We start from the raw sequence: 288,358 nt of genomic DNA, 5'->3' as shown, positions 1-288,358 counted from the left end.
CAGTTCCAAGGTAGCTTGGTTTATATAGGGAGTTCCAGGTCAACTAGGGAAGTATCTATTTAAAAATAAAAAAGTCACTCTGTAAGAGCAATTATGATTCCTAAAATTTAATTCATTAATTAGTGTTTCTTTCTTCTTCTTTTTGTGTGCTCATAGTGCTGTGTAAGCATTACCAGTTTCTACTACAGAACATTTCAGCGCCATAGAAAGACACTTTGTACTCTACCAGCCGTGAATCTGCTTTCCCTATGGATTTGCCTATTCCAAACACTTGATAGAAATAGAATTGTATAATATGTCTTTTGTATGTTTTCAGTTAACATTTGTGAAGATTCTTCCAGGATTTATCATGTGCCACTACTTCATTTCTTTTCATGGTCAAGCAATATTCCATTCCATTGGTATGCTCTGCTTTGTTTATTCCTTCATCACTTTGAGGTTCATTTGGGCTGTTGCTGCTTTTGGGCTATTACATTGCTGTTATCAACATTATTGCCAACTGTATGGATGCGTGTTTGATAGTCCATTGAGTCCAGACAGAGACTAGAACAGCTGTGTCACATGAAAACTCTGTAGTAACATTTTGAAGAACCTCCAAGCTGTTTTCCAAAGTGGCTGCAATATTTATAATCTCACGAATAATGTCTGAGGATGCAAAGTTCAGTGGATCTGGATTTCTTACTCTTCTTCCTCTTCCTCCTCCTCCACCTCGTTTCCCTTTCCCCTCTTGACAAGGACTTTCTTACTCTGTAATTCAGCCTGGCCTCAAACTCATGGCACCCTCTTCTCTCAGCCTCTTTAGTACTATAGATTGCAGGCATGAGCCATCATACTAGCAAACACACACACACACACGAAATATCTGCCTCTCTCTATCTATCTATCTATCTATCTATCTATCTATCTATCTATCTATCTATCTATCTATCATCTGTCTATCTGTCTGTCTATCTGCCTGTCTATCTATCTATCTATCTATCTATCTATCTATCTATCTATCTATCTATCTATCATCTGTCTGTCTATCTGCCTGTTTGTCTGTCTATCTATCTATCTATCTATCTATCTATCTATCTATCTATCTATCTATCTATCTATCATCTATCTATCTATCTATCTACCTATCTACCTATGCCACCCCAGTATGTGAAGTGGTATCTTACTACAGAGTTGCTGCTCTTTGGGTGAAGAAAGTGTTACATTAAATTTATTTTATTTTTAATTGTGTGTGTGTGTGTGTGTGTGCTGTGTGTACCTGAGCGCAGGTACCTGCAGAGGCCAAAAGAGGGCACCATATCCTGCAGAGCTGGAATTACAGGCAGTTTATGAACCACTTGATTTGCGTGCTGGGAACCAGACTTGGGTCATCTGGAGGGGCCATGTATGTTCCTAGCTGTGGAGCCACCTCTCTAGACCCCAAATGCTACAGTTTTAATGTAAAAAAATATTTTTTTAAAATTAGTTTTAAACATATAATTAGTGCACAATTTTCAGTTCTAGTGCCATCTCCAGTTGTTTGAAATAGTCCTCGAAACTGCATGATCCAAACAGAAAACTCTGTGACATGGGAGGTGCTGGATATGTTTGTATGCATTTTAGTGGTGCCAACATTCTAGTGCAGGCCTGAGAGATATTGGCCTTTAGTCGAGTGGTTCTTGAGTATCTAAGTATAAATTGACCATCCGCTGTATTACTTAAATGGATCGGAAGGCTAAGTGGATCGAGACTAAGACAAAATGGTTTCTCAAAAAGGCATGAAGACCTCAGCTGCTTTATGAAGTGCCGGGCCCTGCCTTGCTAAGGGAAGCAGCACTCAGCAAGCCTGGTTCTATTTACAACACTTTCTAAGTAGACTACTCAGCTATTTTAGTACAACTCTTTTCTAGGTGTGAATTTATATACTTAAAACTCCCCACACTTACCAGGCCAATGTCACCTGGTATGGCTGAGAGCAACGAAATCAGGCCAGGGTTGGAGGGGCCCCAGCACAACTGAGACAATTTTATTGCAAGCAATCAGACTTTTAATACCTGTATCAGAAACAGAATATAAGGCCAATTGCAAGAATCAATACAGTTGTGGTAGCCAGGAAACAATGAAGTGTGCAAATTATACAGGGTACACAAGATTAATGCCTAAGTACTGTCAAGCCTTCATGCTTCCTTGACTATTTAGGGACCATACAAAGAAACACAAAGAGGTCTGAACACTTCACTGCCTGAGGGAATCTATCTCTTGGGAACTGGAAGGCACATTGTGCCCCAGGAGCCATGGACTCTCACCTGAAAAATCTATGACATAAGCCTCTCAGGGCAGGTAGAGCGAGCCAACTCCATTGTTCCCTACAAAACAGCATATCCGCGGGGTCCTATTGTTGGTGTACAGTCTCAACATCTTTCTCCAGGCTCCTGAACTTGCTGTCTTGTTGGCCAGAAAGGAAAAGGACTCCAAAGGGCCTGGCTTGCATAAGAGGGCTGTTGAGAATTCAGTTACTGTTCAGCCAGTGAGAGTAAGCTCACCTTTCAGAATTCAGCTGTTGGTGCCAACAGCTTGATTGCTATGCACTCTGTATAAGCCATGGAGATGAAGTTCATTGACTTTCTGGAATGGAGCTAGGGCCCTGTGAATGCTGGGTAAGCACTCTGCGATCCAGGTATACCCCCGCTTTCCATTTCTGAAGCTGTCTCATTATCCATACGCTTATTCTTGTGGTGGAATCATATAGCAGAAACATGTAGATTTGTCTAAATCTCCAGAAACCAACATTTACAAAACACAGCTCAGTGTGTGTTTGCATTCTGTTACTGTGGCATACTTGAGAAATTAGTCTAGGTGGTGGATAATCTATCTTGGGTCATGGTTTTTGAGATCATGTCTGAAATAGGTTGGTCCCGTTACCTTGGACATATGGCAGCACATTCTAGAAGCACAAGGTAGAACAGAAAATTACCCATTTTATGGCTAAGATATCAAAAAGAGAAACAAAGGAGGGAACAAGAGTTATACAGTCCCTTTTAGAGTCATGCTCCCTGGTACGGGAGAATTGTCTGTATTCTGTCAATCATGTTTTGAATAAATGCTGATTGGCCAGGCAGGAAGTATAGGTGGGAAAACCAGACAGGAAGTAAAGGTGGAACAATGAGGAGAATGCTGGGAAGGAGGAAACCTATTCCTCCCCAGTCCTGTCCAGACACCGAAGAAGCAGGATGTGACCTGCCCCACTGAAAAAGGTACCAAGTCATGTGACTAACATAGACTAGAATAATGGGCTAACATAAGTTATAAGAGCTAATATGAAGCCTGAGCTAATGGGACAATCAGTTTATCATTAATATAGACCCTCTGTGATTTTCTTTGGGACATAACAACTGTGGGAACCGGGAAGGACAGAAACCCAAAAAAGCAGGCCCTCGTGTTACAGCTCCCAAATCCTCAAAGGCCTTCACTACACTATTTCCTTTCTAAAGACTCCAACACTTCCTCATAGAGACACATAGGGACTAGGCCTCCAATACAGTGGCCTTGGAGGACCACTAGAATCTGATCTCTTGCAGCCTCAAAATACAGTTTATACATACCACCTACATAGGCACTGGTGTACAACCTCATATTTCTAGCCATGATGACATTAGCCTTGTAAAGGATGGTTTTCATTGATCTCTTTTTGATTGGGAAATACCATCACTATGTTGGTTAATAAGTGTTTATTAAAATGAAGGTGATAGCCAAGGATATTGCTTAGTTGAAATGATTTTTATCTCCTCAGTTCATTTGGCTTAATTTCATTTGGATGAATTTGATGACCCATGATCACTTAAATCCCAGCATTGATAAGCTTATTCCTGTGCTTAGCAGCAACATTGAAGATGTCTTCCATATGTGAACCATGCAAAGAGCTTTACGGCATCAACGTTGAAATTATGAGTTCAACAGCTTCTACTGACTGGCAATACTTTAGGCAATTTTTAGAAATCAGGCCATGTCAAAAGTTGTGGTGGTGTCTTTTAAATGTTTAAATCAAGGTAGTAATGATTGTAACTAAATCATCAGCTTTAACTTTGTCATTCAATTTAATTATACTTTAAAAATCTACATTTATTTGTAATATTTTACCTGTGAATATGAAAGCCCTCTCCATCTCTATTAAAATGATGATGGTTTTATGTGTAAATAAAATGAGCCATGCTGAAATCATTGCTACAAGGATTTATCTAAATAATGATGGGTGTAAGAATGAGGTCTTTTCCCCCATCTGGAAAGCCTAATAATACTTGAAGAGATGTTAAGTCACAAACAAACTAATAATCCAATTAAGACCTCAAGTAAACCATGCCCCTGATGGTTTATTTTATGTCTTACAAGTACTTTTGGTAACTATTATTAGTTTCTATATTTAAATGGCTACTGCCACAAAAAGTTCACAATATAACTATTGGATTTAGCCTTCTTGTGGTTATGAATCTGATGAAAATGACAAACCTATGGCTCTAGGAAGAAGTGCATGTGTGTATCTAATTCAACATAAAGTTCTAGGGAGGTATACCTCTTTAGAACTCCTGTTTAGTTACAAAACAAAACAAAAGCCCCATTCATTGTAACTAAGCAAACTTTGCTATGCTTTAATGATGTGGGAGAGTCTTCTTTTGTGTTGATTTCATTTTCCAATAAAGAAACTGCATTGGCCCATTTAATAGGCCAAGCCCTTAGGTGGGTGGAATAGACAGAACAGGAAGAAGGAAGTGAGGTAAATGGCTCAGACAGATGCCATACCTCTCCTCTCTGAGCCAGACGAGATGAAGCTCCGGCCCAAGATGGACGTACATTAGAATCTTTCTTGGTAAGACACCACTCGTGGTATTACATAGATTATTAGATATGGGTTAGTCAAGATGTAAGAGGCTGAAACTGATGGGCCAGGCAGTGTTTAAATGAATACAGTTTGTGTGTTGTTATTTCGGGGCATAAGCTAGCCAGGCAGCCGGGATCTGGGCAGCAGGAATGCAGCCCGCAGCTCATCACTACATTTAAAAAGTGTCCATAAATCATTCTTTTTATATTTTATATTTTACTTTGCAGGGTCTCATGTTACCCAGTGCAGCCTTGAACTTGCTATGTAATAGGATGACCTTGAACTTCTGATCTTTCTGTCTTCTCTTTTACCAAGGGCTAGGAGTGTAAGGGTGTGCACCATCCATAGTTTATGAAGTGCTGGGGTGCTATGGAAGCTCCTTCCGCTCCTTCAGCCAATAGCCTTTAAGATACCACCCCACTTGGGCATGGTCTCTTATACTGTAAATGCAGCTCTAAAGTGTGTACTCTTTCTTGCTTTTGGCTCTTGCTTCCAGCTGCTAGACTCTGTTCCTGTTCCCCATTTGTGCAGAGGACTGTTATCTAGGACAGTGATATGTAAGTTTCCTCTAAATAAATAACCCTTTATTACTCATAATTCTGAACTAGTGTGGAATTATTTTGTGACTTCCACCTTCACTGGGGAATCAAACTTATGGCTTCACATATCTGAGCAAACTACCAAATATTACATTCAGACTCCATAAATTATTTTTATAAGCGTTCTTGGATCTTGATATTCAGACACATTAATTCATACCAAGAAGTTGCAACTACATAAATAGCTTGCTTATGCTATGTCTTCAGAAAATTTGCTTACAAATCTAGTCTATGATATGCTGGGTTCATTATCAGTCATGAACACAAACATTATTACTCTTTTTTGTTTATTTATTTGTTTGTTTGTTTATTGTTTGGACAGGGTTGCTCTGTGAAGCCCTGAACATTCTGGAACTCATTCCTTAGACCAGGTTAGCCTTGAACTCAAAGATTCACCTGCCTTCAGGAATGCTAGGATTAAAGGTGTGTGTCATTACCGCTCGGAATAATTATTGTTTATAAAGCAAGGACAGTAACATGCAGTATTCTTATCCATTTTTATATTATTATATAAACATTACCCTTTCCTTTAGGCTTATTTACATTCATTAAATATAAAGCTATAAGTACAGAGTGACATACCATAAACTATAATATATATGTATTTCACTATACATTATATATATATATATATATATATATATATATATATATACTATTTATACTCATAACTGGCAGAAAATATTTGAGGTTTTTGTATGTGTGTATGTGTAAATGTGTACACATGTGTATATGTTTGCACATGTGTATTCATGTGTGTATATGTATATATGTGTGTGTCTGTGTGCCTTTATGTGTTTGTGTGTCTCTGTGTGCGTATGTATGCATGTGTGTGTATGCTTGTGTGTGTGTAGGCTAGAAGGTGATGCCAGGTTCTTCCTCAAATACTCTCCATCTTAATATTGAGACAGAGTCTCTTTCTGAATGTGGAGCTCATTGATTTGAGTAGAGTGGCTGGTGAAAGAGGGAATTGTCTTGTCTCGGCTTTTCTCCCTTCGTACTGACATTATCAACTTTTACAGGAATGTTGGGGATCCAAACTCAGGTCCCTGTACTTGTGTGGCTGGCACTTTGCCAATGGAGCCATCACTCTGGCTTCTAAAAAACTTTTAAATTTGAATGAGTTGAAGGGACTGGCATGTATAATGGCTACCCTCACTGTATTATGGGAAACATAGCAAAAAAAAAAAGTTGTTTCAGAGTCCAAGAAATTATCCCCTAAAGCCAGAACCAGAATATTGTCTGTGGACACAGAGATGAGGCAGATTAGAAAGAGATGTGGAGACTAGAATCAACAGTGGGCACCCAAAGACCAGGTCCACATTGTTGCCTGAAGTCACAGAGAGAAGGCAGATTGGAAAGAGAAGTTGAGACTGGAATCCTCAGTGGGCACCCGTGGCAATGCACACATCTCCTTTTGCAGGTATTCAGCTCTGAATGTGACTGCATCTTGAATACACAATTATCTCTTTGTGCTATTCACTGCTTCTCTGTCCTCAAGGTCTGTCAATTACATCACACTAGAACACTCACTCCTCTGTGATGCAATAGTTCACTGGTAATAGACATTTCAAACCAAACACATCTGCATTTCGGGGTCTGGTTTCCTTCTCTGCTGATGAAGGATGGAAACTGGATGCCTAATGACTGATTCTGAGGCTGGCCTTCTGTAGAAGGAGTGGTGGGCTGCATTTCATCACCCGGCTCCAGGCCGCCTGGCTAGTTTATGCCCCGAAATAATTACATACAAACTGTGTTCATTTAAACACTGCTTGGCCCATTAGTTTCAGCCTCTTATTGGCTAATTCTCACATCTTGCTTTAACCCACATTTAGTAATCTGTGTAGCACCACGAGGTCGTGTCTTACCGGGAAGATTCTTAACCTGCGTCCATCTCGGAGAGGAGAGCTATGGCGTCTTCTCTTCCTTCTTCCTCCCAGCATTCTGTTCTGTCTTCCCCACCTACCTAATTTTCTGTCCTATCAAAGGGCCAAGGCAGTTTCTTTATTAACCAATGAAAGTAACACATAGACAGATGACCCTCCTCCATCAGCCTTCCACAGCCCAAAGAAATTACTCAGAGGTATGCTTTCTCCCCAGACAGCTGGAGCTGCCAGCCTCAGTAACAGAACGGTTGACACTGACTCCTGAGGGCACTCCATATTCTGACCAAAGGCTTCCCCCACAGAAGACTGCTGACCTATTCCAGGTCCAGGAGTAAGCCAGGCAAGAAACACAGGAGTCATTCCCATAATTCAGCTATCTACTGTGATGTCTCTAGAATTTTCACAGCATCAGGTTACCTGACCTGAACACAGGAAATATTCAGCCAGATTCAATTTTCTTTCAATTTCTCCTCTCTATGGATGATGAAACAGGTACAGGCAATGATATGGATTCAACTTAAATGCAATGTGTTCTCAGACCTCTTGCGCTCCAAGTTCGGAAAGTACAGTCACTGGTGTGAATCTGAAACTGTGTAGATAGCAACCTGCAGGGGACAGCAAGGACAGTTCTGTCTCCGGCTCATATTCTTAGTGTCTGCTCAGAAAGCTGACAGGTGAGACTTTCCCATCAGTTCCGGGTCTAGAGTGATTTTTCTGGAAGGCACAATGTTGTTTTACGAATGCTTGCTGGTTTTTGTGTTTTCATTTGATTTCATTTGGATCCGTTCAAAGTATAGAAAGTGCAATTTATTCTATTCCACTAGAGGGAACCAGAGGAACTACACAATGCAGCCAACAAGATTTGTCGCAGAGAAGTTCCCAGGGTTCTTAAAGTGGGTTGACCTCCAGAAATGCGAAAGAGTATTTTTTTTTGTTTTATAACTTATTCTCATTAAATGTTAACCATTTTTAGAGACATTTTACGTTTATGGATTTTTTTTTTTTATGGAAAAAAATTTAACAGGAAGAATTGTAAAAATACTTACACTTCTAGGTGATCCTGGTCTGTAAAACCCACAGCTTTGGGGATGAAGCCTGGCAGGGGGCTGAGGGGCCTCCCTATTGTAAACATTGGTGGAATCTTTGCTCTTGCTAAAAACCCACCCTGTCAGGTAAGTGAGAAGCCCAACAAGGATTGAAGCAACCGAACATTTTAACTTCACAAAGCAGGATGTGAGAACAGATGCTCACTGGTTTAGTGTAACCAGGAACACCTAGAGATTGCCAGTATTTGGAATATGAGTCATGTGTTTTTCCACTTGAGCAACCCCAACTATTAAATCGAATCCATGTGATTTACTCAGACAGAGGAAAATCCAAAACTATCTTTTGAGGAACTCTTCTGGCTCCAAAAATGAAATGTTAGGGAGCTCCTAAATCAGAAAACGAGGTGTTATTTCTGAAACAAGCCTTTCCCAAAAGATTCAGTGAGTTTTGTAGTACTTACGCAGGGAACCGAAATAGATGCCCTCAATCCAGCTGCCAATGACACAGATGTTTCCCTTGTGTCAGCTACATCTGGCAAACTGGCCCAGAGACAAGTCCTTGGATTACATGAAGAAAAGAGGCCACAAGGTTGTTACATGGGAAGACTCAACAAGTCAGTTCCTGTAAAAAGCAAACAAATAGGGATAATGATTTATATGAAAGTTTGTATGATAATAAAAATTTCATAAGAATATATGTTATATACAAAATAAATAATGAATAAATATATGTGTATATGTACTATCCAGTTTTTTAAAAAATCTAGTTCTTAACATTGGACTATCTCCATGTATAAAACTTGGAGCATTGTGGGGGGTCCCCTTTCCCCTGTTGGCCCCCAGGGCAAGAGGGCGAGAGGCAGTATCTGCAACAGAAAGTTTTGTGCTTAGCACATGAGCACGGATGGAGACAACACTGAAAGAGACAGACTTCGATGAATCAGCTCCAGGGTATAAGAAATATATAGACATATATATTGGCAAGTCTGAGGGCAAACCCTAATTTGCATTAAGTGGTATACTCCTCTTACAATACTTTGCATATGACAATAGGGGTCTATCAAAATGGCTAGAGCATTTGCCTAATTATCATGTGGGTCATCAGAGGAAGAGCTTTTGCAGGTAACTGTGTCAAGGGTCACCCTTGAGATAATTCAGGCATTGTGGATCTAGAGACATTCTAGACAGAAAAGGGTGGGTAGAGAACAGGAAACATTGCTGGGGATGGGGAAATTTCCATATTATGAAGCTTAGAGAAAGCTGCTAGGCTATGGTAGACTGCCACCTCTACCAGCCAGCACCATAGAGACTTAAGAACATATTTGCTTAAACGAATACCAAATAATTCAGATCTACAATATAAACCTGTCTTTGTAAGAGGTCTCTGAACCCATGGCTTGAATATGGATGGATGGATTGATAAGGTTGTGTGAAGGTAGCCACAGAGGTTGGACTGACACAGCCGCAAGCCATTGGGTACCAATGACTGTTGCTTCCCACCAGAAGCTGGAGGATGAATGGGATCTGTTAGCTGCAAACTATGCAGGTCCCTTTGTGAGTGGATTCTTAGACTGATGCAACTTTGAAGTGTCTTTTCTTTTACCCAGCTAAAACTGCTTAGAAAAAGTTAAACATGCCTAGAGGTGTTCCTGTCTACTATCTTTATAATAAAACTTTATCCTCAGATGCAGTACTATTAGTCTTCAGTGTGGTGAAGTCTGGACATATCCAAATGGGTTCTTGTTCATGAGATAGCCTTTCATGAACTCCACAGATTTGTTTTAAGCCTGCCTCCAAGTGTAAGTTGATGTGGGATACATCTTCTGTATACTGTGAGTATGTTTTATTACCACTGGTTAATAAAGAAGCTAATTTGGCAGTAGCCAGGCAGAGTAGAATCAGGCAGGAAATCCAAGCAAAGATACAAGAAGAAAGAAGGCAGAGTTGGGGAGACACCAACAGCCACCAGGGAAGCAAAATGTGAGGTAACAAGCCAGGAGCTTTGTGGTAAAATATAGAATAACAGAAATGGGCTAATTTAACTTGTAAGAGCTAGTTAGTAATAAAACGGAGCTAATAAGCCAAAAAGTTTGTAATTAATATTAAGCTTCAGCATGGTTATTCATAAACTGGTGTGTAGGACCAGGTGGGGAGAGAAACCTCCAGTTACAGATAACACCAACACAGTGCACATATATCCATATAAAGTCTAAAAAAGCTTTTTAAAAAAGAGGGTTTCTAAACCCACAACACCAGGAGTCAAGTGCAGCTTCTTTGTAGCTACATATTATCAGAAGGGCTCTGTTGGCTGCGAGCAGATGCACAGCTCCTTTAAGAGATGGCTTCCTGGTTTGTGCTGGTCAAATAGATGGCTTTTTCAAGATGTGCTTCTACAGAGCACCTGAATGGGGTTTGTGGGCAGCATGCTACAAGCTGCTTGATGGCAGCATGGACTCGCCTCATTCTTAGAGTTGGGGTGGTGAGCATAGCTCCCAGAGCTGATTGGTGAACAGACCTCCACCATGTTGGAAAGTCAAAGCCTTGGCTTTAGCCCTAGCCACACCTGCTTAGCATTTTAAAAACTTTCCTAGCCAAAAAGTGATTGCAGATGAATAATGAAGACAGATTCAGACAAAAAGGCCTCTAAATGGGTCACAATGTGTTTGATAAATATGGCTACACATGGGGGAGAGAGGATAAAGGATAGACAAAGTCAGATTAAAATAATCATCTAAAGATAGTAAATGAAATTCTTAAAAAGGAGATAGACTAATAAAATTATTAATAAGCCATGTAAAATGGAAAATACACAGAGAGTCTGAAGTATGTATACTATTGTATTTTCTTTGAATTTTTGACTATTAACGAGCTAACTGCAGAAAGACATTTCATTGTGGGGGCTGGTAAGCTAAATCAACATAAAGGTATCTTGAATTCAAAATTTGGGTTTAAGGATATGTTACTTTGGAAAAGACATTCTGCTTTTGTAACCCCTACTAAATGGGCTTGGCTAGTGGGTAAGTGCTTTTGTTTAAAGTCAGGGTATGGCCCTGGTGTGAACCGCATGGCAACCATTGCTGCTTGACACAGGTCCAGCATTTTGACATTACAGACCACACTTCTCCAGCACCTTTTAAATGTTATTTTTTTTTAATGATTCTCACTACCAATGCCTTTCCTTTTGGGAAATTTTGTATGGGCATTAATAAAGAATTAAATGTATACACTGGTAGTTTTCCTAAACAAAATAATTCTTTTGGAGGAAAAAAGACCCTGCCTCCAAGGAACCAGGAATTCCTTCATGCCCTCTAATTATACCAAGAACAGAATGTTAGAGATTTACTAGACACATCTGATCCCAAGGATGAACAATTCAGATCCAGAGTCTGAGGACATTAAAGGCAAGAGTCCAGTTAACAAAGACAGAGAAACCGGAATGGTATGGTGTGATGTGAAAAGGATAAGACATCGGAACTTTCCCTTTGGGAGCATTATGAGGAGAACAGAATCGTATAGTAAGACTAAGATGTTGTACAACGTCTGCTTCCCAGAAGTCATTTTTCCAGGTTAGGCATTCGGCTAAGGAGTTTCCCTGGAGGTCCTGAGGAAAGTGGCTGATAAAGTAGTCATTCTTATCTCTAGCAAGAGGAACTCGCCACTAATGCCTATTGTCAAGGTCAGTGCTAGACTCCTCAACTCCTGGTCTCAAGCCACAGCCCAGCTCACGCTTCCCTTGTCTCCAGTTTAATCCTATGTACTTGTGTACAGTATGAAAGTTGTAGTCTTTTCTCAATTCAAGGCTGCTGGCGGCTACCCTGATTCACCCTCTGATCGTGTCCATCTCCTTCTCTCCCTTCCCCCAGTGACTCCACACAAACTCTTTGGGACCTGATCCCCTCTGCCGAAGCAGGTCTCAGGCATGGCCCCAACTCCATGAGACTATTACAGCTGTCACCTGGTGCTGTGACAGATGCCTGGATCCCACTCTCAATAACTCCAGCATACCAGAGTTCCAGTTTTAAAGAGAAAGGTAAAATTGCATCCCTTTATTTCCTTGTTTCTTCTCTTATCTACTAAGCCTCTTGCTTACTAACACTGTTAGCAACTTCCTGCCTTTGCTCTGCCTATACTACCCATAAGGAATACCTCTAAAGGGTTAGAGATAAATGAGGCCAATGTCCTCTAATCCTTCCGATACATGGACCTAAATCTTTGAAGCCACTCCATAAAAGGTTAGCACTCGAAGCAGAATCTACTTATTACCTTTGGTTTAAGTCATGTCTTTGGGAAACCTTAGATTTCAATGAACCTTTCCCTTGGTGAGGAGGAGTTTAGAGAATGGGTTGCATGGGACACACGTGTTCAAAGAATGCTGCTTTTGTTTCAGTCGGTGCTTAGAGCTGAAAATACCAGTGGACAAACAACCAACTCAAACACAGTAAAAACCAAAGTCACTCATAAGCACACTGACCTGAGACTCCTTGTCGACTTGAGAAACTGGGGCACAGTAAATCTTCTCTGAGTCTTCTCGTTTGTACTCAATTGAGGGTATTTTGTGTGGCCAATGAGTGATAGTCTCATTAGTGGTTTGAGAATTAGTAAATTCCCTGGTCTTTATAAGACTAATCTTGGTAAAGCACTTGGCACACAAATAACCTCTGCTAATTGGTAGCTGCCAATTGCCTCCAACAGTCTAATTCCCACCTAGCCATTTTCGAGTAAGTTTTATTTCTTCTAGGTTGTTTTACTAGTCTGTGATTATCTCGATTTTAACATGGAAGCTGTATATTTCTGCTCCAGGTAACAGTGTAGGTAAGTCACCCCCAACAGCCTTCCTATTTGTAACACTGAGGCCTTGACTAAGGGGTTTAAAATCTTTCTCTTCTAGAGCAGTGGTTCTCGGACAGGAGAGGGAGGAGCTGGTAAGCTCCATAAACTGAACTGAAAGCAGGAACTAGAACTCAAATCCATCTGAGGCATTTCTACCAAGTGACATTGCAAAGGGCTGGACTCTTAGTGTCAGGGGGCAGGAAGCAAGAAGACCTTCCTGCAAGGAACCCAGTGAAGAACTAGGAACCTGATACTCTTCCATATAACTGATACTCTGAACTCAAGATACCCATGTGACCTAAATACCTATCCTTCACACGACCCCCCTCGTGTGTGTGTCTGTGTGTCTGTGTGTGTATCTATGTAACATAAAGTGGTTCCAAGTTAGTGGTGCCCTTGGGTGACTGGCATACAAGTGGCTTCAAACATAAAAATGGAGAGTTTTTCTTAAATGATCTGCATGAAGAGAAACATTGATGTTTCTGCTTACCCCGAGGCAAGGTAAAATTATCACAATTGGAAGCCCTGTGATACAGGGAATAGGAAGTAGACTATTGCTAAATACGGGGGAATGTATAGACATGTATTGAATAAATACACAACTATTTTTTCTGTGGAATAAAAATGTATAATAATTAAATACTATACAGGTTATATAGTGTGTGGGAGTGAAAAGTTAATATTATATAATGCTCTTATTTAGGACAGGAAGAAAGATAGTGATTAACAAGAGTTTTTAAGGTAAGTATGTTAACATAGCTTGGGTCACCATTAAAAGGCTGGAAATAGTGTGACAAAAATAGACAAGAAAACGGAATGGGAAACAAAACAAGTCTCTCTCATTTAGGAGAGAAAGCTAAGGGGTGAAGAAAGTAAGCCAAATAGACCCCACAAATTCTTGCTTTCCTGATTGGCCAAGATCAAGGGAAAAGGGAGGGCAATAAGTTGGCTCAGGGAGGGTCATTTCCACAACATTCCTTTACACACAGATCTAAAGAGACAAGCACCGAGTCAAAACTGCAGTTAGAGGGTGTTCGAAGCCAGGCAGTGGTGGCGCATGCCTTTAATCCCCACACTTGGGAAGCAGAGATGCGCAGATCTCTGTGAGTTCGAGGCCAGTCTGGTCTACAGAGGAAGTTCCAGGACAGGCTCCAAAGCTACAGAGTAACCCTGTTTTGAAAAACCAGAAAAAAACCCAAGGTTTTAGAAGTAGGAGTAGGGGTGTCATAATAAAATGCAGGTTCCTCCCCCAGCTGGATGCCTGGGGAATGACTTGGTTTGCTTCAACCCAAAAGGAATCAGGGGAATCAGAAGCAGTTTGGAAAGGCCAGAATCATCAGGGATGAAGCCAGGAGGATGGCCCAGTGGGGTGGGAATGATGTTTGACAATTGGGGTGAAGGGATTGGTCTCCCCATGCTGGAATCTCCTCACCTCTAGTCTGACAGCAAAGGGGCAGCTACATAGGCAGGAGCAAGTCTTCCACTGCTACATGTTCCAGGCATGCGCTAGAGGCAGCTCACAAAGGCTTGTGACTGTACTGCTGCCTAGTTTACCACCAGGGTAGAGTGCTCCTTGACCTCCTGGTAAAAGTTTGTTTGTAATTCATGATTGATCCCTGTCATCCTATTCCTGATGGCATCCATGGGGCTGGCATTTACATATTTTATTCTACACATGCTTTTTTTTTAAATTGAAAATTGTTTTCAATATATTCTGATCACAATTTCCCCTCTCTTATCTTCAGTCAGATCCTCTCCGCCTCCCACCCTTCTGAATTCAGCCTTCTTTCTTGCTTGCTGAAGAAACAAATAGGCAAAAAACAAAACAAAAGGAACATTCAAAAACCAAATGAACAGAAGAAACAAAGCACACGAAATGCATACACATGTAGAGACACCAGCAAGACCCATAAAAACAAAATTGGAAGCCATAGAAACAAGCAAAAGAACAGTAATATAAAAAATGACCCAAAATTATGGGACAAAAAAACTCTCCAAAAATACATTTGAGTTTGTTTTGTGTTGTTCATCTAATGTAAGTGTAGGGCCTGCCCTTAAGTGTGATTTGTATACACAGTGCAATTCCCTTGAAGTAACTAAGTTTTCCTTTGTGAACCGTTGTCCTTGGAGATAGCTTCTTGGTTGGGAATGGAAGTTGAGGGCTACTTCCCCATCTCAGCGCTAGACCCCATTGTGGTTTGGACCTGTGCAGGCCACATGCATGCTGCCACAGTCTCTGTGAGTTGCTAAGTGCATCAATGCTGTTGCATCTGGATGACACTGTTTTCTTGATAGCACCCATCTCCTTTGGCTCTTACAGTCTTCCTGCCTTCTTCCCCACAGAGATTCCTGAGCCCTGAGGGGAGGGATTTGATGCAGATCTACCATTTAAAACTGGATGTTCCAAATTCCCTCACTCTTTGCACATTGTCCAGTTGTGGGTCTCTGTATTAGTTTCCAATGACAGCAGGAGGAAGCTTCTCTGATGATGGTTGACTGAGACACCAATCTATGGGAATAGATCATATATCCTAAGGATCTAGCAGAATGCCATTAGGAGTCATTTAATAGCTATGTTCTTTTAGTGTAACAATTGCATTTGGTTTTCCTCTAGCTCCCCAGTCTATCTAGTCTCAGACTCTTGGTCAGGCAGGGGTTCCATCTCATGGGGTGGACCTTAAATCCAATCAGACAGTGATTGATTGCTCTAACAACTTTCGGGTCACCACTGCACCAGCGTATCATGCAAGCAGGTCGCCATGTAGACTGAAGGGTTTGTAGCTGTTTGGGTGGGGTCTACCTTTCCCCTTTGGTAGCATGCAGAGTTCCTTTCATTATCATGAACATCATGAACATTAGTCGTTGAGGTAAAGGCTCTAATTAGGCAGCAGCTGGATTTTTCTTATTCAATGAAGTATGCAGGTGTTGTCTTCAGAAATAGGGCCTTACATAAGTTTGTGGAGAGCAGCCAATAGCCTTGTCAATAGTCTGAATTATTTGGGGGTTTCCATGGGACCCCTTTGGCCAACAACTCAATAAGATCTAACTCATTCCTGGTACTGGATGTTTCTCTTGATGGTAAGAAAAGTCTATTTGGGACTTTGTCTCTCTCTCTCTCTCTCATTATTTGATGATTCCATTTATTTTTCTTTCATGTATGTATTTATTTTAAGGAATTTTTACTGTAGTAGGTCTCCATAGACCCTCTTAGACAGCCCATAGCATTAGCTGTCCCTCCCTACATTCCTTCCCTTACTCACCCTGCCCTCTCCCTCTCTGCTGATTCTCCCACCCCAGTCTCTTCCCCCCACCAACTAGCCATAACTATATAGTTTATTTTCCCATCCTTGAAAGACCCTTTCCTACCCCAGGTTCCTTATTCTATACCCAAACTTTGTGGTTTTATGAATTGATTTATGCCTAATGACGGGTTAAAAACTGACATCTACATATAAGAGAATATATACCATATTTGTCATTTTGGATCTGGGTTAACTCACTCGGGATGATTTTTTTCTAGTTCCATCCTCGGGATGATTTTTTTTCTAGTTCCATCCATTTACCTGTGAATTTCATAATTTCATTATTTTGGGAACAGTTGAATAATATTCTATTGCATAAATGTAGTACAATTCATTATCCATTAATCTGTTAATAAATGTCTAGGCATTTTCCAATTTCTGGCTATTATGAATAGAGCAGCAACAGACCTGGATGAGCAAGTATCTCTGAAGTAGGATATACCATTGGGTATATTGGATATACACACAAAAGTGGTATACCTGGTTCTTTCAGTAGACCTATTCCTATCATCCTGAGGAGCTACATCACTGACTAGCAGTCACTGTGCAAGCTCACACTCCCACAAGCAGTACATGAGTGCTCCCTTTACTCCCCATCCTCACCAGCATGTGATCTGTCATTTGTTTCATTCATCTTGGCCATTCTGACTGGTGTAAGATGAAATCACAAATTATTTTTGAATTGCATTTCCCTGATGGCTTAGGATGTTGAAACTCTGTGTGTTTCATGGCCACTGTGTTTCATCTTTTGAGAACTCTGTCTAATTCTGTACCCCATTTTAAATTTGGTTATTTGAGGATTTTTTTGATGACCAGTTTTTTTTGGTAGATATTAAAAATCTGCCCTAGATATTAACCTTCTACCAGATGTGTAATTGATAAACATCTTTTCCAATTTTATAGTCTGCCACTTTGTCTGAATGACAGTTCTTTGCCATAGAGAAGCTTTTCAGTTTTATGAGGTCCCTTTTATTATTTGTTGGTCTTAGTGCTTGTGCTATTGGTGTCCTATGCAGAAAGTCCTTCACGGTGCCAATGAGTTCAAAGCTATTCCCAGCTTCCTCTCCACTCAGTTGGGAGATCTTGCTTTATGCTGACATTTTTTGATACATTTGGAGCTGAATTTTGTGCTGGGTGGTAAGTATGGATCTATTTGCATTCTTCTAGTGCAGCCCTCCAGTCTGACCAGCACCATTTGTTGAAGATGTTTTCTTTTTTCCAGTACATATTTCTGATTTCTTTATAAAAAAAAATCATGTGTCCATAGGTGTGTGGATTTATGTCTGGGTCTTCAATTTGATCCCATTGACCAATTTGTCTGTCTTTATGTGTTTATGTGTGTGTTTGTATATGTACACTTACCAATACTATGTTGTTATTAATATTATTATAGACAGTTCTGCATTACAATTTGAAATTGAAGATGGTGATACTTCTAATATTTTTTTAAATTATTCATGACTGTTATAGCGATTCTGGATTTTTTGTGTTTCCATATGAACCTAAGGATTGTCCTTTCACGTTTTGTAAAGCATTGTGTTGTAATTTTGATGGGGATTGCATTAAATCTGTAGATTGCTTTTGGTAGGATGATCACTTTTACTATATTGATCCTATTGATTCATGAGCATGGAAGAGTATTCTGTATTCCGATACCTTTTTCATTTTCTTATGTGTCTTAAAGTTTTTATTGCACAAGTTTTTTACTTCTTTGGTTAGAGTCACTCCAGGATATTTTATATTATTTGAGGCAATTATGAAAGGTCTTGTTACCCTGGTTTTTTTTTCTCATTTGTGTATAGGATGACTATTGATTTTTGTGAGGTGATTTTATATTCAGTTACTTTGCTCAAAATGCTTATCAGCTACAGAAGTTTTCTAGAAAAATATGTATACTAGCATATTATATGAAAATAAAGATACTCTGACTTTTTCTTTTCTAATTTGTACTTCCTTAATCTCCTTCAGCTGTCTTATTGCTCTAACTAAGATTTCAAGTACTATTTTGAGAGAATAGACATTTGGAGAGAATAGACATCCTTGCCTTGTACCTGACTTTATTGAAAATGTTTGTTCTTTAGATTGATGTTGGCTATCGTCTTGCTGTAAATCACCTTTATCATGTTGAGGTATGTCACTTGTATTCCCATTCTTAAGGAATTTTTTTTTTTTTTTTTTTGGTTTTTTCGAGACAGGGTTTCTCTGTGGCTTTGGAGCCTGTCCTGGAACTAGCTCTTGTAGACCAGGCTGGCCTCGAACTCACAGAGATCCGCCTGCCTCTGCCTCCCGAGTGCTGGGATTAAAGGCGTGCGCCACCACCGCCCGGCCTTAAGGAATTTTTTTAATCTTTTAAAAATGTAAAAAAAAATATTTTATGTGTGTTGGTGTTTTGCTCACATGTTTGTGCGAAGTAACTATAACTGGAGTTACAGACAGTTGTGAGAGCCGTATGGGTGCTGGGAATTGAACCTAAGTCCTCTGGAAGAACAGCTCTTAGCCACTGAGTCATCTTTCCCATTCCTCTTCTCAAGAAATTTTAACAGGAATGGATGCTGCATTTTGACAATACCTTTTTCTGTATCAAGTAGGATGATCATGTTATTTTTGTCTTTGGCTCCATTTTCCAGTAATATCTTCTTCAATCCTTTAAACCTGAAGTGATATATATTTTTGATGGTAAGGTATATTGCTTAGATGCATCAGAAAGATGGGTTTTCCTTCTATCACCTTCTGGAGAGCTGCATTAGTAGATAGATATTACTTAGATTTGGTTTTAATGCTAAATGTTGTCCTTCCTCTCCCTATTATGGTTGATAATTTTTCTGGATAAGTAGTCTGGGTGGGCATCTGTGGTCTTTTTAAATTTGTAGAACATTTGTCCAGGTCTTTTGCCTTTAAGAGTACCTATTGAGAAGTTGAATATTATTTTCATGGGTCTGACTTAGGAAAAAAAAGGCCTTTTCCCTTTACAGTTTTTAATATTCTTTGTTCTGTGCATTAGGATTCTTTTCTTTTCATTTCTTTTTCGGTTTTTTGAAACTGGGTTTCTCTGTGTAGCCCTGGCTGTCCTGGAGTTCACTTTGTAGACCAACCTGGCCTCGAACTCACAGATCTGCCTGTCTCTGCCTCCCAAATTCTGAGATTAAAGGCAAGCCTGGCTTACATCTAGCATTTTTATTATTATGTGTCATGGAGAATTTCTTTTCTGGTTCTGTCTGTTTGGTTTCCTGTATGCTTCTTATACTTTTATAGGCATTTCCTTCTTCTACAATTTTGTTGAAAAATTTTTATGTGCCTTTGATTTGTGTTTGTTCTTCCTCCTCTCTTCCTATTATTTATAGAACTGTTCTTTTCTTCTATCAAATCTTCAAATGTTGGAGATTCTCTCTTCAGTGTTTTGGTGAGGTTTGTAATAACTTCCTAAATTTCTCATTTTCAATTTTATCCTAGTTTAGATTTTCTTTAGTGATTTTATTACTGTTTTCACACCTTGTACTCTTTTAATCATTTCATTCCACTGTTTATGTTTTCCCAGACTTCACTAAGGAGTTTATTCATATCCTCTTGTACCTTAATTATGTTACATTTCTCAGGGCCTATTGTAGTAGGGTTGCTGGGTTTTGGTAGAGACACACTGTCTTGTATACTAATGACTGTACATTTTGCTAGTGTATAGGCATCTGCAGTTGGGATAATAGAGGTGGTTTTAGGTGTTGCTATCTGGTCTCTTATTTGTTGCGTGGATGCTCTTTTCCTTGGTTTCCATTGTTCTCTCTGCAGTTTAGGGATGTGTGATGGCTCTCTGTTGCCGGGTAGAGCGTCTGCAGGTCAGGGGTGGCAGAGAGGAATAGAGGTGGGCTGAGAGAAAAGGACCGAGAAAGGCTCCAAGAAAGAGCTAAGGGTAGCCTGTTCACACCTAGAACTTATAAATATAGTCAGCTATTATGTGCTAATTAAAAATCTAAACAGGAAGACTGGCTACTTTTTGCAGATTCCCCCAAAGTGGCCCAGATAATGAGGTGCCTTTCCAGTATCTATTATATCAAGACCAAATTGTGCTTAGATCTGCAGTGCAATTTGGGGTGATTTCTGTTTGCTGCCACATAAAGAAATTAGAAGAGAAAAACCTATGATTGTTTAAAACAAATTGTAAAAAATTCAGCATTCACCTAGTTTTAAAAATTCTTGGCAGACTGACACCAGGCACTGCCACAACTTGGGTTCCGCAGGAGACCTTGCAGCAGGGATTAAAACTAGGGGCATTTTGCAGATGTTTGGTGTTCTTGGTATTAGCCCCTATGGAAGGGATTAGAAGAAAACAGGATTTAGGGAAGTGGGAAGATAGGTCGCATTGTAGCCTGAGGAAAAACTCAGGCAATCCTTCATAGAGTTCCAAAACATAAACTGGTACTTTGGAACTGGGCCTCCATACCCAAGGCTAACAGTTACCTGAGGTGCACTCTCCCAGAAAGTATGTGAGACAAGGAAAGGTAGCTTGGAGAATCTCTGTATCTAAAAAATGCAGGAGAGGGCAGGGAGCTTGATCATTCCTAAGACCGTAAACAAGACAAGAGGGCCCATCTTACCACGGCAACCCAGCAAAGTATACTAATTAAGAAGGAAAAAAATAGTTAAGGACTGAAAGGAGGAAGTGAAATGACATAAATTTTAGGTTATGCAAAAGATAACTCATGAATAATTACAATGAAAACATTTGTAAGAACTATTGGAAGCAAAGTAAATTTGAACATATATATATATATACACATATATAAATATGTATGTCAGTCAAGTTTTCATAAACAAGCAATAACTGCATAGAAAACTTTCTATAAAAGTACCACTGCATAAAAATAGATGTAACTGGAAATACATATAAAATGTGCAATTCATTTTTGGATAAAATGATGATAATTAAAATGGTAAAGAATGCCTATGTGAATGAAAATACAACGCTTATGGAAAGGAATGTTTTGCAAATATTTTATCTGAAGTTAACCTATACATTTGATGAAGTCCTATTAAAACCAAAACCTGTATTATATTTTTTTCCTGGAATTTGAAGGCTGACTGGTATATCTATATGGAAGAACCAAGGAGGAAGATGGGTAGGAGAGCTGCACTAGCGGACATGAGAGCTCACCAGACTGTGTAATTAAAAACATGATACTGATAGCAGAACAAATCAACAAGTGCAGTGGAGCAGAGCACAAGAGTCCAGGAAAGTCCATTAATTGCAGAAACTTATTTGTGCAGATCAACAGGGAGGGACCAGACTATTTCATAAATGGCTCACCTTCCTAAATGATAATTTAGCTCATCTGTCTATCATCTATCTGTCTGTCTGTCTTCCTTCCTACCTACCTACCTATCTACAGCTATACATACACACACACCTAATAAACTGATGAACGTAAGAAATCTCTCAGTAGGATCACAAAGACAGCTCACAAGCACAAGAGTTACTGTGCTGTGTGGATCCTCTACCGTTTTGCCATTCTTTGGGGAGAAAGAAAGCATTAGAGTTATGGAGTCACATGTCTTTCCTTGGTCTGAGGACATGGAACTGTTGAAAGGCTATCTTCTACTTGAGGAAATGTAAATGGTCACTGCCATACTGAAAAACTATTTGCACATCCTAGGAGAATTATACTTAGCATGTGACTCAGCAATATCACCCAGTATGCACTTAAATTTTTTTAAAAAATATTTATTTTTAAATGTATTTTATGTACATTGGTGTTTTGCATGCATGTATGTTCACATGAGGGTGCCAGATCCTTTGGAGCAGGAATTACAGATGGTTGTGAGCTGCCATTTGGGTGCTGGGAATTGAGCCAAGGTTTTCTGGAAAAGCATACAGTGCTCCTAACTGCTGAGCCATGCCTCCAGCCTCCAGTATGTACTTTAAAGAAACTTTTGTATATGTGCAGTTGATAATGTGTTCACAGAAGGCTGTCTCTTCTGAGCCAACCATTTAAGAGCTTACCATAGTAAATAGACTAAAAGCTGTAGGGGGCTGCTCATTCTTTTCTGGGCCACCCTGACTCTGAAAATAATCACACAGAAATCTGTATTAATTACAATACTGTTTGACCAATAGCTTAAGTGTATTTTTAGTTAGCTCTTACACATTAAGTCAACCCATCTCTATTGATCTGTGCATCACTGCAAGGTCATGGCCTACCAACAAGGTTTTAGCATCTGACTCTTCCAGTGTTGACTACATGGCGTTTCCCTGACTCCACTTACTTTCTTTATATATCTTTTCCAGCCTGGCTACACTCTGTTAACATTGGCCAGAAGCAATTCATTGCTTTATTCATCAACCAATAAAAGCAACACATATACAAAAGGACTTCCCACATCAAACAGTGGTATATATGGTGGTTTAAGCATGGCTTAAACTCCCTAAGGACCCATGACAACTGAAGGATGATCTCCAAGTAGAGCTACAGGGAAGTAGCAGAACCTTTGGGAGCTGGTTCAGAGTGGGAGATCATTAGATCATTAGGGGCATGAAGTGTTTCTTATGTGATCCGAAAGCTCTTCTGGCAGACTGCTTCCAAGGAGCAAGCCAGACACATCTTTGCATTTCCTTTCTGCTCTTGCTCAAAATATGGTCAGACATGAGCATCTTCTATGCTACTGATGCTACTGCTATTGCCATCCAACGCATGGCCAGGTGGCCGTCACAGGGCTAAACTGATACAGTCATCGTGACCTCTAATTTCCTAAACAAAACTAAACTTTTCTTTTTATGAATTTAGCTGCACCAGATATTTCATTATGGTAAAGCTATTTGGTGGGGAGGGGCTGATTTTTTTTTTTTTTGAGACAAGTTTCTCTGTGTATCAGTCCTGGCTCTCCTGGAACTCACTTTTGTAGATCAGGCTGGCCTCAAACTCACAGAGATCTGCCTACTTCTGCCTCCTGAGTGCTGGGATCAAACACATGTGCCACCACCACTCAGCTGTGGTAAAGCTAATTTGATTCATAAAGTGCTTTTATAAAATATAATACTATGTGATTATGTCAAAAATCAGTGGTGAACAGAAGACTAAAGTCACTAAGGATTACACACAAAATATATGTAGAGAAATATCTAGATACATCTATGTCTAGCTCTATCTGTTTATCTACCTATCTATCATCTATTTATCTACCTACCTACAGATCATTCTTTCTCTAATGAAAGGAAAGAGGATATAGCATGGTAGTCATTTCTTTGTGAAAATATCAGGAGGTAACTGAAGAGGGAGATTAAAAAAAGCTCCAAGAAATTGATCACGTTCTATTTCTCAAATGCCATGAGAGCTTATTATTATTCTTTGTGTGCACAACCATTTTCATAATAATACATTATTTTGTTAAAATGATATGCTTAACAATAAGAAGCCATCAAAAATTAAATGTTTATTAAAAAAGACCCAGTTTAAAATGTCAGTTCTATTTCAAGAAGGAAAGAAATGTTCTTAAATATTCATTACATACCAAGTATTTTCCCTTCTCCATTCCCCCATTGAAACAGAAAAGGACAAATGTCCCCAGCCTGGGACATCACTGCAAAAGTCCTGGTGGTTTGCCCTCAGCACCTCTTGATTCACTAGCTCCTGACCTCTTGTGTAGGTTTTCAGGAGATGGGAAAAACCACCAAACGGACAATACACCCCTGTCCAAACCTGATGCAAAAGAAAGAGAATTCTGAAATTGATTTGTTAGGTGAATTCTACTGTTTTGCTGGCCTGATTCTAATTTTACAACACATACTGCCCTTTCTATTTTCCTAGTAATTATTCAAATGTTTCAGCATAGAAATGCAGTCAATTCCATTGTTAACTACAGGGGCCCAAATAATAAGGTTTTCCTATTGCCAAAAAAATCATCAAAAGATCTCCAGAAACAAAACACATGTTTTGTTTTCTTTAAAAAAAACTTTAACCTTTTTCTTTGAAAATTACATATGATATATTTTGAAAGAAGCACATTTTTCCTAATGCACACACTATTTACTAAATTCAATTTTTGTATGTTCATGCTTGTGATAGTGTATCCGTACATAGCCTAGCTGTCCTTAAATTCAGACTCCCCTCACCTCCCTCTTCTGAATGCTGTAGTCATATCCTAGACATGCGCCACCATGATCAGTTAATTACTTAACTTCTTATATTGTAAAATTCCCGACAAATTATAAATGACTTTCAATAATGTATGTTCATCCTAATTGCATACTTAGCTAAAAATAACTCACACGTGTATGGAACTGGAGCACAAACATGAATGATGCTGTGCTCTTCAGAGCTCTTTGGTTGCAAGTCACCAAGTTCAAATTTGACGGGCTCAAACTAAAATGATTTGATGACTGACTGACACTTCGCCTTTTGACTAAGTTCAAGTGAAGAATTTACGAGAGGGAGCTGGAATGTTCCATCACACTGGAAGCAACTGAACAGCCAGGTAATGGAATGGGCAAGCATTTTACTACCTCCAGCAATCTAGGCAATGGGACATTTGGGGTCATAATTTTTTTGTAGATACTATTATCAAATTGAGGTGTCAATATTTTTTGATTCCTGTGTCATTCATTGTGTTCAACTTTCAAATTCCTGACATGTAATAATGGCCTGGTTAGCGATAATGTGATCTTTTTTTCTTTTTTCTTTTTTTTTTAAAATATGGTTTAATTGACAGTTTAACCAAGATTTCAATCACAACATGGTTGGGTGTTAGGAGATGGCCAGATTTTTTCAAATGAAAATCAAAGTGGCCTTACTGAGAGCTGGGAGTACTGACATATGGCTGGCAAAATGACGGTATCTATTGTGAACCATTAGTAGAAATTAATTTTACTGGACTCTTCTCATTCAGAACCATTGCATAAGAAAAACTAGTGCTGCAAACATTTGGGTTCTGAACAAAATACCATGGCCTGCTTCATCTGAAAGAGCAGATAACGGGCTTTCTCGTGGCTTTGCTGACTCAGAGTCAGAGCTGGTACTGACTCAGCAGGGCTCTGGTGAGGACTTCTCCGCAGGCCTGCAGGTATTGGCCTTTTCTTTCTCAGCGCATGTCTGTGGACCGCGGACACTCTTTCTTTTCTTCTAAGGGGACAGATCTGAACAGATCTGAATCCCACCATCACATTTTCTTGAACTCTGGAAGCGCTGTCTTCAAATGCACCTCATTTACCATTGCACCTCATTTAGTCTGTGCCCTCTTCCTAAATGCATTGTAACACAGTCAGTTTATCACTTCTGAGCTACGTGACTTGAGGCAAAACTTTTAGGCTTCACTGAGTTCACTTATGCCACTACCTCTTTCTTATCCCCATGTTTTGGGTTAGGTTTTGGGAAGCCAGGGATATGAGCTACACAGCTTGTGAGAGTTTGTCATTTGGTGAGCATCAATCGGCCTGAAAGATGGGAGGTCAGAAGTCTAGGCGGACATTTTAGTTACTTTTGCTGTGATGAAAGAGCCTGACCAGGACAACTTATAAAAAAAAGATTTAATTTGAGGCTCATGGTTCCAGAGGATTAGAGCCCATGATCACCTTGGCAGAGAGCTCGACAACAGGCAGACAGGCCTGGTGTTAACATAATAGCTGAGGGACTTACATCCTTATCTGAAGGTAGGAGGCCCTTGGTTAAGGGGAAGGGGAAAAGAGAGGCTGTTTATCTTTCAAAACCTCAAATCCCATCCCTAGTAACATATCTATTCTAACAAGGTCATACCTCCTAATCCTCCCCCAAACAGTTCCACCAACTGGGGACCAAAAAATATTCAAATTTATGAGCCTGTGGGGGTTATTCTCATTTAAATGGCCACAGCTCAGTCTTCATTTTCACTGAGCCATGACTGTGAGCTAGGCCCCAGTATGACTGCATCCTGGAGGCTACTGGGGGCAGAAGACTTTTCTGAAAACATACACACATCCTATTTATGGCCCTTTGCATGTTACACATGTGTTTTACCACTGAGATACACTCCCAACTCAGGAAATGGTTCTTCAAAGGGAAATAAATGATAGGCAAGATCCACCTACGAGAAATGGTAGTGGCAGTGGAGAAAGGAGACTCGTTCATGAGAGAGGGAAAAGCGGGAACAAAGGCCTTGGATGGGAGGAGCTTGGGAACTGTGATGGAGGGTGGAGGTGTGCAGCAAGGCGGGCAAAAGCAAATTCTCTGGCTGCCAGCCTTGCAATTTGTTCTTTCTTAGCTCCTGTGGCAGGTACAAGGGAGAGGCGTGCGCCATTGTGTGTTTTTAAAAAGATTACTCAGACAAGAATATAGTCATAGCAGTGAATGTGGTCAGCTTAGTGAAATGCCCAGAGGCAACAGTTGAGAACAGGGTTGGAAGAAGAGATACATAAATGTTCTAGGTTTTTGTCACAAAGGTCACTGCACCTGAACATTGTATTGCAACTGCCTTACCGGAGTGTTCTTTACTGACCAATGTGGACTAACCAACCAACACATGCCAGATACGATTGTAGGTACTGAGGGTACAGAGCAACCTAGAACAAAATGAAGGCTCTGCCCATGAAGAGGCCTAGCCTTTAGCAGTGTAATTTACATGTGCATGGTTGCTGGAGGACCAAGTGTGGTGTGTGAGCACCAACAGTGTGGCATGTGAGCACCCACAGTATGGTATGTGAACACCCACATTATGGTATGTGAGCACCCACAGTATGGTATGTGGGCACCCACAGTATGGTATGCCAGCACCCACAGTATGGTATGTGGGCACCCATAGTGTGGCATGTGAGCACCCACAGTATGATATGCCAGCACCCACAGTATGGTATGCCAGCACCCACAGTGAGAATGGTTGCTTTGGGATCTGTAGCTTTGCAATGTTCCGAGAACAGGATTTCCACTTGTCCCCTGCACTAGGTCCCTGTGGCTGCAGTAACAGCTTGCTATAGAGAGGCTTAAAAGGACATAAATGCATTGTTTGAAAGTTTGGGATCATGCGACCAAACTGGACTCTCTGAATGTGGCAGACAGTGGGGGCTGACTGAGAAGCCAAGGACAATATCGCTGGGCTTTGATTCTTCTGCATGGACGGGCTTTGTGGGAGCCTTCTCAGCTTGGTCGATCACCTTCCTGGACCTGGGGGGAGTTGAGAGGACCTTGGTCTTAACATAGAATAGGGAACCCTGATGGCTCCTTAGCCTGGAGAGGGGGGGTATGGGTGGAGGGGAGGGGAGGGAAGGGGAAGGAGGAGAGGAGGAGATGGAAATTTTTAAATATAAAAAAATAAACCATGAAAAAAAAAAAGAATTTCCAAGAGTACAGGGGCAGAAGAAATAAAAGAGTGACCTTGGCAGTACAAAACCATAGCAGTTTAGTTCTCTGTGGGTAGAAGGAGCAGGGATTACTTGGTTTTCAGGGTTGCCATGAACTACTACTTATGTGCCTATCATTCTTCTCTTTCCTGAAATCTTTATTGTGGCACTTCCATTTTAGTTTTAACATTCTGTGTTAGCTTCATGGTGGACATATATTGACAGTGTTTTCTGAATTCAGACTTTAGTATCAAGAGAAGTCACAGATGGACTTGATGATGTATGTCTATGTCATCACAAGATCCTGGTTCAAGATTAAGTACATAAATACAGGAGGTGTTAAGTTACTGATAAAAAAGTACATTTTACATATAGCAGGGATATGAACAACTGTGATCAAGAAAGTGAACTGTGATAGAATGGATTCTTGATTTCAGTATATTACTTTGCAGTAAAAACTTCTGTTTTTAAGTTGGGTGGTGGTCACGCACACCTCTAATCCCAGCACTTGGGAGACAGAGGAAGGTGGATCACTGAGTTTGAGGCCAGCCTAGTCTACAGAGTGAGTGCCAGAACAGGTTCCAAAGTCACTGATAAAATCTGCCTCAAAAACAAAACAAGGGCTGGAGAGACAGCTCATTGGTTAAGAGCATTGCCTGCTCTTCCAAAGGTCCTGAGTTCAATTTCGGGCAAACACATGGTGGCTCACAACCATCTGTAATGAAGTTTGGTGCCCTCTTCTGGCCTGCAGACATACACACAGACAGACCATTGTATACATAATAAATAAATAAATATTTTAAAACAAACAAAAAAAAAGTTTGAAGGCCAGAAGTCTAACCAGTCCTCAGTGAGATAAAGTTCCAGTGTTGGTTCAGAATTTCTGGAGGCTCTTGGGAAGAGTCCATTTTCTTAGCTTTTTCCAGTTTCTAATGGTAACTTGTGTTTTTGGCTTGGGGCCGTTTTCCGTCTTCATAATCTGCATGGTCAGACAAGAAACAAGGCGTGATGACAGACATTTATTCCCCTTCTTTCTCCATGGGCAGGGATTCTTGTGATTACATTGGGCCCTCCTGGGAAATGCAGCATTCTTTCCCATCTGAAGACCCTTCATCCCATCGACATAGCCCTCTTGTCAGGTATACAAGTTCGGGGAACTGGGGTATGGATATCTCTGCGAGATTCTGTCATTCTGTTTTCCCCACACATCTTCAGCATGATCAGGTCAGGAAACAGAAGCAAGTCTCCTCTTCTGGACTTTCGACTTTCTTCACAGCGTGGAGCTGAGCAGTAAGGTGACTGAAACGTGGGTGACCAGAGCTGAACCAGTGTCTCTTTTCCGGTGCCCAAGAGGCTTCAAGGGGGCTCCAGAATGTTCCACCCTCCTTAGGGAACCCTATGACAAGCCATCAGAACTTCCCAGTGCTGCTGGGGACATGGGCCCAGCATGTGGCTTCAGGTTATTATGCTTGACTAACAGTGCACAGAGTACTCTGGCCAGCTTTTGGAAGTCTTCACCCAAGAATGCTCCATGGATCAAGATTCCTGTCTATGGGAAAAAGAGACAGGGCCCTTTAAAAGATATTGGATACAGTTTATAGCAAAGAAAAAGATTCAGTCGACTAAGAGGAAATGAGGAAACATGAAACTTCTTGCCTTCTGGGGGAAAGGATTCCAAACTCTCCCTTACGATGTTGCGCTTTTCATAATACAGAGTGTTTAAGATATGAAAGCAGTAAACACCACTGGGGATATTCAGTGACCCATTTAAAACGAAATTGACCGGCACGTCCCCATCAGGGGCTGCAGCTCTAAAACTTTCTTCCCCTAACCCCTGTAGGGGAGCAGTTATGAAAGAGAAACAAAGGGTAGCTGTCTAGGTCCTCTTTCCTTTAAATAGATTATAGGGGTTCTTGGGTCAACACAAGCCCTGTGGCTGAGTCAATGAGTGAAAACTGAGCTCTGTGGGTGCACAGCTGGGTGAGAGGCACGCAGACGCTGTTATGAATTTGGGTGCTCGCTTCTTGTTTCTGAGAGCCGAATGTGAAGGGAACTGACCGGAGCTGTTTGAATCTCACGTCCCTGGGAGTCAGAGGGCTCAAGGGCTGGACAAAAGGCAAGACTAAAATGTGTTCATGTGAAAATGGGCTCGAGAGGGAGGTCAGAGGCTAAACTGTTCAAGAACACGAGGTGAGCGGGGCTCTCTGCCCTCTTGAGTTGTTGCCTCAGGAGTGAAGGTAGACGGTGTTGACGTGGAGGTTGTGCGGAGAAAGGCGACAGGAGAATGACCCTTTGGCTAAGTGTCTTTAGAGGAAGTGGGTTATTTCCCACGAGCTTCACATCCCTAGTAAAAGGACTCCCTGTCTCCAGTGCTCCACAGAGACAGAGAGCCCTGAGAGAGGCAGAGACACTGACTTCAGGTAGGATAAGCCTCTCCTTAAAGGGCGGTTGTAAGACACCCAGCAGGCAATATCCACTTTCCGGAACTTCACTGGGCATTTGTGTCTCCCTTTCTCAGTCACCCCCAGACCCCTGCTCTAAACTTACTTTCAGCTCCTGTAATCAGCTTGATCTCAATCTGCATTATTCGGCCATTAGGAACAATGCACACGGCCTGGCTTCCTCTCTGCCTTGCTGGCTCAAGTCTCATGGGCACCAGAAAAAGAAGGGAGGCTGTTTCTGCTAGGAGCTGGGAGTGTCCTTTCCCACATGCTGCAAGACAAATGGGCGCGACAGAGAGGTGAGGGGAGAGCCCCTCTTTCCCTTTCAGAATCCTGGCATCAAAGCACGGCTGGGATTTACACACGGCTCTTTATTGTGCATTGCTGTGTAGACTACAGAGAACCCATTATCAGCTAAAGCCAGAATTGATTCAGTAGGTAATAAATGAAGGAATCCGCCCTGGGCTCCCCGGCAGAATTCTTTCTGCTATTAGTAGCACTGAGCAGGCTTTTACAATGGGAGATAAGCTGCCTTAATGCTCTACCTGCCAGGCTGTGTGGAAGTCAGCTGAGAAATGGTGGCAGGGGCAGAGGACGGTGTGTTCACTTGTGTCTTGGGTCATTTGCTTAGGTTTGTAGGTATTAAGAATTGCTCTTTAGAAGTTGAGATGGCTTCATAGACAAAGTATTTGCCATGCAAGCATAGGGATCTGAACGGGACTCTCTAGAACCTACCTAAAAGCCAGGGACCACAGCGTTTGTCTATGATACTAGTGCTCTGGTGCCAAGACAGGGGAAACAGAGACAGGAGACTGACTTCCAAGAAGCCTGCAGGTCATCTAGTCTGGCATGCACAGCAGTGAACAAGGGATCCTGTCTCAAATGAGTTGATGAGCATTTGAGGTTGATCTCTGACCTCCACGTGTACCCTGCGGCAAGTTCATATCCACACTCACACGTGGATGCGCATGCACACATACACATCATACATATACACACATATATGTTTGCATGCATAGAATTGCTCTTTCACTGGAAAGCAAAGCTATGCAGCTCATGAAAACCAGCTAGTTGCAGAATATGCAATGACAGCAATAATACTTTGACATTGCCTTAGAGATTAACAACCTGTCCAGTCAAATTGTCCTGGTTTTGATATGGAAAAAAAAACAATGCCTCCGTAAATAAATCACCAGGCACCACAAAGTCTGTGGTGGTGAGTTGGTGACTTACCACTTCTACTTGCCTGCATCTTACAGTCAGTGCAGGCTGGGCTCAACCTGGGCAGCCAGGTGGCGCAGCTGCCGAGCTACTGAATGATGGAGATGGGTGGAAGGTCTCGACTGAATCCTGTTAGAAGTTCATTTCAAGGCCCTATGGTCACACTTTCCAGAAACAAGCCATGTGGCATTCAGTGACACTGTTTTCAATAGAGAAGCTCAGGAAATTTGTAAATGAAACCTTAAATTGCTGTTGCAGTAATAGTGTTTTCTTTAAAAGAATTAAAACATGAATGCTTTTTAGGCACAGATGATCGTCCCCCTAATTTTATCTTTTCTGGAGATGTCGGTTGTCATATGTTAGGGAATGAAAGTCCTCTAGTGCACAGGGCATATGGGCAGATAAATCATTTAGCGGCGATATGGTTAGAGTGTAAGGAGTTAATCACTTTTACTCCCAGTTTTTGTAAATCTGTTTTGCTGTCTCCCAGCTTGCAGAACATTATGCAGGGCATGGATGAACATCTGCGGACAGTACATCAGTTGGGCAGGCCGCACCTCCCTGGTGTGTGGTATTACTGAATGGGACACCATTGAGTGTGCAGGAGAAAGACATAATGACTGCAGGATCTTGCGATCTCCATCTTCGGGACTCCTTGTCTTCCAGGGCAAGGGGAGGATGCGAAGCAGTAGAAGTGTGCTCTTCAGAGACCAATAAATTACAAGAACGCTTAAGGACCGCGCTAGATTTCTGAAGCGCACGCACTCAATATTCTTCCCCTTCCTAGAAGTGAAGAGGACATGGAACATTTAGCCTCTCACCATTACTAGAGTCTCGGTTGGAGTCAACATGGCCATGAGTCAACATGTATGGACAGACGGCTCAATAATCAGTATGGGGGAAGGGAGTTCCAGCACTCAGAAGATATATAAGCTAAATGTCAGCTGCCGCCATGTTTCCTATTCAGGATGATGGTGGCGCTCTTAGAACAGTGTTTCTCAACCTGTAGGTCAAGACCCTTTAGGGGATTGAAGGACTCTCTCCCAGGAGCCGCCTAACACCATTGGAAAACACAGACATCTACAATGTGATTCATTACAGTAGCAAAATCATAGTTATGAAGAAGCAATGAAAATGATTTTATGGTTGGGTTCACCACAACATGAAGAACTGTATTAAATGGTCGAAGCATTAGGAAGGTTGAGAATCACTGACGTAGGAGGTTACCGAATTCCCGAAGAAGTTCTGGATGGCTTCAATCATGTCTCCCAACTGAACATGTTAAATATGTTGAAAATTTAACCTTAGTATCTGTGAATGGGATTTTACTTCAAAATCCAGCCTTTGCAAGTATGGCCAAGTCAAGTTCACACTAGATTAGGACAGCTCTTTTTGTTTATTTTTTTTCCTTTTTAATGTTCCAAATCACTTTAATTAAAATAAGTTATTGAACATTTACACAAATTGATAATAAACTATAGATTTCAATGATTCCAAGTACTTCTCAGGTTACATGTGAATCTAAATAACTATAAGGAAAACCTAATCTCACCATTAAAAATTAAAGTCACTGGAAGATTTTATTTTAATTGTGTCCATTATCTTTTTTCCTTTCATTGAAAATAGTTTTTTTTTTCCTTCACATAATACATCCTGATTATGGTTTCCCCTCCCTTTGCTCCTCCAAGCTCATCCCTACCTACCCTCCCACCCGGATCCATCTCCTTACTGTCTCTCATTAAAAAATCAAATAGGCTTCTCTGGGATTATAATATAACATAATATGATATGATATGATATAATAAGATAAAACAAAAAACTAGGCCATTGGAATTGAACAAAAGAAACAAACAAAAGGAAAAGAGCCCAAGAAACAGAGCCCGACTCATTCTCACTCTCTGGAATCCTGTAAAAACATTCAAGTGGAGGCCATAAGGACCTTTAAGATAAAAAGAGAAAAGAAAAAATATATAAACAAAATAAAATAATAAGATAAAATTAAAAAAGGAGGAACCCTTAAAGAACATTATGAGACAAGGAACCTTTAAAGCTGATGCTGACTTTATTTTCTGCTGGACTTCCAGCCTGCCCTTAAGAGTAGTTTGTTTTTCCAGCGAGACTCTCTTGGAGGAAACTAAAGTTTCATTTGCAAGTGGTTGTCGATTGGAAATAGCTTCAGGGTTAGGGATGGGGGCATGTGTCCACTTCTCTTTTCAGCTCTCGGCCCCATCTTATGCAGACCTGTGCAGGCCCTGTGCATGCTGCCTCGCTTTCTGTGAGTTCATATGTGCATCAGTCATGGTGATTTAGAGTCTTGTTTGTTTTTGGTATCCTCCATCCCCACTGGCTCTGACATTCTTCCTGTCTACTCTTCTGTAGGGTTTTCTGAGCCCTGAGAAAAGGGATCTGATGGAGAAATCCCATTTAGGGCTGAGTGGTCAAAGGTTTCTCACTCTTTGCATTTGTTTGGCTATGGGTCTCTGTATTCCCATCTGCTGCAGAAGGAAGTGTCTCTGATGATGACTGAGTATACTCATGACTGATTTATGAGTATAGCTGGGTGTGACTAGGAGATTAGGAGTCATTTTATTGCTACATTTTTCTCTTTTCTCCTTCTTCCCTCTCCTTCCTTTCTTTCCTTCCCCTCCCCTCCTACTCTGATCCCCTTCTTTTCCTTCCTTCCTTCCTTCCTTCCTTCCTTCCTTCCTTCCTTCCTTCCTTCCCTCCTTCCTTCCTTTTTATAATTTTTAGAACAGTCTTATCTGGTTTTACCTTAGGTCCCTGGGATACCTAATCTAAGATTTGTAGTTACCCAAACATTGTTCAGCCAATATCGATTCCATCTTGTGGAGTAGGCCTTTAACCAAACCAGGTATTGGTTGGTTATTCCCACAGACTTTGTGCCACCATCCCAGTAGTATGTATTACAAGCAGGACACTATTGTAGATCAAAAGGTTTGTGGCTGGGCTATTGTTTGCTTTTCTTTTGGTAGCCTGCAGACGACCTTCCTGTACCAAAGATGCTGACACGTAGGTATGATGGCTCTATGTAGGCACCGGGTCCACTTCTCCATAGTCAGTGAGTTGTGTGTTTGCTGGCGTCATCAGTGGGGCCCTGCCATTAGTTGTGGAAACTAATCTATAGTCTTGGCAACAGCCTGGATTATTTGGGAGTTCCCATGAGATCCACTTGGACAATAACTACCTTAGATGTAACCCAAGCCCAGTACTAGAAACTTCACTTGGTGACAAATGGTACTCATTTGGGGATCTGTCTGCCTCATTTTTTTTTTTTTGGCAATTTCATTCAGATTGCCTCCACTTAAAAAACTTCTTCTACATTAGGTTTGCATATTGCCCTTCAGGTGACGCTTAATTTTAGCTATCTCTCTACACCTTCCCTCCTTCATTCCCCTTTTCCCTTCCCCTCTCCACTTGATCCTCATGTTCCAGTCTGTAGTCCATTCATCCATAACTATTTATTCTATTTCCCTTTTCTGGGGATACCTTTCTGTCCCCCTCTAATTCTTTACTTTATAACTAACCTCTGTGGATCTATAGTTTGTAGCTTTGCTATCATTGACTTAATAGCTAATGTTCATACATATATAAACAAATACAAGCCAAATTGGTCTTTCTGGCTCTGAGTTACTTCATTCAAAAAGATTTTTTTCTAGTTCCATCCATTTATCGGTTAATTTTGTAATTTTATTTTTCTGAAATGGCTAAGCAATAAAATAATTCATTGTGTAAATGTATCACACTTTCTTATCCATTTTTTTTTCTGTTGAGGGACATCTAGGGCATTCCTAATATCTGGTTATTATGAATAAAGCAGCAATGAACATGATTGAGCAAGTGTATCTGGTAGGATAAAGTGACCTTTGAGTATATATCCAAAGGTGGTGGAGCTGGACCTTGAGGTAGATCAAGTACTAGCTTCCTAAGGAACCACCACCTTGACATCCATAATGATTGTACAAGTTTGCACTCCTGCCAACAATGGATTATTGTTTCCCTTACCTGACATCCTTGCCTGAACTGTCATTCGTATTCTTGATCTTTGCTTTTCTGATGGGTGTAAGATAAAATTTCAAAGTAGTTTTGGTTTGCATTTCCCTGATGACTAAGGACGTTGGTTGAACATTTGTTTAAGCTGTTTCTCAGCCATTTGAGTTTCCTCTTTTGAGAATTCTCTGTGTAGATCTGTACTTCATTTTAAACTTGGGTTATTTATTTTCTAGATATCTAGTTTGTTGAGTTCTTTATATATTTTGGCTATTAGCCTTCTATCATATGTGCAGTGGGTAAAAATCTTTTCCTGCTCTGTACCCTGATGTTTTGTCCAAATGACAGTGTCTTTGGTAGTACAGAAGCTCCCAGGTTCTTGAGGTTCCGTTTACTAATTGTTGATCTTAGTGCCTGCACTAATGGTACCCTGTACTCTCCTGTGCCAAATGGATTGAAGGCTATTCCCCGTTATCTCTTCTGTTAGGTTCAGTGTATTTGGTTTTATGTTGAGGTCTTTGATTCATTTGAAGTTGAGTTTTGTACAGAGTGATAAATATGGATTGATTTGCATTCTTGCATACATCCAGTTTGATTAGAATCATTCTTTGAAGATGCTGTCTTCTTTCCACTGAACATTTCTGGTTCTTTTATTTTAAAAAAAATTTTCAAATGTTTGTGGGTTTGTGTCTTGGTCTTCCTTTTGATTCCACTGATCAATGTGTCTGTTTTCGTGTCAATACCGTGCCATTTTTATTGCTATAGCTCTGTTGTACAGCTTGAAATTGGGATGGTGACACCTCCAGTAGTTCTTTCATTATGCATTACTGCATTAGTTATCCTGGGTTTTTTTATGTTTCCATATGCAACCAAGAGTTGTCCTTTCAAATTCTGTGAAGAATTCTGTTGGAATTTCAATGGGGATTGCACTGAATCTGTAGGTTGCTTTTGGTAGGATGGCCATTTTCACTGAATTAATCTTACTGATTCATGAGCATGAGAAATATCTCTGTATTCTGATATCTTTTTTAATTTCCTTCTTCAATGCCTGAAAGTTTTTAATTGTACAAGCCTTTTACTTCCTTGGTTATTGTTACTTCAAAATATATCATTTGAGGCTATTATGAAAAGTCTTGTTACCCTTGTTCCTCAGTCTGTTTGTCTTTTGTGTATAGGATGGCTATTCAGTTTTGTGAGTTCATTTTGTATCCAGTTACTTTGCTGAACGTGTTCATCAGCTGTAGGGGTTTTCTGATGGAACTTTTAGGGTCTCTTGTATATACTATCATGCCACCTGCAAATAAAGATATTTCGATTTCTTCTTTTCCAATTTGTTTTCCTTCAGTTGTCTCATTGTTCTAGTCAAGACTTCAAGTACTAGAGTGAATAAGTATGGAGAGAGAGAGAGAGAGAGAGAGAGAGAGGGAAACCTTGTCTTGTTCCTGATTTCAGTGGAATTGCTTCAAGTTTCTTCCCATTTAAGTTGATGTTAGCTATGGGCTTGCTACAAACTGCCTTCATTATGCTGAATTATGTCCCTTGTATCCCTAATCTCTCCAGAACTTATATCATAATATGACTTTTATTCAGTTACTTGTGTCCCTTTAAAATGAAGGGAATTTAGGTGCCCCTAGAAAAGAAAACACATCATGAACACTCAGGTGCACAAGAGGAAGAGGACAGATTTCAGAGTCATGGAACTGCATTCTGAGGACTCCAAAGACTTCTAAACTCAGCCACCAGCAACAGGGAGAAGGAGGTATAGCATCATCCTTTTCTTCTGAGTTCTCCAAAAGGAACCGATTTTTCTGACATGATTAGGAATTTTTAGTATCCAGATCTGTGAAAAAGTACATTTCAAGTGTCTAACACACACAGTTGTTGGGGCTTTGTTATGATACCCTCAGGAGTCCAGTCATGTGAGTTACCACTCGTGGGAGTGGACTACACAGGTTGCTGGGATGTTAAGGAACGCGTCCAAGAGTGCATAGTCTTACAGCATTAAAATGAGCTTGCTGTCTCTTTTTGCCAGGTCCCCTGCCTCCTCCTCTGCTGCACTTGGGATTATCCCAAGACTTCACACATGCTAGTCAAATGTTCTATCCTGGAGATATACTCCCTGCCCTCAAATGGCATCTGAAACCCCAAAGTTGTGATGTCAAGTTTGAGATTATTTCCCTCATAACACCTTGTTTTATGGAACCCACGTTGTCCTGTTCAGGAGAAAAATCAACTCATCTATAACTCCAGAACTAGTTAGATTGGAAGTGAATAAAAAGCTCATATAACAGTGATTCAATCCACGATCATACTCAAAGGAACTGAAAACAGAGGATTTTGAAGAGATATTTATATATATGGTCACAGCATTATAAATGATGGCTAAGAAGCAGAAACTACCTGAGTAACTTACAACGGGTAAACAGATAAACAATATGTAATCATACAGTAGAATATTGCTCCATCTTAAATATGAACAAAATTTAGACACCTGTGACAACTTCAGTGAGCCATTGGAACATTATGCTAAGTAAAATGAACCACTCACAAAAATAACTTATGACACCATTTATATGAGTGGTGTAGAGAAGCTGAAATGAAAATGGAAATGGAAATTGTTTAATGAGTGTAGAATGTCCTTTCTCCAAGATGGAAGGGTTCTGGAGGTTGGTTTTACAAAAATGAGAATGTACTTAACATGACTCCACTGCATGCTTAAAAATGATGAAGATGGTCCATTTTATGTGCATTTTATCACAGCTAAGAATGAGCTCGAGAGAGGTGCAGATAGGGCTTGCTTTGATAAGGGGACTGTTAGCCTGGTCTTACTGTGAGAAAGCAGCAAGACAGAGCAAGCTGCTTTCTTCACTGAGAGGGCAGTTTCTGCCTGCTTGGGACTTCCCTCAGCAGAGGCATTCAAAGGGAGGGGTCGCCTACCCTACTGCAATGGGCTCTGGATGCCTGGGACACTGACAGGAAATGACTTTGCCTTCGCAGTTGTACGTCTGCCCTTATTATTCCAAACGGCTGCGAGAAGAAGTTGGCTCAGGTGGTCAGCCCCTGCCCCTGGGACAAGCAGACCTGTTCATGGTAGGTTCTCTCTCTGCTCTCTCACTGTTGGCTCCATAGAGGAATGAGGCTCAGGGCCCTTTCATGACAATGGACAATGGCTGCCTTAGGTCTCCAGCAACAACTTGTTTCCTTTGCCTCCCTGTCTTTAGGGCTATAGCAACTTCTTGTGGTTGCTATGAGCTTGGTTTTGTTTGTTTCTCTTCACCTCTGTAAATACTTCCTTTGGGTTTTCACTGTTTTCTGTTGGGATTCTGACTGACTCTCAACTTTTTTTCCTCCCCAAATACCCAGAGAACCAGGGTCTAGGAAAGAGCAGGAAATATTAAATAATATTAAATAAATCCCCCAAGTTGTTTGATATACTTAGTCTGTGACTTAGTGTCTTGGCTTTTCAGCATGAGGTCCAATAATTCCATTGACTGTGCGTTTTAAGTTTGGTAGCATGTACATCTTTTGATACATCCACCCTCAGGATATTCTGACCATCATTCCTGTGTATAATTACAGTGCAAAAGTTTTGTTAGATAGCTACTAGAAGGAATATGTGTGCAGTGGCGCAGCTGAAGGGAAACCTATGCTGTTGATGATGATAATGATAGTGGCAGCTAACATTTACTATTTATCATGTGCCAGGTACGGCGCTAAACTTTTATACACACTCGCTTTGCATCAATTCAGTGGAGCAAATACTCGGTTTTACAGATGAAGAACTTCTGAGGATTTGTTCATAATTTAAAACTGAAAGATGAACCTAGTTCTCCTAACACAAGAGCCTTAACTGTTTTGTGAGCAATTCTCCAAATGTGCCCCCAGTGTTGCTTTGGGGGCTGACGTGAAGAATGTGATTGCTGTACTCACGCAATGCGATGCATTTATACTCAGTCTTCCATTTTCTTTTCTCTATTGTTTCCTTTAGAGACAAGGTCTTATTCTGCAGCCCAGGCTGTCCTGGAGTGCACTATGTAGTCTAGGCTGGTCTGAAACTCTCAACGATCTTCTTGCTTTATCCTCCCCAGTGCTGAGATTAGAGGTGTGAGACATTACACGTGGCTTGGCATTCCATTTGCAGTAGCTGCCGAGAGCCTTGCTCTTAATGGCTCCAATGACCTGGGACAGATGCATGAAGTCGGCGAAATAAAGAAAAGTCTGGCCATCTGTTTCAACCAAGTGACCCCGGAGAGCCTGAGCCACCTTTACTCACACAGTTTCAATAGTTCGCATGCACAGTTTCACAATCACATTTGTTTCCTTAAGTTTCTAATAATAACTACAATAATTGCCAGTTTGTTCTTTTATCTCCTCTTTCCATCCCTCAGCTTCCCCCACCAGCAATCATTACCTACTTGATTCGTATCCTTAATATTAGAAGCATAAGTAGTATAGCAAGAAATAAAGGCAGTTTTCTAACCAGATACATCTACAGGTGGAACGGTGTGCCCAGTTTGAAGCATTTGTGACTACAGCATCATGCAAAGTGAAAGAAAGTTAATGTTTAACTCTGCTCAAATCTAGACTCTCGTGATCATCTCATCAGCCAAGGCTGAAAATCAAGTGTTTATTCTCTATCACTCTATCTCCTAGGGGGATAAACCAGATTTTCTCCTATTATCCTATAAGCTACAGAACTTAAAAGCTTACTCTTAATATTTGGCAGTACTTATTCCTCATTCTCATATCCACTTCCTCTCAGCTTCCCACAATATTGACTCCCACCTATTGGCACAGCGATGGAAATGAGGCCATTGTGGGTTTCCGTGATTCTCCTTCATTTCCTGTTCTTAGACGCCTCCCATTAATTCTCTGTTTATTTGCATGACTCTTAGACTCCTGTGGTTAGAATCATTCTCTCCAGAACAATTCTGCAAATATGTAATGTCCTGAACAACTGTGGTTCTTTCAGACTAGTCACAAGGTGCATTGGAAAGGCAGCATTCTCTTCTTGAGAATCCTGAATTCATGGTCACGCTTGAAACATCGACTTTAGGAGCTGAATCAGATCCACTGTATATTTTTAGTAACATTCTCCTCTGGCTCACCCAAAGGAGAATCATGAGGGGAGAGTTTTCCCAATACAATAGTCATTTCATCTATGGCTCTAAGGAAGTGAAACTAAAGGCAACCAGCAATCGTTTGTGTAGGGAAAGCAAGGAGAGCAGGTAGCACATATGTTCCCGGGGTCACACCCAGAATTATACAGCAAACTATCCATTGGCCTTGCCAAAAATGGGTTAAATTCTCCCAGGCCTTGCAGAAAAGAGAACTTGCTTGTGCTATTCTCAGGCCTTGTCCCCCGAAGAAGCCACATGGCTCCCGGCAAGTAGTGATGGAATTTCCCTTTCAAAATCAGTCTAATAAAAATAATGAAATTAATCGAAAGAAAAACATTGAAGAACTATTCAGGTGGGGTATAGACAGAACATAAATTATGCATGAGATTTGTGAAATGTTTTCTCCTTTTGTATCAACCCTCAAGGAGCTGATTTAAAAATTGTTGGAAATTAAAAACAAATATGCTCCTACCCGGAACCAACTTCCTTTCTAGCGAACGCACCCTTTTTTGCCCATTTCCAGAAATAGCTTATGGTACAATCCATTTTGTTACAACTTGGTGTCGCTGCTCATTTATAAGAAATTGACAACTGAATGCCAGTCGTAGATGAGAATTGTGTATGTCCACCTCCAGTTGAATGCTATGAAGGTGGGAATAAAAGCTGCCAAGAGGAGAGAAAAGAGCCGTGGCTTTGCTTCCGCACAGATTAGGATTATTTCAGATCTACATGAATTAAACAGTATGTATGTGTTCCCTCTCAGAGATGCCATGTGTAAGGTCTGGAGCTGCATTCCCAGCAATGCAAAAGAAATGAAAAGTTTCCCCTTAGAGATAGGAGCCCCTCTGCTCTTTCCAGATTATGGTTATAGCTCGAAAATCAAATGGAGCTTCTTAACTGGATCAGGCTAGCACCGAGACACCCACAAGTCACTGACGAACTCCCCTGTGTGTCTCCCACCTTCCCCAGATGCTCTCAACACCTGCTGCTCCAACACGACCCTCCCTCGTCAACCTCAAGCCGCTCCCTCCTCTCCCTGGTATTTATCTCTTACAGTCCCCCCACCATGACTAAGGCAGCAGATAACAGAAGTGATTAGCTACTAGTCAGGGAGGGTTCAGCATGAGACCATTTTAGGCTCTGGTATTTCCCAGTGAGCTTCTTCATGGTCCTATTCACTCAAAGGCTTGATTCTGACCAGGAATAGGATAGGGTGATGTTGTGGTTCAAAAGTGAAATGTCTACATAGGTTTCTGTGTTAAAAAACTTGGTCCCCAGCTAACTGTGCTATCTTGGGAAGTGCTGGACAATGTGGTTCACAGGAGGCTGGCATGTCCTTAGAGGCTGGATCTTGCCCTGACCTCTGTCTTTCTCCTTGCTGCTTCCTGCCTAAGGGGGAGACCTTGCTGCTGTGATAGTCTATCTTGCCTCAGATCCAAAGCAATGAATCTAGATGATCATTGTCTGCATTTGTGAGCTAAAATACATGTTCTCCTCTTTGGAAATTTCTGTGGCAGCTTGTCTGTCTCAGTGGTGGCAATGAACAGACTTGTGGTCTTTTGACAGTTCCAACTGTGACTCAAAAGAAGGTCTCCCAGCACTGACCACTTGCTTTAAGGCAGATTCTTGGGTCAGAGCCACTCAGAGCTAAGAGATTAACTATAAAAATGGACCAGCCCTTCTGTAAAGCCAGACTTACAGGAAGCTAAGTTGATCTCTACTGACAACTCAGGATGCACACAATATTTCTGCAATCAGCCCCACATGGCTTGAATAGTATCTGCTGGATTCTCTGGGTTTGGGCCTCCCTTCCAACTGAGAAAAAGTCACAATCTCAGACAGCATATATACACTTCCTTCCTCACCAATCATAGACTGGGCCTCTTCTAGCCCCTGCTAGGGACACTTCCTCACTTCACCTGTCACGTTTACCTCAGGACATCAGGAGTTTCCATCTCTTTGACTACAAAGCAATCCACGCCGGCAGTGTGGTGTCTGCCAACATACAAGGGACAGTGGAAAAGCTTGACTTTTCTAGTTTGCATTGGGTTTCTTGGTTTACACGGAGCCTGTAACCTGCTTATCCCCCTCCATGTCTGTTTGTCATAGGGTCAGAAAACGCAACTCAGACCTCATTGCCTCCAGTGATTGTCTGTCTCCATTGAATCCAGAAGATTCTGTTCCCTGTTGGAAGTAAAGGGACACAGCAGAAACTGTCAGCTGGAGATTTTTACCTAGAGGAGCATGCTGGCAGGGCTTGGAAGACTCAAATGTTCCCTCCAGGGAGATAGATACAAGGGACAGCGGATTTTCTGAAGAGCCCCCGAGTGACCAGGCTAGGTATAATTGGATTTCATCTCAGGCTCCTTCCTCATTTTCCAGTCTCATCCACGATACGATGGTTGAGGCCCATTCTACTTCTGTGGAATCCTTCTTTTCAGGGATTAAAGCTATGTGTTGAACCTAGGCCCGTCAGTGTGGCCACAATCCCAGAGGATACATTTTCTCGCGGCCTGGTTGCTCACTACAGGATCTAGTCCTAAGCCCTGCATTCTCCCCACACCACGCCACCTGCTCTGCTTCTGGGGAGCTCCTGGGTAATTCCTCCCCTGACTCCTCTCCAGCACACACTGCTGCTGTACTCCACATGTGACACCAGCCAGCAATGCCTCCCTCAGCCGTCTTAACCGCATGCTGTCTGTCTGAATCATGTAGCCTCTCTTGGCCAGGTCAGGCTCTGGCAGGGCTTCTGAACAAATCAAGAAGCAGCCACATGATGGCACTATAAAACTATAGATGCCCTTAGAAGGCTTCACACTGCCAAAGCCCAGGGAGCCACGATCTGCATTTGCTCCCCCTTGGACTATCAGAAAAGTGAAAACTGGTAATCGTCCACAGTACCCTGAAAGTCTTAATATTATCTTGCCAACAAGGCCACTTGCTAATCAATAGCCATCTGCGGTTGACATTTGTCAAGCATTAACTCTGCCCCTCCAGGAGCTGAATACAGACCCTCACTTTGCTCTCAACACATGAAAATTCCTGTCCTATTCTCCCGTGTGCTACCAACACAGAATTAGATGCACCTAGACTGAAGAAAGCTTTAAATGCCTTCCCTAAACATGAGCAAAATGATTTCATGACTGGGTCCATCATTACGCCAAGTAGATAGAAGCCCCCTTCCCTTTCCACGTACCAACCCGAGCAAATCACAGGCACCAATGAAAAATGCCCATATCAAGAAAATCCCTTCCACTGGCTGATTAGTCACTAGGCATTTACATAGCACCAGCGAGGTTGCCAGGTAATCACACAAACATTTGATAATTCCTTCCACCTTCTCTTGGCTGCTGCAAAGTCTTTGGGTGTGAGGCTTGTTTTGTGCGTGCTTTTAGGAACAGAGCATGGGGGGATTTATCTGCACTCTGTATTTCTTAATGTAACCTCATGATAGCGTGAAAGTCCCCAGGCTCTATATGAAAGGCAGCTTAGCACAGTGGGGGAAAAGAGATCTTCGGGGTCAAGTAGAGGTGGGTGCATCAGGGGGCAATTTACATTCTGTTTTAATCTGTACTTGTGTTGTGACCTTGGCCAAATGTTCCCCATTTCTTTATTCCTCAATTTGCTTCTCTGTGAGCTGAGATGAAATGTGTTGCTTTTCTAAGTTGTTAGGGTGATTAAATGAAATAATATGCCCACTAGGTGCTTAGAGATGGATAGCGAGTTCTGAGAGCAAAGTGGATGACCACTGAGTAGGGCTCGGCGAGAGAAAGTCCTCAGGCTCCTTTGGAAATACAGGGTAGCAAATAAGACAGCTTGAATTTGTAACCCAAACCTGGCAAGGCAATTTATGCAATCGATTTAGACAAGGCAAGCAAAGCTTTCGAAGCCTTGGTGTCTCCATTTATAGTCAGGGCCCTGCCTGTGGTGCCCAGTGAGTAAGATGAAATGCCCGGGATGATGCTCTGAGTCCTTAGAAGAAAAGAAAATATTGAACTAAGAAAGATGCCTGAATATAGAAAACTGAAGGCACAGATAAAGCGATGCATCTGCGAGCCGCAAAGACCAGAGGCTCAAAAACAAACAAACGAATAAACAATCAAACAAGTCCCCTCCCAGAATCCCAGGTGAGAGATTCTCAGAGCTCAGAGGTCTCTTACTTAGGAGTCCAAGGCCAGGACGGCAGCCTTGGCCAGCAGCTCTCTAATTGGACTTTAGACTTGATCAACAAGAGGGAAGCCACGCCCGGTACTGGAAAGCCAGCCAACCCCCAGAGCCAGGGATGCCATGGATCCTGGAGGAGAACCTACAACTGCCACTATACTAAATCAGAATAGTCCCTAACTACCCTTTAAATGTTTGTCCTTGTACCCACAGGTAAGCACAGTCTTCACCCCACATCAAGGAAACTTCCCTGCAACAGCCAGACACCGTTACAGAGAACCACCGCTAGTGAAAATGCAGATTTCTGGAGCCAGTTTCAATGCATACATCAATAGAACAACTCCAACACCCAAGGCTCAGGGGACGCTGGGGAAGAGGGGCAGAATGTAAGAGACAGAGGCTGAGGGAGCTCCTGTGAGATTGTCTCCTGGTCATAACAGAAGCTGCAACCAAAAACTCTCACCAACACGACGGCCTAACCACGAACTGAACAAGGACAGTTACAACAGATGTGCTAACGCAGACAGGGAAAAGGCCACGTGGTCTCCACCCTACCCAAAGAACTGCAGTCTCCCCCAGGGACGAGCACACCAATTGGTTATCTGATACCAAATGGTCAGCCCTAAAAACATGCATACAAATAGTCTCATACAGACTGAGCGGGTGTATTTAATGTACATTTATGTATGTAGCAACAGTTAATAGAAAAGGTAATGAATTGAGAAAGAGCAAGGGGGTACATAGGAAGGTTTGGAGGGAAGAAAGGGAAGAAGAAAATTATATAGTTATATTACAATGTCAAAAAATTAAAACAAATAAGCAAAAAGAAGGAAAGGAAGGAAGGAAGAAAAAAAAGAAAGAAAAAGAAAGAAAGAATTCCCTCTCTTCTAGATTCTTAACCAGAGCCAATCCCCGTGATCTGAATTCTTTGCTGGCTTGCTCTGACTCCAGGGAGCTCCTCAGCCTGCCACCCCGATGCAGGCTGAAGAGTGGGGGCCTGTCAGTAGAAAAGGAGCAGGCACCTGGTGTGCGCCTGATTAGAAGCTGCTGGCTCTGGAAAGCTCTGGATTAGACTTCTAGGCCTCCCAAATTGGGGCAAGAAATTTGTCACGTTGAAGCCACCCAGTGGCTTCATAAAAGCTTTGGTGAACAGCTGTAGTTATCAAGGCCATGGTCCCGTAAGCCTCCAGCAGGTGCTCAAATGACCGCTGGCCATGTTAGCTAGCGATCTTGCTCCTTTTTGTGTGTGTGTGACATCAGCTCCTTTCCACAGGATAGCCCAACCAACTTCTCTTGCCTGCTTGCTAGAACTTGCTTTTTCTTGTGGTGCTTACACACACGCAGAGAGGAATATACAAGAGCAGATTTCAAGCAAACGGCTGGTTAGAGTTTCACAAAATTGAAACATCTTGAAAGGAGGTCATTCAAGAGAAAGCCGAGCATGCGGAGTGTGGTTATATACATACAGAAGGAGTAGTCGGGCACTGCTGTTGTTAAATTATAAGTTTTGGCAGTTGTCAGTCCACGTTTAACATAAAACAAGCCAGGGACATAGCGTCCTGATTTTTTTGCTCATATATCTCCAGGGAGTGGACAATAAAATCAGGGAAAGTACCAATTAGAAAGATGTTAATAACTAAGGTCTGAGGTTATCCAGTACCAAGTGGGTCAGTCCTGAAATCCAATGCATTGAGCAGGCTGAGCAGGGTGTGTGTGTGTGTGTGTGTGTGTGTGTGTGTTTGTATACTAAAGAAAAGGAGCCCATAATTTTGAGAGGAGATACAAGGAAGGGCACATGGGAGGAGCTGGGAGGAGGAAAGGGAAGGGGGAAATGATATAACTCCTTTTAACTTAAAAGGTAAAATATGTAAAAGAAAAAAAGAGATAAGAAAAGCACCATTTCCACAGCTGGGCTGCTCCAGGGCTGCAGCTTTCACCCCTGCTCTGTGGCTGCACAGCGGGAGCCGTTTTGTTCCCTCCGTTCTTCACATGAAGGGCCTCACAGATGACAGCATGGAAGTCTGGGGAACTGATCCACGTTGTCCCTTGACTTTCTATCTTGATGTCCATGGTCTCTAGGGCACAGAATCTCTCAAAGCATTCACCCATTAGGGAAGGTAGTCCAGTTTCCAGCTCATAGAGATATGCAGCCATGGGCATTCGTTGTAAAAGTAAATGATGCAAAAATAAATATGTATTTTAATCTACTCGATTCTGGGACATAACAATCATTAGGGCAGCCACAGGCATTTGCAACTGGAGCAGGAAGCCTGGGAGGTCTTCCTATAGAGAGGAAAGTTGTATTTCTTTCTCATTCAATGCGGTGTACAATCCCTAGATGAACTGTCTGGAGTCCCTTGTTTTTTAATTAATCCAGTTTTGCTAGTTGGTATAAATGGGATGATGTTTGGGCTAAGTGGAAGTACAGGGAAGTTTAGGAGATACAATCCAAGGAGGAGGTTCATCTCCCTCCACAGCTGCTGCTCGGCTTTGCTTTGAATTAGATTTGAAAATTAATTTTTCCTTTGAAACTTTTCTTTAGCTGCTGACCTCCTACAAGTGTAGGAGTAGAAAGTCTACTTTCTCTATCACCTGACAACGTTCCCACCATTTTTTCGCCATGTAACTGGCAGATGGTGTGTTAGTAAGAGGAATGTGGTATGGTTCATCGAGGGTTACTGATACATGAAAAAGATAAAAGTCTCCTCTACGTCTGTGTGCTTGTGTGTGATTTTCTGATTTGCCTCATTTTGGTAAGCACCACTATCTTTTAAACATATAAAACCTAAATACCTAAGAAGACAGCTTTACCCAACTCGCCACTGGAAGCCTGAGACAGTAGTGTGGTCTAGCCATTGCCTCCAAATTGAAACAGTCTCTCCAGGAGGGAGAGGGGGACTCATGAGGCACACAAAAAGTCTCCTATCAGGAAAGAGCAAACTTGGAAGATTCTTGAAGGCTTCTCGGTAGCTTCATAAAAGTAGTAAACACCTGCTGGGGGAGAAGGGGAGGCAGACTGAGCTAGGGAGCTCTCAGGCCTGTGGAGCTGCCTGTAACCTGTGCTCCAGGACTGCGATCATCCATGTGGTAGAGGTGGGCTTTTCAATGATACAGCTGTTTGTTTTTTCCCCGTGACTGCTTCTGTAAGCAACGCCTAGTTCACTCAGACCCATTAGTAACTCCAATAAGCACTCATTGTTTTCCCAGGTTGCACTTTGGTGTAACGGTTAATTTGATTGGTCATTGGTTTCCTTTGTGGGGTGAGTAGTCAGGTGTGCTTTATCTACCCGGAAAAGTCCATCACACAATAGCGAGCTGTCCTTATAGTTCCCCCCTTTTAAATGACGACCTTTGACGTATTTGTTGATATACAAACAACCTTGTGTTGAAACACAAACCTCCAATCAAATAGGGCCTTGGCCAGTTGATTACAGGCACCATGCATGTTAAGGAAAAAAAAATTTCAAGAGTCAGGAAATTATACACAATAGTTAATAGTACATAGGAGGTAAAAAAAACAAAACAAAACAAAAACTCAGGAAAATATGTTCAAGATGTTGAAGAGGGGTTGTCATAATTCAGCTTTAAGTATGACTGTGTGAGTCTTGAAATTTCTAAGGGCAACAGTTAAAGTACAGGGCTTTGATCAGAAGGAAAGACGGAGCTGTCTATGACAGGACACATGGTGAGTCTCCTGCAGCATGAATACTGCAAGGGGCGCTTTCATGACTAATCCACCGCTCTCTATCTTTTAGCTTTGACCTGTCAATCTTATACCTTTATTCTCCATTTTCTATCCCATGCCTCCATACATAATGGCTAATTCTAATTGTCACTTTGGGTGGATTAAGAAATACTTAGGAGCTGGGGGGTGGTGGCCATTGATCCCAGCCATCTGGAGGTAGAGGCAGGCAGATCTCTGTAAGTTTAAGGCCAGTCTGGTCTACAAATTGAGTTCCAGGACAGAGAAATCCTGCCTTGGATAACCAAAACCAAACCAAAACAAAAAACAAGAGAGAGAGAAAGAAATACTTAGGTCTTGAAGGAGGCCAAACATTGGGTTTTCCTGTGGATGTGCTTCTGTTGTGCCCAAGTTGAGACCCCCAGGGTCACCGCTGGAATCCAGTCAAGTCCAGAATGCAAAAGCAAGGTCTTTTTTCAGAGCACTCTCCAGCCAGGCTTGGGGACTCGACCACTACTCATGACGCAGTACAGTAGGGAAGAGCCCCCTCATCATTTGGGGTTGACATTACATAGGCAAAAATCCCAAGCTAGGTTCATTTTGGGTCAAGGTCTTGCATAACAGTAGGCATGCCTTACCTCTAACATGCTCCCTCCCCAAAGTGGTTATCTCTAGCAGCCTCCCCTCCAGCCCCAAGCAGTTGATTCTCCTGCTCCCTCAAAGACCACAGAACGAGGTGTTAAGAGGTGGCCCACTGCCAGGAACACTTTGTGGTCTGCGCTTTGAGCTCAGCATCCTACTTAGACATTGTGTTTTCAACCAGCCCTAGATGTCTTGCATTTGAACCCGGTTCCCTAATTAGCTCCTAAGCAAGCAAAAAGTTCCTTAAAATTTTCCATGTCCTTACACTTCCATAATGGAGATGGAGGAAGACCTCCGATGAACACAGCCAGTGCTAAACCTCAGGCTGAAGTCACGAGATAAACAAAACAGGAAAAGCATTAGGTTGGCTGAGCACCCCCCACCCATCTGCATCTCCATCTGCCTAGATGTGAGCGTGCAGCCGCCTTCAGCTGGGCCTTCTCTGTGATGGAATTTACCCTGAAGCCATGAGCCCCAGTGAACCCTTCCTCTAATTTACTTTCTTTCTGTCAGCTATTTTGTCATGGCAATGAGAAAAGTGACTAAGACACCCCATTTCTTCCAGCTGTGACTAAAGTGCTAACAACAGCAACACCAGTCACCAAGCAATAACTTCCTTCAGCTGCCGATTCATGCAAGTGGAGGGAGGTAGGAAATGGTCTCTGGCTTTGACCAATAATACAAACGCAAAGTTGTCATCCTACCCAGGCTTTCTGGGATCTTCTCCCTAGACACTCTGCTATGCCAAGTCCTTTAAGCAAAGGATTTTTACCCATGTGTTACCTAAGACTCTTAAAGTTCATGTAGGGGGCAGAAAGAGATGGTAGAAGGCAGACATCAGTAGAGTCTTCCTTCCTTCCTTCCTTCCTTCCTTCCTTCCTTCCTTCCTTCCTTCCTTCCTTCCTCTCTCCCTCCCTCCCCCCTCTCTCTTTCTTTCTTTCTCCCTCTTTTTATTTATTCTTTGTGTCTTTCACATCATGGATCTCTATCCTATTCACCTCCCTATTCCTTTTTGTATATACCCTCTGCCCTTGCAACCTCCCCCACCAAATAAAATAAAATAAAATTTAAAAGAAAAAAGAGAGAAGGAGCTCATTCTTGTCCAGGAAACTGTAGTGTGACACAGTGAGTCACACAGTAAACCACATACTTTTACTTGCAAGGGTTCACTGCAGAGAATCATTGGTCTGGTTTGAGGCCTCTGGTTTCTGCTACACTATCGATGCTAGATTCTCACTGGAACTCTTTGTGGTTATCCTGATGTTGCCCTGTGTTGTGGGGAGATCTTGCAGCTTTGGGTCTGTAGGACTATTCCCTTACCGTGCTCGAGCAGATCACAGATGGGGTGGATGCTGGGGTGGGCCTGCTTCTGGGCCTGGGTAGTTGCTGGGTTGGTCAGCCTGCCAGCTCTTCCTTATCCTAACCATCAGGATGAGCTCTTCTGCAGTCCTTGGTGAGTTCACCCTTTGCCCCAAGAGCAAGAGGTGGGACCAGTTCTCCTGCTTTCAAGCCCTCTGGGCCAGATCTCTACACCTTCACTGTGTTGCTCAGGTGTGGTTAGAGGCCACTCCCCTGAGTGCTGCAGCTGATGAGGGGCAGGACCAGCTCTCCTGCTCTGGTGATCAGAGCCACTTTTCCCAGCTGCCTCAGGTGTTGATGGGGGTGGGGTAGGGGAAAGGGCATCTCTAAGGAAGGCTTTCTTTGCCTGGAGAGCGGGTTGGGTTTGTTTGTTTATTTTTCTTGGTTTTTTTTCTCCACGTGGTTTTGCTAAACCAGGTTTCCACAGGGTTCTCAAATGAACACTGTGGACTCCTCTGCTTCAGAGTTGGATGGGTTTGAGCAGGGAAAACTCAATCTTTCTTGTTTTCTGTGAAAAACAGAGCCCTTCTGAACTGACCTATTTTGAATGCAGCTGAAACCTCTTAGGTAGGAGGAAAAACGAAATAGCTTGTGTGAGCCCAAAGCAAGAGCCCCTAAGGAGTTGACCTGCAAGGGCAGGGGGTGAGCCTCTGCCTAGCAGTCTGCTGCTGGCTCTTCCCTTACTGCTTTGTAGGTCTTCGAGCCCATCCCCGGGCCATTAGTGTATCTGCTTCTCTTTCTGGCCTTTTATCCCTTATCACCAGTTCCCAGCAGAATCCTGCACCAAAAGTGTGTGTGTGTGAGGTTGCTGTTTCTGTCTCTCTTTCTAATCCCCAGGAGATAATTAACATATGTGTCAGTAATTTTAAATACGAATAATGTATTTTGATCATATCTGCTCTCATTTCTCTTTCCTGTCTACCTACTTCTCACTCACTCTGGAAACTTCTCCTTCCTAAAGGTTTCCATCCATCCATCCATCCATCCATCCATCCATCCACCTGTCTGTCCATCCATCCATCCATCCATCCATCCATCCATCCATTCTTTTTCTATATAACCCATTGGATTTAGTTGAGTTTGCTTGTAAGTTCATGGACGTGGGGTTATTTATTGATTATGGGCAAATTAACATTGGCTCCATCCTGAGTGAAAATAACTCTCCTCCCCTCTTCAGCTAAGACTACAGCTTCATGAGGCCCTCCTTATCCATGCTAGAATGTTGATGGGCTCGATCTCATGTAGATCTCCTGCAGGCAACCATGACTGCTAGGAGCGCCTGAACGTAACAACCATGCGTCAGTAGGGACATCTTTCCTGGCAGGTCAAGATATTACAGCATGTAGTGCTGGGTGAGACCATGACCTTTGCTCCCCTAATGGTCTGTACAGCACCTCCCAGCTCCAGGAAAGCTTGGCGGTAGTGAAGAAATTTCCAGGTAAGTCCCAGCTTAATTTCTCTATGTCCTATAATGAACCAGTGATCTTCAGTGGTTTGGGGAAACCAAATGGAATGGCAATAAGCTATATTGTTTGTTGGGGGGGTGCTTCTCCAGACACCCTGACCAATAAGTCATATGGGAATAACCTGTGCCTGGCCCTAGAATTTTTATTTAATAACATGTCGTCTCATAGGAGCATTATCTATTCATGCAGGTACCTTCATTCTAACTCCTTCTTTACATTACATTTTGAGAATTAGCTTACACATTGGTGGTTTCCATAAAGCTTTTAAAACCCTCTGGTTCGGGTTAACACTCCATCCCCAACCCATCTGTTCCCAGACCTGGTTAAAGCTTTTCTTCCCTCTGTGGTACTCCCACCCTCCTCTCCACATCTCCCTGCCTCTACCTACATTTCAGATGGCCACCATTTGTATTTGTTCCTTTATTCTCACATTCTGTGTTCTATTCTCCCTTCCCCTGCCCGTCAACATCCTCTCCAATGGCTGCTCAGTTTTCTGACTTATTAAAACAATTACTGGCAACAATGGTATATCACAATGGGATAGTTTGTAGTAATGTTACACATGTGTATAATGTGTAATAATGAAATCAGTCACAAACATGTCTATTTCTTCAGTGTTAATTAATTTTTGTGTCGGCATGTTTTTCTAGTCATTTTTGAAATATAAAATACATGGTTCTAATAAGTAGTTGTCCTGCTTCACTCTAGAGGAATTAGGACTAATTCCTCCTCTCGTACTGCATTTTAGTGCTCCTTATTGAACTGCTTCCTCACCCCTCTCCACCCTTCCCCCTTTCCACTGACCACTCTTTCATTTGTCTCTTCTGTGGGATTGACTTTCTAGTTTCCACTAATGAGTAAAAACACGTGGTATTTGTCTCTCTGAGTCTCTTTTACTTCACTTAATGCAATGACCTCTGTTTCCATTCCTGTTGTGGGAAATAACAGAACATCATCCTTTTATGTCCCTGAACAATACTCCATTATGTCATACACACACACACACACATACATGCACACACACACGCACACGCACACACACATACACGCACGCACACGCACATGCACCAGTTCATTCACTGATGGACAAATTGACCGAGTTTGTATTTTAGTGAACAGGGCTTCAATACACGTGGAAGTGCAAGTGTCTGTCCTGTTACAAGCTCTGCTTCCTTTGGCTGTATACCCAGCAGCAGACTTACAGGATCACGTGGTGGTTCTATTTTTAATTATTTTAGGGACCTCCTTAGTGCTGTCATTAAGACTCTAGTAATTTGTACTCTCAGCAGTAGTGTGGAAGAGTTCTCTCTTTTCTGCATCCTTGACAACACTGGTTATTTTTGCTTTTTTATGATAGCCTTTCAGGATAGGATAAGCCATTGCAGTATTGGTTTGCATTTCCCCAATGGTTAGTGAGACTGAACGATTTTTTTCACATACTTCACTACTTGTGGGACTCGAGAGAAGTATATATTTCGTTCTTAAGAGTAAAACCACCAAGATTGTTATTACTGGCATTCAGTTTTTATGTTCCTTATATACTCTATAAGTATATAAGCTATTAACTTAAGTATATAAGTATAATAGCTATTAACTATTGGTTATTAATGATGTGTTATAATTTTAGTTTATTACTGATAGAATTTTAAATTTGTTTACTATTTTAAATAGTATTGCAGTGAAAAACTTTGAACATAAATTTCATCTCTGATTGTGTGTTTGGATTTCTAAATGTCTTCTTTTTTTTTCCCTCCAAACCATTGAGGGCACCTTATCTGAGTCATACATTGCTATTTTGTGCCGGCCATTTGTGACCCTGGTTAAAACTAAGTACACTTACTCACTATTACTGACTGCTCCTTTTTAATGCAATGACCCAACGACTTCTACTCCTGCACCCTAAACAACCATTTGCATTCCAGCTAGGTTTAAAATACCCATGCCCTCCTCCTCTGCAAAGTCTGGACACTCCCGACATTCCTATGACAGCCGGGGAAAGGCTCTGTAAAGTTGAGATTGCTGGGCTCCATTCAGGAGTGTGCTCTTTAGGTGGAAAGGATAAAAGGTAAGTGGATTTTTATGATAGCTTTCAGTCACCCTAAACACCTATTGACCTAACCAACTCCCCGAGTTTATGCCCTGGAAACCCCCTCAAGAGGGCTTTGTGTTCTTTACTAAGAGTTTTGACTTGAGTCTAAGAGACTCAAGGACAAGTTGATTGGATAAACACAGTGCCAGGCAGTGGCTCATCCTGCCTTCTCCCTGTCTAAAGTATCCCATGAAAATAAATGATGGGCACCTCTTAGCCTAATAGGGTATAGAAGTTACTCTAAATTCTGTAGCAGGAAGGGCACTGTTGGATGAAAGCAGTCCATTCCCAGCTAAGACTTACATGGCTGTGCTGATATTTTGTTTGTGCTTTAACAAATAAAGCTTTCCTGATGATCAGAGTGTGGAGCTAGACACACTAGTTAGCCATAGAGGCCAGGCTGTGGTGGCACACATCTTTAATCCCAGCACTAAAGAGGCAGATGCAGATTCTCTGTAAGTGCAAGGTCACCCTGGGCTACAGAAGACCCGTTCAGTCTAAAAGAGAATCGGAGACAGGTGGTACTTGGCTCACATCTTTAGTACTTGGGAGTCACATGCCTTTAATTCCAGCACTAGGAAGGAAGAGATATAGCTGAACAGAGAGAGGAATGTAAGGCAGGAGGATCAGGAGCTCACAGCATTTAGTCTAAAGATTCCTAGAGATAGGATTGCCCATTCTGTCTGAGTATTTGGTAGAGGTAAGAACTAGTAGCTGGCTACTCTACTTCTCTGATCTTTCTGACTCAGGTTTTTTATTATTAAGCCCAATTAGAAATCAGGCAACATATGGCCCTAGGTTTTAAACTTACCCAAAGAGAAATTGCCATGGGTTAAAAGCTCAAAACTCGTTATGAGCTGTGCACTGACACCTGTGTAAACCCCTCCCCCACTGGCCTAGACACCTCAGTTGACGCCAGAATAGGGAGTGAGTGACAACATAGGGAGACACAGCTCATGGTACAGGATGGAGTTCAAGATGATCTTGGGGCTCTCAAGAGGGTCAAGAGAGTCTGAGTGCCAAACACTTGCTTTTCCTTTGGTGATGTTTCCATTGATGATGTTTCAGTTCCCTGAGAGATTGACTGGCCCAGCAGAAAGGAGTCCTTAGGGAGTTGGGGGAATCCCAATGATGTGCTGAATGTGCCAACCCTGAGTGTGGGATGAGCAGAGACATGGTGAAGGTTGACAGTTAATAGCCAGTGTGTTCAGATTCATAGCCAAGTTTGTTTTGCCACTTTGAGAACTTTTTGTTTGAGAATAAAGGAAACGCTTAGTCTGGAAATAGATGACAGGCAAGATTAAATCAGGCACTTATTAATTAATAGCACGGACTTTAAATAAGTGATACACACGCTTAACTGTAGCCCAAATACCATGCTTTAAAAAAATAATCACATAGCCAACAATCCTTGCCAATATATTTTTACAAGGCTGTTAAATACTGCCAACACTCTGTGATGTTGAGCCAAATTATTCTGGAATATTGTGGTACATAGCACAACACCATGTTTTTGTGAAAGACGAAAGGTATCAGGGGAGCAGTCCTTGCAGCTCGTATCCATATTGGGGAGATCCAGAGAGCCAGTAAGAGCCGGCTCCTCCGTGCTGGAGGTATCACATCTGTACCTCTGACATTGTGAAAGCGGCGTCAGGTTGATTGGGAAGCAGAGAAGCCAAGGCTTGGGAGTCTGGTCTTTAATACCCTAAGAATGTATTTCAAAAGTAGAGTTGGGAACATCTCCCAGCCTAACCTTTGCTTTAATAGGTGCCAATGATTTTCCCTCTAAGAGACAAGTTCAGTCCCAGCAGGAATTCAACTTGCCAGGGCCTGGAGCAGATCTCCTTGAGAACGTTGACCTCCACAAAACATTAGAATCCAGCTTTCACCAAATGCTCACTGCATCTGTGTCCAGACCAGGCCTGCTGCCTGCCCTAATAGATGCTGTTCTGGCCAGCACGGCTTCCCACCTCTTCCAGTGGGACTTCCTGCTGACTGCAGCCCCTCTTAGTTCCCTGTCATTCAGCCAAATTGCATAGTTAGTAAAACAGTAGTGTAGCTTGTGCTTGGAGATGCTGCAGAGGTTGAGAATTTGGCTGAGACTTGAGTAGAAGGCAAGAGCTGAGTAGAGCTATGACTGGTGGGTGATGGGTCCTTTCCAAAATGGCTTTTTCAATGGTTTCTTCAAGGACATGGTATATAGGACATGATTTTCCATACCACCATGGGAGATGGGCGGAGGGGTGCTGGGCGGAGGCATTGGAAGTTCCCCAGCTACGACAACTCTGATGGTCATCAATAAGATCATGTAATCATAGAATGATAACTATTTACTAAAAAGTTACTACTACTGCCAAGAACATTGGAAGAGAAGCAAAGATGTTTTGCAAATGAGCATGGGTCAGTATCCTTTCTGTAGCAGCAGCCTTACTTCTGACCCTAGTGTGTACCCTTTGAAGGGGTGCATCATGGAAAACACAAGCTCATGGCTAACATCACAGAGATCCATTTACTGTGTGTTTAGTCCCCGTCTGTTTTGCTTTGGCTTTGGCTTATTTATTGAAACCAAGCCACTGCAAACTGATGGAGAAGGCAGAGGGTAACTCAGTACACAGTGGAAGGGGGGTGTTTTGTTCCTTCTTTGTGGGGTGGGTGGAAATCAGGAGGTGCTGGGGGAGAGGGCAAGGGGTGGCTGTGAGTGTCTGGTGGTGGCCTGGAGACATTACATAAGCTGGAGGCAATGATCTTAGAGGCTGTGCTCCCATCCTTCCTGTCCGTCTCTTCCCATCTACCCCAGCTCTCTGGCATGAGATGTTTCCCAAGCCGCTGTGCCTGGAACCTGGACATGCGAAAATGAAAGACCAAGAATGTGAGGTGCCAAACAGTGCAGCCTGTGCTTGCCATATGTGAGTTTCCCCAGTGGTTTTTCTTCTAGGGCCTGACATTACTTTCATATGTACAACTCCCCAGGATCTGGCTCCTCTCCCCTGTTGCTAGCTTAGTAGCTTCCCCTGTGATCTGACCTGCTCCAGAAGCCCGTTCCCTGTGGAGACCCCTCAGTGGGATCCTGGCTGCCTGTGCCCTGCGGATGAACTGGGTGCATGCCATTGGCCCTGTGTGTTATGTGAAGCTGAGAGAGCTGCACAGCTGTTATTTCCCCATCAACATCAGCACGGCACGTGAAACCTCCAGTGACCCTGAGTTTCCTAATGGCTGATTTCTGAGATGGGGAATTCTCATGCTCCTCTAGCTTTCGGCACTGTGCTCAGCCCGGCCCCACCCGGCTTATGCAAGTTGTTTTTCACTTGTCCTCAACAGCCCCTCCTTAGCTGGATCTTATGGGACTCATCAGTAAAATGCTCATCTTCCATGGACCCGTGTAGGTCTCCTGATGCTTGCCCCTTAGGACAGTCAGTGGGAGACAGTCGCCTGCCTGCCTCTCCCAAATGTACAGCCTGCTTTCTCTTGTCAGCTGTCTTTTCCCTCAGTCTTAAAAATGTGTTGAAATCAGGGTGCCTATTCTCCCTAATCCCCATCTTAGTAAATGCAGATAAGCAACATCAATTTATCAAAAACACATCGGCACCTCCATGGTTGTTATAGCATTGCTTATGACAGCCAATGATATGGAAACAGTTATGGAGGCATAAGGGGACAAAGAAACTATGGTGCATTTATACAGTAGACTATTATTCATCCATGAAGAAGGATAAAACTCTATAGCAGCATGGATGGAATTAGATGGTATTATAGTAAGTGAAATCAATCAGGCATAGAAATGCAATGCATGATAACTTTCCTCATTTGTGGGAGCTAAAAGTTTGGTTTTGTAGAAGTAAAGAATAGTTACCAGAGGGTCATACGGAACACATAGAAAGTCAGATAATAGATACCAAAACATGATCAAATAGAAAGATTCAGTTCTCGGGCTCTACAGCTGGTAGACTGATGGAAGTCTATGAGACTAAAAATATCATAAGAGAGATTATATAAAGCCAAAGCAAGAAAACAAAACAACAGTATAAAACACAAAGAAAAACAAAGGGTGGAGCTTCCCTGGGATGGTAACGCCTGGGCAAGAGACCTATGTTCTTAGCTGTCACCCACTGTCAGTGGAGAGGGACAAGCAGCTACTTCTTCCAAAGGGAAGGAAAACAGGGCAGTTGCTGGCTGGTGCTCGAACTTACTTCCAGACAGACAAAGCAGAGTTCCTGAGAGACAACAACCTCCTGTCCCTTCCTCCTTCCATGGCCTTCCTTTCCCTTAAAGCTATATTTAGGGCTTCACTTTGTCCCCAGATTTGGTTGGAAAAAAAACCATAACCCACTGTGCTTCTGGGAAAGAGTTCACAACACTTCCCTGTGTTCTTTGCTGGGCTCTCTAGGGATATGAGCTGTGTGAAGACATTTTCCAGAGAAATTGTGGGTTTGGCAACTCTTCCATAGGCTCCTTCAAGAATCACCTGCACACTTTCTGTGGTGTGAAGATGGGACGCACCTTTGTCTTCCGCTGCCAAATCATAAAATAGAAGAGTTGGTGGGCTGCTACAGCTTCATTTCCCCATGCACAGTGCAGGGCGGTAGCATTCCGGATGCCATGGAGCCACACATTGCTCTGTCAGGGATGCTTCTCATCCACTCTCTTCCTCTTTTCAGTGTGACATCATTGTTCCTAAGAATGTTCTGACTCGTACTTGCTTCCCTCCTCAAGGGAGTAAGTGGAGAGCTCTCGGGCACACAACAGCCCTCCAGGATGAAGGCCCACATTGACGAAAACTGTTGTATGTTGTTTTCTCTCTTTTGGCTTTTTTGAGGGGCTCACAACCCAGCTCCCAAATACTTACGAATGCCCAGCCTTAGCTTGGCTTGTTTCTTGCCAGCTTTTCCTAACTTACATTATCCTGATTACCTTTTGCCTCTGAACTTTTATGTTCTTCTATTTCTGTATACCTTTCTTTACTTCTTTCTCTGTGGCTTACTGTGTAACTGGGTGGCTGGCCCTTGATACCTTCCTCTCCTTGTTCTCTTGCTCCTTGCTCTCTCTCCTTCCAGATTTCTCCTTTTCTTTATACTTTTTGCCCGCCAGCCTTGCCTGTTCTTGCTCCTGCCTTCTTACTGGCCATTCAGCTCTTTATTAGACCATCAGGTGTTTTAGACAGGCAACGACTCACAGCTTCACAGTTAATCAAATGCAGTATAAGCAAAAGTAACACACCTGAAAATAATGTTTCCCAACAAAACCCTGTGCTGCAAGACCTATGGGCTTCCATGGAGGTTGGAAGGTAAGGGCATAAAAGGGGAGCGGGTCAGCTGAGTGCCTTGTGAACCAGTGTTTCTCCCATGGAGTTCCTCTTTGATCTTGGGTGGCTAGGCTCTCCTATCCCCATTCATGGTGTGTGGAGGGGGGAGAGAATCAATGTGGCCTTGAATATTGGCTCTTAGTTGGAGTTGAGAGTGTTGAGTAAGGAAAAAGCTCAAATTGGTTGTGGCTGAGGAATAAGCTTTGTTGGTGTTGTGTTTGCTGTATAACATGAAGACTTGAGTTCAGTATGCAGCATCCATGGAAAAAGCTGACCACGGGGCTGTGTGCCTGCAATGCTGAAGCTGGGGCAGCAGAGACAGGAAGAGCATGACGGACTCATTTGCTAGCTAAGGGCTGAGGCCTAGCTCCCAATGGGGGGCCCTGTCTCCAAATACAAAGAGAAGATGGCTTTGGAGAAATAACACACAAGGTTAATCTTTGGCATCTAAGTGTGCACACAAGAGCCCCTTCCACTCCATGTTTGTTGAAGAAAACTTTAAGCATGTTATTAAGGAATGTTTGCATGCTTCACTGCGTTATTTAGTCTGAGTTTGGGGCTCATTTGAACTGATTATGATTTCTGGGTAAAGAAATGAAAGAAAACAGTTCACATTTATGGAGGCCTCACTGTGTGTTACAGAAACCCTTCCCCCACTACCCGCTTCTCACAGTTCCTCGCAGAAGAGGAAGTGAGAGGCAAGAGGGAGGTGCTTGATCCTGACAGTGGTCTCCTCATTGCCCTCCTCTCTTTTAAGCCCTTGGTCAGTCCTTTACTAGCCCGTTCCTCTTGTTGCCCCTTGAGTTTCCATACCTTGTCCTGCCTAGATAGCTCTCTGTCTACAACACTTTCCTCTGGGTATTTTGAATAACCTATTGGCTGCTTCTTCACATCCCTCATGCCTTTTCTCCAATCTCACATTCTCAGTGAGATCCATCCAGAGTGCTCATTCCTCTAACTGGCACAGTGTCCACACTCCTGGTATTCTGGATTGTCTTTCCTTATTCTCCCTTAAAGATTTTCTATAGTTTTTGTCAACTCTTAATGCATACTCATTAAACTGTCTTCTAGAATGTAAGGTTCTCAGGTGCTCAGAACTTGGTTTCTTTTGTCCACCGACATTTTCCCAGCGTGGGAATAGTGGCTGGTGACAACAGGCACTAACTGAATAGCTGCAGAATCCATTCAATGAGGGGAACGTCAGCCCCACTTTACCTCATAAGAGGCAGAGCTGGACTCAGACTCCACAGCTTGTCTTCTCACCACAGAACATGTGTCCTGGCTAAACAGGAAATATCCTGTTGCCTGTTGGCTGTTATCCATTAGACTACTTTTTTGTAGCAGAGTAGACACAAGACTTTACCTTGTGTGTGTGTGTGTGTGTGTGTGTGTGTGTGTGTGTGGTGGAGAGAGAAATGGGGGATTGAGGGGAGAGAGAGAGAGAGAGAGAGAGAGAGAGAGAGAGAGAGAGAGAGAGAGAGAGAGAGAGAAATTTGCTCCATGGGTCTACCCAATGTCAGCATTATGCCCCAAGAGGTGACATACTCTTGGTCACAGGGCATCAAACCCCATGGCTCCTGGAAATACTGCAAAGGCACCCTTTCTGGAAACAGCACACAAGCTATCAGGCACATACAGGATGTTCAAACCCTGTGCCTTAGACCCTGCCAAGTCAGATACTGTCAAATGCAAGGTTGATTCCTGGCCTTAATTCCAAGGACTTGCTCTCTAGGAGATGATCGAGGGAAACAGCTGGGGCTTGTTAGATACTGGAGGGGTCAAGGAAACCACATATCCTCCTGGGTGGCAGTTTTCTGGATAAAAATGTATTGACTGGAACCTGGCTACTGTAGGGGTTTAGTTCTGTCATTTATTTATTCATCCATTTGTTTTTTTTAAACATTTAATTTTTTTTATTTTTATTTTTTGTTTTTTTGAGACAGAGTTTCTCTGTGTAGCCCTGGCTGTCCTGGCATTTGCTCTGTAGACCAGGCTGGCCTTGAATCCAGAGAATCACCTGCCTCTGCCTCCCGAGTGCTGGGATTAAAGAAGTGCCTCACCACTGCCCAGCAATATTTAATTTTTAAAGTATGTGTGTCATGTGTGCACAAGCACACAGCATGTGCGTGCAGATATCTTTAGAGTCTGTTGTAGTGAGGAGCTGCGGGCTGCATTCCCGCCCGGCTTCCAGCCGCCTGGCTAGCTTATGCCCCAAAATAACAACACACAAACTGCATTCATTTAAACACTGCCTGGCCCATTAGTTTCAGCCTCTTACTCATATCTTGATTAACCCATATGTAATAATCTGTGTAGCACCACAAAGTGGTGCCTTTTGGGGAAGATTCTAGCGTACGTCCATCTTGGGCCGGAGCTTCATCACGTCTGATTCAGAGAGGAGAGGAACGGCATCTGTCTCACTTAGGAGAGGCGTGGCATCTGACTGAGCCATTTACCTCACTTCCTTCTTCCTGTTCTGTCTACTCCACCCACCTAAGGGCTGGCCCATTAAATGGGCCAAGGCAGTTTCTTTATTAACCAATGAAATCAACACAACAGAAGACTCTCCCACATCAGTCTGTGATGTCAGATTCCCCTGAGAAGGAAGTTAAAGGTCACTGTGAGGCACCTGCTGTGGGTGCTGGGAACTGAACTCATGTCCTCTGTAAGAGCAACAGTGGAACTATCTCTCTATCAAGGCAGGATAGGACCAATTGGAGTCCACCAGGCTTAAGGGTATAAGTACTTAGCTATTTATCTGTAAGCCAATTACCCCAGTCTCTTCACTCACCTGACTCTCCCGTGTTTTGTTTGTGGCTCTGTTTTCTGTTTACTTCTTGCTTTTGTTCATGTTATTAGCTGTTCTCATTTGTGTTAGCATTAAGAACAATTTTCATTGTAATCTCAATAGCTTGGTAATAAAAATATTAACCATTGTATGGTTGCTAGGTGAGAATATGCAATTTATTCTTATACTTCCTGGATCATGGCTAGTTTCTAGGATATTCTGGGAATTAATGTTTTAATGAAGAATCCAAATGCCCAGGAATAGCATTCTGGAACATATTAACCCAGTCAGCGAGCAGCCAGTTAGGCTGGTACTCAGTCAACAAGAAGCTTTTCTTTCCCACAAAAGAGAGTAATGGGATTAATTTAGCGTTTCCTAGCTTGTGGCATCTATTTGGACATAAATCTCTGTATGAAGATCGATTGCACATATAACTATAAAGCAAAGTATTTGGGGGAATATTATGATGAGAAAAATCAGAACACAAGCACAAATCAGGCTTGGGCTTATGACAAACAGGAAACCAATATATGTCTTTGTAAACGATGCTCTGAAAATGGACCCAATGAAAATAGATGCTTCCTATATCACTTACCCACCACAAGTGGGTGATGTCTGCAAGTGTCTCAGTACCCGGAATGAGTGTGGCATTATTTTAGTTAACTATAGATGGTTTCCTTAGCTTTGTACCTATTGCATAGACATCTTCCCTTCACCAGTTGCTTTGTAATTTTAATATGTGTCCAGATTCATATTGTTACTTTTTGGTCCCCTAAAGTGTACATGAAACCATGGTGGGGCAAGAGCATAGTTAAGAGCACTTTGAATTATGCTGAGGCCAGGGCCTCCAAAACCTATCATAAGTTGCCTGAAAATGCATTTCACATACCTACCAGATGAACATCACAGTTTACATAACAGGACAAAGAAATAACATTTGTTAGTATACTGTAAGAGGCGACTATTTCTCTTTTGATGGTGTAGCTGACTGGGATGTATATCCTCTACTGTACTGATATTTTATGTTTTATGTTTTAATAAATAAAGCTTGACCGAAGATCAGAAGATAAAACTAAGCCACTAGAGGCCATGCAATGGTGTCACATGTCTTTACTCCCAGGATTTGAGAGACAAAAGCTGATGGATTTTTGTGAATTCAAGGCCACCCTGGGCTACACAAGATCCAGGTGGTGTGGTAGCTCACACCTTTAATCTCAGCACGAGAGAGTCATATGCCTTTAATCCCAGTACTAGAGAGGAATATAAAATGGGCAGAGACAGAGGTTTAGGGCTTAGTCTGCAGTCACCCAGCCTTGGTAGAAGTCAGACTTCTCTAGTGGCTTGGCTGTTTTGCTTTTCTGATCTTCTAGCTTGAACCCCCATGCCTGTCTCTGATTTTTTATTATTCATGCTAGATTCTATTTCAGTCTTCAGCATGTGAGCACATCATACTACACATCACTACCCAGGGAAGGATCAAAGTTCCAAAATTCTACTGCATGCTTCTTCTTCTTCTTCTTCTTCTTCTTCTTCTTCTTCTTCTTCTTCTTCTTCTTCTTCTTCTTCTTCTTCTTCTTCTTCTTCTTCTTCTTCTTCTTCGTTACTACAAAGGCAAAATTTGATATATTTTGTCACTCCTAATATGTATTTTGAGTACAGGTTCCTCAAAGTTTACAGTCCATGACCCACAGCCCATATTAGCCCTGGGTTAGCAGAGAATTCTCTGGGTATTCTACACAGTAGCAGCTTTCTTCTTCACTCATGTGCCTCTTCCTTCCTGTTTCTAGTAAAAGGTCCTAGATATTTAAAGAGGAGGCTCATGGTGCTCACAGAATGTGACCTGAAAGTATAAAAGGAGGTTGGGGAAGAAGTAGGTCACTAGGAGGTTTAATTGCCTGGCCCCATTTCTTGTTCATGATCTGCTTCCTGAGCATTGTTGCAAAGTTAGCCTTCTGCTCCCACCACCATGCCTTCTTGGCTTCCTCCAGCCAGAGAACTTCTTTTCTTCTTCCCCACCATGGTGTACTGAATCCCTCTAGAACTGTAAGCCAAAATCAAACTTTTCTGTCTCAATCTGCCTTTGTTAGGGGATTTTATCATGGCATTGTTAGGGTATTTTATCATTGTATTGTTAGGATATTTTATCATTGCAATAAGAAAGTAACCAGGACATCATGACAGAAATGTGTTGTCCTTATAAATTCTCTGGGGTGTACTTTAGAAGTGCACCATAATTATGTTGCTTATTTTCAAACATATACACACCATACATACATATATAAAGGATATATTGCCCCACTAAAACAAATAAATGAAGCAATATATGTGAAGACATGTCATAAAAAGTTAAGCATGAGAATGCTGATATCATTGTTTACGTTGACATTTAAAACTCAAACATTAGGGGCAGTGGTTAAGAGTGTTTGCTACTCTTGCAGAGAACCTGACATTGTTGTGCCCAGATCATAGATTCCCCCAAAACCACCTAGGAGATCGAGTTCTGTATGTAAAAACAAAAAGTCTTTATTCTTACACAAGTTTGCAAACTTGGACTCTCCCAGTGTCCAACGTATTGGGCTGATCAGAGAGCCCTGTGCTCAGTTGGGGTTGGGTTTTTATAATAGCAAAAGTGGGATGAGGGATTTCTAAGGTTCAGGACCCCTGATTGGCTGACATTTGTCTAGAGGTGTCCTGGTGAAAAGTTATGGGTGTGTGCTGGCAGGTGATCCTATCAACAGTGGTTGGAACATTAGGAATTTTCTTTGGATGTTCTGTTCCTGGGTGGTGCCTGAGTAGTCTCTGTGTCTTTCTTGGAACCAGGTATTGCCTTAGGGTAAACTATTGAGACTCAGGCTTCTATTGAGCTTGTCAATGCTGGGTCCTACAGATAGAATCTGCAAGTCCGGATTCAGTTGTCCTCCTCTGTCCTCTGAGGTTACCCATATACACATGGCATGCACACACACACACACACACACACACACACACACACACACAAATATAGACACAAACACACAGAAACACACACAAACACAGAAACACTTAGAGATACACACAGAAACACACAGACACACACATTAAAAATAATAAAAAATAATCTTAAAAAATCCAATACCAAAGCTGCAGGATGGTGGTATAGCAGATCACTCATTTTATGGCAACTGCTGTAACTTCCATGATTATAATCCCCAAATACCTCTTTATTCCTGCTTCAGCCAGATGATGCATCTTAAAAAGCATTTCATTATCTACCTTTGCAGGAGAGATACTGTTGGATACATATGTATTTTAATTGGTGTGAGGGCCTTCATGTCATGTGACTGAGAGAAGACATCTCTCAAGTATTCTGAGCTACTTGTTTCTATTAATGCAACCAAGGTCTTGTCAAAATTAATTACACTCAGACCAGAATTAATAATTTTATTAATTACATGTTAAGCAAGCCAAGCACTTGTTTGTTTAGCTGATTTCTTATTATAAACTGATTATACACCATTAATGTTCATTAGATACCAAATTAGGTTTTGCGTCTCTTGAAGCATATACAGGAAATAACCAGTGAACACTTTCCCAGGAGTGGCTATAAAAGATGCCTGTCACAGGCTGCGGAAGCACTCAAGAGCAGTTTGCAATGATATTCAGCTCAGATATGAAGAGCCCTCAAGAGTGCTGTCCCGATGAAATTCTAAGAGTTGGTCAGAAAATAAGTATGAAGTAATAACCGTCTTGGCATTGGGATTATATGTACAATGAGCTTTATGTGGAATGTTTGGAGTAGAAGAGGAAAGAAATGAGAGTAAATGAAAATGAAGGAAGCAGAGGAGCTTTGGAGAACAGTAGCCAAGGGACAACCTGTATCTCCTGTACTGAAAAATAGCGTGTTAGCTTAGAATCATTTGAACTAGTGCATTCTTTGAGAACAGTATTTCTCCACCTGTGAGCCATGACCCATTTGTGAAATGATCCTTTCACAGGGGTCACCTAAGACCATTCTGCATATCAGATATTTACATTACAATTAAAACTACAGTTATGAAGTAGCGACAAAATCAATTGTATGGTTGGGGGTCACTACAACACGAGGAGTTATATTAAAGGGTCACGGCATTAAGAAGGTTGAGAGCCACTGATCTAGAACCTAGAGATGTTGATAAAGACCCTGCCTGGGCAGCCAATCAGAGACACATCTATAGACTGCTTAAAATACTAGGAGCTATCTGTTGATACAGAGTGAGAAGGAAAAAGAATACAAAGTTATGTCCTTACTGGTTTACTAGATGGTTATTGTGTGGTATGATTTAAATAAAGTTGAAGACAAATAGGAATAACCATTTTTCTATAAAAGGAAAATATGTTTACATACTATTTTCCATAAAATAAGTTTTGTATTTTAAAGTTTTTAAATTTCTTTCCTGAACAATTGCTTCAACCAGCACTCTAAGTTGTCTGTTTCAGTTGTGACTTACCTATATATAAAAACAAAGTAGTAAAAAAAAATTAGGAAATGACCCAATTTCATTTTATTTTTTGACAAAGGACAAAAGGGACATAAATTCTATATTCTAGAAATATCATTAAATAACCTAATTCTGCATCCTAATTATCAAGCTTAGCAACAGGGACTAGTGCTACTCAGTTTTCATCAATCTGTGGCACTGACTAACATATAGTTGTCCAATTCGTAAGGTGAAATTGCTTTTGCTGGCTTCTCTCTTCAGTAGGGGAGAGAGAGACTAGCAATGAATGACTGTGGCATCATGCACTGTGATGGCTATTCTTAGCTGTCAGCCTGACTGTGTCTAGAATGAACTACAGTCCAGAAATGGAGGGCACACCTGCGATTCTGAACTGGAGACAGTAAGACTAAGAGCCTTTGCTCCAGATACACCTGGAAGATACGCCTTTACTCTGGGTCACACCTTCTGCTGAAAGCCAATATAAGGTCAATGGAAGAAGAAAAGTTTCCTTCTGCCTGCCCTTGGCTTACCAGCAATCCATTCCTTCACTGGCATTGGCACCTACTTCCTTGTGATTCCAGCATTGACAGAAGGCCAGCTGAAGCAGCCAGCCTCGTGGGACTGAGAAACTACGAGACTCTTGGATTTTCCATTCAAGCTAGCCATTGTTGGATTAGCTGGACTGTATCCTGTAAGTCATTCCAATAAATTCCATAATTCCTCACACACACACACACACACACACACACACACACACACACACACACACATATTCATTCCATAAATTCTGTGACTCTAGAGAACCCTAATACATGCACTAAACACACCTACAGATGCTTGCCTTATGCGCTAACAGAACAGAGGGGAGGAATGCAGAAAAAGCTTCCAATGTAACAACTGGACTGATCTTGAAAGAATAGTTCTTGACATTTAACCCCATTTAGGAATATAAAACCAACATTCGGAAAATGTCCTTTAAAGTATAATTAAATAAAAATAAAAAGTTGCTGAATAGCATTAAATGAATGAGGCCAGCATCCTTAACCAATATACATTCTCTTCCTGGCATGGTCATTTAGCTTTCGCCGTTTCCATTCTCAACGAAGTAGAATAGAAACATATGTCCAGTCTGGCAGAGGAAGGCTTAGCAAAGCTCTCCCGTCACTCAGGAGAAAACTGGGAGTTAGGATCAGCTGGGACTCAAAGCAGAGCGATCAAAGTTTTATCTCAGGTATTGACTATGGTTATTTTGATGGCCATGCTGTCTGCAGGCTTTGTTTTACTTCTATCTGTCCTTCTAACTTGAGAACAAATGCTTTATGGGCTCATAAACTTCTTTCTCTGAAGCCTGCTCTTTGAAAGCAGTTGTTAAATACCCCCCCCCCCCTTTTTTTTAACTTTCCTAGGTGCTCGAATGTACCTTTCCCCTGCAAAGCTGAGTGTTGAGATGTAAGAGATACTGCCTCAACAATATGTCTAGTGTGTTTGCGGGAGCTGAGAAAGAACTCTTAGATAGCAGCAATAAAATTGCCAACTCTATCCGATTCTAGCAGCTGGGGACTTGAGACTTGTTTATCTTGTTCAAGGTCTCTCAAGCTAAGTAGAGGGACCACATGGTAAACACTGGATAGCTTTGGACAGTTTGCCTATTTCCTCTCATTTCTACTTGAAACTGTACAAGGCGGGAACTACATTTCCCAGACGTCTTTGTAGTGCCTTCTTGGTACTCTTGACCAATGGAAGGCACTGGTAGAAGATGTCAGGGCAGGTGGTGTGGGATTCTCCTCTGTATGCTTTGAATATGCTTTCTTACCATTGGTTAATGAAGAAGTTGTTTCGGCCAGTGGCTTAGCAGAGTAAAGCCAGGCGGGAAATCCGATTAGAGATATAGAAAGTAGGCAGAATTAAGGAGACACCATGTAGCTGCCTGACAAGACAGATGCCAGAACTTTACCTGGTAACTCATGGCCTTTTGGTGATACACAGAATAATAGAATTGGGTTAATTTAAGATGTAAAAGCTAGCTAGAAATACACACAAGCCATTGGTCAAGCAGTGTTGTAATTAATATAGTCTCTGTATGATTGTTCAGGTCTGGGTGGCCAGGAAATGAATGAGTAGTCTCAGTTTATAGGCAGGGGACAGGGAGAAGCCACCATGTCTTTTTCCTGCACCTGCTTCATCTTTTTCAAGGATACTTCCCTGTTGGGACATTTCTTTCCTCCATGGTATCAGTCCGACTGGGAAGTTGGCAAATGAAAGTCTAATTAATTCATGTTCTGGCCCTTATTTCTGCTGTGTGGTAAGACCACTCCCACCTGTGGTGTCTAGCTTTGGCTTGCTGGAGCAACTTTTGAATTCTCATCTCATTCTACCTCCTGGTGTAGCCTTTCTGTCCCTTTATCACCCGTGGATACTTTCCTGAGTTGGATCTTTCATTTTTGAGATTGAGTAATCTCAGGCTTCCTTGTAAGATTTATAGAGACCATGAACATAAACAACCTTGGAGGAATCCCCACTTCAGGCAAGTCCTTTCACAGGGTAGCACACTTCTTCAAATTCTGTCTAGGAACTTTTATACATTTGCCATCACGAGAATCACAGAGAAAGAAAGGTTTCTCTGGCATCTTTTCAGTTATAAGGCCTGGGAGTATTTTACAAAAAGGTCACTAGGGAACCGTCCAATGACTTCTGCCCAGGACAGTGTGAATTGGCTCTTGGTTTTGGTTTTTCATCTCAGGAGGGAAACGTACATATAGCTTATTGTTAAGTGGATTTTTTTCCCCTGCCTGCTTCCACTCATGGGTGAAAATATTTAATTATATTTCCAGTTTGGGGGGAGAGGTGGGCGAGTTTCGTTTTCCCTGTGCCCTTTAACTCAAAGTGGAACAGAACATTTACTTTAACAGGTATTCAGGTTTCATTTCAAACAGAATGCCCTCTACAGTTAATCAATAGATAAAAATGTTGAAGACATCTCTGCTCCTGCCCGGACATGCTGAAGCTCTTCTTTAAAGAATGAGCTGAATACGTGAGCCAAAAATGCTTTTTGGTTTTGTGGTTTTTATCTGATCTTTGGGAGAGGTTAAAAGCCCAAATACACACTGTGGAAAGTTAGAGACATCTCTAATGCGATCATCATTGTGTGAAGGCAGCCATAAAGAAGAAAGCAATCTATCCCACTTTCTTAAAACAGCCAAAGAAACTGATGACCTTGTTAAAATTCATTAAGTTTATCGACCTTTTAATCATGGTTTTGACATATTATGTGGCTTTTATCTGGTGTTTAAAGAAATTCTGTATATTGATTTATAATAGTGACAAAAGTCACTTTCGGGTTTCTGTAGGGACTGATAAATACCTCCAAAATCCTTTGGTTTTTCTCTGTCTCTTTGTTCTCCAGTCACTTATATTAGCACCAGTTCTCGAGGTTGGCGACAAGAAGATAAGGTGGCTGAGGGTAAAATTCCAATCATTTATTTGTGTCATGGGTTAGAATGACTGAAGAAAGGCTAGCTTTAGAAAAGGAAGCTGAACTTACTTGAAAAAAAATGTAACAATGTAATTAGTAATGGCTTTCCTTCAGCCCCAGAGTCCTTTGTGCCATTTCTAGAGAGGATTACAAAAAGGTTGCTGTCCCTCTATAGAAGTCATTTGCTATTTACATCACTGATAGTGCCCTTCAAGTACTTACTCTGTCAGGCAAGGCCTGTTAGAGTCATTATCACAGTGGTCAAGCATGAGCCCCACCCCTATCCCATGAGCAAGCTAGACTCCAATGGAGTGGAGCATGTCTGATAAATGTTTGTAACAATGGGAAGCCATAGTCATTTACAACAGGGACTATAGCTTGGAATCCGGAAGGTCTTCCCTGAGATAGCTGATATGCTTGGAGCACTCAAAAAATGGGAAAACGGTCCTATTTTTGGTTAAGTGCGCTTTTGTAAGTACAGTAATAATTTTTTCCCCCAGTGACAGCTTATAATTAGGTATCTCAAAGTTTAGGTAAACATAAGATTATTCACTGAAAATAGTTTGTATTCAATGTTGCAGCCTGAAATATCACACTGAATTAGCAGACCCTTGTTAGAGCTATGTCTTATTGTGGGTACAGTGTAGATGAAGATTATTTTTGTGTTTGTACGAAAAGATTGGACGTTTCTTTTCATTCCTGAATAATTTGTTCACTCTTCAAATCATCATGGGGCCTCCTATGTGGGGAAAAAAGGAAGCTACCGAGTCAGAAACAAGTACAGTAGTTTTCCATAGCTGCGAGTGTGACTGTCTCAGGGATTCTTTTGCTGTGAAGAGACACCATGGCCACTGCAACTCTTATAAAGAAAAACATTTAATTGTGCGGCTTTCAGTTTCAGAGGTTTAGTCCGCTTTCATGGTCGGACATGGAGGCATGCAGGCAGCCATGGTGCTGGAGAAGCAGCTGAGAGTGCAAGCAACAGGAAGTAAACTGAGACACTGGATGTGGCTTGAGCATATATGAGACCTCAAAGCCCACCTGCACAGTGTCATACTTCATCCTACAAGGCCAAAGCTACACCTAATAGTGGAACTCCCCATGAGCTCATGGGGGGCCGATTACATTCAGACTGCCACTGTGACATTATGATACCCCGTGCCTGCCTGAAAGGACAGATGATGAGTATCAAGCCCTAAATACAGATGGAGCTGGACCATGAAAGATTATATTATTCAGCTCAGAATGGTACACAATTTAAAACTTACCTGAGATCCTTTTCCCATTCTTCCTCCATTCAGGTTGTTCCTGTGGCTGCTTGCTACAGATTGCCTCCTCCTGGCCCCATCCCTCTCCCTGGGACTCATAAGATTTTATTTTGTTTTCTATTACTTTCAGTTTTCCATGTAGCATGAGGTGGAAACACAGCTAGGCTACCCAAGCTCCTCTTTCCAGTACCTCTCAAAGCCTTGGGGTGGACAGAGCCTACCTCATCTAACCTTCTAGCACTATAAAAGCTACCCACTAGGAATGAAGCTTCCAGGCTGGTGCAAGCTTGATTTCTCCAAGTCCAATGACTCAAGTATGTTATGTCTTCAGCAATAGGATCTTACCATCAAGTTTTGGAGAGAAAGCAAGAGCATTGGCAATAGCCTGTGACACTTGAGGCTGTCTATGGCACCACATTGATCAACAATTTGAAAAGAAGTTACCCATATCTGATAATGTCTGTGTCTAGAAAAGGCATTCTCTTTGAATGGGAACTTCAGTTAAATTCCTTTTATATACGTTATATATTTCAGGAAACTTCTGGAATAGTGATTTCTATCCAGTATCTTCAAAGATCTTCAGTGCTAGTCAGCTCTCCTCACACTTCCTCCTCTAGTTTGCCCTCAGACTCCGCACACCATTTAAACTTCCCTCTCCATTATTCTCCCTTTCCCTTCATAGCATCTGTGTCCTTGCTTCGTGTCTTGAAATCTTATCTTCTACCCTAACGGCTAGTTTCTTTTTTATATACATTTTTAATTAAAATATAATTGTATCACTTTCTCCCTTCCCTCTTCTCCCTATGTTCCCTTTCTCCAACTCCTTTCATGTCCCTCACTCTCAAATGGACAGCATTTTTTCTTTGATTACTATTGTTACATTTCTGTATATGTATGCATAAATATGTAAATATAACCCACTAAGCCCATTTTTGCTGTGTGATTTCAGGACCAACTACTTTGTATTGGGCAACCAATTAGAGGGCCCATCCATTACTAGTTTCTTGACTTCTAATATAAGTATCTCAATTTAAACACACATATCTAAAATTTCAAATCTATCATCTGCAAATGACAAAGGACACATGGCATTGATTACCTCACTCAGAATGATTGTGTTCAGTGTCATCCATTTACCTGTGAGCTTTATTGTTTCATTTTTCTTAAAACATAAATAATATTCTATGGTGTTTTGGATTAATGATTGGGAGTTTCCTACCTATTGTGACTAAAACAGCAATGAGTATGGTTGATCAAGTATCTCCACCTGAGGATACAGAGTCCTTTGGGTAAATGTCTATAACTGGATCATATGGTAGCTTTATTCCCAGCTTTTTGAGGACTTCCACACCATTGGAAAGCTTGGCACCCCTACCAAGAGTGAGAAGAATTTGTCTACATTAATGCCAATATTTTTTGGTATTTGTTTTATGTACTATGGGTCTTTGGTATTTTGATTGTGGTAAGTTGAAATCTCAAAGTATTTCTAATTTCCATTTCCCTGGTGACTAAGGATGTTGAACATTTAAAACAGTATTTCAGTAATATGTACTTCTGTTTTTGAGAGTTCTTTATTTCCATGTCCCAATTTTTAGTTGCTTTTTTGCTGTTTAAGTTTTTTAGTTGTTTATATATTCTAGGTACTAACTCTTTGTCAGATATGTAACTGGTAAAAATTTTCCCCATTCTTTAGGCTGCCCCTTCAATCAAATGAGGATGTCCTTTGTTGTACATAAGTCTTTTATTTTCAGGAGGTCTCATTTGTCAGTTGTTGGTTTTAATGCTTGCTTTATTGGTTCCCATTGAGAAAATCCTTTTGTTTGCCAGCAATTTCAAATGCACTCCCTACTTTTTCCAGTCAAATTTAGGAGATCAAGTCTTATGTTGAGTTCTTGATCCACTTGAAGTTGAGTTGGGTGCAGGGCGAGAAAGAAGGATCTGGATTCATTCTGGTACATGTAGCTATCCAGTTTGTTGAAGATGCTGTCTTTTCTCTAAGTCTTATGATAGGTTGTATTTTAGGGATAGCAGTCTCTAGCACATGAGTAGATGTTTGTGGCTATTGTTGTTGTTAACACTTTGATTTTTGCTCTTTGGGGGCCACCCAGCTCCCAAATAATCACATGGAAATTTATTCTTTCTTATGAATGCCTGACCTTAGCTCGACTTCTAGTCAGGTTTTCTTAAATTATCCCACCTATCTTTTGCCTCTAGGCTTTTATCTTTCTATATTCTATATATCTTTCTTCTTACACCATGACTTGCTATGTAGTTGGGTTGCTGACCCCTGATGTCTTCCTCTCCTTCTGCTTTTCTCACTCCTCAATCTCCTCTTTCTAGATTTTTCTTCCTCTTTATCCTCCTGTCTATCCTTTCTCCTGCCTTGTTATTGGCTGTTCAGCTCTTTATTAGACCAATCAAGTGTTTTCGACAGGCAAAGTAGCACAGCTTCACAGTGGTAAAAAGTACAATATAAAAGGATGCAACATATCTTTGCATCATTAAACAGATATTCTACAGCATAAACAAATGTGCCATCTTTAACTAATATTCTACGGCAGGTAGATGTGGTGCATGTGTGCTGTTTCTTGCATGAGTACCCAGCCTTGATGGAGGATTCTCATTGGCTAATAAACAAACTGCCTTGGCTTTTTGATAGGGCAAGATTTAGATAGGTGGAGTAGACAGAACAGGAAAAAGGAAGTGAGGTAGATGGCTCAGACAGATGCCACGCTTCTCCTAAGTGAGAGAGACTGCCGTGCCTCTCCTCAGGGAGAGAGATGCGATGAAGCCAGCCGCCAGGTCAGACATGCTGAAACTTTCCCGGTAAGACACCGCTCATGGTGTTACACAGATTATTAGATATGGGTTAGTCAAGATGTCAGTAAGAGGCTGGAAATAATGAGCCAGGCAGTGTTTAAATGAATACAGTTTGTGTGTTGTTATTTCGGGGCATAAGCTAGCTGGTGGCCGGGAGCAGGGCGGCAGGAACACAGCCCTCAGCCCCACACTACACAGCCTAGCAGCTATTCCTGACTCACTACATTGTTATTTAACAAAGACACTGAGATATGAACTTGAAATGCTCATTCCAAGTCACATAGTCTGTTTAGAATGGATCTCAGTTTAGGACCCAGTTGTCTTAATTCTTGAGAAATTGGTTTTTCACTGTCCCAAATGTACCTACTTTTTCTCTGTTTTATGCTACATTGCACATAGAAAAGAGACTAGAGGGATCTAATATGTTTTTTTAATGGGGGTCTTTAAGATGTCTGTATTTTGTAGCTCCTGGCAAAGACTATGTCAATCACGAAGTTATTAAGTAGGCAGCTGCAAGATGGAAAAGGAGAAAAATGAGAAGAAATGCCCTTGGGGCTCATTTAACAAGGATGCTAAGGTGTTACTTGGAATCACTTTAAGAACTGCATCTAAGGAAGAAAGAGTCAGCTTGTTTTTCCTTTGGCCACTTACTAAGTGTGCCATTGAATTATAACCAACCAAAACCACATCATCCTTGAAACAGAACCTGCCTGCCTCAAGGAGCTGGCTCCAAAAGGTGATGCCAAGTCATGCTTTTTCTGTTTTCCATAGAGACGTTCAAGGGTAGCAAGATCAAGAATAAAGATCCCACAGAATCTATGAATGAAGTGTTTGTTTGTTTCTTCTAGCGGTTTAGAAACTTTACTAAAAGGTGCCAGCCGTTTTGGAAAATGCTATTTGCAACACAGTACATTCTATGGCTCGGTTTCTCGAACTGTGAATTAATAATGTGTTCATAGCCTAAGGACAACATATCCCAGGATGTGAAAAAGTCTTTTTTTATTTTTTAAATTTTTGGTTTTTCGAGACAGGGTTTCTGTGCAGCTTTAGAGCCTGTCCTGGAGCTAGCTCTTGTAGACCAGGCTGGTCTTGAACTCACAGAGATCTGCCTGCCTCTGCCTCCCGAGTGCTGGGATTAAAGGCGTGCGCCACCACCGCCCGGCTGTGAAAAAGTCTTTTTAAAAGTTGTACATCTATCACTGTTTTCAAATGTTTCATGACAATTTGCATTTGCTGGGGAATTAAATGGCTCTGTGACACAAATTTAAGTTAATTTATTCAGCAGGTAATGACATATTTTAAGGGGATTCAAAGTGATCAAAATAATGGCAGGCCAACAAATCTTTTGAGGATCAGCCTGGAAATGAATTTAAAAGAACCTGGCAAGGTGGTGGGGGCAGGAAATGAAGGTGCTCTTCAGCGTTCGTACCCACAGATGTTTCACATAGGACATTATGCAAAGCTAACTCAGGAGTCACATGGATCCTGTGAGAATGAGTCATGTTAAAATCATGACAGAGTAACAATTTGAGAAATGACTTAAAAAGCAGCCACTCGAGAAAAAAAAGCTAACAAAGGGGCTGGAGAGATGGCTCAGTGACCGGTTAAGAGCATTGCCTGCTCTTCCAAAGGTCCTGAGTTCAATTCCCAGCAACCACATGGTGGCTCTCAACCATCTGTAATGAAGTCTGCAGGAAGAATAATGTATACATAATAAAAGAATAAATAAATATTTTTTAAAAAAAGCTAATAAAATGGTCACTTCATAAAGCCAGGGGTAACAGGTTAATAATTTATACAGATTTCCCCTATGAAGAATTATGTTTAAAAACCCTGTGTGACTCTGTTTAAAAGTTTTAGATTCACCACTCTTTGCTCAGAAACTCTTTGTAGAAAGAAAGAATGTTTCCAAAGTGATCAGAATCGTCAAAGTGTACTGAAGTGTCAAGCACCAGAACTTCGTGCTTTGTCATAACTTACAAGCTTCTTGGGTTTTCCATCACTCTTTGGCTTCCTATCCTTCAGGGTTTTTATGCAAAGGGGTGACATAAAGAGTCAGTTGAAAGCCGATATTCTAGGTCATTGCAGTCTCGTTCAAAGTGGATGAGGACCATGGAATCTGCATTTTCCATGAGATGCAGTTATAGGTGAACTGTAGCCCACGTCTTGATAGACGTATCTAGTGTGAGCTCTGAATCAACCCTTTCATTTTGCAGTGGCTGATTGGATGCTCATCTGTTGTTTTCTCCTTACCACCCCTTTACATCTGGTAGCACAGCATAGGATAGAAAAGGTTCCTGATGGTGAAAAACCCTCCGCAAATCCTCATCTTTAAAATAACAAAGTTGGATGAAACTCTGTCTAGACTTTCATGTTGTTCTAGCACTTTAAATGCACACCTGAAGTCTGGCAAATATTTTCTGAAAATTGTGACTTACTTATTGAATAGTGTGGCTGGTGAGCTTGAGAAAAATGGATATTGACCTTGGGGCCATTAAATCAGTTAAGGAGTTCCAGTGAGGTTCCCTATATGACCCTTACTTTCAGGTATCATCTAGGAAGCGAGAATGACAATTAGACATACACACTCTACGTCTAAATGAAAAGATTTATCTAGTTTACTTTTATTAAAAATTGCAAGCATACATCTCATTTTTAGAAAGTAGATGTACTGCCAAGATGCCATTTCTGCACAGACAGCAGAATAAGTAAAAATCATGTTTAGAACAAATTTTAATAAATCTGCGACCACCAAGGCAAACACAACTGAGATGCTATGTATGTTACACATAAATGAACTCAAAAGGCTCCCATTTGACTATGTTAGAGCTCAAACTGTGTTTGATGCTATTAAAATTATTATATTAATTGTTTTCTGTTTGAGGCTAGAACTATGAGATCCAGTCACATGAATATGTAATAGGTTTTAAAAAATAGAGTAGAGAACAAGGGCTGTTGGGAATGCGATAGCAGCTTGTCCGATGCGGTGGGAGTGGAGTAGAAATGTGAAGGCGGTGAGGGAAACGTTACACGGTGAAGAGTCCCGTGGGACAGAGGGGTAGCGGCTTTCACCAGCCAGCACAGCTCTTGTCTGCTGGACCTGGGATCGGAGGACCTGAAAGAATGGCAGACTGCAGTCTAATGCTGCACACAGCCTCAGTTCAGCCTCAATGGACTTTTATGCACGAATGAAACAGCGAACGCAAGGATCCAAGGAAGGTTGCTTGAGTTCAGAAAAACATGATCAGAAAAACAGGTAAATAAACGCCAGCAAGCACGTACTGAATATCAACAGAGCAGCCCTTTCCCGGAACATTCTCAGGGCAGGCCAATCTAAGCACAGTTGCCTGGCGTGGACTACAGGTTACAGGTGCGAAAGCGAGCAAGGCAGAAGGCCATATCCAGATTCAGGTTCTATAGCTAAGTCCTGACATCCAACAAGAATAAACATGTCTTATAAGTTAAATATAAATGTTTGTCACAGGAGGCAAGAAATCACATCCAAGAACAATCCAGGAAACAAAATGCACCTGAGGTAAAAGACCCTCTGCCTTTTCCTGAGGCTCTCTCACAGTCCCCGACGGCATGGTGCACCACGGGTCATTCTTTTGACTCTGTTCCAATAGAGGGGTGGAACATTATCCAACAAAAGCACCGCATAAAATTCCAAACCTAGGTTTTCCCATAAACAGCTAAATTCTCTTTTCTACTCAGCTTTTCCGAGATCCTGCTTCCCTCCCCCAATTTAAGGACAATTAAGAATTTAACCTGTAATGATCACAATTAAATGCCATTTTGTTTTAGGGTGACTGGAGTGGGGCTAGTTTGATCTTTAGACCAGGTCACAAACTTAAGAACACATAGGGCACTCTCTGTGCCTTTTCTGACGTCAGTTTGTTCTTTCCCTTGTATTGCCCTGGAGCTGAACTTAGGTTGGATTCCTAGTAAAAGAACCCAATTTGCCAAAGGCCGTGGGTACCAAATCATTCTCAATATATAGTTTTTAATGGAAACTGTTTCCTTGGCAAGGTATGTAATTGTTAGTAGGATTTGTTATTTCCATGTGTAACCATATACACCTAGGTACACATACAGAAGCATCCTTAAAGTCAGAAAAATGTGGCACAGGGGAAGATATAGTAAAAGACTTTATTCACAATAGAGAAATTTTACAAATATAATTTTTAAAAATTATGTGTCAATCTATTGTTTCCCATAACATCAGAGATTTATATAAAGTTGGAAATGACAGAATGCACTTAGGAACAAATCAAAAATGATCAATGTAAAAATGGATGATACACACGAAAAATATCCTGATAGAGGTCACTGGGTTCTATAAATTGGCATCCAACTTAATGTTTATAATATTAACTGCACAAACTATATCAAAACATATTTCACAAACACAAAAGTAGGTGCTATTTTAACTGTTGGTCTTTAAGGATGTGGATTACACATGTAAATTAAATTGCACAGTTTTGTTGACAATGAATGTGTTGGTGTTTATTTGGAGACTTCAGTTGTTTAAAATTAACACAAAATATAAGCTTAATTTAGTTACATTACTATAATATTAATCTCTTATCTTGTTTACATTTTTGGTGTTCTGGTATTTAAAAAAAAAAGTCCAAGTTTTAAAACTTAAAAAAAAATGATTCTTGCCTTTGGAGAGCAACATTGTGGTTCAGCTTCCTGCCTGCTTATCCTGGGTCACAAAAGGCACACTACAGTGTAGTTGGCACCCAGAGCCTGACTTAAAAATGCCACCTACTGCCGAGTACTCGCCAGCTTTCTGTGCTCCTTTAAATTGAAATGCAAAGAAAATGAGTTAAACAGTTCATCCAAAGAGAATGAAAATTATAATAGAAATACATATGGCCACATGTTTTGGCAGCAAATTTCAATATTTAACATCAGAGTTCTGGGGAAAGAAAGGTTTGTCATTCACTTATTCCTTCTATAGAAGAGAAATTTTTTACAGTCAAATCAAGTTGTAATTAAGAAGTCAAGGCAGGCTGTTCTACTTAGCTTTATGAAAATGATGTCACAATTCATGAGCTCCATGGATTAAATAGATTACAGGAGGAAGTTACTCAGGTATGCTGAGAGACTTTTTTCCATTTACTAATTTTACAAGTTTATGTATTTTGATGTATTCTAATGTACAATAATGGAAACAACCAGGCCACACAAGGTGGTGACCCTACATGACATCTTTTGAAACCCTCCTGAAAGCTGAAATGAGTAAAATGATTGTTTACTGAGATTTCACAAAATAATTCTCTCAAATATGTCAAACAATATGAAACTGACAAAATTAGAAAATCTTAAGAACATAAATGCACAGAAATCTATACTTCAGCCTAATCCATGGGTTATACTATTTGCTTTGTTGTTGTTGACCATGGTGGGTTGAAGTTGAGATGGTTAGAGTCTTTGTCCCTTGGTACATACATAATCACATCGAAGTGGTTAGAGACTTTATCCCTTAGTACATACATAATCACAGAGCAGGTGTGGTAATGCAAGTTATCACCAAATCTGTTCTTGGGAAAATCATTCATATTTCAAAATAAGGCTTAGAGGAATCATATAATCATTTTGATCTGCTACAGATCAAATTATGAAGGCGTGTGTCCGTTCCTATACATTACTTCTAAGTTAAGATCTTTATGCTGAATGTAACCACACGAAGCACACTGTGTTCTTAAGGGCAAATCAGGTTTTCTTTAGTTGAACACGAATAGATAAATTGGTAATGTTTCTTTCACTGGGTAAAAGCTCCTTTTCACAAACTGAAGTGAAGTAATTAACTACATCTGGGAAGAGCCCTTTTCAGATCTGAACCAAATGCAATGTTTCCTTAAAGAAAAACCACAGATGCAATGCATCCAGATTCCAGGATGGACTGGATTCAGTTAAAAGCAAAACCTGGCAGGTGAAAAGTTGCATCGTTTCCCTTTCAAAAATGTAATTCAGTAACAGGGGTGCTCTGCAGAACTCAAGGGCTCACCTTGCTGTGTAGTGGGGAATGGAGGAAATTAAGCAGTACATGATATAGAGATGCCACAGTGCATTTAAAGCAAAAGAAGAAATTCAAAAGTGTGGAAACACTAACATAATCAAAACTGAAGACACACCGTGCTTCATTTGATGAAACGAGGTCAACCTGGCCGGCTCTCCTGGGACGACTTTCTCATTTGAATGGCAATGTGAGTGGAGGACTTAGAAGACATCCTATCAAATAACGATAGACCTCTAAGAGGCTGTCACAGTTATGAGATCTGTCTCTGGTGGCTACACAAACCAGATTAACATGAACTTGAAAAGGAAAAAAAAAAGCTTTTTAATACTTAATTTATTATTATGGCTTTTTGCAACATGGCAAAACATTACAGCTTAAAGCAGACACCATCTCCTCATAGAGGAGGAAAAAGTTTTGCAGTCAAATCAAATCATAATTAAGAGGTCACTGGTAGACTGTTCTATTCTGTTTCATGAAAATGATGTCATAACTTAATGAACTCCAGAAACAATAGATTCCTTAAAAAAAAAGACAGACAAAATCAGGGATTCCACTAGCTGAATAATATAGTAAGGAATTGAGGTCCACTTAGGCTTATGATAATAAACACAAAAGACTGCAAAACAATTTTAGAACTTAGGATAATCATAGACTTTTATCGATCAATAAAAGTTCATCATGTATCTGATGACCAGGGAAGGAATTATTAAGGTATGCAGCGAGGGAAGGAAGCAGAGTAAAATAGAAAATGTCTTTTATTTCTCTTTGACTTCAATTTCCTTCTTCTCTTCCCGGAGGACAGGGAAAGGGTGTGCCTCGGTATTGAATATCCAGTGTTCTAGCGGAAGAAGGTCATCATCAGAAAATATCAAGTACAAATACCTGGAGAGAGAGAAAAATGAGATGATGAGGCTCAAGAAACCATGTCACAAAGCAACCTATGTCTCTGTACATCTTGTAGAGAACCACTGGCAGCAGTCGATTCTCACGCCCACAGTCCTCAACACGGCATCTTTCATGCTCCCGGTGCTAGTGCGTGAGAACCACACAGAAACACTCCGGGTCATCAGACTCAGCAACGACCAGAGACAACTGCACACATAGACTGTGATGTCAAAGCACCTCAACTGGGATGGAGATACTTCGACATACTTCGGTCATAGTCGGTGTATGATGAATGTGTTCATGATGAAGACATCTGTAGAGATCTCCTTAGGGACCTCAGCACAGTCTGAGGAAAATGGTACTTACTTTAGAGTCTCTGCCAGGAAGAAACTTTGTTGGACGTCATCATAACTCTCACTAGCAAAGTAAACATCCCGTAGGCCCGAGTAGCCTCCGTTCACTCGGCAGTGACTTTCCAGGGCCTGGATGGTCAAGAAGAGGGTGAAAAAGTCAGTAAAGTTATTATCAGGGATTTTATATGAGACGGTAGGCTCAGATAGGACAAGGTTTCAAAGGAAATGGGAGCTTGTGTTTTTGATAGAAAATTTAAAAATTATGACATATGGACTATATATCTTGTCTCAAAAGAAACACTTGTACATTTGGTTTTGGAAAAGTCTGCACTAATTTCTAGCAATGCCACTTTTGGTCTAGAGTGATGGCTCCCAAGCTGTGGGTCATGACCCCGTTGGGAGCTGACCAACCTTTCACAGGGGTCCCTAAGAGCAGCAGAAAGCACAGATATTGACATTATGCGACCCTTTAATACATATTGTCGTGACCTTCCCAAACACAAAATTATTTTCACTGGTATTTCATAATTGTAACTTTGATACTATTATGAATCATAATGTAAATGTCTTTGTTTTCCAATAGTCTTTGATGACCCCTGTCAAAACACAGTTTGATCCCCAAAGGGTTTGCGACCCACAGGTTGAGAAACATTGCTCTAGCGTAAAGACAAGATGAGTCAAAGACCACAAGCTATGTCCAGCCCACTATTTAATTCTATAATAAAAGTTTTATTGAACTATGGCTAGACTATGCTCACTTTACACGATAATGCTAGCAGGGAGTACTGGAGGGAGAGACTATTCAGTTCTGCGTGGCCCTTACAGAAAAAGTGTCTATCTGGGGCTGTTCTTAGTGTCAACTGGGACTGTAAATCACCAGTCAAGAAAGTGTGCCGGACTCCAAAAGCTTCTCCTTTAATCAAATATATTAATTTTCTCTCTGTCTTTCCAGTTAAGTCCCATGGGATTGAAGAAGCGGAGTGTGGTGAACTATTAATGATAGGAAAATGTCTGTAAAAACATAAAAGCCCCCTTCCATTTTGTTATCTGTCAGTGAATTTATTACTGTTTGTTACCTTGTTTTTCAGAAGATCTCTTTATTTTCATTTTGCTTTGTTTCATACTTTTCAACTTTACTGATTCATTGGTGACAAATCAAAACATCATATACTTAAGATGAATAAATGTGCTGCTTTATGTATGGACTGTAAAAAGACTACCATAGGCAAGCTAACCAACGTAGACCTAGCATCACGAGTTGATGTGGGATTCCCCTCTGTATGCTGTGAATATGTTTTATTGCCATTGGTTAATAAAGAAGCTGCTTTCGGTCAATGCTTTAACACAGTAAAGCCAGGCGGAAAATCTGAACAGAGATGGAGAGAGAGAGGAGGCAGAGTCAAGGAGACACCATGTAGCTGCTGAAGGAGACAGATGCCCAGGAACCTTACCGGCAAACCATGAGCCTCGTGGTAAAATACAAAATAATAGGAATGGGTTAATTTAAGATGTAAGAATTAGGTAATAAGAAGTCTGAGCTAATAGGCCAAGCAGTGTTTTAATTAATACAGACTCTGTGTGATTATTTTGGGTCTGGATGGCTGGGAACGAAGAAGCAGACTCTGTCTACAGTGAATGATTTTTTTTTTTTTTTTTGTGGTGAGAATCCTTGAGAGTTACCCACACGCTGTTAGCCCCTGGTGTCACCAAGCTGTATAAAAAGCCTTCGAAATGCTTCATCTTTTAGCTGAAAATTTCAAACCCTTTTACCAGTAAATGTCCTTATCTTCTTCTGCCCCAGTCCCTTGTAACTGCCATTCTGTTCTCTACTGTTAATTATCCTAAGCTCTACACGGAAGTGCTATCTTACAGCATCTTTCTGTGTATGGTTTGTTTTTGTTTAGGACAACATCCTCCAGGTACATCCCTGTTGTTGCAAAGGGCATCTATCTGTCTGTCTATCTGTCTGTCTGTCTATCTGTCTGTCTGTCTATCTATCAATCGATCGATCGAAAGGCTTTGTGTGAAATACATTGGCTATGCATCTCACATCTTTATCCATCTACTGAGGAGCATTTGGTTGTTTCTGTGTTGGCTACTTTGAATCATGCTGCAACAAATGTGGGATTGCAGAAAGCCTTTAGATCTCATTACATTTCCTTGGATATACGCCCAGAAATGGGACTGCTTCACCCTACGACAGCTCTGTTTTTCATTCTTAAAGGAACCTCCATACTGTTTCCTATGATGGCCATACCAGTTTATATTGCCACCAACAGTATACAAGGCTCCCCCTTTCTTCACACCCTTGACACCCCTAGTAAGCTCTTGATTTTTTTGATAATAGCCATTTTCATAGAACTGAGGGGATCTCACCATGGTTTTGCTTTGCATTCCTTATGATAAGAGATATTGGGACCTTTTTCAAAAAGCTTTTGGCTCCTTATATGTCTTCTTTTGAGATCTGATTGAGATTCTTTGGCCTATTGAGATTCTTTGCTCATTTTCAAAATGGGTCTCTTTCACCACTGAGTTCTATGAATTCACTATTTTGGATATATCCTTATAAGATATATTCACAGAGTGTGCTTGCAAAAACTTAGCCATGACACCACTAGGCAATAACATCTTATGGGAATGCGACCATACATCATAAAGAAAAGTCAGCATGCAGTTGTGTGGCTGCAAATGCCTGAAAACAATTCCCATGTCCTGTTGCTTCAGCTTGGTTGGTTGTTTCCTCTGCTGTGCAGAAACGTTGTAGACTGATATGGTCCTGTGTGCTTTATTTGACTTCTGTTGCTGTGCTGGGAGTGTCAGATCCAATAAAGTCACCACCAGGTAATGGCAAGAAGATTTTTTTCTCAACATTTTCTTCCAGGAGTTTTATTTATTTCTGATCTTATATTTCATTCTTTAATATATCTTTGTTTTTTGTAAATTATATGTATTTTCTAAATTATATAGGCCGCTTGCCTAGTTACCAAGCATATTCCCTTCTAGCCAAGTTAATTTTTATTAACATGGCAAACTAAAAATTCCCACTCTGCAAAAAAACTGCCACCGCCACCCAAGACCTTGTTCTGATTCACAGCAAGCTGAGACGGTTCATTTTCACTGTTAGCTTGACTAGGTTTGGGATCACTTAGGAAACACACCCCTGGAAATGCGTGTTTCCAGAGAAGGAAACCAAGGAAGAAAGTTTACTACTGAATATGGGATTGACCAATCCGTTGGCTGGGCTCTCAGACTGAATGGAAAAGAAAGTAGGGGATGGATGAGCATTAGCATTCATTGTTCTCTGCTTTCTGGCTCTGGATGCAGTGTGAGCAGCTACCTTATGTTCCTGCTGCCATGACTTCCCTGCCCTGATGGACTCCTTCAATAGCAGGCCAAATAAATCCCCCTGCTTGAAGTTATACTTGTTGGGATTTCTGTCACAGAAACTAGCAGAGAAGTTGGCACTGAGGAGTGGGGCTAGTGCTGTCATAAATGTGGCCATGTGGCTCGTAGGCTGTTGGAAGTGCTGGTGGGAGGGCTATGAAGAGATTGGCTGAGGAGCCCCACAGTACCATAAACAAAGCTTAAGGGGCCCTTCTGGGAAAAAAAAGGGGGACAGAGGAGATCCAACTCATGATGACGTAGTAAGGAACAAGAATAAAACTAGGAACAAGGCTAGAAGATATTTTGCTGCATTGTTCTTGTGTCCAGAAAATGTGAGTGAGCCTGGAATTCAAGAAAAATGAACTAAGTTGTTTTGTGTGTGTGTGTGTGTGGGGGGGGGGATCTGAAAACAGCATAGCATGTAGGCCGGGCTGTGATTATTTCTTAGTATATGCATCCAGATTTACAGCCAAAGAGAAAAAAGTACAGCACAAAGATCTCAAAAATATTAAAGAGATCAACTCATCTAAGCTACTTCACACCTTGCCCTGGGACAATGGGAAAGGTTCCCCGAGGGTAAGACCCCATCATCCAAAGCTGGAATTTGTAGAATTATTTTAGAAGGAGAAAGCTTGAATTGAGAATGCTGGAAACCAACTAGCTTGCAAAGTGCTTCCCTGTGTTCAGTCACCAGTGCACACAGAGGCCACTACAGCTAAGGCAGAGGGGAGCTAGACTACTCCTGAGCTCGCAGTAGACCCTGACAGTGCTGCCCACACAATGGTAGTTCTACAGGCACGCAAAGCACAAGAAATCCTGGGTAACTAAATCTTATATCAAGATTCCAAAAAAAAAAGTGGCTGGGGCTAGCCGTGTTGGCAGAGTTGAATTCCATACCAGGAGGCTCTGAGAGGCCCTTGCAGAGTCTAAATTGCAATGGAGATACCATGATGTTAGGGTTGCCAAGACCGTTGGCCATCTTTTGAGGATAACAGTGGGCTTTGTGAAACAGCCCAAAGTGAGGGTATATGTGTTGCAGTTTATAAAACTGGAGAAGCATGGTTATTTAAAGCATTTGGATCCCAGATTATGCCACCGGAAACCCTAGATGCCAGGCATGGAGCTGTAGGGTTTTTGATTTTTTTCCCCTTGGGCTTTGGTTTGTTTGATCAGTTTTTCTTTGCTGTATCCTCCAATTCCTCCCTTTTGGAGTGGGGACATTTACTCTATGTCCCTGTATATTGGAGTTATATAAAATGGAATTTTGATTATGGAGAAGATGATGGTTAAAAGATTGCTTTAAGTCTCAAAATTTTGGACTTATGCTTTTGAACAAAACTAGAATTGTTACAACTTAGTGGACAGATTCTTGGAGATAAATTAGCCATTTTCCATTGTGAAATGGCAATGAGAGCCCTTCCAGAAGATAAGGGGAGAATGCTGCGGATTAAAGTACAGATGAGTACCAAGTTGAGTTGTCAAGTTGAACTTGTGATGGTTCACTGTCTACTGACAGATTGAGAGCCACCTATGAGAAACACCTCTGAGCTTTTCTGTGAGGGTGTTTTCAGAGGACTTAATTGAGGAGGAAAGCCCTACTCTGGGTGTGTGTGGTACCACGGATACAGGTCCAACAAACAGGAGAAAGCATTCACTTCTCTCTGAATCATGTCTGTGGACATAAACAGCTAGCTATTCCAAGTTTCATCCACTATGCTGTCCCCACCATGATGACTATAACCTCAAACCATGAGCTTAAAAAAGTTCTTTCTCTTTTAAATTACTTTTGTTGTCTATTTTGTAAAGCAGCCAGACAATTAACCACTAAAGCTATTTACACAAAAAAGCAAAGACTGACATTAAAATCACACTATTATGAGAGTAATAGTGAAAGGCAGGAAATATAAGCAAGGCAAAGTTATCCTTAATTTCTCATTCTAATTTCTATGAATATTTGTTTTCTCTTATAAATCACAATTCTGTCTTTCTTTTACAAATGTGTACGTGTGTGTTCATGTATGTGTGAATTTATATGTATGGAAGCTGGAGAATAACCTCAAATGATAATCTTAAGAAGGCAGTCACCTCCTTTGAGACAAAATCTCTCATTTGTCTGAAGCTAATCAATTAGGCTAGACTGACTGGCTATCCATCACCAGGAATCCTCTTGTCTCTACCTGTAATGTTGGGATTACAGGTGCATGATGTTGAGCCTGGCTTTTTGTGGGAATGTTGGGGACTGAACTCAGGTCCTCATGCTTGCAAAGCAAACACTTTACTAACCAAGCCATTCTTTGGTTACTCTGATGTGGGAGTCCCCTCTGTATGCTGTGAATATGTTTTATTACCATGGATTAATAAGGAAGCTACTTTGGCCTATAGCAGGGCATAATAGAGCTAGGTGGGAAAACTAAACTGAATGCAGGGAGAAAAAGAAGGAGGAGGCAGGAAGAGCCATGTAGCTGTCGAAGGAGAAAGATGCCAGAACCTTACTGGCAAGTCACAGTCTTGTGGCGATACACAGATTAATAAAAATAGGTTAATTTAAAATGTAAGAGCTAGCTAGAAATATGCCTGAGGCATCGGCCAAACAGTGTTGTAATTAATGCAGTTTCTGTGTGGTTATTCAGGTCTGGGTGACTGGGAAATGAACACACAGTCTTCGTTTACACTACTCTTTCTTCTTACACATTTAATTATACTTCACTCCCCCCCCAGACATTACATGTCTTTTCATGTTAGCCGAGAGAAACTTTCATTAGCTAGAAAAGGGGTTTGAAAAAATTATGATTTAAAAATAGAGATCACAAAAGAAAAAAGAGAAAGCATGTAGCAGCCACAATGGCTCATGAGCAAGCAGAGACACTGTACCTAGTGCTCAAACAGATAGTGATAACGAGGCCATTGGATTTTCATATCAGGGACAGAAGGCAGAAGAGAGCAGTGATTCCTGAGGAGAAGCACTTAATTGCTAGGTTAAAGAAAACCCTGCCAGTATGACACATGAACAAAGAAAAATTCTCCATGGTTTAGTTCTTAAAAAAAATTCTAGGAAATGAAATAATAAGCTTAAAAAGATGCTTCAATTAAATTCCAAATATTATACAATAAGACCAAATTGAGGGAGAACCCTAAAGGCAACATCCAATTTCTATTACTTTTCTCCTTTTTTTAATTAGGAAGGGCTATCAAAAGCAGTCAAATATTAGATGCATGGACTAAGCCAAAATTTATTTGTAAAAGGGGAAAACAGTCAGCATTTAAAAAAGAAACAGGTGAGGTTAATCTGGAATATAATGGGACCCACTTTCCAGATATTTCTTCAAAACTACCTTAGTCACAAAGCCTTTTCTTGGTTATTCTCTTGAAGCTCTTGGGTGATGACCAGCTGATCCAGCCAGGCACAGTGATTAGCTATCCTTTGTGTCCATGGAACTTTCCATGAGTTTGCTTATTTGGTGAAGAGTTGGCAGATAGACATAGTGGCACATGCCTCTAGTCTCAGCATGTAGGAGGCTAAGGTAGGAGAATTATGAGTTCGAGGCCAGTCTGGGCTATCTAATGATACCTTGTGAAGCAGACAACAAAAACCCAATTATCTGCTTAACTAGTCATCTATCTGTCCAACCAACCAACCCTCCCCCCACAAAAAAAAATCAGAAAATGGAAAGAGATGAAGAGTTGCCTTGGGATATAGCCAACACATAGTCACCTTTCTTTAAAGATTGTACCCAGTCATTCTTTTTCCTTCCGGAAGTTCTCACTGGGCAATAGGCACAATATTTATGCTGGCTAGTTTACGTCTACTTGACATAAGTTACAGTCATATGAGAGGAGGGAATTGAGAAGCCGCCCCCATAAAATCAGGTTGTAGGCAAAGCTGGGAGAGCATTTTCTTAGTGATTGAAGTGGGAAGGCCCAGTTCACAGTGGGTTCTTTAAGAAAGCAGGCTGAGCAAGTCATGAGGGGCTAGCAAATAAAGAGCACCACTCCATGGCCCCTGCATTGGCTCCTGCCTCCACGTTCTTTCCCTGCTCGTGCTCCTACTCTGACTTTCGCCAGTGATGGACAGCGATGTGCAAGTGTAAGCAAAACAAATCCTTTCCTACCTCGTTTGCTTTTGGTCATGGTGTTTCATCACAGCCATAGAGATGCCAACTAAGACAATAGTCAAGCACGCAAGTTGGAGTGAGTGGGACACTGACCTCAAGTCTAGATTTCCTAACCGTGGACCCCGAGATCCCTTAAAATGGGTAGTGCCCTCAACATGGGTTTGCAGTGAGAATAAAAGGCATAGGAAAGGTTGCCCCAGTGCAAAGGCCTTTCAGCAGTCTAGCTATTTACACGTTTTTGAGGCTCCATGTAAATTAAAAATAATTTACAAGTGAGGCTAATGAGTTTTTTACTTTCATAAAACTAAAGACCCCATGCCAAAGTCTAAATGCACTTGTATGTACGGCTGGAAATGCTATCATGAGTCCTCGTTTCTTGTATAATTAATATGAGCTAATAACAAAATCTCCAAACAAAAGTATAAATGTTGTCTTATCAGGACTGGGAAGCTGGGAACCGCAGGTTTCCTGGGCCTACATGATGGATTCCCATTCTAGCCATTTCTCAGCAGTGGGTGCAGTCACATCTTGGGCAGATCATTTCATTAGTCTGCTCTGGTGGTACTTGGCCTCTGGGCATGTTGTGCAAGGGCTTATTTGATTAGGGGCCAAATGTGCTACAAAATGAGCTAATAGCAGACGGCAGGACGAAGAGACTGTCCATAGTGACTGTAGCTCGAACCCACGGATGGAAGAGACTCTTTACCCTAACTGATTATAACTTGGGGCTGGGCCAAGTAGGTTGATAAACAGCAGAATGAGGCAAACTCTTAGGAAGCATTGCTGTCTAGACAGGAATTGGATAGTTGATCCATGGAGATTTGCATGTGTCTACCTCAAACTGTAATGCCACTAAGGCTGTCCGCTTGAGATTGCTCTGGTCTCAAGGACAGAAAACAAAGACCCAGGTAATACAGACACATCAAAGAGTGCTTGGAAAGAGGGATTAAGTCTGGGGAGTTGGAAGCAGAAATGGGAGAGAAACAGTGCTCTCAGATTCAGAATGCTGGTGTGGAAAGAAAGGGTGGGGTCTGAGACATAAAAGAAAACCGTGGAGAAAGCAGAAGTCCCACCAACTCTTATCTGCTGTGGATCAGGATGAGTTATTACCGGAATGAATAAACAGGCACAACTATTATTCAGATAAATCTTCTGCCAGCTGTCACATATTCAGTTGGGACCAATGCAATCCAGTTCTTGCTATTGCTCAGAGATAGCAAATTAAGTACCAGCTACAGAGTCACTTCCGTTAGGTGTGTTCACAAGTGCCTGAGCAAGTATGACTGGCAGACTGCTATGTATCCAAGAAGGCAGGCTCCAGGGGCATATACGCTATCCTAACGTTTTGAAATAATTATCCTAGTTGTTGAAGACATGGAAATCACTTTTACTGAGTGTCTCAGTGAAAGAATGCTAGGAAAAGGTTTTTTCTTTTCTATTGTTTTGTTTTGTTTTTGTTTTCTGGTGATGGCGGCTTACGAATGCTTTGCAGACTGAGAGCGGAAGTGAAAATAGTCCGGAGTGAAAGAGCTGGAACTTAGCGCCTGTAACTGACATTGTGGGGCCATAATGTCAGTTTAGGCCAGAGAGCTTCGTGAAGCAGCCAAGAGAACTCCAGGTCTTTTGTCGGTGGTATCACACTGCAGAGGGGCTTCTGAGTTACACAGCCAAGCTGTGGAAGGACAAAGCCAGAAACCATGTCAGACTGGCCTGATAGAACTTGCTGTCTTCAGAGGACTGAAAAACTTAAATGCAGAACTCCAGCTCACCTGACATTACGGATTCTGGCTTCAAAGCAACTTCTGTCCATTCAGATTAGGAAATGAACAACTTTGTAGTTAAGTTCTTTCTCCATTAATACAAAGTCTTTGAATTGATGAGGAATATCAACACAGCAAAAAATTAAGAAGGCGGATGTTGTCTTTCAAATATCCCTCTCTGTATGTGAAAATGCTGTACCTCAATATACTTTTATAAACATCTGGGAGATGGACTGCCTTTGGGGTATTATCCAAGTATCTCGTACTTGGTTGGAAGACCCCACCTACTGTGGGTGGCACCATTCCCTGGATGGGATCTTGGAATACATACATAGAGAAAGGCCAGTAAGCAACAGTATTTCCTAGCAGTGTGACCAGTTGCTTCAAACTCTAACTCCCCACCATGGACTCTACCTCTGAACTGTGAGTCAGAACAACAGAATGAACCCTTTCTCCCTTAAATAGCCTTTTACTACCACATCACTAAGAAACTAAGACTCTCTCTCTCTCTCTCTCTCTCTCTCTGTCTCGTGTGTGTGTGTGTGTGTGTGTGTGTGTGTGTGTGTGTGTAAAACACAAGTCAGAAGACAACTTTGGGTACTGATTCTCACTTTCCATCTTGTTTGTGATTTGGCTCTCTTGTTGTATGCCCCAAGTTAGAGGCCCATGGACTTCTGTGGATTCTCTGATCTCTGCCTCTCTCCTTGTTATAGGAATGGATACTAGAGTAAGAGGCACAGCTACCATGCCAGGCTTTATGTGGGTTTTGGGGATTTAGACTCTGGGGTTCATGCTTGCCAGGCAAGTACTTAACCATTGAGCTATGTCGCCAGCCCAGAATGCTGTATTCGAGGAGACAGTTACACTAGGTGATTTTGACAAGTTCCTACATTTTAGTTAGTTCTCTTTAAAAAAAAAGCAAGAGACTTGGCTCTAGAGGTGATCCCAGGTGTCCACAGGGATGTCCCCAGCTAGGTCCTTAGGCAGCAGAGGAGAGGGTGCCTGAACTGGCCTTGCTCCACTATCACACTGATGACTACCTCGAATATCGAGACAGAGACCCTCATCAGAGCAAAGGACTGAGCTCCCAAGGTCCAGATGAAGAACAGAAGGAGGGAGAAGGTGAGCAAGGAAGTCAGGACAGTGAGGGGTTGGTCCACCCACTGAGACAGTGTGCCTGATCTAATGGGAGCTCACCAAAGCCAGCTGGACCGGGACTGAATGAGCATGTGATCAAACTGGACTCTCTGAATGTGGCTGCCAATGGGGGTGGACCGAGAAACCGTCGATAATGGCACTGGGACCTGTTTCTACTGCATGTACTGGCTTTTTGGGACCCTAGTTTATTTGGATACACACCTTCCTAGGCCTGGATGGAGGGGGGAGGTCCTTGGACTTCTCACAGGGCAGGGAACCTTGCCCTCTCTTAAGCAAGGAGGGGGAAGGAAGGAGGGTGAGTGGGGGAACGGGAGGGGGATGGGAGGAGGGGAGGAAGTGTAAATTTTTGAATGGAAAAATAAAATAAAAAAAGCAGCAGAGGCTGCAAGTAGGAAGTTTACTTAGAATTCTGTTAGTGAGTAGGGAAGAGAGGAGCAGGGAAGGAGTAGGCCCTGCAATGAGCGGGTTGCCCCTGTCAGTGGAGGTCAGTCCTTACAGATGTGACATGGGGGTGGGGTGGGGTGGGGGTTGGGAGGTAGTGGGTGGGTGTAGGGTGGGAGTTGTACTAAGGCAATCTCTATTTATCTAGGATCTCCTGTAGCTAGAGGTGGTTTCTGAGAATGGCACCGAGCTTCTGACCCTGTTGTTTCTGGAGTGCTGGAATTCTAGGCATGCACTGCCACACCTGCTGTGTGTGGCTCAGGAGTCAGAACCCACGTGCTGCCACGCAAGCATTCTAGCGAAGGAACCACACCCCCAGCCCTGGGGTTAGATCTGATGAAACACGACATTCTTGATGCTTCCAGTTTAAACCAGTCTTTGCAATTCAGGCTCATAATGCCTTTTCAGGCCACATCACAGCCAGTCTGTTATCACCTAAACTGATTGGGAATTTACTTTTAACACATTTGCTTCCAGAGGGGGAAAATGTAAATTCAAACCCGTGGAATCACTACTGATTGAATATAATTGGAAAACTGAGTATTTTCCTTAAAAATGACTGACGATTAGTGATAACAGACATGCTCAGTAAAGAGAACAGCAAGGAAGATTCATCAGTGGATTCCTCAGGTGTTAGTTAGGCTTGCCTGGACCTCTCAAGACTTCTGCGAGAAGGCCTTCAAGCTCAGTGTGCAAGCTTTCTAACAAGGACTGGGAAGATCAGAGCGTAATTAAAGCATTTGCTTCTTCTTATTCTCCGCGTTTCCTCCCGCTCCTTTTAGAAACATAGCCCTTAAGACTAGACATGGTTTGATGTATGTAGCTGAGGGCTGCTCTGGCACCTAGCACTACCGACTAGGGAGATAATGCTCCATGTGTGGTAGGAAGGGACCCAAGAGAAACCACTAATGCACCACACTGAGACAGATTAGAGAAAGGCAATTAATTCGTGAAGAACCCTTGCCCAAGGAAACCGTTCTCTTGAGTTTTCTCTAGGTGTAAGCAAATGACTCACTCCAGGTGAAAGCAACAGGGAATCATTAAAGCCCAAGGGTCAATGGGAAGAGCATGGATCCTGAAGTGGTGACTTCATGTAGCTAACAGACAGCGCTGAACATTCAAGCTGTCCACAATCCCGCAATCCCAGTGGAATAAAGCAACCATTCTTTCTACAGTTAGGGTGACTTCATCCTGTCACATGCCCTTCTAGGTCTTCCTGTCTAGACCTATATCCTCCAGTCTTCTAGTCTACCTGTAATACAGTTACACCATTGTTCCATAAAGCAAAGCTATGGAATGACTTAACTGGCAACAGTCAGTCCTGAATGGAACAAACTTGAAAAAGCTAGAAAAATCTCAGAAAATTTGCCATGACAGATTGGCAGACCCTGTTGAACATTTTTTTTTGCACCAAGAAACTGATCTGTAAGAAACACACAAACGCAAACATCACCTCTACGGCTTCCCAGGCCCAGGTCCTGTACTTGGGGTCATGAGTCAGTCGCCACATGTACATGTAAGTCTCGATGACTTCTGGCCGTAAAATGTAGTACTTCTCATTCTGCCTCGTGGCAATGGCTTCTACACCGCCATCAAATCGGAAAGCTTCTGGTCCCAGCTTCATGTCTATAGCACAAGCAATTACTTAATAAGGGTCACCTCCTGAACAAGGCTACACAATCTTGACAAAATTGTCAAGTACCTGGCCATACTGAAGACAGAGGCAAGAGTGGCCCTTTCAAGGACTGATTATACACACCATACAACACACTATAGTCAATAGACTTCTAAGTTTTACTCATCTAAAGGAATCTGTTATAGAAAATGCCAACAATTCTTTTTTTTCCTCATTATTTATTGAACACCCACCAGGTGTTCATAAAATTAAACTTTATAAAGTCCCGCAGCCATTTGGCCATTTGTTAGGTCACTGGAAGCCCAGTGGTTGAGAGTTCTCTTAATATGTCACCAAAGGCCAGTTACTTAATCTTTATGTTTAAATGCTTATTTTATAAATAGGAAGCCAGACATACAATCTCCTTATGGGACTTCAGGGAAGTTCCTTTTTGTATCAGAGCAGAGACCCTTACTCAGTGTTATTGACAGTAAATGAGACTGGCTTAACTTGTATGGCCAGTTACTTGACACACTGAGATGTGTATTTTGAATAAAAGCAGTGACTTTTAAGTAAAGGCCTAAGTTCCTTTAAGATATTAGCAACATCAAACTTCATCGTGCTTTTCTTTTCTTCCTCCCTCCCTCTCTCCCTCCCTCCCTCCCTCCCTCCCTTTCTTCCTCCCTCCTCCTTGTTGCTCATAGCTATGGAAAAGCTCTTTATTGTGTACAATCAAATCATGGGGGAATGGACGCCGAACGAAGAGTAACAAATACTTACAGGTGCGATTGTAAGATTCATGACAGGTGCGGGCAATTTCAGCTCCAAGTTCAAGGTAGTGTTGGGCCTGGGCTTCTGGAGCTCCATCAGCCCCAAGTGCAAACATGCCCCCTGCGAAGCACGTCAGGTGGCCCATTTTGTGTTCCAGGAGGCCCCCCTTCCACTCAGCGATGTACGTTAGTCCCCCACTGGACTTGCGGATCAGGTGAGTCTCAATGGCCTGGAAAGAAAACAGTTTTGATAGTCTGTGATTTTTCTCAAATTTATAATAAGTTCTATGTTATTATTGTATCATCAACTATTTCCTTTTCTCTCATCTTTTTCTTTATGAGACATGGCTTTGCCACAGACCACTGATTACCTTGAACTCATTATGTAGGGTAGGCTGGCCTCTCACAGCAGTTCTCCTGCCTCAGCTTCTTGAGTGCTGGCCTATAGTACGTGCCAACGACACTCTCAGTTTTATACTATAATAAAAATGTATGTATCCATCCATCCATATATATAGAAAATACTACTTGCTGTTTGAGTTTGTTGTCACGAATCTAAGTGATCTGAAACGTTACTGCTTTCTGTATTCCATCCTCTACTCCTGCTTCATTTATTTACCTGGTTAGAATCTTCCCTGTTGACCCAGCCCCAGTGGCTTTGTTTGGCTGCATGACCAAACACTTAGAGTTCTCATTCACTAAATGCCATTCCATTCTCACAGAGAGGACACCGAGGCCATGTCTGAGTTGATTCAGTACAAAGCCTGTGTCCCACTGTAGATGGCGAACAGAACATGCTAGGGTCTTAGTTCGAGTATGGTGGCGTTACTGTTTTCTCCCACATATGTTGGAACAGGAAAACAGAATGGCAAAGACGGGCTGTTTTGGAGTCAGATTAATTGGCTCCAAATTATAGCTCTGACACTGTCAAGGAACGCTGCAGGCCGTTTATTTCCTGTATCTATGTCTCAGGATACTCCTCTTCCATAAAATGGGAACAATGCTCTCTGCTGTGAAGATTGCAGCATTTTGTTTAAAAGAAGTCTGTATTGAAACCAGGAAGTCACTTATTTACATCTCTTCTGTAGTAGCAAGAAGCTGATTGGAGGGTTTGGGAAGATGGTTCAGACAGGGAAGCTGGCAACAGACAACAGACGGTGAGTGGTGGCATTTGCTGTAATCTCAGTGTTGGGGAGGAGAAACGCAGAAAAGCCTGGGCCCTGCTTTGCTGGCCAGCCTGTGTAGCCTCATCAGTGAGCTCCAGGCCAAAGAGAGACCATGTCACACACAGAAAAATGAGGTGAATGGCTCCTGAGGAATGACCCCTAAATTGACTGCTTGCTTCCACATGCTCACGTATGCACCCACAAATACAGAGAGAAATTAAGTCAAACTCTTCCCCTGTTTATTCTAGTAAGGAATATATTACTGCATAGTTCAAATTTTAAAACAAATGAAAATATTTAAATCCAGGATAAAAATAGTATTTACAAAAATGATTTTTGTGACAAAATATTTTATTTATGTCCATGAACTATTAATACTATCAAAAACTAGATTAGAATAAAATAAGCCTTGTATTTAAAAAGTCAAAAAGTACGATCGAAATGACTAATTTCCAGTGATCTTAGTAGAGAATGATCCGCACATCATGACACAGGAAGGAAAGGCTCAGGTGGGATCTGCAGCGACTGCTGCTGTCAGGAAAAGGAGGGTTTTCAGGATGCACTTTGAGAAGACAGAGAAGAATGACTGAAAAATATGCTGGCAGATGAGACCTTCTCTGCCTTTATTAGAAATAAACAAATGAAAGCAAGACAGTAAGAAATAAATGAAGACTGCTGTGCTCATTAGCTGTGCTTAAGCTAATTTTATTGATGGTTTAGTTATTACATTAATATTTCATTCTCATTTAATGCAACTGAACATCTTAGCTATTTACACTTCTCATAACACAAATTGCAATAAAGTCCTTCAAGCAGATACTTGTTCATCACCCAAGAAATTATTCTTTCTACATGGCAAGAGTAATAGCTTTTGAGCACAGATTAAAGAAACATTATTACCCTGCTATGGAGAGTGAATAAAGTAGTATATTATTTTCGCATGATTCTGACCAACTCGTTGCCTCCTAAAATAAACTCGGATGAAGGTCTGTGCCCAAAGCCATGGTTTTGTGTGGAAAATTGTAAATATAACAGAATATGACTCTAATAAATATTTTTTTGGGTCAAATCTATAGGGAATTGACTGGAGAAAAGAGCATGATATTTATTCTGTGACTGGATTCTTCCCAATTTGTATTAATTCGGTGAGGCCTTTGAACTCCTAAATGATCCATCACCTACCCATATATTTTGCCCTACTATGAATTCTTAGTGTTCAGAGAGGGCCATAAAAACCAGCTGAGAGATTTGTATAGTTAAAGCACACTGCATGACATCCTATCTGAATTCGCCAAAAGCTAAAACTGAGTGACCACATTCCCGGTGATTCTACAGTTCAGAACAATAGCATATAGCATCCTTCTCTTGACACAGGCAGGTGTTGGTTTTTGTTAAGTTCTTCAGGCTGCCCTTGAACTCTCCAAGTCAACTGAGCCTTAGGCCTCAGGTGTATATCTCTGCCCCTGACTCAGTAATCTTAAAAAAATGTGTTTTATGTATACTTTAAAGTTTCATACATATGTGCAATGTATTTTGATCATATTTACTTCCCAATTTCTTCAAGTTGCTCTCTCCCTCCCTTCCCTTCTTCATGTCCTCTTTAAGAAAACAAACTAATAATGCCCCCCTCCAAACCCCACAAAGTCCTTGTACAAGTGGCTGTGAAGTCATCCCCTGGAGCATGGGCGGCTACCAGTGGCCACAACTCTGAAGAAAACTGACTTTTTTTCTTCCCACTAACCATCAATGGTCAATAGCTCCTCAATAGGAGTGGGGGCTTCTGTGCCCCCTCATAATCCACCTGGAATGTTTATGGTATGCGATAAAGGTCAACTTTGGTAAAAGAGATTCGGCTTCGAAGACAATACTACTTTCAAACTCAGAACTTTGTTTTTTTTCTAACTTTGCTCTGCAACTTGAAAATATAGAATGGATTGAAAATGTTTTTCCAAGTAAGAGTCACAGGAAACACTTTGCCTCATTTGCTCTTAAAAGATTTTCCTATCAACTCTTTGTCTAAACACTAAAAATTACACTAACAATTAGGTGGGTACAGTTCTAGAAACTGGGGGGAAAACACTTCAATATTTCAAAATTGCTTTTCTTGGAATAAAGGACCACTCTAAAAGTAAAAGAGATAAAATGTCTACTAGGATGGCGATTAGATGACACAATGCAAGCCCGGTTATATTGAAAAGAATTCTTCAGATTGATACCTGAAACTTCACTGGGAGAAGGAAAAGTGACCCTGATTAGAACGAGCTCTCGAGTGCCACCAAATGAGGACAGGAGCACAGGGACCACAGCCTAGCTTGCATTTGATGCTCATCTGGAGCCTAAGGGATTTCTGATGCCTGTGTGTGTGAACTGAGGGTTCTAGTTTGCTCTCTGAAGCCCTCAACTGATCAAGGGACAGAAACAACAGAATGCTCAATTCAGCTAGCATGGTCAAAGCAAGCTACATTACATATAAATAAACAAATCACCCAGACCTATTAGAGAAGACAATACGTTTAGGATAAAGACTTAAAATAAATAAGTGGTGTCACTGGTTTCTATGGCCAGGTCTGTGCCTGAAATCCTGGCACTTGGGGGGTAGAAGCAGGAAGACCAGGAGTTCAAGGTTATCTTTGGCTGTGTAGGTTCCAGGTGATCCTGGGATAGAGGAGAGTCTATCTCAACTCTCTATCTCCAAGAAAAATAATTTTTCCTATAAATCAATAGTATCAATTATAAAAAATATCCTGTGCATTTAACAAAAAGTTTAAGTTTTTGTAGATTTATCTACAATTTTATTAGATCTCCGAAGATGGGTTCAAATAGCAGAGGCTATTTGTCAGTGATCTTCACCAATTTTAACTTAGTCGATTTTCAGAGCATATATCCAGGACTTCTTCCCTAGTATGTAAAATGTAGCTCTAAGGAAAGAACATAGTCCCATTGCTTAGGGAAAAGGGGTATATTCCAAGCAATGCGCCCTTCAGCAATATCACCATGTATGTCAAGTTGGGAGCTTAGGTCCCAGTTCCTAGCATCTATCCCAGCCCCCAGGCCTGGTCTGGACTCCAAATCCCAGCAGGCCAGATCCTGATCCCTCCCTGGGGATGGGGTCAGGACCACTCCCCAGGGCATTTAAGTGATCTCCCGAAAGAGGAACATGTGGTCTCCCTTTCTTCCTCCTGGGGTCACGTTCCTGTGGCTTCCAGCTTCCCGGTTCCCCCTCAGGGCCACCTGAGAGTGCAGATCTCCCATTAAACCTGGATGTTTCTTAATTTAGCTTGTTTTGATTCGGCTTGATTGGGAATTTTGCGTCGGAGGGGAGCTTGTGTAAAGAAATATTCCTAACAATGTGGACATAACAGAGACACCGCGATGATGCTAGGAGATAGTATCACTGTCTTCCACATGATCTGCTGTTGCCAGATTGGAAACTGGTCCACGACTGCCTTTCCTCCGACAGGTGATTGATAGCTCAGGTTGACTTGGAATTCACTACGTAGTCTGGTCAGACTTCAAACTCAAAGCAGTCCCTCTGCTCACCACCCCCAGTTGCTGGAAGCCCTGGGGATTACCACTATGCCTGGCTAGATACATGGCTCTTAGGGGAGATTAGAACCATAACTTTCACTGCTGTGGTAGAACTAAAACCCAAGTATGGCTACTGTTGCCATAATTACACTGGGACATTGAGCTCTCCCAACTGGAAATACTTTATAAACCACTCACGTTGTATTCTATTTTTTTCACTAAAGTTTGATTAATATTCAAGGTGCACATTAGTGCTGACTAGCAATGACGATTTGAATCTTGGCTTACCTGAACAGCATCAAAATACATCTTCTTGGCTTCTGTGTCGGTCTTGTCAGACATTAGCCAAGCCTTGAGCAAATATTCATAAAAGCTGTCTCCAAGTCCTCCAACTGACACATGATCTGAAAAAGAGAGAGAAATGGATTTCAGGGTGACTCAGCGTTTAATTCCGACAATGCGGCAAAATCATATTAGCAACTAGGATTTGAAGCCCGTCAGTTGCAACTCAATGGACCATGTGAATTCCAACAAATCCCGTTCCAGAAAGAGCTGAAATGAGCAGAAGGGCTGTGAGGTCACGTGACATAGCTGCACTAGTCACCAGGGTGCCTTTGCAGACAGGACGAGAAATTATGTAAAGTCACTTCAAATTCAAGTCACCTGGCTCTCTAGTTAAAACAAACAAAGGAAACCGGATGAAAATGTTCCAGAGTCTATATTTAAATATTTAAAATTTAGTTTAGATCTGAGTAAATAAATAAGTAAATATAAAACTCTGTCAAAGCTTTAGGCATTAAAAAAAGTTGTTAATAAACAATAAAGAGGCTTCCTAGGTTCGTGTCATTTTTAAGACTATATGATAATTCTTTTGGTGTCCTAAGTCTGAGGGGAAAAAGCTGATGGGCAGGAATCCTAAGAAGGAAGAAAGCAGAACTATTTGTCTTCCCACACGTCAGTCCCATAGTATACCTCCACTGCCGTTGATGATGCTCGGTCTACTGCACAACTATTTGTCTTCCCACATGTCACCCCCACGGTACACCTCCACTCCCGACCCGTCAACCCCACAGTACACCTCCACTCCCGACACGTCAACCCCACAGTACAGCCTCCACTGCCATTGATGATGCTCGGTCTACTGCAAAGACCATGTAGTACGTCTAGGTGTCCTCATCCTCACCACAAGAAAACGGGTCATCTCGGCCAGGAGAAACCACAGTGTGAGCCATTGCACTTCCCAGGCCACACAGGGCCCTACGTTTGGATGTTTGCTTTTCATCATAAAACAAGTATAAATGAATCTTCATTTTAAAAACACATCTGCTTCTAAAACCACAAACACAATTGATTTGAAACACCATGCCCAGCATTGAGGGAACTCGAACATTAACAAAATGGCCTTTCAGGGTTTCATAACACAAAGCTAAATCTAAAATTAAAAGTCTATTTCTTGACTTGGTTGCTCAGGAGTGCTTTAGTATATCTCTAGGTATAAAGAATTGTTCTGCTGCCTAGCCAACAACTCTGCCATGAATCTGCATGGGTGCTGAAAATTGAATACAACAGAAATTAATTTTTTTCCATTTCCTTTTCTTTTTTCTTTTTGGCTTCAACTTCACCTCCTGCTCAGGTTTTCATCCTCCCATTTATATACACCGGAATTCAGGGGAATCAATGAGGCTGGGGTGTAGCTCAGCAGGCCACTTACCCAGCATACACTAGGGTTCTGGGTTCAGTTTCCTAGCAACACAAACTTCAACAAAATACAGCAAGAGTCATTAAACAGTCATTTGACAAATTATTTTCTCTGACTCTGCCTTGCCATGAGCAGTGGGTTCTGAACTCTACACTCTATCCCTCCCAGGTATCTTTAGAATCCCTGTTCCTCTCTGTTCTTGCCACTCTGATCCTGGCTCAAGCCACCACTACTCTTGTCCCAATTAGCTCGAACCGACAGCTTGACACAGCCTACGGTCACCTGAGAAAGGACTCCCAAATGAGAGACTGGGAAATTGCCCAGGCCAGACCAACCTGTGGGCATATCTATAAAAGACTACTTTCATTATTAGTTGGTGTGGGAATGCCCGCCACGTGTGTTCTACCTCTCTAGGCGGCTGGTGCTAGGCTGCGTAGCTCAAGCCTGGGAGCGAGCCAGAAAGCACAGTTTCTCCACCGTTTCCGTTTTAAGTTCCTGCTCTGACTTCTCTTAATGATGGATTGTGACCTAGAAGAGGGAGCCAAACAAAGCCTTTCCCTCGTGAGTTACTTCAGGTCACAGTGTTTCATCGCAGCGACAGGAAGGACATAAGAACAGTTCCTGCTTGTCTGCCTGTCTGCTGCAGTGGCCCGTTATCTCCCTTCTTGGCTATTTCTACTGAATTTTAGTAAACTTGAATAGCAAGGTCCTCAACTGTCCAGATGCTCGGCAGCTCTATGCAGTCTTGCCCGCTGTGCTGGACAGGAAGTCAGCATGTCCTTCGCTCCAGGAAGCATGACAGTCTGTCTCTCTCCACACTCCTGCCACCAAGCCTCCTTGCCGCAAGTCAGTCTGGTCACCACGAACTAAAGGCCCTTCAACCCCGGCTTTCTGGGGACCGGGGAGGATTTTATGATCCCACTCTTCTTCACGCCATTGGTCGCTTGGACTCTGCTCACCTGTCGTATAGACCTTTGGCTCCTCGAAATGCTCAGCTCTCATCTATCTCCCTCAGGGATTCTGTAGGCCTTGTTTACTCAGATTTCATATCCAGGGTCACACAATGTTTCCTTTAAGAGACCGTCCCTGAAAACCTCTCAAGGTCGCCCTCCTTCACAAGCTTTTGGACAGCACACCTTTGCCGTACGTTTCCTTCCATAACATGGTCAAAGTACCTTGCCTCCTCACAAAATCATGATCTATGAGAGCAGAGACAGGTCTTTACCTTTCTAATCTACAGTGGGCCCTGGGGAGCCTCAATACCCTCAATACTAAGTGGTGTCAATGATCCAATGTCTTGTACATCAATGTTAATAAGGGCTGTAGCTCTTCCAATTCGTACGGCTTGATTTTAAGGGTTTAAATATGCAATTTTCTTATTATGGAATCCAGAATCGCAGGAATTAGATTTTAGGGAAAATATGTTTTTAAAGTTGTAAGTCTGATTTCTTAAAATAGCAGCATATGACCTTTACGGCTTCCTAAATAAATTACCACAGAAACCTCTGACATTTACAAACTAAATAGACTAAGTAGGATCTCATCAATAATAAGTCCTGCTGTTGTAAGCATGACTGTAGGAGACAAACGCAAGTGATGCATGGCAAAGCAAATCCCTGTCCGGTTACTGTCAAAATAACAAGGCCAAATGAAGTTAGAGGGAATGATGGCCACGATCCAGACATGCCCTTCAGAGCCAGAGCAACGAGAGCGGAAAGCTAACAGCCAGGAGCAGCTTGGTATTGCCCCCTTTGGCTAGAATTTCATAATAACAAAAGAACAAGCTTGGGTAATTTTAAAGAAATAATAAAATAATCAGGGGAGGATTATTTTAGAGAAGATGGGGCTATATAGTAATATATTTATTTCAGTGAATTTTGGTGTTAATTAAAATTTTTTCTTGCTATCAAAAAAATCATGTTTTGACAATTTAGTATCTCATTATTGAGCTTCCCCAGATCTGGATGACAGTTTGTGTGGTACCGGAGTTCTCTGTAAATGCTTTGTGGCCAGAATTTTTAGGAGGACATGACCCCCGACTCTAGAGAAAAATGTGGTATTTTCCTGCCTCAGAGTTCTCACAGTAATGAGTAATTACTCAAATCTTTTGTTCTTCTCTAAAGGAGTAAATTGCGATTTTTGATAGGAATAGGTCCCATAAAAAGATTCCCAATATCTAAAAAGAAAAGACTAAAACAAAATGACAATAAAAATAGTAAAAAAATCAAGTATAGGAGGATCAAAATTATTGATAATTTTCCTTATTTTTTAATCGGTTTACATGAATCTGAATTTATCTGTCCAAAGCATTGTTTCAGTACTGCTAGTGACACACAACACACACACACACACACACACACACACACACACACACAGATGCATGGTGCCTCTCATCTAGAGCAACGGTCACAAAGCCTGTTTCTCCCCTGCGCATAGGCCGTGATGCTTTTTAGCCAGATCTAAGAAGCAAGGACAATTGTTTACATAAGCATAAATAGAATTATTGCTGAAAGGGTGAAAGGTCAGATAAAACACACAGGGATACGCATAACATTCAAGTAAATGATCACCGAGACAGTACAAAGTACTGTGTTCTGGGTTAGCAAACAAACCCAATAGCAAGCTTACCAACTTTGAAAGCTTTGTATCCCTAGGAAGCTGGGTGTGTGTGAGTATCAGGAAGGGGACTGTGGGTAGAAACAGCCCAAAGTGTTGTGCTGGAGAGGAAGACGTAGAGGTGTAGAGGATGCTAACCAATTCCAACCAGAGCCTGGAAGAGGCTTCTGGAAGAAAGGGCACGGGGTCTGGAGCTTAGTGAAGGAGCTAAGTAAAAAAGCTGAGGAAATAGGATATAAAAGGCAAAACCTGAACAAAACAACAAAACCCACAAAATCCCCAAACCAACCAACCAACCAAATAAACAAACAAAACAAACAAACAAACAAAAACCTAAGACCTAGAAGTACAAATAGAAGTATTTTTTATGACTGGAACACAGGATGGAGGATGGGAGAGAGCAGATTTGAGACTGATCAGTCCTGCTTGTTTTTCCTTCAGAAAATTGGCTGATGAGCAATCCAGACAGAAAAGACGCTTTGTACCATGGAACAGAGCCAAATATACAGCATATGGGTGACCAAGACGGTGAAGGCAGATGTTCTGGAGAAACTGCCTCTTAATAGCCCTTTCCATAGTGATTTCTAAACCCCAAGTTAAAGAAAGGAAGCCAGAAACCAAAGAGACTTTTCCTAAACTTTTGAGATATGAGATGAGAAGAACTCAGTTACCCTTTTAGAAAATTCTACTTAATTGTGCGGTATCTATACATTCTAGTGGGCCTCAGACATTTGATGTTGGTCTTCGGGCCCCTTATACTCTTAAAGATCAATGAGTACTCGGAAAAGGTGCTCATGTGAGTAGTGTCTAGCCATTGGGGAATACTATTTAAAGGTGTGTGACCTTTGTTATTGCTGCATTTGTTTAACTCTGTGAAGCTGTGTTACCATGCCTGTCTAAAACATCTGATGGGCTAATTAAGAGCTGAATGGCCAATAGCAAGGCAGGAGCAAGGATAGGTGGGGCTGGCAGAGAGAATAAATAGAAGGAGAAACAAGAAAAAAGGAGCAAAGAAAGAGCAAGGAGAGGAAGATGCCAGGGGCCAGTCTCCCATCCAATCAGCCAGCCAGAAGTAGGAAGGAAAGTAAGATGTACAGAAATAAGAAAGATAAATGACCAGAGGGGAAAGGTAGATGGGTTAGTATAAGTAAAGACAAGCTGACTAGCAACAAGCCAGGCTAAGGCCGGGCACTCATAACTAAGAAGAAGCCTCCGTATGTGTGATTTATTTGGGAGCTGGGTGGCAGGCCCCCAAAAGAGTTAAACATCCCACAACATCTGTCAATATTAATCATGGTGGAAAACTGAAATAGAATTCAGTAACAATTTTGTTGATTCATTAAAAGTAATAGTTATTAACAACAAATGGTATTTTTCACAAAAAAATATTATTTTACAAATGAAACAAATCAGTGGGAAGAATGACACTATTTTACTTTTTTTTTTTTTTTTGCCAGTCTCCTGAATGTTTGCTTTACTGCCTGGATGCTCATGTCTGATCCAGGTTTGATCCATGGGCATACATTGCTTTGGCTGAAGTATACTAAGAAAAGTCAAGCCTCACACAGTTATACAGCTGGGATGATATATCTTAATCATCTCTTCAGGGGCTGGAGATGGAGCTCGGGTGGTAAAGTTCTCATCCGTTCATCATACAAGAATGGGGACCTGAGTCCTCTGAACCCACATTTCAAAAGTTGGGCATGGTGTCACCTTCCTGTAATACCAGCATGGAGAGAGCAAAGACAAGCATGTTACAGGCCAGCTCTGCTAGCCTAGCCCAGGGAGTCCCAGGCCAGTGAGAAACCTGATCTCAAAAACCAAGGTGGATGGAATCTGAAGAACTGAAGAACCTAATCTCCGGCCTTCACACACACACACACCACACACACACATCTGGATGCATGCACATGAGTATAGTCCCCCATGCACATGCAGTTATTTTAATATATTTTTTATAAAACAACAAAATATAAAATGTGGTGTTTAAAAGGCTAAGGTATTTTTTAAAGACTAGCCACAATATAGGGTTATAAATTATACCAATGAACTTTAAAAGATCAATTATTTTATATGTTGGTAGGAGTGCTTGCATGTCTGTATGTATACATACCATGAGTAGGCCCAGTGTCCTCATTAGCCAGAAAGGAAGTAGATCCTTTAGAACTGGAATTATAGGCAGTGCGAGTTATCAGGTGGGGGTTGGGAACTGAACCTGGGTTCTCAGCCATCTCTCCAGCCCCTCAGTAAACTTTTATATGCTATTACATTAAAATCTATTGACTGTCCTGTACTTTTAGTGATTTTTTATTGTTATGCATGATTTCATAATAGCATGAACTGGTTGTTTGGAAAATATTGATTTTTTTCTGACTTATTTAGCTATGCCATGTTGACATATTTTATTACAGAATAAAAACAAAGAACACCTTCGTTAAAGTCACCGCCAATATTATCAGGAAACTAATGGAGGCAAGCTCATGGTGATATATACAAGTTTTCTAAAGTTCTAATTTTTATTTAGAAACTCAAAATTTACCACCACTGGTGCAAACACCATTTTTTTTCAATCTTTCAGAACCAACTACCCAGATCTGAATAATAAGATGATTTTAGTTGTGCTTTAAAGATGGCGACTCACAAAAGAATAATCATAAGCATCCCATAGCAAGCAAGACTATTAGAAATGACAGAATCTTGGAACACAAGATTCCCCCACACCCCAGGTATTTCCCATCCTGTATCAGAAATGCTTCTCTGTACGTTCACTTCCTCACACAGAAAGTGACTGTGACGGCTACTATTGATGGTGGACTCAGCCAGGCCTGGAGTCCCACAGGAAACCAACCTCTCAGCATGTCTGTGAGGGAGTTTCTAGATCTAACTGAAGTGGCAGACCCAAGTGAGGATGGGGCCGTCCTGTGGGGAGGCTTCCAGAATGACTACAGAGAACAAAGAAAGTGGAGGATCTCTCCCCCTCGGATGCCGTCACAAGTGCTTGCTGCCATGAGAGACTATGCTTGTGATCTGTGAACCCAAAGAGACCAGGTATTTGGTCACAGGAAGTCGCTCACGTGATTCTATGACCATATGGGTTGTTGTCCACTAGGATCAAAGTTACTCCTCTTTATCAAAGCATGTATCAGTGAAACTGGTATATTTTAATTATGGTAGAAATCACAGTGAGCATTACTCCCCTTTGGTGTCTGTCTTGATTCTCTTACTGAGTTTACCAGTTTCCCCCACCACTGCTCACTCAATATAAGTGCAAACATGCACAGGAAAAAGGCAAAATGTCCTAGTATTCATAAACTCAGGAAAGGTGCCCAGGATTTCCAGTGACCCGGAGACCACACTGAGTAGGAGGCTCATAGGTCTAAGGCGACTAGATCCAGGCTCTTCCTAGCGATTACAAATAGGAGACAAGGGATTTAGCAAGGTTTTTTTTTCTTCTTATTAACTTGTTCTTTCAAAGAAGTACTTCTAAAAGAATAGTGAGACCTAATTATCTAAGAATATGATATTTAATATAAAAAAAAGCCAGAATTAGAGTAAAAGTTCAAGGCAGTGTTACTACCTCCACCATAGCTAGATGTCTCACTTGCTCTCAATTGCTACTTAACCTTTCACATTCTTTCCAAATTAGCTGGAGAACATTGCTTTTTACAAATTCCAAGCCTTTCTACCTCTGTTGAAAATTATCTGAAGTGCGGGCTGCTGGCATTAGAAGATCTTGGTGGACGCTTGTTTCTATGCTAAAGGTAAGTCATGCACAAGAAATCTTTATAGTAGCTTAAATTATGAAGAGGAAGATCTCTGTCCGCGCTTCTCATTTCCCAACTCCCAGTGGAAAAGGTCAGAAGTCATCTAGCTCTGGGTAGCAGCATCGCTGTCGTCAGAGGACCCTGCTTTCCCTCTAACCCCAGAGCAAGCCCGAAGTCCCCACCGGACACACACTGGCCAGTTCTTCCTTTTTCTGACTAAGAGTTTCAAATATGCTTACAGTAATGTCATCAGACTCATGGCTATCTGAGAAAACGAGCTGTCTGGTTTCCCGGCAGCAGTCTGTCTGGGGCTGGTAACGTCTCACTTCCCCCTGTCAACATTCCTTAACAAGAACAGCTCGGTGCTGGGCCCCCAGAAGAGAGAAGGATTGCTCAGCTTTGGACTTACGTTGACCCCACTGTCCACTACTGGGGTTCAGATAGTTAGGATAAAGGCCTTCTGGTTTGTCCAGTTTGTTCAGCACAGTTCGAATATTCATTACCTATAAAAGAAAAGCAGTGTTATTGAGAAAACCTAAGAAAAAGTTCACATGCCATTCTATCTTGCTCATTATTATTATTATTATTATTAATATTATTTGGTCAGGGTAGAAAAAAGAGTCGATAAAAGGTTTCAGAATTTGGAGCGTTGTGATCGTCTTATTGTTACAGAAAATGACGAATGCATATAGACATATATATCAAGAACCCCAGATTCAAGCGGAGACGGCGATCTATATAGTAAGGCAATATCAATATATAAAACAGTTAACTACTTGTTTGGAACTGTGCATCTGACTAGGATTATATGGAAAATAAATATAAATAGTAGGTCAAGAGAAGACCACTGCTGGGGGAGGAAGGGATTATGCAAAATTCTTCTTCATTGAGTTCCACCCCTCAGCTTTAGTGCAAGGGTATTAGGAGTTGGGGCTCTGAGGGATATTCAGAAGGGCAGAGCCTTCTTACCACCCTTGCAGCCTTCCCCTTGGCAGAGGCACACAAGAGACCTAGGAATGAAATCTTCCTGACCCAGATCCCAGCTGTAGACGGGCAGGTGGCCACAACACAAGTGAGGCTGTCATGAGCGGCTCCTCTAGGGCGACTTTGGCTGTAGACATGTGAGTTCACTTGGGCAGAGGCTAACAGGACAGGAGCTGATGGGAGGGAGCATGGCTGTACCATGGCGGTCAGGGGGTCTGGGAAAGCTGCGGTGTTTGAGGAAAATTTCGGCAAAGTGAAAGACAGCTCTTTTCTTTCAAGGAGTTTTGTTTTAAAGAGGTAAGAGCTAAAAGCCAAGTGGCGAGGTAAAGGAGTTTGGATGGATTTGTTTCTTGCTAAGAAATCTACTGCCATGCCACGGCATATTTGTGTAACACTTTAACCTCTCACACATTCGCTTCATGCGCAGTATACACTATTACATATTTTTAGATGGAAAAGTTCATACAAATAAGTAACTTATTTAATGTCCAGCAAGCCCCATGGGGGAAGGCAGGCCCTCTCACCACGAGTTACACCGTGTCATGGAGAGACGAGATTGACTGCCTGATCAAGGGAAATCGGCCACATTCCAGAGCTTCCTGCAGTTACACAGACCTCGTTTCTTTCCACTCGCTTTGCACAAGTGCCCTCAAGACTCACCTTTTCAGCGAAGATGGGGTTTCCTGATAAGTGGCTCAAGTGCATGAACTCCAAATGCAAAGTTCCAAATTCTGCCAGGATACTGCTGCCCCCAGAGGCCCAGGGCCAGTTCCGTCCAATGCCACTAAGGAAGAAAAGACACAGGAAGACACTGGTCAGGTGAATTCCATTTTCCAAGGTTCTAAATGGCCCAAGTGGCAAAGCTCTAGATATATTATACATTGTTTTCTCAGAAGACTGGTTTTAAGCTTTGACTCTTTAACCTGAAAATTGTGGTAAGTCAGAAAGTCACTATGTCTTCCATGTGACATATTTTGGAAAGCCCAGGTGCTATGCAGCAATATACATATACTCTTCCATGTCCTCAGGCCCAAACACGGCCCATGCTCCGTTGCTACATACAGCTCTTAAACATTTCAATGAAGATTCCAAGTGGTTTTAGATATTTACATTATACTCAAAAATCTATTTGGATAGGAGACACATTTCAAAGATTCTTTACCTAAGTACTTCTGTCCTTCTCAAATCCTCCCTCTAATTCCTAGACTAAATTCTTACCCACCAAGACGTCATCCTGGCCCCAAACATGAACCGCATCTTGAGATATATCAGACTCTTGAGTATGTGCTGTGGGACAATGGTCTATACCCTGTCAATTGCATTTTAATAAATGCTGATTGGCTAGTAGTTGATGTAGGTGGGTCTTCTGTCTATGTGTTACTTTCATTGGTTAATAAAGAAACTGCCTTGGTCTTTTGATAGGCCAGCCCTTAGGTGGGTGGAGTAGACAGAACAGAATTCTGGGAGGAAGAAAGCAGAGACAGGCAACCACCATGATGCTCTGGTCTGAGATGGAAGTGGATTAGAATCTTCCGGGTAAGCCACAACCCCATGGTGATACACAGATAACTAGATATGGGTTAAAGCAACATATGAGAATTAGCCAATAAGAGGCTGGAACTAATGGGCCAGGCAGTGTTTAAAAGAATACAATTTGTGTGTTGTTATTTCAGGTGTAAAGCTAGGTGTGCAGGAGCCGGGCGGGACGAAAAGCAGGTCTGCTCGCCTCATCACTACAAGTAGTCAGGCAGGAGGTATAGGCGGGACAACCAGGCAGGGCGATGAGAACAGGAGAATTCTGGGAAGAGGACGCAGTCTGCAGTGGTAACCCAGCCACAGAAGAAGCAAGATGTGACTGCCTCGCCGAATAATGTACTAAGCCATGTGGCTAACATAGACAAGAATAATGGGCTAATATAAGTTATAAGAGTTAAGAAGTCTTAGCTACTAGGTCAATCAGTTTACAACTAATGTAGACCTCTTTGTGATTTCTTTGGGACTTAACAACTGTGGGAACCTGGCAGGACAGAAACCTCAGACAACAGGTATGGTTTGTTTCTGGAGAAATACTTAAAACTTCAAAACGTATATGATAATTCAAATGAAGAATAAAGTCAAATTCCTGACTGATAGTTCATATTCCTGTGTCTGCAAATGCACATCTAGGTTTTGGTTCAGACTTAGATTTACTGCATGTAATTTGATACACAATAGTGACTATGAATGGCCTGGGGTACAAGCACACTGAGCCAGCAAATCGCCTTCCAGAAAGACTATACAGAGCAAAAATAGGAGGCAAGTATTTGGGCAGAAAGAAACTCCAGTATGGTATATAAATGCTAAGGCAAGGGCGAGACGGATTCTTGGGTGTCACGCAGGAGGATCTACTTTGCAGCATCATAGGCACCACAGGTCACTTCCTCTGGGAGGGGAGCCCAGAGTTGAGGCTTAAAGGATAAGATATCGCAAGGAAAGAGCAATGAGGAGGTGAATCTGGGCATGTGCCCACAGCAGAAGGAACTAAGTGTAGAATCAGACAGACATTGCAGGTCGGAGAAAGGTGGCAGGCATAATGGTTGTCGGACCTGAGTCTGGAACCAGAGGTCTGCTGGAAGTCTGATTTCTCTCTTTTTAACACAGACTCCTTTTAAGTGCTTTTCTTGGTGCCCCTAACCTAATAAGCTGCCTCCGTTTATGTGGGTAGACCTTCCCAGGCCTGTCACTGCCTCTCATGCCAGGCTGCTGAAGAATGGGGAAACTACGGGGAAACTCTGGGCTACGCCTCACTCCTATTCTCTTTCCTTTTGGAGTCAATTTCAGGTTTTGTTTTAAAGCTCACAAGTATGGTTGCTATACCTAATAAAAGGGAACACAGAGAAGTGAAAATCTTACATTCATACATTTTAGACAATGTCCTAAATTTTTCAGTTATTGGAATATGAGCTAGTCTTATTTTATAGTTAGTTTAATAAAAGGGATGTTGAATTACTTGAATGGAATGAAAAGCTACCTTCAGGTTTTGTTACCTCACAGCCAGAGAGTCAGTGCATGGAGGCACTGGTCATTTGCTGTCATGACGTATCAGCAGATTCATTCTACACATTTCATCACTCAACAAAGTCCATTAAGCAAAGCTCCAATGTTCTTGGTTGTGGAGAAGCATTAAAAAACTACATAAGTCCATATCAGGATAAGACAGACTGACAGCTTCATCCCGGAGAAGGAAGAAAACAGGATGTATCACTAAGTTCAGCCTACTTCCTGGAATCTCAGGAACTGGTTCTTTTCAACAGAGGAGATTAGAACACGTGCATACTCCAAAGTGCTAATGAAACAATCTAAGTGCACTTAGATAAACTCAAATTTATTTAGTATCCACACATTTATTTCTAGTAATTTATGTGATGAGTTAAGAGAAAACTGGCGATCCACTAATCCTTTTTCTGGTGTTCACGTAATAAGGAAAATCACGTTCTTTCTTTTCTCTGCTGAATAAGGAGTAATAACATGGAAAGCATGCATCATGCTAAGAGAAAGGCAGCTGGCTTTAGGATAGGTGCATATGTGGAAGGATGGTTTCGATTATCTTTCAGCACCCAGAATTAATGTATTTCAGGAAAATTACCTACAAGATGAGTTGCTGTGCAGGTTCTTTACTACTTGGAAGTGGGTTAAAGAAGTCAGAGAGGGCACAACTCAACCTAGATCTCATAGACAAGTCTGCAAAGACCAGTAGATTGGCCTGGAGAGGATGGAGTTGACAACACGTGACAGTGACCCATGTAACCCGGGAGACACTTGCTTCCATTCTGGCACACCATATACTGAGTCAAACCCAGATTTTTGTTATTCAGAGAGAGGAAGAGAAATGTTTCACTTAGCATTTTTAAAAGATAGGACCTAACCTAGACAGATCAAGAATTCACTTTGATGATTAGACTGACCTTGAACTTGTGATCCTTGTTCTCCAAATGTCTGCACCTACCACCACACCTAGTTATTAGGTCCTCTTTGTTCCAGATTCTGAGTCTACAGATGAAATGATGCATTCATAAAGCTAAAATTCCTACACGGACCATGGACATTTGTTATTACAATATAGAGGCTGTGAGAGAGGAAATGAGTTCACAAAGAGGTCTGCTCTCTTGATTTGGAAGTCAGGGTACCCTGGGTAGGCTGCTAGCATAAACCAAGTATTCTAGACTTTCAGTTCGGAATTACTCTCATCTATAGAGTGGGGATTTAAAATGGGTGTTTTAAAGGCTGCTGTGATGTTCGTTATCTGGCTTGTTTTACAAACATGAATAATATTCTAGAAAAATATGTTAAAGACAAAATAACAGCTTGTGTTAAAAAGTTATTAGCACCACTAGACAATCCTGAGGGGGAGGGCTATTTAAATATTTCCAACCTTGTTATAATGTCTACATTTTAAGCCAAAATGATGCGATGGTGTATAGATATGTATACACAAAAAGGCAGTTAACACGATCTGGGCAGCTGCCAAAGGTTTGGTCCAATGAAGCCTGGGGCAGAATTCCCAGCCCCTGTGTCACTCTTGATTCACAGCCTTCCATTTGCTCCAGTGTCTAGTTCCTCCACTATAAACAAGAATATTACTTAATATGTATGTTTCAACTTTTACTTAGCTCCAATTTCAAATATTCTAGTAAGGTCATTATTATTTGAAAATAAAAATTAATCATACAAAAATAGTTGACTGCAGCAAGTAAAAATAGGAAACTCTTTAAAGAAGAATGGACTCACTGAGTTCTTTGGAAAACGTGGAATTCTATTTTCATTACAGAGTTTCTATAGTTTATTAGCAGTGTCAACACACCCTGGTTCTATTGTACTCAAAGCATTTAAAGGGGATTATTTACTTGCCTCGTTCTGATGCTTGGGAATAATGGGTAGCAGGGCCAGAGGAAGGAGCCACATCACCCCAATGGCCCCATTCTAGTCCATGTCTGAGCCTCATGGGAGGGAGATACGCTAAGTCTTCCTGGAGCCTGAAATGATGTAAGTAGGTGGAGGATCATTCTAAATTGATGGTCTATCCTTTCAAATAATCTCAAATGGAGGTAACCCAGGGCAGTATATGTTATATAGTCCCTACCCAGAGATAATTTGGATCAGTAACACAGATAGTTGGCAATGTAGCAGGATCAAATACAACAAATACAGAATTTATAGAGCTAAAATAATTCTCTAAAACCAGCAGATTAATGTACAAACAAAGCATTAAACAGCTATACAGTGTCCATTAGTTATGATTTTCAATTTGCCCTTCCTTGAGGCTTCCTATTCTATGTAAAATGGAAAACGATGCAATTTTCATTTAAAAATGAGGACTAAAACCCATAATTTTTGTGAGTATTCTTGCGTGAATGGTTTCTGATTAGCTGATCAGTGAATAAACTTCCTTTAAATTAACACTCTATAATATAGTTTACTCCTTGGGGTTATGGAATCATCAGTCTTTGGAAGAAAAGCTCCCCACACCCTATATATTACACTAAAGCCTTACTCATGCATGCAAATGCAATGCCCTACAGGGATACTGAATTCAAAAGAGAAAATTAATCTGGTATTACTCCTTTTGGACGTTTCGCCCAAATTAGGAAAGAATAATTAGAAATTTCATCAATGACTGTTTCATTTAGCTTTATCCCCAAAGCCAATCGATTTAGAGACATGGCCATTTCGACTGCATGTACTGATGCCTCCTTCCTACAAAGGTCTGAAGAACGCTGACCGCTCAGTAAGAGCTGCATCCAGAGGGCTGCCATAGTAACCTAGGTCAAGACTGCCCCGAAGCCCATCCTAGAAAATCCACCAGCGAGGGCCACCCCTCAGGGAAGGGTGGCTGCTTAAATCTCTCAAGACTTTCCATAGAAGACTTTGCACAGTGTCCACCACGACACTTGAAACTTGCTCTTTTCTGCTCAATGGCATCAGATACAACTATTTGAGGTTGTTTTAATTCTGATTCCTGTGACTCTTCTTTGTATCTCGTTATCTAAATTTGGGGCTCGGATTGGTAAGTTTCAAAGACTGAGCAGCTAAGGAGCACTTCTCAAATAACCTTCTTCTGTGATCCCAAGATGCCATCAGCCTTTCTTTTCTGTTCATCCCCTGGGTAGGACCTCATTGCTAACTGCTGTCAAGTGGCAGCGGAGTAGGAAAATTCTGGTGTTTCTGGATGTTTAAGTGAATGATACATCCTATTACTGGGTTCCTGAAACACTTAGGGGCACTAGACCTCATGAGAAGACACTTTGGTGCATGTAGGATGTATGAGTGAGCATGCATATTTCTCTATTTTAAAGAAAACAGAATAGCCAGTAGTGGTGGCACACACCTTTAAGCCAAACACTCAGGAGGCAGCGGCAGGCGAATTTCTGTGAGTTTGAGGCCAGCCTGATCTATGAGACCTAGTTCCAGGAAAGGTACCAAAGCTACACAGAGAAACCCTGTGTTAATAAACCAAAAAAAGAAAGAAAAACAAAAGAAAAACAGAATCATACTCTATACCTTGCTTCAAGTACCCTCTATTGTATTCGATTCCTTTCGTTTTTCATGCCAAACGATGTACATACTTGTTTTTTTTTCCTTTTTTACATACTTGTTTTTGTTGAGTGTAGTTTCTTACTGAGCCTATATGTTATTTATCCACATACTTATCTAGAGACAAGGGCTCATTGTGTACCTTTGGCTGGCCTGGAACTCAATAGATTGGCCTTGAAGTCAGATTTACCTGCTTGTACCTCTCAAGTCCTGAGATTAAAGGCTTATGCCACTACTTTTGGCTCGTTTGACTAACTTAAAACACATACTAGTAACGGACACTGAAGCACATAGCTTTTATTTCCTGCCACTGTTACTGATTCAACAATATGTCAAGTTGTACCTTTTTACACCAACTCATTTTCAGACAGAAATGGCCACACAGCCTCCACCGGGAAGATGGTAGTTTAATCGTCTACACTGATAAAGAGGACCGATTTGGGAATGTGTAGCAGGGGAGCAAATGCCTATTTTTATGTCTTTCTTGTGACATGGCGAGAAATGGAGAACTCATGGGATTTCTCTCCTACATCTGCTGTAAATCACGGCACTAAGCCTTTAAAGGGCAGCCGATGAATTACTCTGTCACTGTGTACACCCCGGGATGGGACAGAAGTGTGCTCTGGCCCATGCAGCCTCTTACTCAAGGGCTTGTGCAGTCAGCCCCTGAAAATTCGCGCTTACTTGGATTTTCCATACAGTTGTCCTGCTACTCTATTTCCCACACACCACACTTCAAGACAGAGAAATGGCCATGAGATTTGGCAATGCTTGTTCACCCAAGGGTCAGCCGGGGCATGAATTGTGAAATTAGCTCCGATTCCCGGCTGCTATCCACTCTCCAAATTCTGTAGCACTCTTGTCTGTCGTTGCTATAGTGGACAACTTTTCACTGGGGCGTGTGGTCCATATAATTATGAACTGCATCAATCATAAAAATCTATGAACTTCACTGTGCTATTTCCATATGTGCTTTGATCATGACTACCTTACCCCTTAATAATATTATGGATATTTTACTTGTTTCACAAGAGTTGAGAGTCTAGCATTATTTGCCTTAGGATATCTGCAGCAATGGAGCAATTACTATTGGAAACGATAGCTATCCGTTTTGCCAAAACTAATGTTAGCCTTTTGCAGAAAAATCTGTGACCCATCAGTACAGTATTAAATGACTTTATTCAATAGGCTAAAGAACAAGCACTTGCTGATGTCCCTTGCCAAATGCAGGGACAGAGCCAGTTGGTCCATTCGAACTCACTGAGAGCTTACTCTACACCAGTTATTGTGTGGGTACATCATCAAAATCTGTGGAAAATGTGCCTAGGTATTTTTAAAGTTAATCTGGCCTTCACTGAAAACACTGAGGGTTGAAGTCTTAACCTCAATTCAACTAAGGTTTTTTCCAGCCAGAGAAGCTGAATACACAGTTTGGGGGAAATCATTTTTGTTCTTTCTATAAGCATTTCTTGAGATCTTTACTTGAGAAATCAAGTGGGTTCTAATGACAATTTTATAAATGCGAGCTTTTCTCAGTGTTCTGTAAAACACCCTGATCCCCTAATACTGAACTCAGTAGATCTTCACTGTTGGTCTCTTCTAGACTTGTGGGAATGACGGAGGAGGAGTCCTTCTTTGATGCCAAAATAAGATCGGTAATAAATTGTTTTTAAGGCAAGATCAGCAAAATGAATACTAAAGAATCTATAGGGAGAAATTGTAAATACTATAATTACTCTTTAGATTCACAAATGATGAATCACAAAATGGCTCAAGAAAACAGATGATGTTTATATAATCAGAACCAGTAATTAGGGTGTTCTTTTAAGCTGTGTTATACAAACCTAGACATCTTTGTTATAGCATATAATGTAAATAAAACTTATAATGTAAATATAACCAAGAAAAGAACTATCTTATAATTTTAAATGGTAGCTTTTCTTAGATTTTAATTTTTAGGTAGAAGTAACACACAGTATGTTCATTGTTTGTGATAGGACAAAACAACCCAGAGAGGGGCTTGCTTGGTAAAGTGTTTGTCTTCTGAGCACAAGGACCCAGGTTTGGACTCCTAGAAACTGCATAAAAAATTGGGTGTGGTGATGAATGCCTTAACTCTAGCGATGACAAGGTGAGAGGTAGAGCCAAGAGGATTTCTGGAAGCTGGTTGTCCAGTCCACTTAGTCTAGGCCAATGAGAGACTCGTCAAAAGAACTCACAGGAGTGGCTGGAACTCACAAGAGGAGTGATACCTGAGGTTGTCTTCTGACCTATACATACACATAGACACACACAGGCATACAGATACACACACAGACACACGCACACATGATGGAGAAGATAGATATTGAGAGCCGCCTACAATTTACACTTTGGATGTCATTGGGATTTACCAAATAGTTTGGCCACCAAAGTTTTAGACAAAAATTACAACAAAGAATAAAGAGGTCAGTGAAGAATATACAGCACAATAAATATATGTATTCTTCTCAAAAGACGGCGATTACCAGCATGCAATCAATGGGCCCTGCTTTGTCCTTTGGAACCTCCGTATATAACTTAGAGCCAGTGCTGTGGGACAGTCTGCCATGTATCACAACACATAGCTTTGTGATACTTTATGGGTTTAATTTTTCATGCTTCCTTTACCCCCAAACTGGAGAATAAGATCAATGTCAGGAGGACACCTATTTGTTTTGCTCCCCATCTCTCCTCTGCATAAACATTCTCAGAACAGGTACCCAAATTTAACAACTGTTGCATTTATATATGTCAGTCATTAATCTACTTCTAATATAATAATTTTTAATGCTTTCTATGCAATTTAAGAAGTACTTCAAGATTTATTACTCACAGCTAACATATTTTCTATCTATGTATGGACAACTTACATGTTTAATTTATAAGTTTACATATTTTCAGTGATTAAATATTCTTCATGTTGGAAAAATCATTAAAAATGTAATTGAGTTTCAGGAAATTGTACAAAGGAAGAATCACCAAAACATTCTTATGTGCTTAACTTTTGATGAGAAAGAAAACAGAAGGAAAAAACAAAGTCTTTGCCCTGTATTTCCTGAGAATAGAGTTAGGTCTTCATGTGACCCTAGGTAACAGCGCATGGCAAAGGCTGTGGGAATTTTGATACTGTGGCCTTTCACCTTTGGAGATGTAAACTGGCGATGGGCACAGAGTTTGAAGGTGTGTGGAAAGACAAGGGTGAACTCTGAACAAACTCTCACAAGTCAGCGTGACTTTTGCATGGAGATCTAGCCTGAGAAGGCCTAGAAACTGTGAAACAGAGTGAACGGGAGGCGCGTTGGGCTTCACAGGTTGGTCTACTCCTGGTACAACAGAGCTCATGATTGCCTGGTTGTTCCTTGAATGTCAATTTAAGAACAATAATGGTGTTTATGGGCTATTTTTTCCTTCATTCAAAATGAGAATGCTTTCTTAGATCCCATGAGGAAAATGTACATTCTTAGAATTTCAGATTACCTACTTCAGTTAATAGCCGAATGCCAATGTGAAAAATAGCACAATTATCTCGTAATGTGAAAAGCTAAGAAGAAAATAAAGCAAGATGATGTGATGGGGCCTGACGGGCCACTTCTGTGGGCAGGTTTGCTGGAAAGGGAACGTGGTAAGGAGACTTCCATGCCGGTCATCGCATGGACCTGCTGGTGCAGACCTGGGCATGGATTTTCCTCAAGTCCTCAGGAGGGCACAACTGCCAAGTATAACAATGTACTGCTAGCTGGATGGAAGGAGGACGGGCAGTGGTGGCATCCAGCACTAGGGATCCATGAGGGCCGATGAAGAGACATAGAACGCAGGGCCCTGAGGCCAGGGCTACATCGGGGATTTAGTCTAAGTGCCATGAGAAGTCGTTTCAAACCAGATTTGCATTTTAAAAATCAATCTTATGGACTGCAAAAAGAAAGGGTTGCATGAAAGAAAAATAGGAAGTAAATATGAAAATTGTCCAGAGTGCTTGCATGGCATCTGTAAGGTCCTAAATTCAATTCCCAATACCAGAAAAATAAAAATTACAAGAGGAAGATTGGGGTAGTTATAATTATTACAGAGAAAAACAATTCTATGACTTAGATTTTCTACAAAAAGCTCATTTGTAATTATATGTATAAATCCAACTTTGTGCACTTAAAAATTTCCCTTTTTAGTTTTCTTATAAAGATCAATTTATTCAGTTGGAGGGGCGCTAGTCTGGCAACAGCTTTTCAGAAATCATTTAAGGATTATGAAAATAACATGCAATATGGCAGAGAACTGAAAAGATAGAAAAGATTATGTAACAACTGAATATGCCTCATACAGTAGATCCTATTGTCACTTCTGAGGCAATGCCAACAGTTTAGCAAAGCCCCTCCCTCTCAGCTTCCCAGTGCATGGACATGTAGCAACAGGGACAAATTGCAATGCAAATGGATGTGCCCTGTGAACAGTGCACCATGTTTCAGGGAAAGGTGAGCCATCTTCCCAGTCCTCCTCATTATAGTCACATTGCAGGACAGTGTGCACATGCGGTAAATCTGACACTTTTCTGTCGTGTGTGTGTGTGTGTGTGTGTGTGTGTGTGTGTGGTTGAGAATGCACCTACCCATGCAGCTTTGCAGATGTCTGCTTGCACAAGGAGGTCAACTGCAGATGTCATTCCTCATGTGCCAGGAGTCCTGCTTTATAGGATTGGCTCTTTCCCTGGCCTGGAGTTTGCCAATGAGGCTAGGCTGACTGGCCAGCAAACCCCAGAAACCCACTGATTTCTGCCTCCCCAGGGCTCGGGGTTCAAGCACATATCACTATGCTCAACTCCTTAATGTGAGCTATGGGGAATCCAACTCGGGTCCTCAGCTGTGTGGCCAGCATTTTACTTGACATTTTTCATTCCAAGTTTTGCTACCATAGATAATGTTGCTACTGAGTAACTCTCCAGAATAGAGTACCAGAAGTGGAATTATGGGCCCAGAGTATGTATTTAAAATGTAGTGATCCCCACCCCAGAGTTTCCATCTAAAGCTTACCCCAAAATACTCTACATAGGCACTAGAATGGTCTAGCTGCTCATTAATTTTTAAATTTTTAAAAAAAATTTTAAAACTTGCTCAGTCTTGTAGGTTAGAAAGCAACCCTTTGCTCTTTCCACACTTTTATTTCTCTATTATGATCTCTCAATGTTTAGTGGACAATACCTTTTTTTTCTTGAGAATTATGTTCATGAACTTTTTTCTTTAGTTATTGCCTCTTTAAATATATTCTTTATAAATTTTCAAAAATTACATGATATGCATTTTAGTGAGTGAGACAATGAACAAATGATTTTGGAAGAGATCAGTGTTGTATTCTCTCTTATCTGTAATTAGCACTGTACCTCCACCAGTCAATTCTACAGAACATGTTACCTACTGGCCTTTCAGACAAACAGATTAACAAATGCTGTCATGAGCTGGATATATTGTTCCCACTAAGAGACTCAAGTATGTTTGGCCTCCAACATCATGTCCATTTTGGGGGAAATGATTGGATTTTGAGGGCTCTAATCAATGGAGTATCAGGAGATCAAGGCCATCCATAACTATCTAGTAAGTATGAGGTCAGCCTGGGTTACATGAGATCTTGTTTAAAAACGAAAACTCTAAGACAAAAACAAAAAGACTATCTTCATGATGTTTTACAAAGGAGTGTGACATTTACTGGGAAGCAGGTACAGAGAGCATTCAAGTTTTGGAAAAACAAAACAAAACTTACATCCACTTTGCCCCTACCCCAATACTTTGCTTACATTTAAAGGAGATAAATTCATAGATCAGCCGTACAAATTTTCAACGCAGCCCAGTATGCAAGGCTACAGCATGGGTATCATTGACTGCTTTTACCCAGATTACAGTGAGAATCATAAGCAAACAGCAGAGTGGACATATTATAAATACAGTCTGGCTACAAAGTAAGAGTGGAAATCAAGGGCTGAGAGAAGTTATTTCCGCTAAAGACATTCACGCCACTAAAAAGCCTCATGCTCTTCAGCCCCTGCCAGGAAGGAAATTTACAGGGTACCTGAGAAACTCCCCACAGATTCTACCTCATGGAATGTCTGAAATATAAACTAATTTGAAAGACTTAGGATTTTGTTTTCCGGGATTTACTTCATGGTACCCAGCCACTCACATGCCAGTATAGTGATGGTTTGGGGTGACGGTGGGGCTTGGCTCTATGTATTCAGGTGGTAGCAGATCTTAGACTTGGCCACATGATTCTGGGTTAGTAGGCATAAAGAACTCAGGAGGTGTGGATCCATGGAGGCTTCCACCAGATTCCGAAGGTGAGCCTGTGAGGCTAGGTATCTGTTGGCAGAGTTGGAAACCCTGTGGGCATCTTCTCTGAGGGTGATGCATGAAGCTATGGGAATGGAAATGAGCCAGCAGTGGAGACACCCAGAAGTTCTTTGTCAATAATGTGCAATGTCTCCAGGGGAGAGTCAAGGGAATTCAAAGAGACAGTACAGGAGAGCGGCCATGTGGGTTGGAGCTAGTAGGTTCAGTTGGACACCTGGGGTGCCAAGCATGGAGCTGCTGGATTTAAATGTTTGTCCTGATGGGTTTCAGTTTTGTTTGTACCCCTTACTCCTTTCTATTTCTATTTATCTCCTTTTAAAAATGGAAATATTTACTTTATGATACTCTATGTTGAAAACACATAACTTGCTTTTCAACTTTGACTATGTTTGAAGCAGAGTTTGCCCTGAGTCTCAGAGGAGACATTGAGCTTGACCTTTAGTGCAACACTGGGCCTTTTGACACCTGAGGTACTCCGGAGTGGGACTAAATGCACTTTTCATCCTGAGGTGATCATAAAGGCCAGGCTTAGTACAGAATGTTATGGTTTAGACATAACATAGCCCCACAAAAATCTCAGGAGTTGAATGTTTGCTCCCCCATGCAATGTTTCGAGGTATTGGTTTGAATAAATATAGGATTCAATAATAAGGGCTTTGACCCAGTTAAAAATTAACCTATTGGCGGATTCATAATTTTATATCACTGCACTGGGAGGAGTTGAAAACTAAGGGTTTAGGACTTGTTAGGGGAATCGCGTCACTGGGAAAATGTCTCTGAAGTATATATTACTGTGCTTTCTATCTCTCTGCTACTCAGTTGCCAGTGGTTGTACTCTGGCCACCATGATAGGCCTCCTCAGTCACAGGCTCATAGTCAGAAAGCCAGCTGATCCCGGATTGGCAGCGAACCAAAAGTAAGTCTTTATTCTTAGAAGATTTGTCCTCAAGACTCTGCCACAGGCACGAAAGCCTAGCTTTCTCACATACAGGGCTTGCCATCCTCAATGAAATGGGATTATAGTATGGATAATACTCAGGAACATGCCTGTTTCGATTAGAGCTCTTCACAGACATCTTTCTGAGATAATCATTTTTAATAGCTATATAACAACATTCTATAAAGTGCCTAAATCACATTTTATTAAACCCATCTACTACTGACAAGCAGGTAGACCTTTTCTCATTAAAAAAATATTATAATCATGTCACATTAGCCATGAATATTTATTGTAATCCTCTCATAACGAGCATTTATATAAGGAACTCATCTTTCATCCATCCCATGTTTTGCAGGTATTTTAAAATGTGTTCTCTTTTGACTTCACGCTTACCTTCATTGTAACTAATTTTCAGATGGTAATTTCTACTGACATCTTTGCCCCTGCACTGCATATGCTCTGAGATCTGTGCTTTAGTTAGAAAGCCCTTTCTCTACCCCCAAAATTATATTTCAAAAATCCTGAAAGTCTGGGAGATAATTTCTCTTTCAGTCAGGTACAAATGTAAAAATTATAGTAGTATGACAAGAATATGTACAAATTTATATTTCATAGTTATATGTATTTTGTTTTCCATATATAATGCATTTAAGTGTATTATGCTTTCCTGTTTAATAGTCTTGCTAGTTATGGATGGTGAACAATTATTGGTGTGGGAAGTCCCTCTGTATATGTGTTGCTGTTATTGGTTAATGAATAAAGAAGCAGCTTTTGGCCAACAGCTAAACAGGTGTAGCCAGGCTGAAAAAGCTAGAGAGAGTAGGTAGAGGCAGGGAGAAGCCATGGAGCTGCCAGAAGAGAAAGACATGAGCTGCCAGCAGGAACTTTGCTGGTAGGCCATAAGCCTCATGGTAAAATATAAAATAATAGAAATGGGTTAATTTAAGATGTAAGAGCTAACCAATAAGGAGCTAGAGCTAATAGGAGAAGCAGTGATTTACAGTTTCTGTGTGATTATTTTGAGTCTTGGTAGCTGGGAACGAACAAGCAGTCTCTGCCTACGATTTATGCATTTTAAAGTTAATTTACTTTTTGGTATTCCTTTTCCATTTAGATTTTACTAAAGACATTCACTAACTGATTGCTTCTTTCTTGATATTTGGTAGTTTCATCAGCATTTCCTATTAGTAGAGACAAAGCTAAGCTGCATTGAACAGTGGAGAACATTATACCCTGAAGGACACAGATTAAGTGGATGGTCAAATACCGGAACAAGGAGATCACCATTTAATGTTATTTATTTATCTAATGCATCTCAGGAGTAACCTTGGGCAAGTTTTAAACCCTAGAAGGCAGTTGTTTCTTAGTGTGGAAACCAATGTTGCCTACCTCACCTTGTAGGGTCTCAGGATCTCTTGTAGTGAGTAAGTGATATGATACATACAGAAAGTGCTTTGGCCCAGAAAAATACTTTTATCTTTTTAGATGAAGCAACTGACATTTAGCTAAACCAAAAAAAATCATATTTTTTTTTTTTAAATTTGGTTTTTCCTTTCAATTTTAGAGATGTCTACTCAATAAAAATAAATTCACCAAATGTTCACTTGGAGACAGAAATTACAGACAAGTAGTAATGAAATAATGTTAGATATTACCAAGATTCAAAAATCTAACAAATTTTTACTGTTAACAGCCAATTTCTTAAAGCAATTTAATTGGTATACAACCACCAATATGTATGCTTTTATAAAAGCTCTAATGCCTTTTAAATCTTTAGAAAGAGGTAATTAAAATACTTGAAATTGTGACAGATACTCATGACACATTAAATGATGTAATAGCAAGTGCTAGGGAACTCCTGTTCAGAGACTTTTCTCCACAATGGTTAAAACAAATTTTATCCTGTCTTGGCATGTACATATCCTTTGTGCAAGAAGGCTAAATAACCAATGATAACTACTTATAGATGCATAGTTTAAAAATATATTTCTTGTACATTGACCCATTTTAGGGGGTGAGTATCTCTATGTTAATTGACATTTAATACAAGGGGAAGATTCTCTGATGAGTGTTGAGAGATGCTCTGATCTGAAATTTCAGAACTGGAGGCTATGGAATGCTCAACCCATAATGGAAATGCCCAACACAGCCCTCTCCCCTAAGACTCAAGGGTCTTCATAGAAGAAACAGGCTGGTATAGCTATTCTAATATCTAATAAAATAGACTTCAAACTAAAATCAATCAAAAGAGACAAAGAAGGACAGTTCATATTTGTCACAGGAAAAATCCATCGAGAGGAAATCTCAATACTGAACATCTATGCCCCAAATTCAAGGGCATCCTCATATGTAAAAAGGCTATTAAAGCTTAAATCACACATTAAACTCCACACAGTAATAATAGTGGAAGACTTCAACACCCCAGTCTCACCACTGGGCATGTCTGCCAGATAGAAACTTAATACAGAATTAAGTAACTAACAGATTTTATGACTCAAATGGACTTAACAGACATCTATAGAACATTCCATCCAAACATAAAAGAATATACCTTCTTCTCAGCACCTCATGGAACCTTTTCAAAAACTGACCATACTAGGTAACAAAGCAAACCTCAACAGAGTACACAAAAATTGGCATAACCCCATATATCTTATCAGATACCATGGCTTAAAATTAGAATTCAACCACAACACTAATTTCAGAAAGTCCACAAATACATAGAAATGAAACAATGCTCACTTGAATCACAAATGGGTCAAGGAAGAAATAAAGGAATTAAAGACTTCCTAAAATACAACAAAAATAATCACACATCCTCAAATTTATAGGACACAATGAAAGCAGTGTTAAGAGGAAAGTTCATAGCACTAAATACCTATACACACAAACTGGAAAAATTCCACACTACTGGGTTAACAGAACACGTGAAAACTCTTGAACAAAAAACAGCAAACTCACCCAGGAGGACTAGATGGAAGTAGGAAATAATCAAATTAAGAACTGAAATCAACAAAATAGAAACAAAGAAACAATACAAAGAATCAATGAAACTGAGTTGGTTCTTGAATACCAACTCTTTATCCAAACTAATCAAAAGACACAGAGAGAGAATATCCAAATTAACAAAATCAGAAACAACAAGGGGGATACAACAACAGATATGGAGAAAATCCAGAGAATCATCAGGTCATACTTCGAAAACTGGTACTCCACAAAATTGGAAAACTTAAAGAAAATGGACAATTTTCTGGATAAACATCACTTACAAAAATTAAATCAAGACGAGATAAACAAATTAAATAAACCTATAACTGTTTTTGAAATAGAAATAGTCATCAAAGTCTGCCACTCAAAAAGAACCCAGGATTATAAGGTTTCAGCATAGACTTCTACAAGATTTTCAAAGAACTAATATCAATACTCCTCAAATTGTTCCAAACACTTTATGAGGCTACAGTTACGCTCATACCCAAACCACACAAAGTCACTACTAAGAAAGAGAATTAGACTAATATCACTCATGAACACTGATGCAAAAATACTTAATAAAATACCGGCAAACTGAATCCAAGAACACATCAGAAAAATCATCTACCATGACAAAGTAGGCTTCATACCAGAGATATAGAAATGGTTCAACATATAAAAACCTGTCAATATGATTCACCATATAAACAAATTGAAAAAAAAAACCCACATGATCATCTCATTTGATGCTGAAAAAGCCTTAGACAAAATACAACATCCCTTCATAATAAAGGTCACGGAGAGAGCAGGGATACAAGGATCATACCTAATCATAAAGGCAATATATAGCAAGTCAACAGTAAACATCAATCTAAATGGAGAAAAATATTCAAAGTGATCTTACTGAAGTCAGACACAAGACAAGGCTGTCCACTCTCTCAATATCTATCCAAAATAGTACTTGAGGTTCTAGCTAGAGCAATAAGACAACAAAAGGAGATAAAGGAGATACAAATCCAATTAGAATAACTCAAACTCTCATTATTTGCTGATGATATGATAGTTTACATAAGTTACCCCAAAAATTCTACCAAGGAACTCTTACAACTCATAAACACTTTCAGTAATGCATCAGGATATAGCATTAGCTAAAAAACAAAAATCAGTAGCCCTTCTTATTCATAGGCTGAGAAAGCAATCAGAGACACATCACCCTTCACAAATAACATAAAATATCTTGGAGTAACTCTAACCAAACATGTGAAAGACCTGTATGACAAGAACTTTACATCTTTGAAGAAAGAAATTGAAAAAGACACCAGAAAATGGAAAGATCTCCCATGCTCTTGGGTAGGTAGAATTAACAGTAAAAATGCCAATTTTACCAAAATTGTACCAATCTACAGATTCAATGCAATGTCCAGCAAATTCCCAGCAGAATTCTTCATAGATCTCAAAAGAAAAATATCCAACTTCAAATGGAAAAGCAAAAATCTCAGAATAGCCAAAACAATCCTGTACAATAAAAGAACTTCTGGAGGCATCACAATCTCTGACTTCAAACTCTATACACAGCTACAGTACTGAACACAGCCTGGTATTGGCATAAAAACATGCAGGAGGACCAATAAAGTCTAATCAAAGACCTGGTTATCAATTGACATACCTACAAACACCTGATTTTTGACAGAGAATCAAAATAGATAAAATGGAAAAAAGAAAGCATAATCAACAAATGGTGCTGGAATAACGACATATTAACATGTAGTAAATGAAAATTGATTCATATCATTTGTCATACACAAAACTCAAGTCCAACTGGATCAAAGACCTCAACATAAAACCAACCACACTGAACCTCATAGAAGAGAAAGTGGCAAGTTCACTTGAACACACTGGGATAGGAGACTACTTCCTAAATATAACCCCAGTAGCACAGATACTGAGAGAAATGATTAATAAATGGGACCTCCTGAAACTGAAAAACTTTTGTAAAGCAAAGGACATGGTCAATAAGACAAAATGACAGCCTACAGAATGGGAAAAGTTCTTCACCAACCCCACATTGGACAGAGGATTGATGTCCAAAATATACAGAGAACTCAAGAAATTGGTCATCAAAATAATAAAAAATCCAATAAAAAATGGGGTACAGACATAAACACAAAACTCTCAACAGAGGAACCTAAAATGGCTGAAAGGCACTTAAGCAAATGTTCAACATCCTCGAGAAAATGCAAATCAAAACAAGTCTGAGATTTCATCTTATACTTATCAGAATGGCCAAGATCAAAACCACTGATGACAACTTATGTTGGAAAGGATGTGGGATAAAGGGAATACTCCTCCATTGCTGGTGGGAGTGCACACTGGCACAGCCCCTTTTGAAATCAGTATGGCAATATTTCAGAAAATTAGGAAAACAAGCTGCCTCAAGACCCAACAATACCACTTTTGGGTATATACCCAAAGGATGCTCAATCATACCACAAGGGCATGTGCTCAATTATGTTCATAGCAGCATAGTTCATATTGTAATAGCTAGAACCTGGATATAATCTAAATGCCTCTTGACCCAAGAATTGATAAATAAAATGTGGTAATTTACACAATGGAGTAAAAAAATAATGACATCTTGAAATTTGTAGGTAAATAGACGGATGTAGAAAGCATCATATGAGTAAGGTAACTATTCAAAATGCATTGTATAAAGTTCTCAAATAATTAATAATATTGTTAAAAGTCTATATTCTGTTGAATAGCTATATAAATAGGAAACAAAATATTTTCTTAAATTATCCCCTATTAGAACGAGATTTTTAAATTGTTAGAATAACTTCCAAAAGGATACTACATTAATTCTTTTAAGGCCCAAACATGTTCCTTATGACAGTTGTTGTTCTATAGGGAATATATCATGCTTCTAAAGAACACTATGATTTTTCAGCACCACTGAGTCAATCACCTGTGAATCAATGAATTAAATAAAATAGAAAAATTCAAATCTGAATTCTGAAGTGTAAGTTTAACAGGCCAGATTTTTTTTTAATCTGGCAAGTTTGAAGATGAACTGATTAAATTTTAATTTCATTAAAATCACTTTCACATATCTTATTTGCATGTAAAATGAATTAAATTATTTTCTCATTAGATATGCCTATAAATAGGGATAGTGACGTAGAGAACACTGGCCTAGGATGTGGGAGGCACTTGGTCTCATTTCCCCGGACTATATGAAAAGAAGAAAAACACAAATAAAAATATGAAATGTCTATGAATAGATAAAAAATTTAACAATGTTAACAAATTTCACCTCTTTTTTGATTAATCAATAATCCACATTTTAAAAATATGCATCATAATCATCATCACTACTAGAAACCATAAAAAGTGCATTTAAATGAGGTCTCCATAAATGAGACTTCATTTCTACAATTCAGCTCCTCTTCTCGATACCCAGGTAGACAGTCTTAATTAACACCACGAGGGGCTGGGCCTCAGCAGGGTGAAGTGGCTTGCTCCAGTTATTAAGTGGTAAGGACAGGGTGGGCTTCTACTCGGGTACTACAACTTGTACTCTGCTCTTTTCAGATGCTGTGCGCCATCTCTCTTCCTGCTCCAATCTAGGCTGGCAGTTCCATTAAAAAATTAGCAGTGAAATTCATAGCTCTACAAGAGGAACTTCATTAGCACTAAAGATTGAGGTATCACAAAGCTGCATTTATTTATTTGAGGAAGGATGACATTTTGAAAACACACACACACACACACACACACACACACACACACACACAAAATGGGCTCACAGGATAGCTTCCTTTAAAACAAAATCATCCCAGGAGAGATGCTATAAAGAGATGCTAAACGGGCAAAGAAGTAAAAGTCCATTTAAAAGCATTCTTTATGCAAATTCTAAATGGGCTGTCATCAGGTTAAAAATGGGTGCTATATCCACCAGGACAGCATTTCCCCAAATCTGAAAATTCTCTGGAACATAACACATCCACCCCCTCTACTTTTAAGGCTCTAGTCTTTAACAGAACTTTGTGACTGCATTCTCTCATCCACCCATCTATCCACCTTTCCTTACTCTGGACACTGTATCTTTATTGAGAAAAAGTTTCAAAATACAAAAAAAAAGTAAACTGTTTTACTTCCAGTCCTGAACTCACCCACTTTCCACTTTCCTATCTCACTCTCCACAAACCACTGTAACTTATTTACTGAAAACCATTCTAAAGAGATTAGCGTGTCTACAATAACAAGTGAGTAAATACCTCCTTTACATGAACACTAGTAGACCAAATATGGTATCAAGATAATATTCTTATTTCTTGTCTAGACTACTCAAATCTCTTTTCTGAAACTTTTTTAAAAATTCAAATACACAGACAAGGCAAAGCATCAGGAGAATAAATACCTAAATGTTTCCACAACGGCCACCAAGAGTTGACAAATAATAACATTTATTTTTGTTGTAATTTCTTTGCCTATATACAAGTGAACCTAACTTTGGGAAATTATTATGAGGAAACTACAGACATCAAGTCACTAAATATTTTAAGATGCATCTCCAAAAAGAAGGCACATTTTCTGCAGTCACGAAAGCACAAGGCTAACAGGAGCATGCACAACTATTTTCTCATGTATTATGCGATGCTTAGTTCTTGTTTGTTTCATCCTCAAAATGTGAGCAATATTCTTTAGAGAGCCCATTTTCTTGTAGTACTGGTGTGTATGATAAATACTGTATCTTAATCAGCATCAGAAGTTTGCCTTACAAGGTTTGTTTTTTGTGGCTGTTCATTACCAGTTCACCCTAAAAAGAGCATATTTTCTTAATTCCACTTCCATACTAACATAGGAAATATTTGCCATGATTAGCTTCTTACAGTTTAGCGCACACAAATTTATCCTAAAAAGCTATTTATGCATTGCAGATAAATTTGTGAGCAGAGCTAGAGGACAGTGGGAAAAAGAGCAGTTCCCATTATTGCAGAAACTTCCTTCTCCACTTACTCACCTTCCCAGCACACTTTTGGAATCACTCCATTATTATACAATAGATGGGGAGCTGCAGTGATACAAAACTCTGTGTGTATGCTAAGAACCCCTGACCCGTATAAACTTCTGAATTAACCATGTCGTACATGTCAATAAAGTGGTTTAAATGGGGAAGAGGATGCAAAATAGTAATAACAAATTCACTCTAAAATATCTTCTAAATAAAATTCATTCCTCAAAGTATAATTTAAAAAAAGTCTCATGGGTTTATAGTTACTGATATAGAAGACTGATATAGGAAGCCAAGGCCCTGCTCCCATTATCCTGGTTACACAACCATATCCCAAGTGTAACTTGCCAGAGTAAACAGCAGGGACAGAATTTCCTAGAAGAGATGATTCTGGAATAGTTATTTGGCTTTAGAGAACTAATCAGTTCTATTAGCAAAGCCACAAAACATTATCCAGCCCTACAATAAACTTAGTCATCTTGCTTCATATGTAGCACCAAAAGCTAGTACAGCCATTCTGCAGGGCCGTTTAGCACAATTACCCAAAGCATTTGTCAGATTCTTACTAAATTAATAGTTCCATTCCCAGTAATTTACCCAAAATTGTTATAATTTTACTCCTCAGTAGAACTACTTATAATCTCAAGTACAAATTTGCGGCTTGTGCGTTACAGTAATATTTATACTATTTTTAAGTCTGATATTCTTAAGAGCTCAGACAGTGTGACGGGTTAAAGATTGTCAGCTTCACAGAATCTAGAATTATCTGGAAGACTGAGAATATTTCTTGCGGAGAGTTTCCAGATTGGGCTGAGGTCAGAAACCAATCCTAAATATGGGCAGTGCCATACCATGCGTGGGGTCCCAGCCTTAGTGAAAAGGGGAGGGACGTGAACTGTTTCCGGATGTGGATATTATGTGACCAGTTTTCCTATGTTTTCCCTGCCAGGATGGACTGTACCTTCAGACTGGAGTCAGGCAATCTTTCCTTCCTTATGTTGCTTTTTGTCACAGCAACAGGAACAGGAACTACCATAGGTGTCTGATGAGAATGAGGTTAACAATTACAGCCCATGTAGAAGATCTACTGATATATAGGTACTGCACTGCAGATAATCTTGTAAGACAGTTTCATGTATAATAGTAAAGAAACATGGAGAAGCTTCTACTCTCATGGATATCTACCTGCCTACCTACCACTATTTAAAGGCATTGGAATGTGACCCAAAGCAGGCATAAGCTTAGAGCATTAACCACTGAAATACAGCAACTTCAACAAATCCAAGTTTAGTTTTTTTTTTTTTTTATTTTTTAATATGGCAAAAGAATATAGGGTAGGGCCCCAGAAATAGGTAGGCCACAGAATGGGTGGGACCCATGTTCTGAGTATAATCTTTACACGAGCACAAATAAGATGTACACAGTGGCACCAGCTGACAGAAAGCAGAGGACATTTTTCTGTGAAATACCAAACGGCACAGAGGAAAGAGGGTCCGCCTGCTGCTTTTCTGGCTGCGGGTGCTCCTGAGGCCAGCCTAACTCAGGAGGCAAAGAACTAAATCCGGAGGGATTTGAAGTGTCAGAGGACAAACCCTGCTCAGACCCTTAGCTGAATGCTCAGTCGTGTAGTCCACAAAGGACCCCCAGGATTCCAGGCTCAGAAATAGTGGCTGCTGCAGATGGAAAGGATGGAGGGGATGGATGTATCTGCTGCCGCCTGGCTGGGCAGAGCTGATTGGTGGTGCTGAGAGTTGGCTCCCTGCTGCACAGCTACCAGGCCACCCTTGGAGGGTCCTGTGGTTTGCTGCTGACCATATTCATAACCCAGATCCCAGATAAGCAAGGAAATAGGAGAATGTGACCTATGCTCGAGCAGATGAATATTCAACAGAAACTGATGTCACTGGGTCTAAACGTCAGATTTAGGAATGACTTCAAAGCAATTCTTTCAATACCTTTAAAGAAATAAAGGAAATATAGTAAATGAATGGGCAGAAGCAACAGCAAGTTAAAAGAAATCAATCAAAATGATTATGAAAAACATAGAAAATAGAATAAATATAAATGAGCAATGCTTAAGAGACCTGTGAAAGTATGACCGTGGTTCTGGGAGAAAATAATGGGCGCATTAAACAAAACCAGAACACCAAAACAAAATGCCATCTGATCCCATAATGGTGAGAACTCTAAATCCTTTGGAATTTACTCTCAATCCGCAGGGAACTCAAGCAGAGTGAAAACGGAGAGGCCCTCACTTAGCTGACACGTGTATCAAAGCCAAACTTCTGAAAGCCCTCGAAAATTCTGGAAGAAGCGAGAAAATGAGTAACATGTTACACACAGGGAACTGACAAGATCACCTTATTCTTAGCAGGGAACACCGGAGGCTACAAGACTGCAAGGGCAGCTTCAGAATAAAGCTGAGGGGGCTAGGCGACGGCTCAGGGGTTAAGAGCACTCACTGTTCTTCTGGATGACTCTGGTTCAGTTTGCATCACCTATTGTCAGTGGCTGACAGCCACAAGCAACTCCGTTCCCACTGACCTGGGAGCTCTTCTAGCCGCTGTGGGTACCGCAGACACATAGAGTATATGTAGACAGGGCTGTGCGCGCGTGTGCGCGCGCACACACACACACATACACACGTGCGTGCACTCATAAATTTAAAAAATCAATTAAAAAATCTAAAAAACAAGTAACTCAAATAACAAAGATGCTTTTATCCAACAGTGAGAGGAAAGAAAGTGTTTTAAGATAAGCAAAACTCCAAGACCATATACCACCAGCAAAAATGCAGTAAAATAAATACTAGGAGAAGTACTGACAGAGACAGCTGCAGGAGTTAACATATCTAACAGAGGGTGCTATGAGCGGTGTAAATAGTAAATTATGTTAGTGAACATGAAACTATCATTTCTCTCTCTATCATCTATCATCTATCTATCTATCTATCTATCTATCTATCTATCTATCTATCTAATCATCTCATATATCTAATTAATCTACCCACCTACTATCTGTTGCCCATCTGTCTGTTGTCTATTTGTCTATCTTCTTTTTGCTTTCCTTTCTTTTTTTCCTGTTTTCCCTTCCTTATATAAATCTGCTTACCTACCTACCTACCTACCTGATGTTTCTGAATTTTCCCTTTCTAAAGATAACATCCTATTTTGAAGGTTCTCTAATTTACCCAAAATTCAATTTTGGTTCTAAATAGGCTGTGACTCCTATGGTAAAAATAGATTTGATTCCCTAGCTCTTAGTTTAATGCACTTAATTAAAAGTACACACACACACATTAGACAATTAACATATCAAAGATAAATCAACTAGAAACAAAATAGTAAAAATCTTTGATTAACATGAGAGATAAATATGGGAAAGAAGAAACTGGGGGATTGCAGATGGTGGGAGCTTCTCACCTCAGCTCTCCTGATTGTCTATACCACACAGGGTAAGTATGGCTGCTGGCAGTAGGACCACTATGTTTAGAGTGAGTGTTAATGTCTTTTAAGTGATTGCTAGTAGACCAGCCCAATCTCTATTTAGAAGAAAACGCTGCCAACAAAAACCCTGGCCCACTGACCTAAGGTATCATAGACATTTCATCTTCTAAACTTGTTTGCCTTGGAATCAACACTGAAAAAGATAAAGAATAAAAAATGACATGATTAAAGAATTCTACTGCTATGCTTCTGCCTAAGAGAAATGAGTACATGTGTTCCTATAGAGATATGAAAATGAACTTTCATAAAAGCCATTATTATGGTCACCCCAAACTGGAACTGGCACAAATGTGCATAAAAAGGCAAATAGCTAAAGAAATGATGGTACATGTATACAATAGCATGCTGCTCACCAACAAATAAGAATTATTAAATACATAGTAACATTCATGAATCTTAAAAGTCATTCTGCAAATAGAACCCTGATAGAAAATACAGAGTAAGTAGTTCCCTTTGTTAAAGGTGGTTCCCGGGGGTGTGGGGGGGCGCTAAACAGAAGGCAGCATTTCCTCTGGAAAGTTTTGTGGAAAAGTTGTATATCTTGATTGCACTTTGAGCTTGACAAAATTCACTGAAATTTATATTTCAGATGGGCACATTTTTGTATGTAAATAATAACTGAAAAAAAAAAACTCATGAAAACGTTCTGTGCCTTAGCACTGAGCATAATGCTTTTAACTAAAAGTTAAACAGTGTTGATGTAAACCTGCGAAAAGGCGCGGTTCAGCGGCACTGCTGTAACACCGCTCCTCGGTAATTACTTATCGATCGTTCGCCAGCATATTTATTCCTTGTTAATTGAAGAAAATTTTACCTTCAGTTCAAGAGAAAGAATCTGATAAGCTTCATTCTAACCTACTGGTGTTTCACATGTCTACAAGGAGGTAAAGCTTCAGTCAATACAAATGATCATACTGAAAATACCATGACACTGTAGTATCGACCCAAGAGTTTTCTTTAATAATATGTATTGATCGTTCTTAAACATCATTTTATTATTATTTTTTTCCTGCTGCTATTTTTTTCCCAGGGAAATTTAGCCATCTAAGTTTGTCATTTCAATGTGAATCATGGACTACTTTATTAGAATACATAAAGTTGCTGTTATTCAGGAAAGGAGAAATCTATGAATAAATACCTCACATTTGTTTCACAGGTTAGATTGTTAAAGAAACACTAAGGGTGCTTGAAACAGCTGCAGGAATCATAATATTATATGTTTAGCTAAATTACTTGATATGTATGTGCATGCATGCTTATTAAAGAGTTGCGACACTAGAGGTGATAATGTCCCACCTAAAGACAGTCTTAACAAAAACTCTAGTATCGGGCGTGCGAAATTTCCCTTCCAGTCATTAGTCAGGAGAGTCCAAACAATGACAAAATAATACGGACTAATGCTGGTGCCTTTGGTTGCCTCTCAGAATTTATTCTGAAGATACCACACACATTAGACACAGGATTGGAAGACTTAAGCTGGAGCAGATCTGGAAGTTTCTCTGAGGACTAGCTTTCATAGTATCTGAAGGCTGCATTCAAGCTGCCAAGGGAATGAAGTAATTAATGGTCCTATCTAAGTGTAACACTTTGAAATCAGAAAGGACCCAAAGGGCAAGCTATCCTCAAAGCTGCAATTGTGGTAATTATAACTTGAAAGTAACCAACAGCTATAATTGGACTGAAGGTCTGATCAATAGGGAATCCATGACTGGTACTCTCAATGGACCCAACAACCTGTGACTGACCAGGCCACAGAACCTAGAGGAGAACCTTTTATGACTACCACATCCTTATACAAGTGGCACCTTCTAACTGCATCCTTACACACAAGTGTAACTCTCACCCCTTATCAGGGAAGCTTCTTTCTGCAGCAGACACATATCACCACAGAAAGCCACACTAGTATGTATAGGATCACCAACCATGCTCAGCCCCAACTGAAACATCTACAACACAATCCTTACACCGAAGGCTCAGGGAAAATAGTGGGAGAGGGGGCAGAGAGACTGTTATGACCCAGCGGGCCAGGCCATCTACTTTGAGACTATTTCAAATATTTATGAAAGGGAACACAGCCATGGACTCTCAGCAATATTACCGCTTAAACAAAACCCGAATAATGACAACACCTGTTGACATCTCAATGTTGATGGGGGAGTCTTTGAAGGTCCCACTCCTCAGTGAAGGAACAGGGAAAATATGCATTTCCCTAATTGGTTATTAAGTACCAACGAACTGGTCAAGCCTAAGAACATATGCCTATAAGGAACACTAAATGGATTTAGCATATTATATTTATATATTTATTCATATAGACATAGAATAATAATAGTTAACAAAAAAGAGATCATGGATTTGAGGGGGGACATGGAGTGCTGAAGGGAGGGGAATTATGTAAATACAGTATACATATATGAAATTTAAAAAATCACAGAGTAAATCTAGACAAGGAAGTGGAAAAACAAAGAAACTGTGAAAAAATATGAAAAGAATCTCTTACTTTCTTAGTCACGAAGTTACTACAAACTGAGACTCTAAACAACTTTCTAAATGCAATAGAAAATGGCATATTAAATTCTTTTCATAGATACAAGTGATATACATACTCATCAATGAAGATGGAATTAAATACAGATGACAAGGTTACTCATCAATGAAGATGGCTTTAAGGTTTTATAAACTGTAAGCCTCATTAAGAAAACAAAAGAGGGTAAGAATAAGTGTACAGACATTCTTTTACACGTGTTATGTGTTTGCAGTTATAGCTTTGTCCCTATCACACTCCCATGTTCAATGTTTTTATATCAGCCAACTGCAAACCTGATTTTTAAAAAAGGAACTTAAACATAAGCAAAAATGCAAGAGTCTGCAAAGGGAACTCTTTGAGATTATTCTATTTTCCATATTACTTAGTATATAGAATTCTTATTAGTATATAACATAAATGACTTATCTCCAAATTACTTCTAAATATATCTGGGTAAGCCCTGTATTCTTAGGACAATTTGGTCACTCAGATGACTATTTGGAAGGACATATAACAGCACTCATTCAAATTAATGATTGCCGAAGAGCATCCAGGAGTCAGGGAATGCAGATCAGTACACTACCTGCTGTTCTGGATAAAACAGTCTTCACAGGGAAAGCAGCTTGGCAAGGCCTGTCTCAGACATTAGCACAGAGGCCATAATTCCCAGAGGCTGGGATATGCACTGTGCAAGTTCTAAACTAAACCAAACCCAAGAGCAGCCAACGAAACCCTAACTGGCGTATTCATGACTTAAAACACAGAATTTCAGTTAACAGTTCCAAGACTGTACTCTGGGTCACAAGGCCCTTCTACTTCCATGGCTTCTACTTATGTGGTTTCTTAGCTGGGTGAACACTCAAGGACTCTTAGCACAATAAGCAAAAGAAAAAAATTTCCCAGTGTTAAAATTGTTGTTTTTTTGGGGGGGGAGCTTTCATACAAAGAAATTTACCTGCAGTTTAAAAGCAAAGACAAGAGACATACACTGTGAGCAGTGGGAAGTGGTTGTGACTGAGAGGGACATTTACACAGTGTTTTCACTTTTACTCTTCCAGATGTACTGCTGGACAAAAGACTCGTGGTTAAACATTCTTATTTCCCACTCCGTCATTTGATTAAAATGTGTGTATGCTAACAAATTATCAAGATCAGTTTGCCAAAAATCGGTCTATCTTCATTTTTAATGAAGTTCTCATTTATATTTGAGGTGAACAAAATATTTTGATACCACATACATTCGCACACTGAAATGGTTACTAGAGTCAAGCCAATTAACAAATTCATCATCTTACATACTGAACATTTGTGTGTATGTGCATGCATGCACATAAATACATGCAACTGAAATGGAGAGAGAGAAGAGAAACTGACAGCCGGCAGATGGTTTCCACAGCTTTTGCTCAAGTGCAGAGCTGAGCTGATAGAGGCTGAGACAGGGCAATGAAAGGGGGATGGAAAAGAAGCCTGATTATGAGACATATCAAATTATTAAAAAGATGTAGTGCACAGGATTTGATGACACACTGGATGCCAGGGGAAAGTATTTAAAGATGACCTCAGGGGTACGGAACTAAGGTATTGGTACAGGAAAGGATCTGTCAGGGAGGGAAGTGGTGTGGGGGTTGAAATGATGCCCAGGACTTACAGTAGGTTAGGTTTAGAAGCGACTTCAGCTGCAGCTGGATCTAAAGACTTAATTCACTGGCGAAAACAGCACTAAAGCTCAGAATAAGAAGTGTCAGTATCTTACGCATGGTAGAGAGATCCACAGTGCATTTGCTTCCAAGGTGTTGACCTGGGGCAGCAGAAGCTTCCCTATGTTCCACCACTCCTTGAGTCTACCCTGATTTGAGGGGCAGACCAGCTACTTGCACTAGCTACCTGCCAAGCTCCAGAGTTGCATTAAGATGTGTGTCACCACCTTCCCATTGCTTGCAGCCACAGTTTTTCCCTGCTGCTCAGAGGCAGCAATGACCAACTAGATACTAAACAGTCTGGACACACACTACTGAACTGATCCAAGAGGGCATCCCAGTCTGCTGAGAGATGTCATGTAGCTGCCCAAGGAGACAGAAGCCACAGCCTCATGGCAATACACAGATTAATAGAAGTGGGTTAATTTAAGATGTAAGAGCTAGCTAGTGATATGGTGAGTCATAGGCCATACAACGTTGTAGTCAGTATAGTTTCTGTGTGATTATTTGGGCCTGGGTGACATGAAAAATGAATGAGAAGTCTCTGTATATATCAGGGAAATAAGGAGGATGAGTGTACTAGCCACGACTGTAGATGCAAGCAGAGAGGGGAAATTCCTTGGAAGTGGCATAGCCCGTGAGTTTTAACGCCAGAGTAAGAAGGGAAGGTTGTTCTAGACAGAATAATAGAAATATGCAGAAGAAATGAACTTACAACAACATTGAGAAAATGCAGAGATTTGTCTCTCAGAAGAATAGATTATGTAGTATTTTTGCAAGGTAACTTTGATTTCATAAGTAAGGCACCAACTAAACACTGAAGATGAGATAAGAAACTGATAATATTATTTTAAAAACAATTTGATAGTCTGGAACTTTGAGAACTGGCTTAGAAACAAGCAGTAGGAAGAAGCATTTGTTGAAGTAAACCATAATGAGGGTCTGTGATGGTCAACTCTATGTGTTGACTGGTCTGGGTTGAGATACCCAGATAGTCAAATATTGCTGGCTGTATCTTGAGAGTGTTTTTTTTTTCTTGAAGTGATCCAAATTAGAATTAGATACCCTCTCATCTGCTGGGTGAACAGCACCCAGCTCGCTGAGGACCTGGATAGAAGAAATACGTACACAAAGGGTGAATTCAATTCAAGTAGGACATCCACCTTTTCCTGCCCATGGATGTGGGAGCTCTTGACTTTCAGTCTTTGAACTGCTCTCACCGCACAATGGCTCCCTTGGTTCTCAGGCCTTCAGAGTCAGTCTCAGTTGCAGCACCCACTTTCTTGGGTCTCAACCTTGCCCTGGGAAGATGGTAAGAGTTCTTGGTCCCTGTAGTTGGATGCTCCAATTCTCACAATTAATCTTTTCTCCCATGTATTTCTGTTTCTCATCATTTCCTCTACCTCTAGATGGATATCAAAGGGAAGAGAAGCCTGGAAGCTGTGGACTAGCAAGCAACAGTAGAGAACCAGCCAGAGAGAAAAGAATGTGGCAGAGGGAAGATGGCCCACAGGACAAGCTTTCAGGAGGATGTGAGTGTGTGCGAATGGCCTTTCGGGAAAATAAGGGTTGGCCGTAAACAACCTTTTTGAGGTAAGTGGACAGAACAGAATTGATATGTACAATTCAGGGCTCATGGACGAGAGTTGCTGAGATGCTTCATGGGAAACAGCTCACAGATAAGTGTATACAGAAGGCAAGGGTGAGGAAGGCCATGAGGAACAGGAACCTCGAGGAGTGGGCAGAGTCGGGAGGAGGTCAGCTGAACACAGGCGGGACCTGGAAGGAAGTGATGGAACTTTAGAGAAATGCGTTTTCCCCCATCACAAAGATGCCTCATGAATATAGCTTCGAAATATGGTCACTTTTCACAAATAGGGAGGCAGGAGCGAAGAAAGGGGGTTACGAAGATTGCACAGGGAAGAAAACGTAGTTCTAGAGAAGACGTCTACAAAGACTCAGGTTTATTTATTTCAGAAGAGATGGAGGATATTTTCATACCCTTATCATTTTTATTAAGAAAGATGCTATGAAGTTTCCTATTCTTAACTTTAAAGAAGAAAAGATTAATTTGTGTGTGTGCATGTGCCTATGTGTGGGCACTTGAGTGCAGATGCCATTGTAAGTCAGGGGCATTGAATCTCCATGGAGCTGGAGTTAGATGGTTGTGAACTGCCAGATGTGGTGTTGGAAACTGAACTCTGGTCCTGTGCAAGAGTAGCACACGGTTTTAACTGCTGAGCCATCTCTCTAGCCCATATTTCTTAACTCAAGTATACACTCTGTAAATCTATATTTGCTTTTAGCTTTAAATAGTGGGAACGGGCATAACCAAAGCAAATGGCCATAAGAGCAATCCTTAGGGTTGCTGATGAAATTTACCTCTGTGAGTTATGTAGACCTCAGTTGGATCCATGGAAAACCTTTCATAATCGGCAAAGTGTATAACTATGTAGACAGTAGTTGCAGACAGATACTTGGAGAGCCCACAGTCCCAAGGAAGCACAGAGAAGGTTTTCCTCCCATCTTCTCCCAGTGGGAAGTCAAAAGGTACAGAACGAATTTAGTTCCAACATTTCTAGAACTGGACATTTATTTCTCCACCAGGTTATAATAAATTGGCAGGACTTTAAAAAGCCTTTGGATACTGTGGAGAACAGCGGAATCAGGAATTAGCACTGGCTGTCTGATGCCTGTGGCTTGAGAACTTAACACCCTTTCTCCTTTACACTCATTGTCTTAGGATCAACAGAGCAAGAAATGTATTTACACTGCAAAGGGACCTAGGCACTACTGCCACCTTTTAGAAAAGCTCACAAATTAAATAAACAATTTTTAAAGATTATTCTACACAGGGCTACATTCATTATATGGATTCTATCTCTTAAACTTCTATTCTAATATAAACATGAAGTGAGTGCTTACAAATCAGATTAGGAGTTTGATTCTTTAACTGTAGCAAAAACCTTAGCCACTAGCACCAACTTCGCTGTTGTTCTGAAATCATCACTTGGCTCATGCATCCTTCACCATTCTCTGAGACTCTGCAGCACTATTTAAATGGTGTGTGTTTAGCCCTTTTTGGACCATTTCCAATGATCACAACACAAGGAAGAATCTTTGTCTGATTACCAACTTTTATGAGCACACACACCACCATGGATGTTCCACTTCAGAGAGGAGAAAACAAGAGAAGTCAAAGAGAATGTGACACCAGATTATTTAGTCTTGTAATATTTACATCAAGTTAAAAGTAATTGAGGACTTTCCTCTAAGCCAATTAAAGAAGAGTTCTCAAGAGTAATCTAAACAAGATCAAAGGCCACTTAACATAATGAGACAATGTAGCCATTACAGAGCGCCAAGTGATGAGAAACTGGTCTGGGCTCAAAGGTAAATGACACTTCGGATATTTACTGTTTATGGCAGGAGCCTTTGAAGCCAAGGGCAAGGCTTTTAATTAGAGTACAAGGAGAAACTATCAAAGCTGCTATTTCTGAATTTTTTTTTTATTTAAAAGTAAGAAAAAGAAAACCTTCATTAAATGAAATATTCGAACACACACGGCTCTTGTCCGTCGGTGAGTCCGAGAGGCGACATAAAGAGATGACGCGATGGGAAGTGGGCCGGCCATACGCTACAGCTTTCTGTGACCTCTGATGTTCTGTGCTTTGAGTCGGCTTAAACCAACAGACAGCAGAACACTTACAGCACCCCTGCTTCCCCGAGAGCCGGAAGCTGATCCAGATGATGCTCTGCAACAAGTGGCAGTTTAATACTCGAAATACGGAGAACTTCTGAATCGAGACTGGCCCCATCACAGTAAAGGTCTCCTCGCTAGGCAGTGGTGGTGCGAACTTTAATCCCAGTACTTGGGAGGCAGAAACAGGCAGAGGTCTGAGTTTGAGGCCAGCCTGGTCTACAGACTGAGTTAGTTCAAGGACAGTCAGGGCTACACAGAGAAACCACATCTTGAAAAACAAAACAAAAGTGTCCTCAAGTTTGCTCATGCTTTTTTCCCTTCCTTCCTTCCTTCCTTCCTTCCTTCCTTCCTTCCTTCCTTCCTTCCTTCCTTCCTTCCTTCCTTCCTTTCTTTCTGTGGCTGCTGGTAAGCAGCTTAGTTTGAAAAAAAGGAAAGAAAAAGGAGGAAAATACACCTGCCCTTTCAAGTAAAAGCTGCAATTTTATATGAATACAGTAAAAGGCCATTGAGGAAATCAGTCTAAGAAAAGAATACTTAGAAACCAGGTGCTTATGAAAATGTTTTGTGAGGTAGTTCATTTATTTTTTTAAACATATTTGTGCTAGGCTCAAAATAGAAATTTCTGCCTTGTGTTTTCAGAGGCAGTATTTCAGGGCTTCCTGATTTCATGAAAACTGTGTGTGTGTGTGTGTGTGTATATATATATATATATATGCATAGGTATTTATTATAATTATATACACAAACCATTTGCCCATCAATTTACAGAATGAACAGTATCAGGAGTGAAACTTCTTAGCAATATATTCAAGAAAATTCTTTGTGTAACTGGAAAAAATAAATCATTTGAAAGTGTACGTGTTTTAGGGACGTCTGGCAGCACGCCCTTTTCCTTGTGCTTTTGTGTGCTCTCTGTGTGTTTACGGGTATGGGTGTATGTGTGCATGCGAAGGCCAGAGGTCTGTAGCAGGTGTGTCTTCAGGCTTACTTCCTGGGGCAGCGCTCAGCAACTTGGTTAGACCGGCTGGCCAGGCAGATCCAGCACTCTGCCTCAGCCTACCCAGCACTGGGGTTACAGGTGTGTGCCACTGCACCTGGCTTTTATGTGGGTGCCGGGTTTTCATATTACAATAGTCATAGTTGTGTGGCCAGCATTTTATCAATTAAACCATCCCCCCAACTCTTCGCCCTCCCCCCATTTAAAAAAAGAAGAAGAAGGCACATCAGCCTGCTTGTCTCAGACAAAGCAGGAATGAGGAGGTGGGACTGAGCGGATTAGAATGAGAAGCCCATGTCCCGTCTGATCTTCAGGTCCTTTTTGAACTTTTCACCACATGACAAGACAAAATAGCTCACTCTACTGACATACTCTTGCATCTGTTCTGCTTGGGACAGAGGTTAAAGTCCTGCTGTGAAATAAGTATCAGAAAATAACAGCATTAAATCACCACGACAACCAAACATTTAAAAAAGAATGCCCTCTCTAAACCCATTCTCACCTGATAAGGTGCTCACTGAAATCCTTCTTAATATAGTTTATAAACATCTGTTTCTTCAGCTACTGCTTACCTTTGGCCAGTTCACTTTTGAAAGTCTAAAGACCATCATGGCCTCGTAGAGCACAAGTATATATGCATAGCTCATAAATACAAAGACATATTTGCATTTTTGAGTGAGTAAACAAAAATATTTTACTGCTAAGAGAGCTTCTGGAAGAATTTAAAGTCTACTGCTCACAGTCTTGATGTATTTGTGGAGTGCCAACCTGCTAGATCATGCAATTAGCTACAGCAATTCACACATAAATAAATAGTTAAATGTGCTCTCCTTAATACATTGCTAGCATTCTTTTTTTTCCCTACTAAATTTAAGAAACACAACTCGATACCTCTCAATATAGGCAATTGCCACATTATTCCTTATTCCCGTCTCATTTCAGAGTATTTTAATAATTTAAAATAATCCTTCTTCAGCTGGGTGGTTTCATTATTCATGTCCTTTTGTTGTCCCAGATGATAACAATTACTCCCCGGCCTTTACAATACCGCCTGGTTCGTGGAGGGCTGTGCGTTATAAGCTGAGTCCACGGAGAACTGCCAGAATTACAAATGTGTGCAGACATCACACACACTTCTTTACACGAGGGGCCAAAGGCAAGGATGCCCCCACCCAGCTTTGGGGAAAGATGAAAGAACGCTAAACTGGCCACAACCACCTGGGGACCTGAAGTGTCAATGTGAACTATTCTTTTGGGTGTCAGAGAGCACCCTTCCCATACCCCGCTGGCCCCCTTCATGTTAAATTTCAAGGTCCTGAGAGAAATAGTCTTCCTGTCAAACTGATACGACATATCAATCCTACATCCCCAAAGAGGAAACCCACAGCTTAGAGAAAGGCCTGTGAGGACACTTTGGAAATATCCAATAAAAAAGCATCTTCTATATGGCTTTAGTGTGTTTTGATTTATGCTGCTGGCCTTTCTTCTGCCCTCTCTTTCTGCTGATCTTAAGTACGATCAGCAGCATTATGGGAATTGGCACTGTCAAATATTTTAAAATTATGGAAAATCTGCAACAGAGAATTCATTAATTTTCTGTTGTCCACTTGCAGAGTGCCTGCCAGGTACAAAAAGGTACAGAAGTGACGTGTCTTGGGGACAGAACAGAAGACAACATAGGACACGGAAGAGCAGAACAAGAGCCCTCCCAAGAACCTGTAACAGTTTACCCAAGAAACAAGGAGGAACTCTTACAAAGAGCTGGGCAGGCAGATTCCATGACGTCTGAATAAACACATGTAATCACAGCTTAAGAGAAACAAACAAATGCATGCTGCTTCTGCAACTTCCCCCACACAGCTGTTAGACATGGCTTGCACCTTAAGCTGGCTTATGGAATTTTGATTGTGCTTCCCGGGGTGTATGTGGAGGGGGAAGGACAGCTTTATTCCTAAATTTTGGACAACTGTTCCCTGATAAAGCCATTACAGTAATTGCACTGGATCTGTTTATTAATTTGTCACAATTAAGTCAATACGAGCTTTACTAATGTCCTATTACTTGATTAGTTTTGAAAGTGATTATCTTAAGAACTCAACTTAATTGGAAGCCTCTCAATTTACAAGGTACATTAAACTCTCAGTTGCATCTTAGAATTATTCAACACATGCAGGTCAATTACCAGTAATCACTGTTTTGTACAAATGTTCCATAAAATCTATGACATGGTATGACAAAGAGGGAGAGCGCAGCTTAATAATGTTAAACTCCCACTGACATTTTCAGGATCAAAGGGCAATATGAGCATTCGCAAGAGTCTTTCTGGTCCGCTACTCAAAACTGCAGAAAGGAACATGCGCAACTCGTCACCTCACAGATGAAGATAATTTGTCATGATTGCAAAATCACCAGCTCGCTCTGGCTGTCCCCATGCCCAGCTGCACGCCGATTTCCAGATTTGTAAATTACAATTAATTCTTGGGACTGCCCCATCACTTTTCCTTCTCCAGCCAATCAGAGACTGCTATCAATTATCACTCATCCCACTTTCCAGAATGAATCGACTGAAGCTTTCAGTGCACAAACAGGAGACACTGTGCAGCTAATGCACCAGTGAGACAGGGAGGCCTTCAAAAATTATTGGCTAAGCTTGAGTATTTTATATCGTGCTTTCAACCTCCACTCAAAGACTGAGTGCATTCTGTTGATTATGTACAACGATTCACAATCGTAAGGGCTGATAAACTACCGTTGCGCCTGGTGTAATTTTCAAATGTCTTTTTAAACTCCTTCATAAACTTTTACACTTGATTAATTGGCTATCTGAAAGGCCCGCTCCCACACTAACAATCTAGTCTTGAGAGCAATCATAGGAAAATTGACTATTAGCTCATTAAAAACCCGGGGAAGTCAATTCCTTGAAAAGTGGACTCCATTGTTGCTCTGCAAAGGCACTGGATGAATTTGTCTGTTGTGACTTGTCCCTAATCTAAGTCCCCCACACAGCATAAATTGAAAAGTGCCAGGGCTGATTTGCTAACAGATCAGAGTGAACCAAGCGAACAGAGTGAACCAAGCTGAAGTTGTGAAATACTAGCTCTGTGCATTTAAATACTACGGAGTTCCTGGTACCCAAGCATACATGAATGTCATTATCTAACACATGGCGATTCAACTATTTAACTACTATGGGAAAGGAACTGACTACACTGAACAATCCACTCTGCTGTGTTTTGAAATAAGGTTCTCTGTGTCTGAAACTGGGAGGGTAAAGCAAGCTTCTGTAGTTGGCTCCTGTCCTTCAGTTGATACATAAGTACTTTCTGAAGGGGTTTAAGTAAGCTGGATACCACCTGTGATAAATTTTTACACTTAAGTACTCATATTTATCCTTAAAATGAGTACTTCCTTATGCAAGTACAAAAATACCTAAAAACATCTAATTCTTGGTTGAGTGCACCACTAACTAAGGCACTGCATTCAGATGGCAATTTTTCTGCCCCTATGGTCCTAGAAGCATAGCAGGTATCTGTGAGGGTGGGAGTTTGGTCAGGAGGGAGGCTGGGGAGCAGAACTGAGCATCTCCAAGTGTGTGCTCATTGGCAGATAGGGTCTGCTTCTTCCACAGGAGAATAAAGACACTTTAAAATCCATTTACCTGTGTCAACTTCGATTATGACAGAGGTAGGAAGAAAGGAATGCTTAGGCATCCTGAGGCTCTTCAGATCTCCACTGCTTCACCCTGGGGGAGCAGCAACACCAAAGCATCCTGTGCTCAGACTGTGCGTTCTTTACTTTTTCATAAAGTAGGCTGCACACAAACCACACTGAAAGCGCATGCCGCTATTCTTACCATCCACTGCAATAAATAAATGTCTTTAGTTTGGTTAAGCTTCTGAATGCCTGGCAGAGATCTAAGGATCTCAGAGAGATCTTGGTCCCCTTCTCACCTGGTGGGAGGAGGGGCCTTTTCTCTCTTTGGGTCCTCCTTCTGGGTTCCTTACTGCTGCTAATGAAGCCTGAAGCCCCAGCTATGTTTTTCTGGAAGTGGCTTTGCTATTAAAGAGTTACCCTGAAGTCCTTAATTAAATTTAATTAAAAATAACTTTCCTTTTGTTCTATGCCAGTAAGAGTCAATTTCATTTTGTCTTTACATATAACTAAAAAATCAAAAAGGACAAAGAAAAAAGAAAGACAAACAAGCAAAGTATGGGAGGAGCACAAGAAAAATCTACGGTTTTAAAAAAATAATCAGTATTTGAAGTTAACTTTTCTTTTCTTTGAAAAGAAACAAACTGCTTAGAGGCAAATGGAAAATTTGCAGAAATACTAACAGAAGCAATACAGAATACGGCACCTCCCCTCAAACAGTGGAGATGGCCATCTTGAGGAGTTAGGTTCTAAGGGCCACTGAGGCTTATGGAGTTTTCACCATAAGGACTGCTTTCAGAGTCTCGTCCTAGATCAACAGCAGCTTCTGAATCAGACTGAACGTGGTTAGAAAAGCAGGTTACCAAACCTAAGTAAACGCCACTGCAGCATAAAGTGGGCACAGGGGATGCAGCACCCGAACAAGCTCTCGACGCCACAAGCACTGTGAAGTTTGAAAAGTTTGGTTCTACTAAAGTTGGTTTTTATACACTCATTTTCTGGTATTTGTATATTCAATAATTAAACTGACTGCCAATGAGTAAAGAAAAAAATTTCAAAGGCAGCTGAGATAGGAAACAAAGCTATTCTTAGAGACCTTAGCTGAATATTAGGATGCCATTAAACACTGGGACCTTACCCTAAATTGACTTAAACAGGGATAGCAGATGACAGAGACAGAGCTTAAAATTTTTCCAAGGTATCCTAAAGGTGAAAGCTGAGAGTCAGTGGCATAAAGTGACTATAGTTATATAGTCAGAGGCTGCTGGTTCATTCCTGGCTGCTCAGACCTGAAATAATTACACAAAACTGTATTAATTAAAACACCCCTTGGCCAATCACTTAGGCATATTGCTAGCTAGCTCTTATATCTTAAATTAATCAATTTCTATTATTTTATATTTTACCATGAGGTTGTGACCTACTGGTAAAGTTTTGGCTGTTGCTGGTGAGGACGTCTGTCTCTTGTAACAACTACATGGCTTTTCCTTGACTCCGCCTTCTCCCACCCCCCCCCCCCCCCCCGTCTGCTTGGAATTCCCATGTTGTTCTATTCTTCTAAGCCACTGGCTGAAACAGCTTTATTAATTAACCAATAAAAAGGAACTCATAGACAGAAAAACTTCCCACACCATAGTTAGCAGAATTAGCATAGCCTAAGAACTGGGAAACAGGTCTATGTGAATATTGATGGTTATAACACACACCTTCTCAGCAATTTGGTTCGTAGCACAGTAATTAGGCAAGAGATAGTGTGTTGGACCTTGAAAAAGAGCATAACACTTATTGCCTCAAATTAACTTTGAATTAGCAGTGCTAATTAATAGAGACAGAAAATTAAAAAAACAAATAAGAATTTAGGCAATAGCTTCAAGCCTTGATCTCATATATTAGACCTAAAATAACAATAAAAAAATATTAAGAACTTGAGCATGGAGTCGCATGGTCTACACAGAGACACTCTTTCTGCATTTTCTGTTAGATCTACCAGCGTCTTTCTTGGCTAAGGGAAGAACGTGCTTCAGAAAGGGGAAATTAGTGCTTAAAAGCCAAAGATTATCATAAAGGATTACTCCTACCAATTTAATTCTGGCTGTCCATTATGGTGCTGTAGAAAGAGACCCTCTGCCCTTCACCTTAGTTTTTCTGTAAGCTTTTTGACTACATGTAAGAATCCTATTAATAAAAAGTTGATGAATAGGGAAAAAAAGCATTCAAGTCTTTAACATTTTTTGCATAAGGATGAGTCACCAAAACAAAATGCTTTATACCTTTCAGAGAGAACAGTAGGATGTAAAGGAATGGCAGGGCATGTGAATGTCTCAACTAGGGCAGTCAATTCCAGGGGTTCACTGAGACATCTGGAGAGGAAATACTAGTTGGGGGTAAGGGCCATTACCATGAATTAGCTCATTCCAGCACCAAACACTATTCTGTGGTAACTAATGCTATCTTTTCCCATTGAATGTGGAGGGCAGTTCTTCCCAAAAAATTATTGAAGGTTGTTGCATATAGGAAAAGACAGGTCAGCTGGTCCTTCTGCTCCTTGGTAAGTTCAGCTTGAAATTATTAATATGCCAATTCGGTATTTTTTGAAATGATACATCCTTGACTACTTCACTTTATATGTCATTTTTATGTATCCCATTATCCTCAATACTGAGAGTAGGGCCATACATTAGGAATGAATCCAATGAGTGTTTCTTTCATATTACTCTGCAATATTTCTTTTACGTATTAATTGGATTTCCACAAAAATCTTTTGAGTTCAACATTATTGCTGTTATTTTAGATTTAGTTATGAGAATACAAAATTAAAAGAGCTAAGATAATGACCCATGTTTTAAAGCCACAGTGATAATGTCAATAAATACTAGTTTTAACTATGGCCAAGTAGCAGCTAGAAAGAGGTTGTCATTCTATTTATTTTTTTCTCATTTTAGAGATTATTTTTATTTTACAAAATCGTACCTGGTATAGTAATTCTCTGCTAATTAGAGCTGTAATTTCTAAAAGAAAAAAATTCTTTAGCTGGGAAAGCAGCTTGGCTGGGAGGGTGCTAGCCTAGTGTGCTCCCAACACTGAATAGACTGGGTGTGGTGGTGCTGGGCTGTAATCTTATCACCAGAGAGCTAGGAGGATCAGAAGTTCAAGGCCATTCTTTGGCACGTGAGCAATTTGAGGCCCACTTCGTGTGAGAAACTCTGTCTCAACTGCAGGAGAAGAAGAAAAGAATCCCATCAAATGGCTGATGGACTAGTTACTATAGTAAACTAGTCCAGACTTGCTAAGGAGAGACCTTTAGTTTTTTCAGGACCTGCACTACTAGGGACTCTTCAAATAATATGAAAGTATGGGCCAAGGACTTGCCAATCGTATTCTCAAATTAAATCAAGAATGCCTGACTTGCATGGGTCAGCCAAAGTATTCGAAAGGATTACAGGATGTCCCGGGAGTTGAGGCTATGCAGAATCCCAACAAAGTCCCACTGAGGGAAAGACACAGCCTCGGAGATGTCCAGCTCACATGCAGCCTTCCTGTCTGTCCATCACTTCACTTATTACATAGAAACATTTTTATAGATCTGAGTTCTGTGACAGGGTCAGGGCGAAGCTGGCCGTTTTCCTGACCACTAGCATAAGGGATTTCCTCCCACCCACCCTCCTCTCCTGCGCCCAGGCAGCTGTGTGGTATGCAGAACCCCATGGTCGTAAGAGCTGTGAGATTCTAATTCATGACATCATCACCAGGCATACCAGTTTAATGATCTTCAAGCAAGGTTGACTGGCATTTTCTGGAGAATAGCCGTGGCTAAGTGAATTAAATATTTAAAAAACAGAAACCCAGTAATAACAAAATTCAATCTGGGGAAAGATTAGCTCAAAAAAGGAGGTCAGCTTAAAATACTTAGAAAAATTCATTCTTCTGGAGTTGGGTAGAAGTTGTTTTGGGGCTCCTAAAGGCTCCAGAGAACATAAATAAGCATGAACTGTCAGGTGAAACTTAGATCACTGGTATAAAACACCGCAAGATAATTAAGCAATAAGCTGTCTTTACCAGGAAATCATTAAATGAGCTTGCTCTCCTTCTGCTCAGAAAATATTTATTGATATTGTTAATATCATGCCTATTTAGTTAAAGTATGGAGCTGTACTCGGCTTCATTTTGCAAACAGTGCTCTTCCTTCAAATCTGAAATCAGAAACTTAAAAAAAATGGGACTCAAATATAAATAAACATTAAAAACACACATCAACGACCAAGTGAAGTCCAACATTTTAAAAAAGAATTAAAAATAATTTAGGCCAGGAAGCAATTTTCTCTAGTTTGTCTGTTAAAATTCACAAGTAAAATACATAAGCATTTTTACAGCATTCATGCATTACTCAGTAACTCAGTAAGAGGGTTATCACCATCCATATAGGATAATCTTTCTTTGTTAGGAAACATTAAGCTATATATTATTCCTAATTAAGACTGTGTTTCAGGCAAAGAAATTTAAAACTTAATTATAAGAACATAAACTATAATACAACTCATAACCAAGTATGTGCTTGGCCAGATAATTAAGATAGCGGGTAAAGTTTTTATCAAGTTGGGGGGAACAGGTGAGGGAGCGGTCCTTTGTTTATCATCCTGCAGACTAATGAGACCGACTCTGAAGAGAGAGCAGTCTGGTCCCAGCACATCCCCTGATGGTGAGCAATAAAAAGACATACTGCAGACAGTCCCACTAACTTAATATACCCACCCCACAAATGTCAGCTCAGAAAATCCACCAAGAGAAAGAAGGGATGAAACAATATAGCTAAAACGAACTCATTTATCAAGAGAGACAGAATAATTATTAGGAATGCCCAGGCTGCATGTGTGGTGATAGACATGAATAATGGGCACATTAACTACATTATTTTAAATTAAGAACACACTTTAGAAAACCAAAAATCTAATAGAAGCTTTCTCTACACCCCCACTTGACTTATGCCTAGAAATAAAGGAGTGGTAACATGCTTGGTTCCGCAAACCACATAGGTGAGTTTCTGTGGTAAGCTAGAGAAAATTAAACGCCAGGTCCCCCTGCTACCAGTAGTAGTGACATCAGATGTCAAACTTGGACATCTGTCATTACAGAAACTGGGTTATACAAAAATCTAATCTGCTAGCATGACATTGGTTTTCATTTGAAAGAGGCATTGTGTAACTTATGCAGCCACCCTCTACAGCACCAGTGGGGATGCACGCATGCTAGTCCGGTCTTCTCTTGCAACACAGAGGCTATGAAATGACCATTAGTTACAAAATCTCAGTTAAAATGCAGCTCTTGAATAAGAATTTGTTCCAGCTACAAGAAAAGCTGTCCCTGCCCCCAACACCCCCACCACCTAGTTCCCAAGACAGCATATAAGGAAATTAGGTTCTCTACATATTTTCCAGCTTATACATAAATAACGAAATTCAATTTGTTCTATTGGTATTTTGGCTCCAAATATATAAACCTTCCCAATTCAAAATACTGCTTGTTTTAAATTCAACCCACTAAGCAGTTATCTTTGCTTGGCAAAACTATCCTATATTTATAAATTACAAATGTGAGTGTACAACACCACACACAAAATATATATTCTGCTTTAACAATCGGGATTGAATCCTGAGGGAGTGGGCCTGTCTGTTATCCTGTTCAATAAAACCAAGTGAACAGAAGTAGAAAATCTTCCCAAGATTTAGAACAAAACATCGCCACAGGAAAGACACAAAGAAATGCTTATTTTTGACAAAGGAGTAAGTAAAGAAGTAAAGAAGCCAATCATCTTTAGGTGATGACCTGGATATTAGAGGAATGTGCACACGTCATAGCAATAAGTTCACGTTCTGGGGGATGTTAGCAAAAAATAGTATTCCTATTTTCAAACCTGAGGAGTGCTACATTATAATAACACAGCCATTACTCAACGCTTCCTTCAAGAGAGCCCTGCTGCGTTTCAAAACCAGCCAGCAATGACAAAGTGTCCTCAAAGCCCCCCAACTACATACCTTGGGCATTTGACAAAGTCTACAAACATTCTCTTGTTTTGAGAAGATAATAAAGGAAATATGGGTTTAATGGACTCAATTCCCCACTTCTCCTTTAAAATATTTACTAGTGGCAGCCTTCAAAAATTAGAAAATTCCCATTGCCAGCTGCCCCCTGTCCTTGAGCCTCACTGTGAAAATATGAATTCAGAAAAAATTCCCACTGCTAAAATAACAGCAAGACTGCTGCAGATGTGTGCAAAATGCCATTTCCCCTTATCCGAAAAGTTTCAGGTGAAATCTCAAGCCTTTCAGTTGGAGACTGCGGTCACTGAATGTTCTTTAATTAGACAAATGAATATGAAGAATCCTACTATAATTTTGCCAATGCTTATTTTATGAATTTGGGGCATGTCATTGCTATTTGGTACACAGGACTGAGAGTGGATAAAACATTTAATAGCGAAAACAGCAAAAGCTCATCTAAATTGGCAACGAAACAAAGCAAAACAAAACAAAAACAAAAGCAACCAAAAAATGTTCCTATCAGCTGCCAGGTGATTACATCATTTCCTTTAGTTTAAATTGAAAACATTGGGAATATATAAATGAAAATAATAATTAAAAAATATACAATATAATCTTTGAAGTGATGTCCCAATGCAAAATATTGTTCAAAATAGGGATCGTCATAAAAAATTTGAATGCCCCAGTTAATGAACTCTTGACCATTATAAACACACACACACACACACACACACACACACACAGATTCACAATTTAATAAGTCTTCCTTTGTGTACTGAAAAATATTTCCATAGTACACTAAAATCAATTTCATTAAGAAAAAATCTACTTCACTATTAGAAATAAACATGAAATAAAGTTAATAATATTTACAATTATTTCAAGATACACCACAATGTTATAAAATGTTCAACATATGCAACATAGGCCCATACCCTTCCTGCTAGTTTAGGAAATCTTTGTTTAATTGCAGAAAGCCACAATATTGGCTCCAATGAATCTTAGTACAAGCTAGAGTCATCATATACTCCAGGTTCTTAAACCCAAGCCTCAGGTCCTAGGTGGACTCCCATGGAATGAGAGGGTTTTGGAAATTTGTATGACTTGATTTTCTAAGGAATATACTTTTTATCAGAAAAGCTCCCAATTGGTTGATCAAATCTTAGTTCGTGAACCTGGGAAGGGTCACCAAAGGACTAGTGAATTAGCCTACCTTCCAGTTTATAAAGGAGCCTGTAGACTTTAAAGAGATGGTTCGAAACAAAATCTTAAAGAAGCTGGAGAGAAACAAGAAGCAGATCTCTTGGTAAGCAATTAGTTTACCACTATGCTCATAATAACAGCTTCCTCAGAGGACAGGGGAAGGGAAGGAAGGGGAAATGAACTAATAATACAGTGTTTTTGTGACTAGATCCTACTGAAAGTAAGGAAACAGTATCTTTGTCAGAATGTTACCTACAAATATCAAGTCTGAAGATACGGGAGGTAATAGGGATGGTCTTCATGAGCCAAATACAAAAGGCATCCAAAAGCCAAGCTACTGCAAGCCTAGCTCACATGCAGAAATGCCTTGAGATCTTGCAAAACACGGAAAGATAATTCAAGTTCACAGATCCACAGGCTGCATCTCAGGAGCCCTGGTGGGGAAAACAGGTCCTGAGCTATCTTACTACCTGGTAGAAAAAACTAGCTCAATACTAGTTTTTATACTAATTTTATAATAATACTATTAAGTACTAGTTAGTACTTAATAATACTTAATAATTCAATAGCCCTAGAGTAGGACTTCCCCATCTTTCTGCTGCAACATGCTCAACATACTTCATACTTAGACACAAAGATTCACTTAATGAGTTAGACACAATTTCCAAATTTAGTTAGTAATTTATAAATGAAAATAAAACACAGAATCTTTGGGGGGAGGGTTCTGTTTTTTAACCAAAGGAAAATAGAAAACAATCGAATGATGATTAATTTCCACGATTTTTCATGATTAAGTTGGGGATAAAATGTTGCTAAAATAAGTAATTATGTGTTTTTCTAGTTCTGTCAAACCACTCTGTTGGTTCTTGTAGTGTTTCTAAGGTAAATAAAGCATTTCTATGAATACACATGTACGTGGATATAAACATCTGCCACTTACTGGTCTGATAGATTGATTACCAACCTCTCTGTGACTCTAGTTCCCTAGGAACAAAATGGAGAAACAATTGGAGTGACTCTATTGGGCTCTTCTGGGGACTATATGTGTAACATCTGTAAGAACCGATCACATTTTATGTTGATCATTACAGCTTAAAACAGAATTATTTAATTGATAAAATACTAAAACCACATTGAAAACTCAACTCACTCCCTGGGAGAATGCTAAAAAGTATTTGGCTGGCTTGTTCGTTTGTTTTTAATTAATTGAGGCAGCATGTCAGTTTTCTCTCTGCAGAGGGGCTGGTTGATCTGTCAATGAACCAGTCCCATTCCCTCTTTACAACTGTGGGCCTGACAGTCTCAGCTGCTCCCAGCCTCATACATTCAGATAGCAGCTCTTTAAAAGGTCTGATTAGTCTAAGTGTTATTTCTCTGCAACATCTCCATCTCCAAGAGTTTAAACAAAGTAAAAAAAACCCTAGTGATTTGCTTAAACAAAATGCTTTCCTGACTACTCTTGGTATTTATGGAGTGGAACAGTATCACTCAGACAAGAGTCCTATATAACAGAGCCAACTTGGGCTCAAGTCTGCTTTGCATGGTTCTGCTAGGACAATGGTAAGTCACGACAGGAGCCCATTCAAGGTCAGAGAACACTGAAGGGGTAAGAGCTTCCAACACAGTTCTAAGACACTCAATTGTCACTGCTGTCAGCAAAGTATGCATGTGATTAACCATCTCACGAGGCCACAGTCTCAGATATTCCATCTTAAAGTACGTTGTTGAAAATGAAGACTTTTACCTTTTCATATTCAGCAATGCCCAAGGTATTCCAGAGGGAGTATGAAATGCAGGTAGCAATTTTACCCCAAGTTCCACTGCTTTCTTTCGAAATATCTGAAAAGTTAAACAATTACGTAAGCTACTATTGCATGTAAAACGTAACGCTCTCCACTCTTATCCATTTTTAGCACTTTACAACTCATCTGAAATCACAATGAGTAGAGCTGAACTGATCCAGGGGCCAACGCACTGGGGGTTCTTACGCACTACCTTAGATATACCTTAACAGGAGGGAGTGAGCACAGCACGAGTCAGACATGTGTGTCTCACGTCCTCAGTCTTAATTTCTAGTTTGAGTCTGCTGTTTCGGGCCTTTGGAAGCATCATAGACCATCCACGTAATTTCTATGGGCATGCTAGGAGGCAAACGCCCTGGTTTTGGATAACATTTCTTAGATTGAGAACTAGGTGGTCTACTCTAGACACACTTTCTTCCTGAGGCATAGGGAAAAAAGAAATTTTAGAAAGACATAATCTATATGTTATCTAAACCCTTGCGGGTTTTAGCTTTCTATGATATTGAAGGAAACAGGTAAAAGTTAAATTAGGTACAGATTCTGTTCACACTATAATAGGAAGATGATTCCCATAAATACTTAAAACACAGATAAAATAACAGGTGGGGATGGTTAAATCTTGCAGGTGTTCAGCTCGATCATCAAGGCTCTGTGCTGGAGGTGGCCTTTAGATGAATGGCTATGACACCGACCTGGGGCTAACGAGAGAATGGGGAGAGGTATTAGGGGTGGATATGGTCCTCCCCTGCAGGATCAGTCTATCACAGATGGATGCATGATGAGCATGCAGGATAAATAGTGTACCTTGTCTGACCAAATGGGTACACTGGCAGGTAGGGGGGTATCCATAGTCTAGGACAAAATCATAGAAAAGCATACCCTCAAGAGTAAGATTATTTTGTTGTTAAAATAACGAAGTGTTTGGAAGCAAATCTGGTTGGACTGTGCTTTAGGAAGGTAGGTTGAGATGACATTTGTTCAGTCAGTTGTTCAAATCAAAGTACTGGCAGATTCACCGAAGGAGGGCCAGCTACCACCTTCCCTGTAGCAGTTAAGGCACTAAGCTTGCACCTTCAAACTGTATGACGTCATCTGGTGTACTGCTCATTCCTACTTCCTCCTCAACATGGAAAAGACTGAACTAATAGCATGGAGGACAATGGCAAGGCCCTTCCTCCACCCATGTGTGAGCATTGGGTACAGCGCTTGTCCAGGAGTCCTATGTGCATTTCCCAGAGAGAATGGTTCCTCACAATTCCAATCCCAAGACCTGGGCCTCTCTAAAGAGAGACCCAAGGACTTGGCTCCAGAAGGGATGGGGACCTAGTCATTCTAACATGGAAACCCTCACACAAACTCTACCCTTTCAGAGTCTAAGTCTCATTTAATAAGGAAAGTTGGAAATGAGTTTCAAATGAAAACCCTGGCAATCAACTGAGGTAAACTGATATATTGTAGGCTGGGCGGTGGTGGCGCACGCCTTTAATCCCAGCACTCGGGAGGCAGAGGCAGGCGGATCTCTGTGAGTTCCAGACCAGCCTGGTCTACAAGAGCTAGCTCCAGGACAGGCTCTAAAACTGCAGAGAAACCCTGTCTCGGGAAAAAAAAAACCTGATATATTGTATATAAATAAAAAAACATATATTTGTGGTACACAGAAAGAATAGAGGCCTTTTGACCTACAAATTATCAATTGTCATCAAAAGAGATAATTTCCTGCACCAATAGTGTATGGAAAGCAGATAATAATAATAATAATAATAACAACAACAATAACAACAACAACATCCATGGCTCCTTTCCTCCTTCGCATTCTCTGCCTTACCCTGAGAATTCCAGGCTGTCTTCTATGGTAAGGATTTATGCTACCACTGCCTGGCCATCTGTGGACTTTCTGGTTCCCACCCAACTTTTAAAACTGTTAATTAACTCCTTTTCAAGACAGTTACATAAGATAGAAGGCAAACTATGCAATTAAAACACCATCTTGGATATAAGCATATGGCGTGTAAGCTAGAGTCTCGGGCTTTGAAGGCACAGTGCCTGTGTTTGAATCTCTGCTGTACTGCTGCAAGTTGATTCATCTTGGCCCCATTGCTTAATCTCTCTGAGCCCAAGATCTCTTGCCTAGAAAATGCAGATAACAGCAGCATTTGCTTTTGGAAAGTTGTGGAGAGAAATAAACAGGTCATTATGTTTATGGACCTTAGAACAAATAGTGCCCACTCCCTAGGTCGGGTGTGGCTTTGATGATCATAATGACACACATCTCCGAGGACTTTGCACAGTTATAGTCTGAGGCTATTTCTTTATATAATTCTGTTTCAGTCAGAATTAAACTCCCTCACCTCCAAGGCTTCATTATAAGCTCAAGAGCTCAGCCCCAAGTTCTCATTACCTAACTGCATCTCCATCCTCTTCCCATTCTTTTTCCAGCTCTTCCCTTCTACTCCTAGAACATAGCACAATTTGGGTATCTTGCTGTTTTCTGAAATCTAATCCGTCCCACACTGAGTTAGTAATTGAATATCCCAGATAAACTTGCCTAGTTCAATCACTGATGATGTTGAGCGAATCTCTTGGACTTGGTGTTTGATTTGTTAACCTTCAGTCCCCACCAGGTGTACCAGGGTTAATTCTGACGTGTCCTGTGCATAGCTCACCTGAAGATTAGTATAGGCCATGTTCTCAACACCAGGTAAAATAAAAAAGATGATTATAAAAAAGTTTTCCCATCCTAGCCTTCAGGCTTTTTCATTTACATCCTGTATAATTTTTTAACATTTTTTTGCTTAAGAAACCACAATGATTTTGGCTGTCCTACTATCTTTTTAACAGTTCCTATGAATCAGGCCTGTCTATCATCTTTGCTCCCTCAAAGACTGCCCTGGCTGTAGCTTGTAAGACTTCATAGTCACAGATTCCTGTGCAGGGTCTGACAGTATTACAGTCTTTGTTTAGCCAGTTCTCTCATTTTACTGCCTCCTTGGAGCCCATCAAATCCATTCATTCTCCAAGGCCCAAGTCAATTCTCAACTCCATGATCTTTGCCTTCCATGAACGCCAACTCTGACAGCTTGTATCACACAATGAGGTTTTTGCAAAGGCATGAAATAGATCTCTAAATGTTTTCAAGTCACCTAATAATTTCCCCTTCTTTCTGAAAGTAAAGAGATTTCATTTTTCCTTCACTTCTTGTTTTAGTCAATCCAGATAACCATTTGCATTAAAATTTGTTAATATCATCACATCATTCAAACACAGAAAGATAGTTTTAGGGGGCTGGAGAGAAGGTTCAGTGGTTAAGAACACTGGCTGTTCTTCTAGAGGGTTCAATTCCCTAGCACCCACATGGCAGCTCACAACTGTTAGTGACTCCTGTTGCAAGGGATCTGACAGCCTCACACAGAAAACACCAATGAACATAAAATAATAATAATAAAAAAGAAAGAAAGGTAGATAGACGATAGATAGATAGATAGATAGATAGATAGATAGATAGATAGATAGATAGATTTCTTCTCAGTTAATGGACAGGAAAGTCGTGACTTTCCAGCTCAGATGTTGGTCTTCATGGGGACTGCTCTGTGAAGGCCCAGCTTATTCTTATCTCTGGGAATCATTTGAATATCCCCCTCAAGAGAGTTCTTCCAAACAGCCCTCCACCCAAGTTGGCCATATTCCTTCAGTATTTATCACATTATCTTGTATGCTTCTGTACCTACTTATCACATTATAATTACTTTATTTACTTATTTGCTTTCTGGTTTGTTTTGACAACCCAACTAGATAGCAATATAAGAAAAGCACGGGTTAATATAAAATAAAACACAACGCAACACCACACCAGCAACCCAGGAGCTGGAATTCAAAGGGCCCATTTAATAAATGAATGACTGAACCAAAGGTTAATTTACAAGTCCGAGACATAGTGAGAAGACATCGCTGACTTTACAGTGTTTGCAGTGTGGGTCAACACACTTCACCAGTTTGCTATTGTCATCAAATAATTTATCTCAGGAACTCTGGAGTCTCAACCCTGGCTGTAATTAGGGGGAAACTGCAAAGCAGTTTTGGAGAAAAACAATTGATTGTCCCACTGATGCTTTAGGTAATAAATGTACTCAATTTCAATTCTCATTGTTACTTTCTAATATTTAATTTTTTTTATTTTAACAATTATTTCTATGTGTAGGGGCACTTTGCTCGCATTCTGTATGTGTACCACATATGGGCAGTGCTGTTTGGATGCTCGAAGAAGGCGACAAATCCCCTGGAACTGGAGTTACAAATAATTGTGGGTTGACACGTGGGTGCTGAGAATCAGACCCAGGTCTCCTTAAAGTGCCCTTAGCTGCTGATCCATCTCTCTAGTCCTCCTCCTATTGTCTGAAGAAAGGCTATTTGAAAGAAGAGTCCAGACTCGAGAAGAGAACATCTTTCTCCCATCATGATGTGCACATAATAAAAGTAGCTTATAAAATTAACACTGCTAAGAGAGTGGAAAAGGCACATCACAAATCATTCTAAAAGGCAATTAAGCTCCAAGTGGCCCATCTTGGATGATGTGCCGAACCTCAAATTATTACAAAAGCACACTAGATAGAACTCTGTTGGTCCTTCAAGGGGCACAGCATGATGGCAGGAAGAGGGCTGGTTCCAAGTACCTGGGGTCCAGGGCTGGCCCTGCTCCTGCCTCCGTCAGTGTCTGGTTTGATTTCCCCAATATAACAAGAGAGTTGGCTGACAGATTTTGTGTTTTATCATTAGGAGAAAGTATTACATAGAAGTCACTAAACTGGAACTAAAGTATACCTGACCGTGTGTGTGTGTGTGTGTGTGTGTGTGTGTGTGTCTGTGTGTGTGTCTCTGTGTGTGTGCGTGTGTGTAAATGAGAAGCAAAATCAATGTCAACTTTTTAAAAGGTTCTGCTAATGTACCACCAAATTCTGAGTCAATCTTGGTTTCCAAGGTTTGTTGGCACTAAACTTGTCAGGGAAGATTTAAACTGAGAGGGCAAATGGCAGCTCATAAAATATAACCCTGCTTACAACCGAGGACTTTCTATTCCCTCACCCTTCTTTTCCTAAAGACCACTAAAAGAAAACAGTTTTTAATAACTAACCATCAGTTGGAGATGCGCAGACGTTTTAGGATCCAGCAAGTGTTTTGAAAAACATTTTATGTGATAGAGATTCTGATTGCATTCATAGCAAAAGTCAAAACCCATATAATTTGCTGAAAGAAGGTCAGCAATATGACGAAATAGCTTCTCAAGTAATCTTTCATGCATATAGCTAACAAATATCTTTAGATAAGAACTTTAATGGCCCAAAGCTAAGAATTTCAGAACAAACACATCAAATCCGAATCTTTTCATTACGTTTAAGTAATATCACCATGGTCTCATTGAGTTTTGGCTCAATGTTTTAAACACTTGAAAAGTTAAACTCCATCAAGTAAAACATTAATCTCTTTAGTCTATCCTTACAGATAGGATCAGACAAGGCTATAAACAAGATGTATTGCTTTCCTTGTCTTTCTAGTTTACAGTTCCCTGAAGAACTGTATGAGAGTCATATATACCACAGAGCAAAGAGCAAGGGAAGAAGAAATGCGTAAGAACAGACGGCTGCAGGAGGGAACACTCTCACCCCGGCGTGCTCCAGTTTGAAATGCATGCTCCTTATCGAAGTCTTTCTTAAAATGCTTATGCTGAAAACTTCATTGCCAAAAGATCAAACACTAATTCTCCATTAACATAAACCGAGTTTGCCTCTATTCCTTTTTACTACATACAGCCTTCAGTGAAAGTTGTCATCATATCTATGACAATATCTTCCGGAAAATAACTGAAGTGATACGTCATTAAATGAGGTGATTAACTTGCACACAAAATGAGCAAAATTCAGTCACTCAACCAATTTGCACTAAGAAGATACTCTGGCTTTGTTGTTATTTAGAGTTAAGCTTAGAAAGGTTTAAACATTAAATAAAGATACATAGGAAAGCTAATTCAGCAGAACTTAAAACTCAGTGTTGTCAGAAGTCAATGACGTCCCTACGCCTATAGGCAAAGACCTTCTATTCAGCATAAATGCTACTATAGTTCGCTCACAATTCTATCAGTGCGTAGCAGATCTAGCCATCTCTTTTCATGTTATTCTTTTGTTTCTAATACGATGTGTATATGTGTATGCATGTTTCCATGTGTGTCTGTCCACATGTGGTGTGTGTGTGTGTGTGTGTGTGTGTGTGTGTGTGTAGGCCAGGGGATGATGATGGTATTTTCATTATTCTCCATTTAATTTTGTTTTAAACATTTTTAAATGTGTCTGTATGCATATGTGTATGTAAGTGCCTACATACATGTACCATCGCATGTGTGAGTATGGAGTTCAGAGGACAACTTGTGGAAGTGAGTTCTCCTGCCTTGTAGGTCATTTTCAGAGAACAAGCCTGAGGGCAAATGCCCTTACGTGATGATCTAGCCAAGATTATTCTTTATTTACGTGGCTAAGTCTTACCAGCTTAGCTCATCTAGCTTGTCATCTTGCTGGGGAATCCCCTTCTTTGCCTCATGGACTCTGAGGTAACAGGCAGGCCACCACACCTGCCTAGCTTTTATGTGGCTGCAGGGGAACGGAACTTGTCTTTACTCTTGCATGATATACCTGTCTGGCATATGGCTTATCTACGGAGCCACCTCGCTAGCTCTCTTGTAATTCTTTTGCTCAAGAAGGCCTATCCCACGTGTGTCCCACCTGTATCTTTCCTTTACTTAACAAAACCAAAAGCTGAAAGATTCGTTTAACCTGAAAGCTTTATTGTATTTATTAAACTGTATTATGACTTCATTTAGAAACCATATGACTGCTTTTGTCAATTGTTCTGTGACGATTCCATGTGATTTTCTATGCAACCATTCAACTTTTAGCTTTTAAATAATTAAGTGAAGTGAGTGTTGTTCATTTAAAGCATTAATATCTGTTCAACTTTCCACAGAAATGATGTGTATGGTTGTTAGGTCCATAACCATGGGCCACTGTCAAAGAGGATGCAGTAGAATCCCATAGACATGGTATTTCTCACATATGAAAGTACAGAGGTCTAAGTGAAATAAGAAACTTCAGGTTTTAATTTTAAAATGCAAATGCAGATACTCCAGCGAATAGGCATTTTAGGTTTCATCCGCACTGGAGATCTAACAGGGCATTGTACATGCTAGGCAGGCTCTCTACCAGCGAGTTATTTCTTTACCCTGATCTAGAAAAGATATTCTTTTTTTTTTCATAAAAAATTTAACGGCTAGTGAAGTTTTAAAAAGAACTTGCTTTTATGCTTTCCTGTAGTCAAAATGAATAAATGTTGATAAATGAATAAAATTGCATTTGATATTGATTTTTTTTTCCTGAGAGAGGATGATTTCATTGCCTAGCACTTAAGTGGAGCAGGATTTAAAGTCAGGCAAGCAAGGTGGAAAAAGGGAGAAATATTGGTGAGAATTCTAGCTTCTGTCCAAGGGCAGGCAAGCTACCACTATATCATGTGGATAGTATCCCTGTTGCCTCCTCTTGAAACAAGTCCTTTGAGTGCCCTGAGTAAACCGTGTCAAGGTTGCCTGGTGACAGGCACAGTGAGCTGGGGATCAGGTACTCTGGGATGTAGTTCAGAATTTGCTGGTCACCAATTCAATACGAAAGAGGAGTCGGTTTGCTACTTTTCTCTTTTTGTCAAATGAGGATAGTAGAGAAGATCTTGGGAGTTATCTTTCTGTTGTATAGGATATGGTTTTGAGATATAGTAAGCACATACTCCTGTGTAGTGGGATATTTGTACACTGTATGAAGGTGCATTGCTATGATTGGTGTAATAGAAGTCTGAACAGCCAATAACCAGGCAGAAGGTAGAGGTGGGATTTCTGGGGAGAGAAAGGAGGAGGAGGAATTTAGGTGCTCAGTAGATGCCAAGAGACATGGAAAGGAAACAGGAGGTACAAGATAGAAGAGAGGTAATGCCATGTGATAGAACATAGATTAATATAACTGGGTTAATTTAAGTTATAATTCCTAGTTAGGAACAAGCCTAAGCTATAGGTAAAGCTTTCATAATTAATAAGAAGTCTCTATGTCATTATTTGGGAGCTGACTGTGGTACAGAAAAAGACTCGTTATACCCCTGATTACTGGTGTGGTAAAGGCTATTAGGAGAGATAGTATAAAAAAACAAAACAAGATTCTTCACTCAATGGTACTCACAAGCAGGAAGGCAAGCCTGATGATTTATACAAAATCATGGAAGCGTCAATATACAGCATAGGTCATAGTGTAAACCCAAATTCAGTACAAGAATTAAAAGGTGAAAACTTTATTGTAGAAATGAAAGAGGACTGATGTTTTGAGAGAGAGGGAGAGAGAGAGAGAGGATTGGAGACATGGACCTTGATGTGGGAAGTCCTTCTGAATATTTGTTGCTTTTATTGGTTAATGAATAAAGAAGTTTGGCTAATGATAGGGAAGAATAGAGCTAGGTAGGAAAACTAAACTGAATGCTGGGAAAAAGAAGGCGGAGTCAGAGAGACGCCATATAGCCATAGAAGGAGACAGACACCTGGGAACTATGAGCCTTGTGATAAAATATATAATAATAGAGATGGGATAATTTACAATGTAAGAGCTAGCTAGAAATATGTGTAAGCTATTGGCCAAACAGTATTGCAATTAATATAGTTTCTATGTGATTATTTTGGGTCTGGGCAGCAGGGAATGAACAAGCAGCCTCTGTCTACAGGAACTCTCCTTCTACCTTTGTGTGGGTTCTTAAGATTGAACTCAGTTATACCTTCTGAGTTATCTCACTAGCCCCAGTTAGGGTCCTTAAAAGCATTTACTCAAAATAGGGCCTGGAAGGAAGCTGTATGATGGATGTTATCTTTTTTTCAAACTTGTACTCAATATGAATGTTACAAGTGCACAGAAAAGGCAAAGGAAGTATACAAGGTTTAGCATGATGAGTACTGTTGATTTCATATTGCATTATTTTAAACTTTCAACTTCCAAAAAACTTTCTGGGAGTAATAAATACTAAACAACAAAAAGAAAAATGAACACTGGCATGAGAAGCAAAGTCATTGCCGCATCTGAAGGTGGACTGTCAAGTTGCTCATTCCATCTCAACTGATGTTTCAAAGATGGGCAAATCATCAGCATGGTGTTTGAAAAAATACACAGCATACAAGGAATTGCACTTAATATCATTAAGTATGCTGAATAGTTTCTGATCATAGAGATTACATCAAAGAAAACTTACCTTTGTTTCAAAAAAGTATAATGCCTGCTGCAGCAACAGAGAACTATGAAGCTTAATATTTAATTAAGAAATAACTTCTAATAGATTTCTGTGGAATCTGCCCTATAGAGGTTATTACCCAATACATTACCATGGAAATACCAACTGGTCTATTTGCCAATGCTTGTTACAGTAAGCATCACAAGCTATTTTACATATATATATATATGTAAAATATATATATATATATATATATATATATATATATATATATATAGGCTTGTAAATACTTATTTGCGCAAATGAGATGGAAAACCAAGAGCCTCATCTCTGCAGTCCCTGACACTTCTGAATTATGAGGCATTCCACGCCAGTGAATCTTTCCCATTAACTGGACCTTACCTTCTTATTTATATCAGTTTTAAAAGCCAGTTTACCTGTTCTTCTTGATTTAATGAGACACACAGCTATCCCGACTTGGTGACTCAGCATCCCCGTCCTCTTCAGATACTAAATAGAAACCAGGTAATGTGGCTTCCTCACCTGAATGGTCTGTATGATCCTTAATGCTCATCTAAACCCCTTGATGCCTCAGTTTCTAAGCACGTGGATGGGGAATCATTTTTCCAAATCAGAAGATGGCTGTGATTAAATGCACGAGAGCTCTTTAAAGGGCAATAATAGTTACTATCATCTTTCTTTGCTGTACTTTAGTGGTTCCCTCAGGAATAATAGAAGATATTAGGATTTTCGTACACACACTAAATGGTCCAAAAACTGCTGAGCTTTTATGTCTGTTTTCTATGGCCCTACTCATTCTTTCTGCTATTAGCTATCAGTTCATTACAATAAAGACTTCTCATATGGTAGCGTATTTATTTGCTCTTCTCTGAGTTGCAGATTTTTTTCTGTGAACAGTTGCCTGCATGAGGGCCTGGAGATAAGTAACTTGTCTCTTTTGTGTCTTCTTTATGCGGAAGGGCATGAGCTTCAGAACATGTGACCTTTCTGAGTTTGTGCCACAGATTGAACTATTAACTGCATGTATGAAAACGCAATGAATTACTAGACTTATTAGCGGTGGCAGTTTGAAAAAATGTATAAATATCTAATGCACATAGATTTTGCTTGTTTTGCATTTGTATGTAAATGTATGTTTGTATATGGCCATGTGAATGGAGGGTACACATGTCTATGTGTGTATAAAGGACAGTGGTCAAGGTTGATGTGTTCAGTTGCTTTCTGCCTTATTCATATATTCATTTTTGTGACAGAGTCTCTCACTGCACCCGGGGCTCACCAATCTGGCTAGGCTGGCTAGGCAGCAAGCTCTCTGGCTAGCACTGAGACGACCGGTATGTGCTGTCATGCCCAATTTTTGACAGGGTTCTGAAGTCTCCAGCTCAGGTCCTCATGCTCGTGCCCTCGGTGCTTTACCAAGTGAATCAGCTCCCTGGCTACAATCACTTTCTGAAATGCTCAGCATTAAGCTATTCAGTTTTCATTCTGCCTAAGCAAACACACACCTGTCTGTCTTCAGGTCATCACAATAGTCTTGTGGTTTTGATTCCATTCATCATGCATCATATACCTAATACCCGCAGACTGCTTCTGGGCACAGTGTTCATATTTCATGCACAAGAAGGATGAATATTTTAATTTATTGAATGGTGATGCTACTACAAAGAAAATTTGACAGTAATGCTGCTTTTGCCTTATGTTTTTGTCCTTTCATGCAAATTAACTTCCCTCTCCCCAGCCTCACTTCCTCATTTCAGAAATAGAGAAATGCATCTTAGATAAATACAACTTAGATAAGGTCTTTCTTCCTCCACTTCAAATAAAAAAATTTAATTTTGTCATTACACAATGAGTACATTTTCATTATTGAAAAGTCATAAAATTAAGTAGGCTCTCAAATATAGGATGCTATTAACTTCTCCTCCTAAGTAACACCAAGATTCCAATACCTTAAGTGTCTACCCTGAACAGGACCAAATACACTTTTGAGTGGCATCTTTCCATATGTGCTTTGCTGTGCTTTCAATTCACTCTCATCAACTTCAGTCACTCCCTACACAGCATTCTGTACTGAGAGTCTTACACACTTACACTTACACGGTGAGATTTTCGGATTGGCAATCACATCGTCTCGCTGACTCGTGTTTGTTTTCTTTTATGATTCTTTAAAAATGTAAAAGCTATTTTTAGGCCTGTTTTCAAAAATCAGGCTGAGGCTGACTTTGTTAAGGGCCTGCTGTTTTAAACCCACAGAACCTTTCCGTAATACCCCACCCTCTAGGGCAAGTGCTGGGGATCGAGCCCAGGTCTTGTGCAGGCTAAACAAGAACCGTATCATTGAGCTATACCTCCTAGTCTGCAATAACTGTTAACAATTCCTACGTGGCAGACCAATAAAAAAGTACGACAGAAACTAGGTAGCTTATACATCATTAATTGATAATTAGGTTTTGACTGCTTTGATTATAAAAATGGCTATGGAATGGAAGTCTCCACAGATACTTAGATCCATGGACTTTACCAACATAACGATTTTCTCAGGACTGCTTCAATGTGTACTTTCTGGTTAGAGGAAACTCAGTCACTCATTTACTCACTGTTTGCAAGGTCAAAGTGCATACGCAAGGTCAAAGTGCACAGGCCAAAGGGAAAATAAATGTGTCTGAACTTTGCCAGTCCCTGAATGAAGTTAGCTTACTTGAAAGCATATTAAATTTTCTTGTTTAGAGTAAAAGATCTTATGATATTTTCACATATCTTATTACATGACAACCCCGTATATGCAATTATACACTAACATTATGTTCTAAGAATATTCTACAAGGTTAAGTGACACAAAGCCTGGAATTAACAGCCACTATCCCCAGAATCAAAATAACCTCTATTTTAATGGAGTTCATTTCAGGAAATTTCAAAAATATCAAATCAAAGTATTTGGGAAAACCTTCCCTTTGCAACAACCAAAGAAAACACAATTCTATGTCTAGGGCACCCACTGAAAATTCTGTTTTGTTTTCCCGTAATGCTCTTAAAACCCATTGCATACACCATTTCAACATAATTTATATTTTCTAAATTGTAAACTTTCAAAGAGGAGCCTCTTTTACAACTGTGACCTTTTAAAAATGTCAATTCATTTACTCAGCAAATATTTATTGAGTGCCTATGTGCTGCCGTGCCGGCTGCACAAGACGTGTGGAATACAGAAGTAAACAGGACAGCTGTGGCCTGTGACTCCCAGCAACACAAACAAGCCCGAGGAGTAGGAACTCATGATACATAGAAAAGGACCAAGAAACAACGTCCATTTCTTCTTCAAAAGCAAATGAAGTCTAACACTGAGTACATCCTGCAGTAATCAGGCAAATCCTCGTCCTTGCTTTTATCAAGAAAGTGGCCAAATAGATCACAGACTTACAGAATGACAACTTTATTAAAAGCTACAGAGGAAGTTATTATTTGGGTATATCTGAGGATCTTAAATTCAATCCTTGGATCAAGCAGACTCCTACCAATATGACTAATACATTCATCTTTACTGAAATAGTCAGCATCTTGAAAGGCTATCCATCCTTCATTCAAAAATCACCCTTCGAGACTTACAGTGCTTAAGAACCAGGAAGACCCTGGGTTTGATGTCCAGGTCAAATAAAAGACAAGGAGGAAGAGGGACGGAGGGATGAGAGGGACTGAGGAAGGAAGAAAGAGAGGAAGAAAATTAATTTTGAAAAATTGACAGTACAGAAGCTTCAGATCAACCCCATTGGATAAGGCGCAGATACCTTCACAGGGATCAGTGATTTGCATATTAAATGACCTTGAATGAAGGGAGGGAAAACAGAATAAACTCAGGGCGCTGTCACTCAGGCATGTAATTTAGTTACTGGAAGCCAGCACTCTTGGGGAAAAACGACTAAAATTCCTGGGAAAGATAAGCTATTCATTATACTCTAATGAAGACAGAAACCTGTGTCATAAACTAACCAGGGTTTTTGAGAAGATGTCTGCTATCTGATTTATTTGCTTAACTGGCATTTTCCCAGATGTAAATAAAACCTCTGGTCATTTAATATTCTATTAATAGATCTATTATCCCTAGGACTTTAGCATAATACGTTAATTATAATATCATAGACAAGAAATGCTCTCCTTAATTGTTGGCCCGGTGGCCTCCACAATGGCAAGCTCTAAATTCTAATATCCATTTTCTTAGCTCTTTTTGGAAAGAAAGCATATGATAGTTGAAGGCAGGGATTTTCATTATACCCAGTCAGTGGTTTTCAGTGTGGTCCTAAGAAAGGCAGCATTGGCATTACCTGGAACTGGGAAGAAACGGACACTTCAGGGTCTTACTCAGATCAACGGGTCTAGAAGCTGTGAGACTACAAATCTCTGCTTTAACAAGCCACGTGACACTGACCCTTGCAAATCCCCACTTTCAGCCATTCTGAGATGTATAATTCACTTGTATATCCAATTGACCTATGGTGCTGCACAGTGACAGAAAAATATTCTTCCCTGAACTGTACTTTGGTACCCACGACTCCTTTCAACATCTCCTCTACCTCTCCCTTTGGACTGTGATGTAGGCCACAGCTGGAGACCTACACAGTGCAGCAGATTTTGGTTTCCCACCTAAGCATGGGAAATAGGCCAGCTAGAAACCATACTTCAATATGGTTTGTTAGCACACTGCATCATACCACTTCTGTAGTAACAGCAGTGGGATTAACTAAGTTTAGCAAACAGCACTAGAGAATGAAGCCAAGTGATACTGAACTTTTAGCTTAACTGCAAGCAGTTATCTTCAAGAGCAAATGGCACAGCCATTTCGTAAATGCATGGCACACCATCACCCTAAAATCGCAGGTTTTATGTGCAGGCCACTGAGGTTCAGGCATTTATTTTACTGTTAAGTTATGTCTCTAAACCACTTAATAGCAATAGAATGAAAAGATACGGTCAGATTTATGAGGCCAAGAAGGAAAACCCTGCGAGCACTTTGTCCCAGAATGAGAATCTAATTATTGGTTCACAACACAGCATTTATTAGGTTTTTTTCCCCCACTTCAGGCAGACTGTGCTGCAAATCAGCATCTAATAGTCTCTGGTTTTAAAAGTCCATTTGCATGTAAAGTAGCTATTTTATCTATTTGTGACAGTTCATAGGTAAAAAGAATTCTATTTTAGCATACTAATAGTAATAGAAACTTAAAATACTTTTTCAATAAAACTATCTCCACAAGAGCTATGATTATACTATAGATTCAGAACAATGTAATTAGGAGACATTTATAAAAAGAGATATAATTCCCATCAATAATATATTTAGATACAAATATACAATGTGTAACAACAAAATCAAGGTAATGAGCATCTCAAATATTATGTCCCATGCTAGGGACCTTCTACGTCTTCCTTTCAGTCATTCTGAGATGTGCAATTTACTCATTTCTCGTTGCCCTATGATGCTGCACAATTCTAGAAAAAAGTTCTCTTCCTTAAACTGCATTTTGGTACCCACTACTCCTCTCTCAGTATCGCTTCTCTGTCTCCCTTTAGTAACCTCTACTTTATATTTCACACAGAACAAAACAACCCAGCTTCACAAGTGGGACAAAGACACTAGTAGACAATGTTTGTAGAGAAGAAAGAGAACAATAAGAAGGTAAATGAAGAGATCCTCTCCAAATTATCAGAAATATGGAAACAGCAGCTGAAATACCAATGCCTACTGATTAGAACCACCTGAATATACAGCACTGGACTACTGACTGCCTTGCTATCAACTGGTATTCTCTGATATTGGGTCTCTAAATGTTACAGCTACTTTAGGAGGTGGTTTGATAATATCTTATAAAACTGAACACAATTTTAGCATACAATCTTGGTTGTCACCTTCTTTGGCATTTACCTACAGAAGCTAAAAATTTATATCCACCAAAATCCCTAGACACAATTGTTTATAGATGTATTTATATGACATTCAGAGTATTTACATATCATGTTTGAAGATTTAGACCTGAAATATAACATGATATATATATATATATATAATTAGCTAAGCACATATAAATCTTATTTGTATATATAAAACATTAATTAAACATTCTTAGACTGACAGACATAGATCCAAAATAAACCCCAGGAGTTGCCAAAGGCCCTGTCCCAATCATAGTTCCTTCTTGTTCTCCACAAAGAATTCACATTCTGGCATTTACTGTCTCCTTACTTGTTTAGGGTTTGACCAACTAATTCTCTTTGGTAGGTATATTGTTAGACATTGTTACACTAAAAAACTTGCTATAATTTTCTTTTAAGTCATTGACTCCTTGTTTATTCCCTTCTTTTCCTTAAAGTTTGTCTGGACAAAAAAACATTTGAATTACAGGAGACACAACCTGTGTTTTCCTGGTTGCACATGCATCATGGAATCTGACAGACCAAAGACTGATCTAGGGGCAAGACCACAGTTGATATATTCCATCATCAGGAGGCATCTTGGTGACTGATTCTCTTGAGCCATCAGTAGCTATTCATGACAGGTTATGAAAATGGGGAACTTACTCTCATGGTTCACATCCACTAATGAATAGGGATAATTGAGAGACTGTTTACTATTTACTGTTTTATCCCCAGGGGCATAGTTGATAGAGGGAAGAAAAAAATGACTCATTACTCTCATTGACCTGTTTTCAAGATAACAATTTGCTTCTCAATCATTCTTGGAATGTGATCAATGATCTTCACTTTTCAATATTATTTCAATTCAACTTAGACAGACTCAGTGAGTTTTATCTGCTATATATCTAGATTTTAACAAAACTCAAATCCTTATCTCTGGTCTTTTCCAGTTGACTCTTGAGTTTGTGACACTTCTTAGTTCATTTTTGGTTGCTGCTTAGTTTCCTGGCTTGTTGAGTTGCTTTACAGTAAACTTACACATTTCCAAGTTCAGTCATTACTCTAAAAAGTCCTTTCTGTTTAGTACTACAAGCAAATTCAACCTAGGACCTTCATGTTAGGGAATTCTTATAACCCCAGTTCACCTTTCTCCCTGCTAAGATGTTTGGAGAATGCAAACATACATATGCATATGTATACATATTTGTACAACTTTAAATAGAATACCTTATATATTCATATTAAAGATTTCAATAAAATTCAGAATTATGTTAAAAGTTATTAATACCATTACCATGAAATTCAACCATTAATAGTGTATATCTTGGTGTGTTTAGGATATTCACACTAGATTTAATTCACCAAGATAAATTTATTTATTTGTTTGTTTGTTTGTTTATTAAAAATTTCCACTTCCTTCCATCCTCCCATTTCCCTCCCACTCCCCCCACTTCCTCTCCCCCTTGCTCTCTAGTGCTAAGAGAAGTCAGGGTGCCCTGCCCTGTGGGAAGTCCAAGGCCCTCCCTGCTCCATCCAGGTCTAGGAAAGCATGTATCCAAACAGACTATGCTCCCAAAAAGCTAGTACATGCAGTAGAATCAAAACCCGGTGTCATTATCATTGCCTTCTTAATCACATGCTCGTTCAGTCCCAGTCCAGCTGGCCTTTTACCAAGATAAATTTAAGAGAAGAATCACTCTTGCATTGCTGGTGGGAGTGCAAGCTGGTACCACCCCTTTGAATGTCAGTGTGGCAATTTCTCAGAAAATTAGGAAACAGCCTTCTTCAAGACCCAGTAATACTCTACTTTGGGGTATATATATCCAAAGGATGCTCAATTGTGCCACAAGGACATGTGCTCAACTATGTTCATAGCAGCATTGTTTGTCATAGCCAGAACCTGGAAACAACCTAGATGCTCCTTGACCAAAGAATGGATAAGGAAAATGTGGTACATTTACACAATGGAGTACTACACAGCAAAAATAAATTGACATCTTGAGCTAGAAAACATAATTTGAGTGAGGTAACCCAGACCCAGAAGGACAATTATCACATGTACTCACTCATAAGTGGTTTTTAAAAATAAAGCAAAGAAAACCAGCCTACAAATCATAATCCCAGAGAACCTAGACTACAGTGAGGATCCTAAGAGAGACATACATAGTCCTAAGTAAATTGGGAGCATGGGGACCTTGGGAGAGGGTTGAAGGGGGGAGGGGAGAGGCAGGGAGGGGAGCAGAGAAAAATGTAGAGCTCAATAAAAATCAATACATTTAAAAAAGATGAAGAAGTGGGACAATAAGTTGTAAAGGGGAGAGAGAGAGAGAGAGGAATCACTGTATTTATGAGCACTCACTCCTTACTGACACTCAACCCTCCCAGCCTATACAATTACTATCTACAGACTGTCACCATCAATGCACACTCAATGCACCCACAAATGCACATGCACACATCGGCTATTTGAATCATATTCTCTGGTAGAAACAACCAAAAGGCTTCTATAAAGAAGACTCTCTACATGTTTGTAACAGTCTGCCTAAGCTCTCTGTAACAGAAAGTCAGTTTAACTGGGTATAAAATTTCTGATGCTTCATTTTCTGCACAGCTGCTAGACTTCTCTTTGCATTGGTTATTACAATGGGAGATGCATCTGTAATGGAATGCAATCTGCACTGATAATTATGGTAAGAAAGGAGTCAAGGCTGTGGCAATTCCATCAGTAAACAATCAGCACATGTCTCTGACCATTGCATCTATAACAATTCACCATTTTTCTCCTTGGATGCTTATTTTCTTTAATATCTCTATCCTATTAACTAGCCAGGTTCAAGCCCATAGAACACAAGTTGTATGTTTCTGAATGGCCAACTTTTCAATATCTTTCTCATTTCCAAGTAAACTTACATTTGTATTATCTAGGCATTATATAATAAGAAGCAAAGTTTAACCAGAAAGAATTGTTTTGTTTATAGCAACAAAGTAGGTTATGAAATTTCAAATATAGGAGGAATATTTCTTCCACCATATCCCTTATAACAGTCTAAGAACTTGAAAAATCAGTGTAGCTTGGTTCTAGAAAACCAGATTTATGATGATAGTTAAAAAAAAAAGAAATAATGATTTCCTATTACATTAGTTGAAATCAGGGAAAAAGATCATACTAAAAATAAGGGTTTACTTTGGGAAACACAGTGAGTCAATGATCAAACAGTGCCTAGGGACTGGGTTTCTAAACCTAGAGGAATGCCCATCTCACTCATATGAGATATTCTCAGCTCATTAGGTGCCTTTTCCTATACGATGACTACTTTAAAAAGCCCTCTAATTACAAATGGCTTCTCTATAGGCAAAACTTGGCAATTTAGAAATATAATTAGAAGTCTGAAGAACTTTAGATCATTACTTAAATGTCTATTTCACTTACAAATTCTCAAGTGGTTAATATCCCATAACAGCCAGGGTGTGGGACACACAGTGTGAGGGTGCAGCTGACATTTACAAGTCACACTGATAGGTTTCCCAAAACACATTTAAATAGTTCAAAAATAACAAAAAATAATTGCAAAGTCTTTATACCTATAGTTAGGTTCTGCCAATCCACACTGCAGTCTTATAGTTATAAATTTGTTTTGCATTTCCAGAAAAAAAATATTACAGACTTGACAAAAAATACACTTTCTAATTACCTTGGGTTTCCATCATAAAGCGGGTCCAGGTTTTGATGTGTGAAGCCTCACCAGTTTCTGGTAGTCTGTGTCCTCCCCTTTGGCGGGCACCTCCTTTATCTCTCAGGCCAGGCTTCCTTTCCTCCCTGGCTTATTACTGAACAGCTTTTCTCCCATTACCTTCCTCCTCAAGCAAGTATGCATTACATTTGAAGTTCCTTAAAGGGACATTTCCTGCTTGTAGCAAAAGGATAAAGGCTCACCATTATGTCCTCCCTAACACTTCCCTTTCAATTATATTCTTCGGGGAAAGACAAAGTCACAGATGGTGCCAGATGCCTCAGTAGCCCCCAAGCCCTTCTACAGAGGCAGTGAACAGGAACTTTGTCATTATTGGAGCCTAAACACCTTTTGAAAATAATTCTACTCTTTCTGCTTTTAAGTTGATAATGGAAAATGCAAAGAGACTTCAATGCCACACCAAGAATATCAAGTGTACTGTGTATAATTACGTCATACCCGGTGTTGGCACATGTGCATATGTGTAAGTATGTAATCCTCCTTTGTCTTTTCAAGTTGCTTTTGTTAAATGCAAAGCCCGAGTAATTGGATCTGAGACCGGTCAAAGACTCATGACCAATCTGTTTACTTAAGCTTCTAATCCATTTTCATGTGAACTGAGGATCCTATTAACAGTCATTTGACATTGCTGTAGATAAATAACCTTCTGAAACAGAAACCTAGAAACTGTCCATAAAGAAGGAAATTCAATTATCATTAAGTAAAGTCATTTTGTCAGGAATGGGGGGAAAGGTGACTTTCAAGACTTTATGGTTTATCCCCTAGTAAGTAAAGTTTTAAAAAGTGAAATCTTAGAAAAGGTGAGGACAATGGAATATTGAGTAAGACTGGAGTCAATGTTAACGATTGACTTTTTGCCCTCTGAATCTGTTGTGATTTCTACAATTTGTGCGTCCATTATAGCTTCCCTATGAAACTCATAGTGATATAGGGGGAAGGTCATTGAAACACAGGGCTTAGTAGTGTTACAGGTTAGCATTGTTTCCTATGCATTTCTCTGTCTTGCATAGCTGAACTCATACTATACAAGGAGTTTTGTAGCTTGGTTTACTTATTACACTGCTATTTGCCCATGCCATTAAGTGAACTAACAAGCATACATTTTAAGGGATGCACAGTAGGCCATGATTTACTTGCTTCTCCAATCCTTTTGAATATTTTGGATACTTTTCTATTTGTGAGAGCACACACTCATTAACTGCTAGACATCTTGAGTATTTCCTTTGGATATATCCCTCAATGTTGAATAACTAAACCTAAGTAAAACCTTTTTTTTTTAATCAAGAATGTTCTTATGTACTCACTAGTTTAGAACAGTGGTTCTCAACCTTCCTAACGCTGCAATCCTTTAATATAGTCCCTCATGCTGTAGTGACCTCCAATCATAAAATTATGTTCGTTGTTACTTCAAAACTGCAATATTGTTACTGTTATGAATCATAATGTAACTATCTCTGCTTTCTGATGGCCTTAGGTGACTTCTGGCAAAGGGACATCTGACTCCAAAGGGGGCATAGCACATAGGTTGAGAAGCACTGGTTTCGAACAATGTAGCAAATTCTATTCCTGCTATACATGAGGGAGAGTAAGTCTTTGCTTTGCTTTTGCCAAACCTGGTGGTTACCATAGTTTAGTTTTTAGGTTTTTATTTTAAATAGCACATTTTATGCTTTGAAAGTGCCTAGTTTTATTTTTTGTTAATTTGTTAATTTGGGAGGGAGGACAGTCTTAAGTATTGAGGTTTTATTTTAAGTATCTGTAAAGTGGGTAGGTAATGGTGGATGTTGAGTCTCTCTGGGAGGGCAGCAATGGATAGGTAAGTGGAATAAGTGGAAAGAGTAACGAGAGGGGAACAGAGCCTGCGAGTGTAGGGCTGTCCATCCATCCCAGTGCTAACTGGGCTCTGCAGTCCCTCTGTGAAAAACTTAAGAGTTCCGAGTCCCAGCATCTAATTAGCTTAACCACAGGGACACTGGCTTGAAACTTCTCTTTTGAGGACAAGAACAGCAGCCACAGAAACCACTGTTAATCTTTAAGATGAGCAGACGTTTTTGGCAGTTACTTTTATAAAATGATAATAAATATGACTTTCCCTTTCTCACTTTTTGTAAGTGAAAATAATATAAAAAGCAAATCAAATAGGTTACTGGACTTCAAATTTCTATTCACAGTCTGGAGATATTTATTAAAGTGCTGTCAACACATGGTAGATTTTTAAGCTTTTTCTAAATGCTTTCTGGAATTCTCTAATTACATAAAAGCATAGCACCTGAATTGTATTTATGTCTATCGATAAAGGCAAACTATTTTGTTTCATTTGAAATGCAAAAGCGCTACTTTCCCCTTCATCTTCTTTTCTCAGAAAATACAACCCAAACAGGGAGACAATTCTAAGGTGTATACGTCCATATTGTTTAGCTAGTGCTCACGATTAGTTTCACCTCAATATGCCTGACTTATAAAGAAAAGGTTAAATGTATACTTTAATTTTGGCATAGATACAAATTTTATTGACATTTTGAATTGCACTTGATCCTAATTCAGAGTAGAAAGGCAGCTACAAAGCTGAAACCACATTCACATATTGAAACCACATTCACATATTGAAATCACATATTGTAAGTTTTTGCTACTTGTATTTATTGGACAGTGAAAGCAATTATTAACTGTCAATAATTCACTTAATATTGATTAAGGGGGTGAAGGATAAAAACACTGAAAGAAAATGAGAATGTTCACAGATTTCTGAAAAATCTGAGCCCCTCGTCTTTGTGTTTTGAAACAGGCTTAAGTATTATGAACAAATAATTTCAGATGCAACTTAAATAAAAAGTATGTTATTAACTCTTAAGTGCTCTGACTACATAATGATTAATTTTCATAACTTAAATTATTCTTTATTGATGAGAAAGTGGATTTTATTGGCTTTAGATTTCTGCTATCTTATTTTATAAGGTTTATATATTGAGCAAGAATAATGGGTAGGTAAAGAAAACTTGTGGCACCAACCACAGTCAACACTGATTTTGGTCATAATATGGACTCAGGACCATTGATTTTAAGAGCAAAGATCTAATCCCAGGTTACTGACTTGTTAACATGGATATGAAGAAACTTCAGTGTGTCTACAACACAGAGGTTACATAATTCTCCAGTACTGATGCTGTAAACACACATCAGTATGTACACATATGTGTACATATATACACACACAGCAGACAGACAGACAGACACACAAGTACACACACGCACACACACAGCTACCTCATAATACAGTCTTCCGCCGTTATGACTTCCTTCCTTTCTCCTGTTCTTCATCCCACATTTGAAAAAGCCAACTCTAAACCCAGAACTCTTTGTGTGCCTGTTTAGAAAGGGATTTCCTCCAATTCTCCCAAGACTGGCTCATGTCCTTTAGCCTGTGACTCCAATTTCACCTGAGGTTGAAGATTCATTGGCTCCTGGATTCACCGCTCATCACTGTTCACCACATAATTCTCCAGTCTGAAGTTATCACGTGAATGTACTTAATATTATATATACTACCATGAAAATGTCATGAAAGCAAGAGCTCTGTCTAATTTGTTCACTGCTGACTCCTCCAGAGTCTAGGATATAGCCTGGCACACAATAAATGTTCAACACATGCTTGCTAAATACTGAGTGATAAAAGGCATAATCAGGCTAATCACAGGGTCTGATCAGATAACAGCGGAAGGCAATCACAATTAATTCTTCAAACTTCAACTTTGAGTTTTTGTTGCTGTTGCTTTTTTTTTTTTTAATGTCTGGTTAGAATCTGAAACAGAAAACACACAGCACAAGCGTCGGAGTGGCTGTGTGACGTGATAGGTAACCCTGAACTGAATAAGCACCGTGCTTTCTACCTGACCGGTAGAAAGTGATGTGCAGAAGAGAAAACCATACAGATGAAATTGTTTATTTTTTTTATTTTTGCTGCTGTGGACTGAATCCAGGGCCTCACATACCTGATCACACACTGTATTCCTGGGCTACTAGCGAGATCACTATTTAATAACTGTCATGCCAGGTAGCAACCGATTATTAAAACTTGGAAGTTGGCAGCAGATTGTAAACGAGAAGGAAACTGCTCCCATGGCTCTAACAAGGGCATTCGCAAGTCTGGCAAAATAGGGTAAAGCAAGCAAATGCATCAACCTAAATAATGCTTAGACAGCCAATGAGACAGCCTCTCTTTCTCGTCCTTTCTAGTCAATAGCAAGAATGAAAAGCAAACACACTGAGCAGCTGTAGAAAATTCACACACTCTCCTACGCTTGCTTGTCCATTAGAGCTCTTGGCGGGACCATAGAGCTAGTCACTAACTGTGCTATTTCAGAAGAATGGGGTACTTCAAGTAAAGATAAACGTAACTTCTTATGTCTCAAATGAAACATTCCTCTCCACACTTATGTTTACTTCAGTATCAATGCAAATTAATTTTCAGCTAAATTGTAAGACCAGAACTGTTTGGCTTACTCTGATAGAGCAGCGAACCTCTCAGAGAAACATATCACAGTGTAGCAGACACGGATTCTGTTAATAAGATGATTAACCCTAAAGTCGGCCGATGATCCAAATTCTAAAATGTTTTAAAACTAGGAACATATAAACTCGGTCTGTGGCAAAAAATTTTAAGACATTTTCCAAACAAAAAAATCTAGAAAACTTACTTTAGAAGGAACCTAATTCCCAAATGATGAAAATTTTAACCAAAACAAAATTTTATATGATGTGGGAGGTCCTTCTGTCTATGTGTTGCTTTTATTGGTTAATGAATAAAGAAACTGCCTTGGCCTGTTGATAGGGCAGAACTTAGGTAGATGGGGAAAACTAAACTCAATGCTGGGAGAAAGAAGGGCAGGGTCAGAGAGAAGCCATGTTGCCCTGCCGGAGATAGAAGACACGAACTTGCTTCCTTTCCTTAAGGTGTCACTCACTTGGCAACTGGTCACAGGCTGGACCAACTTCTGTCATTTACAGATTAGTATAAACCAGCTTTTCAAGTGGGCTTACTAATGAACTGGGGGCAGAATGCTTCAAACACTGCTGAGGCAAATTCTCACACTGAGAAAACTTCTAAGTCATTCAAAAATGACCATAAATCCAGGAGTGAGTTATATACAGTTTAAAATATGACAAAACTAAGGTACGTATGATTTCTGGAATTTAGGGCACGAAAAGGCAGCAATTTCATTTAGACTAAAATACATGTAATTTCAGAGTCAATTCTATACACTGGCATATCGCTTTTAAAGTACAAATTAAACTTACCAATTATAATGGGATAGTCTATGTGTGACAGCTATAACCCACCAGCCATGAAAATTTAATTATAAATACAAGCAAAGTGAGTATTCTCTATTTTTTTGCTAAACTAGACCATTCTATATGAAAATATTAGTTATTTTCACAAAAATTTCAGTAATGAATGTCAAATACTAAGCTAATAAGGTGTATGCAGAATCATGAGGCTAAACACATTAGTACAAAATAACAGAGACCTTCATTTGATAAATGGGATTAAAATTGTTCCTTTCCAGGAAATTAACATGAATGTGGCATGAACTGGTTTGGACAATTTGGTCTGGTTTGGATAGTTCCCTTCGACTGAAGAAAATGTGTGGCATCCCTTTCACGTTTCTTCTTTGTCATTTCCTCCTCACCTTGTAATTTCAGAAAATGCCCCAACAATGTCATTCAATGTAGAAGATCCACAATAAATGACCTAGTATATTTAATAATGATTTAATTTAGATAGAGTCTCTAGCTCACTGGTTTTCAAAACTTATCTCTTTTGGAGAACCACCGTGCATACAAGATAAAATGGCAGATGGAGGCTGGGGCTGAAGGGATGAGGAGGGAACTTGACTGAAGGTGGAAGTGGGTGGAGCCACAGAAGCTTAAGGCAGTAGGTTATGATCCCTTGAGGGGGGGCTTAAAGGTCTTTTTACAGGGGTTGCCCAAGACCATCAAAAAACACAGTTATTTACATTACAATTCATGAGCGTTATAATTTAAAAGCGGCAGGAGAGTCACACCACACAAGACTCACATAGGAAGAGGATAGAGAAGAGGCAGAGAAGGGGACAGAGAAGCAGGCTGGGGGTGAGGGTAGGCAGATGAGAAAGAAATAGACAGTGAGACAGAGAGAGAATAAAGGAGAGAAAGAGAAAGGAGGTTGGTAAGCCCTGCCCCCCCACCCACCTCCTTATTTTTGGGTTTTCAACACAGGGTTTCTCTGTAGCTTGGGAGCCAGGAACTAGCTCTTGTAGACCAGGCTGGCCTCGAACTCACAGAGACCCACCTGCCTCTGCCTCCCGACTGCTGGGATTAAAGGCATGAGCCACCACTGCCAGGCTAAATCCTGCCTTTTATAAGGAAATGTGGCGAATGTGCACAGGGGGTGCTCTTAGTGGCTGCAGCTGGGGACGTATCCTGTCAGGACCCCGCGGGCAGGCCAGTACAGATGCCTGAATACTAACAATAACAGTAGCAAAATTACAAAATTATGAAGTAGCAGCAAAATAATTTTATGATGGGGTCACCACAACATGAGGAACTGTATTAAAGGTCTCGCCACTAGGAAGCTTGAGAACCACTGTGATAGACGAACTATTGGTCGCGCACATTTCCAGTCACCTCATTACATCGTTTCCCTCTCAGCTACCCAAGACTTCCAGGCCCGCTGCTTGTTCCTGTTGTCAATACACAAATTCTACTATACAAGTCCTTGAAAATCATTTCGGTTGGCATTTTAACAAGTAAAGGTCACAGAAAATCTAATGAGGAATTCAGAAAACTTATTAAATGCTTGCCAGCACCAGGCACACAGAGTACTAAGTAAAGATATACCAAAGCAGCAGAAACTTAAATCTTTATTTTGGAATTGCGTTCATGGTATTGGGGAAAGGCTGGTTAGCTTTTGTCACTTGGACATAAACCTAGACACATCCGGAAAGAAGAGGAATGGCTCCCATCAGATTGGCTCATGGGCATGTCTGTAGGGCATTTGCTTGATGGCTCAGTGATATAAGATGGGCATAATCACATTGCTCTTTTAGTGTCAAAGTGAGAAACTGTGAAAGTGCTGGAAGTGTTCAGGCCTCTCAGCTCAGGGAGGGGCAGGGGGGGTGCTTCAGGTAGATTTTGGTTTATTGTCCTATCATACCCAAATGCAAGCAACCCTGTTTCTTTACGAGTCTGTTCAGGTTTTCCAGTTTGGGATTCGAAAGTTGTATTTTCTCATTAAAGCCCAAGACCCACTTGGGCTGTTTTGGACACAGGGGAGTCTGACACAGGGCTTGAACTCATGACACAGTCTGCCGGAGAGATGTGTGACTTTCCCCACTGCTGTACCAGCTTCATCAGACATTGAAACATTCCATCCTGCAGGGAAACTCCTTAAACTGAAAGGTAAACAACTTAGAATAGCTCCAGAAAATCCCCCAAATGGATGAGATTCACTAGGCCCCTCCCTCCCAGAGGAAGCCATAAAATTGCAAAGATGACTCTCAGACAAGCCCAGCTGCAAAGAAGATCCTGAGACTAGACCAGCTCTCTGGAAGAAGCAAACACCAGCTGAGCTGCCTGGAAGAGGTTTAGATCAACTGAGGCACCTGGGAAGGACACTTTTCAACCTGTTGAGCTGCCTGCAGGCTGTGCACTGTGCTCCAGGGTCCCAGCTTTGGGAGCTGTCACCCCTTTGGGGGGTGGGCTGTGGCTATTCAGCTGTTTTTGAGTCATTCTTGCCACTGTGAATAAGCCTTGGCCATTTTCCTGTAAGTAACTCCCATAGGACTCATTGGTTCACCAAGCTGGACTTTGCTCTGTCGTGGATTCCCTCCCTTCATGGGATGAAGAAAAGTGTGTGCCTTGGCTCCCGATGAAAAGCTCTGTCACACAATACCCACATCATGACTGTTCCTTGTATGCATCTCAGTACTACATCCAAACACTGCCCTGACCAAATAGAGCCACCATGGTCAGCCTGGGTTGGGATGACCCAAACATACACCTGAGAAACCTTCCTCTTGAAGGGAACACTCGAACTGACACCTCCAACTCCCAGTCTCCTAGTAGGTGAATATTTGGTTCATACTGCTCTGTAGATTTTTGCAGGCAATTATCTCAGTGAGGATGTGGATCTATGAGGTAGAGAGGAAACTTCCAGCATTTCACTTTACAACCTGTGCTCTTACTTTCCATGATGTTGCTTTTTTCTTGGTAGTTTTTCTAATTCTGAAATATTTAAAAAACTGTACATGTATATATATATATATATATGTATATATATATATTCTTAGTGTAGATATTTAAATCTATACATCCCTATAAAACTGACTATGAAATTTAATGTGATACTTAATTTTTGTATTATAGATTCATGTCGTGATCTAGCTGTCATTAAAGCTGTTATTTAAAAAAATTTCTAATTGTTTGTTCATCTTGAAAGTGTGCAGATTACTAATTTTAGGCTTGGTGGTATAATGTTTGCATTACTAAAATACTTTTACTGTACTATATGATAAATACTATAAAAATTTGATGTAAAAATTTTTATATATCATACCACCATGCCAATCCTTACTTTAATTTTATTAAATAAACTGAGTATTCATTGCATTTCATTTTCAGCTCAGGATATTATAAACAGTTTTTTTGTAGTTCTTTTACAATTATGCCTTTTGTTGATATTGAAACATTTTTATTTTTTTGTTTTGTATGGGTGTTTGACATGAATGTGTATGTATGTGTACCAGGTATGTGTCTGGTATCCATGGAAGTCCGAAGAGGGCACCAGATTCCCTAGAACTGAAGTTACAGATGGCTAGGATCTACCACATGGGTGTCAGGAACTGAACTTGGGTCCTCAGCAAGAACAAGTGCTCTCAACTACTGAGCCATCTCAGCAGCCCCTCTGTTGGTATTTCTGCATTGAAATTACATTTTCAGAGATCATAATTAAAAGACCTTTCATGTATTTGAAAAAGGAGGATAAATTTGAGCCCAATTTTTGAATAGTACTTGTGAGTATGGCTAAAAGTGAATCCAACTGCATCAATAGATTTTGTTTGTTTATATTATTGTTCTTTGCTTTATATAAAGTTTAGTATATACATGCTTAAAATTATATGTAGGTTATGTTATGTTATCAAATTTTAGTTTCAAAAACACAACCACCAAATAGCTGTTAAATCTCTTTTCATTTTTGCTCTGGTCGCTAGGAAACCTGCAGATACATTTCTGTCCAACGCTTAGATGATTAACAACTTGGCAGAATCTGTGCTAATCTTATCTGCAGCTATCATATGCCCTGACTTTCCACAGCTCTGCTTGATCATGCAATATTTTCTGTAAGTCATTTTCATTCCTTGCAGAATGATGCAGGAGACAGACGGATGGTCTGGGCGTCATCTTTTGCAAGCAGATTGTGACAGACTGAGTGTGAAACAAAGCAACATCAATATATCTTAATTTTCTAAGGGATTTCTAAATAATTTTGTGATTATCCACCACTAGCATACATTCCAAAAACAATTTCTAACCTTCCCAACATTCCAAATGTCTGACTCTTGTCAAGCCTGAAGGCCCTCCACAATGAAGTACACATCAGTCTTTCTGTTCAGCTTCTCAATCTCACCCTACTCCATGCTTCTCTCTACTTTGGTGGCCTTCAGATTCAAAGACATAAGCTGTTCCTCTTACTCAGTGAGTCTTCAACACCATTTTGTATTGGTGTCTTAGCATGGTGGATAAGGTTTAGGGAACTTTTGTAGCCATAAAAATAAAGATCACCCTCTGCTTCTTCGGTCCTGGACCAAATTATCCTCTATCCTTTCTGCTGGAAGGATATTTTCCCTCCTATCATGGAAGAAGTTCTCCCATCACGGAAGGATAGTCCTCCTTCCAATCATGGAAGAAAAGCTCTCTCATCATGGAAGGATAGTCCTCCAACATTTTGGTATCCATGAGATTGGTTATGATTTTCTAGATAGACTCAGCACCAGACTGCTTCCTTCGGGATTAAACGCCTCTAAAGGTGATTCTTTAAGGAATAATGTCAGTTTTAAAATCAGGCAGGTGTTTCATTAATGATATGCCTGGCTATGTCCTTTTTCAGTTTTGATCACCTACACGGATTTACATCTTATTTAAATATCTGTTTCTCTTTTAACAGTCACCTAACCCTGTTAGGCGGTTATCTACACTCTAGTACAGTTTGCTGATGTCGGGTCCTGCCAAACCCAGTGGCGGCTCTTAGCACAATCCTTTTATCATCTCAAGGCTTTCATTTTATTTTTTTTTCTTTTTATTCATCCACGGACTTGGTGTGTTGAGCAAAGTCAGACAAGAATAGAAGAAATGGTCTGTTTCCTGATTCGTGCTGTCTCAGAGGGCAGTCAAGCTATGGAAATCCTCTATGACAGTGGTTCGCAAAGTTCTTAATGCTGCCACGTTTAACACAGCTCCACATGTTGTGGTGACCCCAACCATAAATATGTTCATTGCTATGTCATTCTTGTAATGTTGCTACTATTGTAAATCATAACGTGAACATCTGTATTTTCTGATGGTCTTAGTTGACCCCTGTGAAAGGGTCATTCCGCCCCAGAAGGGTCATGACCCACAGGCTGAGAATCACGATTCTATGGCAACCAGCGACTTTTTATCCAGATTCTCCTCAGTTTTCTTTATCGGGGAACACCAGTGCCACCTTGTCCACTAGTTCAATATAGTTATTGGTACTTTCTATCTATCAAATATGCAACGGTGTAGTTAAAGAGCCTGGGCCTGGAGAGACGGCGCAAGAGTGAAGTCTGGCTGCTCTGGCAGTGGGTTTGGCTTTGTTTCCCAATGCCCACATGGTGGTTCCCAACCATCTATAACTCCAGATCCAGAGAATCTGAAGCCCGCCTCTGGCTTCTGTGGGTACCAGACATGCATATGGTACACATATATGCATGCAGGTAAACATACACATCAAACACATTACTATGTGTAATTGTACACATGAGCATGCCACAAGGCATGTGAAGGTCAGAGGACAATTCTGTGGAGTCAGCTTCTCCTCCTACCTTTATGTGGGTCCCAGGGATTAAACTGAGGCCATCAGATTTGTGTGATAAGCTCCTGTACGCATTGAGCCATCTCACCAGCCATAACACGTAATATTCATATTCTCCATAACACGTAATATTCTACTCCTTTCTGCATGTAGATACTTGTTTTGATATGCTGTCCTTAAGTTTATTTTATTCATCTGTGTTTGTAAATTTTCAATGCCATTTTTGCTTTGGCTAATCATATTCTATAGCATCAGTTCCCGAAAATTGCTCTTGGAGAGAATTCCACTTTAGTGTTAGCAGAAGTTACATTTTAAAAAAATGAAACCTTATACTTAATTAAGTGCATAAAATACGTGGAAAAAGAAAAATTAGGTTAATTCTGTCCACTGAAATTTCAAAAAAAAATTACAGAATGTAGCTTTTAGTACACACAAAATTACAGACTTATTCTGCCACCTCAAAGATTCAGGTGAGTACATTCTAATTGCTTGTATATTTTACTGTTGCCAGGGAGGATTCCATTTCCCTGGAGTGTACTAGTGACCTATGCATAGCATTTTTTTTATTCTGTTGTTTGCTTTTCGAGACAGGGTTTCTCTGTAGCTTTGGAGCCTGTCCTAGAACTCATTCTGTAGACCAGCCTGGCTTCAGACTTGCAGTGATCCACCTGTCTCTGCCTCCCAAGTGCTGGGATTAAAGGTGTGTGCCACCACCACTTGGCTGCATCTTTTATTCTTAATAAAGACCATTCTATTTAGTATTTATCTTATGTCTAATATATGTGTATGATTATTGTGATTGTTCGAATTCCTTATACAGACTTTGGAAAACGTTGTATATAACTACAAACTGTCTTAATTGAGCTAAGACACTTTACATTTCTGAATGTTTCTATAAGCAGTTTATTGCAGGTGTTTCCTGTCACGCTCACACAGCAGTAGACAAGAGTTCCCCTGCACCCACACTTCCTGTTTCCTGTTTCTAATGATACTACTTCCGTGGAGTGAAGTCCAAATGAAAGGTGCCTCTTTATTTCACAACATGAATCTCAGATGACTATTTAGTTGATGTCGGTGTAGGGTTGCATATATCTATAAATTTCAAAATATTCATAATCCTCAGAGATGAAATCAGAATCCTAAATTATAGCTGCTCAGAAACTCAATGACATGATTTATGAAAAAGAATTTTTCTAGACAATTCTAGGGAATTCTTTGATCTACATGTGCATGTAGAGAACTTTATGTGTAGGTGAAACTAAATTATGAGTAACTAGCCATGTTAGTGATATTTCTACGAACTATGGTTTCATTCTGACACAAAGGCAAATAACTGGCTTGGGGTAGAATAAGGTTTCCTGGTCACAAAATTCTTGTAAGGCAATTCTCCTGAGTGCACTGGAGAAACAAACAGCAACTGTCAGGTGACAAGGTAATTAGGAGGAAACGGAAGGGGAGGGGTCTGTTCAACCAAATTAGTACTAACTACTTCTCATAAGCAAACCACACTTTGGAGAGCAATTATGTACTGACAGATTATTACCATATTAATCAAAACAGAAATACTGGAAATGGCCTAAATCTCAGTATTTACAGAACACCCACGAAAAAGATATGTAAGAAAATAAACCTTTATGAACCAACACTTAAAAATTCTCTAAAACCAGAAAAGTATATAAGAAAAAAATCTTAACTTTTTCTTAAACAATATAAAAAGTTCTGTAGCTAATTTTTAAACAGGGAAACTGACAGACAAATATGGAAAAATGATAGTTATTTACCAAAAAAGGTATTCTTCACTGTCCTCTCTCTGTTAAAGGTAGCCAAATATAGCATCAAAAACATCCTTATAGCCTTGACCTACAAGCTGCTGACATGACACATTCATACATGTCCTGAGTCCCACACCCAGTGCCCCAGCCTAGTCTAGTCACCCCTGCCTGTACCATGTCTACCAGGATCACAATGCCTCCTCCTGACCCAGGCTCCTGCCACACCTTATTCAACCTCTCCAGCCCAGAAACGGCATAGACTTATCAGGATCTAACCCTGTGACTCTGCCTGATCCTGTCCTCCACAAACACTCCCCAAACCCCAAATATACCCCACACTCAAGGCTTGAACCAGGATGCACATATTGAACACCAGCCCTGTCCCCTGGGTCCATCTGACTTCATTTCATCTAAGCCACACCCAACAAAACCTCGCCTGCATATCTTCCCTTCTGCCTCAACCTACTCTGTCCATAGCAGACAGAGAACTAATAAAATAAACCCACATGCACAAATCTCATTGCAAAAATAAAAGTAATGTAAAAGATAAGAGCAGTACCTCCTCTATAAAATCCAGCAGTCCTGTAGAAATGTTTGCCAAGTGAGGCCAATGTAGATGAACTCAGGACACAGAATTTAAAAGAACAATTACAAACTTCATCAAAGAATTCAAGAAGTTTAAAGAAGACACAAACATCTCAATGAAATGAAGGAGAATGAACAGAAGGAGAATATGTACCTGAGTGAAACCCAAAAAATATTAACATAAGGTTGATGGAAATAAAAAGACAATCCAGTACTTGAAAACAGAATTCTATAAAGAGAAACACTGAAGAGGACTCAAGCTAAAATGAAATTAGAATTGAAAAATCCAATAATTCAACTAGAAAACTCAAAGGAAGCCTTGCAAGTAGGTTGAATCAGAAGATAAAATAGAAGATCTCGACCAAATGAGAAAGGAATATTTAAAAATACAGAAAAAAATATACAGGAATTGTGGGATACCATTAAAAGACCAAACCTTCAAGTTATAGAATAGATGAGGGAAAATATGCCTAAGTCAATGGCACAGACTGAGTCTTCAACAATATCATAAAAGAAAACTTCCCCAAACTAAGGAAAGACATATACCATACGTACAGATACAAGAATCACTTAGAAATGCAAATAGACAAGACCAGAAAAGAATATCCCTACTTGGTATTATAGTTAAAATACCAAACAGAATGAGCAAAGAGTATTGAAAGCTTCTGCAAGCCAGCCAACAAACCAACCAACCAACCAGCCAACAAACAAACAAAAAAGAAAACCAAACACAAATCACATGTAAAGGACCAGCATCAACATAACAGATTTCTCAATGGAAGCTCTGAAAGCCAGAGGAGTCTGGGCACTGCCTTACAGGTCCTAAAAATCAGGATGGCTAACCTAGGCTAACATATCCTGAAAAAGTACCTGCCATAGTTGAAGGAAAAACAATTTTTTTTCAGACATAGATTGTGTGTGTCTGTGTGTGTGTGCGCATGCATGCACACATCCAATAAATCAAACCTTAAGTAATTATATGGACTTCATTAAAAATACATTGTCATTTCAATAGATCTAGAAAGAAGGCTTTGATAATATCTAACAAGCTTTATGATAAAATCTAGAGGAATTAGGACTAAAGAGAACATACCTCAACCAAAATAAAAGGCTATATATGAGAAACCAACAGTCAATATCATCTTAAATGGAGAAAAACATGAGACAATCACACTGAAGTCAGGAATGAGACAGGGACGTCCACTAGGACACCCTTTTCAATATTGTCCTTGAAGAACTATGTGGATCAACAAGGCAAGAGAGTACAAAGAGGGAAAGAAATCATGCCATCCCTATTTGCAGATGGCATGATATTACATATTAAAGTACCACCTCCCCACAACAAAATAAAAATCTCAAGAGATAATTTCTAGAAATAATAAAAAAGTCAACAATATGTCAGGATATAGAATCAACTTACACAAATCATGTCTTTTCTATACATGAACATCGAATATTCCTCCAAGAAGGTGGAAGGCAAGTCTCTACTACTTAAGATACCACACATTTCAGACACAGGGCCCAGAGTCCCCAGAGCTGGAACTGACCTGAAAGCCTCACGTTTTTGAGGATTAGTTTTCTTTTTTTCATTTTTTATTGTTTTTATTGATATATATTTTTTCTCTGATCCCCTTCTTTCCTCCCCGTTTCCCCTTCTACCCTTTCTCATAATCCCTACACTCCTAAGTTTACTCAAGAGGACTTTATCTTTTTCTACATGTAGACTAGAACCATGTGTGTTTCTCTTAGGGTCCTCTTTGTTGTCTAGATCTCTAGGATTGTGAATTGTAGCCTAGTTTTTCTTTGCTTCATGTCTAAAATCCCCATATAAGTGAGTACATATTGTATTTGCCATTCTTGGTCTGGCTTACCTCACTTAATGCAATGTTTTCTAGATGAGGATTAGTTTTCATGGCACCAGAAGGCTCTAAGCAAGCTTCCAAAGGAGGGAAACAACCCAGACTCTTACCCAGCTACTGTACCTATGAACCAATAACAAAGACCAGCATGGCCCAATAATCCCAGTGGTGCAGTAGTGAGTGCTACATGTACCTTGGCAGTAACCACAGCTCTCTAGCTGGAGGTAAAGACCCACTCAACAAGAAGAAAATCATGCCTGATACTGGAATCCTAGAGCTAGTGAAGTCACAAATCTTGGAGGTGAACCTACAACTGCCTTTATACAAAACCAGAATAATCCCTAACTACAATCTAAATATGTGTTCTTATACCTACAGATAAATAAATGTAATCCTTGCCCCTCAAAGGAACTTCTCTTTGCAGCAGAGAGAGTTCATATCAGAAAACCACAACCAATCAAAAATCAAGAGCTGTGGAGTTCAGTCCCAAATGATCCATCTAGAAAACAGCACCTGTACCCAAGGCTCAAGAAGCACCCAGAAATGGGGGCAGAAAGAGTGCAAGAGCTAGAAGAACAGGGTTTGCTGTGAGAGTGTCCCGTAGAAATGACAGAAGCTCCACCCACAAGATCATAAACATGAGCTGAACAAGACCACATGAACAGATATCGTGATACAGATGGGGAAAGCTCAGGAGGCCTCAACCCTACCTAGGTACTAAGAAATGCAGAGAGTGGAAGAAACACTCTTCCCCAGGAATGAATACACCAGTTGGTTATCCAGTGGTCATCAAATGGTGAACCTAAAACCATATACACACAAGGAGCATTGTCCAGTCTGAACAGGTTATATTTTGTATATATGTGTATTAAGAAATTGTATATATAGACATACAGAGATATATACATACTATGTATATAATGACAGTGAAAACAGAGGTCATGAATTTTAAAGAAAACAAACAGGGATATAAGGGAAGATTCAGAGTGCAGAAAGGAAAGGGAGATGATGCAATTATTTTGTAATCTCAAAGAATAAAAATAATTAAGTATAAAAACTCTTATAAGACCTTAAGCTAATAATTATAATTATGGAAAAATGACATTATTGAGGACATTCCATTTGGTAAGCACATACTATATATTTGGTACATACATATATACCAAATGTCCATAGAAATAGAAATAATCATATGTATAGAATCTTGAAACAATAAATAAAAAAGAACTAATGAAAAAGGGTGCATCTTTGGGAGAAATACAGATTTGTTTCTTTCTGTATTTCCTATAACTCCAACTCAGAAGGGTGCAGTTTTTCTTTCATAATAGTATCATACACACATAAATTAGCAAGTCATCCTAGCACAGCAAGTCAAAAACCATGAGAAGATCTAGGCTTGGGGTGCCCAGGGATCTCTTCAATAGAGAAACAGTCATCTGAGGCCTGCTTCTTCAAAACAGAGTTGCTCCAGCTTGGGGATGCTAAACTGGACTATACCGATGATAACAGAGCAGGAAAATCTGGGGAGAGTGAGGAAGGAGAATAACACAGCACAGGGCCTTGTTTCCCAGGCTGAAAAGATGCTTAGGACAGGGTGACACAGGGGAATATGGGGCCATCTACAGACTTAAAAAAAATATGGTTAGAATAAAGATTCATAGAGAGAGAGAGGAGAGAGAGAGAGAGGAGAGGAGAGAGAGAAGAGAGAGAGAGAGAAACAGAAGAGTGCAGTCGCATGATTAGAAAAGCACCTTGGAGACAGGAGGAAAGTCAAGCAGCCTGTCTCATTAAACATTTATTACCCTTGCTTAAAATCTGTTTGAAGCACAGAAAATACATGAAATACTACACAGGCTAATATCTGCTCTTTCCCCCAGCCAGAATGCTGAGGCTAACGTAAATCTGATTGACGTGCAGCTGAAATATGTGACTGTTTTTTCCTTGATGTCAGCTTTTAACATTGTCAATATTACAGGTGAGTCCATTCCCAAAACTCTCAGTGGACACTTCCCATAATTCACAAAGTTATCCAAATGCTTTCAAGAAAATAGCATCAGTGTCCTTTCTGAGCATGATACAAAAGTCTTTAATCTACCAAGAAAAGAAAGACAGGAATTAAAACTCCCTGCTATGCCCCAAGCAGCAGATAATTCATTAAGCCTTGACTCAGGAAGAGAACAAAGCCTTTCTCCCAGGGACACCTGCCTGCAGGACCGTGTGCTGACAAGCTCAGAGCCACAGCCCGTCAATTTCACAAGTACTATAATTCGCAAATCTTATTTGTCACGCTTTCTTCGCTTCAAAAAGTTTTAACGAAGTGTACATACTAACATTAAAATAAATTTCAAGACAAAGATTCCCTCCATAGCCTGCCATTACACTAACCATCTGCAGTGTGCCTACAGACATGTGGAATTTGTACTCCTAATCACAGCGTAATAGAGCCATGCGATGTGAAAGGCTTACCTTACCCTGGCAATCTGAACTCTCGAACTTCCCCGGCTTGCTCATTTAATTAGCACGGATTTTGAGAAATAAAACCAAGCACGGGAACATGGAAATTTCGTCAGTTTTCCCCTAAATCCATGCCACAAATGGCATATTTAACCAAAAGAGTGATTTGGAGACATTGCATAATTCATTTTTCTGTACCACTTTGCAACTTACCTCTTCCCCAGACAAGTAGTAAGCTGACAGCAGTCCGCCGACAAAGCGTATATTTACTTCAAAAACAGAGACTTCAGCATTCTATGGAAACGAAATGAAGAAGGCTTAAGCATAATGATACCGCACATAATGAAAGTACACGGTATGATAAGCTACAGTAATTTAAGGTCTGTTCCAACCTGTGTGCTTGCCCAGGGAGGGGCACCTAATACACGAGCGAGCAAGTCCCCTGGAAATGGTGTCAAAATATGGCTAAGCAAATAAAAAATAATTTGACTCAAAGTAAAATTATAAAAATACTATATTATAAACTGGAATTCTTCCTTTCTTGTATGTGAAGCAGGCCCCATACTTGATATTCTGTATCTGTACAGATGCAACGGGATCGGGGCTTTTATTATTATTTTTTCCTATTCTGGGTTCTCGTTACTTCACTCATTTGCCTCCTTTATCATCCTGAAAGGCCAATCAGACGGCAGTGTGGCTGCTAGCTCTGCACGAGGCCAGCAATCTTTACCCATTATGTTAAAGTGGCATAGACAGAATGCTAATGGGACCTAAGGCCCGGGGCCTTGGGTTCCAGTGCTGCCGTCTGCCTTCCCACAGTCCCAGCTCTGAGATGACAGTCTGTCTTGGCATGAAGCTGATCATAATGTGAGCTCTCATTGCTGGGCCTGGCTCTTATTTATAACCATAGCAGCTCGCTTTTACTATTTACAATGTGGCAGAAGGCTCTGGCCATCCCTTGATGTCTTTTAATCTTCATAATGATCTTAGGAATTAATTACTATTCCTATGTCCCAGTCCTACAGAGGGAGAAAACAAGCCAGGCTTATAGCGACTGTGACCTGTTGAACTTCACACAATCAAGTAGAATTAGGATTTGAAGGGAAGTGTGTTTATTCATGGTCAAAACTTGGCTATTTGACCTCTATAGGACACCGCACCGACTATGTAACCATGGTCTTAGTATTAGATGGTTGAATAATTAGTGAATGCTAATGAGTAATTACTCGCCAATAGTTTTATGAGTCTGTAATATCTGACAGCTAAGTGCAGCTGATCTTTTAAGTTTTGTAATTAGATTACTTAGCACAGCTGACCTCCAATAGATTATAAGGTATCTTCATTGGGCCTACTAGTAACTGTCACTTCTGATCAAAACACAAAAACCACTCAGAGATAAAGACGAAGGGCTAGAAGCAAATATAGAGATGGATGGAGCCAGTATATGGAAGATGAAACTTAGAAAAATCATCTGAGATAAGCATCAGCTCTTAGGGGATCGTTTAGATTAAGCAACTACTATGCACCATGGGGGCCCAGTCCTAGGTCCTATGACCACAGCAATGAAAAACTGACAAGATCCTTAAACTGACCTGAGCCAAGTATTTTAGAAAACATTTTTGGGAACATAGAAGAGATAAATTATTTTGTTCCTACGTGCTCTCCCTCAAAGGATTTAGGGATCTAATGACTGAAGCTCCAGCATAAGAGAGTTCCTGCAAAAGAAAGTGTATGAAAAGAAGCTAGAGAGAGCTGGTAGGTAAAGTTGGATAAAATCAAGCTATGAATTTGTGTAATTGTACTGAATGATTTGTGATTTGCAACTTATCTATTTTGATTAAATACCCTCTGTATTGTGCAATTTATCACTGAAGTATATTAAGGAATAAGGATCACCTTAAACACTGCTGTAGCCCACACAACCTCTGATAAAGAAAAGGGAAAAAAAATCTATTAATTTAGTTTGGCTCATACTACTTATCTCTCATATCTAAGAGAAATAATGTCTAATAAAATGTAATGATTTTAAGTCCTGAAATATCTTTTCCTCAGTTTGTACTTGTATATTTTAGTTTTTAAACCAAAAGTCAGGTCCTCATATTTTTGCTTACTGAAGCCTATTGCAATAGTTTTATTTCCTTATTTTGGCTTTGGGCTCATTACATATGCTTTCCCTATCTCTCCTAGGAAAATTTTGGATAGCCAGGTCTTTTCTATAGACATCTGAAAAAAATTATTGCAAGGTAGGGGACTGGGCCATGTCAATTGAAATCAGAAATACATCTCAATCTAGACATCAGTCACTTATTAGATGCAGTTACTCAAGCAGCTATTGATCCAGCTCTGTGTGTATTTCAGACCCTGCGTCCTATTTATCTTGCTCTGCTGTAAGATACCGAACGATAACCTTGCAAAGTTCTGTGCTCAAGGTCACGGTTAGGACGCCTGAGTTGCAGGGACTGAATCATCTTAGGGAGCCCAAGGGCAAGTCTGGACTGGGTGAAGCCAGGCAGATTCCCAGTGATTAGAGCGTCCTTGTCTTTGAAAGTTTTGCTCTGGAATATCACAGCATCGCGAGTCTGAACTCTCACCATCTTCCTGGGCTAGGAAATGAGAACTACATCTGATCACCTCCCACCCCCGGCATTACAGTTCATTATGTCTCATTTTCCCAAAGTCACACATTTATAAACCTTACTTTGAGCTCTCTTAAAATTCTAGGCTATAGTATCTTTTAGGCTAGAAGATTGACATTTAGACACTTTGGGTCATTCCTCATAGACTAACCTTAGGTGAAAAGGTGGGGAGGGGGCGATAAAATTTCATGCTACAACAAAATGGTTAGCAGCTATGAAAATGCTGGCCAAGGAGCTAGGGAGATGGCTCAGTGTGTAAGAGTGCTTGCTACACAAGTACTTGGGCCTGAATTTGAATCTTAAGCCCCTGAGCAAAAGGGTGGGTATGGTCGTGTGTAGTATTGGGGGCCAGAGAAAGGCAGAGCCTGGGAGCTCCTTGTCCCTGGCCAGCCAACCTAACCAGAACAGCTGGCTTCCATTCAGTGACAGACCTCTCAAAGGAATAAGGTAGAGAGTCAAAGAAGAGAGCCACTTACTTCTGTACATGCAAGCCAGACAGACAGACAGACAGACAGACAGACACACACACACACACACACACACACACACACACACACGCTTTGTATATACATACACTAGAAATTAATCAATTAATTACGAAAATTCTGGTGTGAACTAGGAAGATTAGGTTGAAAGCTGATTTGAGTGTGTGATCCCGGAGGACTGATTTCTCTCTCTGGATAATCAGTTTTGTCGCTGGTAAAAAGGGCAGAAATGAATTCCCAATAGATACTCTGAGCCCAAGATGTCAGGCAGTCAGTACACAGTACCTGGTAAGAATGACACATTAGCACTCTGTGTCAGCTTAGACTGAACAAAGGCCTGCCTTCCATGGGCTTACTGGAAAATCTATTATTCCAATATTAGGATGTTAATAATTTTATTGTCATGCACCTTCTTGAACTTCACAGGGGAGCCCACATTTCTACTCTCAACATTCATGCATCAAGATGTTCTAAACAAGTTTTCTACTTACTTACCCTAATGACAGAAGAGTGGAGGAGCATGGGAAAGATGGTAAATGAAGCAAGCCACAATACAAAAACCTCCTAATGTACAAAGGATAAGATTTTGCCAACTGCTTTACATGTAAAATAAATTTAACTGGCCCCTTAAATGTTTCATTTAAAACTGCATTGTAATAAGCTGCCCTGTATATTCTGCAGTATCTAGTGGATAGTCTTATAGGACTCCCAGTTTGAGAAGGGTATTCAGTTCTTTGTTTAAACCTGTTGTGTCACACTGAGTAGCAACTATAGGTTGAACATGTCTAAAATATAATATACTCTTAAGTACATCTTTGTTAGAGACCACTCTTCCATTTTTCTTCCAGCACGGCTATGCAATCACAGCACACAGATTCATGCACGAGTTTAATAAAATAGGTGGTCTAATTCAATTCACAGGAGAATATCAGGAGGCGAGTACCCCGGGCCATTGAGAAAGTCTGCTTTGGTTATGAGCCTCTCTCAGCACCCGTGACGACTAGTTTTACGTTAACTTGACACACACTCAAGTCATTTGAAAGAAGGGAATGTCAGCTGGGAAAATGCCTCCATAAGCTCAAGTTGTAAGCAGGCCTGTAGCACATTTTCTTAAATCACTTGATTGATGGGGGAGGGTCCAGCCCTTCATGGGTAGTGCCTACCTAGTCTGGAATGGCCGTCCTGGAGTTTATAAGAAAGCAAACTGAACAGGCCATGGGAAGTCAGTCAGTAACCAGCACTCTTCTGTGAGTTCCTGCCTGGGCTTCCCTCAGTGAACTGTGACCCACGATAATAAACCTTTTTCTTACCAAGTTACTTTTAGTCATGGTGTTTCATCACAGCCATAGTAACCCTAACTAAGAAAGATTGGTGTTGGGGCAGCTGGCCCAATCCCTGCGTTCAGGGGCGTGGCTGCTCCAGCGGAGTAGCATTCCCCTTAAATAGGATCGGGGTGCCGGAAGGAGCCCGTTTGGTTCTCCCCTGTGTACCTTCTGCTCCACTGGACCTTTGGATCTGTAAGTTCCCTTATTTTCCCTTGTATTAAAACTGATTTATTATAAAGGACTACCGTGGTTATTTCCCTAAACCCTATAACCGCTGTTACCTTGCCGGTACAGATTGGTACTAAGATAGTGGGCTCTTGCTGTGACCGACCTGACCATATTATTTTGGGGAGTATTGCAGAAGGACTTTGGACCTTTGGGGTCCATAGAAATGCCACTGAGTAGTCAAAGCTTGACTTTGGTTCTTGGGAGGTTGGAAGATGAGTGTTGAGAGAAACGTAGACAATAGAAGCCTGGCTTGTTAAGTTCCAAAGGGAATTTTGAGTCACTTAAAGACTCTATTAGACCGTTGAATATTATGAATTAAGAATCTGTGGTTCTGGTCTGCTGGGGTTGAAGAACTGGCTGTGACTAACAAGACACCAGAACCACTAATGTGAGACCATTGCTTTGCTGGGATAAGTGATGCTGGCCAACTGGAGCTGAGAAATCAGCCGTGATTAAGAAGAGACCAGCATTGGAGGGGTGAAATCTTCTGGGAAGTGATTCCTTGAAGTTATCACAAAGAAGCTGTGTTCCAAAGGCAGCCAAGATTGTACCTTGTGCTGGCAACCATACTTGGTAGTGTAAAGGTCACCCAGGTGGTACTGGTTTTGAAGGCATGAAGGGGTCAAGGGGAGCCACTGAGGCTTGGCACTGTGTGGCAGGGCTGGGGTCCCTTAAGGCTATCAAATCCCAGTTGCAACAAGAGATCCCAGCATTTCAGGAACACCAGTACTAGGGGCTGGCCACCAAGAAAAAAGCAGCAGCCATGGCATGGAGCAGACTGAACTTAGGAGACAAATCTGTGTGGGCTGGAAAGAGTGGCCAGAAAAGTGATCCTAGCCCTTTGGAGGAGACCAGAAGGTCATGAGTAGATCTTGGATATTGAATTATTTACATTGTTGGAGTCTGATTTTTGTTTAATTTAGATTGTGAATTTGCCCTGTTTTTTCCTGCTTGAGATAAGAAAGTATTTAATTTATTTTTGATTTTTACCAGATCCCACGTTTGAGAGACTCTGAACTTTTAAAGAGATTTTAGAGTTTTACAGATAGTTTGGATTTTAGAAGATACTGGGTATTTTTTTTAAAAGACTTAAACTTGGGGTGTTTAAATTTTCAGACTGTGGGTCTTTTAAAACTCTGGATGTTACATTGTAATGTTGACAGTGACATGTGTTCTGGAGGGTGAACAACAAAGAAAGGTTATGGCTGAACAGTGATGTATTCCTGTGTCAAGTTGACAAGAGCTAGGTTCATGTCACCTTGACACAGACGAGCTTAATCAAGAGGGAGGGAACCTCAGCTGAGACGGTGCCTCCATAAGATCAAGCTGTAGGCAAGCCTGCAGGAATTTTCTTAACTAGTGATTGACAGGGGAGGGTCTAGCCCATTGTGGGTGGTGCCACCCAGACTGAAGTAGTGGTCCTGGGTCCTTTAAGAAAGCATACTGAGCAAGTCATGAGGAGCAAGCCTATCAGCAGCACCGCTCCATGGCCTCTGCATCAGCTCCTGCCTCCAGGTTCCTGCCCAGTTTGTGTTCCTGCCACTGCCTTCCCTCAGTAACTCAAGATATGTAAGCCTTACCACCCCAAGTTGCTGTTGGCCATGGCGTTGCATTACAGCAATAGTAGCCCTAACCAGGACAGTACCGATAACCTGGTTCCCTTAGACCATTAAGTTCAACCCCATGTTCATGAATTCTCTTAAATTTTTCTTCTCCAATTTATTAGACATCTAAAATTATGAGATAAATGGACAAAGATTGCTAAACTGGGGGGAAAGGCATGTTCTCCTCTCCTAATCCTTAAATTAACATCTTGCCCCACCACTGTGCTGGGAAAGGGCTCATCTTAGTTATCACATCACACACCCATGGGTGTGAAGACTCTAACACGAATTTGGTGACAAAATAATGACCCCATCAGAACCCTTTTTAAATTGAGTGTTGGAGAGACTCACCAGGCAAGACAGCGTTTTAAAGAGCACAGAGACATTCCAGTTAAGTTTCATTTTCATAAGCAACTTATCCCTCAAAATGCCCCATAGCATATTTAATAGAGTCAGGAAGCAAAAATCACAGGCTTGGCCAGGAGAATAAAAGGATATGATGGTTCTAGAACAAAGTCAGCCCTGGCTCCCATTTGCCTGAGAAACTACAAACCTATAAGCTTCCTTTGAGAAGGTAATTTGTTTCTTTGAGTCTCCAGGCTATAAGATAGTTATTCATAATAAAGCTTGTTCAGACTTTAACTATTAGGATGCAACACAGCACAACATTTTCACTGAGCTGAAAAGATCTTTTGGAAGAGAACATTAGATCCCTAAATTCAGAAACTCTTTTTTTGTTTGTTTGTTTTACCAATGATTTCAACCAAACTCTGTCAGCTTTCTACTCAGAGATCTGTAACACGGGGTTCTGTGCTTCTATGACACACAACAAACACGTAAGATTCAGTAATGGCTGCCCCGCTGCATATCAGCAATGATTGTGATTAATTACAACTTCCCCACTACAACCCATTGTAGTAATTATGCCCAGGAGCAATGCTACTATACCCGCATATGTGATAACATTGCTTTCTAGAGAAAAGCTTGCAAGGCCTCTGGTTAAAGGAATTGCCTATGTGTCTGGCCTATGTTTACCAGTAATTCCACCTCCTTAAAGAATGCTACCTCAGAATGTCTGTTGCTTAACACTCACGAATTGAAGAAGTGAAAGACTTAAAAGTTTAGTGTTGTCTCCTGTTGCTCACTGTGTGTCCTTGCTGCTTAGTTTCATAAACAGCGGAAAACATGTCTTAAGACTGTTAACAGTGTTTAAACTCTTAAAGCTCCGAAGACAGGCAAATAAGCATGCTGTCTATGTTAATAGACTTGTTTTGCTATGAAGGATCCAAGTAGCAGCTCAAATCTATCAGTAATCACTATTAGAGAGACAAGTTCCTATTAGGGCCATCACTGAAAGAATTACTCCCAGCCAGGTACCCCTCAGCATCAAATGGTAAACACCCCATGATTCCATTCAGCAGAAAAAATAACAGTGATCTTTCCCAATCAGGATATAATTCTGCTTTGAAACAACCCTTTTCTAGAAGCAGAGTTAAGAAAAATGTCACTTCTTCATGCTTCATAACATGGTACTCATGAGTAGCCAAGTACTCATTCGGGCATGGGGGGAAAGACATTTCACTGGGGTTAAAGTGGATGTACATCTTTTCCAGAGGCCCCCCATGGTTTGATTGCTTGCTTGCGTATTTAAGTAAAACCTAAGAACCTGTTTAGAGTGTAGACCTTTAAAACAAAAAGTTGCCTTGCTATCAATACCTTTATCATGTAAAATACATGGGAATCATCATATCCCTTGCACTTGGTGAACTTCTCTGGCATCAGTGGTAGTGTCTGGAGCAAGCTAATCTACTACTCTGTTCTTGTCCTTAGCAAAGAAAGCCCCATCTCCCATACTACTCTACATTGCTGCAGGGCTGAAAGACATCGTAAGGACAGCTTTTATCTAGCTTTTGTGTTCACAGAGATGTAGTGAGGAGCTGCGGGCAGGACTGCTTTTCATCCTGCACGGATCCCAAACGGCTAGCTTTACACCCAAAATAACAACACACAAACTGTATTCATTTAAACACTGCCTGGCCCATTAGTTCTAGCCTCTTATTGTCTAATTCTCACATCTTGATTAACCCATTTCTAATAATCTGTGTAGCACCACGAAGTGGTGTCTTACCGGGAAAGATTCAGCATGTCTGACCTGGTGGCTGGCTTCATGGCGACTGTCTCAGAGAGGAGAGGCAGGGCATATCTGCCCGAGGCATCTGCCTCACTCCCAGCATTCTGTTCTGTCTACCCCACCCACCTATGTTCTAACCTATCAGGCCAAGCAGTTTCTTTATTAATTAACCAATTAAACAGCAGATAGATAGAAACACTCCTACATCACAGAGACTTCGTGTAAAGAATTGCTATCCAGAGAAATTTCTACATATTCTATAAAATTTGTTACTAGATACTTTTCAGTACCTCTAGTTAACACAGTAGTTTTTTCAAAGAAGCTCAGAATGGAATTGAGTAGCACTCACAGAGGAACTATGCCATTTTCATTATTTTAGCATGTTCCTGTTGTAGGAGCCACCACCCTGTGGAGGGGTAGCTAATGCCGTGGAGATCACCTGCGCTTGCGTTCTGTCTAAAAATGACTTAGCACATCTACTACCGTATTCCACGGGCAGGCTTTCCAACCCAGTCTACCACATTCAGTCAGGAAACAGGACAAGACAGACAGCTTTGTTTCACAGGCAATGATTGAATTCTTACTAAATGACAGAATCTAATAAGCACAGTGATATGAAGATGACATGCCTAAGCCACAGACTCAGATTCTTAGGATGGGTATCAATTTCTCAACTTACTGTATTTCCTCACCACTAAAAAAACAGGGCGAATGAATTTGAGACGGAGCTTGCTCAAACCATAGCTCCTGTTTCTTCATCTGCATAACCTTGGGAAGATTAATTAACTTGTTCATTTATAAACATAAAGATAAAGAAAATACCACTTACTCTTCCGCAGAAAATGAAAATAATCTATGCAAAATACAATAATCATATAAAATCAATCAATCAAGCAATCACCAGGCACTAGCCTCTTACAGATGCCCTGTCCTGTCCTGTTCTTGGCCTTCTCCTGGTCTTCCTCAGATACCCAGCTCCAGTTAAGTATCCATTTCTCCGCTGAGAAGCTTCTGAAGTGTGGTCACCAATCTTTAACAAGAGCTTGTAGATAATTAGCATATGAATTAATAGATAATGAATAAATAAAAATCTGGATTCTTTATCCTAGGCTTACACTGAATTGACATCAGGAAGCTCATCAGAATCTACTAAATGTTTCCCATCTCACCTGCAGGCCGGAGGATACCTGAGCCAAACACAAGCTCCAGCAATGAAGCCCCAGCTCTTACTCCCTAAATCACATTAACCCAATGACTTATTTAAAAGCAGTCATAAAAGACACTTGGATTTTGTACAACCAAATGAATCAACTTGTTAGGCTTTCATGAATGGCAGTATAAACCCACTGAGAAGTATTTGCTAAAGTAAATTTCAAGTGCTATAAACTGAGCATTCTGCATGCACATACATTTACTCTCAACTTAGGACTTATTTATACAGGAATTCTAAGATTAAACCCACAGCAATAGTCTTTCTATCTTCATTCTATTTCTTCTTGCTTTGCAGTAGCATTGGGTACATTTATATGCATTAACTTTAAAACAAACAATAACAACAACAGAACAATAAACCACTGGGCTTTCATTTTAAACACTTTAAATATTTTATAAGGAAAAGGTATTGACTTAAATGCAGGCAGTGGTGTGTAACTGCTCTTTCATTTCTGTCTGCCCAGACCTGTATAATCACACAGAAACTGTATTAATTACAACACTGTTTGGCCTATTAGATCAGACTTCTTATTAACTCTTACATCTTAAATTAACCCATTTCTATTATTTTATATTTTACCATGAAGATGTGGCCTACTCGTAAGGTTCCAGCTTCTGTCTCCTTTGTCAGCTACATGGCATCTGACTCTGCCTTCTTTCTCCCAGCATTCAGTTTAGTTTTCCCCACCTAGCTCTATTCTGCCCTGCCATAGACCAAAACAGCTTCTTTATTAACCAATGGTAGTATATATTCACAGCATTGAGATGGGAATCCCACATCATCTCCCTTTTTCTGTCTAAGTAAAAAGGAAGATTTTAACTCAACATAGTATAATTACATATAACAAAACAGTTATAAAGCAAGAATTACAGTTACAATATTTATTTTTAATTTATCTTTTATCATAACTAAGGAAAACTATAAATGTCTTCAACTCCAACAAAGACCCCAGAAGGATATAATATTACCTAAGTAAACAGGAAGTACATTGTAAGCAACTTCCAAAGGTCTAGAATTGACAGAGACATCTTGCTGCCTGGACAGTCTCCCAAAGTTCTTCTGCCATACATGCTGGGCATCCATATTCAGCCTACAGGCCCATAGTATCCGGCAGACTGTTTCATGAACATTTCAAAGACTGTTTCACCTATATTGACAGTTTGTCAGTCACTTTCTTCTGTGTCCTGCAGAATGTCTGGCAGACTCTTTCATAAAGCAGGAACCCTGAAGGACTGTCTCATCTTCTTTAGACAACTTCAGCAGTCATTTTTCTGTGGGTCGTGCATGTCTAGTTCACATAGCATATTATCAAGTAGACCAGGCAAGAGCAGTTTCTTGCCCAAATGGCTAGCAAACTCCATAAGATGGTTATTATCCTTGTGAAATAATTGGTGCTACCAGAGCAGACATGTCTCATTGCTGAGAAAAGTCTATTCTTAAAACATTTTAAATGTCATATTCTGTAGGTCTTTGAAAGATTTGAAGCATAACTTTCCATCTGAGATATCTTTGTACATCTAGAAAACCTAACTAACATGACTACAATTTGACTATTATAGATAACTATCTGTTAATCTATATTTCTTAACTATGCATTACATTTTTAAATGAGCTACACAAACACAATACCTTAAACAAAAGTAGAAATATATATATATATATATATATATATATATATATATATATATATATATATAACAAAATTGACCTTAAATTTGTATCAATAGACCAAGATCCATACCAATGTATTCATTTCTACATCAATGGTGTATCCTCTAGGCTACAATATTACATGCTATCCCTAAAAGGGAAAAACATTTTTCTATTTTAGGTAAGGCTTATTGTTCTCCCCTAACATGAATGCAAAAATAAATTCTCAGTCTTTTTTTTTATTCTGAAGAAAAAGTCAAGCAGTCGTTGAAACATTCACTTGAAGCTGTGTGTTGAGTGTGAAAATGTAAGATAAATACTCACATGTGGTTTAGAAAACTTATTAATAAATACTGAGCTAAAGATCTGTATCGTGCAATGAAAAGAAGAAAAAATATCTTTCTTGAACGTATGCATTACTCTTTTTAATATGAGAAGTTCTAACTCTCTCTTATTGATATGTGTGTTAAAACAAAGAGGTCTCATGAAGCCCAAGTTGGCTTGAACTTTGTATATACCTGAGGCTGACCTGAAAATTCTGATCCTCCTGCCTCTACCTCCTGAGTGCTAGAATTAGCAGGCATGTGCCACCATACCCAGTGTGGAAGCTCAAAACTGTGAGCCTGTTCCACCTTCTCTGATGGTCAGACAGCCTGAGGTTGCTCAAAGTAGCTGACAACAACTGTGGCTCCACCCCCTGACCTAGGGTGTGGTTGCTTGGTGTTTTGGACACTGAGATGACCCACAGAGGTGCGGCCACTCCACCCTGACCAAAGGTCAGAGAATTCAAGCTCCTTCTTTTGAAATAGGAAGTTTGACCTAGGGAGTGGCTGCCTTCAGGATACTTGGTCTATGGTGGGTTTACTGCCTAAACAACAGAATGCTTTTCTCAAGAAATAATGACTTTATGTCTCAAATATTGGGGCAAGTAACTGTTCTGGTTGCCCTTTGTATCACATTAAAGCAGTCCTTTGCCTCCCCGTCCCCCTTTGAACTGGAGTATAAAGGTATAAATGTGGGTGAATTCAGCATTCTGGATATGCTGAGCTGCCCTCTGGATACTATCCTGTGTTTCTGTGTTTCTTTCTTATCTCTGTTCCTCCTACCTAACTGTTCTGATCCTCACGCCCTACCCTGGAATGTGTGAACACTGCGGATAGGATCAAGGTAGAAGTCACCCCAGAAAGGTGGCTGACAACCCAGTTTTTATACTGTACTGGGGATTGAACCTTGGATTTTGTGCATGCTAGGTAAGTACTCTACAAACTGAACTATCCTTTCAACCTGATATATTTTTTTATGGAGAAATACAGTAATATTTGTTGGTAGAGAGAGGCACAGTAAATGTTTCAAGTCTTCTCATGCTGTGAATAGCATAAAGCTAAGGAGATGGCTCAGCACTTGCTCTGGAAGCATGAGGGCCAGAGTTCAAATTCCAAGCATCTGTATAAAAAGCTGAGCATGGATGCATATATCTGTTACCAGAGTACTTGGTGTGGGGGCTAGGCTGGGAGCAGGAACACAGGAGTTTGCTGTCAGGCAGCCTAGCTAAAATGACAAGTGCCCAGTACAACGAGAGTCCCTGTCTCGAGGCAATAGGTGGAAAGTGGTAGAGGAAGATATCCAATGTGTTGCTGTAGCTTCTCATGAGTGTTGTGTGTCTCTCCACATATATACAACATCTACCACAACATCACACACACACACACACACACACACACAGAGAGAGAGAGAGAGAGAGAGAGAGAGAGAGAGAAACAGAAATTTGAGACACATGGAAACAAACAAGACTTACTCAGTATTCCTAAGGGAATAAACTTATAAAAAGAGACATTTTTCTACTCTAACGTTTCATGTTTTAGTTCTTGTAGTATTATCAGAACTGCCACGTTACATACCATCCAGAAGCTTTATACCACCAGCTTTGAACACCAGCTTTATACTCATTTTTCTCTACATTTAAAATGAAAGAGCCTGGGACTGGAGAGTGGCTCAGCTGTTAGAAGCACTTGCTGTCGAAGAGGCCCTAGGATTAGTTCCTCTCACCCATACGGTCAATCACAACCATCTAAAATTCTAGTGCCAAGGGATCCAACTCTCTCTTTTAAGTATCCCTGGGCACTAGGTACATGTATGGTACATAGACATAAATACATGTAAGACATTCATGCACATGAAAATAAATCTAGAAAATTAAAAATAAAATAAGAGCTTAATGCAGTGATCTCCAAAAATCTGTAGTGTTGGAATATTTATGCATTAAAGTCAAAGTGATAGACAAGGACTTGCTTTACTAATCTTGAGTGCTCTGGCTAGCTCTGATGTCCACTCTTCATGGGAACAGAGGAACGACAACACAGCCCGGCCGACAGGAGCACCCTCCTCCTCCATCCCATCTTAGCATGCAGTATGTGTCTTCTACCTTGGCTGCGAGGATCCCCAGGTGCTACTGAACACTTTCTAGCTAGACAAGAGGCTTACAAAGATTTCTGCAGTTATCTGAGATTTAAAAGAATACCAATAGTGCAGCCATAAGTTAAGGACTTTTAAAGAGTTGGGGCCAACATGCTTCCTTTTCTTCGAATAAGTTCCTTGCCAACATCCTGATGGGGCACAACAAAGACTGTCCAGTTAGATCCAAGGAGACACAGTTTTCCCGGACCATGGTAATTAAACACTGGATCCACCTCCCTCTATTGCTCTGCTCCCTCAGAACACACTTGGTCTCAGGTCATTTGCCAGGAATGCACACATACTAAAAGCTGAAGACTTATTTATGCTCAGAGATCTAGATGGAGGTGATTTTTTTCTTTTTTCTTTTATGAAGTATAAGGAGTATAAGAACAATGAAGTTGGAAGCCTTAGTTAAGTGACAGTGGCTGCCAATGCTGTGTGCCTTGTACAGTGTCAAGATTAAGTACTGGGGACATGGCCCTGTGACAGAGGCATGGCTGCAATGTACAGCCAGCTTTACGCTCTGGAATAATCCTTTGAGATTTCAGTATCCATCTCATGGGGTGGCTGTGGTAATTCAAACAGGAAGATGGGTACTGTAGGCTACTTTAAATAGGTTTCTTTCGATATACCCTTAATTTGACAAAAGGACACATGCATGTACAATAACTGAGAAGGACAGAGCAGAGAGCGTCTTTACTATTCAAAGCTGCAGCATCTGGAGCAGGAGAGATGACTCAGCAAAATGCATGCTTCTCAAGCAGAGGACCAGAGTTTGATACCCTGAAGCCACGTCAAAAAAGCTGGGTGTCCTGGTATGCGCGTCTAATCCCAGTGCTGGAGAGCAAGGAACAGGTAGACCCTTGAGTTTTCTGGCCCAGCCTAGGTAATAAGAAACCCTGTCTCAAAGCTAAAGGAAGAAAAGGAGGTAGATGATATCAGAGGAATCACAGCCAATGACATCACACACACACACACACACACACACAAACACACACACACATTAAAAAGTTAAGTTTGTTCCTACTGGCACAGATTATAACAAATGTATCCCCTACAGGGTATAGATAGGCTAAAAGTTAAGGGCTCAATGAGCAACTTCAATTTAACTTACCACATTAAAATCTAAATATTTTTTAATCCATGATTTAGCTTCTTGAAATTCGGTCTTCATTCCCATGATGAAAAGCGTATCCAGGGCATCTACTATCGTTGCTCCTTTGATGTTGCCTGAAAAATACCAAAAATAGCTTTTCAATACTTTTGAGATGTATATACAAACTGACCACACCTACTAAAATCTGAGAGTAATTCTCAACTCATTGACAGTGATACTGAGTATTAATTTCTTTCAAAAAATAAAATGTAAGGAATACAGCATGCCAAAACAAAATTTTTCCTAGGCTCTGGGCTACGAACACGGATCTTTAACATTTGCTCCAAGCTGTAAAAACTAAACCTCTGGGGAATTTCATCTGTGACTGCATTCTCTAGAATACAAAAGAAAGAATAAGCCTGAAGCAAAGAGGCAGTTGTCATTAATTTTTGTATAGTTGCACTGGATTGCACGGGTGTGAACTTTGCTAGATGTAGAATTATCACCACGCGAGCTCTTTTAAATCATCGCAGTAGTCACCCTTTATCTGCAGACAATATGTTCCCAGAACCTTGGGGGATGCTGCAGTAGCAGATAGTGCTGAACCTCGTATATACCACGTTTTCCCTGAGCATAAACACAGTTAATGCCTTTTCCATTTTAACATTTAGAGCACCGTGACCATAACTTTCGCAGTTTGATGTGGGACAACACAACCAATGCAGATTCCTTTTTCTTTCTTCCCAGTTCCACGGACAGAAGATTCATCTTGACTGTGGCTCTTAGCAACCTCAGCATAGGATTTTCCTGCTCCCCTTCCGTATTAAAGTGAATACCAGGTACTTTCATTGTTAAACAAAATACTATTTGGCTTCTTTTTGGCACACCCAAATTATCAACATGGTACTCTTGTACTTTCGGACCATTAGTAAAATACGGTGACTTGAGAATAAAGAATAAAATGCAAAGAGAGATGAAGCAAAATGGCTACCAAATGACTGACGGGGGGGGGGGGGGGGGGGTAGCATGTACTGTGGTTACTGGGATGCATCCATCCAGGCAAGGAATGAGCTGGAGGCGGTCACAAGTTCAGGACATTGTTCAGGATTGTATAGTGGCTAAAGCATAAGAATTCTTACTTTTAGAATCTTCTCGATATTTTCAGCCTGTGGTTGATCAACGGTGGTTAAAATCCAGGAAACAAAAGCATGGCTAAGTAGGAGGTGTTCTGTACTCTGACATAAAATCCCCAACGTTTATAACATTGTGACTGATACCAATTCCCTTCTCACTTTAGTCAGGCCCAGGTTCTGTACCTTCCCTCTGAGCTCTCACTGCATCCTCAGGAATGCATCACGTTCCATCATCCTTGAGACTACAAACCTTCTTAGAGGAGAGAGATTATGTTTTCTTGGTCCCACATTCTCCATGGCACCCTCCATGACTGTAGTGGTGATATTCAATAAGTGAGTGTTGAGAGACTGAGTACTACATTTATCCAGTGCAGATCCACAAATAAAAATGGAACACACGTCAGTGTGCACAGTGTTCAAGTAACAATTAAGAAATTATCATTAGAAAACCAGAAGTAATAGAATATTAAAATGGTGTAGGAGGTCCTTCTGTTTATGTGTTGCTTTCATTGGTTAATGAATAAAGAAACTGCCTTGGCCTTTTGATAGGGCAGAACTTAGGTAGGCTGGGTAAACAGAACTGAATGCTTGGAGGAAGAAGAGGATCATCTGCCTAAGATGGATGCCCGTTAGAATCTCCAGTAAGCCACAGCCACGTGGCGATACACAGATTAATGAATATGGGTTAAACTAATATGTAAGAGTTAGCAAATAAGAAGTTAGAGCTAATGGCCAAGCAGTATTTTAATTAATACAGTTTCTGTGTGGTTATTTACGGTGTAAGCTAGCCAGGCAGCCAGGACAAACAAGGGGCCCTTTCCCTTGTAACATTTACATACTTAACTTTCTAAAATAGACTAAAGTTAAATCTTACATAATGATAAAACATGAAAGTTAGAAAACATTTAGCGTTACACTTTATTATAACTCAATATTCTAAAAAATACAATTTAGGAGGAAACAAAACTATGGGATCAAGGGAAACATTAAAGGGGATGTTTTCAGGTCACATTCTGAAACACGGTAACAGATTCATATGATCATTTATTTCTAATTTCTCAGTCATTATGAGCTTTTTTTGTTGTTGCTGTTATACTTTATGCTGAATATACCTGATCAAACACAAACGGTTCTCTTTGAGGAGCAATTCTGTCAAAACACTAGCTCTGCTTTCCCTTTTTTTACAGTGGAACTGGGAGGTGGCAACTCCCAGGTCATTTCTCATGTTCATTAACATCGTTTTCAAGTTAAGGAAGGAACCAGTTTTCCTTTCCCTGGCTAACAGGTGACTTTCAAGTAACTGGAAAGAAAGAGCCTTGAGAACAAAAAGCATCAGTGTCAAAGGGCTCCCCAGATGTTAATGACTGGCAAAAATGAGGTTCACAGAGCCGATTGTCTCTTGAAAAACAGGCTGCTTTGAGGGAAAAAATTCTGCATAAGTCACTGTAAACCAATAACCACTCTGAAAAAGTAGGCAGGAGGGGCAAGAAATATTCCTGTCGTCTATGGTTTGTTGGAAGAATACACAGGTTGATATACTTCTTGCAGACAAAGCTCTTGGCTCAGATGCATCTAAATAAGACAATTAAAAGTTTTACTCACTTTCAAAAATATGGGCTTTTCATTTTTGCAGTAAGTCCCAGGTGTTTTATTGAACAAGAAAATATTCTATAGCCTATTTGAATTTGAAAATGGAAATAGATACCATTTGATCAACAGTTCATTCTGCCATAATTAATGTTTGAGGCCCATTGTAAAGAATAAATACCTCATCTGGCTCATAACGTGTTTTTTACTGATAAATCCAGTGAAAATTGTAAAAAGCAAAAGGATTTAAATGTCCTTAAAAGTTATTATTAAGACCACTGACCTATTAACAGAAACCAAGTGATATCTTTCAAGGATTACTATGGCAAATTAACACATAAGAGAACATGAGTTTCCCCTGATCTGATCAGCCTTCACTAAGAGGAAAGTAAAAATAGGGTAATTACTTTTTTTTTTGGTTTTTCTTTAAAGATTTATTTTTATTTATTCTGTGTGGTATAGGTGGTTTGCCTTGTGTGCATTTTCCAACCACATATGTGCAGTTGCTGTGAGGCCAGAAGGGGAGGGAAATCAGATCTTCTGGAACTAGAGTTCACAGACAACTGGGAGCTGTCATGGAGGTGCTGGAAATCAAATCAAGGCCGTCTTTCAGGGGCAGCCAGTGCACTCAACCGCTGAACTCTACCAGCTCAGATTCCAGGTTGGTTTTTTTTTTTTTTTTTTTTTTTTTTTTTTTAAGTTACAATAGTAAACATGAAAAGGGAAGGCCTTCTGACTCACCATGAAAATTTTCAGTTCTCTCTAAACTTGTACCTCTCCTCTTTCCTGGACTGGTCCAGTCCTGAGACTACTTTAGTGACATCTGAGGTCCTTCTGGCTGCAGGCACTTCCAGCTTATGTTCCCCATCCTGAACTGAATCATTAAGGTGACAGAGCAGTCTCTTCCACTCTTCTGTGGCAATGCCCTTTTTCCTACATGAGATCCCAAAGGCTCCAGGACCTCCATGTATCTGCGGAACCACCTTATGCTTTGACAAGTCACTGTACACATGCATGGTGGCCACACTAGACCATCGACTCTTGCAACAACTTGGATTATCTCCCTCAGTGACAGAACTGTAGCTAACTAAATTGATGAAAAGTCCTTAAGACCCAGAAAAGCCGGGTACCAGGATTAAGAACATGGCCTTACGCTGTAGTTCCTGTCCCACTGTGCCAGTGCATAGGTAGCTATCTCTGAGAAAGTTTTCCGTGTTCCAATTTCTTCCTCACCAAAAATGTACAGAAAAATGAGATCGAATGCTATATAGCAGAGCGGCTCTGCACGATAATTGCTCCATAAGCGTCACCAGAAATTGTTACTTGTTATATGAACTGGTACCATTTAAGATGTCCCAATTGAAGTACGGAAAGGCATGCTGGCAAGCTTGGCAGTCCCAGAGTTGTTCTTTTCCATTTCCCCATTACAGTACCTAACACGGTCCAAAAAAGAAACCGAGCCCAGGAGGTGGCCCTGAGGGTGGCCTTTGTTCAAACAAAACCACCATCAAGCATTTCTGTGGTTTCCCCCTCCTTTCCACAATAGGTGCATTATTAATACAAACGTGCCAATCAGAGTGTTCCTGTGAGCACCAAGTGCAATAGGGCAAAAAAGCAGATAGGTGGAAGCTCAAACAGCTGGCCTAATCTGCCTGCCTCGTCTTCCACAGAACAGTGGAAAGCTACAGGCAAAACTGAGTTTACTGAAGGAATCGCCATGGCCCAGTGCCTCAGCAAGCTTATGCTAGAAAGACAGAACTTTTATGCGGCAGGAAGCCCTTAATGCAGGTAACTAAATACTCTACAGGAATCACCCTAGACCTTAAACCCTGCTGTGCACTCAATCCCCAGAAAAGTCAGCCCTGGGCAAGAGGATGTTTTACAGTTACACAGGTCTCTCCAACACAAAGCTGGTGTTCTTTCTGGGAGATACTTTAAGTGCAATCTTTCCACAGTTCCAGCAAGGGTTCAGGTTTCCTAGCAACATGGAGGGGCCTGCAGAATTAGAGATTCCCACAAGCTTTCTGACCAGCAGTAAGTTCAGGGAAAAGACACTCTGGATAAAAAGCCAGCAGAGGTGGTTCATAACTCTAATTTCTGGCAAGGTGTGCTAGTTGGAATGACAATGCTCTTCTATTGACTCACATATTTGAAAACATGGACCCCTGCTGGCGGAGGTGTGTGGGAAGGATTATGAGGTATGTCACTAGGGGTGGGCTCTGAGGTTTCCAAACTCACACTATTACTAGGAAGCCTTTCTCAGTCTCCTGCTTGTGTAAAAGACTATCAGCTCTCAGTTACTGTTCCAGTGCCGTGCCTGCTTCCTGCTGCCATGCTCCCCACCCTGATGCTGGACCTGATCACGGACCACCTTCTGAAGCTGCAGGCCCCCTTAAATACTTTCTTTCATAAATTGCCTTGGTCGTGGTATCTCTTCACAGCCACAGAAAGGAAACTGTGACAGAAGGCGAAGTTGGGAGCAGGGCTGTGAATTCAAAGCCAACTAGGGCTATGTGCTCAGTTCTAAGCCAGCCAGGGCTAAGAGAGGGAGACTGTGTCTCAAAAACCAAAACAACAGCAACAACACATCCTCGAATCAAAGCACATCATACTCACCGAATAAACTGCTTGAATGGCCTTCTTTGGATATAGGTTTCAGTTCGTTTAAGCCCCAGGCATAACGTTTATAATTATTCCAAGCATGGTTCATCATCTGAGCAGAGATAAAAATGAGATTACAATTTGAACTGGGATGTTTTTGTTACAAGATAGATCATAGTCTTTGGATTTGAAGGTTACAGCATTAAAATTCAGTGCTTAGTCTAAAAGGCTGGTGATTAATTAAGAGAGTGATCGCTACGTAAATGAGGACAGACATGAACAGAACACATGCATTATTTCTTTATGCTTTACAAATGTAAATTTTCTTTCTTGGAACCTATTTAATCATATATATATATATGTAATATATAAGAATGATATATGATATATGATATATATATTGATTATCTTCATAAGTCGGTTCTCAACAACAGAATTTTAGTTCATCCTAAAATGATGAATCATTCCTATAGTTATCTATTTTATTCTTATAAAATATTAGACCTAGAAACTTTGAATTCATATTTTTGTACAAAGTCCTTTTGTTTACACAGACAAATGTTCAAGGTTATCACTTGAAATACTTCAATGCCTTTTGACCAAGAAGTATGAAAAAGTATTTTGAAATAAGTACCAGAAGGAAAAAGAAACCCTACAGTTAATGCCAGGAGTTTGAAAACCTTTTGTGTATTATAATCAGTCTTTAATAAATATGTATTTGTATACACATATGTTAACTGGAGCTAGATTCTGCCTATTCTCAAATTAGAGATTAATAACATTTTTAAATACAACCAGTTGTCCCATACGTTAGTTGAAAAAAAAATTTTATGATTCAAAGTCTATGTGTAATAATTACTATTTTAAGGACTGAAAATTAAACACAGGGTCTCTTACACAATAGAAAAGCACTCCTTCACTGATCCATTTCCTTAGATTTCTGAGATTTTATTTTGAGACAGAATCTCACTAGGTTGCCTGACTAAACTTGAACTCACCATGTAACCCAGTCTGAGCTCAAAATCTTCTTGACTTAGCCTCTGAAATTGTTAGGATTATAGTCCTGTGCTACCAGTCCTGCGTTATAATGATTTTTATACAGAGTTTTTAAAGAGTTAAGGGCTACTCAATTCATGTTTATTCAAGTCACCACCTTATAGTAACAGTCATCAAATATGGATATGATATGAAAATGTTTTCATCTGGTTCTGTATTTTATGGGACCATTAAAAACATCAATAAGGAGCTTGAGGGACAATGTGTCAGTTAAGAGCACTTATTACTTTTGCAGAGAACCAGGCTCAGCTCCCAGCAACAACATAGTGAATCACAACTATCCAGGACTCCACTTCCAGGGGACATGATGCCTTTTTCCGACCTCCTTGGCCGCTAGGCATGAGCATGCTGCACATTTGGGGAAAATACACATGTAAAATAAATAAACACAAACATGCTTTTGCAAAGTATCATGTAAATCTGTTGACACTATTCAAGAGTTAGTTATCACAAAAGATCTTCAGCTAGACTCACAGCACAGTCTATATGTGTCCCTTAACAAGATAATGAGTACCTTCATTTAAATACTGTCTATCTTATTTTTCATTCTCACCCATGTTACTAGTAACAAGCTGCCAAGAATCTATATACTATCTTCTGGTGATTCTGGCTAACCATTTCCCCTCTTCACGGTGCTCCAATTTTGCCAGAACCCTTTAACATTTATTTTCAAACTATATTGGTTTGGTAGATAAGGAGACCGAAACTCAGAACTTCAAGCCAAAATAAAGCTTGACTCAGAGTCATGACATTATAACCAAGGATCCAGCTCACATGCCCACACTGGCCTGGCTCCAAGGCCTGAGGGCGGGAATTTGCGCATTTCACAACCTCATTCTAATGAGTCTGTAACAGAATGTCTCCCTTCAGGTATCAGACTGGATCTTCCAGTAAGCAGAAAATGTGTCTACAGGGTAAAGTTTTCAAGAATTTTCCTGTATAGATTAACTTTATTGGAAGGCATAACAGACTTGAGGTTAGGTAACTGGACTTCTCCTGCCTATGAAGTCAACTGATTGGTCACACATGCATGGATGAAGTGGCTTCTGTTGAGATCACCTTTATTCATCCAAAAAACCAGGATCACAGTTTCTCACAGGGTTTATGGTAGGATTCTAGAAGCCTGGTCTGTGTCTTTGCATGTAGCACAGTGCCTGACAATGACATGTAGTTGGGTGTTTATAAATGTTAAGTCTATTATTGAAAGCCAATTGTGTTCATATCACAGAAAATAGAAAGCAATGAGCTTCGCAAAAAGATCAGGTATATGAAATCCACAGAACCTCTGGAGATTGTATTCCAGTTTTACCTGTTTTGACACCCATCCTCCATCAAATGCACCTCATTTTGCTAAAATCCTCATTCTTGTGAATTTCCAAATATGCTTTAAAATTTCAAGGGCTTTGAAATATGCTACTCATATAAAACAAAAACATGTTATAGTTATTGTTCTAGCTTTGAATTTGAATGAAAACTAGTGATATATACTCATAATGGCTTAAAACAGCATATAGCTTTCCCACAGAGAAGGTGCTGCTCTGTCAAAAATTATCCCGACCAGGCATGGTGACACATACCTGTAATCTCAGCACTCAAGAGGTACAGGTAGGAGGGATAGAAGTTCAAAGCCATGCCTGGTTACCTAATAAGTTTGAGGTCTGCTGTCTACATAAGACACTGCCTCAAAGGAAGGATTATCATTTATACAATGTATAGTATCACATAATCCCCATAAGTATTATCTATCTATCTATCTATCTATCTATCTATCTATCTATCTATCTATCTATCTATCTATCCATCTATCCCACTCACCTATCCACCTACCTACCAACCAACCTATTAGCTTTTCTTATCCTTTTTCCCATGGGAAGATCAGATGTTATTTGCTTAGCTGCTGGTATTTCATTAATTGCTACATGTTTCCCAACATGGTTTTCTCATCCCTTGATGAGTTCTCATCTATGAGTTAAAGTTAAAAAAGAAGAAGATAATAATGTGATCAGATATCCTAAATGGAACAGCACGAGTGCTTTCGTCAGTGTTCTGCAAGGTGAAGGGAAACAACCATATTGTCGATGGGCTCCAGTGTTGATCACCTTAGGGTGAAACAATCTGCCATAGTATATCAAGCTGTAAGATTTTATATATATATATGGAAGGGTGTGTGTATGCTTAGCATAATCGTGCTACTGGATCCACAAGTCATACATAAAATCAATTTGTTATTTCAGATTTATGACATCATAGATATTTGAAAACACAGCAGTACCTGCCATTCTACAGTATTGCCACAGCCAGCTGCGGGACCATGGGGACAAAGACATTCAGTCTCTCCATTCTCAGTGTTACAGCACACTCAGAAGACAGAAAGGTCACTTCTAAACTTTAACTGTCACCAGGAAAGTCCATGAAAGGATTGATCCTCCCTCTTAACGGGCCTCTTATTTTGTTCTGTAGCCTTTTATATACTTAATTGGGGCTGTATAGCTTGCCATTCTAAGAGGAGGGATTAAAACTGGGCTAAACGAGAGGTTGATTAGGTCTTCAAATGCAGTGACTGAAACCCTCACAAGAGGAATGGAGAGCAAATGAGACTTGAATTTGCACTAGTGTAGAGCAGAGCTAACACAGTATGTAGCTAGAAACAAAGGAAGGACACTAAATTGTGCAATAGCAATCCATTGTCCTGACCCAGAAAGGAAGGAATTGAAGCATACAATATGCAAAAAAAGCATTTGCTTCTCCTTGACTCTGTGCTCATAGAAAGGCTCTCTCAATTTGTACTGTTCTTTACAGTTGATATCAGGGTTGAGTAATTAGGCAATGTCATTTATTGAGTGTCTGTTACCCCATGAATAGTAAGATGCTAACGGATTCAAAGGGAAGCAAACAAGCCTATCTCTCCTAAAATCTAAAAGATAATGTGTGGATGCTTAACAGTCTCACATACATTCTCAATAAAAGCTTACAAATACAGAACAATCAGACGAAAAGAAACACCATGTACAGCTCTATAGGTGTGCTTAATAATTTCTTTTAAAGGCTAGATCGTTCCAAGGACAGTGGAAAGACAATAAATATGCTTGTATTTCCCCTGAGCTATTGGCAGATTTCATAGCTCTATTTTTGTTAGTGGAACTACCTTAGGAAATAATTCTGTTATTTATATAATTTTAAGATTTTCATGATAGACATATTAAAAGCATCTTTTTAAAAATCTCACCATTTTTGCCAGTCAGACTTATACATACTTTGGGCTGTCACTTCTTTCTTTAGAAGACTTAGTGTTTTCAGTCCCATTTAAAGTCCCTTTCATTTTGTAAATTGGTTTTTGTTGTTTGTTTTGAGACAGCATCTAAGTATGTTGCCTTGGCTGGTTTGGAACTCGCTGTGTAGACTAGGATCGCCTCTAACTCACAGCGATCCACCTGCCTCAGGTATGCACCATCACTCTTGGCACCCCGCTGCAAATTGTGGTTGACCATGGCAAACCAAGTGATCCAGGGCCTGGCACTTGATTCAGAGAGAGAAAACTGGGGGAAGTCATAAGCCTCTGAAGTGAGGTCTCTTGTCAGCCACTCTTACTACTCATGGGTGAAGCCCTACTGACCCGCCATCTCTATCTGGGATACTTGGGAAGACATTAGGAGAGAATGTAGAGACCAGGTACTGTTGTAGAAGCAGTGATGTACAAATCCACAAAGATCGGTCATGAGATGGGGTCACACAGCAGTCCAAGCAACGAGAGAAACAGAGGGTCTGGAGGGAAAAGGAAGAGGAGGCTGAGAGGCAGAAATGAAATGAGTGTTCAGTCCTACGCGGTGGACCGCTGAGCAGAGCAATTACAGAATTACAAAGGATGCTGTTGATTTCTGGCGTTGTCAAAATCTCTTCCTCTCTTCTCTGCAGTGCAGCTTTTTGTCTGATGAGGCTGTTTGCTTACTTCCCTGTGCGTCCTTACAGAAAACCACATTATTATATTTAGGAATGCTACACAGGGCAGGTCTAGGCACCTCACAAACTAGCTTCTTATGCCAGCTTTGACAATACTGATGTATCCATGTGAGGCGATTTATCTCTCTGATCCCACTTTCTGCATCCATCAGACGTGAAAGAACAAAAGGATAGCTTCATTGGTTGTGATGATTCAATAAAATTATGCATTTAACGAACGTACAGACCAACACACTGTGAACACTCAATGCATTTTAAACAATAGGATCATTTGTATTAAAGGAGAAATATGTCATTGATCTTTGTAATCTCCAAGTTTCATCATAACTGCTCCTAGTATATAAACAGAAAGGACAAATATACACAAACCAGGCAATATGTACTACTGTACCTGAGTTGTCTGTAAAATATATACATTTAATAGCACAAACAAAATTTGCTCCCCAGAAGGAGACAGAATGAAAGGAAATGGTCATTTCTAGATTAGGGCAATGAGCCAGTCTTTAGTTTTGAAGTTCCATCTACTTATTTCCATGGGTGAGCCTGTAAAGGATATGTGTTCTCTTGGGTTTTCGAGACAGGGTTTCTCTGTGGAGCTTGGAGCCTGTCCTGGAACTAGCTCTTGTAGACCAGGCTGACCTCAAACTCACAGAGATCCACCTGCCTCTGCCTCCCAAGTGCTGTGGTTAAAAGCATTCGCCACCACCGCCTGGCTTAGGACATGTATTCTAAAAGGTCTTCTGGCTGCAGAACTAGGAAGACCCGAACATGAGATGGGTAAGGGACCCTGGGTACTTAGAGTCTCTGGAGAGAATAATTTTCATAGCATGAGGCCATCCAGAGGCTTAGGGCAAGAAGCTAAGGGAACTCCTGGAGAAGAGGGGAACTGAGGGAAGGCAGCTCTGGGGTTTGGGGTGAAGGGAGTCCATTAGAAAGGTAGGAATCTCTGAACTATAAAACATAGAGACTCAGTAGGCACTATCTATCAACAGCCAACAGATGTTGGGTTAAGTTTCCCAGACTATGTAAACCAAGCAGGTTCCAGGGGCTAAAACTGCTTAGTCTATTTAAAAGCAATTAGATATGTAAAAATCAGAGTTTCATGCCAGTGGGCTCTTGAGCTAATGGGCATCAGCATACAGTGAATGAAGAGCAGCATGAAGGCCGAAACACAAAGCCACCCTTGCTGACTTGTAAGGCGCTGGCTGTGTGGCCCTAAAGAAATGTTTGGTAGCCCGGTAGTATTTCTATTCCTGTAGCTCTAGAAGCTACTCAGAAGAGGTCTAGGGTCAGAGATCTATTTAACTTACCAGTTCTTGCAAGCTAAAACTATGTGCCCCTGTGTGCTGGTGGCTGAGGTGGGCACGAGCATATGTGGGTAACTGCTTGCACACGCATGTGTAAACCAGATGACAACCACTGGCGCTGTCTGGTTGAGACAGGGCTCCTGGCTGGCCAGGGAGCCCCAGGGATCCTTTTGTCCCCACCTCCCCAAGGTAGGGAGTATCACTGCACACGATCACATTATGCCTTCTACACGAGCCTTCTGGAGACAGAACTGAGGACCTCGTGATTGCACAGCAAGCCTTTACGTGCCGAGCTATTTTCCAAAACCCATTTTAAATTATGCTTAGGCTCCATTCTCCGAAAAACACATAACTTAAAAATCTTGCCAGTAGGGAAAAAAAAAAAAAAGAAAAGAATAAAATAAAATCAGGACCGTAGCTTCTCCCAAACTTTGCCAGAAATGACTTGACTGCTATATAAAAATAACTTCTAGAATGTTGAGATACAAGCTCAACAGAAAATATCTTTAAGTCATCGTGTCAACCTCTCCTCAGTCTTTGGTGGCACTGAGACAAGAAAAGTGCAAGGGAACAATGCACAAAGTAACTGAAGAGCATTAGAGCACAGCCTCTCTCCACTCACCCAGCCCACAGAAGGGAGTTCCAGATAAGGCAGCAAGGGGCAGCAATCTAGCCAGCCCTCCTCCTGTTTATCCCTTCACCCTATCTCTCAGCCAAGACTTCTCACCCAGAAGGGGCCCTGGGAAGCAGGAGACCAGGTGCAGAGGCAGAATCTTCAGATAAACCCAGAGCCACTGAGCAGTGAGCATGCGCCCTGCTGTCCGAGGGGCTAACCTTTTAGCTTTCTCGTTCCTCAAAAAGAGTAATCCTGACTTGGTGTGGCGGTGCAAGCTTGAAATGATAAGGCTTGAGAGGTTGAGGCAGGAGGATCACGAGTTGGGACCCGGCTGGCTACACAGAGAAACTGTCAGGAAAGGAAAAACAAGGGATCAATGATAGCAAATGATATGCTGCGGTATATGGCGTTGACGGTAGGAGAGGTCAAAGGGAAGACTTTTGAACCTTTCTGCTCCATTTTGCTGTGAATCTAAAACTAGTATTTGCATACCAGAGTGGAGGGTGGCGGCGGCAATAACCTCCAGGGCAGCACAGTCAGGAGTCAAAAGTACAAGTGAGCTGACTAGCAGCCCAATCCCCAGGCTCGCTCACCTTTATTCCCTCACTCCAGCCTCTTGCTCCTCTCCCAGGCTTCTGGAGCTGAGCTGAGATAAGAAAGAACACTCTGGGAAAGGCAAGCAGGCATTTAGGAAACTCAGAGCCAGGGCCGTCAGGGCAACTGAAGGAGAAGTAAATTAATGGGACAGAAAAGAAAGGCCAATGTCGCTTAGAGGTGACAGAATGCAGACCGTGGGATGACTCTGCATTCTGTGACTGCAGACCTGGAGTCTATCATGGTTACATCCAGAAGCATTGTGTGCCCTCATTTAAAGCAGGTACCAAGATGCCTCCTATGAGTCTTGAGAAGGCTCTCCACTAGAGAGGCCCCCGCCCGCGTCACCTTCTAGCAATCATCCTGCTGCACAGAGGAAACCCCCCCCCCCCCCCCCCCCCCCCCCGCTTCCTGGCCAGGGTAGTCTCCAGTTTTACCCTGCATTAAATTAAAACTCTTATTCATATGCTGTGTTCAATTTCTCTTTGAATTTCTGAAATACATTGGCTCTCTCTCCCTTTTCCTAAGGCTATGAAAATCTTCTATTTCCAAGGTCCTGGTTCCCAATATTGCAATGACAATTCAACTTATTGAGTACCTAGTGATGCCAGGACAAGCATTGTAAATGGAGACAGAGGCGGTTTGCCAAGCTGAAGAAGCAGAGTAACTTCACAAGGCAAATGTACACATATCACACTAAAAAACAGCTTTGTTTATCAGATTATAACTGAAAGTGCTATATTTCATAGAGGTAAGGGGTGGAGGAGAGATAAAACCCACTTGGTTTCTTCTGCAAGATCCCAGGCTTGCTACCCTTGCCTGACTCTGATCAAGAAAGAGGCTAAAATAAAAGGACCAGGCAAGATGCAGTGGTCTGGTCCAGAGCAACTAGAAATGATGGAGGATGCAGTAAACTGAAAGCAAAGGCTCTGGCTTAAGCCACTTAAACATCCAGTGCTGGGGCTCAGTAAAGTGCTTGTCACAAAAACACGAAGGTGCAAGTTTAATTCCCAGCACACTTGTAATCTCCGGAGGTGGAGCAAAGAGATCCCTGGAGCTGGCTGACTGGCCAGACTAACCAAATGGGCAAGCTCTAGACCAATGAAACATCCCATCTCAAAACACAAATCAAGGTTAAGGGTGCCCAGAGGGCAACACAGGTGGATGGGATCTGGCCTCCACAGAAAAACATATACAAGCGCATGCTTACCTGAACACACACACAGCCACGTACATGTGCACTTACACATATGTACACCTGTATAGACACGTACCTTTCCACACATCTGTTTCTGTACCCTCATGAGCACTAGCAGTTCCCATCACAGCCTCGGGTTTAAAGGCATGGGGTCTGCTTGTGAGTCTCTGGGTAGACACACTTCCACAGGAGGGAGTAACTCTCCTCTGCTCCTAGTCTACTCTGCCGCCTGCCACGGAAGTCCACAGTACCAGAATCCCAGACTACTCTGGTCCTACTGTGGGCTCCTTTTGCTCTAAAATTAGTCAAGTCCTTAAGACCCGGCATGTATGCAGTATCGTGTGCAGACTTCTGGCTAATTCTCTTTTCTGTGGATGAGTAGCACTTTCACAGTTTAGATAGCATTTAGGTTTTAAACATTCTGTTCTACAAATAAAGCCGTACGAGCCGTCATCACTGTGGGTTTTAGAGTTGGGAGCTGCAGAGGAGGAAGTGAGTAAGCTCTGTCACACACCTACCACAATGAACTGTGAGAGGCGCTCGCCTGAATTTGGCACGCGGAAGTCTCGCCAGACCCTGTGGGCTTGTCTATAGTATGACTGCAGAAGCGGATGCCCAGCATGGCAGAGAGGAAGAGGAAAGCTGTGAACCCTTGCACTCCTCTGCGACCACTTCCGAATCTCTGCAGCTGCTGGCCTCTCCAACAGCTTCCCACACAGGGGACTGCAGTCAAGACTGGCAATATAACACATCACACCTTGTCAGCCTGCAAGCTGAGGCTGGAGGAAAGAGCCTTGTGCCACAGCCTGCCGCTTCCTGTCTCAAAGCTTTCAACTCTCAGGATGCTCCTCCATTTTAGCTCTTGGTTCCAGTCCACGCTAAAAATCCTCTTGGTTGCCTGGCCTTGTGCTACGAGAAACACAAAATGGCTCCATTCTACCCTAGCAGGCCTGGCAATGGATTTAAAGAAAAACAGGAATTCATCTCTTCCAAGCCAAGCTACTGACTGCCCACTGTGGTACAGTTCCTTTCAGCTATGGTATTTCCTGAGGTTTAGCACCATCAGGCCAACATCTACTAGTTTTGCTTTACTTTTTCTACAGAACTCTACTTCCTCTTTCTGTTGCTATAGGTAGAATTTGTTTATTACAGGATACTGGGGCTGCCTTTGCACAAATGGACTTGTGTGCATGTGAATTTTCTTCAGATTTTCTATAGGCCTACTATATTTCCCAGCCAACTTCAAGATAACTTATAAAGGACGGGCACCAGGAGATATTTAGAGAAGTAATTATTTAATGGCTACTGTATGAATCTTAATGTGTTACTGTGAATGTCCCCTAGGAAATGAGAGTGGTTAGTTAGCATGGCAATTTCCCTTAGGAAGGAAAATGCCTGATAAAGTCAGTAAAGAGACGAGGAGAGAGAGAGAGAGAGAGGAGAGAAGAGAGGAGAGAGAGAGAGAGAGAGAATTCTAGTAATCACTACTTATGAAGGACAAATTGGAATGGTGGTTCTTCTACGAAATATCTTCATTTGCTAAGAAAAAGTCAACATTTATAGCTCTAGCAAAAAAAAGGCAGCACATTTAAGGAATCTCTTTAGGATAAAATTCTAATGCTATTTTACAAAACGTTCCAGAGTTCAAGGCATAAACAAAACAAAATAAACAAACAAGCAAAGAAAAGAAATAGCAAAACTACAACACACATAAGAACAATAAAAGTATTCAAAGGGTAATAATACTTTAGCTCCTTCAAAGCTAGAGGTTAGCAACCATCTTGTTGCGTGGCATGAATGTCTAGTCACTTATCTGGAGCAAAGCACTGCTGCTGAGAATAGTTTTACAGGAAATACCTTGCTTCAGCTGAGAGGATGGGCTCGTCACTCATGCTATTTCCTATCAAAAGACCTGCCTACTGGTTAACGACCTTGCTCCCTTTTATACAAAGGTTGCCACTTCAGTGTAAAGCGTTCACACTCAGCGCTTCAGGCCTTTTTATCTAGCTGATTTTAATTAACACCAAAAGTGTGCTCATTAGATTAGCCAAGCTAGAACCTCTGCAGTCAATGTAAAGCCAGGAAGAGGGTTTTCTGTGGGCCATGACACCAGCTGGTCTCTGTATCTTTTCTTAAACAGATACTATGGACAGCATCAGCCACTGAAGATCTTTCTTATATCGATCCAGAGAAATTAGTATCTTCTGCTGGCATTCCATGGTGCTCCTATTCAGTTCTAAAATCTAAAGACTTCCAGGAACTATTTTCATACAAAAGATAATTATTTTTTAGTTCTTGATTTTGTAATACAGATATAAGTCTAGGGCTGGGGAGATGGTTTCGTCACTAAAGTACTGGCCAATTGAAAATGAAGGCCTGAATTCAGATCACGAGTGATTCCTCCTGTGGGTTGTAGGCTGCAGTAGGTATGAGGAGACATGGGCATTGCTTGCCAGTGGTCCAACCAATTCATGAACACGAGATTTAAAGTGACAAAAGCTGTTTGAAAAGATACAGTAGAGAGTGATCCCTGAAGACACCCAGCGTGGAGCCCTGTCTTCCCATGAATGTGCACAAACACCTACTCACACATGCATCCATACTGAAACACACACACACACACACACACACACACAATAAGCTCAGCCACTTTTAACATGCATGCCACTATGTAACAATCAAAATATTAATTATGTTTTTCCAGTAATGGCATGTGATTATTTGCAAGACTGATATATTTAGGCCAGGGATGTTGCTCAAAGGGAGGGCTCTTGTTTGTCATGTGCAAAGCCCTGGTTTGATTCTGAGCACTGGAGATAACTAAGACACGACATACTCACATGCCTTCACGTGTATGAGTACTCTGAAATACTTGATATTTTTTAAGGAATTTGTTATGGTTTGTCAGGTTCAATAGAGACTAAAGCTTTGTTCATTTAGATTTCCTTTTAAAAACTTCACAAATACTAAGAAAAGCCTTAGTACTATTGAGAACAGTAATGAACAGTAAAGCTATTAGTTATGAAAAACAGACATGAATGAAAAATAACAGATACATTTGAATGCATTGGCACAGGAGACCACTTCCTAAATAGAACCCCATCAGCACAGACACTGAGAGAAACAGCATTAGTGGTAATAAATGGGACCATCCTGAAAGTGAGAAGCTTCTATAAAGCAAAAGACATGGTCAACAAACAAAACGGCACCTACCAGAATGGGAAAAGATCGTCACTAACCCCACATTGGACGAGGACTGATTCTCCAAAATATACAAAAGAACTCAAGAAACTTGATATCAAAAGGACAATAATTCAATAAGACAATAGGGTACATACCTAAGCAGAGAACTCTCAACAGACAATTTCAAATGGCTGAAGAATACCTAAGGAGATGCTCAACATTCGGTATCATCAGAGAAATACAAATCAAAACCACTCTGAGATTCCACCTTAACAACGCTGTCAGAAACAGCCAAGATCACAAGTGCCAATGAAACCTATGCTAGAGAGGCTGTAGGGAAAGGGGAACACTCCTCCATTGCTGTTGGAGTGCAAGACGTAGAACGGTCACTATATGTGAAATCAGTGTGGCAATTTCTCAGAAATTATGGAACAAGAAAATCTATCTCAAGACCCAGCGCAGTGTCCACTTTGGGGTATATATTCAAAGGAAGCATAATTCACAACCACAAGGGACAGATGGTGCTAAACTATGTTCATAGCAGCATTATCTGTAATAGCTGGAACCTGGGAACAACCTAAATGCCCCTCAACAGAAGAATGGATAAAGAAAATGTGCTACATTTATACAATGACTACTACTCAGTGATAAAAAATAATGACGTCTTGAAATTTGCAGGTAAATGGATGGATCTAGACAAAAACCATATTGAGTGAGGTAACCAAGACCCAAAAGGACAAATATAACATGTTCTCACTCATAAATGGCTTTTAGACATAAAGCAAAGAAAAATCCACAACCCCAGAGAACCTACACAACAAAGAGGACCCTGAGAGAGACATACATGAAGCTACATAGTGGGTAGAAAAAGATGAATAAATTGGGAATGTAGGGGTCATGGGAGAGGGTAGAAGAGGTGAGGGGGGGAAAGGAGGAAAGCAGAGAAAAATTTATAGCACAAGAAAAACAATAAAAAACAAATTTATTTTTTAAAAAGCCTATGATTAACTTGAATTTAAAACAAAAAACAAAAAACAACCCTACCAGACCCAGAGAATCAAACTCTGTTCTTTGCTATCAAGAAAAATTGGGGTACATGTGTTTTTTTTTTATTTCCTTTTTCAAGTTTTTATGTTTATTGTTAAATGGAGGTTTTTTTTTTTAAAGCAGTTTTATAGTCCAGAATAGTATTAAGCAGAAAACAGAGTTTCCCATATGTGCCCTTACCAACAAGCATACAACCTCTTCAAGATCAACACTGTACAAAGAGACACATTCATTACAAGTGACGAGCTTGCAGTGGCATGCATTAGCAACCAAGGTCTGTGGTTTTCTATTAGGTTCCCTCTGTGAATGTTCTATGGGCTTCTGACAAATGTACAGGAGCACGTGTTTACCACTCCATATAAGTATTTCCACTGCTCCCAAGATCCTCTCTGCTGTGCCTGTTATCTCTTCATCTCCCTAAGCCGTGAAACCACCATCAGGCTTACTGCTTTCACTGTTGCTCAGTGAATATGGCAACCTTGGAGTCATCAGCATCAAGGACAGGCTTCTTTCCCTTGTAACACACATTTGATTCTGCCACTACTTTTAAAACCTGAGTGGCTCATTTCTTTTTAGTACTTTGAGTAATGTTCCCACTGTTTGTATCGACCGTCTTTTACCACAGATACCCACTGAACATAGTCTATGGCTATGTTTGTAAGTTGTTACTAAGAGCACAGTCACAGGGCACATGCATTTCTTTTTCAAATTCACACCAGAAATTGGTATTCTCTGAAACAAAAGATTATGAATTATAACTAATACATTAAAATAGACTGGTAACAAAATGTCACATACTCTAGAAAACTTGGTTATTTTAGTTTGTGAACTAATTTTTCTCCAAACTCTTTATTATTAGTAAAATGCCTATTCTTTTCCCAAGATCCGTATCATTTAAGAGTCTGACAATAATCTATAGCCTACAGAAAAGTTCTAGAAATTTCTTGACTATGAAATACATTAAAAACAAGTATTCTAAAAATTACTTACCAAATGTAGTACTAATATATCATAACTAGAAATTCTGATTGCAAGTATATCTAGGAGTAGCAATGAATGGCTGTAAATCTTAACACACTAAACTGGCTCTTCCCAAAGTAGTTTCCTTATAACGTTACAATAGACAGAACCAGCATTTATTGACCATTCCATGGCAGGAGGCTCACAAAGCATTCTCCCTTTGTCCCTTATTGTTTACTGAACATTACAGGGCAGAACCCATGTGAGGTAGTCTCCCTTCAGTCCCTCACAACAGGTCAAAGAGGGAAATCAAAAGGTTGAATAATTTGTCAAGGCCACGCCTCTAGCATGTGCTGGAGACTGGCTCTGAATTCTGACTGACCCTTAAGCCTACAGTTTGTTCACTCTCCTGAGCCAAATTACGCCTGTGCCTTCCAAAGAAACACTCACATGGGATGGTGGCATGCTGCTGATGAACAGCCTTGTGTGTTTCTGCTACCTCGTTATTCTGGAGGAAAAGTAACATCTGAGAGGGATACTTCCAAAGGCACAGCATGGAGAGCCAGCTTCTGATCTTTAGAAACAAAAACAAAAACACTATGGCTAGAGAAACATTAAACCCAAGGGCGGATTAAGGAAAAGGAAGCCTGGACAAGTTCTCTCATATACACCGACAAAGAACTCTACCCTACGCAGACTTTAACAGTGAAAACTTTTCTCCCTAGAAAGGTAGTCTGTATTTGGAAAGGTTCACCTGCATTTGAATACCCTGCCTGGTTATTTCATAATCTTTACTCCTCATTTCTTATAGGTGGCATTTTAACACCATCATAACAGCTTGATATTTTTATTTTTTGCCTCCCGAAAAGAAAGAGACAGACACACACAGAGAAACAGCGATTGCCTGATACATTAGTCTGCATTGGTTACTTTTCAAAACCTCACTATTTTTAAGACTTGTACTGTTACTCAGGTTATTGAAAATAGCACATTATTTTGGATGACATCATTTTTTTAAGGTAAGTACTAACAAGTAATCCACTCGTGTTGCTATTACTTTACAAATGGTATTCTCTTGGGATTAAAGTTCATGGGAGATATTCTGAGTGAGTGTCCAGATTTCCTGAGCCTGGAAAGGCATTACTCTAAACATTCTGTTTGAGCTTTAAAATCTGATAAAGCCCATTTAAGAGAAAATCATCCTTCATTTCATTTTTGCTGGATGGCATGGGCCCAGCATTAAATATATGCCGGATTCAGCGACCTGTTAAAATAGACTGCATTGCTTCATATTAGCTCTGAGTGCAGCGGCTTCCAATTTTCCTCCGCTTTACAAACCAGACAAAGATCCCATAAATTTAAGGAGAAGGAGATATGCCAAGTTTGTCAGGGGAGGGCAAATTATTTTGCTGTCCAGGTAGACTCTGCAAATATGTAAAACAACAATACAGTGTGACGAGCATACGTTCACCTACTGCACTAAGGCTCCCATCGCTTGCTTGTCCCATGAATGGAATAGAAGCAATCAAAGCGAAAACTTCCCTTCTCACCCTCTCTAGAGCTAGAGGTTCTGGCCATGGGCCATTTGCCAAGGTCTGCAGGTGTTTTATTTCCCTTCTGTCTTGAACCAAACTGATGTAGATTAGATACGCCATCCCACTGTCTGCTCCGCTCCTGTAAGGGGATGCACAAAGCCAGGGGAATTACAGCAGCAACATCCAAAGTTCAAATGAAGACTCGCTTGTTACTATTGAGTTTAATTTGAAGTGGGAAGCCTTTGGATTTCTGTAAAATTGAGTGGCCAGGTCAAACTTGGACTTTATACCACATCCACATTGCAAAGACAACTTTTTTTTCCTCTGGCATCTTTCTGGAGATGTGATTTGTTGACTGAAACTACTTTAAGGCTATCACTTGTATAACAATAAAATATCTGACCTGCCAAAGAAACTGGTAGCTGAACAAGTTTTAAATGACTTATGTGTGGGTCTGGAAGAAGGCATATGATTAAATGAAAAGATATAAAGTTGGATTCACTCAGTAAACATCACAGAACAACTTTAGCCATTTTCCTCTACCTTGTTGGATAAAAGAAAAATACATATTCAAAACAGAATATATTGCTGAAGAAAATCCCGTCAGCACAGATGCAGACTATGTCATATTTGGGGGATGGAACCTCAGATGTTAACTAAGTATTTTCTGTACTATAGTCTACTCACACTGATAGTATCAATTGCATCCTGTTTTGTTAATCAGTTTTAGTTTCGTGGAAAGAAGACAAGTTCCTCGGAATTAGTATTCCTAGAACTGCGGAGATGGCTAGGTGCATACCACGCTTGCCGTGAGTGTGCCAGGACAAAAGCTCAGAACCCGAGAACTCTCATAAAAAGGTGGGTGGGCATGGGGTCCCACCTGTGGTCTCAGTAGGGGAGGTAGAGATGGGGAATCCCCATGGCAGACTAGTCAAAACTGAAAGTCTCAGGTCAGGGAGACCCTACCTCAATATACAAGAGGAAGAGCAATTGAGGAAGAACACCTGGAGGCAACCTCAGGCTTCCACACCATACGCACACACATATATGTACACCTGCACAGATACATGTACCCACACACACGCAAAGACACATATGTTCATGTAAGCACACCACACAAATATACATGAAGAAACCAGGTACATTTATAATTGTTGTGCTCCTGACTGGCAAGCCTGATAGCACGAGTTGAAATATTTGAGTTTATCTACCTTTATGGAATGTTATAGCAGAATTACAAGTTCTCTTCCTTCATAGAAGTAAAACTTTTCTCCCTCATGTATATGTGAAAGGAGAAAACTTGAAAACTTTCTTCCCATCATTTTTTATACATACCATATCTTATTCAAAACAGGTCAGTAGACTCTCGATTTCTCGCACAGTTGATTTCCATATAAACAGATACTCTTAGGCTTTGTGCTTTCATTGTTTGAATGATATTTGAATTCCATACCCTTCATTTCTGGAAGCAATACTGTTGTTCTAAACAGAGAAATATGACCTTCTACCATCGACAGAATCTCCCTTCCCAGCACTGAATATCAAACATTGTCCTTGGTTTAGAAATCCAACTTGGACTTAAAATATCTTTGTTTAAAAATGTTCCTTCAAAGCAGTTGAGTATTTTCCTTCCACCAGGAGGCTGTCACAGTCTATGAGGGCCCTGTCCATCCCACCTACTTCCTTGGTCTCATCTGTGGCCACTAACCCCTCCTGTGTGAACTTTACTGACAAGTAAGTCACCTAAGTCCTCAAGTCCAGTGGATTAAACACATGACCCACAGATGATCACGATGAGTCACAGTGCTGTTTTGTTCCAGGGCCCTCTGCCCTCCACTACAGAGGCTGGCAGGGCATGTCTGTACAAAGAGAAACCGACCACACGTTCAGCAGTCAGGCAGAGAGTAAATTCCCAAAGAGACCAAGATGTGGCAGAGTGGACCTTTCCAGGCAGAAACCCATCTCTACCAGGATGCACCATTCATTCTGCCATGCCTTCAAAACACCTGCCTAGAGGCTTGGGCATCTTTTTCCATGCCCTAAGGGAGGGCCTATGGTGCACGGCTGTGTGTCTGAGATCTCTGAGCACTGCCAAGTGCAGCAGGTCTAGCTGTGCTCCTGCTGTCCAACTGGAAGCATCTGGCTTCGGGCTTTGCTCAACGTAGACTCGCGATCACATGCTGTGTCTGAGTTGTCACTGCTGAAACTCATATCTTGTCTTATCTCATGACTACTGCTACCCATTGGCCTCTTATAATAGGGCTGTCTTTTGATCACAGTCTCTATTTTGTAGGTCACTCTAGCCAATGGCCCAGACTGTCACTATAAAATGCCATTATATATACTTAGAGGAGGCAAGTTACCCGGACTTGTCATCCTGGCCACCAGGCCCATCCCATTTATAAAAGTCACTACACTAGCAGAACATACTTAATTGCTGACTCCCTGCAATATAAGGTCCTCCTCTGCCCAAGTCAACCAATTCCATATCCTTCATTTCTGGAAGCAATACTGTTGTTCTAAACAGAGAAATATGACCTTCTACCATTGACAGAATCTCCCTTCCCAGCACTGAATATAAAACATTGTCCTTGGTCTAGAAATCCAACTTGGACTTAAAATATCTTTGTTTAAATTAATGTTCCTTTGAAGCAGTTGAGTATTTTCCTTCCACCAGGAGGCTGTCACAGTCTATGAGGGTGGTACTCAAGCATGTTCCCTGAAGTTTGTTGCTGAAGCGGAGGTCTTTTCACAATGTGCTGAATGATGGTGTACTGAAGAAAGACTGGATCACAGCTCTATTGCAGTTGTAGGAAGGCCTGGCATAGCTTTTCAGCTTCTGAGTGTCCGGATCTCTGATGATCAGCAAGCATACAGCTGAGTCTAAGGTGGCAGTCGACAGAAGAAGCTCTCCCCTCTACTAGTCCGAGATCAAGGGAACAAGCTAGACTTGGCACAAATCCTTGGAAGACACTTGACACACTTATACCTGAACCTTCTTAATCACACAGTCAATGAGGAAGTACTTCCTGATTCATTAGCATTTTAGAGAGTCACAAAACCAAGCTAGATTCATTTAGCAAGGATCACATTACGAAATGAAGTGATAGGTGTTTTCCTTGGTTAACCATGATATTAAAATATAGTAGAAATTATTTAAATAGAAATGTTTTATCCCTTTTAAGTGAAGTGGGTGACCTACTGCCCTGATGCCTCTAAATTCAAAACTGTGAATAATGTTCCACGAAGCACTGCATGCTGAAATTAACTATCACAACAGCTTCCTTCTGAGGACAGTTATGTAAGCCACGAATTTGCTAAATACCATAATATAAAAGTCCTTCTATTATTTTATATTGATAGTTCACAGCTATCATATTGGGCATGTCTGAGCATCTACCTGGAGTCTAGCACATCCGGGTTCATTTGGACCCATATTGAAGCACAGGTTACTGTTGTGTTTGTGTCTTGTGGTTCTTAAGTTTCCTTGAGTAGACAGCAGAATGGAAAGATGATGCTATGTGCTAGGTTTTTCCTCTATTTGGGCACGGTGACACAGGCAGTCGATTACACTTTATAAATGAACACCCAAGAACTTCACAACTTAAAAAATAAAGAAAGTTACGCAATCATAGGTGGCAGCATGGACAGGCCTGGACCAGTTCTCTGCACTCTATGGCAGGTGTTGATGACTAACTGACCAGTCATCTAGAGGACAAAGCTGTGAGCACATGAATGGATGAAGAGTTGGAGTTTGTGGAGTAGCACAGAGAGCTAAACCTGAGGCAGAGGTGGCAGATGAAAGCAGTAGGTACAGAGGACAGGGGTCAGAGGTAGCGGGTGGAGAAAGGCATAGCTGAAGTTGGCTGTAACTCATTGAATAAGCCTATGGTTTGAGAGGGCATGAAGACCGTAAACACAAGCCTTATGCAATGTTTTATAAAAAGAATGAACTTGGCAAAATGCTTCAGGCCTTGGAATGCACGTCCTCTAAGCTCTAAGTTACTATCACGTTAGCGATGATCATTACCTTGACTATAGCACTAAACACAGAGTAACAGCAAGTTCCCAAATCCAAGCAATTTCTTTCCTTATGGTCCTCAGAAGAAAGTTTACTAGACAAAGAAATTAAGAAAAATAGACATTCCACTCTATTTATCAGAGACAGAGTATTCTAACCCCTATATGTACATTCAAGAGATGAAATATACTCTTGTCTTATGCTTTCTGTTATATATAGTATATACAATGTTACATATAAAATTAGCTAAATGAAGGAAATTATTTTCTTAACCACCAAAAAAGGCTTTTTCTAATTTTTTATTTTATCATAGGACTCAGTTACTTGTGACTGTAGTTTTGAACATCTTCACTATGTTAAATCACTCAGAACATCTAAACATAGTATTTGCAGATGAAATACTTTTAATAAATAAAAATAGAATAATCTGTTCATTTAAAACAGGATTTCTCAATCTCACCATTACTGACATTTGATTTGAAGTGGGTATTCTTTGTTTTGCTTTCTTTGAATGTGTAGTCAGTGGCGGGGGTAAGCAGGAGGCTTACGTAATGCCATATGATTTGATTAGCAGCCTCCCTGACCTCTCCACGATAGATGCCTGTATCCCATCCCATCATTTGGACAACTGTTATGTAGAGTCATTGTAAAATGTAATATGGGGGTCAAAATAGCCCTTGTTGAGAGACAAAGCAAATTGTTCAACTCTAATAATAACCCAAATACATAACACTAGCCCCAGTTCTCAGCACGCCTAAGTACTGTGTGTGTATGTACACATGATTCATCCTTAACAGTAGCTGCATTCAATAGGGCCTATATTTTCTTCTGTTTTACAGACAAGAACACAGATTATTGGATACACAAGTAGCAGAGAGAAAACCAAATTCAGTGAGTCTGGTTCCTGAATTTATGCTCCTAACTTCTACATTAGGTGTTAGGCAGTGAGGACAAGAACCACAGATGAGAATTAACATTCCATTGTGACACCTTCAGTAGCTCTACCGAGTTCAGAACACCTATCCGTAACATATGAAGAATAGGATTAAATCAAGTTACTTTATCAAAGGCACTTGAAGGGGCTTCATAGAAAGGCCAAAGAAGTCACAGAATATCCTGCTCATCTGCTCATCTTGTTTATATGTGGACAACATCTTTGTTTTCCTTTCTGGGTATCTGCACACAGAGCAGTGGCTGCTGGAAATAGAAAGGTACTACTTCAGAGTGAGCTTCTTTTGATTCAGGTCACTCCTACCTCTAACTAAAGGCACAAAATAGCTCTTGGATAATAGCTTATTAGGGGTGAGCACAAATCGCAGGCATAGGCTACACAGTCAGTCAGCAATGGCTTTTGAATAGCTCTATGTATGCAGGGGACTATGTCTGACTTCAAATACTATACACCTATAAGAACTTAGTGCAGGTAACCATAATGCGTGACACTGCAATCCTTAGACTTGTCTGTTACTTTACAAGGAAAGAGGAAATTAGCAAGTAGAGCAAACTTCTCTGTGGTTAATTTAGCTGACCTGAACATAAAGATTATCCGGAAGTATGCTGGCGAGCCCAAACTAATCACATGGGCATTTCAGAACAGAAAGTAAGCTTCAGCTGGGGGCAAGAGATGCTACAGAAGGGAAAGCCAATGCTGAGCTGAGCAAGAACTTCATGGGATGCTGATGTTTGAAAACAGAGGGACACCCCCACGACTGCACCTCCTACACATGACTGGAATAATGCACAGAGGTGTGACACAGCCCCTGCACACAGAAGACACAGAAATGTGTGAAGTGTACCATATTTTTAAGGGATTTATAGTACAGATAACAATAAGTGTGCTCTCCACACAAACTTCTAAAACATGTTTGAATTGCTCCTAACACAAAAACCTAGAGAACATGCCCCAATGTGCTTTTGTCCTGGAACTAGCTCTGTAGACCAGGCTGGTCTCGAACTCACAGAGATCCGCCTGCCTCTGCCTCCCGAGTGCTGGGATTAAAGGCGTGCACCACCATCGCCCAGCCCTCCCAATGTGCTTTTAAGCAGATTCTCTCCAGCTGAGAAGCTAGATCAGCTGACCTCTTGCTTTGAGCCTTATGACAACCAGTGTAGAGAAATCAAACAAGCCGTACTCCACAGAACCTTGAGTGGTAATTGATACTGCCAAAAGCCAGCATAGGTGTTTTGTTTTTTTTTTTTTTTTTGATCATTTGTTACCCCAGTGACAGAATACTCCCAGCACACAACATGTTCAAGACAAGGAAGGGAGTAATAGACTTGTCATGGATGTGGTTAACACAGCAGACTAGGGCTTGGATGCTTGGTCTTTCAAACCCTTAATACATTTCCTACATTTCCTGAAACAGTTATTAGTTATTACTATAATGTCACAGATGAGACACTCAGGTTCAAAAGTGCAAGCTTCTGCTGGTAACAAGTGAGAAAGACAAGCATGAGCTTTGTATCTCACTGTCTGTGCGTGTGCTGCCTGCAACAGTAAGAATGCCAAAAAAATTATAGAGGCATTTAAACAAAGAATCGTCTAAAAAATAGAAAGACTTTTTTAGGGAAAAAAAAAATCCTGGCTGTCAGGAAAAACACACAGGTGAAAACACATGGAATTAATAAGACTGAGATCTAATCTGATAGACAGGTAGGGTTTCAAAAGAGGAGGAACACATGATTATTCTGTAAAGTTGGAATAAATGGCACTGTGTATGTTCATGAATGATGGCACATGCTCCCATTAACTGGCCACCATTAGAATTCGAAGTTTTCATTACATGTTGAAACAGCAAGGGGATAAGGTGTTAAATAGTGGCCAGCTGTGAAGTCTAGCACCTTGGTTGTCAACTTGAACTTGACACACTACAAAGAGGGAACTCATATGAGGAACTTCCTCCATCAGAACGACCTGTGGGCATGAATGTGGAAGGGTCTTCTGGACTGTTAATTAACACAGGAGGTCCCATGCCACTGTGGATTGTCTTATTCCTTGGGAGGTGGACCTGGGTTATGTAAGAAAGATAGCTGACTATGAGTCTAAAAGCAAAGACAGCACACAGATTTCCTCCATGTTTCTGGCCTCTGTTCTTGCCGTAATTTCCTGTTTCATTCCCTTTAATAATGGGTTACCATAAGCTAAAACCTGTTCCTCTGCAAGCTGTTCTTGGTGATGCTATTTATCACAGCAAGTGGAAGCATGTGTGACATAGCTTTGGTTCACTGTATTACTATGATAATGGGATAATGGTAAGATGTTAACGTTGATCAATAGTCAGTTTCAGGACATTCTGTAGTGCATATTACTGCAGAACCCCAGATGAAGCAACTCTCACAAGTAGGTCTACACCAAAAACAAAGCAGGTGTCTAGATAGAGCAGGGGTGTTTGGAAGCCTCTGTGTAGCCATGTAGCCCCCTGCTCATCATCACTCAGGAGGCTATACTGTGGCTACCCCACCAGTCCTATGAATCATTGCTCCAACCCCAATCGTACCTGATTAGACATAAGGAAACCTAGGCCTGAGCTCTCCATTCTAGGAATTTTTAATTGAGCCTCTGTAAAATCAAAAAGAAAATTGCATATTTCCAATATGACCATTTGAACTCATTGGTTGTACCAACTCCGAGATGTGTTCATAGGGAGCTTGCTTGCACAGGGAAGACTAAAGCAGTTGTAACCAGTCACAAAAGACTGAATACTTCAGATAAGAAAAAGGTGACCTTAGGTTGTGATGCATTCCAGATCTGTAGATCAAACCAGGCTCCAGGCAGGCCCTGTGAGGTCTTGCTACCCTGAACTCACGAGACAGCCATTCTTTTCCTTCTATCATACATCACCATCCTCTTCTTTACCCATGCTGAATGGATATATGTTTTTACAAACAGTCCCCTATTATAGATTATCTAGAAGTCCCTGGGGACCATGTGCCTTCCTTTTGTTTCAGATACGTAGGAGGGCAGACTACCTTGGCCTGCTTGCCGGCCATGTTCACAGTGGCAAGAATAGCTGTATCATTTACTTTGCTATTGCTATAGTAAAACACTGCAGCCAAAAGTAACTTAAGGAAGAGTGTTCCACTTCCGGTTCCAGAGGGATAAGAACCCATCATGACCCGGAAGCGTAGCAGCTAGCTTGCGTAAGGCATGGCTGCAGGAGCAGGGAGCTGAGTGTTCACATCTCAATCACCAGCACAAAGCAGGGAGAGTAAACCAGAGATAGTAAGGCTTTTTACTCTCAAAGTCCACCCCCAGTGACATACTTCCTTCAGCAAGGTTGAACCTCCGGAACCTCTTCAAACAGTACCACCAAATGGGCACAAGTGTTCAAAAGCCCAAGATAATGGGGGACTTTCTCATTCAAACTATCACATTCCATTCCTGACCCCCACAGGCTCATACAACAATGTAAAATGCTTTAGTCCAACTACAAAAGTCCCCATAGTCTTTCACAGTTTCCAGGCTATTTAAAAGTCCAAAGTCTGAGACTCAGGGCAATCCCTTAATTGTAACCCTTTGTAAAATAAAAGAGCAAATTGTGTACTTCCAATTTCTAATGGCACAGAATCTACACTACTGTTACATGTTGGAAGTATGTAATTCTTCCATGCCCTCTGCTTCAGCTGCCATCTCTAAGTTCCTGCCCTGGGTGCTTGCCATAGACATCCCTTTATGATGGACTGTAAGCTGTGAAGTGATATACTACCGCCTCCAAGTTGATTTTGGTCGTGGTGTTTACAAGAGCAACAAGAAAGTGATTAATAAAGTTAGAAATGAAAAGGAAAGCCATCTAAGGAGAGAAGAGACCTCTGCCCGCCAATTCCACAATGTGCTTGACAATGTTAACTTTGCCTGTGTCTCTACTCAGTCTTCCTGTAGCTACTCATCATACTGCAGCTATACCTCATCTCTCCGCACCATCCACAGTGACCCTAAGAGTACTTTGAATGTCTTTAGCTCTAGTGCAATATGGCCTCTACCCAAACACTGCATTGAATCTGCCCCAGTGGGAGTCATGTTCATCTTATCTATTGTCAACTCCAAAGGACAATTCTAGGTCTTCGTCCCTTAGAAGTGCTGGAGACAGCTGAAACTCATTCCTTTAAAATATTAAAAGTTAGAAAATGGTCCAGGGTGCCACACTCTACAAGTTTCTTTTTGCATCTCTTTTTCTTTGCTTGCATATCCTTTAAAATTAGAAATTATTCAGACTTCTGGGCCCTTGCCTCTTCTAATAGGAAAATGTACTGGTACTTCTTATTGGCTTTCAGGATTTAATGATCTCAACATGTACGTCTCTGGGTTAAACCTTCCCAGAATTATATATTCCACCTTAAAAGAGTCTCCATTTGGTAACTTCTGCCTGTCTGAAGCATTCTCCCAAAGCATGGTGACCACAGGTCTACACCACACACACACACACACACACACACACACACACACACACACACACAGTGCACTCACCCTTCCTTCACCTGTGATCTTGCCCACCATGCTCGAGAAAAGAACCTACAACTTTCCTCTGCTCTAGTTCTCCCCTCATTTTCTCATTTTAGCAGTCACCAAGTTCTACACATTGATTTTTAAATATGTGAAGGGTACATTACTTTCTCAATCTCTACACCCAGTTATATGTCACCATAATCGTCTGGATCACCGCCAAGTCTTTGGACATGCTCTTTACTCCCCCAGGTAAGGTCTGAACACCTGGCAAGGACCCTGGCCATCTACCTGCCCATCACAACACTGCCCACACTGCCTTTGTGCCCTCCACCCTCTCCATCTCATGGTGGCAATGCTGGATCTCTCTTGCCCACCACAGACTTTCCAGCACATTTGAGTGGTAACTCTCAGTGTCTGTATGAGTATTGGTAGTGATTCTTAATCTGTTCTATTAAACGAAAAGAATTGAGTGTAATGGTTACTATTATTGGTTAGTATACATATTTTAAAAAGTGCTATAATGTGTGGATGTGTCTCATAAGAGGAACTGAAAGTGGCCTTTGTTGTTGCTTCTATGCAAGTGCCAGGAGGGCCCCAAAAACAGCACACACTAGACAAGTGCTCTACCGTTAAGCTTACCACCCACCTTCTGGATCCAAAACTTCAACCCCAAGCCAGTAGCATTAGTACTTGAATTTGTAGATTTTGTTTGGTGAGGGCAATATACCTCATCATGAACTTAAAGTTTGAGCTTTGTTTGTGTTCATATGATCACACTGTATAGACTGATTCCTTGACTAAAAATTTAAGTATTATATATTTTTAAAGTTTAAGCGATCATAGTTGTCCTATTTGTTTCTTCCGGTGTCTATCGTCTTTCTCTTTGTTTCGATATAAACAACTCTCCACAGCACCTAATTACTTTCATGAATGTTTAAAGCATTACTTTAAATAATTACATGCATACATACTTTATTTTACTTTAATTATTACTTAAATAAGTTTACTTACATATATTTAAATATAATGAATGCATATAATTATTTAAAATATTGCTTTAAACATTCATAAGCTATCCCTTAAAATTTGGTGTTCTTCAAGTTTCTGAACCCTAGGTATATATATTATTAATGTATATGCATATACTTATCATTAAGTGTTGCATATTCATGTCATTATGATATTTGTGTGTGTGTGTGTGTGTGTGTATATATATATATATATATATATATATATATATATATGGAAGTATTCGCAGTAATAAACATGCCTGATGTTGAGTAAGCTATTACCTTCAAGAGAGTATTTTCCAGACAAACTAAACATAGATTTTCCTTTTATAATTAAAATATGGGATGGAGATAGTAACTGTGACACAAGACCCGCTTCTTTACTCAAGGTAAACAAGACCCTGGAGAGACCCAAGCCCTGCTGCTGAGGGGAGTCAACAGACAAAAGGCTTAGGAGAGAAGAAAGTGTGTTGGGGCCAGGCAAATATATATAGTGAAGCACACAGGAGTTATGCAACCATGCACATTTTGCATGACTTTTCTCAGCTTTAATTTCCTAAGTATAAAAAGGGGAACATAATATAAAACTCACAGGGCTTTCCAAGAATTCTGTAAAAAATGTAAAAAGGTTTGCATAGTACCTCCATAAATTCTTGACGAATGTGACACAGTGGTTAGCTGGTAATTCTTCACCAATCCAGAGTTAAAACTGCATGTGTTTACTATGCATATACATACCCATGTGTTTACTATGCGCATATATATACCCTGCACATATATAATTATGCATATATATACTGTGCATATACATATCATTAAAGTATAATCTGCACATATATAGTCATACTAATAAAAATGCTTGATGTTGAACAAGCTATTACTCTCAAGAGAGGCTGTTCACAACAAACTGAACATAGGTTTTCCTTTTGTAATTAAAGTATAAGATGAAGACAGTGCTGTCCCTCCTGTCTGACTTCTCCCTTCTCAGGCAGAAAAGGAAAGAAATAAATCTATGCAAAGATGAGATTTAAAATCTACATACTCTGCTTTAAGTACATACAAATGGTTCAAAAAACAAGAGCAGCAGACCCATTCCATTCAAAGAATGGAGCTTGCTGGGGAGCACAATGGAAAAGCCATTTTTATTAGGTGTGTGGCACTAAATAGCCACCTGGCTTTTAAATCTAGGCACAGAGCCAACATCATCAGGCAACGCCATTGTTGTGATCTTAAACCAAATATACCTGAAAAGTAAAAGTGGATACTTAAGAGTTAGTTAAGAAATACTTTTAAAACATTAAATCAAAATTGATAATTTCTCAAGGTCTCACCCCTAGACAAAGACCTGCAGACAACTAATGACTGCTGAGAGAGGGAATTAGTCTTTCCTAGGGATGAGTCCCCTGTTTGACTGTCTAGTGCTGAATGGTCAGCCTTGAAATCAGATATACACAAACAACAAAAATGAACTCAGCAAGCTGTACATATATATGTGTGTATGTGTGTGTGTGCGTATATATATGCACACACACACACACATCTTTATGTATGTAACAGTAATAATGAAGGAGAGGCTACTAACTTGAGAGGGACACGGTGAGGGTTTGAGGGAAGGTAGCAGAAAGGGGATGGAGGGAGGAAAGGGAGGAGGGACATGATGCATTTCTATTTCAATTAAAAATACATTTTTAAACCCAGACAACAAAGAGGACACTAAGAGAGACATACATGGATTTAATCTACATGGGAAGTAGAAAAAGACAAGATCTCCTGAGTAAATTGGGAGCATGGGGATCATGGGAAGGGGTAGAAGGGGAGGGGAAAGGAAGGGAGGGGAGTGGAGAAAAATATATAGCTCAATAAAAAGAATTAAGAAAATACATTTATAAAGGGACATAAGGGTAGGGATGTAGTTCAGCTGGTAGAGTGAGTGCCTAACATAAGCAAAACCTTGGGTTAAAACCCCAAGCATCTCACAAATCAGGTATTGGTACCACATGCTTGGAACGGTAAACCTTCAGGGATGGAAGCAGGAGGACAGGAAATTTAGGGTCATCCTTGGCTACACACTAACTGGGAGGCCAGCCTGGACTATAAGAAACCTCATCTCGAAATGAATAAATCTAGTTCGGAGTCCTGTTATGTAACTATGAGAAAATTTTAGAATGTAGGAAATGTACAGATAACTCTCTCACACAGCCACTAATACACTCAGAGCCCCCTGGGGTTTGGGAGATGCTCCAGAGTGCAGTACAGGGCATAGGCTTCCTGAAGGTACAGAGGAAAACCTTTCCCGCCTACCAGTTTTCCTTGCCTCCTTCACACCAGCCCTTGAAAGTCCATCTGTGAAAATCCCCTAGTGTTCTGGGAAAACACTGTGCACACTATGGTGATGCATACGACGGCAGATCAATCAAATGCACTGCTTCCTGAAACGGCCTTCAAGCAACTTTGTGGAAAAGAAAAGGCCCCCAGATATGCTAACCAATCATGCACCTTGACAGCTTTCTCCCTCAGGAATTCTAAAGCACAGTGAGAGCCCTGTGGGTCAAGGGAATGGTGATCTGTCTTTGTACCAATCGCATGTCTGGAATTTCCCTCTCTGGCTTCCAGAAAGGAAAGCACTGCTCTCCTGAGAACTGCAGCCAGGCCTTGCCATTAAGGCGGCTAGCAATCTGACATGGGTAACGTGCACAGTCTCCCTCTGAGAGAGCATGCAGGGGATGGAGCGCGCTGAACAGTATGGGTGCAGTATGACAACAAGGCAGCTAGCACGACATCAAACAGCATTGTGGAAATTAATTCCCGATCGCTTGTGGCATGCTGGGCTACAAAACCCTTCATCGCCTTCCATCTGCAAAAAGCAGGGGAATCCCTGAAAATGTCTAAGGAGCATACAGCCAGAATGGCTGCCCAAATGAAGACTCTACCAGCCAAGGGGTTAACTCAAATCAGTACCTGGCAGGTCAGCTTACAATGCTTGCGGCTAGTCCCCGAAGAAATCCTTTGTGAGCCCTGATGCTACTGTTCTCCTTAGGAAACCTGGAGTGTAATTCTCCAGATCACAGGTGGGTGGAGAACTACAACCACAGAAGTGAATTGACAGATTTCCAGACCTGTGGGCATGGGCCTCTTGTGAAGGACTTTAAGAGGAGCATCAGGAAAGACAGGGACAGCACTGCTCCCTCCCCCACGGCTCTCTCTAAACCACCCCATCTTACTTCATTTTACTAAGCTGAACCCGAGAATTCAAACTGTTTTCTTGCCTTATGAAATTCAGAACTACTATAAAGGGCAGGGAACTGGAGAGATACTTTCATGTCAGCTTGTACTCTTTCCCCTACTACTGAGGACAAACATTCAAAATTCTAAGCCTGCAAAATATACATTCAGGGTGGAGAGGTCAAATACAGCTAGGAAAAGGGGAGGTCAAATAATGTTGAAACCAGCAAAGGACACCTTTTACTTTTCTGTGCCATTTTTCATATTTAAAAGTCCTGCTTTGGATTTTTATATTAAAAATCTTTAAAAGCAAACGGTAATGCTATAGATTAGAAGCTATTATTTTAGGTTACATCTGAAGAACGTATGTCCCTTCTTTGGTTAAGACTAAAAAGAGTTAAGTGCTCTTCAGGAAGTGTGACATTCACTAAGAGGAGGCAAACTCTGAGGTTGTCTGTTGACATCCTGTTTTCAAATCTCGTCTTTTAGGTACAAACTTCAAGGTTAATCTGGAGCAGATTAAAGCTGACCAAATTATTAATGCTGTTTCCCATCTGACTCTTTAATTCCTATTTTAAATGCACTAGAACCATCTGCTGCCAATGTGGTTGAAGGGGCAGCAAAACTAATAGTGAGCATGTATTATCACCAAGGCTGTAGATGCACTCTAAACGGAAAGCACACAGACCTAACTATCGAGCTAAATTTATGCACAGGGCTAAAACACTCACAGCATTTCAGTTCACAAAATATTTCTTCCAGTGCTTGCCCAGTGTCATCCAAATTCAGCCATCTCCTGGCCTTCTTTTCTGCCTCCAGAAATGAGCATCAGGCTAAGGACCAGAGGAGACTGGACACTGATGAGCAGATGAAAACTGGGATAGCACCCTTGGTGGCCTTCCTAAGGATGACCACCGGTTCTGTAGGATGGCAAATGGTGCTTTTTTTTTCCTGCCATGGGAAGCAAGTGTTTGGGCAAACACAACTAAAATGAAAGTGAAAACAAAAAAAATTGAAGATTTTGGTCAATACACTTTAGCAAATACTTGCATTTATATCCTGTAAATAACTTCTTATACTCAATTTACTTACTATGTAGATTTGTGTGTCTGTGTGTGTGTGTAACATTTGCGTGCATTTCAGCATTTCAGTGTGTCTTATGTGTGTGAGTATATGTGTGGTATGTGTATGTTCCTCTATGGATATTTGGTGTGTGTATTTGCCTGTATCTATGTGTGTGTGTTGAGAAGGTATCACTTTGCATTCCAGGGTACCCTCAAATTCCCAACATGATAATAGGTTAGAAATGTTTTTTTTTCATGTATTTCTTTCTTTTTTTGGTTTTTGTTTGTTTGTTGTTGTTGTTGTTTTTTGGTTTTTGCGACAGAGTTTCTCTGTAGCTTTGGAGCCTGTCCTAGAACTCGCTCTGTAGACCAGGCTGGCCTCGAACTCACAGAGATCTGCCTGCCTCTGCCTCCCAAGTTCTGGGATTAAAGCTGTATGCCACCACCGCCTGGTTTCAAAATGTTTTTATGAATGAAAGTCCACACTTATTACTCCCACCAATTTCTACTTGCTACCAAAAATGCTGTTTATTAAATTATATCACTTGTCAAGCATCATGCTGAGAGATTCATATACTTTTTCTATTTTAATGCTTGTAACCATTCTGTAAAAGATAATTAGTGGCCTCATTTCCCAGGTGTGGGAAGGAAGGCTATGAAAAGGTTCCTCTCTGGCATACAGCCTCACTATACACTATACACAAACAGGAAAGACATTTGGCCCCGTGCTTAAGTTGATCCTCATTCTGGTTACATTTATCATGAACTACTTTCTGTGATCCACTTTGGGGCCAGAAACCTACTGGACAGAAAAAGGTGTCTCCACTTGTAAGGGTTCTAAAGCCCATAGGAAGGTGATCAAAATAGCAGTGACATTGTCACCTGTAGGCTCAAGGAAAGAAATAATAAATGACACAGACACTTAGAGACAAGGCAGCTTATTAAAGAAAATGGAGCAAGGACTTGCTAAAAACACAGACTGAGCAAGCAAGAGGATGCCATTCTTACAAGAGGGATGAAATAAATAAGAAAAACCCTAAATGAGTTGCGTTTTGGAGACAGTAACTATACAAGTTCAATGAAAATAGAGTGCTTCCCAGTGAGCGAAGAGGCGAAATGAAGAAATGTCACCATGCTACCCAGGCAAAGAAAGCAACATTCCAGAACACTGTTCTTCGACGCAAGCCATTTCACCAGAAGCTTCAGCATTACCTGGCGTCATGCTAAAAATACACACCCTGTCCCACAAAATAAGAAGCTCAGCAGACAGAGCCTAGTCATCTATCCTTGCCTTCTTAGATTCCCCAGGGAATTCTGATGCATGTCAGCTTAAATCACTTCTGAAGAGAAATGGGGAACTATTAGAACACTTAGTGGGGCAACAGGAGAGAAATGCTATTTTGAAAAGATGAACTTGCAGAACGGATTAGAAAAGAGACCATTTGCAAATGCATGTACTCCACAGAACTCTGCCATGCTCTGGTGAAATAGACAGCGTGTTTTTAGGAAGTACGACATTAATCTGGGAGGGAAACACTAATTTTCTCTTTCAACGCTTTTCTTACAGGAAGAAGACACTGAGGAAATTCTGATTTCTCTGGTTAAAAAAAAAATACTTCCCCTATAACTTTTATCTTTTGAAAGTGAGAATGGAAAAGCCAAGATTTTTACAGTCCCGCTGTGGCACTATAAGCATGGCTTATTAAAATACTTTTATCTCAGAAACTTTCTAAGGAATGGAAAAGGGAAATTTAATTAGATGTATCAAATACAACAAGATCACAATACAAGGAAAACGACGGCTCTTGCGAAATACAGTCATGACCCACGAAAACAATGAACAGAAATAACTGAGGACTGTTTAAGAACCACAGACCTGAGAAACAGAAACGTTGACTGTAAAACCGAGGCAGAGTGACTTTTCAAGTGGCCACAGCTTTTTTACTCTGAAAACGTCTTGACCTTTAACAGAATCCTGCAGTCATTTACGTTTTTTCCATATTCCAAACAGTCATATCACATTTATTTATGCTACATTTGCTCCAAGGATTTTTTTTTTATGAACCACTTTCTCAGCCAGTTTACTAGTCACATAATAAAACAAATACTGTTTTCATTGTATAAATCATTCTAAGAAATAGCTTCAAAACTGGAAAAGGTCATTTTCTATATTCATTATTCTTCTGAGCTACGAGCTATGATTGTTATGACTTCTGACTGGGAGAGAAAACAAAACAGAACTCAAGTCCTCTTCACCGCACGGTGGCTGGCAGCCCAGGAGTACTCGCGTGATTACTTAAAAGGAGGTCAATTAGCCAGAGTTACTCCTGCTGCTCTGTCTGTCTGAAAATGTGTGTCCATCTAGCACATATCTGATGGGTCCTATTTAGGGCAAGGCTCAGAGCTGGCGATCTGGCTGTCATTCGGTAGAATAAGTAACAGATTTTCTCCTTCTCCTGGCATGGGTTCTGGAATATATTAATGACCATTAAGAACCTATGCCACAGAAATTCTGGATTCTTAAAGTAAGACAAAGACAAGGAAGTCTAAGCTGTACTGACTTTTTCTTATTACTCAGACAATACCTAATACATCATAATTTTATTCACTCTATCTGCTAATGTAGTTTTCAATAGCAGTTAATAAATCATCTTCATCTCCTATGCTCCTCGAATCCACTGACCTTCCCATTTGAAGCTACTGAGTTCTTCTAAACACATTCTATGTTGAGTAACCCCAGGAGGATTATATAATGAAGACTAAAGTGCTTCATAGGAGTGAATTGTACAATTTATTAACACTCAGCCGACCATCAAAGAAAGCGTCCTTTACAGTACATAAGCATCCTCTTACGTTTCTTAATAAGAATCCCTTATAAAATTGCCGACTCGTGCTAATAACTCCTTAAATCAGAATATGCACTCCTCAGGCATTCTAATTGTGAACGGAAAATCTATAGCTAACGAGATACAACCTTCAACACTGCCAGTTGACTACAAAAATAACATGTTTCCGGAATCAGCATCTTAAATATTCTAAAATTGCCATCCTCTCAAACCACTGTTTATAAAAATAAAATACTAGCTTCATGTTAACCGTTATTCATCATGTCAACACAGTCTCAAAGCCGAATCTGAATAGTTCTGGTGTCCAGCAGGATTGTATGAACTTTCAAGGTCTGGATGAATAACTGATATGCTTTCAAATAAGTAGTTCTTGAACATTCTATATACTGCAACTACGAACATTTGATTTGAAAGAATTAGCCCGAAATCAGAACAAAGAGAGAGATCCCTAACTTCATTAACACCGGGCTTCCCTTCTATTTAGAAATAACTTCGATAAAAAGCATGCTTGTTTACACCACCAAAGATCTCTAACCCACAAAAGATTAGCCTGCTCTTTCAAACATAAGAAGGTGAGTGGTTGCAAGGTGTAAATGGTGTCCTATGGGTAAGTTTTCTTAAGAATGCAACTCTGCAAGGACTTCCGTTTTTGGTATCAAAAAAAAAAAAAAGTCATTCTGAAGGGTGTTTGGACTATTTTTAACCTTCAACTTTTATTTTAAATATTAACATGCCAAATGAATCTGAACCAAGGAAGATCTCTCCCACCACCCACAGATCGGCAGAGATGCAGCACTCAGGAACTCAAGAAAAAAATACTAACTTCAATTTCAAAATGAAGATCAGCTGGTAAACTGAGTGGGGTTGAGCTTCTGGAGAGTGAAGCAATCCAACTCAAAACACAGTCTCATCGCCGACAGAATACATAAAGATTTAGTAGACTGCATTCAGTATATCGCTGATGAAAGCAGAGGTGCTTTGAGGAACACTCCGGCTACTGTGATCGTTCAATCCAACCTACTTACAGGAAAATGAGATAAAGTTACCAGACAAAGGCTTATCTTAGCAGTTTTTATATAAAAAAAATTAATGCTCAGGTTCAAAGAAATGGTAAATCATGATGCTTTTATGTGATCAACTACGCTTTCAGAAAGCAACAGAAGATAATTTAAGCAATAAAAGCATGCCTCTGTAGTATGGTCGCAACTGTGAGTGAGTTAGCATATTAGACAGACACAGAGTGCTAAATCAACTTGCAACCTTCACCTACACTTCAGCTGTCTTTGCAAAAACAGGCCTTCGCTTACAATGAAAACAGCACAGGAAAGGCACGAGCTGCTTCTCAAATTTACTTTCTCCCTTGCTAAAGCAAGAACAACAATTTCGACCAAGCACATTCAATGCTGTAGCCCTTCTACATGCTCCACATCTAAGAAGGGTAAAGTCCTAAGAGCTGGAAACAAGTCTGAGACAGGCACGCACCCATGTGCTACCTTAAGCATCCACACCTGGCTTCTTCACTTATGCCCTGACAAAGATAAGATGACCAAGCACAGGTTTTTAGCAGCTTGAGCAGATATATTCCCCTGAAAGGAAAACTAACTTCAGACCATCACGGTCTCAGATTCAGCTCAGGAATCTAGACTGTCACCCTCAGAAAGGGCCAGGAGTGATTATCTCTGAAGTTCTCTTGTTCCTTAGGTTAGTGTTCCTCTGGAGATCCCGAAAAGACCATTCACTAGGAAGGATCTGACAGGAACAGAGAGACTCCAGCAAGAGCTGTGGGGCTTGCAAGCTGTGAGGTTGTGTCATTGATAGGCCGGTGTAACAATCACTACCACACCCTTTCCCATAAACCCTTGGCGTATGCAAACAGGCTTCCCCAGGAGTGTGGCAACAAAAAATGTCTTAGAGTTATGTTGTACTGTATTATTAAACTCTATTCTTTCACAACCGGGTGTTATTCATTTGGTTTCCACCTCGTTTTCAAACCTACCTTCACATCAAATTCTCATGATAAACAGTCACGGGAAGGCCTGGACTCTAGGCAATCTAATTTAAACAACAACAACAAAAAACTACACAGAAATACATAAAAATGCAAATAAAAGTTAATATCATATTGCTGAGATCAGAGAAGAGTGTAGCAACTTGGGGGCTGAGTATTTGCTTAATTATGATCTGGGAAGACAGACTGCAGAGAGAGAGGGGTAGAGAGAGGGAGGGAGAGAGGGAAAGAGAGAAGCAGAGAGTGAGAGCATCAGTCTTACAAAAAAAGCTATGGAAACACAAAGGCCATTGGGTTTTTCTATTTTGTATATCTGCATTACCTGCAGGACTGCTGGGCTCTGATTTACCTAACTCTGATTCACGAGAGGCAAGCACTGATTCTTAAATGCTCTTAAGCTGTAATCTCATTTGCTTTTCTTTCAGGTTCCTCATGATCACAGAAATCTTTATCAGGACCCTGTGGAGGTGGGGTGGGGTGGCCTCTGTTATCTTAAGAACAAGTATCAGCCAGCCTTGCTTTTTCAGGGACTATCTGAAGCTGCTCTGTCTCTCTCCAAGCTGTTCTCAGCAGGGTTGAGGAGGCAGGAGGGCCACAGCAGGGCCAGCCAGTCTTCCAGGCACAGGTGCCCATTAGCGTCTGGGTATCACCCTGGGAACTGGTCTACTCAGGCAGTGAACTGCACTGCTGCAGCCCACCCTTCGGGCACTGAGGGCATTCATGAAGTCCACTGGAGCACCATGGCCAATAGGTGAGTTGAGTATGAGGTCTTAAGATATCTGAGGGCCTTTTTGATATGAAACCTGATACAGCTAAATTCAATATGAAACTCTCAAAAAAAGCCAAGAGCTTTTATTATATAAAATATAACTAATTTGCCCAAACTGGGCATTAGGTGCTTAGCTCTTGTTACAGAGTTTATCATAGTTACACAATTTTTGCCAAATCTAAACTATAATTTTCTTCTTACTTCTTTGCGACATCCATCCAAGGACAAAACAAGTTAAGACTCATTTTGCTCAGTCTTTTTCTGAGGACTGATGTCAGTACTTAAGGGGGCAGCTTGACTGTGACCACCCTGAGGACTTCAGAGAAAGCCTATCTGACTGTAGAAACAAGTTCCTCTTTCACGCATGCTCCGAAGTAAAGAAACATGAAGCCTGCGTGGTGAATAGTTAAGTTTAAAGGTAAGTTTACTGAAGGCTTGTTGGAATTTAGCAATGTAAGGGAATTAGAGTTGATCATAGCACAATTAAAAACCACACCTATCTGGTAAGATCATTTGGAACTGCAGATGAATATCTTTCATCATCAAAACCTATTTTTTAACTATTATAACTGTCTTTTGAAATTCTATCACTATATCTTTGGCTTATTAATCAGCATAGGAAATAAAGTCCCCTTGGAAGTAACAGCAGTGACATAGCAGCAAGCAGCATTTGCCATATACCAGTTGCACGCCAGGTACCATGTAAGCTCTTTGTGCAAAGATCACTTTTACACCTCATGGTCCAAAGTAGGTGCTAATGTAGCCTTCATGTGACAAATGAGGAAAATGACCTTCTGAGATGTTAAGCAACTTGATGAAGGTCACAGAGCTAGTGTGTGATGAGGCCCAACTCAGATCCAAGTAGTCTGGGTCCAGAAGCCATAGTTCTAACTCTCATTTGGCTGCAAGTGGACAGGGCAGAAGAGGGGATTGCACAGTACACTCAGACAGACTTTCCAGGACCTCAAGGAGACAGAGAGGCCTATGGATTGGTGTGTGTGTGTGTGTGTGTGTGTGTGTGTGTGTGTTCGTGTTTTAATGTATATATACCTACAAAAGCCTATAGAGTCCTCTCAGGTTAACCATGAATTCTGCTATCTAAAGCAATGGGTGCGGAGCACATGCATTTACAGTCTGAAGGGCTCCCCCAGTCATTGCACCTTTCTGGCTCTGGGCACCCACATCTTTTTCTATATTGTAACCCTCTGTTTCTCCCTTTCTTCTTCACCACTTCTCCACACAAACATATAGAGTGTGACGGTTACAAGCGCTTCTACTCTTGTAGAGAACTTTATAAACAGGGAAAAACATATCACATCACACTTAGATGTGTAATCTTAAAAACAATCTTGTGCCGGGCGGTGGTGGCGCACGCCTTTAATCCCAGCACTCGGGAGGCAGAGGCAGGCGGATCTCTGTGAGTTCGAGACCAGCCTGGTCTACAAGAGCTAGTTCCAGGACAGGCTCCAAAGCCACAGAGAAACCCTGTCTCGAAAAACCAAAAAAAAAAAAAAAAAAAAAAAAACAATCTTGTGAGTCACGTCCACAGTACTATATTTTAAAACTTACTAGGGCTTACTCAAAACCTATCAAGTAAACTTTACAATAAGACAGAGTTGGGTCTCGTGTGTTTTATGCTCATTCTATATTAGGGTCTGTAGAGAGCCAATATGACCATCCTGCTAATACTCATTTTGGGAGTCCATTTAGGAAGTTAAGTTTGACAGGGACAGTGAACCGCACTCACCAAGAATCAGGACTTCTATTCTCAATCCAACTCTGCCACTAACTGGTGATTTCCAGAAAAATCTTGGTGTTTTGGATACTCCACTACAGTGCACATGATGAGCCAAGGTGCCCAATGGGTCTCATGCAGCTGTAATATTTTTATGATCTAATTCATACATTTAATTTTTAAAATTAAAAAAAGAAAACTTAAGGCTAGTGTTTTCCTGGTATATTGTTGGTAACCAAAAACTAACTTTCGGCATTTATATAAGGGCTTTTTAGGAGAGCATGAGACATAGAGGTGATTTTAGGGAGCTCAGATACTGACCATCAGGCAAGGCAGCCGGCTATCAACAAAGGGAAAAGTTAAGCCATTTCCCCTCCAAATAACATACCATCTCCCATAAATTAGCCTTTTCCTTTCTTATCTATTTAGGTAATTTTGCCAATCATTTCCTTTACATCTGGGATCTTATTGTGGCTAATTAAAACATATTAAGGCCGGGCGGTGGTGGCGCACGCCTTTAATCCCAGCACTCGGGAGGCAGAGGCAGGCGGATCTCTGTGAGTTCGAGACCAGCCTGGTCTACAAGAGCTAGTTCCAGGACAGGCTCCAAAGCCACAGAGAAACCCTGTCTCGAAAAACCAAGAAAAAAAAAAAACATATTATGTTTATGGTTTCCTATATGGTATAAAAGAAATTAAAAGCCTATTGAGCTAGGGTATGTAAGTTAGGTCCTGGGCGCTTCACATACCCTCTGCATTTGAGCCTTCATCTTTAGAGGCATCTGCACATATTCTTCCCTTGTGACCTTGACACGTACACTGAGAGCCCCGGTTAGTACAGAAGTTATATATCAAAGCTTTAAAAACATTATAATTCAAGTATGTAAGTTCTGCGGTAAATCCCAAGAAACTAAGATCTCTCAGACAAGCATTTTTTCAGTTTCTCAAGATGGCTTATCTGATTAGCTCACCTGAGGACTGCTACAAGGGTTTCCACGCGGGGTGTAGTATATTTTTAAGCTGCCTTTTACCACTTTTTTTTTTTAACCAGGTTCTAAGTCTTATGTACATAGCTCCTTTATGTGAATCTTAGCTGCCTGATGGATGGGAATCAAGGGATTCCCTTTCTAGAACTTCAGGCATGGCTTGCAGAAAATGAAACTGAAGATGATTCACTTCGACTCCCAATCTTTCGTGCTTATGTAACTTCAACAGCACCTGCTCTACTCTTTACACTGTTGAATCCCTGACTTCTTCATCTTGGTGAAGACAGAACCCTTCACAAGTCTCAACAGTTCCCTTGTTGTGGGATCCCTGAGTGGAACAGGCTAGTGCTAGTTAGTATCTGTTTTATAAGGAACATCAAGTAGCAGGGCTTAAGGGGCTGGGGACTGGCAAACAACCTACAAGTGTCCTAGCCCCTTGGCACAGGACTTGAAAGGATAGCTTCATTATGCTCTAAATGTGCTTTTCCACACTGAAACCCATAAAAGTCACCTGGAAAGCTAAGTTTCAAAATAAAAGTGTTTTTGTTTCAGTTTGTCAAGGTAACTTATTCTCACATCTGAGCCAAAGGGCAAATAGTTAATGTTTAACATAAACTGTAAACTGTGCTCAGTACACATGGGCACGCATGCACGCACGCGTGCGCGCACACACACACACACACACACACACACACACACACACGCGCGCACACCCCACTAGTGATAGTGTAAGATGTAACAAAATGTGTTTTACTTATTAGTCACCTTTCTTATGTGTTTGATTTTACAAATAGGTCTGGAACGAAAAGAGAAGGCAGCTGTGACTATAGCTGCAGGTCCCAAAGCCGCATGTGACAGACCCAAGTCTGCCAGCCTGCAAAGCTCCATGCCCCTCTTATGCTACGGGGACTCCAGTCTGAGAAGGGTTACTTGTTTTCTATCACTCAGAATACTCCACAAGTCCAGAAAATGAAAAGTATGTTCATTGTTAAACTAGATTAGGGCCTTCATCCTAAGGTACAGTGTAGGTTTACTGTTTTGCCTGCCCCACAAAAAAAAAAAAAAAAAAAAAAAAAAAAAAACTTGAAAAGCTTTGATAATTTTTTAAAAAAGGTGCAGTAGAAAGGAAAATAGACCCCATTCCTAATAATTCTATGAAGCTATTTAACCTTTAACCTTTTTTTTTAAGTACAGGATAACTTGAGTAAAATTTTATGGAGATCAAATTCACGACAATTAACACACATTTGGCATGTAGCAGAAATCAGGGAAATTCTAGGACAAATGTTTTTACAAGGTTTTCACATGGGTGGGAAGACGAGAGTTTACATCAAATCCATCATTATTGGAATTAGTAGAATTCACTCAATACCTTTTGGCCGAGGCAATGTCCTGTTTCAAATTAACAGCCTACCTCCCCTAAGACACAAACTTATTAAAAATCCAATGTGGTACCAACAACACAATGATGTCAGCAATATAAAAACAGTGTGAACTGCCTCCGAACCAAACTTACAAAATAAGAGCTTGACTAAAATTTAATTCTATAGCTTCTAAACTTTAACTATAAAAGTTTTAGCGCATTCAAGCATAATAAGGAACTTAAGTATGAAGACAACTAGAACATACAGAAACAAGAACAGAACCAAGGTAAAAGCTACTGGATCATGGCGAGTTGCCTATAATGCAGGAAATAAAACCTAATGTATACAATTGAAGTGTAATGTGTCACCCTCAACTGACAACCACTTTTCTTCCCCCATGGTCAAACACCACGTCCTGTAGAATTGCCTGAGTTGAGGGTAAGGGTGTGTGTGGGGGGGATAATTACACACTTGCACGAAGCTGTCAAAGAGTAATAATAACAATGAAAAAAGAGACTAGCATGAAGTATTGGTTTACAAAGGACTGTGTCTGCTTGAACTATTCTAATGGAAAATCATAATTCATTTCTCCCCTCATCCTGTTGGCCTTTGACTAAACTCTGAAGCAAATCATGTTGACTGCTTGGAGTTTTCGTGACAGCTTGGGATTTTAAAGAACGCATTCAGTTCTAACATTTTATGTAAAACTGGGCAGTCTGAACTAGGTTCTAAGATGTTGGCACCACATGACAGAGGCTTCATAAATTTCCTTGACATGGTAAATTAAGTTTCTTTTATTTAGAGACACAGATAAGAAGGGTCTACTAGCCAGCAGATATCCATACTGTTAAAATGCTGCCCTCAGTGGACTGCTTAATAGCAGTCCTAATGGCACTGTGTCTCTTCTAAATCCACTTTAAGTTGTTAATGGTCAGCTTCTTAATGCTTTAGTTTTAATATTTCTGGTTCCTACAACTATAGCCCAGATTAACTGGCCGCTCACATGAATTCAGAAGCATGCCATGCATAAATAAGTGTCTTCAAACATCGACAGTGGCAGATACTGACCATCTGAGAATAAATTTTCTAATGGGCTGTATTGGTTAAGAAGTGCAAGAGGTAAGGATGGGGAGATGCTTAGGAAGAGGCAGAAGCGTGTTCTGTTCTCCAGGAAGGGTAGTTCTGTCAGGATTTAACAGAGAAGGAAAACTATTGGGGAAAGTTGCTCAGGATAGCAGAAACCATTCCCCAACCGTGCCTGAAGAGGGCTGGCTGCAAACCGGAAAGCTGGAAGGATGATTAAACAAAGTCATGGGCCTGGAGAGTTAAAAGGCATGATTCTCAGAAACATCTAAAAGGGACCCAAGTCCACTTGAACTTGCTCAACGACATCTTATCCAGTTTCAGCCTGTCTTAGGCACATCTAATGGCAATCAACCTGCCTCCATTCTGCAGTTACCTTAAATTTCTTAACAGCCTCCAGATTCTGTTCACTTCCTGAAAATGCTATCATGACCCTTTCCTGATAACAGAACCAATATTAAAACAAAAACTCCAAAAAGAATAAATCTTAAGTGCATTTTAGGGGATTCACCAAAGTTGGGATGTCATGCTTTTACCATAGTTCTGCAGGTCTGGATTCCCAGGAAAATATAGCCTGGAAGGAGACATGTCCCCAGAGCAAGGTGAATGGGAAGGAAGCCTCTGCTCCCTTATTCGGGTCTCAACTTGGTCACTAACTGCTTCGTGAGCTGTAAGTCCTCAGTTTTCACCTTTGAAATGACAGCCTGAATGAGGATTTCCTTCACCTTTAAACTTGTCAGAAGCCACTCACAGGCTACAAGTGAAAACAACCAGAAAGAAATGACACAGGACTTAACCAAAGTCCATGCTTGCTCTAGGATGAGTTTGTTACTGAGCTGCAGTCGAGGCGGACCTGTTGCGTCACAGAGAATACCCCTTTTCTGAAAATGTTCCAGTAATACAAAAAGCAGTAGGTCTCTCTCTCTCTCTCTCTCTCTCTCTCTCTCTCTCTCTCTCTCTCTCTCTCTCTCTCTCTCTCTCTCTCTCTCTCTCTGTGTGTGTGTGTGTGTGTGTGTGTGTGTAGTTCTCGTGTTTTAAATCGGTAATGGATAGTAAGTGGCCCACTGACAGGAAGTCTCAAGTTTCACGTTTACAGCCTGTTACATACACACAGAATGCCACCTGGCAGGAAAAGGCCACAAGACTGAACACTGGGCGCATTGGCACACTGTTATAACCTTTGTACCACGCGTGATTGATGCCCTGCGTTGATCGTCAGCTTCAATTTGAAACCACCTGCAAGCCTTCGTGAGGGGGGCTGCAAGCCCAGCGCAGTGACTCTTCTCAGGGTGGACTAACAGCAGCAGGCAGGGAGGCAGTTCATCACCTGCTCGGGTAGTCCCTCACACCTGCCTCTTATAGCTTAAGCTCAGCACCGCATGTAACTTCAACCAGATTCAGCCTCACATCCTAACTGGCCACATCTCCTAAGGTAGTACGAGGAAAACGTGCAGCCTTTGGCAAACAGTGGAAGCGCAGACCTCCCTTGCCTCTGCGCGATAACGTTGAAGCCCTAAGTTCCAACCATTTATCATCCCTCCCTGGAAAACAGCAGCGTGAGTGGGATTTCTGGCAGGGTTTACGCACTCACCTCTTTGATCTTTGCTCTCTTCTCGCGGATGGTGGCATCAGCTGGCTCCCTGTTCTCTACCCCGATGGGAGGCTGGAAGTCCACCTTGGGCAGGCCCCCAAACAGCTCCTTGTCACGCAGCTGGTCCTGGGCCACCTTCTCCTTCTCCAGCAGAATGTCTCTTTGGATCTCCTCGGGCAGCTTCTGTAGGGTCTCCTTAGCTTCCCTGAGAGCCCGCTCGTGGTTTTCACGGATCCTGGCTAAGTTTTCTTCCAGGATAGCCCCGGGGTCCCCGGGCAAGCCTTCCTCGCGGTGCCGGACTCGCCCTGCGGCGGCGTCCTCGGCATGAGCCCCCGGCCCAGGCTTGTGCTCCGCCGGCGGCTGCAAGGCGGGGTTGGAGTGGAACAGGACCCCGCTGAGCAGCTTGGAGGAGTCAGGCAGGAAGAAGATTGCCCCGAAGCAGAGCGTGATGAAGGCGCTGAACACCAGCAGCAGCACGAACTTCTCCGTGAGACGGAAGGCGGCGGGGCCAGACCCCTTCCTACTGCCACCAAGCCCCCCGCCCAGGCCACCACCCAGGCCGCCGCCCCCGGAGCTACTGAAGAGCGGCAACAGGCCCCCCACGGGCATCGCTTCGGTCGTTTCCGCCGGTTGGCAGTCTGTCCAGGGGCCAGGCGCCGAGCCGCTTAGCAGCCAAACTTCGCTGCCGCCGGCCGTCAGCGGCTGCGGGGCCGGTTCTTGCGCATCCAGGCCGCCCAGAGCGCGTGTCTGAGCGGCCGGTCTCCCGGTTGGAAGCGGCTTCCCTCCGACTCTCCTTGCCGGGGCGGCTCCTTTGGCAAACAAGCACGCGCGACAGAGCGCTGGCTGCAGCCCCTGCGGGGAGAGGAGACAGTAAAACGCAGTGGTTAAAAAGATGGTCAGAAAGTTTCCAGCGGGTCCCCGCCCTCCCCTTGCCCCGGAGCCGCAGGACAGTTCCCTCGCAGGCAGCCCCGCGGTCCAGCTGCGGACACCGCCCTCGGAGCCCACTTTGGACTTGGGGTGAAGTTTTCCAGTCGCAGAGGCAGGGTGTCCCGCGCACATCTGGGGCAGGGCGGCGGACACCTCGGTGGCAGGGGCTGCGCACCTCTGGGCAGCAAGGGCGCCGCGTGCGTGGAGGGCTCGTCAACTTCTCCCGCTGCCCATCTCCGTGCGTGTCCCAGCGGGCGGGGGCGCGCGTACAGCCCGGTGGCCCTGCGGCCCAGGGACACAGCTCAGGTGAGCGAGCGCGCCGACCTGCCGGCGAGTGCGAGCGAACCAGGTACCGTGCTGCCCTCCGCCTCGGCCCCGCCGTGCACTAATAGCACTGCCGGTCTCCCGGCGGTCGGAAACGAGGGCGGTGACGCGTCCGGAGAGTGACAGCGCGTCCGGGCCAATCTCACGCCTCCCAGGGTCCCGCGGGGGTGGAGCCGAGGCGGGGAGGGGGCCGCGCAGGGCGGGGAGTTTACGGGAAGCGCAGCCTCGCGGGGGCCCGGCAGAGGCGGGGAGGTCGCAGCTCCCCACGGAGCGCGAGGGCGGGAGCTGAGCCCCGGAGCCCGGTCAGACCCGTCCAGAGACGCAGAACCGGAGCTGGTCCGAGCTTACACGGCCCCAAGAGCACTCAGCCCGGAGCCCCAAAGCTGGAGGATCCTCGAGTGACCGCGGCTAATGCGGTAGCGCTTGCATGCTCCTGCGCTCACCAGTTGGCGATCCCGAGGAGAACGCGGGGGATTGCGAGGCAATGGATGATTTTGAAGCGCGTCTTTTCTCCAGTCACCTCTTTTTACCCAGGATAGGGATTCCCCGGAGCCCGGTAACTCTCAAACCCAGTCCCTAGGCTCCCCACAGGGCTTCTGAGCCCTAGTCTCTGCCTCACTAACACAAAAATCCACGGAGACTTGGGGTTTGGGGATTGCTTGGTGCTTTAAGAATGCACCCTGTTCCCCTTCCAAAAACAAAGTTGTATGCCTCACCCACACTCCCCCACTTTCGAAATTCATTTACCTCATCGCAGTTGGTCAAATTTTCCATTCAAAGAAGACAGATTTATGCTGCCAGAGCTCCAAGCAATAAATTGAACCCTGTTGAAATTAAGTCTTGGATGCGACAACTCCCAGCGAAGAAAAGACTTGGTCCAATAGAGACTGTTTTCAAGACAGCCTTGCAGTATTCAGTCTCATGGAATGTCATGGAGACTGGCTCCACCTCCCATGACATCGCTTGGAATGCCCTGCTGATACTGCATAGATCTACATTTTGACTTGATTGGGAACCCCCTGCCTCCGGGTGAAGGGACAAGAGAACATATTCCAAACCGTGTTATGAATCCCCTGTTGCCCCAACAAGAAACAGTTGCCAGAGAGGAAAATTGGACATGCTTCCCACTCCTGGAAGCTGTTTTGTAGCAGTGTTGTTCCCCATCAACCTTCTCCGAAACAGTGATTTTAGTTTGCTCTCTACTTATTGGCTTAGTCCAGAGGAAAACACCTGGCACTTTCGAGGAGAGTGCCCACGGTACAGTTGTTTCCAGGTGTTGGGCTGTGTGCAAAAATAGAAAACCTGGTCAGAAATCCTATGCCTGTTTATGTTTAAGGTTCAGGCATCATTATTTGTTGTGTACTGGTTTTGTGCAAAATGTGCCAGGTACGCCTTCAAAAGTTCTGGTGAATAAGAAATGATGGCTTGATGCATCCGACTTCATGGCTTGATTATTTTGATACTTGCTATGAAATTCTATGCCCAGAAGAGTGCAGCATACCCAAGCAGGGTAATAGATTTAGCTCTAAAAATGAAAGCAACAATGTTTTCTTTTAATGATGGAAAGGTAAATTTGTTTCAAATTATATTTGTAGGTTGTGGGTAGCCTGAAAACTTAATCACTGTGAAATAACAGTGTTTATTCCCAGTAAGACCCTTGAAACTGAGCTAGCTACAGAAGAGAAGGCAGATCCCTAGAAACTGGGACAAACTGCTGAGGAAGCTAACTGCTTGCATCCTGGTCATTATTTTTCCAAGTATGTTTTAAGAATGGGATTACATTTACAGAGACAAAAATACCTATGAACGTTCATTCTAAATTGCTATAAGTATATATTCCAAAAATTAATAAAACCCACCTTTAAGTACATGTACTGGAGAAATCATACCTAATTCTGTTTCCAAATTCTTTATTCTTGCTGCCAAACCAATTTGGACATTTAGGATAGTGTCTGTAATGGAAGCATTGAAAAATTTAGCACATGAATTTAAGATTGATTTCCCCCTTAGAAATTTAAAATACATATATACATACACACACACACATATATATATACATATATATTATAGAAACATTTATATATTTTTCCTAAATTTTTAAGGTGACCTTTTTATTTTGATTCACTTTTATTAAGATTACTTCAAGGTTGTGGTTTTTTTCTGGTTTATCCATATACAGAGGTTTATTGTGATCAAAGTTTGGTTTTGGTAATTTACTAAATGAAAAGTTGATTTGTGTGGCAGAATAGAAGTCTACATTCAAGGATGCCCATCTGTGTGAGGCAGGTTGAGAATGTGATGGGAATGCCCATGCTTGGGCTAGAGCAAGTTTGAAACAGACTCAAAGAGAAGTTATTTTAAGACGTATGCTTGTCAACTGTGCCCCGCAACCCTCTTTGAATAGCCACCGAGGCCCCGTGTATGTATGGTAAGCAGGGAAGAAGCAGAGGACAGACAGGAGGAAGGAACTACATGGTATAGAAGCCGGCTGGCACTGTGCCTTGATCACGGTGCTCAAAGCTTGCCACAGTCTCCTTCAGAAAAACGTGCAAATGGCAAACGAATGTGACCAGTTCTGGTTTCTCAAGCCATGAATCTTACTGATCCTCCAGGGCAATCTCCAGCTTACCTACCTGAAGGAATGCCTTGGTCTTTGTGGATGCAGTGCTTTTGACAGGCCTGCTGTTTACTCATTGTAAACCAGCCAGTATAAACTTGGCAACCTTAACATTTGGGGAGGATTGCCTTCCTCCTGCTTGCTTGCTTTTTCTCTGTCTCTTTCATTTTTAAAAATTTGATCAACTAACCCTTCTGATAGAGAGCTCCCATGTACAGTTTACAGCTTGCTTAGAAATGCCATTCTCACTCTGTCTCTGTGTCTTTCTTTAACAATTTGTAGATACTTGGGTTTTGAAATTTTAAATACACTTTAGAATAATATCATTTTTTTTTTAAAAAAAAAACTTGGATGTAGTCAGAGGTAAACCCAAAGAAATCTCTGATTAACTTGACTGCTTGAATTTCAGAGTTTTTTTAAATAAATTAACGAAAGGTAGATTTAACATTTACAGCATGATAATTATGAGCATGTTTATATAGAGCTTAAACTGACAACATTTCAATAACTGATAATTTTATAATTTTGTAAAGTTCAGTGAATTCTTGCAGATTAAGTTACAAAAGTCTTTCCTGGGCATTTTCTACAGTCTTCAAGTTAGAATTCTATGAACTAATTCTTTTAAAGATACTAATATTTGTTTCAGGTTTAAAATAAAATGCAACTCAATGAAGTAAGTAAATTTAATCTAAATAACAATCACTGAATATTTCTAACAAGTTACATGCCTGATTAATAGAGTTTCTAATTCACTTCAAATTTCAGGTCAGAATAGGCCTTGGATCTTATTTTAAAAGTAAAATTTAATATAAAGAAATACTTTATTGTAAATGTTAATCTTGACATTTTAGTACTTCAATGGACAACTCTGAGAAGTACATTAATTGTAACAAGGGAATTAATTAAAGGTTTTAAAGGAATGATCAGTAATATTGGTATTTAAGTTGGAGTCTATAGTTTTTTTGTGATGCCATGCTTTTTTTCTTCCCTTAAATTTACTTTGGAATGACTAGGTACTGTAATAGAATGCTTTCATAGAAATCCTGTTACCATTGGAAACAAGAATGGAAGGAGTAGCTATGCAGGGTTGAATCCTCATGTTCATCTTGACACTGCAAGGCCATGTTGAGACTTCTGTTTTTGTTTTGAAAACTTATAGATATCATCAGTCCCTAGTTTTAAGACACTGTGTAATGCAAATATTTGCCAGTTGGTTTTGTGGAATTTTCCGTGGAACTGTCCATGGAATGGAAGTTGTAAATGGTGCTTCATCTTGCCAGTCTCCTTCATGAACATAGAGGGCCCTTCAGAAGTCTAAAGCATTGGGGCAAAATACTCTTGCAATGCCAATAATCAATGTAGCATTAAATTAGAGGTTTTCATTTATGCTGAAGGTTATTGCCTAAAGCTAAAGTTTATTTGAAAGAAGAGATATAATAAGAGTCTCAAAGAAGTTTTAAACCAACTTTCAGGGTGATAATGATGTATGGAAATACTCAGACGTCATTTTCATGAGATTGGCAAAGAGTCTCACAGAAAGAAATAAACCCATAAAGTAACTTGACAAAGGTTTAAATGAGGAGTTTATTATTGAAGACGTCATATGCCCTTAGTTGTGCAACCATGTCACATAGTTACCTATGTTCTGTGACTCTCATGGTTTTATCTACAGCAATGTGCTGGATTTAAACAAAATGTCAACAATGAAATAATGTCTGGCACAGTAGGCATTCAAGGTTGTAAGTAAATCTCTCCCTTTCCTTCGTAAGGGAATTCAATGCTAAGGGTGGTGAAAGAATGGAGTGTGTGGGCTTCTCACACAGAGGGGCCTAAGAAGAGGGCAGAAAGATACTATGGATGTGCCATTTCTTCAGCTCCTATCCTCTGAACAACTTCCACCAGGGACGAAGGGCTACACGGGTACTTCCACTCAGATGTAACTGTGAAAGCATTGTATGATATTTTCCCACTCTTTGTGAGGTTTCCCAAACCTTGAGAAACCATGAGTGATGGCAAAGTCCAAAGGGAACAGAATGACATTCAGGACAGTGCCCGGGGCTCAGGGCAGAAAATCTTCATATGGGGACGTTAGCCTCAACCATTCTGACCCTTGTATAGGAAATGTTTGCATTTTATGACTTAAGAAGATACTATTTTGATAGAATGAAACAGAGAACAACCCTCCAAGACTATAAAAAAGACAATTTTTCTGGTTTTAGTTTTTAATACACAAGATATAGTTTTAATGATTTTTCCTTTAAAAATAACATTTACTTCATTCTCTGTTACAAAAAGATCACATATTCTTCCAGAAAAAAGGAAACAAACTCAGAAATAAAATATTTTTGATATATTATTTTGTCCAATTGAAATATTTTCATGAAATAGAGTGAAATGAAACCACGTGTGCCCATTCCTATTTTGGAGAAGCTATCTACAGGCATGACCCAAGAGCACTTGGCTTCCCCCTTTCATTGTGAAACAAACAAGCTGTTTCTACAGCATGCTCAGTCTCTCTTATTGTCCTTGAAGACAGAATCTTGACTGCACCCCGGGTCTCTGTGACTAGGAACTCACTTGAGGTTCCTTACCTATATAACTTATTTTTTCATGTTTATTTGGTATTTGTGTCTTCTGCAACATATATATTCACTTAAAGATGACGTCAAAGTGCATTTGTGTTGCAGGCTGAGCCTGAGCAAATTGTATTCGCTGAATGTATGACTGGTAGACTATTTGTTTGGTAGATTGAAGACTTTTCTAGACTATGGTGATGACATGTTGATATATGTATAAAAATACCATAGGAAACCAAAGGAAAGAAGTTCAAATCACTGGTCCATATGTCTCATAGACTTAATTGACTTGAAATGACTGGGTCTCATAGTTAAGAAAAAAAATCACAGGAGTACAAATGCAATTCATTATCTCATTAGATACTCAAGGTATTCCAAATATTAAATGGATATGTTACATTCTATTGTTATTATTACTATGATGTCCTCAAGAGTAATTAACATGAAAAGAAAATCATCAAGTGCTCCTAAATGCCATTCATTTCACATTATTAATATTAAAATCTGTGTATATGCCTAGCAAGAAATTAATTTAACATACATAAAGAATTTACTAAACCCAGTACCAATTTCATTCAGTGCATAGGTACTATAGAGCTGAATAAATTATGGTTGAAAACAAGGAAAATTTGTTTGTAAAGGTTTTTAGTGACTGCAAAGTTACATATAGTTTATCACTAAGTGGATTTTATTAAGTGTATGTGGTTTCTTCATTTCCATTTCTTTTAAGAATGTTTTAGGAATGTAAAATGGCCCAGCTGCTGTGAAAAACAGTCTGGCAGCACCTCAAAAGGATAAATATAGAGTCACCATATGATCTGGCAAGTCTACTCCTAGGTACACAGCCAAAAAAAACTGCAAATATACGTGCACACAAAAGTCTGTGCGAAAGCTCACAGAAACCTTATTCATTATAGGAAAATGTGGAAACAGCACAAATGTCCACTAACTGATGAATGGATAAACAAATGTAAATCCATACAAGAAAAAGCATTCAGCAAAAAAGGACTGCAGTAGTGACACACATTCCAAGATTGTACTTTGACCATGCTACCCTCAGGTGCCATTCACAAAGACTGCAGAGAATGTCTAGAAGAGGGGCAGACATGGACATGGGAAGTGGATTGTCGGGGGCAGAAGGGATAGAAAGGTGGAGGGTCAGCATTCAAGGAAGAAAGAGTTTGTGAACAGGGATGGCTGCCCGACAGTGAATGTATTAAAAGATATCTATTAAATTTTAGGATTTAAAAAATATGTGAATTACAGTTCAGTGAGTATTCAAAATGTTTTCCTTTCAGAACTGGCTGATAATAATCTTTAGAATCATGACATACCTAGCAATGAGATGAAGCTGACATACTAAATAGCAACACTATATATTTCAGTCCAAGAGCTAATAAGTAAAGAAACATTTCCCCAAACAGAACGAGTTCCAGTTTCTCAGTTTGAGAAATATATATCTTTTTGGAATAGCCAAACCAAGGGACTGTTTTAAAAGTTATGAGTCACTACTTCCACACTGTATGCTTATCCTTATTAAATAAAGCATAGACAAGCAATACTATTAGCATTTTTGATGCATGGAGACCTAGGGCTAACTGTACCTCCCCACACTGTGGTGAGCAAGATGTTTCCAGCTAGCTTGTGGTCTGTGGCTTGTAAGCAAAATCATGCAGAGACAGGAGTTGCATTAGCAATCAGAAAGACATTTGTTTCTCCTGGAATTACTTGGGATTTCTTTCAACTGAAACAATTGTGAAAATCAAAATAAATATCCATGTATACTTGGGGACCATATAGCAGTGAGGCATCACAATGAATAGTTGTTTGACCATGATAAACATTAAATGTTATATGATATTATTATTCTTATTAAACACATGGAGGAACCTACCAACAGAATCCCGGGCAATAATGATAGGCCAAGTGGATAAAGTGTGTCTTCAACATCCTTAAATCAAAAGGTTAAAATATTTTTTAAATTTTACTGTATATTTTTAAGAGGAATATAAATATTTCATAGAACCTAATACCACCTCTCTAGCAATACCTCTGTATCCGAGTCTTCTTTGTTCAACTGGTTTTGTCAAAACAGAAGACGCCATCTTGTGATTCTTCAGTACTAGCAATACCAGAGCATCCTGTGTTTCAATTCTGTGTGTGTTCAGTATTCACATTTCATGAAAATGACATTTCTTCTTCCTTAAATAGGTGTTTGTGGACCTTTTGCCTCTTAATTGTTTTATATTCTTATCATAAATGTACCATCTGTATTTATCATAGAAAATCCAAAATACATCAGCCTTTAAGAAGGAAACTGCTTAAAATTCTTAGACTATTGTTTGTGCTTGCCTTTCAAAGCAGTGTAGTTACATTTTCAGTGTACTCAAAGGAATATTTTTTTTCTGGAATCCTCCTTCTGGTTCTCTGCTTCTTAAAGGAAAAAAAAAAAGAAGTATTTATAATGAGTAATAGCTCTTTTCCCTCCCTGACCTTGAAGGCAGATGGGATGTGTAATGCTTTTGCTAAAAGTAATGTTCTCATTTTTACACAGTGATCACCAACGGGGAAGGAGACTCTCTAGCTCAGATCTCCTATTTCTAACCAAATATGCTTCTGTTTATTTTAACCTTCTCTTTCTTTACTTCCCCTTGATGCCTGGTCATAGAAAGGGAGTAACTCTTTTCTACTTAGTACAGTCGTTGTAAAAAAAAATGGAATAAATAAAAACAGTAAGGACAGGGAAACGGAGCTGTTTATTTATTCTTGCTTTTCTCTCAACATAGTCTACACCAAAAACCACACTGAAACACACAAGTATAAAGTTGTTAAACAGCCTGGTATCATTCTCTTTCAAACCACAGGGACCTGATGCACTAATCATCAGAACTAGTCAGGAGAACTTCTCCCCTTCAGGGTTGCTTTCTTTCTCCTTGCCTATTCGGCTCTCCACAGCAGATTCAAATTTCACAAGCTTTGGTGGCCAAAACAATGTAGCTGAATTTCCTTTTTTTCTTTTTGATTCTCTCTCTCTCTCTCTCGTTGTTATGGTTTGTTTTCCCCTTGTCCGGCAGCTTCAATTCAATTAAGATTGTATGGTTGCTTTCTCGTTTTCTTTTGTCTTACCCTCCACATGCTATATCCAGATAGGAAACACTGGATCATTAGTTCTTCCCTCTCTCAGAATAGATTCCTTGTTAACTTCTCCCTCAGTCACTGCTTTTTCTAAAAGACAATGACTTAGGACTGGGGGATGTAGCTCAATAGAGTGTTTATCCAGCATGCATAGAAGCATGAAGTTTGATTCCCCACACCCTATAATTTGGGCGTGGTGATGCATGCCTATAATCCCACCAGTTTGGAGGTGGAGGTAGGGAGGATCATGTGTTCAAGGTCATCCTTAATTATGAGGCAAGTGTTAAGGCAGCCTGGACTATATGAGACACAGTCTCAAAACAAAAAAAGATTTCGTACTTCTAGACACTGCCTTCTGGGAGTCCTATAGGACATTTAAGTTGACCTATATTTTAGTAAAACCAAAGTAAGTACCTCACTGTTCACAAACCACTCTCCCAGCCACTGGGAGAAGCAGAAATCTGAAGTGCAAGGTTAACAATCATTGCAAAGGTTTTTAAATTTAATGAGAAACTGCATACTACCGAAACAGTGAGTCTGAATTAGTCTACAAAATAAATAGAACACATTGTTTTCTATTTCTCATCTTCATTTAAGGCAAAAGAAAAAGAGTAATGTTATAAGCTGTCTGGGGAAAAATGTTTTTGTCTGTTTATGCCTGAGTGTCTCAAAGATGTCTGGACCACAGCTTCATCTCAAGTCCTCCAAGTTATCTAAATATCCTATTTTGAAAAGATTTTATCCCTGCCCTGCAACCTTTTTAGATTCCGTATTTCATAATTTCAATAAATGCCTTGCCAATTTCAATAAACATATTTCCATTGCTACAAATTTTTGTTCTTTTGCCTTTTCGTCACATTTATGAGGCAAATTTTCCATTCCTGGGGAACCCAAGCATCTACTTTTTCGGTATTTGCAACCTGGGAGTCTGGCCTTAGTAGAAAAGGCTGATTCCCCTACATCCTCAAGTCAGCCTCATCAGTGGGGGCTGGGAAGATGGTAGTCAGGAACGTGCTTGCCTCCAAAGCCTCCCGAGAACTCACCCATACATGCTGGCCTTGGTGGCACATGTTTGAAATCCCAGTACTGGAAAACTGGGGATCTGCAAGTACCTGAGGACCGCTGGCCAGTCTGTCTAGCCTAAGTGGGAAACTCAAGGTCAATGAGAGGCCCTGTCCTAAAGGAGGAGTGTGGTGTTGCTGAGGAAGACACGCAAAGTTGCCCTTTGGCTGCATGCACCTCCCCCTGACACACCTGTGTGCACGCACATACTAAAAGTGAAACAAAATCAGTTCCAATCAGTCTTCCTGTGGCTGTGAGGTCTAGTCATTTTTCTCCTCTGGAAAGCACCATCGGGGCTTCGCCATTCTCCTCTACTCTGTGTTCTAGTGAGCTGGGTACAATTATGCCCCATCACCCAGCGGACATTTGATAATGTCAAAAGACAGTTGGAGACCTGATAGCCGGTGGGTAAAGGTCAGGCTAGCCCCATGCAACATAGAACTGTCCTGTTAAAGGTGTCAGCCGGCCAAGGTTCTGACACCCTGCCCCCCTTGGCTCTTCGTACTTACCATATGCCTGCCTTCCTGAACAGAGCAAACAGCAGCCTCATCTTCTCTGTTTGAAATACAAAACACTTGTTTCTGCACTGGGTCTCACTTCCTCTTAGGAGAGCTGGGCTGCGCACTTGAAGCCAAGGCCAAGCCTGCCACCTGTGCGGTCGCTTTCACAGCGGCCTCACTTCTCCGTAATGCTATCCTATGTATTATTCATTTTCTGTTGATAGTCTCTCTTGCCTTTTGATTTTCAACATAGCAAGCTTTCGACTGAAAACAAACTCCAGGTCCTGCCCTGTCCTTTTTTACAGATCTTTCTCCAAACATTTGTTACTAATGACAGCTGTCTGCAATCCCTCACTTCTCCCTCAAACTCAGCTTAACTCCAGTCCAACTTCTGGCCTTCTCACCCCATTGAAACCACTCTAATCAAGTCACCATTGCCCTTCCAGGTTGGAAGTGCCTAACAATTTTTTACCTGCATTAGACTTCAGCTTTCAATGATATTGGTCACTCCCCACTCTCTGATACAATCTTCCCTTAATTGCAGAGACCCAAGAGCCTCTTGTATTTCAAAACCCTCTTGCTGGTTCCCATGTTTCCTGTGGAATAAGCAACCCTCTGGATGCACCCTTTAAGTGGGTGCAATTCCTTAAGACTCTCTCCTAGAGATATACATCTCCTCTGTTTTCATTCTCTTCTTAATCAGTACTATTTATACCCCTTGCTCCATAGATGCAAAACGTTTTCATTTTCATATGAGCTTTTCTAGTTTAGTGTTCTGGTTTCAGATCTAGACATCTAGTTACCTTCATGTTTGTAAGTATGTCTGAACATCAAGGTCTCAGCATGTGCTCTTGACATCTGCTTCATCCTTGATCATCCCCTTTTCATTTCCTTTCCAAGGAGGGAACATTCTGTGGTCCAGGTAAGGGGGAGTCCATAGTTATTTGCTGCTCAGATGAGAATAATTTTGTGTCATTTCCCCCACGGTCAACAAAGCCAGGCCACAGCACAGGACTGGGGCCTTTCTCATTGTTTCTTTGATTTTTGAGCAAGTGATCTAAAAGGCAGGGAGCTGTTGAGCATTTATCCCAAGTTTAGGTGGTAACAACGGTTTTCAGCTGCACCAACGTAAGGAGGTATTTTTGGTTTCTCTGTGGGGTGTTTCCACAGAAGGGGCCTCTTCCCATCCCTCATCCAAATTCTTTGGCAACAACTCTTCCACAGTCAACTCATTTTCATTAAAAAACTATTTAGATTGATATTTAAATGTGTCAACCTCCAAACTCATGACTATGGGGCATGATGTCCTTGTCAACCAATACAGAATAAAGAAAGAATTGCCTGGGAGGTGTCTCCTGGGTAAGCCTGTGGGAGATTATCTTGGTTAGGCCTTTGGAGTAGGAGATCTGCCCACTGTGGGTGACAAGATTTCTGTGCACTGGGATGGGGGATTGTATGGAGGGAGAAGTTGAGCTGAGTGCAGACATTTGTTTCTCTTTGCTTCTCAACTGTGGATATAATGTAACTAATGCCTCAAGTTCCTGCTGTTGGGACTGCACTGTGCTTTCAAATGATGAGTCAATGGATAGATACTGAGATACTGTCTCCCTTCTGCTGTTTGTGTCAGACGATTTTACCGGAGCAACAGGAATGGGGGCAGGGAGGGGAGAATTGGGGGGGGGGGTATAATTTGAAAATCTAGTCCGGATTTTCAAAGAAAATCCTGTTAGCAAAATATCTTAAAGTTTTATGTTTTAGCTAATGATGTGAATTACAATTTAAGTAGTTTAATTTGATAATCTCTGTAATTTTTAACACTAGCAAAGGAATTAACTTCTACTCATGGTCTGGAAGCTAATTTTGCCACAGGTGAAGAATTCAAACCATTTAGTGACTATACAACAACAGCAGTGTAGCTAGAACAACAAAACCATTGTGCAGGGAGGGGTGGGAACAAATTTATGACCAGAGGTAGTAACCTATAGGATTTGGGCCATTTCACTCACGAAAGGATAGCATTTCCTAATACAACCAAAATGTGCATTCCGTTGGGGAAACTGATCTTTGGGGGACTGTGGTTTTTGAGAAGACACCTGTGAGAGTGTGCATGTTGGTTTGTCAAAAGGGCAGCATATATTTGACATTTGATGTTTTCATCAATCCACCATTTACACCCATTTCTATTTAGTGATACTCTTCAGGGAATACAGTCAGGTGGGTGATACAAGCCCCATGTCTGACTGAAGATGTCAGAGCATCTCTCTCCCTGTCGCTTGGAGTGGAGGAGTGAGCCTACCATGACTATTGTGAGGGGCAGTAAACTTGACTAGGGAACATAAAGATGAAGGTTGGACTGGGTCTAATCGTTGGTGGGATGATTTTTGTAGAACTGGGGTTGTGTTCTGGATGGACATTTCCCATGCTTTCTGCTTGCTAGATTTCAGGATTTTACTGGCCCAGCCCTTATGCTCCAGAAGTGATTGATTTGCTCTTGACTGTCTTTTACTTGCACTTCCTTACTTTTAGATATTTAGAGGTAATTTATATTACTCACAACCTAATGGGCATGGGATTTAAAGCCAGCCCCTAATTCTGGCCCTCATTTGAAACCTTCTGTCTCTGTCAATAGTGAAATAATTCATCTAGCCCAAAGTCTAGACTATGTCTTTGACAACTCTGTCGGAAGCTGGAATCTAATTCATTGTTTGAATGACTTTCCTCATAAGTATTGCTTGAGCCTGTCTACTTCTCTGCCAGCATCAGCACAAGCTGTCTGGTCCAAGTGACCATGCTAACCCACAAGGACAAGATGGCCAAGAGGCAAAGGAAGTAGACCACTGCTGATACACTGTGCTCTGTGTAAGTGGGTTTGCATCCTTGTTGGGAATAACTTTTGGGAACCAGTGAGATAGCATGTATTCTGGCATGTACATCTGCAAACATACATCATACACACACACACACACACACACACACACACAAAGTTATAAATACATATTTAAAATCACAGGTCCTTATAGTTAAGAGGACTGGCTGCTTTTCCAGAATACCTAGGTTTTATTCTCAGTACACACTCAGCTTAGAACTGTCTACAACTACAGTACCAGGGGACCTGGCTCTCTTCTGGACATATATGTAGACAAAAATCCCATATACATACAATAAAAAATGAAAGAAAATTTAATTTCAGAGTTAAAATGGTAAAATAGTACAAATTTATTTCTCATAGTTCTAGATACTAGAAGAGAGCTTGTAATTTTATTTTTGGTGATGCCTGTCTTCTGACTTGTATGTGGCCAGCTTCTCATTGTGCCTTGGTGTAGCTGTATCTTTCTCTAGTGATGCTTAAGGAAGACTGAATGTAGGGAAAAAAGAAAGAAAAGGGGAGAGGCCTTACTTTTTTTTTTTTAAAGCCGCCAATCCTGTAGGGTTAGAGCCTAATTCATAAGGCTTTATTTTACCCCAGTACTCTCCAAATATAGTCACACTGAGGTTTAAGGCTTAAACCAAGAATTTTAGAGGGGATGCAATGCAATCCATTAATAATTTCCCAACCAAACTTCCGAAAGGTTTAGAATCCCTATTACGCGTTCTTATAATATCACCATCTGTGTTCTTAGCCTTATCGTGGAGGTATTTTGTTAGTACACACACTTAAATTGCATTGTGTGTAAAAACCATTCATTTGCTATACCTAAGTGACCAAATAGCCAAGCTTAGCCTCTCAGTGTGTTGTTAGATACGTGCTGGCTATGTTCATGGTCAGGTGACTGAGAACTGTGGCTCATAGGTAGCCAACACAGTACAAGCACATAGAGATAAATGTTCTCTTTCATGATCTGAGATCAAATCTCAAGTTCTAGTTCCTAATGAACGTGTCTCTCTTGACACTTTTCAAAAGTAGAAAATTTCCAAGTGAAACTACTAGAAACTGGGGGTTATCTGTGCTGGCCATGGTCACATTTAACATTTGCTTGCTGGATGTGTGATTACTGTATTGTTTCTCAGAGAGTAGCTTCCATGTGGACAGGCCCTTCTTTAGCTTTGCTCGCAGATATTCCCTGGTAAGAACTGCTCTAAACCAATCTGGAGAAGCACAGTGGTTCACTCATATTTTACTCTAAGAGGAGCTACCAATGGGTAGAATGAGACGGTTGTGGGCTCCTCTAATCTCTCTTCGACATGATAATGACAGCTAACCTCAAACAAAAATTATCACCCACATAGTAATATTGAAACAAATATGGTAAAACTCAGTGCCGATGACCCATTCTGGTGAACTCCATGGAACTCTCAGTTCTCAGATTTCTCATGTGCTCTATTGACATTTCAGAAAGACATTTTCTCTGAAAGAAGAGGCAGCATCAATTCAGAGTCGAGTTTTGCTTAGCTCTATGGTTGGTGTCAGATGTCGGCATAGTCAGAAGCAATGAGTAGCTTCAAGTGCAACTAGACATGGAACCTTATTCCTAAAGGTGTCAGAAGAAGGGTCAAGATGAGCTGTTCATCAGATCCCTGTGCTTTTGTTCATGCCAACATGGGGGCGAGATGCAGGAGGGCGCTGAAAGAACATCCCAGTCCCGTCACACACTGCAAATTTCACTCATTTATGTCCATTTGAAATATCCATTATGCTAATTGAAGAGATACTAATTTTGCCAGAGAAAATGATTTTCTCCATCATCATGCTAATTTGCAAAGACCTCTGTCTGAGATACATGAGGGCGTGTGCGTGGTCATGAACATGACACAAGCTCTTCTAGTTAGTTCTAACTGTGACGCTTCTAAGGGTATGGTAGCCGACCCTCCGTGGAACAGGACGAGGTAGTTCCTGGTTAGGTGGACAAAACAGACACAGGGTGAACCCGAATGTTTATAGCCCCCATCTAATTCATGCTAGAGCCTTAAATGCCATTGGCATTTTCCAAGTGCCTAGCAGATGCTAGCAGTTTGCTCGACACCTGTGTGAAAGATGGCCACGGGACACAGAGATCAGTGAATGCTCGTCAGCTCGGTGGATAGTCTGAGGCAGAGAGCAGATTAATTTCATTCTTCTGGCATTAAAGGGAAAGTCTGCAATCAGCTGAATGAGAGCAAATTTTTCTTTTTCACTCCGGGGTATGAATTTGGGCCTTCTTGCAGTGTCAAATGTCCTGATGAAGCACTGCTAAAGACCTTGAATATGACAAGGCCTCGACGGGAAGGGATTCTCTTCAGGTGACTGCAGGGCTGCTGGGTTCTAAGACTGGCACTGAGGAATCAAGGAAGGGTATTTGACTTTCTGCGTGCCCCCCCCCCCCCCCCCCCCCCCCCCCCCGCCACCACGTAGAGATGCCCAGAGAATACTTAGAAGCTTGCCAAGTGGAACAGGTAGTTCTCACCAGAAGCCCCAAACTAAGGCTAAAGCAATGCGAAAGCTTCCAGAAGCTGAAACCTTAAGGCTATTGAAGTATTTCCTAAATTTGCTTGGCCATGAGATTTAGAAGGAATGGATGATTAATGTCACAGGTTTCGGAGTCTGGACCCAGATCTACAAAGTCAGAATTCCCAGAGACGTGACCTGGAAATCTGTACAGAACACTCTAGGTCAGTGATACTCAAAGAGTATCTGCTGGGCGGAGGAGGGGGTACGGGGGGCGAGGTGAGGGGGGTGAGAGGTCATCACTAAAGCAGAGAAGGGGAAAGCAGAAAGCTGTTCCCCTCTCTCCTCCAGTTTCAGTTCAGCAAGTATCTCTGTGGCCTTCCCGCCTTCGCATTTCTAACCTGAAGAACCATGTTTCTGGGCTATGAGTATGCTTCTTACACTATAACATGCATGCGGATCAGTCATGTTAGCTCCTAGTTTAGACACTGATCCTGGTTCTGGAGTTCTGGGAGATACTGGTTTTCATTTCTAGCAAGCTGCTCTACCTGTCGCAACGGACTGCCTGTTGAAGAACCCCAGGCACGGCGCGGACACCTCGCCATAGACCTCGGCCTCCTGAGTCAGAGTTTATGGTTAACAAAGTGTTTCAGCCCCGTTCTGTGCTGATTAGTGTTCGAGAGGCTCCATCGCTAGGTGTTTTGCATCAGGAAATTTCTAGAGGCTGTGCTGCCTTGACGATGCGCTGGACGAGAGTTGCACGGAACTTGTGGTTACAAAATGAAAACACCCATGACCGGCTGGGAGGAAATGGATGCTGCGGCGTAGCTGATGAGCGGCGTACGGCTTCCTGTCCTCGTCTTGTGACTAAATACGTGACACAATTCACTTCCTCGGGGAGGGATTGATTTTGGTCCATGGTTCAGGCTGTTAAGGGCCAACATGGTGGGGAAGGCAGAATGAGGACCCTGACCCAGAGCTCATCAAGAAACAGAGAGCTCAACTTAAGGTAGGGCTGGACTAAACCCTCCAGGCCCATCTCCGCAAAGTCATTAACATCTTTCAGCTGGGCTGCTCTAAAGGTGTCAAAATCTCTCTAAGCAGCATATGTGGACTGCTATTCAAACATAGCCTCTGGGGACGTTTAACACGCAAACCATAACAAAGGTTTATTAGCCAAAGTCTGAGAATAGAAAAACAGCAACTAGTCGGATTTTAAAATGAGAGGAAGACCTACCCCCCCTTGTCTTTTCTCCTTCCCTCCCCTCCTCCCTTGCTCTCCAGCTCTTCATAGCTCGTGGTCTTTCTGGCTATGAGACTCTGAAGTTCTCCAATAGCTTGGAGAAAATTTCAAGGATGCTCCTTGAAAAGACATTTATTTAGGGAAGGCAAGTAAATAACCAGAAAGCCCAGGGAAAAAGACTATAAGGCCACTGAACATCAGTGAAATAAAAATTGTAACACAATGAGACTGTACTTTAAACATGGCAGGATGGCTAGCGTGAAAAAGACCACAATAGTGTGGAGGAGAGCTTGGAGCAAAGCGAACAGTGTATGCTGGTGTTGGGACTGCATATTGGAGCAGCCTTTATGTTAACCAATATGGAGGCTCCTCAAAAATGTGTGAGTGAGGATCCCATGTGATTCATATGTGTGTGTGTATGACATACATACATACATACATACATATATCCAGAAGACTAAGTCAGTATCTCATAGAGACATCTGGCCTCTTGTGTTTATTATGACATTATTAATAATACCCAACATATAGAAACAAGTGTCTGTCAACTGATAAGATGGAAGAATTACGATGAAGGTTAAACGTACTAGTATTCGGTCTTTCAAAAGGAGATCTTGCCATTTGTTAAGTCATGGATGAGCCTGAAAACCTTTATTTTAAATGAAATAGGATAGACACACAAGGAAGAGGATGTGTGACTGCAATTATGTCTGAAAAAGTCTTTAAAAGCTAGAACAGAGAAAAAGAACTCGTACAAACAGGAACATGTCAGTCCAAGAGTCCACAGTTAAATAATGTGGGGTGAATAACTAGAGGGACCGGACGTGTAACAATGATAACTGTTGTTAAAACACTCTAATGTGCTGGAGATTTGTAAGAGAGTATGAACTGCCAGTGTATGAGATGGGTAAGTTAAATTGCTTAACTACAATGTCATCTCACTACTGCGTATAGTCAGGCATCATATTCTATGGCTAAACATATACAATTATTTTGGATTTTTGTTTTTTGAGACAGGATTTCTCTGTGTTGCTTTGGAGCCTGTCCTGGAAACTAGCTCTTGTAGACCAGGCTGCCCTCAAACTCACAGAGATCCACCTGCCTCTGCCCCCCATGTGCTGGAATTAAAGGTATGTGTCACCACCACCCGGCTTTAAACATATACAATTTTTACTTAGAAGTTAAACACTTGTAAACAGATACTCTGCAAATGACAGAGATACGGTGTTGAGGCAGTCTGCTCACTATCAACCTGTAAGGTTTATCTACCTCTCCTAAGCTGTATCATTTTCTTTAATGTCAACCATGTTAGGTACGCAGAAAAAGAATTCTTACTTCCAGTTGATGGTGAGAAATCAAAAGCTAGTATATACAGTTCAATCACCTATTCAAGGTCATACAGCTAATTTGTTCTCGGTCTTAGGAATCAAGTACTTTGTTTCAAACTCCAGTGTCAGTTTCATTAAGAAACTCTTGCAGATCTCATTACCTAGTTACAAATACAGCAGTCTGGAAATTGTGTTATGTGAGAGAACTGATCTTTCTAATCAAATCTTTCTACGTTGCTTGACAGCCTGATCCTTCCAACTTCCTAAAGGTGGCCTTCATCTTTACTACTATATAATCCTCTTCCAAGATGATCATTTTGAAATACAGTTAAACACAAAAAAAGGACAGAAAAAATAGCATTGTCCCATAAGATTATAAGGGAACTGAAGAACTTCTGTTGTCGGGTGATGTCACAGTAGCTATCAAATGTCTTCACATAGCTCATTATTTATGTCTTTGTAAGAATGCTGATGCAAACAGACGTCTAGGTCTTGTAAAATCAGCAGAGTGCAGTACTTATATTTAAGTTTATGTGTAATATTTGGGAGTGATAAATGACAGCTATGTTACTAGTCTTTGTGTTTAATATATATTAAATATAATAAGTTTTATGATTTTTTAAAATCACGTATGTTTTTAAAATAAAAGTATGTTCTTATATAAAAAGAAATATCAAATCAAACATATGCCATATGCAGCTTCATGCATCTTTTCTTGTGTTTTGTTGTCTGATATAGGTTCTATCTACATAACCTCGGATATCTTTGAACTCTTTATATTCTTGCTTCAGCCTCCTGAGTGCTGGGATTACAGATATGCACCACTGTGTGCACTAACCTCATGCATCTTATGCCAAAATTATACTATGAATGCATCTTGAATGGCTGACCCATACCACTCAAGCTTATATAAATACATTCTGTGACATTTGCACAAGAAAATTACCTAACCATATTTTTCTCAGTGTATACTCCCCTCACTATAGATCTCATTAGAGATCTATAGACGTTTAATGGAGGAACCAGAAGATCAGAAGTAAAGTGTATGAACTATGTGGAAAAGATTTTGGCATCCTCTCCCTGGGGAATACATACTTTCAAATGAGTCCTAACTAAAAGGAATGTCTATTCTCTCTTTTCCTTCACTCTAAGACAAATAAAACAATAACATGCAGAAGGGGACAAGTTGCGCATTGTCTTACTGAAGGATAATATGGTATATGGTATGAAAACAAATTGCAGTGTGGTGGAGAGGGTAGCTACTGGAGGAATTATCACAATGTGAGGAAAAGATTAGGCAAGAAGCAGTGATTTCCTTGAAGAGAGGAAATTAGAACAAACTGAGTGGCTGTGGGCTGAGGGAGGGCTAACAGGGCTTGACAGTGCATCAGAGATGCTTTTACACACAGACTGGCCCACAGACAGGGTTTCTCTGTGTAGCTTTGTAGCCTGTCCTGACACCTGTTCTTTAGACCCTAGACTGGCCTAGAACTCACAGAGATCTACCTGCCTCTGTCTCCCAAGTGCTGGGCTTAAAGGTGTGCCCCACCACAACCCAGCTTGTGAGGCTTTTTGAAGGGCCTGTGTGCTGGCCCTGGTTGAAGCAAGCCAAAGTTCAAGGAGCCTGGGGACTTTGGTATCCAAACTCTGGTCAGCTAACGTTTTGTTCCCATTGATCAGTGGGATGAACAGTTTTGCTGATCATTTGTGAGGTGAAGAAAGAATCCAGCAAGCCTTTGTCCATTTCTGCACAGGTGAACAAGGGGAACTGAAAGTCTTAACCGAAGTCAGACAGGAAAGGACATTCATTTCCTAGGACACAAAGAGAATGTGACTTTGTAACCTACACTGTTCTCCCGAAGCACAGGTCCCAACTAAAGTTCAACGTTGTCGATATTAAATAAATATTACTATGTTGACTGTTCTGCTTCTCTGAACTTAAATTTTTCCCCCAAGGCAATTTTAACTATGTATAAAAATTAAGCACTTCAGAATCTACTTTCTGTTCAAGATGTCTGTATTATAATTACTATGTCTATATAATGTTTGCAGATTTCCTTGTTAATATTTCAAGTCTTTAAGAAAATCCATTTTTATATAACTTGATAAAATACAAAGTCATACCTTTTCTTCTTCACTGAAGCTCCTCTGGGTACAGATGGCCACTGAATCCAGAGGCCTGTTGCTTGTATTCCTCAGTATTTGGAACCAAAGCTCCAAAGCAACCACTTATACCTCTTCATGGTAAGAAAAGTTAGTAGGGATTGAAAACCTGCCAGGGTCCTTGTCTATGTCCTTGCACCTGCTTTTTAACAGATTCTCAATTTATAATTGTTGTTGGAATAAAGGAACTTTGAATAATAAAATTATTGTTGCTACTAAAGACAGGCCTATCATTTCATGTCTTCCAGCATGGATTATTTTGGTCAAGCCAATTTAAGTTTGTAAAAGCTGTATGGAGTATCTGAAGAATTCACACCACAATATTCTTAAGTCTATGTTAGTTGACTATTACAACTAATCAATAATGATATTTAATAGTTATTAAATGCTTATCATGCATTAAGTATATATTATATGTTAAATACTTTACATAAATCTTGCTTTTATTTTCAAAGCAATTTTAAGTAAACTGTGGGTTGAATTTGAATTGTTTGGGGTAACTTATTGCAATTACAAATTAGGATGGTAAACTTATCTATCCTCCTATTATAATGCATAGACCTGTGTCATAAAAATGTATTTTAAGCATGTAGTGAACATCCTGTGATCCTAGCTACTTTGGAGGCTGAAGGCATGATGATCATGAGTTTGTAGTCAGCCTAGGCAATGTAATGAGACCTCATCTCAAAAATAAAGCATTGTCATTGATATCTTCATTTCTTGTAGTTAATTTTTATATTATTGCTGAGATATATAAATTATGAAAATGTAATGTTGTAAAAGGAATTTTGACATTAGTTCTTGCTTATTTTGTCCCGCAGCTGTAACAGTTTATGATGGGTTTTCTGTCAGCTGTAAAAATGAATATTTTGTGGATAAACAATATAGAAGAGGAAGTCATTTTCACTAGACGTAATTTACATAGCATAAAGTCACCTCCAAAAGTCAAAGAAAATGACTACTGAAAGTGATGTAAACTAAAAGTATTAACTGTAGCTCGGGCGGTGGTGGCATAGGCCTTTAATTCCAGCACTCGGGAGGCAGAGGTAGGTGGATCTCTGTGAGTTCGAGGCCAGCCTGGTCTACAAGAGCGAGTTCCAGGACAGGCTCCAAAGCTACAGAGAAACCCTGTCTCCCCCAACCCTCCCAAAAAAGATTAACTGTAAACCAGGAACCAATCATTTGCCTTATCAAGGTAGCAAACCACAGGGAAGATCAGCAGAGGTGCAGAGATAGCACAGGGTACAGCTGTCTTTCCAATAAGCTAGGCTTCCATCTGCCACTTACTTCTCACAACACTAGCAAAGATGGAAAAGATGGAACTGTTGCATACTCCACAGACTTGCTTGTCCCAGATTCACTGGTCTCTAAAATCTGGTTGAACCGTTGGGTCATGAGGCCTGAAGAGGGACAAAGAGGTTCTTCCTTCTGCCAATGAAACTTTGTACTCCCTCTGTTCTTCCCCTTCTGCCTTCCTGATGCCTCTGGGTGCTAGAGACACACAATGCTTGAAGGATGAAGGAAGAGAGTCCAATGGATAAAGACCTCTCCTGGCCTTTGTTCTTTGCCCTCTATTGTCCCAAAAGTGGAGCCTTAATTAGACTTTTGAAAGGCAAAGCCAACTCATTTAGAGTGGTGGAAAAGAACTGGTATTTTAGAATAAGCATGACTGCAGTCATTCTTAAATCATATCGAGAACATAATTTACATTTTACCTTATTTCGAAATTTGTCTAAAATAAGATAATGTTGGCCATCAGAACGAACCTAGATAATTATTAGAAACTTTTGTTTTAAACTAGTTCTGCACATAGGGCATGTGTGATACCTGAACAAAAAGAACAAAAAGCCGGTATGTTTTCTGGAGTCTCATTCTAATGATAAATATAATAAAAGCAAAATGTGATTTCAAGGAGCCTTAAGTGCTCTGACAGGAAGCGAAGCAAGATAAAACATAAGAATTATGACAGATCATCAATAAAAGCATAATATGATTTCAAGTAGCCTTAAGTTCTCCAAACAGAAAGAAAGCAAAATTAAATATAAAAGTTTATGTGTGTGTGTATGTGTATGTACATGTGTGTTTGTTTGTGTGTGTGTGTGCACATGTCTGTGTGCACACATGTGTCTGTGTATGAAGCCTTTCTTATCAGGTGATGCTAGAGCAGAGAAATCTACGAAATGAATGAGTAAGATGAGCAGCACTCTGGGAAAAAGGCTGCAAAGAGCCACAGATCGAGTACAGACTTTGGCGGGAGCTGGCGTGACCGAAAGCCAGTGTGATGGCCAAGGGAGAGCTAGGGTGTGAATAAAAGGAGGAATTAAGTCATAAGGGGATCTTGGACTCTGCACACACACAGTCTAGCAAGTAATGAGTTAGAACTCTGCATCTCACATTGTTATTGATATTCACCAAAGAGCTAGTGTAGAAGAATAACATACACATTTGTAAAAAATTCTCACTGGCAGAAAAAAAAAGAACTGTATAAAAATTTGCATCACATGATAAGGGAGAACTCTGAAATGCCAGCTATGAGGCTAAATGAAAAACCCTTGGTTAAATGACGCATTCCTATAATTTTAGCACTGGAAAAGCTGAGGCAAGAGAGTTGTGAGTTCAAGGCCAGCCAGGCCTAGATGATTAGGCTCTGTCTCAGAAAATTAAATCAGATCAAACAAAATAAAACTTCTTTTGAAACCAAATAAAATAATCGACCCCAAACAAAATACCTTTATTTTCTACTTTCTTCTATGAATTGTCAAGACAACTGACTGTAGAAAGCAAATGTAGCTCTATACTGCAGGGCATATGGCATAGACAGAAACAAGGCAGCCAGGGAGAAAAGATGTGGAAATACATGACATTATCAGGACACATGTGGTTGTATGACATTAAAATATTTGAGGCAATAAATTATAGCCATATACTATAAAACATAAACAACTAGTAAAATAAAACAAAAAATGTAGATTGATAAATCAACAAAAGAGAGAAAAGTAGAACCAGATAAACTTAATACACACAAAAGAAGAGAGAGAAAAAAAGATGGGGGACAAATGACAGAGGGAAATTGAAAACAACAAATAACAGTGTGATAGGTTTAAAACCAGCCACATCAACAGCCAGTAAATGTAATGGTTTGATTATCCAAGTCAAAAAACAGAAATCCATGATATGACGAAAAATAAAAAAGACCCTATTATGTTTGACTTATAAAACACTTAATGTTATATCTAAAGGCACAAAGAGATTGGAAAGAAAGTTGTGGGAAAAGATAGAATACAGTAGCACTAATTTAAAAAGCTTGGTTTGTTTATATTATTTCAGATACAGTAGATTTTGGGAAAAGGGATACTAAAAGACACAGATAATAATGATGCAGAGTATCATGTGATTTTGAGACAGGCTGTCGTGTAATCTCAGGATGGCCTCCAATTTACTACACATCTGAGTTTGTTGTGCAGAATGTACTCTTCAGGGCTAGAGAGGTGGGCCATTGGCAAGAACACTTCCCTGGCAGAAGACTCACATTCTCTTCTCAGCATCCATCCCTGACTCCAGTTCCAGGGAATACAAATATGACACCCTATTCTGGCCTCTATAGGTACCAGGTACCAGGCTTGCACATGGCACGCACGCACACACACACACACACACACACGCACATATGACCACACATGCACAAATACACACATGCACACATGCACATACATGCACGCACACAGGAACACACACATATGTAAAACACTCATATACAAAATAAATATCAGAATATATTATCATTCTTATAAATTGTTGAAAATGTTAACTACTTTTTACTAATAATATTTCCACTTATGTTCATGACGGATAATACCGGTATATAATTTTTATCTCTTAATGGTCTGATTTTGGTATCCTATACTAATTATCTCAGAGAATAAAAAAATTTCATCCTCAGCAATTTTCTGGAACAGGCAGTAAATAAGATAAATTGTTGTTTTCTTATGTGTAGGCAAAAATTCATCAGTGAGAGTGAGAGTGTCTCTGAACAGAATTTTCCTTGTGAAAGATGCAAATTACAAGTTCTTTTGGGGGATGGATTTGTAGGACCTTGGGTGATCACTATCACTAGAGGTTTGAATTTCAGGCCTGTGCCACCACGCTTGCTCACTTTGTCTGGTGCTGGAAACAGAATGTAGGGTCTTGTGCAGGTTAGACCAGGACTCTACCATCCGAGCCACATCCTAGTCTCAACGTATATTTTATGATTTCAAGAGCACTAATTAAGTTAATATTAGAAAAATATATGGCAATTCTTAAATATTTAAAAACTTAGTAGCACACCTCTAAACAGATAAAAGGAGGAGGAGGGGAAGGAGGGATGGAGTAGGATGGATGGGGAGCAGGAAGGAGGAAAAGAGGAGAAAAAAGTGTTCTTGAACCAAACAAAAATTATGGTAGGTACTAATGTGATTTCCAGAGACATGTCTAGCACAAATTTTTATGATAGATAAAAAAGCCTGAAATTAATGACCTCAAGAATATATAAAAGACAAAATTAGTTTTTTAAATGGAGAAAAAAATTAAAAAAGGAGTTAAAAATTATAAAAATGAACAGCAAAACCCACCATAATCCAAAGCAGGTCTCTGAAATAGAAACAAAATAAAACACCTGACACTCTTCAAAGGCCACTCACTAAGGAAAAAGGAAATAACATACAGCAGTGGCATGAGCTAAATGGGTTGTGATTGTAGAGCCAACCCTATGTTAACACAGTTGACCACAGTTGAGACCTTCAAATTCCTGAAACAATTCCAACCGTGGTGGATTAGCCAGGAAATATAGCTAGTTTGAGCTCATAGAAATGCATTTTAGAGGGGAATTTGTAGCTTGCAACTTTCCTCAAGGAAAATTCCATTCCAAGATGCTTTCATTAATGCATTTTATCATACACTTAACAAAATAACCATGTAATTTCTTCATTAGCTCTTCTGGAAAGTGGCTGAGGAAGGAATTATTCTCTCATTCCCTGAGATGCCTTTTTATATGGTGCCAAAATTAGACATAAAAGAAGAAAATTATAGACCAATATTACCCATCATGAAAATTAATGGAAATATTCTTAGCAAAATTTTAGCTGATACTCAACTTTTAAAAATAATAACATATCATGGCCATTTATTTATATTCCAAGATATAAATATATCATTGATAAATATATATTACAAATATATATTATATAAAAATAATTTTGCCAATCTTATCACCTAAAACTGGGAAAAAAGCATTGTTTTTTAGTGTTTGCTGTAAGAAAATGCCATAGACTGGATACCGACAACATAAGAAATATATTTCTCATAGTACCATATGCTGAGAAGACCAAGGTCAAAGTCTGGCAGGATGTAGGTTTCTGGTAAGGGTGCTTTATTTGTTTTTATTTATTTATTTATTTATTTATTTATTCTTTTTAAGAGTTTAGAAAGAAATACTGTATATATGGCCTTATGAGCAGAAAGAGGGAAAGAAGGAGGGAAATCCAAGCCATTGTGTTGTGTTCTCAGGTGGAGAAATGATTATCATTACAGCAGCAAAGAACTTGGTACAGCTCTGTTCTCATTCTAAATTTATGTGGAAGGCAAGACCATTAAGAGATGGAATTAGGGGCTCAGCAGAACAAATTCCTCAGGCAGTTCTGGACTGTAGTGGGAGCACACCTTGCTGTAGAGTCCAGAGCTTTGAAACTATCTCCTCTTTCAGTGACTGTAACTTTGAATTGATTCAGGTGTGTCCAGCGCACAGCCCAGAATCACAGGCTGCCAAACATAACTATGAACTCAGCCGAACGCCAAAGATCATTTTCAGGTCTTGTTCATTAGTCGCCACCATATTTTTTTGAGGCAGGCTCGCTCACCGGGACGATCGCTGACTGCTCCAGCTTCAGTGACTGACCAGCAAGCTTCAGGGATCTTTCTGTCTCCTGCCCCCCAGTGCGGGAATTGCAGACTTGTGCTGCCATGCTCAGCTTTTGACTTGGGTGCTGAATCTGAGCTCAGGTCCTCTTGTTTGCACACTGAGCACCTTACTGTTTAAAAACCCCTTTCAATAGCACAAAACTCCACGAAATGAAGAAATGGCCACTGTCTTTAAGTACATACTTTCCCCAAGGAAGATATACGAATGGCCCACAGATTAAAAAAAAAAAAAACAGCATATTAATCATCAGGAAATGTCAAGTCCAAATTACTATGGTGTATCGCTTCACTCCAATTAACAATGGCAATGGCAAAATGGCAAAAGATAAGCCCTAGCAAAGACAGAGAAGAAAGAAATCTTCCACACTGTTGGTGAAGATGTAAATTATTGTGGCCATTTTGGAAAACTTTACAAGTTCCTCAAGAATTTAAGATAGAGTGAGGATGTAGCTATTGGTAGAGCGCTTTCATAGTATACACAAATACCTGAGCTTGAATTGCAGTACTGCAAAACCAAAACATGAAAATATATATAGAACTACAAACAATGGGCTGATGCGATGGCTCAGTAGATAAGGATGTTTTACCAAAAGCGGTAGAGTCCAATCCCTAGGATACACATCGTGAAAGGAGAGGACCACTTCCACAAGTTGTCCTCTAACCCCCATGCATGTGTTGTGGCATGTGAGTATATACAGTCTCACACACACACACACACACACACACACACTCACACACACACACACACACACACACTCACTGCATAATACTACCTCTCTAAGGCTTAGGGGACATTGTAGAAGAAGGAGCAGGAAGCATACGAGCAGGGGAGAACTTCTATGAAATGCCATCCTTTAGGCAGGACACTATTGCAGCCATGAACTCCCAGAGCTGAAGTTACCTCACAAACAAGTGCTGCCACCAATTAGTCATTGGTGTGGGAGGGACTCACAGGCCTTTACCTCTTAATGAGGATGCGTTGGCTATTGGGTTCTGGGAAAGGGTGAGTGATTTTCTTCAGTTGTATGCATACTGATGAACCAACCTATCAGGCTCCAGTGGATAGCTCCAAACCCAAGGCTGCATGGATGGCTCTGGCTGAACTCACTAGATCACAAAACAAAACAACAAGACAGGAATGTTAACAAGATATTGACGGGAAGGGAGGACAAAGTGCACAGAGGTAGAAAGGAATTAAGAGTGTGTAGGAGATGAGTGTAATTAATATGCATTATATGCATGTATGAAATTGTCAAAGAAAAATAAAATCATTTTCATGTAAAAATTTTCAGAAAAACTACCCATAATCCAGAAATTCTATCTATAGATATAAATTAAATCAAAAGAAAGTGAAATCAGTGTGTCCCATAGAGATCACATGTTCATGGTAGATCTATTCATAATAGTTCCCAAATGGGAACAATACAAGCTCCTATCAATTGGTTGAGTGTGAAAAAATGGTGCATGTACACAAAAGACTATAATTCAGCCATTAAAAGGAGTCAATCCTATCATAATATCAATATAAACATAAGATAGGTCATTATGTTACATGAAATAAGCCACACATACACATGGTTGCACTCATATGCAGACTCAAAAAAGATTGGTCTCACAGAAGATGAAAGTGGAGGAGCAGTTGCCAGAGGCTGGGAGAGTAGAGGAAAGGAGAAGTCAGGGAGAAAGGCTAGAAAATATGTTAGAAAAGAGACACTCTGGTGTGCTACCATACAGCAATGCAACTATAGACAATGTATTATTATTTTTGAAGCTAGAAGAAAAGACTTTGGATGTTTTGCCATAGGGAAAGAATCATACTTGAGAAGACACATAGGTTTGCTATATTATGGACATTATATATGTATATGTATGTATATGTATATGTATGTATATGTATATATGTATATATGTATCAGTGTGTTTCAACATCACATTGTACCTCATGAATATGTAAAGTTTTAAGTTCCAAGGTGTGTCCAATCATTTGACATTGAGAAGCAACATTCTAACCTACAAAATCAATGGTCAAGAACTGTGAGATGTGATTGAGTTACAAAGTAATCACGGAAACTTCATATTGTTTTGGTGTTAGGTTGAGTTCATTCTTTAATCCGCTGCCTGTGACCCTGGGCTGTGAGTTGGACATACCTGAATCATTTTAAAAATTAAAATCTTATCTTTTTGTACTGATGAGAACTCAGCACAATGCCTTGGCCATCTATATTCCTACCAATGTTCTGCTCATAAGGCTATGTATACAATCCTCTCTTTCTAAATACTAAACAAAACCACCTTTAATATCTTTATATCAACAGCACCTTAATGGCACCCTCAGCTTTCTCTCTACTGTGTCTCAGAACACCTAGCCTTTAACCATGTACCTCTGAGTGCCTAGCCTCTAACCAAGAAACTTGGAATATCTATCGTCTAAGCATGAACATGAATCCTAGGCTAAGCATTACTCAGCTGCAGAGCCACCTCCGTGTTAACATGTTTGTTATAAAAATGTTCTACTTCGGGTTACTATATCTGTCACCTGAGGCTACAAACCATCATAGACTTGTGGATATGCATTATTAAACATAGCAATTTCTTTTGTAATTCTGTAGACTTGAAGGTCCAGGGTGAAGGTGGTGGTAAGTTTGGTTCCTGGTGATAACTCTGTTTCTGGTTTGTGAATGGCTGCCTTCTTGCTCCCTGGGAGAGAGGTGGGTAGATAATGAGAGAATTCTTATATGGACACTGATCATATTAAAACAGGGCTCCATTCTTAGGACTTCTTTTAACATTAATATCTAAGGGCAAAAAAGCCAAGACCGGTGGTGGGCTTCCTCTTCTGCAGTCCTAAGGCTAGCACATGCTATTTCCTGGTGAGACAGGAAATGCCCCTGTATGGAAGGATGAACCAGTCATGTGTGCTAGACAAACGTCCTATCACTGAGGTGATCCTAGGCCTCTCCTTCCTATAAGGCCACCAGGATTTCATCTTGTAGCCTCACCCTGACAACCCCAGCTAATTCCAGCCACCTTCTAGACCTCCATCTCTAAATGCCACAATAAGATTACAGTTCCAGCCTTTTCATTCTTCCCTCAGGGTATCAAGCCCTGAGAGCCATTTCAGAGGTTATTAATCAGGTTCAAAGCACAGCACCTTGACGAAGCTGTGCGCCAACATGCTCTTCTATGGAAATGGATATACTTTTATTAGCATTACATCTAATCAGCTGTGGAATACAAGAACAAAATAGGTACTTCTCGCCTGGCATTGTGGCTTATGTAACTGCAGTTCTCAGATGCAGGAGGATTGCTGTTAGTTAAAAGGTAGATTAGAATACATATAGAAGTCATGTCTCAAACAGAACAAAAAGGAATGCCTTTCTTTTATAAAAAAAATCAAGAACTATATTTGTACAATGATTGTTTCAATAAATTTAAATTGAAAATATTTAGACATAGATTCATTTCTGTAAAATAAAGTTACATAAAGACTTCATGATTCTCTGTAAACATACAGTAAATCTGACCGATAAGTTTGCTTTGTCGGCTTGCTTTTGTTTGTTTGTTTGTTTGTTTGTTTGTTTGTTTTTCCTAAAAATTGGATGAGAATGATGGTTGAGGCAGCTGGTTCACTGATGAGCTTGCTAATATCAGGAGACTGAGTGACTGAGTACCAGCCTCCGCACTCTCTCAGGTTTCAGAATAGGACTGGCTTGTGAGTGGGATCTGAGGAGCAAAACAAAGTGACTGACTTAGGCATGTTTTTCCTACAAGTTTCTTTATTCCTTAAGGGAAGGTGAGCATAAGGGCTTAAGGCATAAGGGCAAAACATAAAGGTAAGAAAAGGATAAGGCTAAGGGTAAGGCATAAGGTATAAGGTTAAAAGAGGGCATAAGAGCATGAGGCATAAGGCATAAAAGGGGGTGATCGCCACAAAGCCTTCAGTTTATATAGGCATACAGACAAATTAACAATAACATAGGTAGTAACAATAGCATCAAGCATGAATCTTCGCAGTCATGAGAAACTGGTGGATCTGGCAAGAAGGTGCTTTACATCTCAGAGGGGCATGCTGTGAAGGTCCCCCCACCCCCAAGCTGGGAATGCATTTGCATCTAGCTGGTTGAGTTAAAAGGAATCTCTTCTGGGGATCTTGCTTTTGATTCCAGCAGGGTGCCCAGGTGAGAATTTTCCTCTCTGAAGCTAGTTTTAGTGACTCAGGACTTTTTCCTGTACAAACAGTTATTTTCCTGGGTTATGATCCTATGTTAGTTGAAACCAAGGTAAAGGTAAATATAGAAGATTAGTAGCCTGTTAAGTCAGAGCAGAAGATCAGTACATTATACCTTCCTGAGTCTGCTGCTAGAGCAGACATACTCCTGTATGAAGCTCCTTTCCTATCAGTGACTACTGTCAATAAAGAAAGCGTTTGGGGGCTCTTTTTATGTAGATTTTGGCTAGGAGAACAAAGACTTTCCTGAATCCTTTTCACACTAAGGCTTCACGGTGTAGGGGAAGGTATCCAGTTGCCCTACAGGAAAACTTGGGTTTATGCACTGCTAGGACACTATAGAAAGAGAAATGCCATGATTTCACAAGGTTTTACAGAATTGACAGTGACATCCAAATGACAGGTGTCCCCCACAGCTCTGCAAAATGGATTCTCCAGGTGGAGTGTAAGTATACCCTTCCCATGGCTAGTCCAGTAGATCTGTCAGCTATATGTTGACTGTATAATGCTTGTGGGCTCACCACATGCTGGATATGAATGGCTACATCACTATACTTTGCATATTGTTATTTCTTCTCATGGAAGATACCAGACAAATCCTCCTGTTTCACTTCTGTGGAAAGGATATCTGTGTGTACACATGTGTGCATGAGTCTGTGTTTCTAGAAAGAAGGCAGAAGGCATTACTTCAAATTAACTCCATGTATAGTATGGTTTCTCAAACATGAAACCAGAGCAAAGTTTGATTCTTGAGACTGACTGGGTGTGCACTCTTGAAGTAAGGAGGGAAACAAAATTTCTTGGTCACCAACCAAAAATCTGAAGAAGATATTAACTTTACTTCTTAAAGTTCTAGGGATCTTTTGCTCCTTGGGGCTGAATCACTGGGGACAGAACGGCTGTTCTTATTTTCCTATGTCCAAGGTCATCTAAGTCTCAACTTAGAAATGGAATGGATATGATGGCTTGTATAAAATGGCAGATGTGGGAGTGGCCCTTAATTCTCCACAACCCTCCTTCCAGCCTTGGCTAGGTAGTCCTTGAGCCTCTATTGTATAGATCCAGGGAAACAGGTAAGGCAGAGGTTATGTAGATTTGATGGATTTAAGTTGAATAGAGCAGAATGGTTCTTTAGGAGAAACAAAGGCTAAATCTTGGGAAAGATGGAAAAGGAGATTCAGTAAGGGCTAATTTTCAGGGGAAGTATTTATAGGACTATTGGGGCCAGATGAACAGGACACTTGTGAGAGAATTTCCTTGATGGATCATTGGATATGGAAAGTCCTACCTTAAATCGAAACCTTGTGAAGTGGGAAGATCGATCTTAAATCTGCTGCACGCCCACACCGTCTGGTGGAAGCCTATATAAAGGGCATGGATCATAGAAGAAGGAAGTTCTTGCTCTTACCTGCTTGCTCGTGTTCTTGCTTTCAGCTCCATTCCTTCACGAGTGTTAGAGCACACCTCTTCAGGCTTCTGTTATACACCAAAGTCCATCAGAGACATCCAGCCTTGTGGAATGACCAATTATTTAATTCAAGGACTTTCTCTTAGGATATAGCCATTGTTAGAATAGTTGAGTCACAACCTGTAAGCCACTCTAAGGAATATATATATATATATATATATATATATATATATATATATATATATTCAATCAGTTCTGTTTCTCTAGAGGAACCCTGACTAATACAAATGGGATACTGTATAAAAATTTTCCTTAAGTAAAGCAAGATGACAAATGCCGTAGCCTTACTCCAATTAGTCACTGTCTTGTTCTAGTGGTATTGGGACGACTCCACTTAGGAGCTGGTCAATGCATGTCTCCATACCAACATCCCTTAAGTGTGAAGGGCCGAGGTGGGTGTGTGGGCCGAGGCAGAAAGAAAAGGTGAGAGACTCAGCCTTTTTTCTTTACCTTTCCTAATCTCTAAGCTGTGTCTTTATCATAGTCTGGATTCCCATGTGTACCAGGAGCAAGAAGCTAATACGTTTCTGCCTGATTAACTATTGATAGATGAGGTCTTTGTTCTGTCAGAGAAATACTTAGCTGAGAAGAGTAAGGTGCTTGAGAGGCAAGAATAAAGGAGGGCAGGGAATGTGACAGCACAGATTCCTGTCTACTTCATTCAACTGTGACCTGGGCTGGGATGA

The 288,358-nt window shown here is 40.6% G+C and overlaps 1 protein-coding gene across 2 annotated transcripts; it reads right to left on the bottom strand.

The window, feature by feature from the left end:
* Positions 1-78,230: 78,230 nt before the first annotated feature.
* Man1a1 (mannosidase alpha class 1A member 1) lies at positions 78,231-256,110 on the bottom strand. Of its 2 annotated transcripts, XM_038338520.2 has the most exons (13): positions 255,887-256,110; positions 254,785-255,636; positions 212,206-212,302; positions 206,888-207,003; positions 192,261-192,341; positions 155,266-155,360; positions 109,019-109,142; positions 107,784-107,877; positions 99,584-99,699; positions 94,612-94,831; positions 93,670-93,842; positions 81,375-81,490; positions 78,231-81,005 (listed from the first exon to the last, which is right to left on the bottom strand). In XM_038338520.2, the coding sequence occupies exons 2-13, from the start codon at positions 255,391-255,393 to the stop codon at positions 80,879-80,881; spliced, it is 1,968 nt and encodes a 655-aa protein (XP_038194448.1). In that variant the 5' UTR covers positions 255,394-255,636; positions 255,887-256,110; the 3' UTR covers positions 78,231-80,878. The 2 variants fall into 2 exon arrangements, with proteins under 2 accessions (XP_038194448.1, XP_038194450.1); XM_038338522.2 differs by lacking the exons at positions 254,785-255,636; positions 255,887-256,110 and adding an exon at positions 219,345-219,403.
* Positions 256,111-288,358: the final 32,248 nt, after the last annotated feature.

The sequence above is a fragment of the Arvicola amphibius genome, chromosome 8 (genome assembly GCF_903992535.2).
Source record: "Arvicola amphibius chromosome 8, mArvAmp1.2, whole genome shotgun sequence".
Taxonomy (NCBI): domain Eukaryota; kingdom Metazoa; phylum Chordata; class Mammalia; order Rodentia; family Cricetidae; genus Arvicola; species Arvicola amphibius.
The sequence above is the reverse complement of the archived record's forward strand: the minus strand, read 5'-3'. Positions and strand labels throughout refer to the sequence as shown.

What these genes read in the sequence shown, in the direction of transcription:
- Man1a1 (XM_038338520.2), bottom strand. Translation starts at nt 255,393, where the DNA reads ATGCCCGTGGGGGGCCTGTTGCCGCTCTTCAGTAGCTCCGGGGGCGGC. An exon ending in TGAATCTTACAATCGCACCT is followed by an intron (nt 93,843 to 94,611) that starts GTAAGTATTTGT and finishes CTTGTGCTATAG; the next exon opens with ACATGAAGCTGGGACCAGAA. An exon ending in GGGCCTGGGAAGCCGTAGAG is followed by an intron (nt 81,491 to 93,669) that starts GTGATGTTTGCG and finishes TTGACCATCCAG; the next exon opens with GCCCTGGAAAGTCACTGCCG.